General features: G+C 42.1%; 3 protein-coding genes across 7 annotated transcripts; 1 reads left to right on the forward strand and 2 right to left on the reverse strand.

The window, feature by feature from the left end:
* Positions 1–8,840: 8,840 nt before the first annotated feature.
* LOC137475166 (sterile alpha motif domain-containing protein 1-like) lies at positions 8,841–15,557 on the reverse strand. The gene is made up of 3 exons (XM_068192174.1): positions 10,563–15,557; positions 9,742–9,925; positions 8,841–9,264 (listed from the first exon to the last, which is right to left on the reverse strand). Exons 1-2 carry the CDS (start codon positions 11,373–11,375, stop codon positions 9,872–9,874), a joined length of 867 nt encoding a protein of 288 aa, XP_068048275.1. The 5' UTR covers positions 11,376–15,557; the 3' UTR covers positions 8,841–9,264; positions 9,742–9,871.
* Positions 10,250–187,439, forward strand: SYNE2 (spectrin repeat containing nuclear envelope protein 2). Its single transcript, XM_068192175.1, has 118 exons — positions 10,250–10,392; positions 27,874–27,989; positions 38,773–38,834; positions 39,772–39,867; positions 40,143–40,220; positions 40,312–40,404; positions 41,596–41,777; positions 43,361–43,557; positions 44,010–44,110; positions 44,825–44,926; positions 45,658–45,795; positions 46,627–46,791; positions 48,606–48,718; positions 49,735–49,891; positions 51,494–51,584; positions 51,744–51,931; positions 52,088–52,252; positions 53,511–53,684; positions 55,953–56,111; positions 56,363–56,536; positions 57,468–57,593; positions 57,753–57,908; positions 58,557–58,768; positions 59,018–59,093; positions 59,690–59,808; positions 60,387–60,510; positions 61,323–61,483; positions 61,928–62,078; positions 63,251–63,849; positions 64,491–64,670; positions 65,582–65,732; positions 67,560–67,718; positions 68,421–68,582; positions 70,903–71,004; positions 72,220–72,420; positions 73,362–73,527; positions 74,239–74,351; positions 75,131–75,333; positions 75,705–75,824; positions 75,934–76,222; positions 76,578–76,747; positions 78,085–78,394; positions 79,063–79,227; positions 80,056–80,415; positions 80,914–81,048; positions 82,006–82,167; positions 83,201–83,353; positions 86,113–86,268; positions 86,629–86,885; positions 87,963–90,066; positions 90,739–91,061; positions 91,759–91,903; positions 92,331–92,546; positions 92,913–93,178; positions 93,939–94,095; positions 96,767–96,922; positions 99,565–99,705; positions 100,039–100,221; positions 100,731–100,868; positions 101,917–102,102; positions 103,099–103,221; positions 104,779–104,961; positions 108,649–108,774; positions 111,109–111,303; positions 111,846–111,920; positions 112,929–113,048; positions 113,833–113,940; positions 115,134–115,346; positions 117,038–117,205; positions 118,194–118,313; positions 119,265–119,377; positions 120,016–120,157; positions 121,063–121,194; positions 121,727–121,879; positions 122,132–122,341; positions 123,491–123,592; positions 124,625–124,744; positions 124,902–125,102; positions 125,461–125,634; positions 126,223–126,354; positions 128,030–128,226; positions 128,450–128,582; positions 129,228–129,410; positions 129,844–129,990; positions 131,612–131,788; positions 132,942–133,097; positions 134,428–134,577; positions 136,935–137,111; positions 138,291–138,424; positions 138,880–139,084; positions 141,041–141,220; positions 142,641–142,766; positions 143,259–143,413; positions 143,757–143,904; positions 144,636–144,730; positions 145,978–146,212; positions 147,606–147,800; positions 148,532–148,657; positions 150,653–150,808; positions 154,345–154,503; positions 155,438–155,604; positions 167,841–168,003; positions 171,384–171,571; positions 171,723–171,873; positions 172,315–172,497; positions 174,353–174,490; positions 175,386–175,580; positions 176,408–176,690; positions 177,042–177,110; positions 177,914–178,050; positions 178,902–179,022; positions 180,662–180,873; positions 183,429–183,629; positions 183,957–184,085; positions 184,567–184,755; positions 185,390–185,479; positions 185,703–185,749; positions 186,348–187,439. The coding sequence occupies exons 2-118, from the start codon at positions 27,911–27,913 to the stop codon at positions 186,571–186,573; spliced, it is 21,000 nt and encodes a 6,999-aa protein (XP_068048276.1). The 5' UTR covers positions 10,250–10,392; positions 27,874–27,910; the 3' UTR covers positions 186,574–187,439.
* Positions 187,440–193,132: 5,693 nt separating this feature from the next.
* ESR2 (estrogen receptor 2) lies at positions 193,133–237,812 on the reverse strand. Of its 5 annotated transcripts, none has more exons than XM_068192178.1 (9): positions 237,719–237,812; positions 221,752–222,224; positions 217,443–217,618; positions 214,526–214,642; positions 205,997–206,296; positions 201,315–201,453; positions 198,631–198,764; positions 196,242–196,416; positions 193,133–194,239 (listed from the first exon to the last, which is right to left on the reverse strand). In XM_068192178.1, exons 2-9 carry the CDS (start codon positions 222,183–222,185, stop codon positions 194,050–194,052), a joined length of 1,665 nt encoding a protein of 554 aa, XP_068048279.1. In that variant the 5' UTR covers positions 222,186–222,224; positions 237,719–237,812; the 3' UTR covers positions 193,133–194,049. The 5 variants fall into 5 exon arrangements, with proteins under 5 accessions (XP_068048279.1, XP_068048281.1, XP_068048278.1 ...); XM_068192180.1 differs by lacking the exon at positions 237,719–237,812 and adding an exon at positions 232,585–232,816; XM_068192177.1 differs by lacking the exon at positions 237,719–237,812 and adding an exon at positions 225,529–225,640.
* Positions 237,813–268,422: the final 30,610 nt, after the last annotated feature.

The raw sequence follows: 268,422 nt of genomic DNA on the forward strand, positions 1-268,422 counted from the left end.
GGATCACCCTACTGTGACTGCCCCACTTAGATCAGCTCAAACAAAACGCTGGCTCACGCTCGCCCATGTGGGCAGAGCTGCCAGAAGCTGCAGCCTGTGCCCTGCCTGCTCTCCCCTTCCCTGAGCCATCAGCCGTCGCTCTCCGTGCTGACTCCAGCCAGCCCACTGATTACCAATTACACACCTTTTTCCAGACTGCTTTGCAGCTCCATCAGCTCATTTAAGCTGGGATTTATGCTTCCCACAAGTGCCAGTCTGATGCAGAGGAGATGTGAAGGCCACCTGGCTAGAGGTGGTGAGGAAAAGAGAGAATTGCATCTCAGAGCAGCAGCGAGGCCCTGCATCAGCCCCTCCACCTGAGCCCTGGCCCTGCCAGAACTTCATTGCTCTTCACACCCACATTTCCCCCCTTTGCCCTCGTCCTCATCTGCATGAGCATCAGCTCTGCCAGGGACCCCTCAGCTCCAGTCTCCCTCCAGATGCTCACCCAGACCATTTTGCTCCCTGGCCACCAAACCCCCAGGTGGCTAAAGCACCAGTTTGACCAGCTTAGGTTTGAACAGGTCCAACCTCTGCCTGCCTGTGCCAGGAATGAGGTCCTGCACAGCAACTGCATTACCTCTGACACTTCCAGGGCCATGCACAGGCTCTTCTTACCCTTTTTCTCCTTTGCCACAGGAGACTCCTGGAATTTAGGCACTGCAAACCCTAAAAATAACAACTCCTGGAAGAACTGCCACCATCACAAAATTTCCACCATGTCTTGGTGTTCTCCTTTGACCTTGTTTTTTCAAATGCAAACAGTACATGATACATGATAATGTACTGCATTAGGCTATGTATCAGTAGATATTCTCCAGAAGTTTAAATTTGGAAACAGCTTTTCGTTTATTTCTGCAGAATAAAAGCCAGAGATTCACTGTATGGCAGTGGGGAGATGTCCAGCCCCTTCCTCTGGTGCCCAAAATTGGCAGGGGCAGCTCAGCTTCCTGCTGCACCCAAAGACCCTGTCTCTAGTGTATATCTGAGCAACTTCTGGGACTTGCCCATACCAGCAGTAATTTAGGAGTGATAATGAGAGGAGAAGTTCTGTTTGGCAGAGGGAAAAAGGGGCTATTTCTGCCCTCTGAGGCTGAGCCCAAATCCAGCTGTAGGAGGTGTGAGCAGCTGTCTCTGAGCCAGGCTTGTCTCCAGCCCTAATGCTGGGTGAGTTCCCCCTAACATGGGGTGCAACATCCCCAGGATGGGGATGGAGGATTGCAAGGCTGTGGGGAGATGAGGGGAGACCAGGGGTTCATGGGGTCCCACCTGTAGGACTCTGCAGAGTCTGGGGGGTGAAATCACAGCAAGGCTGCAGCAATCCTGGTGCTTTAACCCCAGCTTTGTGCTGGCATGGGCTCTTCCTGCAGTCATTTCCTTCCCTTTTCTTGACATGGGAGAGTGACTGCTGATATTTGGGCTACACACAAAATAACATGAGGGTTGGTTTTTTTGGGTTTTTTTTGGGTTTTTTTGTTTTTTTTTTTTTTTTTTTTCTCCTGCAAATTCAATCAAGGTGTTGCTTTGTGGTCAGAGGATGAACAAGCAAACCTGTGACTGGGACTAGCACTTGACTGGTAGCTGCCTGCACAGAATGGGATTGTTGGAACACGTGCTCCTGTGGTGGAGCAGAAGATCTCCCTGACAGCGCCTGACACCAGGGCCTTGGTGGCCAAAAATAGCTGGGTCTGTCACAGGGGGGATGATACCCCTGGGAGGCTGAGGCCACACCTCAAGGGACAGTGTGTCACACAGTCAGAAACTCAAGTGGCTCATTTAGCATGCATTTCCCTGGGTTTCAGGAAAACTGCTTGTAAAGAAATATCAGATTGTTTACTTAAGAGAAGAGGACTTGGCTAGAAACCTGCTGTGTTGTGCATGAGCATTGGGAATTTCAGGGTCCTCACGGTGGGATAAGGGAGAGGATGTGTCCACTAACACTCTTTTAAAATAGACCAGTGTGTAAATGACAGAGCAATTTATGGACTCCAGGCAATGCAGGACAGTGAACGTCTCTCAAAATATGGGCTCTGTCCCCACACGAGTTATGACAGATGACAGTTTACTAAATATATCTGCAATGCCAAAACAAACAGCACTGCATTCCAAAGCAAGAGGTCACTGCAGTCTGCCTTCACATGCCGCTTTTCCTTCTGAGCTGCAAGAGACTTTGACCAGGAGGACTGAAAGATGAAGCAGAGAGTTTGAGTGTGTGTATGTGAGGGTGTGCCAGGGAGGTGGATTCCCATTTTGGCAAATGCCATCAGTTGTGCTTTCAAGGGTCAGTGTAGTACCTCATTACAGCCCCTAGCTATCCCCTGTGACCAAAATAGTCTCAGTCACCCACAAGATCTTACACAACAGCAACTTGGCACAGATAAGGACTGAATGAATGAGACTTACCAGCTAGAGATAACTTGGAAAAATGTTGAAGCTAATGAAAAATTAATTGTATCTCCTGCCCTAAAGAACATTTCAAATATCAACTGCTTTTCAGGCTTGTGCATAAATACACATAATTCTGCATCTTTAATTGAAATAAGTATTCAGCTCAGCTGTTTTTCTGCTGACAGCTCAAAGGAGTTACTCTGTTAGTGATCATTACAATTATTTAGTGGTACTGAGATCTTGCTAAGAGGTCTGAGCCATCCTCTGAGACAACAGAAACCTGGAACCAAAATATATGTCCATTATTTATTAAATTATAAATTTTATAGTAAAGAAAACACTTTTATATGAAAATAGCAGCCCAAGGAAGTGAGGAACCCACAAGAAACTGAAACCATAAATATGAATAATAAAATAATAATAATAAAAATAAATATTTTCTTTCTTTAGAAACCATAAATATGATTCCCTCAGACCACCTTGCAAATCTCAGCCAACTGAGTCATCAGTGAAGAAATAATCATTTTAGTGGGATTCCTACATGTCTCATCCCAAGTGGGAGCAGTACGTGGAGCAGGGCAGTGTTCAGGCAGGCTGATGTTTCCCTGAGCTTTAATCCCCTTGCAGACAAAATCCTGAACTTGAATGCATGGAAAATTGCTGTTGATAATCTCATTTTGAGGGAAAAAAATGTACTTCAACCAACATCTGGCAAGGTACAGGCCTTTAGCTTCTGCCTTAGAAAAACCCTCTTCTGTATTTGCACTTGGCTGGCTGGTAAAGTTCCAGGAATTACATTTTTTTCCTTTAAAATTCTGAGGATACAGTAGCAGCCTGAATTCCTCTTTCCTGTGTTATGTATCGCTCACTGCACAGTGGCAGCAGGGCAGGAGACATTTCATAGGCCATAAAACCAGAATGGGCTTAATCCTCTTCTCACAGTAGATTTACATTTGTGTGACTGTTAGTAAAGTTGGCAGTAAAGATGTTGACAGAGCTGAGAGCTGGCTGGGGCCCAAGGGCACTGATTTTTAAAGGTGGCAACTGGGATTACTAAATCCTGCTTCCAAAGAAGCCTTAGCCCCACTTCCTACCCTTGAGAGCTTTTTTTGTTCTCCACTGAATCATGGTTGAAAATGGGCTGTAGCCACCCAAGATATGTCAGTGTTGCAGGCGAAGCAGAGGCAAAGCAAACTGCTGCTGCCTGAGAGCTGCTCCAGGGAGCTTTGCCCTGACCATGGAAGGGTGAGAATACTCATCCAGTATTTCCAAGTCCTGATGTGGTTTGTGCACTCCTCAGCCCAGGTGTGTCCTCGAACTATCAATACCTGCAACTACCGAGGTTTTTTTCCTCTTAGATTCCTTTCCATTCCTGGAGGTGGCAAGGAAAGGCTTAAAAAGGGATTAAAACACTGCTCAAAGTGAAACTCCTACAGGTCTTGTCTGAGCCTCAGTGAAAGTGCTTCAGGGGTGAGAGGAGGCCAGCAAGAGGAAAATGTCCAAGCCCTTGCTTGCCTTCTGCTGCTCAGGTTTGTTTTACAAGCACCTGAGCTTGCAGCTGCCATTGGAGCTCTTTTACAAAGCTGCTTGTCCAGCTGCTGTTTTCCCTTATCCATGCTGTGGGTTCCTGAATCCAGACCTGGCATTTGACCATTGTGTTTCTCAAGCTTCTGCTGTGGTCATCTGAGTAGTGTTTCTTGGCAGGTTTCTCTCGCACAGCTTCTGAGAAATAGAGCCAAAAGTGAGATGCCAAGCTGCTGGTGAGATACAGAGTGTGTGGGAGGCACCAGCCAGCCTTGGAGTGCGAGGGTAAAGCTGACAAGACTGGTGTGGTCTTGACTGCAGGCTCATTACAGTGCTCTCATAAACACAAGGGCTGCAGCTGTGACAGTGCAAGCATAGAAGGGGTATTATTTTTTGTTAGACTGACTAATGCAAGTGAAAAAAGTGGATAAATGTTTGGGTTAAGATAAGGGGAATCTGAATCCAAAACCTTGCCTGAATTTACTGATAAGGTTGGGTCAAGGTCTTGTGGGCTCCCAAAAGTCTGTAAAACCTTGACCCGATCTTATCAGGAGTCCAACAGACTCCTAAAACACAGTCTGCTAAGCCCACTAAGCCAACCAGGAATGTAAGTTTTCAAGTGGGATCCACAAAGACACTTCAGTACCTGAAGCAGGACTTAGATCAGAGGTAACTACCCTCAGCAAATACCTGTGCCTTGGCTTGAAAAGACAGGTGTCTGCTAAGGAAGGCAGGAGCCTGCCTTGAAATGGAAAATGTAAACCCCTGCCCTCCAAGTTATTATAATTTTAAATTAAGGGGCTCTCAGGCAAAGATATGGGAATAGGAATAACAGTTCTTTACTAGGAAAATTAAAATAAAAATGCAGTAATACAAAAAACCACAGACAGAGTCAGAATCCAACATGACACCCTGTGGGTTAGGGTTTTGGTATCAGTCTGATTAAATTGTGGCTGCAGTCCTCTTGCAATGACAGCCGTGGTTCTGTTGGAGCAGTGATCCTGTTAGAAGGATGTAGTTTTCTTCTGAAGGCCCAGTGGTGGTAGGTCTCATCTTCCTCTGGGAATCCAGTGGAAACAAGCTCCCCTGGTGCTCCAGATCTCAATTTTGTATCCAGGTAGGGATGCTTGGCTCCTCCCCCTGGGCAGAGCATCTCCCAGTGGGATGATGTAATTTTATCAGTCATGCAGGGGCACTCAATGGCCCCTTAACAGAAGAGATCTTCCTAGAGGGAGGATCCTGGAAGAGATAAACCCCACCTGGTTTTAACAGCTGGCCCACTAACAGAGGATATCCCCCCCGGAATTATGAGGGATGAGTCATGGAAGAGATAAAGAACACTGCTCCACCTGGTTTCAACAGATGGTGATAGAATACATACTCCTGGTTGCATCTTGCATTGCAACCTAAGACAACCTGCAATCCAAAAAACCCCACTAAAATGGAATTGAGGGAATTGAGGGATGATCACCTTTGAATGTTAATTTTCAGGGTGAAACCTGAAGTTCTGTTTCTTTGTGTAACAAACCCTCCTCACCTGTAACTGAGAAGCTGGTGCACTTTGGGAGGTGGGAAAACAGAGTGGAAATCTTTATTCACACACAATGCCTGCGTTACATATAGAGCAGAATGAGCCCTGCCCAGTTCAGACGGCAGGTGCCTGTCCTCAGGAGACTAACCTGGGATGTGCCTCTGTAAGAGCAGAATCCAGTGCCTTAGCTCTGAAAAATCTGGGAGTTCACATCAGCACTATTTACTTTAAGACACTAAACACCTCCCTAATGCAATCCTCTACAGAAAGATGTAAGTGCATGGTTCTGGCTCCTGGATGCTGCCATAAGGTTCAGGTACTAATCTCTAAGTGTAGAAGTCTTCAGTTCATCCTGTTTTAGCCACAGGAACCACAATCCACAGGCAAAATCAAGGGAAAAAGGGAACTGAAGAAAAGATGAGGTTTTCTTCTTTAAGAAGTGTAGATTTGCTAATTATGGACCTATTCCGGGAGATTTCCTACAGATTTGCTACGATTTAAGTGTTATTAACCTATTTTTCTCTTTTGGATCTGACCTCCTCCATCCTAAAATTAGCTGGTGACCTAACAGAGGATTTAGGCATGGGCACCTGTAACCACTGAAGTGTTTCCACTGACTTCAGCAGAAACAGCCGGGTGTTGGAGGCAGCGTCGGCGCCCCGGCGATCGCCTGGAGCCGTCTTACATGCCAGGGACAGTGTCATACACAGAGCTTAGGTCAAATGGGAGGGGAGCAGGGAGCATTTCTGACATGATTACTGTCACATTTCCTTTTATGTTTTCCAGAGGAAAATAGTATGCAAATGTCACACGTGCCTGCATGGATTCATCCTTCCTTTCCTCTTTTTTGATCTCTCTAATTCTGACAAACAGCTGTGATTGCTGAAGGGAAACTCCCCCCAAGGTGTTGGGCCACGGGCATTTTTTGAGGGGCACAGTTGGTTTAGGCAAACCCCTGTTTTACTGCTTCTGGCTACACTTGCCCACTCCAGCACTCTTCCTCCAGTTGCACCTCAGTGGAGACAAGGTGAATTGTGTCTGGGAACTGAGCCAGGGTAAAAATAACTGAGGGGAGGGTGCTGCTTTTTTAAAGCAATTTCCTGGTCTGTTTGACAACACAACAGCACAAAGAGCTGCACCGGCACAACAGAGGGAGCATAACCTGACTGGTCCATCAAATCACTGCCACCAAAAATGGTGCCTGCAAAACTGCATCCGTATTTCCTTGGTGTTGCTACACCAGCAGAGTGGAAGGTCCTTTGGAATGTCCAAAGGTGAGTTTCTACTGTCACCCCTTCTTCCCCTTTCCCAATTCTCTCTCCTGCAAGGGATGGGGTGAGCAGAGAGCAGCTGGGCACACAGAGGCTGATGTTTCTGGCACAGTGCTGATCCCTTGTTTTCTTGCTTAGTGTCCTGTTCCCAACTCCAGCTTCTGCTGTGCATTCCTGTCCCTGTGCTAGATCCTGCTGCCCCCTCTGTCGTGCTGACATACCTCTTTGTGTGTCCACACCACACTCAAACCCTGGGAGCAATCCAGACCAAAACAAAGTATTCTTCTTCAGGGCTAACTTTCATCTGGTTCCCAGCTCCAGCACGCACACCGTGCCAGCACAGCACAGCGGGTTGCACAAAGGGGAAAGAGGAAGGTCACTAAGCCAAAGGCTTCTCCTGGCAGACTGCACAGCAAACATAACCTGGAGTATCCAAACAAAATTAGTTTACATAGCCATCACAATCGTTCAGAGTTAACACTTTATCCAGACTGGGGCTGGGATTTGGGGACATTTGATCTTCCTCCAATGCTGGAATCTAGACATACAAATTCTGCATTATGGAAGGAATGTCCTACCATGAAGCTCATGCTGTTGATCCCTGTGGGACCTATGGACCAATCTTCCAATTACGATTCGGAAAGACTTCTGAGATCATTGTGTCCAACTGTTAACACAGCACCATGACATTTGCCACTAAACCTAGTCCCCAGGTGCCACATCCACACATCTTTTGAACACTTCAGGGATGGAGATTCCACCACTTGCCTGGGCATCCTGTTCCAATGCCTCACAGGACAGAATTTTTTCCTAATATCCAATGTAAACTTCCCCTGGTGGAACTCAAGGCAGTTTCCTCTTGTCCTGTCCCTTGTTCCCTGGGAGCAGAGCTCAACCCCCACCTGGCTACAGCCTCCTGTCAGGGAGCTGTAGAGAGTGGTAAGGTCTCCTGAGTCTCACTTTCTCCAGGTTAAACACCCCCAGATCCCTCAGCTGCTCCTCAGCAGACCTGTGCTGCCCTTCCCCAGCTCTGTTGCCCTTCTCTGGACACGCTCCAGCCCCTCAATGTCTTTCATGCAGAGCGGGGCCCAAAACTGAAGCCAGGATCTGAGGTGTGGCCTCACCAGTGCCCAGCACAGGGGGACAATCACTGCCTGGATGCCTTGTGCAAGAAACATTCAGCTCTGTGGCTTTGCCATTCTGGGTGGTGTGGGAAGGCGGTGAGGCAAGCATCACTGCTGAACTGATCAGACCCTCTTTCAGGAGGGAATTTCATGGGAATTGTGAGGGCTTCTCATCCCCACTGCAGTTATATTCATCACTGCCTGACAGTGCTGCTCTGAAGGGCTTTTCCCCAGTGGTCTGTGCATCCATCCAGGCAGCTCATTTTGGACAGCCATAGACAGCAGGCAAGAGCCCTGCTCTCACAGCTTCCAGATCTTCACCTTCCACAAAGCCTGATCTCTGTCAGCCCCTTGCTATCCTTGCTGGCAGCACCCATGTACCTGTCAAAGCAGTTATAGTCTGAGCACAGGGCCTTAGCTGGAAGGCTGTGTGGAAAAAGAGATGAAAGCTTATTTTCAGAGAATCAACAGCCTGAAGATTTGGATACAAAGTAGGCATATATGACTTAATTCTACCTTTGTGCCTCACACCTTTTCTATGGAATTACTGTTTAATTGCTCGTGTTAAACCTGTCCAACAATACCACTTTTTGTTAGCAACACTCAGTGTCACATCTTCCAAGTGCTTTACAAGCGAGTTAGGAATTGTGTAATTTGAGTGAAAACAAGCACCTTGGGCTGGGGCCTATGCTGTGTATGCTGGGATGAGGAGCCCTGTGATTCATGGCAGGGTGAAGTCAGTGAGAAGAACTTGGAGAGATAATGTGGGATGGTGTTCTCCAAGGCATAAAAGATCAAGGCTCCATAAGATGACTTCTGGTGAATTTCATAGCATGTGCAAGAGCCTCAAGTGATCAACAGGGGACTTGAAATAACTCTTCAAGTATCGCAGCTTGGTTTTGATACTGAATCTTCTTCTCTCCTTCCTTTAGCACAAGAAAACTGGCAGTCAAAAGTCACAAATCAGTCAGAAATGTTTGTTTCACTTCGAGGATGTGCATTACAGTAGCCATAACACAGGAATTAGGAAACCACAGCATAGCCGAAGGCCTTTGCCTTCAGCTGTGTCCATGGGGCACCACACAGCTGTGTCACTATACAAACACTAATTAATCCTCAATAAAACAAGTTAAAAAAGTACACAAAGAACCATCACGGGTTGGTTTGTTGCCAGGATGGCAACAAAGCATGAATTGGACCAGGTGTTTGCCAAGGCAGAGCAGTCAAGACGTAACCAGCTTTGATTGCTGCTTCTGCAAGTCAGTGCATTCTCAGGCTCCAGCTGAAATGACACTGAAAAGGTGCAGGATTCACTTTTGCCTGGAAAAGAAACATTTCCTTGCAGAAAATCAGGGCTCCAAATCTTGCAGAATTTCTTTAGGCAGATCTGTGGGTATAAAGAGAAGCTTGAGTAAGCAGGTACATTTGGTTTTGTAGCTTTCAAGTACAGGACCTCGCTCGTTTCCCTCTTTTAAGGTGGTTGATGTTTTACCAGCACATATTGAGGAGAAGCCCAATGTATTGACACTGGCAGGAAGTGGCTTTTGGAAAGTTACATTTCCTTTGAACAGCTAGCTGACCTCTGGGTGTGTAAAGCACAGCTTAATCCCAATATTTGTATCTTCTCACTTTGTGAAGTCTACAGCCAAAAGATATCCAGTATCAAATGGGACAAATATAAGGAATTCCTTCCTTTTCCTCCTCCACAAACCCTCCTCTGAGTTCTAAAAAAAGACCCCCAGTTTATGTTTACATAACTGACCCACATCTGCCTTCCAGAGTTCTGGCTGGGCATGGCCAGATGATGCTGTCCCTAAACTTGAGTAAAGTCTGAATCTGGAAGAGAGAGGTAGATGGGTCATACCTGGGGTCTGTGCCTGAGGTGAAGAGAGCTCAGCTTGGGGAGGGCTGTGGAGGCTGTGCAGAAACTGGAGAGGTCTCCAGTGATCTTCTAAATTTGATTTGGGGGTGCTGCACATCTATGACGAAGTATTTTATTTTTGTCTATCACCCGTAACCCCAAACGTTCCCAGACCAGAAAACGTTTCCTACAACACACAGGTTTTCTTACTTCCAGCGCAAGTCCTTACTCTGAAGCACATGGACACAGAGCGCCTGTGGCCCTGCCCGGCTGTTCACGAGGGGCGGGATGAACAGCGCCGTCCCGGTAAGCGCCGGGAGGGAAAACACCGGGAAACCCCGCACGCCGAAGCCAAGGCTGGTGAGCACAGGCGGGCGCGGGGAGCCGGTCCCCTCCTCCGGCCGGGCACCCCACGACCCGCGGCCGTGCCGGGGGTGTCCCGCGGGCGGGGGGCGCTCCCGGCGGGGGAGGCGGGGCCGGGCCGGGCTGCGGGGGCCGCGGCCGCGCCGCCCTCCGGCCCGCGGGCGGGGAGCGCGCTCGTTCGCTGGCAGCGGCCGGGGCGGGGAGCGGCCGCTCCGTCCTTCCTCCTCCTCCTCCTCCCCCCTCCCGCCCTCGCCACCCGCGCCCGCCGCCGATGCCGGGACTGCGCCCGCGGTGAGTCTGCCCCGCCGGGACCCGCCCGCGGGAAGTTGCGGCGCGGCCCCGGCTGCGCCTTTGTGCGGGAGCGGCGGCGCTGCCCGCCCGGTCCGGCCCCGGCCCCGATGCCCCGGCCCGCCGCCGCCGCCGCCCCGCTCCGCTGCCCGCGCCCTCCGCCGCGCCGGTACCTGCGGCTCTTTGTTCCCCGCCGCCGCCGCCGCCTTTGTTCCCTCGGTGCCGGCTGCACCTTCGGCTCCGCCCGCGCCCCCCGCGGGACATCGCTGCGCGGGGGGCGCGGATGGAGAGACCGCGCTCCCGGAGCGCGTCCCCCCCTTCTCCCAGCGCTGCGAAAGCCGGGGAAAAGGGGAAAGCACCGCGGCGGGGCAGCGGCGGGAGTTCGCCGGGCTGGGCGGGGGGAGCGCGGCGGGCTTGGCCGGCGGCGGGAGCGGGCTTGGAGCAGGCTTGGAGCGAGCTCGGAGCGAGCTCCCGCCCCCGCGCTCCTGCCCTGCCCTCCCCGAGCGGGGGCCGCGCTGCCGGAGGAGCTCCGGCCGGAGCCGGCTCGTCCCGGGGCCGGCTTGTCCCGCGGCGGGGGAGCGCGCAGGGGGTGCGGGCAGGTGACCGGCGCTTCCCCGGGGAGCCGTGGGTACCGCTGGGAACGTCGGTGTCTCTTGGGTTGTGTGTTTGGGAACTGATGGTGCAAACTTACTCAGGCAAAGTTCTCGGGAAAAGGGAGCGACTGCTCTTCTGGGAGGGCCGCAGGAGGCAGCGGCATCCTCCCTGCGCTGTGTTTTATTGCGGGTGCTGCTGCCCCGCTGAAGCGCTGCCCGCTGAGGACTCCCGCGCTCTGTGCTTCCCGCTGCACATGGGCTCCTTTCTCTTTCCCGCCTCGCTGCCAGCCTCCCTCCTGCCTTCCCTCCCTTCCTCCCGTCTTTCCAGGGCTCCTGGCAGCCGCCGGCTTCCTCTCGGAGCAGTTTTGACGGATCTGTGTTATTCCAGCCCATGGGATGCTTCTCGTGGGGCTCCCTGTCTGTAACTTGGTGCTGACTTAGTGTCAGGTGCTCTGTGTGTCTGTTTGTGGATTTAAGAGAAAGCTCCTTGTCCTCCTTTCACCTCCAGAACTAAACCTGGGCTCAGTCTGAATCGTTCTGAATCAAACTGAATCGTTCTTCTCTGCTTCTCCCGAGAGCTGCTGGAGGCATCAGGAAGTAGAGCAGGTGCACCCTCCTCAAATTACTGGGAATCTACAGAGAGAATACTTTGAGCAAGTTTTAGAGTTTCTTACAGACTTTATCATGTCTGGGACTGTGTGTTCCTCATGCCTCTGCTCTCCTCTTTCCCTATGTCCTGCCTGTCCTCTCCCCCTCTTTCTGTCATTCCTGAGTTTTCCTCCCTCTCAGCTCACAGGGTGATCTGCCCTTGCAGGACAGACAGACGGACGAAGACGTAAGTGCCACATGCAGCGTCCTGGCTCGTTATTGTGACTGTTGGCCAAGTGAGCAGAGCCGAAGCTTGGCGGGCACGTCTGTTTACATCTCTGTGTGAAATGCAATTCCTGCAGAAGCAACACGCGGCTGCTGGCGCCTGCTTAGCTGTGTCATGGGCTTCAGCCGCTTCTGGGGTGGCTTTGTAGCTCTGAGAAGGAGCAGGGTGGCAGCTGTTAACTCTGCTCACAATAACAGTATCTGCACACACAACCACCTCTGGCTGAAATCAGGGCAGCCTAAATAATTGATTTCCGAGGCAGAAGGCATCGTGTCATAGCAGGAGAGGATGGGGTGGTGTGGAGTGAGCAGGAGGTGGCAGGGGAGAGGAAGCCCTGGCATCTGCAGGTGGTGGCAGTGGGGATGAGTTGAAGAGAGAAGGATGGGTGGTGGCACTGGAATTTGGAGGTGAAACACCAGCAGTGACCACAATAATGTACTGATGAGTGCAGTGGCAATGTTTGGGCCTCCCTCGTGTGAAATGCTGTACAAACACCTATTCAGAAGTGTATAAATTAATGTTCATTCTTCCTTTCTTCCTAATGAATAGTAATGAATGATAATTGCCTTTTTACCTGAGTTTTCAATAAAAGCATGTATTAAAGTTCCTTTATTTAAACAATTCCTTACAAATACCCTCAGGAAACTCTATGTTAAGTGCTGCTGATATACAGTGCTAAAATTCGAGCATGGTCGTTTAAGAGGGGCAAAGGAGCTGTACTTGAATGCTCCTTGGGGGTTCCTTCCAGCTCAGGATTTTACATGATTCTGGGTATTCTAAGAAAGGAGCTAATCTTTCTCCTATTAAATCTGACTAAAAGTTCAGTAAAGTAACTGGGAATTTTTTTGGTGCCAGTAGCACTTGACCAGTCCTGTAGTATGCCAGCTATTTTTTATTTATTTGTCAGGCAAAGATTTTAAGCAGAGACACAATGAAGTAATTCAAGGAGCAGCGTGCATTGCTGGCTAATGATCTAATAGCTTGAAAATGCTTTATCTCCCTAGCTGCTAATTTTAAGTTTTATGTTGAAAGAGAAAGTAAGGAAAAAAAACCCGACCAGTTACTGTTTGTTTCTTTGCAGTTTTTATCTGTGTGTTTTATGTTACTTCTCATGATATGTTTTGGGAAAGATCGCTTGCATGCTTTGGGAGAAAATTGCATTGTTTTAGGGGAAAAATGGGCCACAGTTTAGCCCATTTATTGAGTTAATCATGCATGTTGTAAAACCCCTTTACTAGTAATTGTTCCATAAACAGTGAGTTCAGCTCTGCTCAGTTTCCTCAACATCTGAATATAGAAAGGAACTAAAGAAAAAGTCCCAAAGCGGGTATGAAGAAGGCCAGCTTGGGAGATCAGGTATAAAGAGCCTCATTCATTTTGGTTTATCTGTAGTACAGGGATATGCCCTTACTCCATGAATCATCTCCTGACATCTGTTTGCAGCGCTGTTTTCTTAGCAACTGCGGCTCTGTTTTAGATCTGGGCTCTCAATGGCCGGGTTTGTGCCGAAAGATGCGAAGAGACAATCCAAGCTCTTCCTAGTGAAGCTGTGCCTTTCAGCCCATTTAGCCAATTTATTTTCTTCCCTGAGGCACAATAAATACCGGTTTTAAAAGTCTATCAGCTGAGATGCTTTTTCTGTGTAGGTGCAGAGATGCTTATCTGTTGCTTACCACAACTGAAGTGTTTCCCCAAAGTGATCTGGCAGCGTGGGAGAGGATGGCCATGGGCTGTGTCGTGTTGAATGGATGAGCTGTGTGTGCACCACACTTGCTCTACCTTTCTTGCAGGTTTTTTTGAGCTGTTGTGGTCCTAGATGTGGGAGAGGACGTGGTCTTGAAGGAATGCTCCCAGTGGTGGCAAGGACCTACTCCTAGCAACGTGCCTGTTTGAACAAGTAGTTGGATTAGGCAGTGGGATTATACACGATGTGAAGTGTGGAGCACTGCATGAGTAATGCTTTGGGATGGATCCATAAGCTGTGATTAAAGGGAAGGTGACATTCCATACACCTCTCACCTAATCTTTCCTTGCTGAATTTCATCCCTGGACGGTTTGGGTGGGGGATGCCTGTAACTGAGGCAGAGGTGGCCATGTAGACACTTGCAGAGCAGGTTGATCTGATTTTGCTATTTTTGCTCTCTAGAGGAGGAATCAAGACCTGACTTGGGTCAGAGGGAGTTTTTTTACTTCAGCTGGTGTGGATGAATTGGTCAGGAATGTAAATGTACGGGAGTACAAGTGGTATATCCATGTTAAGGGACAGGCAATGTTCACCCCACTCTTTGTGCCAACATGCAGTTCCTGCAGGAGGAGCAGGAGTTTATACTGTGGTAGAACATATAGCTGCTGGACTATGAATCATAAAATACAGCTTATGTTAATCCCATAGGACATGAATTTGACTGCCTTGCCCTTCCTGGACTGACTTGCATCCTGCAGAGCATAAAGGGTGCCAGTAGCAAGCAGTCACTGTGAAGGATGAATGTATTTTGGCTTGGGATAATGCCGGAGGGGAGAGACCCCTCTTGTTTGGAGCATTTTCTTTGCAAAAGGATTGCAGACTGAATACTGTTGCTGAATACTGACCAACTTCCTGCCACCTTCATGGATCACACACAGCTCCTGCTGTTGGTGAGGGTACAAAGAAGACAAGGTCTGTAGATCACCTAAGGGACAAGTACTCACAGCAGGAGATGGAACAATCTGCTCCTGTGGAGATGCAGAGGGACCAGGACAGGAACAGAAGAGGGAGTGGGGCTAAAACTTCTGTTTAGCCCAGCTTGTGTGCACAGCAGAAAGCTGTGTGAGGGAAAGAGCTGGTGTGGAACAGGCTGTTATCTCCCCACAGGAGGGGAAACAGGACAGGGCTTTGACTCCAGGCATAACTTTGGTCTCGTAGGGAGGCATGTTTGCTTTCTAACCTTCCTGCAGCCTGCTGATAAGTCCCTGCACAATGCAGCTGCACAGATTGGCTTGAGAGGTTTTTAAGGAACTGCTGACCCCGGTACAGGCAATACTGTTTGTGACCAGGGATGAGGAAGAGGAGAAAAGAATGGCATTAGTTATCTGAGCATTGAGACTTAGGCTGCAAGTTCTATCAAAGGAAATGACAATTAAGATGGAAAAAAAAGCACTTGTAATTGCTTTTGTGGAAGGGTAGGGAGGAGTCAGAAATGTGGGGTTTGCAGGAGAAAGTTTTGTTTTGTGAATCTCCTGGGCTGTTGGTTGCCAGGAGAAAGACCAGGAGTTGATGAATGGTGGAGCAAAAGGTTTAAGCAGAGAGGGGAAGGAATACAGTGGGTACCCCTTGGTCTGTGACAGCCTGTACATCCTTCCATGACGTGGTTGTAGAGACACCTGAGAAACTCTGTCCCATTTCCATTAGAGACTTCTATGTTGTGTGGGCTTGTGTTATTAATAACCACCTAAATGATGCAGGGAAAGGAACGAAAACTGACTCCCCAGAAGCACGTCCCAACTTCTTGGAGGCTCTTGAATCGTGAGCAATGTGTAGCTCCGCTTGTGGGAATATTTGGTGAAATATGCAAGTTCAGTAACTGAATGAAATTCTCAAGCAAAGCCGGGCCCAAGGGTGAAGGTGGTTGTGTATCATCCAGTTACAAGGTGTTTCTGGGGGAGTGAGGCACAGAGCACTTGGAGGGTGCTTCAGTGGAACCCGAGGGGGTGCTGCTTTGTTTCCTTCCTTTCCCCCATCTTAAAAGGCCACAGTTCATCTTGCCAAACTGTGTAACATAACTATCTGCATGAAAGACAGTTCTCCAGACTCCTTTCATAGTCACTGGAGAGGAGCACACGCTTTTGAGCCATGATTCATCCACACTGAGTTGGACATCTAAAAATACATTGGACAAACTGCCCTAAAAGTGCCTGTTCCTCTCAATTGTTTCTGCTGAGCTCAAACAAAGAGCACTTACAGAGGTACTGCTCCTGTGGCTGTTAAGTGTCAGGAGAGCTGAATCTTGGCCAAAGTGTCTCACGTCCCTGCAGAGCATCTTGGAGGGCTCTGAGTGTCCTCATTTCCACCAGACTCAGTGTTGGTTGTGCAGTGTAAGGCTTTTGGCTGGGGAGCAGACAGCAACGTCCAGTTTAAATCCACCCTTCACCCCTGGTCAGTCCCTGGACTCAGACAAGATTTGGGCTGGACCTGACAATCTGCTGTAAGCAAGAGGCCGAAGGGGATTTGCAGAGTGGCGTTTTCAAGGTCACACATCAGGTTAGTGGCAGAGGTGGAAGCAATGAGGGCACTGTGGGCTCCCAGGGGTGTGCTCTTTCCCCTGCCCAAGCTCCTTGCAGCTGCCTTGCAATCTGCTGTGCTCCTGGGGGTGGTGTGGCACCGGCTGTCAGTGGTGGACAGCACCTGGCAGGTACTCACTTCATTTGGCTGGAAACCTTCTACAAAATTACATGGGCTCAGCCTCCTTTCCCTGTCCTTTCTCTTGCAAAAATCCATAGTTCAGGCACAACAGTGAAGTATTGAGGCTGCTGAGGGTGACTGTGTGTGCTCTCAGTCACAAGCACCCAAACCTTCTTGGGGTAAATGTGCAACAGTTCAGTCTTGTCGTGGCCCAGGACTGCAAGTGTGGCTGTTCCCTGGTGGTTGGGTGATGTGTGGAAACTCTTTAAACAGACATATCCACAGCATGCAATAGATAGATCTAAATGCAAACCTCAGGGAGGCACACCCTGGTCACCTCTGAGGTGTTGCTGCCACCATTGTGTTGTTTAGCAGTCTGGAAAAGAAATCACCAGCTCTTGTAGCAAAAGCCTATCTGAGCTGGTAAACCGTGTAGGCTAAGGATAAAATTCCTCTAGTGTGGAGAACTAGTTCACAATAGAAAGACTTCTTTTGCTAAATGAGCTAAATGTCAAGGGAGAGACTTTGCTGAAGAAATTTGCTTGTGTAGCAGAGATGTGAAGCACAGGCAGGTACTGAGTGTTAAATGGATCCTGTGCACATCTGATTCTAGACAAATACCGACTATTCTATCTTTCCTGATACCTGAGAAAGAATATGATAGCCGTGAAACAGAAAGAACGTGTTGTCTGAGCCAGAATTTGATTCCTGAAGTTCTTCTTAGGGGGTCTGTGGGTGAACTCCAGGAGGTGAAACAGATTGCAATTTGACCCTGGAAAGAACAACTAGGGAGAGGAGGGAAAGAGCTAATTATTAAATAAGAGCTGGGAGAAAAGCCAGTCTCCAAAAATAAACTTTGAAGATCAATTCCAGGTATTTCCTGGCATTGTCGTCCTCCTTCTTCAACTGTTCAGCCTGTAACAAGTGGTTTCACAGTTAAGGCTGACAGGTTTAGAGTTGTTTGGTAGGCTTTTCTGTTGTTTATTTTTTAAAGAAAAAGAATGCATGATAAACACTTTGCAGTGTTATTTCTTATGCAAAACTGGGTGGAATGTTGATGACTAAATACCCCTGGGATGGAGAAAGCAGAGCTTGTTATTGTAAGAGGGAATCAAGAGCAGGACCGGCTTCATTTTGGAGAAGTGAAAAGTCTGGATTTTCTTCCCAATTACATGTCCAGGTCACCTCAGGAGTTCCTCAGGGGGTGGAAGTGGGTATCTGTGCAATTTAGTGTGAGCAAACAGTGCTCCTGCAGAGTGATTGTGCCATCCTGGTGCTGTAGGTAGCCTTGGAATGGCTTTACAGATAACGTTGGTGAGTGAAGGCATCACCTTTGCAAAGCTCAGAGGCGACTCTGCATGTGTTTCTTGCAAAAATTCTGTGAGAAGCCAGTCCCGGAGTTCCCTGTACTGAAAGCCAGTGTGTGAATTGTTAGGAAATTGAAGCATATCCTGTTCCAAGGGCTTGTGTTGGTGATCACACACCATCTCCCTGCTGGGGTTTCATTCTGGATGGTGACTCCTGAGGTGTATCCCTAAAAACTGTCCAGAGACACGCCTCGGTGGGCTGGAGTTGGCTCGGGCCGGGGCTGGCTCATGTCTTACCTCACCTGCTTGGCCCAGGACAGGATGGAGCAGCAGCTCTGCTTACGCAACACGGCCCTGGTGCTTGGCTGGACTTGTCTGCAAGTAACTTTTGTGTCAGTAATGCTGGTGCCTTTCAGCCAGGGAGATGCACGGGGCTCACGGGCATCTGTCCTGGTTTGTCTGCGTTGTAAGAAATCCTGATTCTCAGAGAAAGCAGCCTGGACACCCCGTGATTCAGACCTGGATGGGAGGGCTCTTGCCACCCTGAGTGTGCAGAAGTGTAATGCATGATATAAGTAAGGCATTCTTTAATCAGGGCTGCTTCTAATTTGGAGTACTTGGCTTTGCAAGTGCACCTGTATTTTATTTTTTTATTTTGTATAGCAAGAAGAATATTTGTATAGCAAGAATATTCTAGCAGTTTACTGTGTAACACCAAGTTCTTTCTCTTGGGTTGTCTATGAGCCCTTTGGCTGTTTGGTCTTCTCTGGCATCAGCACTGGCAGGAGTAACAGTGTTTGGCCAGGTTTTCACTGCACACACAAAGTTACTCTAGAAGCTTGAAACAATGCTGTAAGTCAGAGATGTACCTTTGTGGGTTTCTTTTCTTTCCCCTAAAGCAGCTAATTCTTTAAAAGCAAAGACAAAGATATTTTATGGAGTAGTAAAGGAAAGTGCTTTTCTTAGTGGAGAAGGTCGTGCATGCTCAGTGTGGGAGATGCCACCGTCGAGGGGCCTCTCTCGTATGCGCAGAACCAGCACAGGCATGCGAGTGTGCAGGCTGTGCTTGTAGAAAGGCTGCTCTGCCCACAGACCTTGAAGTACGTGGGACAGAAAGCATAAAACAAACAAACAAGACCCTGAACTAGCACTTTGAAGGGAATTTTCAGCTGGAAGAATTATAGGGAGATGAAAAGCCCATTCTTTGGAGAGGCAACCCCTCCAAGTCAGAGGAGAGGTGTGCTGGGGAAGCATAGTAGCTTGCATTGCTGGAGCCTTGATTGGACATGCTTGAGAGAGAAGCTGATGAATTCACAGCTGCCAGACTAGGACCTATCATTTTAATTGTAATTTGCCCTTCAAATTTGGCAAGCTTCATTTGCTATTTGCTTGACAAATCTCTCTTTTGTGTTTTTCTTCTGCCCGTGTAAAACAGTGAGCGCTGATGGAGAGAGCTACTTGCAGCAGATTTCTTTTCTCTGCTATTTTTAGTGGTCACAACAAGTTTGTGATCCTTGCAGGAATACTGCCAAAGCAGATGGGTTTAGCTTCAGTTGTGCCCTTTCTCTTTAGGCTCCCAAATCCACGGTGCAGTTCACTTTCCTCCCCTTTCCCGGCTCTGTCTGCGAGGTCTGTTGTGCAAACATTGCTCTGCTGCTTCCAGGGATTCTGCTCCGTCAGAGCAAGTCCCTGCTGTAGTGGAAACTCCTGTGTTCAGATCGCCACTATCCCTAGTGGCTTTCTCTTTTCCTGACTTCCTAAAAGAGCAGATTACTGCTCTTTAGGAAGATCTTTGTGAACAGTGTTATGATTTAATTTAGAAACTCCAGGCCTTTTTATTGCTTAGGAGAGCTTTGCTCAACAGAATAATGTGTGTGTTAACCATCTGACGGTTTCCTTTATTTGGGGAAAAAGGGAACTGGGGAGGCAGTGGGAAGGAAACATTTGTACTCCTTCAAAGGCAGTATATTACTAGGAGCCTGTTTCTCATGAATATCATGCCATTAATGCCAAGCAGGTGTAGTTGTTACATATTGCTGTTTTAAATGTCTTTACCATGTAATGTGTTTCTAGTGTGCCTGTGTGTCTGTGTCAAAACACTGACTTTCAGTCGCAATCCAAGGGAGGGAAACACTTGTAAATAAGAAGAACAACTTACTGCAATGCTTCTTGCTTGCTCAGCGTAGGCAGTGCAGTCCAGTTTGTTCCGATCAGGCGTGAGAGCTAAAAATCTCTGTGATTGCAGGCCATTCCCGCCCCCTTCCCGTCCCTTCCCGACTGTACAGCCCGGGCCAGGAAGGCCGAGGAGGGGCTGTGGGAGCGGAGCAGAGTGCGGCTCTGGCGCTGGATCTGCACAGCCGAAGGTCAGAGGTCTGTCTGCGCCCTGCGGCGCCCGGCCGCGCTGCGCCCTTTCCCCTTCCCGGAGGAGGCCAGGCACGGCGTGGCTACTCCGTGGCTACAGCCTGAGCCCAGCTAGCCCGGGCAAGCGGCCAGGTAGGGCTGTCTGTCGTGGGAAAAGGGGGAGAGGCTTGTGGGAGTGAAATGACAGCGATTGTCATCTCGCTGCCTGCTTTCCTAGTTAGCCCGGCGCGTAGGAGGAGGTCGTGCTTGTGCGCTGGATGCAGTTCCCAGGTACAGCATGGCTCTGGAGCCAGCCCGTGTTTCTCATGTTGTTTTTGTGATAACCCTTCCCCACAGCCCCGTTATCTGCGGGAAGCGGCCTTGGAGCTGCTCTGGCTGGTGGGGGAGTGCGAGACCAGTCCCTGCTCTGGAAAAACTCTTCCATTGTGGCCTCACAGCAACAGAAGAATGGCTTTTTGGACATAATTGGAGGCTTCTGGGCATTGCGCAGGTCGTTTTGGGCTGGGGTGTGCTCGTGGGCTTTGTCTTTTGGAGACTGAATTGTTGCCCGAGCCCTTGACGTTGATGGAAGCATGAAGTCACCGTGGTGTTTTTGGCTTCCTGCACAGCAGTGGACCCTGGGGTGGTCGAGGTGTATGGCATCAGCCTCCTGAGCATCCAGGCATTCAACAATCCTCTTTTTTGCCATAACAGCTGTGATTTTAAGTCCTGAGCAGTTCTTATGTTTATTAACAATATGGAAAATCTTGGAAACCAGTTGAAAACTGAATTGTTTCCGTAATTTTAGTTGGTGTGCTTTGGCACTGCCTTCCCACTTGGGAACAGATAAATGTGAGATAGGCTCTTGTTCTGAGGGCAAGTAATTGCATCGTGCTCCTCTGTGGGTCAACCTTTGTGACTGTGTGAACAAGGCTTAACTCTGTTAATAAAAGCATTTCTCTGTGTGTGTGTTAACACCAGCATGGAGTGAGTGCAGTTTTCAAACTGTGTAATTGTACCAGGATGACTGATATATTACCACCTCCCAAAAAGAGAAAAGGTCAAGAAAGACACTTAGCTAACAGTGTTTTAAAATTGATTAGCATGATGAGAAGATCCATTGTGCTTCTGTAACAGGAAGTGTTACTGATGTGTAAATCAAAGACAAACCAGCAACATTTGCTGGCCTTCAAAATGGTGTGGCTTTTGTATACTCATATGCTTCTCCTGGCTGGTTTTCAAAACCTATAAATAGATCACTGGGAAGTCCCTGTACAACAAAAATGTACTGCTGCTGCTTGTCATAAATAAACTTATAAGAGCTGCCTTGGTCTTGCAGCTCTTCTTCTTTGGAGCAGTCCTTACTTGTCCACTTGGTTTCAGAGCATCAGGTCACATGAGACAAGATCATTTCTGTGGCAGTGGGGTGCAGCTTCATGTCCAGCTCTGCATCTCCTGAAGATCTTGTGTTCTCTGGACTTGGTGACTTTCAGGTCTATCTAATGTTCTCTTGGCTTGGTTCTACCTGAGCAGAGCTGTTCAGTCTTTTCCAACCTTTTCTCTTTTGGATTCCTTCATCTCCAGCTACTAATAGCATAGGAGTACCCAAGGCCAGGCTTATTTCAACTTCATCCCAGGCAATGCAGAGTCTCTCTGATGCCACATGCACTAATACCACTTATTAAAAGACTGGCTGATACCCATCTGACTGCTGTTAGGTGTTACGCAGGATCAGGAGGCTACAGCCTCTTTTCTGTATCACCTTCAAAGGGATGGAAACCTAATGGAAGCACTTTTCTTCATCCAGGGAAGCACAGAGAATATGTCATTATTGCATACTGGATGATGAAAAATAATTATTTTTCTGCCAGACATAGAGAAGTTGTCTGTCCTCAAGGGAGGAAGTCAAGGTAGATCTGTCAATGATGCTGTCCTGATTTTTGCCATCCTGAGGAATCTGGCTTTGGAGAGAGGGGGATCAGCATGTTTTCTGTGTGATCACATTCCAGTTGGGAGTGTGATACAATCTGAGATGGCCCAGAAGAACAATGTTGGCAAGTGCTTTAAAGGTGGAAGGGATGAACTTCAGTTTGGAGTAGGATCTTAAAAAATAGAAGTGTTTAAATGCAAAGGTGATAGAAAATGCATTCTTTAAACAGACCTTTCTCCTCACCACTGAGTGAAATCATGATGGAAGTATTGTAAGTGAAGTCTCAAGGAGAAAGCAGGACCATCACACTCAAGTGCTGTGTGAACTTCTGAGGCTTAACAGAGGTGTGAGTACACGAGAAGTGATGGGAAAAGAAAATAATAAAAAAAGCGAAAACCAAACAAACGTGATGTGGGGTTTCCTGTGATAATTATTTAGGTCATGGGGTCATGATTTGGATGCCAACAATTTGCCTTTAGGGAGGCTCTGTCAAACTTACAGAAAGACAGCTTACCACAGCTTAGCAAAAAAAAAGGTGGCTCAGTAACACTTTGCAAGGCTCAAGACTCGCACCTCTTAATGTTGCTTCTTCTTTCTGAATCTAAAATAAACAGAGATCTTTGTTAATAGCCAAAAAGGAAAGGGTCTTCAGTTGGTCAGCAGTGTGGAGCTCTACTTCCTTTGGATTGGTTCACCAAAGATAAAAATCTGCCGTTTCTGTTCGTGATGTTGGCTTGGCTCAGTGCATGAGTAATAATAATCTGTTGCTAGGAACAGACTTCAGTTTACATGGAGAGGCCTCTGTGGAGGGCAGGTCTTTGAGTCCCTGAGTGGGTCATAAATAATCAGTGGCACTTCAAAGGAGGAAAAGTAAAAACAAGCGGTTGGAGATGCCATGAAAAGATGTCTGCAATTCCTATTGCAACACCAGTGGAAAGCATGTAGCCAACATAATTGGGAAAGGATGGGGCATGGATCTCCAAAGGCAAAACCAATGAAGCAGGGATTTACTAGCAGTGGGTTATAATACTCAGCTACTTTTGGCTGGGCTTGTTTGCAAGGTATCTGCTGCTTTCAGCTTTAAGGAGTGCAAAACTGAGCTAATTTCATGGCATGATTTTTCAAGACTGGCTCCTGGGGAAGGCTGTGAGGGTACATCTGTGCAGGGACGTGCACAAGTTAGCTGTGAACTTGGAGGCTAAAAAGGTTCTTACCTGGGACAGTGTGGAAAATACTAATTTGCCTTGCCTCCTAAATACTGTGCACAGCTGCTTTGCAGAGGTAGCTTTAAATTAATTTTAATTCCTGTTTTAGCTGTAGTTACAGGCATTGCCTTTTGAAGATGGCAGTGGTTTAACTGTAAGGAGCGTGCTGTGTAACTGCTGGGTTTTCCATGCCATGGAATCTTGCCATCTGTGGTACTTGAAACAGCTGAAAGCCAAGGTTTGCAAACCACCCTGATCTGAACTAATGTTAAGGCTGTGAAATCCTTTCTAATGAATCCTCTAAATCCATCTGAAACTTTTTTCACCCTTTCTTCTGAGACAAGAATATCCTTACAAAGACCCTGCTTAAGAAGAGCATCTCTTAGGTCTCATTAGGACTTAAGCCTCACTGGAGACCAGGTATTTAAATCAGCGTTGTCTATTCTTATGATAATGGAATGCAAAGCCTGGGTATGATTATTTTCAGGTTAGTTCCTTGAGATTTGCAGTCTGCTACTTGCTCATGGGTTTCTTTCTTATCAGTGTGCCTATGTGTGTATGTTAATGCCCATGACTTTCTGCAATCTGCTGGCTAATATCAGCTGAATTTGGTAGAGGAAGGGAAATTACACTAAAATGGATGTGGTACATCTGTGCTGATATAATTTCCACCAGTATTTTTAGGTGCTTGTTGTGGAAATAGCTGGAGAGGTAGAGGAAGAAGGGTCTGAGTCTTAGGAGTGCCCTCATCACAGGGAAAGCTTTTGTTGATGGTTTAACCATTTGAGCTGTGGATTGAGCCCAGGTGGCCAAGAATTTGCCCCTTTGGAGAACACCATGGAAAGCTTTCTTCTCCAGGAGGACGTTGCTAATGGCACCTTTCTTGTATGACTTTCCCTGCGTTGGAGAAAAGATGAGTTTGCACAATGGTGCAATTCACATAAATTAATCCACAGGAAATGAATCCATTGGAAATAAGATCCCAGTGTGCCTGGAACTGCCTCTTTGTGATACTTCACAGGCTATCCCAAGGTGAAAGCAGTTAATGCTTTCCTATATTAATGCTAGATTCTCCAGGGAGAGGGATAGACAAGGTCATTCCCTTCACCTTTGCTTTATCCCCAGTGACAAAGTGTAGTTTGAAAGCATTTGATTTATTTTTCAACACTGTGGGTATATATTTCCTAGTCTTCCAGCATTTCTTGGAGGGGAAGGGTTGGTTTAGCTCTGCAGTTCATTGAGTTGTTATTAAACAAAATAACTGAGTTAAATATGAAGTAGAAAAGATGATCCTTCCTACTGCCAATGAAAGCCATTGCTGATTGGTGGTTTTAGTCTCTTGAGTGCTTGATTGCTTTGACCCTTCAGGGGCTGTGATGATATAGTTACAGTTGACAATGCTGTATTTGAATGAAATTTGGGGCAGAGAGGTGGACAAAGTAGGCATATTATCCCTGTATAATCTCTTCTCAGACAATCTGTACCTTGTACCTTTTAAAGAAGACTAATCCTTGCAGGTGTGTCCTCCAAGACTGTGTTTGTGTCTCCCCTTCAAAGCAGCTGTGGAGTCTTCTCTTGGGGCAGGGCAAAATGCATGTGCTGTGTTGGATGGTGAATTGAGGGTTTGAGGGACGTGAAAGCTTTAGCATAAATTTACCTGGTAGTAGCTGTGTGTCTTCATAACCTGCACTGTGGATTTGTTGAGTGGATGTCTCTGTTTAAAGAAAACAGTTTAAAATTTCTCGTCCTTTTGGGAAGGAGGCCATAAATTGACTTTAAAAGAATAAAAGAGCATATCCTTTTCTTTACTTATGATCATGTGCTGTAATTTAAGTGAATTAAATAATAACTTAAGTAACAATTAAAGTTTATTCCTGCTTTAGACCTTAATATACTTTCTGCTTTGAAATCCCGGAAGTTTTATTAAATTTGACTACTTTACTGGTTAGAGCTCTGAACTGATTGGGGTGCCATTACATGAAGTGCAGTGAAGCACATAAAAACAGACACTATTGCTGTAGCTGGCAAGGGTTGGGCACGGAGGAGGAACAGTCACAGAGAGGTTAAAAATACACTTTGTGTTGCTTATGAAATGTCCATCAGAGTTGTTCAGGCTCTCGCATACTTTCCTGTTATTATAATGGAATTTTAATGCCAAATCCTGCTCCTTTTCTCTGGACTGTGCTGCCAGTGACTCTAGCATCATGCAGGTTAGTTGAATGTAAATTGGCTCTGCCCCTGTCACCATCTCAACTGTGGATGCTTTGAAGTTGAACAGATATGGAAGTTTCCACTGTTTGGGAGTTTGCTTAAATACTTCACACTTGGGCCATTTTTCATCATCCTCAAGGTGGTGATCAAAAAACCAAATTCAAGACTTAGTCATACCCAAAAAAATATTAAGGCCACCTGACACTTTGTGTTTTCAGACTGGGTTTTTATTGCATAATCCTGAGACAAAAAAGAAGGGAGTTTCCCAGGAAAGATTGCCTTGCCTTGGGCATAGCTGTGAGCACTGGATTCTTGCTCAGCCATTGCCCATCCTCAGTTCCTGTAAGAGCCCAGTATTTATTATAGAATTCCAGGTTGGAAGGGACCTCAAGGACCTTCTTGTCCAATATTTTGCTAAAAGCATGGTCCAGACAAGATGGCACAGCATCCTGCCCTGTCAAATCATAACAGTGCCAATGTTGTGGAATCTACCACTTCCCTGGGGAGATTAATCCAATGAGTGATTGTTCTATGAAAAATTTTCCTCTTGTGTTTAATCAAAGTCTCCCTAGCAGTACCCACTACCTCTTGTGTTTTCCTTGTTACTCCTTGTAAATAGGGAGTTTCCATCCTCTCTGTGGACACCCTTTAAGCACTGGAACATGGTAATAAGGTCTCTCCCCTTAGCCTTCTTTTCTCAAGGCTCAGCAAACCCAGTTTTCTCAGCCATTTCCCCACACAGGCCTCCCAGTCATCTTTGTGCTCTTCTCTCTCCAGCTCATCCACATAATATTTTGTACAGTGTGATCCCAAACTACACCCAGGTGTCCTGACAAGTGCTGAGCAGAGTGGGACAGTGATTTCTCTGCTGGTGATGCCCTTGTTTGTGCTGCCCAGCATTTTGTTGGCTTTCTTGGCTAATTTAGATAGATACCTTATGATTTCCATCATAACCTCAAGGCTTGGCTTGTTTATATCACCATGTTCTTGTGCCAGCCAAAGATCAAATCAGTCCTTTTCCTCCTATTTTTGCTTGCTAAGCAAGCCAAGCTCTTGTAGAATATGGGTTTTTTGATTATCCAGAGAGGCCTGACCTTTACCTGCCCCATCTAGAACTCCCCTTGCTCACATCTGGTGCCCCGAGTTGCAGTTGTAAGCTGTTGGTGACTTGCAGAAGTGCTGCCTGGTCACTGCAGCAGCTGGAGTCAGTGCTTCAGCCCTATCAGCTAATATCTATTTCTTTGGAAATCCAGAGAGTTTTTGTTGCCTTTTTTCTTTCTGTCTGGCCTTTGCTTGTCATCAGTAAAGTGATGCCCCATGGCAGGGGGGTTGGACTGATGGTCCCTTCCAGCCCAGGGCGTGCTATGATTCTGAATGTGGGCAATAAACCCTGGTCTCACGTAGGTGCTGTAAATGTGAATTGATTGATATTTGTGAAGTGTTCAGATGCTGGGGTGGTGAGTACCATAGAAAGTCTTGTGAGGGACCCAATAATCCTGTCATCAGAGCAGCTCTTGGATAAAGCGCAGGGACACACATTGTTCAGAGTGAGGAAAGTAAAATACTGAAGAGCTCCTCGTGAAATGTATGTTCTCCTTTCTGCTCAGTGAAGGAGACAGAGAGTGAGGAAAAATAGTATAGAGTGGAGTAAACAAAGGCTGCCTCATGATTCATGTGCACAAGGGAATGGATGTAAGAATTTCTCTGGCATTCCTTAATGTTGTATTTCCTGACTCATCTATTCACGCCCTTTATTTTGACATATACTTGGTGGATGAGTTTTTAATATATGGTGTGGAAATCCTAGTGCTTCTGGTGAAAAGGTTACAGTTGTGTAGGTAACAAAGCTTGTTTAAGAGTAAGCCCTTAATTAAATTTTAGCTTAATTACTTTTTGAATTTGTTTAACTTCTGAGTTCTTGGTAAAAATAAGTCTCTATCTTAAGCATCAAGTTCTTTCTACAGTGGCAAATTGCAGAACAGGGATCACTTGTAGTTTTTTAAGGAAGATAGAGCATATTGTTTTCTAAAGTTGCACTAGGGATAGGGGAGGTATCCAGGGAGAGGAAAATGGAGGAATTGGAAGAAGAAACTCCTTTGTGGGGTTTGAAGAGTAAAAAAGGTACCAGACAGAGACAGCAGTTTTGTTGATTCTCATATGGTAACTGCTACTTTTTCATTTCATCTTAATCTTTGCAGATTCTGCCTGAATTGTTTCCATTCTGTTACAATTATCCAGGCAGGAAGGGAGAACTGAAAGGTACAGGGATTAAAAAAACAAGGTTTGGCAGCTACCAGTCTGCAGAAGGCACTGTGTGCTTTTGTCAACTTGGCTTTCTCAAAGAAAGCAGTGGTGTTTGAATTTTCCTAATCCTGGTGCTTTTGTTTTTGTGGCAAGACCCACTGGGATCCTGGTTTGTATTTTGGAGTGCTGCTGGCCACTGCTAGAAAAGAGTCAAAGGACCAAAGCTTGTGTTCCTGCAGTGGGAACAGTCACTTTATTCTGTATAAACTGAGGGAACAGCTGACCAAGGGAGGAAAACCCAAAACAAAATCTGTATCTTGGTGCCACATCATCACTGAGCATCATCGATTTTTATGTAAAACTGTACTGATTTTCTTACCTTTTTTTTTAATATAATTTCAGTTTGGAAATTGATTGAAGAATCACCATAGAATTCAATATGGCATCGCAGCAGTCATCTGCATCAACAGAGGAGCAGGCTTCCTCTGAAATAGATGATCTCCATCTAACGCTGCAAGGTAAGTCACTGAAGTTTTCTGTGCCTTTTTAATTTAGATTTTTGTCAAGAATCTGTGGCGGTGTGTACAAGTTGAAGGGAATTCTGAGAAACCTGTTTAAACTGGGGTAACGGTGAGTGTAGTGAGCTCATGTCTGTGCTTCTTTGCAGATGTTTCTGTGTTTCAGGAGAGAGGCTTCAGCAGGGAAATGACAGATAAGCTCTTGTACTACTTTCTCATGATATTTTCAGATCAGTTGCCTTTTTTGGTACTGATGTGCTCACTGGTTCTTATGCTTTGTTACTCAGAATACATGTTGCTGTAAACTGTTTGGAAAGGAACCACTAGCATGAAAACAAGCCAGTTCATTAGTTTCCTTGTTTTCAGCTTGCTGACACTTAGGTGGTTGCATTGAGCTGTCTTAATGAAGCTATTTCCAACACTACTGTTTTATTTGTTTTTCTGTTTTTAAGTGCTATATCCCTATGGGGATACAGTGGGGATAATTTTTGTGGCTTCTAAACAAATTTCTTATGGGTCAAGTCTATTACACTTGTCATATGTTATAACTTGTTAAGGAAGCACTCAGTGCTGATTTTTAATTATTTCAGTTTAATGTCATCTACCTGGACCGTTAAATGATGATGAGTGCATCTGACCTGGCATCTCGGAACTTACATGCTGAATTTTCTTCTATAAGAATTTTCTGTGAAGGTTGGCTTTGCTGTGAACATATTCATGGAGGCTATCAAGGGGGCAAGTCCAGGCAGCTGGACTAGCCCTGCTGAAAAGCTTGGTTTTGATGTGTTTAGAGCCTGGTCCATCCTAGAACGGATGGACTAACTCCTGTTTCCACAGAGCTATTTCCTTTTAACTCCCTTGCAATGAAATTTCCACGGTGCTTGGTGGAGAGCAAATATGTTGAAAACAGATGGTGCAAAAGAACATTCTGCCAAGTCACTTTTGTGATCCATATTTGCACTAATGCTGTGGTTGAAGCCATGTGTTTTGACGAGTGAGTGTTAAGAGCGGTCCAAAGCCAAGTGTCTTTAATGGTGAATTTTCTTCCGTTTTGCTTCGTTGTTGCATTATCAGGAGAACAAGCAAAAACTTGTAGCAGACAGAAGCTAGTCTGACTTTTGCACCAAGCGCAGCTTGTCAGACGCACATTTGTTGTGCCAGTCAAACTCAGCCTTGGGTAGAAAGGCTGAGATTGCTGTTGTTGAGAAACAGATTGGGAAAACACTCTTCAGCTTGAAGGCAGATTTGAAGTTACATGCCATTTTTAGGGAAGGGATTTACTTTCAGTTTTTTTTTTTCTGAAAAGCCAGGTTGGTGTTTGTGTTGAAAAACAATTGAGTTTTTTGGTCAGTATCTCATTGAAGGAACCCTGCTTAGTAAAATTGAAATGACTGTATTATTATTATTATTACTTTGCTGTAATAAATGGAGCTCTTAGATTGTGCTGAAACGAACACACTGCAAATCTTGTGCCCGAGCTCTCTGTGCCTGGCTGCTGTAAAACATCCAGAGATATCCCTTAGAAGTGACATGAGCAATTTTTTGTAATGATTGAAGACACAACAAATGGTACTGACACATTTTGTGTATGGAGCTGTGGCGCTGCAGCGTCTGCTCAGGGTCAGACAAGCAAATGGCAATACAGCTGTGAGGAAGCACCAAAGACACGCTCCCTGACATGACATATAGGGACCATTAGCAGCTCTGCTCACAGATCTGTGGTAGCAAAGGTCAAATAAGAAGAATAGGGTCACTCAGGGAAACAGGTTTTTCCATTAATAGGAGTCTTGAGATGAGATTTGCGAAGCAGCTGGGGATATTGACTGCTTTAAATCAATGAGAGAAATTTCAGATTCAAGGAATAGTTGCTTTTAACTATCAGAAAAGCAGCTTACATTTTGTGTGACTGCAGGTGGATGCAAAACTTGCTATAATTTCCTTTTTCAAGTTGCTGGGATATAGCTTCAAAGAATATGTCCAGCATTGTAATACACAGCCTAACAGGAGATGTGCATAAAGGAAAAAGCAGGAGTGAGAGCTAGTCTGGATGTAGTCTAGATATATTTTAATCTACTTTTTAATTCTTTGTGATCCAGTCTTCGTTATTCCTGAAAGGCATCCCATGGGGATAGAGCACTTGTCTGTCTGGATAATTAGGGCAAGATCAACTTAATGTGTCAGTTGGTTTGGTCATATAACTTTGTGAAGTTTATGCCTAAAAAATGTAACAAAATCATTAGCTTTATTTTTCTTTCCTTTCCTGCCATGTGTAGGTATGTTATTTTAGGTATGTTTGACTGTTATTTAAGTTAGTCTTCTACGAGGACAGCACTTTTGGGAAGAAAAAGAAGGAAAAGAGAGGGAAAGAACAATCTCCTTTAAGTAATTAGTGGAGAGTTTTCTACTTATTAGTCCTAATTATTATAGAATCCCTAATAATTTATGGCTAGTTGGTTAATAGTGTAAAAGCTTGTTAGTGGGTTTTTAGGTAGAAGAGTGTTCAAGGGTGAACATTCACTTAATAGTGTTTGGCCTAGAAGATGCCATGAAGAAATTCACTGGAAAATAGGTAATAATGTAACTTAGTTCTCAGGGCATTTTTCTTGTCAATTAATTACATTAAGAAGACTTAATGAAGCTTGAAAAACATGAAGAAAATAAGTTAAGAAATGAAAGCAGTGTGTTTTTTAATGCCCCCATCTCCAGACAGTAAAGACAGTCACAAAATCGTGAGGCTGAAGTAAAAAGCTGCAGGTATATAAACCCTTATATATGGATCTTTTCAGATTTATGTATTTCTCTTTAACCTTTACCAGATGAGAGTAATAGTTACCCCTTCCCTCCCTGCCAAGAAAATGGAAATTGCTATGAAAATGCATGATGTCATGAACTGGCAGGCTTCTTTTATTTTCTTTTTTTTTTTCCCTTCCCTCTGTCCCAGATGTTATAATAAAATTTAATCAGATTAAGGTCAGCATTATCTGGGCCCTTTCCTTCTGCACCTCTCTGCTTCTTTGCAGTTTTCTGATGCAGCACAACTTAGAGCAGCTGCAGAATTGCTTTGTTGCAATCCTTGCACAGCCATGTAAAAGTGCAGGTGCAAAGCCTGGAGCTGGACCTATTATGGCTATATCCAGTGGGGGAATACTTAAGGGAATGATTTATCCTGCCAGGCAATCTGCAAACATTTTGGTGAACAGAGGATGCTTGGCAGGGAGATGCTTCATTGCACCATGGGCCATGTTGGAAACCTGAAGTTGCTTTTGGTGTAGGATGGAGCAGGCAGGATCTCAGGGCTTGGCTGGCAATGAGCATGGGAGGAATAAAGCAGAATCCCTGTCCTGTGCCTCCTCCTCCTGTGTTTCCCTCCCATCACTGCATCATGGGCTGGCCCCAGAGAGGAGTCAGCCTGCTGCTCATCCTTCTTTGAGTTGAAGGGGCACAGTCAACATCCAAAATTGCCTTTGGCTACTTGAGATGAGGAGGCATGTCAGCTGCTTGGTAAGAGAAGGGCTTCCTGGCAGAGCTTTGGGAGCTGTTGGAGATGGAGCCACGCGCTGCTGCTGAGCAGGAGTGTGGGATTGCAGGGAATGCATGGCTGCTCGCCGGTGGGTGGCTGCAGCAGGAGCTCTGCAGGGTTTGTGCACCCTGGAGCTGGATTATTTCTTGCTTCTGGAATGTAAATCTCTACCTGTGTGAGGATTCAGCCTCGATTTTTTTTGTCCCATGCACAAATCCTTCCCCATCTTCCCTGGGATAGCAAACAGACCCCTGTGTGTGGCGCTTCCCACCAAACCTGTGCAGAACTCTGTTTTCCCTTTTCTTTTCATGCTTGCTGAGCTAATTCAAACACAAGAGCGTGTTTTAGCTCTTGGGACATGTAGTTACTCTTTCACTGCAGGGGTCCTAATTTTTGGTTCTGCTTATTAATCTGTGTGTGTGTTACTGTTTGTTACTGTAACCCAAAGCATGATAATATAGGAATGTGGTTGCTACAGCTGAAGAGAGCTTTTGAAGAAAGCTGTTTTTGAAGAGAGTTTAGTGCTAAAACATGAATTATATTATTTTCATGCAGTTATGTCTAATACTTCATGAATGATTTCTCTTCAAGTGTAATTGAAACTATGGAGATGTGTACGGATAGGTTTTGTTGTGTGGATTGTAGTAGATTGTACTTGACTCTGAGTAAAGGGGTATTTCTTTTTGAGACCCTCTTAATTCATCCAGAGGTAAGGTGAATTAATAGTTCTTACTCAGCTTTTTTTTTTTTTGTTTTAACTCTGTATCTCCTCTCATGGGGCCACTTGCTTACTGCAGCTACACTTCTTTTTCTTTACCAGAACGATTTAAGAAAGTCCGTTAAATGTTTATTACAATTTTATAGAAGTGACTTTTACAAAAAGCTCCCATAGGAGCTACACAGAAGTTTATTCCCAGTTTATGCTGCCCGGGTGAGGAGCTGCTCTGCAGTTCCTGTAACTTCACAGCTTCGTGGCGTGTGACAGGGCTGATGGCACTGGAGAGGCAACTGACACATGACACTGCCTTGAAAAAAATTCAGTCATGGATATTTTTGTCTGCTTCACACGACTTACATAGAAATTAGATTGTATAGTTGCATATAAGTGTTCCCTTCTAGGTAAATTGCAATTTGTTAAATGCATTATCTGCTGCACAACTGCTTAAAAACTGGAATTAAAGTGCCGAAGGAGTGGATGGCTCCTGAGGCATCTGTGAGGTCACTACAGTCAGATCCCTGTTTCACTGTTCACTTTCTTTAAAATGTTAGAAAAGCCACTTGAATGTTTATCTTTAAAAGTATGTTGATATGTAGGTGATGTGACTTGGTACCTTTTAAGAATTTAATCTCCACCTGCCTATGCCCCTGAGCACTAAACATCACTTTGTGGTGGCAGGGAAGACAGTGGTGATCCAGACCAGGGCTGCTCCAGCATCCTGATGATGAGAACAGCAAAAAGGTTTAAGACAGCCAGGAGGGCAAAGCACGGTGTGAACACACTTCCCGAGTTAGCAGCACTTGTGGTAAACTCGACAATTGGCTTTCAAAAGGAAAAGGAGGTTATAAGGAGTAGTGCAGAAAGTTTCCACTTGCTTCACTGATGTGGTAGTAGTGATTTAGTTAATATTTATGTAATATTTGGATTTGAAAAGACCCATTCCTCCTGTAGAGGTATTTTCCTCATCTTCATTGGGTTTTGGGTAAACTTCTCAATCTTGACAAAGAACTCTGTGTTTGTTTTTAATTGCTTAACACCATGTTGCTGAACATAAATGCTGGAAATAAGTCTTTTCCCTGCTTTCCTGTCTGCAAAACGTGAAACTGTTGCTGGGTGGAAGGGAAGGGACTTTACAAAGGGCTTGGGGGTTAATTGCTCACTCTCTCCCTGGATTTGCAAGTACTTAATTGTTCTTCTGATGGTTCCAGTAATTTAAGGAATGCACTTGCTTGGTGTATTAGTTCATACCAGCAGAGCTGTCTTGAAAGAACTCTCCTGATTATCCCTGCTGCCCATCCTTTGACTCATTCTGCTGCGCTGTCCGGGAGTGTGGAAATGGTTATTTTGAATGAAACTGAAATAAGGAAGGTGCTGGGGCTATCTGTGGGCATTGGGGCTGGAGTTAGCCCAACACAACCTTTGTCCCTGCACACATGGTTGTGAACACACTGTGTTGTGAACAGCAGCTCTCTTGATCTGTTGCTGATGAGCACCCTGCACACTGCTGCAGACATAGCCTCAGCTGACATCAGTGGTGAAAGGAAGATACAAAAATATCATACACAAGAGGTAATTCCTCCTGGTGAAACAGAGATAAGATAGACAGGCTTGTGCTCATTAAAGTGATGGCTTACATTTATTTCATTTTAAAAAGAGTCCATACAGTTGTAAATTGTCCACTGGCAGTGATACACAAGTTGTTGTGATAGAAGAAATCCTCTTTGCTGTTCGATGTCTGTGGATGGACAGGCTGCATCTGTTCTGCTGTGATTTGCTTCCCCCAGCTCCCTGCTGAGGGAGGAGATGGTGCTTTCCTTGCAGCTGCCATTCCCCCACCTCAGGAAGAGAGGCATGAAAGGCAGAAGGGGAGAGTAGACCTAGTCTTGTTTTTTCTGTGTCACAGCGTAAGGAAGGCTGAGAGTAAAACAGTGGCTGGCAGTGCTGCTGCTCTCCTTTCCCTCCTGGGAGAGTTCAGCACTCACATGGTCCCTGCCTCTGTGCTCCTAATGATCAGCCTGGTTTGTAGCACTTGTTGGTAGCTCATTACTGAATAAAACAGTCATTGTCCAGCAGAGTGTATTGATTTTTGGCTATCCTACATGACACATTGCTTGTATGTGTTATTCCTCCCTAAAGAGTTGTTAGCACAGGGTGAAATGTGATAGATTTTGGGTATTTTCAGATTACCAAGTTCTTATTCTGTTCTCTCTGATACACTTTTTAGCTTAGTGAGTTTTGACCTGAAATAAAGAGGATGATCAGGGTTTGGGGAGTTTTGTAGCTTTTTTATTCTAGGTCAGTGACACTTTGAAAACTAGGGCAAGAGAAAACCAAGGTCAGTTAGTGTCCTACAAAAAGGCCTAACAAAGAATCCATTCACCCTCATAAAAATAAAAATCTGTATTAATTAACCACGTGGTAGAGATAAGAATTGGAGAGCTTGATGAAATCATTAGCACCTCTGAGCAGCAGCATTGGAGGGGGGAGCTGGGAGGGAAAATACGTTCAGCCTGAAAATTGCAATACAACCGCCTGCCACGGTGCCAGGAGCACATCTGTACTGAGTGTGTGTGGCATGGAAACCCTGACTGCTGCACTGCAAGCTGGGGGAATACTGGCAAGCATGGAGTTCTGCTATTATTTCAGGAAGAGATTCTATTATTATTATTTGTTTTGGTAGGAAAAAAAGGCACATTGCAGCAGAGGCAGCAGCTGCTTGGAGGACAGCCCAGTGGGTTGTGTTAGGTAGCTTGTGGAGGGTTTAAGGTGCTGTTACATGTGGAATAACCACCTTGTACTTTCACCAGCTGAGACATTTGCCTGAGAGCTGCCCACGTGAATCAACACTTGCAGTATCTAGCCCCTATTGCATAATGAAGCATTTTAATATGCATGTCAACCAAAACAAGGCCAAGCGTCTCATTCCAACCATCTGTAATCAACCTCAAATGCAAGTTCTTCAAATCAGCAGCAGCAGTGTGTGTTTGGCAAGAGCTGCAGCTGCAGGAGTCACTGGCGTCAGGCAGAGCAGTCAATATTTGCTCTCTGTCCCTTTTCAGTGCTAGCAATGCCAGCCTTGCCTGCCTGATAAAATTGAGCGCAGCGACTCAATAATTGCTGGTTGCGTAATTGGACTGGCTCCCACGTGGGGTTCAGCTGAAGGGTGTGGTTGGCTCCTGTGCTAACATGAAGCCAGTATCTCCATGCTATTTTTGTCCTCCCTGTGAGCATTGCAGCGTTGTTTGGTCTGTGTGCCTTGTGCACACTTAATTTTCTGCTTTCCGAACAAAACCCAATTTTGTTGTGTCGTTTTTGCCCATTAAGATTGCCCTTATCTTACTGTTTGAGGGCAATCTTGGTGATGCTTAGAAAGAATCCTAAAACAATCCAGGCAGCAGGGGAAACTGCCTGCTTCATGCCCTGACAGGATGGTGGTGTTGCAGGTTAGTGGAGGGCTGTTGAAAGATGCCTTCACTACAGGATGCAAAGCAGTGCTCCACGCAGGTAATGTGAATGTTTTTGTTGCTGCTCACCCGCCCAGTGAGGCAGAAGGCAGCCTGTGGGGTGAGGAGCAGGAGCCTGGGTTATCCTGGAGTGAATTTCTGTGAGCTGATGAAGTGCCTCAGAAACTCCTTTGGTCTGTCTTGGATCATGAAAAGGCCCCACGACTGGGGTTTGTGGTTGCAAATTTCCAGAGTGTAGTAAAGTGTGGGGCATTTTCCTGTGAGTGGCATTTTCACTTTCATGGGCAGAACAGTCAACCCTTTTTTTCCCCCCCCAAGGGCATGGTATTTTGGTATCCTTCATCCTGCCCAGCCTACCAAAACATACATATCTATTGCTGAGAAGTCTTGCACATTCCTTACAATGTCAAGCTTGCCCTCCCTCAATTAATCTTTTGAGCAAGAACACGCTTTCAGAGGCAGAAGAGATGGTCTGTTCCCACCCTGTCTCCCAGATTTGTTTCTCCATGCAAGCCTTTTCTGGGAAGCCAGCCCCAATGCTTGCAGTCAAGGCTGCAGTGGAAAAGGAGATAAAAGGGAGTTTGTGTTCAGGCTGGCTCTCATGAGCCTTTGGGATGGCTGCTGGTGGCAGATGTGAGTCCATCATCTCAGGGGCCAGCACCTCTGTTTGTCACCTGAGACCTGTGTTCAGACTTCCAGCCCCTAGGGATGTGTGGGTTTTGTGGTGTATCTTGGAAATTTGCAGATGACACTAAGCTGGGAGCTTGTGTTGATCTATTGGAAGGAAGGAGGGCTCTGCAGAGAGACTTAGATCAGTTGGATGGATGGGCAGAGTCCAACAGCATGAAGTTTAATAAGTCTAAGTGCTGAGTTCTACATTTTGGCCACAAAAATCCCCTACAACGTTACAAGCTGGGGACAGTGTGGTTGGACAGTGTCCAGGCGGAAAGGGACCTGGGGGTGCTGGTCGACAGCCGGTTGAATATGAGCCAGCAATGTGCCTTGGTGGCCAAGAAAGCCAATGGCATCCTGGCCTGCATTAGGAATTGTGTGACCAGCAGGAGCAGGGAGGTCATTCTTCCCCTGTACTCAGCACTGGTGAGGGCACACCTCGAGTGCTGTGTTCAGTTCTGGCCTCTCAGTTTGGGAAGGACGTTGAGATGCTTGAGCGCGTCCAGAGGAGGAGGGCAGCAAGGCTGGAGAGGGGCTGGGAACACAAACCCTGTGAGGAACGGCTGAGGGAGCTGGGGGTGCTCAGCCTGGAGAAGAGGATGCTTAGAGGTGACCTTATTGCTCTCTACAACTTCCTGAAGGGAGGCTGTAGACAGGTGAGGGTCAGTCTCTTCCACCAGGCAGCAACTGACAGGACAAGAGGACACGGTCTTGAGCTATGTCAGGGAAGGTACAGGTTGGATATTAGGAAAAAATTTTCACCGAATGAATAATAAAGTGCTGGAATTGTCTTCCCAGGGAGGTGGTAGAATCACCATCTCTGGATGCGTTTAAAAAAAGACCGGACATGGCACTTGGTGCTATAGTCTAGTTGAGGTGTTAGGGCATAGGTTGGACTTGATGATCTTAGGGGTCTCTTCCAACCTCATTATTCTGTGATTCTGTGAAATGGAGTGGTGTTTTGGGAGGGAGCATGGGCTGGCAAGTCAGGTAATGCACTGCCCCTGACGGTGCTGCGGAGCTGCTCTGCTCCAACTCTGCTGCTCACCCTCTGCTTCACCTTCTGGGAGAGCTGGACTTTCCTCCATCTCTGCTGCCCACAGGCAAGTGTGAGAAGCTGTTCAAATACTCTGGTTTTTGAAACATGGGCTTAACCAGCTCCCTGTCTCCCTGCAGAGCTGCTGGTTGGTGGCTGCTCATTGTGTGGCACCACGAGGGCCCTGGGTGCAGAGCTGCTCCTCTGTGTCACTGGGTCATGCTTTGAGTCCCATTTCACTGTTTTCTGCTGCAGCATGAGTTCAAGCACTTTCTTCTTCCTCTTGCCTGTATTAACACCCTGTGTGCTCCTTTTTGGCTGTGATGCCTTATCAAGGCTGACCTAGAACAGAGGCTAGACAGAGCAAAATAATAAAATAGGTGTTTATTAAAAGTCCTCAGTGGATACACATCAGGCAGTGCAAGAGCCCAGCCAGGGCTACACCCAAGATGAACCCAAAATGGTCACAAAATGCACGACTGCTTGTAGGGTCTCTCACTTTTATATGTTCTGGTCCATTTGCATATTGGGGTTAATTGTCCAATTCCAGCTTTAGCCCATGCAGTCCCATCCTTCTTGTTTTCCTCTCTTCAGTCCATGTTGTTTATGTTCTTGGGCCTGAGATTTGGATCATTTGTCCTTGGTCCCCAGCTAGAGAAGGAATTGTTTTGTCTCCCTACTCTGTGAAGAGAGCTCACCAGCCCCTAATATGAAGCTCAGAACTACACACTAAAGCAGCGCAGAATCTGAAAAATATAAGAGCTAAAACCTAAGGCATCAGCTGGATTAATTATTTGTACACCCCAGAGAGGGCCCAGCAGTGGAAAGGATGCAGGTAGAGACTGTACTTCCCCATGAGAGTCTCCTAACTCTCTCCAGCCCTTCAGTTAGCAAAGATTTCTCATGGTGTAGCTTCACCTACAGATGTGCATTGATCACCTAACTCCAGCCTGCATCCAACTTAATGCTTGGCTTTTCCCAACTTTCAGGGTGTATCTTGTACTGATGATGGCCCTGAGTCCTTGAAGGAACATTTAGGAATGGACAGAGCTATTGCAGACATACTTCTCTGTAGAATTATGCTTTCACACTGCTCTTTGTATTTGTTGATCTTCTGAGAAAACCTTCATTAGTTATTCTCTGCATCCTGTAGGGGATGCTTGATGGTTTTAGAGGTCTTTGCAACTCAGCAAGCAAGAAAATATCAGCTATAAAACAAGAGTTGTGAAAAACTGATATTAAATAGTAACTTAATATCTGGAAGAACAGACCTTGGGTTTGAGGTGGATACCATGTGTCTTTTTGTGAAAGAGCAATAAAACCTGATCATTTTTTCCATTAACTTTGGTTTCTTTTTTAATTTTATTTTCCAGTCCAGCGAGAGTTTACACAGAAGAAAACCTTCACTAGTTGGATAAATTCAATATTGGCAAAGGTAAATGGGGGTTCTTTAGCAAAGACATGCCTTTTGCATTCAGATATGCTGGTTAGAGATTACGTTTTTTTAGGAACAAACACAATTAGTACAAGTTTTTTTAGGCACTGGATGGCAAAAGTAGCCCCGGGAAGCATTTGTTTAGTAAGTGCAACAGCACTGTATTGGGACATGTCCAATGACATTTGTATGAGGTGGTTTTTGTGTAGATGTCACTCTCCTTACTCATGTGGTAAAACTTGTGGTGGATTGAAGCACATGTCTCAGGGTTTTACGAGTCTCTGAGTTTATAGTTGGTTTTACTGGGATTAGGTAAGTGTTATTCTATTATGCAATCCAAGAACATGAGTTTATTGAGATGACCTGAGTGACTGGTAAGTATTAAGACAAACCACACAGTAGTGGAAGTGCTCTTTAAGCTCTCAGAAAACAGCTCCTGCAGCATGTGCTGGGGCTCTGACTTGCTCAGGTGAAAACAAAATATAATTTCGTTTTGCTCCCTTCTTGAGCAGAAGCTGCTGAGCTCATGATAAATTTGTGTTGTGTGGATGAAAAGAGGTTTAGTTATGCAGCTCAATACCCAAATTTGTACTTAATATTGAGTAAGATCTCAAAATATGAATTAACTGCCTAGTTTAGCTTTTCCTTTCTCAATTTTTTTCTTTTGCCCCAGACCTCCTTGAAAAATGTGAGGGCTTGAAAGTGAGGCCAAAAATTACCTTTATAAAACACAGAGGCAGGACAAGGAGGAGGGAATAAGACACAGACATAGTAGTGAGTTAGAAGAAGCAGGATGTGGCTGTTTAGATGCAGGATTTTTATTGCAGCTTAATGAAAAAAATAAAGGATGCTAAACATTATTTAACAGCAGAGTAATCTGTGATGTTTTTTAGTGTGTTGAATTCAAAATGACAAAAGATTGAAATTTATCTTGCAGCATACCCCTCCTTATGTTGTCTCAGACCTGTACACAGACATACAGAAAGGACATTTGCTTCTGGATCTGTTGGAAGTGCTTTCAGGTCAACATCTGGTAAGACAGAGTAATAAAAATATTACCTCAATCCTTTGTCAAGTCCAGCAAAGATTTCTGGATATGCTTAAGTGCAACCATATGAATCATCCCTCTGGAGTCACAGAGTTAGTTCCAAGTAACTTATTTTTATACCATTGACTCTGAAACACACTGAAGTAAGTTGATCCAAAGTAATTTATGAATTTTTGCTGGAATTCCCTTTTCAAAATAGAGAATAAAATTAATTTTTGCAGTTGAAGGTACAGCCTATTTTTTTTTTTTTTGCTTTGCAGCCACGGGAAAAAGGATTTAATACCTTCCAGTGCAGAAGTAATATAGAAAATGCTTTGACATTTTTAAAGAGCAGATCAGTGAGTATTAACTTCAAAATTCACAACTAAAGCCAGTTTGCTGGTGGAACATTTTCTTTGTTAACAATGATCCCTTTTTTCCCCTCCTTAGCTGAAGCTCATAAATATTCATGTAGCTGACATTATTGAAGGAAAACCTTCCATTGTGCTTGGCCTAATCTGGACCATTATATTTCATTTTCATGTAAGTATTTCAGCGATGTAAGAGAGTTTTAGTAGAGGGGAAAATCACAAAGAAGTGTTGACTTACATGATTGCTAAATAAGATGAATTAGTACAGAACAAAAGATTATTTTCTGACATGTGGAAGTGACATCTCAAGGAGGAGTGCAGGGCTGGCAGTGATGAACAGTATCCAGCTGCAAATGGTAGGAGCAAAAGATACTGAGTTTTTTTGGTTTTTTTTGTTTTTTTTTCAGTAACCAGTTAAAAATGGGCTGAACTTTGTTTGTCTAAGGTCTGTAATGATTGAACTCCAAAAAGAGCAGATAGTGAGCAGATAGTGAAATGACACATCCATCTCTCAGAGGCAGCCCCACTCCTCAGTGCTGGCTGTGCTTTCAATGTACAATTCTTGTTTGGTTTTTTTTTTTTTTTTGGTTCAGTACTAGCACCTGAAATAACACAAAGGCTGTCAAAGTCATGTTTCTTATACAATAACAGTGTGCACCTTGCATGGCATGAGGTTATGGGGAGGTGTGAAAGCACAGGGCTTTGATTTAATCATCATGTAGGGCTGCAGAGGGTGTTGGAGCCAAGCTGGCTTCTAGGGAGAGCCCAGCAGTGAAATAATGTAGATGCGCTGACTGGTGTCTGGGGCTCAGGAGAGCGCTAAGAAACAAAGTTTTCTATTTTTTAGAAAATATTTAGCCCATATTTTTTGTGGTAGAGGTACTTTGATGCCAAAGAGTCTTGTGCTGCTCATGGACTGTGCAATTACCTTTTTACCTAAACCAGGCTTCTCTAACCAAATAGGGATCTCTGAGGTCTATCAGGTAGGTTTTCCTGCACTCTGAGAGAGCAGGCAAACTCTGACTATGCCTAGAACATGTCACTCCTGACAGCAGAAAACACAATGCTGTCACTGGTTAGAGTAGAAATTGAGTGAGAAGGTCCCCTGATGTCATTGTTGGTACCCACAGCATAACACAGAAGTCTTGGGGTGAATATATTATGCCAAAAAATTGCCTAAAAATGGGAATTCAGCATGAAATAGTTCAGACTGTGCAGATTAGAAAGCCTGGTTTGAGTCTGGGGGCCAGGGAAGCTACTGTTACACCTGTGGTTGAGTCCTGTCTGGTTCTCTCTGTTCTGCCATTGGTGCCTTGGGAGTCTCTCACTGAAGCCTCATTTAGTCTCCCATCTTCTCTGACAGATTGAAGAACTGGCCAGGACACTTGCCTGTACCTACAGTCAGCCTTCACCTGATTGTCCAAGTGCCATTGACTCCTCTCCAAAAGCAAACAGATCAGCTAAAAAAAGTGCTAAAATTAAGGAGCGGTGGAAGATGTCTGCTACAAAGGCTCTTTTGTTGTGGGCAAAAGAACAGTGTTCTCTGTAAGTTCCATCCAAGACTTACAATTATCATATTACATTTTGTATCACTGCTTTCCTCTAAATGTGGCGATATTTCCCCCTGATTTTTAAGATTACTTAGTGACAGCTTAGCAGAAAATCCTTTAACTTTCACTTGTGGTTACCAGTACTTTCAGCATCAGTCAAGGCCTAAATGTTTTGACATGAGCCCTTTAAATATAATAAAGTGAAGCTCATCTTACTAATTAAACACAACAGTGTAATGTGAATTGTTTGGCTTTTCTTTTTTAGGGGCTCCTGTGTGATAAGTCTAGTGGAATGTTTACATGCTTTACTTCTTTTAATCCTCATGGTTGGCACTGATTCACAAAGTCTCAAGGATTTTTTAATATTTTTTAATGGAAAATGTAGGATTTTCTGTGATCCCACAGCTCATGCTTTTCTGTCAAAACACTGCATGATCCCTAAGAAGGATGCTAATCCTGGTGGTCCCAGTCCCTAATTCTAACAGGATGTTTCCCTATGCTTGATGTGCAGATAGCACTGCTGCTTTCAGGGAGGCTGCTCACAGCACACAGTCCAGAGCACATACAGATATTTACATTTTCAAGGGCTGCTGCTTCACTCCAGGATCTTCCAAATATGCTTTACAGTAATGTCAACTCTTTCTCCTCAGCTCTTTGGGTTGTTTTATTTTCTAATAAAATCCTACTAATATTCCATGTTATTAGTGGGAGATGAAGGCCTTCATCAGCACATCAGACACTTTCTGCCAGTAGAATGGCACTGAGGTTTGCCTTCTAGCTGTGTTTTATCAGAAGATTAATTGGCACATCAAAACCAGCTCTTTATCCATGTAATCTTCCTCTTTCCTTTGCCTGTTTTTCAGGAATATTGCTGTCTGATTTGCAATCTCATTTCTGAACTGCCATTATGTTGAAATATTTTGTTGCCAGTGAATCCTGTAGTTTTTGGTAAAGAAACAAATCTTGTAAGACTCGGCCCATTGTTTTGTGACTGAATTTGATTGCCTGAAACCCCACATCTTTTCCATGCTGTAGCATACTCATAACATACAGGCTGTTTTTGGAAAGTTGTCCCAGAATTCACTATGGCCTGTATGGCTGGGCACCTCACAGCACTATTCAGGCTGTGAACATTCATAAATGATGATTTAAGGACACTAAGCTAATTAAGAGAAAAATAAATACTTTTTCCTGCACTAATACATCGCTTTTAAGATTTGGATTTTCTAAAATGCCAGTTCTTGATGTCCTTACAGACAGATACATGTTCTGCAGTGCTTTTCTTGCTGCTTTTCCACCCCACGGAATGCATAGATGTTGAGCACAAAAGTGATATTTAGAGAGGATTTGGATCAGCAAGGCTTTATCTTCAGAATGCAGTAGAAGACAAAAAGAAATACTCACCTTGTAAAAATAAGTAATCGTTGTGATTGGTAGTACTGGCTGTGTTGTTGTCTGACTTGTGCAGAAGTTCAGTGGCAAGGTGCTGTTGGATTTGGATCATACTCCATTTTACTGAATTTATACTCTATTTCTAAATTTGTCCTAACATTTTGTTTCCACTCATTTCTGGGATAGGCATGGCTCTGTCAGTGTCACTGATTTCAAGTCCAGCTGGCGAAGTGGACTGGCTTTTTTAGCCATCATCCAGACCTTGAGGCCAGGTCTGGTTGATCTGGAGAAGGCAAAAGCCAGAAGTAATAAAGAAAACCTGAAAGAGGCTTTCAGAATTGCAGAACTGGAGCTGAATATCCCACGGCTTCTGGAGCCTGAAGGTAAATGATCAGCTTTTTAAAAATCTTTGTTATTAGGAGTGAGATTAATGTGATCTATAATACTTAAGTGCTTAAGTTTGAAATGGAACATTGATGTTTGCTGTAATGCTCAAACCTGAGGTTCCTTATTTTATAACAAACATCAGCTGTACTTAGGGACTGTAGGATTTTTGAATTGGCAACAATTGCAGGAGCAATATGCAGAAGAAAGGATATGAAACTTTCCTGTTCATGGGAGAAACTTTTTCATTACTTAATCATGTTCATTAAAATATTCCCAAGGAAAAAAATGTTCATGACATATTAATTTCTGTCAATGGCACGTTAAGTGAGCTGTTGCAAAATAAACATGTTTATGGTAATGTGTTTTAATAACTGCAGCACAGTGTGTAATTATGTGATCAGGCCTGGAAGGCTGCATAATTATGTAAATGCTGTATTGGCTCTCGTAGATGTTGACACTGTGAATCCGGATGAAAAATCAATCATGACTTACGTGGCTCAGTTTTTGCAGTACTCCAAGAATTTGCCTGAGTCTGAAGAAGACCTGAAGGTATGTTGTGTGGGTTATCACTGAGGCATTTTCAAATGAATGTGCTTTCTTTGCCCAGTTTATATCTGAGTCAGTAGCACATAGAAGATCCTTAGATTCTGCTACTGACAAGACTGAATTGGTTTGAGCCTTCTGATGCTCCTGTTTGGTAGAAAAAAACTCCATGTTACTGATTTTTGGTTGGTCATACAGGTGGAATTGCTGTGCAGGTTTTTCATTTAACTATTGCAGAGGACCTTTTCCAGCTTGGTTTTTTCCATGTGTGCTCTGAAGTCTGTGTAAACATTGGAGGAGAGGCAGACAGATGTGCAGATGCACAGAACAACCAGCTTTAAATTTACTAGCTGATGTGTAAAGTGGACAGAAGTTGCCTCTGACAGATAACACTGTCCAGAAACCCACATTTTCTATTCTCTATATTCTCTTATGAGAGTTTAATTGGTTATTCACATACTGATAATCTTTCAGTAGAACTGCAGTCAGGTCTTTTTTTGATGTCTTCTTATATCCAGGTGCCAGGTTTAAAACTTTGTCCCTGCAATGTAATAGTGCCTGACTCAAAACTCATCAAGGTCCCCAGGAATTATGATTTATTTTTCAATATCTTTGAATGGACTTTATCATGTGCTCAATGAGTGTTGTTTCATGGCACAATGTAAATTAAAAACAATGCTTGCAAAATGGAAAAATGAAATTTTCTGCTGTAATTACCAGGAGAAAGTAAGAGAGGCCGTGGGCTGGTTGGCTGCACAGGAGAAGAAGTTAGCAAAGCTGCTGGTGGAAACAGAGAATGAAACATACTACCAGAAGTACAAAGTAAGTTGCATTTCATGTTCTATGGAAAGAATCTGTTTCTGTGAATGTTTTTAATATTTTTCATCTTCATTGCCTAAACTGAAGCGTTAAACAAGCTTTTAAAAAAAACTTGGAAATCTTGACAATGAAATTGTTAAATCCCTTATATGATTGAAGGAAAGGTAGGGTAAAATTCTCTCTGTTATGAAAAAGAGATATTTCATTTTTGAGCAAAGGTTTTGGAAAGAGTAAAGTAGTGTCTTAATTAATTGACGTAGTTGAAGACTTGGACAAGATTCAAGCACGTAGGCCCTTCACAGAGTTACTTTTGCAATTTCTGTGCTAATTGCAGTAGGTTTTACCCAGCTAATGTTATAGAGGAGTAGTTGAATTGCTGGCTCTAGGTTGTGCTGAAGCAAAATTTCCTTTGGCTTATACTGAAGCCAGAGTTTGTATTAAAGTGGCCCATGGGGAACTGTGAGAGGAGGAATTTTCCCTTTCTCTTGCTGGGAGGGGAGAACTGTGTTCTAACTGCACTGACATTATGTTAAATGCAGACTTAGGGAATGGCACCTATAATTTCAGACCCAAATATTGCCTGGAGACAGGAATGCCTCTTGCTGTCTTGCCTTTGCATGCATCACACCCTTTGAAGTTAATGGAACTCATAGCAATGTGCTCAAAGGCAGGACTTGGCTCCGTGAGCTTCCATCTGACGTCTTCTGTGAATTACTCTTCTGTTTTATCTCTAGGAAATGATGTCATTTATGGAAACATTTAACCAGGAGAAGATCCCCTTTCTGCCTGTGTTGTCATCAAAAAGGGGTGAAGCTGAGCTGAATGAAGGCCAGCAGCAGATGAAGGAAGAGTGGGATAAAGTGATCTCTCAGGTCAGAGGCATTTCTCTCTCACTCACCCCATTACCAGCATGAGCATGTGGAATGGATGAAGGAGCCTAAGTCTACCCCAGGAACTCACACTGGGAAGAGTGGGGGATGGTGCTTTATTTGGGATGGTAAGAGGTTTGACCCTGAACCTGAAGTCCAGACAGTCTGAGTGGCATTCAGTGCCCAAGAGGAGGCAGAAAGTGACTTTTTGTGCGTTGCCCTTCTCCCTCCTGAGCCTCAAGACTGAAATGTCCCTGGAAAATGCATCTGGTTATCTTGGACCACTCTTCTGATCAAAGTTTTTGGCCTATTTGTGCTTAAAAGGTTATTTTGGGGCACAGTTGTGGCTCAGAGCACAGATACTGATCTAGTGGGGCCTGGTTGGTCCATGCTTTGCAGGGAGGTTGGCTGTGTTGGCTCAAACTAGGATATGTAGGGCCATGCTGAGAATTGCTGTTTTTGGAGGAGATGTTCCCCTGTCAGCCTCATGACAGAAAGCTGTTCATCTCTGTTTCCTCCCCTATTTTTGCAACTAGCTCACTGTAAATTTTCCTGTTGCTGGGCCTTGGGATGGTCACCAGCAAAGGTTAGGAATGCCTAATTCTCTGTGGCGTTGCAGAGGTTACGGGCTGGGAGCAAACCTGGGTTTGAGGTAAACAGGGCTGATTTTAGCTGACTTCACTGGAAGCTCTTTTTTTTTGAACAGTGACAGGCATGAGGGAGTGGGTTCCTGGGATGTCTTGAGCACCAGCTTATGCAGCTTTATATCAGCATCTTGGAGATGGGGAAGAAAATAATAGTGAGGGATTTAATCCACTTGTTTTCCTTTTAAAGATTAACGAGTGGAAAGCGAAGCTGGACCAGATGTTGCCCTCCCCTCTGGATAGCATTGAGGCTTGGCTCCAGGAGGTGGAACGTCTGCAGGCAGAAGATTTGCCTGATTTGCAGGACCCGTTCAAAGCAATGTCTGTCTTCAGAGAAATAATTGTAATATTTAAGGTATGCGGATCACAAAGGAAATTCTGCTCCAGTTTGACCCGGCAAAGCACTTGTTATGGAGTTACTGTTTGACATTTTGGGAAGTGGTGTGCATATGTTTGTCTTCTGAAGATGAAAAGCTCTTCTGAACATACCTTTGAAGAATTATGAGTTTAATTAAGGCAGGTTTCAGACTTCACTGGGGTGAGATTAAATTTGAGTACTGCCTGAATGAGTAAATTATGATACTCTTTTTTATGTGGTTCCTGCAACTTGTTTGTTTGTTAAGTAATAACACAGGGTAATTGCATCTTTATCTTTAAATCTATGCTTAATGCATACTTATTCAGAAAAGCACTTGAGCTTAAGGTTACATTCCAGGGAGTTCAAGAAGTTTGTGTGTTTAAAGTTAAATATTTTCTGAATCACTCTGTAGTTCCATTCAAGGCAAGGATATTTTGATACCTTTGTACCATGCAAGTTATTTATTCTGATCTTCAAATATTTGCACAGATAATAGTTTAAACATCCTTTTGAGTTTGAAAGTTCTGAAAGAGTATATGTGTTGATGCCTGGCTGGTGATCATAGTGCCATACTTGGGTTTTTTATCAACAAGTTTGCTGGTTTTGTGACATTGTCCTTAAAGAGAATTTGAGAGAATGGGCAGTGGAGGTTCTTGCAAGTGGCTTAATAACACCACTCTTTTGTACTGTTTCTAGTCAGTTCCTGACATGAGAGATGGCTTTGTCAGTCTTTAGCCATTTGACCTAAGATTTTTGTTGTGCAGCCTAAGTGCTTAAAGCATTTTTAAAAATAAGATAGAGACTGATGTCAATTCTTGAGGCATTTATTTTTTCCCATTAAACATACAGATAAAATAATGGCATTCCTTCAGAAGAGGAAACACATTAATGCTTGATTTCTGCTAAAGCTACCTTTCTTGATGAGACGACATCCTGCTGAGAGTTTTTTCCCCTTTTAGTATGTTGTGTGTAGGGATCATATTGTCAAGGTGGTACCTTATAATGCAAATTTTACTTAAGGTCTAGGAAATTATCTACCAATGCTCATAACTGTCCAACTGATACAATGTTAATATTACAAAATCCAGTGTTAAAAATCTGTGCACTGTTTTGTGCTTGAGGAATGTTTCAGGATTTAGCCATTCCCATTAACATGCTTTGTGGCAGATTTTATAACAGAAATGAACTTGTAGGTTTTTTTTTAATATGCCAATTAGAAACAGGATTACCTTCTGTGCAATGCATGTTACGTTTTATTTTCAGGTAGGGAATTTGGTGCTGAGACACATGCCTGTAAAATATTACCAATCATGGGACATTGGCCATTGAATAGTTAATTTGATACACTGTCAGCCTGGTGTTAGACACAGATTAATTGAGCAGTGAAATGAACTATGGAGCAGGTGACATAATAGATTTATTCAACAGGCTTTGCTGTCAGTCTTTGCTAAGGGATAGCAAAGAACAACTTAAAACCCTGAAGCTGTTACAATGATGCTTTTTTTCTCCTAAAGATGACAGTGAAAGTGCAGAAAAGAAACTGATAGCAGGAGTAGTGTAAGGTCTGTGGTCCTTATATTTAAGCAGATGCACAGTGATAAGAGAAATCGGGTAGTATTGCACTAAATATGCACTTCAGAAGGTGTTTAGGTAAATACCTGTATTGCACTTTAATGAGTAAAGGCACTGGGAGATTGTCCTGTGCTGACTAGTTCTTAGTAGTTCTTTCCCTAACAGCAGGTGAGTTGGAGATTGCCAGATGAAATACTCTAGATCAGCATGAATGGCTTACTATGTCTTGTTCTCCCCAGGGCATGATGGATTGTTTTGATTCTCACTTGGACACCCTTCAGTCATTTAAGAATGAAGATGAGAAGAATATGCCACTAGTCTTGCCTGAAAAATTAGAGGAAATGAAAAGAAGGTTGTGATGCTCGAATTGCCTCTACTTCACGTTGTATTCTAGCTCTGCTATTCACTGACTCTGCTGCTCTGAACAAAACACATAATTTATCCATGCCTTGCAAAAAAAAAGAGCATTTTCGACCTAAACACAGGCTGGCTGTCAAGTGGAGCAGGCAGGGACCTCTCATTGGTCCAATGAATGTTTAACTGTGTGTACAGAGTACAGCTCATTAACAGGACCTTTTCAGATGCCCTTTGCTAGTGGGGATAGGAAACAACCACCAAGGATAGGAACCTTGAATATTGTCAATGTAAAAATTTCCCCGGTGGCGGGGATTCTCTAAACTTGATTTCCACCATTAAAAATCATTGTGATCTTTAGCTTGTACTACCCCAAATATCTTTTGGGGGAGGATTTTTTTTAAAAATGACCAGTAAATCTGTATCCATTACCTGAGATGCTTTGACATACAGGTGGCAGATGCCCCTTTTTTGGGCATTTAAGGTTTTTCATACATTGAGCAGACAACATTGACTGTTCAATTGTTGCTGCTTAAAAAATGAACTGTTGCTATCTTATTTATTAATTCCTGTCATAACAAAAAACCAAAAAGTTTACATATATGTGATTTTGATTTTTTAGTATAAAATCCTGGTACATTTGTGGTAGCAGCTCTCTGGCCACAGAGAGCAACCCACAACTTTCCCAGGCATTGTCCTGGGGAAGGCTGTGAGAAGATTAGAGAAAAGAATGATAAATAATTTTTATTTTTACTTGTTGTACGTTTTGTTGTGAATATGTGGACAGGGTTATGGAGATTTGTTTACTGAAGAGTAGTTTTTTAATTAGTTAATGGTGATGGTGTTTAGAATGAAGGACTAATTTGGTTGTGATTGTTTGTAAGGGTGATAGGTTTTTTTAATAAGTATAGTATAATAAAGGGATTGATTAGTCTTTTGAGAAGTATGGAGTCATTAATGCCTTTTGTGTCCAAAGGTTCTGAATAAACTTCTGGAACTATTTTCTGTTTGCAGATTTAGCAATGTTCGTTCTACAAGCCCCAGCACTTTTCTTGAATACCACTATGGACTGTGCTCAGCCATTGCCAATGAGGTGAAGTTAAAGCTAAATATCTGGGACATGAAATATGGGGCAAAAGAGTCTGTGGAATCACTGCTGGAAAATTGGAATGTAAGTTTCAGATACATGTATTACGCCCTGATGGTAATTCTTTCCCAGCTCTTTGATTCAGTCTATGTCATCTGAAGATATTATAGTTGTCAGAAGCATGGTGGGCTGGTGAAATCTCAGATTTATTCAAAGAAGGGCAGGTAGACTTCCCTAGAAGCTTTCCTTGCCCCCAGCATCTTCCATTTCGCTATGAATGAGATTTCTTTCTTCAGTTTGGAGAAGTAACACAAGCCATGGCTGTGATTTTCTCTCTGCCTGTTTTTATTCTTTATTATGAAGATTTCTTTCTTTCTAGATAATTTATAGAGCCAGCTGTAGCAGCCCTTCCCTAGCACCAATCCACAGAACCCTCTCTGGGGTAGTTCAATAGTTGCTTTCTTCAAAACCAACCATTACTCACACTGCTGCCTCTTCCTTTTCCCAGCTTCTTTACCTCCTTATGCTTCGTGGTGAATATGAATTGTCTTGTTCTATTACACTTTATGCTTAGCTCAGTTTCTGGACTCAAGTTATGAAACTGATGTAGGCTTTTAGGAGGGGATGGATTGCCCAGCCCCAAATACTGACAAAGGATACTGAATCAGGAGTAGAGGCAGAGGTGAAAATGCTGATGCCTCCAGTTTTTCCCCATCTGTACTTAATAGGATTCTTTGTGAACTCCATCTTAGTGGACTTTCTCAGAGGATTCTCAGACTGGCAAATCCATAGTTAAATTAGTGGGAATTTCCCCAGCCTCAGTACTGTGGAAGGAGGCAACAATAGGTTGTATAAAATAGCAGTTTCCTGAGCAGTGTCAAGCTCACCCTGTGCTGAGATGGTCGTGCAGAGTTAATCTGTGCTGAGTTTGTTGGTTCAGTTGGTTTCATAAATACTTACTATCATGTTATTTCTACAGTGGTGGCTCATGGTCTTGCTCAAGCTGATAGAATGCAGAGCTTTGCCAGGGAGTTTAAGGCTTGTTTAGGGTTTAGGGCCCAGTTTTGTCACAGCCACAAGGGAGGTTGTTTTGTACCCTGCTGGGTAGGACATTTGTAGGAGTGGGGAGGGCTGGAGTGAGGTCACCTCAGACAGAGAGGGGCTGAGGATCAACCCTCATTCCCTGTGCACACACAAGTCTCCTCCTCTGCTCCCAGTTCTTCCTCTTTCACCCCCTCCATCCCCAGTTTGTTTTGATCTGTCAGAAATGAGGCACCTCAATATTTCTGTGCATGCAGGGAAACCCACCTTTTGCTTTCATCACTTTCTTGGCTTATGTGACTAAATTGTGCCTGACTTGTTCTAGATGCCATTTCTCAGTATTGCCCTGGGGCTGTAACTTTTTGAAGCAAGCAGTCCTGACTCATGCAGGGCTGTGGCTCAGGCAGTGGCATTCAGGTTTTCATAGCTCTGTTTACTTTACTCTCTGCACAAGAAGAGTAAAAGAACAAGTTTGTTTCACACTAAAGGGTGCAGCTGAGTTGCTGGGTGGGCTTTGCTCAGTTTATGTTTAAGCTGTAGGTTGTAGGTTCATATTGAAAAAAGAAAAGTGTCCCAAGCTGTATTTCTCACCCAGTTTTGTGTCATTCAGTGTTACCCATATCAATTGCTTTTCACTTTGGGCAGAATTTCATTGAAGAAAAGAAACTTGAAACACAACTAGACACTGCTACTCACATCTGTGAAGACTTGAAAAACATAAGTGGTCCTGACTTGGGTAAGCTCATACGCATAAGTTGATATGAAGATCTCTATTTTGAAGTAAAGTGCTGCCACCAGTTTTAATCCCATCTACTGTTCCATGTAAACAGTGTTTCTCTATAATTAACCTCTCTGTTTCCAAATGTATAACAATAATCCCTATTCCACGTCCTAGCTGGAGATCCTCAAGAAATCAGCAAACTTTTGAAGACAGTGGAGTCGAAGATTTCTACATGTAAAGAGTATATTTCCAATGTAAACACTACTCTACAGAAAGTCCTGTCCTCCTGGAGTAATTACACAGAAAATATCCACTTACTAAAGACATGGCTGGAAGAAAACAGAAATGAGGATCCAAAAGAGGTACACGGTTGGATTTCTCTTTGTTTGACAGAGATACTTCAAAGCCTCCTGTAAGAAGACCGCTAAATCTCACAGTGGCTGCTGTTGTTGCTTTTCATTTTGGAAATAAATGTTTGACAGGGTTCTGCTTAAAATTATTTCAATGCCTCTGTCTAGATCCCTGCTGAGACCCTGGCAAAGAGGAATTCAATTCACGGTTCCTTAAATGAAGCTGGAAACCATCTCATTGAAGTCAGCAAAGAGCAAGTTGGATCAAATATTGCCAAAGAGCTGAAGAAACTGAACAGGAGATGGGCAAAGTTCATCAAGAGGACACACTTTGTGAGTTACAAGTTACTATTACTCTTTGCCATGCAGCCTTCATAGTCATCTTTTCCAGACTTACCAGCTTGCTAATCAGAGCTTGATCAATCTTTCACTCAACTCAAGGTTGCCAGTTTTAAAGCTTGAGGAACAGAGAGTACACAGCAGCATCCCATTCTTAATGTTTGTGACTCAGTTAAATTCTCATTATAACATGATGGAAAATGTTTAATTTTTAAATTAAAATATCAAAACCACTTATAAAAGGAAATCTTAATGCAGAATGAAGCTCTTAATCCAGTACTAGGGGTGAACGTAATCAATTTAGCCTCTGCTAAATTTTACAGTGTCTGTCTTAGCTGGTAGAAAGTAATTATTGCTACATAGATATTTCTAAGGTTGTGCAACTTTTCACCAGCTCACTTGACAGGTTTTTAGGCTGCTGTAAATCCCTATACAGCCTGCCTAATGTTATACATATTGCATTTCCTGGAATGCTTTCACAAGAATGACATTTTCACTCTGCCTGGGAATATTAGAGCTCTTAATTTTCTGAGTTGAGCCTTTCACTGACGTTTATTAAAGGTGCTGCTGTGACACTAAACAGTGGCAAAAAATTACTGCTACGTTTTTGTAGGAGATGAGCTTAGTGAGAATGCAGTAAAATCAAAGGAAGTAATCAAAGGGTGAGGGAAATCCAGAGTTTGCTAGAAAAACCCTTAATAAGAGTTGCTTCAGGGAAGTATATTGAGGAATCAGAGAAGTAACGTGCAAGAAGCCTGTTTAAGGCTTAAGGACTTCCCGAGTTATTTTTGTGGCATTGCTTTGGGCATTATAGCTGTCATATATATTATATTTATTTTTTTAATATAAAATGCAAGCCCAAATACTTGAGCTCTGGCCTGTGACTGCCAGTACCATTAAACTGTCAGCACACTTCTGATCTTGATTTGACCAACCCCAGCTGCTGTTCTCGTGGACAGTTCCCTGGTGTGGACTGGGGGATGCTGCAGCCCATTCTCCATAGTAGTGTGGCTGCTTATAGGGGAGGGGACAGGGGGACAGGGTGTATGGCACAGGTTGTGCTGTCCCACCTGCCCTCAGGGCTGAGGAACTGAGCCTCACTTGGTTTATTTACCAATATGTTTGGCATTTATTTCTCCTTTGATCCCTGTTGAGTGCTGAAGCTGGGAAGTGACCCAAGTGGTGACTGTGTTGGAGGAGGGCAGTGGGGAGATGATGGGAATGAACATCTTACCCTGCTCTTTGTTGATAGCTTGGAGAGGAGAGCACAAATGCTGCTGAAAAGACCACGGATCTTCCAGGGAGCCTGGAGAAAATTGAAGAGCTCCTTGGAGGGGTGGACAGCTGGGCAGCAGAGATGGGACATGTGCTTAGCAAGATCAGTCACGAGGAGCCTGTGGAACCTGAGATGGAGGAACATTTGCAGGTAAAAATGCTGCTTAAAGTACTTATTCCTCAGATTCTCATCTTGCAGCATGGATTTGTGGCTGGTGTAAAATGAGGCATCATCAGGGAAGTGGAACTTAATGTGGATTTTGTGCTGTAACACTTGTAAAAAGTTAAGACAGTGCTTGTGCCTTGTTGTTACTTCTGAGGATCACTTCCAGATGAGCTGTGAGTGAATCTTCCACCATCAGTGTGGCCAGATGACCAGCAGGTGCCAATGAAATGCTGTTGGTGCCACTGATCAGCAGCTTGTTCTTGAGTGATATTAATTACTCCTGTGCAGCACAGCCCTTAGAGCAGACTAGACCTCTGTAAGTTGCCAATTTGAGTCATTCCCCTGGTCATACAGAAGGACTTTGATCATCTACCCTCCAATGTAGAGAGGAGGTTTGGGACACCTTGGCTGTATTCAAGGCTTAGCCATCAAAAATTGGGGTAGTTGAAGTATTTTCAGCAGCACATGGGGTACTTTAGGAATCTCATCTTACAGGCAGTTGTTAGAAATAGCCTCAAAGAGCACAAATTATTTTCTAACAAGAAACTCCACTAGTCACTATGGTTTCCCATGTCTCTCTGCCTGGGATTACCCCCAGCTCCCAGCAGATGGCAGGTGAAAATCTGTGTATATAACTCTGCAGCTTCAATACAAAGTCTGATTTATTTTCTTCACCTGCCAGTGCAGGTAAGACAGATTAAAGATGCCAAGTTTTGCACTGAAAAAGTTGAAGCACTGTCTTATGTTGCCTTTACTACATCTGCAACAGGGCCTGTACAACCTAATGGTGTGAAGGTGACCACCAGGAGGTTTCATTGAAACTCCTTTTGTGTAACTGCTGTAAATAAACAGAGATACTCTTTATTTCATTTAATAATACATTATTGTACTATATACAGTAACTGTGTACCAGAATCACTGTTAGTTTTCTCTTGCTTTGTGCCTTCTTGCAGAGTGTTAGGCTGTTGCACATAGGTAATATCTTGAAAAAGAAAAGCTTTGTAAAAATATAGTTTAAGCCCTTTGTCCTGGTTTAGAGCAAATTTGGGAGAAACAACTACTACTCTATCTGAGCTAACTTGTAATTTCCCATGTGAAAAAACCATAAAAATGAGAATCAGTTAGCACAGCAATCTATTCTGGTAAGAGAACTGTTCACACCTACAAAAACAGTCTATCCCATGAGAATCCATGAAGAAAATATGCAAATTAGCCAAAAATAGAGAAGTTTAATAAACATACACCCTAGCCATGTACCAACCAGTAAACTGAGTATCAGTGTATTGTTAACCAATTAGATTGAACACAGTGCCTTCTGATATTCCTATGAAAATATGAACTATACAGTAAAAATTCAGCTTTTCTGCAGGAAGAATCAAAAGTCCTGTCTCTTTTTACTGCATCTTTTACCTGACAGATTTGGGAATGTGAGAGATCAAAAGATACTGTTGATCTTTTTGTAATCATGAGCAAATGTTTATAAAACAAGCCTCATTTTGCAGTGTGACTCTAGTTTGTTAAAAAAGCCATGAAAATACATGAAAAAACATGAAATAACAAAGGACACCCTGAAACACAGCCTCCAGACATGTGGTTGGCATAGTATCTCCATGTCTGGGGACAGGAGAGATGAAGTTGCTCGTTACCTTCAGTACAATAGGTCAAGATCCAAAATAAAGCTCTGATTATGATTAGGAGAATGCTAATTGACAGCTTCAGGCAGGAGAAATGTGTTGAATATTCATAGATGGAAACAGCTCTAATAACGACTTTTCATGATACATATTCAAATGTGGCACACTGCTCCTGCATGCAGAGCACCCAGCTGCTTTTCCTGCCTTGCAGTACTGGATACTGCAAGGAAATCTGAGCCTTGGTGTGTGCTCGCGTTTGGGTGACTTCATGATCAGATGCTGCATATCCAAATGTGTGGTTTCATTTGGGAAGCTGTTTGGATGAGAGAGCACATTTTAAGAACGCATCTAATTGGCTCTGTGGCAAGGACATGGGAGGTGTTGCACTGACAGAAAGAAATTGCTTCAGCAAACAGAATCCCCTGTGGATGGCAGCAAATTTCTTTCTCTCCACACAGAGATTTTACAGTGCAGTACACTGACCATGACTGGAATGTAAGGCTTTCCTTTAGCAAGTATCAACCATCCATGATCAAGGCTGGCTTTTTCACTCACTTTGTTTAAACAAAAACACAAATGAACACTTGTAAAGGCTTCTAATGCTTTTTGTTCAAACCAGAGTTTGGCTGCAAGAGGATCCTCGTGCCAAGACCAAGTTGTGGCAGCAGAAGAGTTATTGCAATCCCTGAGGCAGAATGTTTCAAGTCAGGTGTTTCAGCAGCATCCTCACACCACTGAGCTGGAGGCACGAATTAAAGAAGCCAGAGACAAAGTAGAGGTACTTGTTTATAAACACACGGATATCTTTAATTCTAGCATTACGCAATGTGGAAGACTCTTTGTCAGTCATGTAAAATAGAAAAGGTTTTATACTATTGGAATCAGTCTCCCAGACTCTTGTCAGGGCAAAATCTAGAACATTTCCAAGATCAGTATCTCAATTTGAAAAACTTGAGTGATGTTATGAAGCAATAACTTTATCTAATTACTGACACTCAGGTGTGTTCTGAAAAGTCTCTTTCTTCCAAGGCTGTCATGGGTGACCTGAACAACATCTTGTCCAAATCTGAGAAAAGACCCTCAGAGAAGGAGGCTTTGCTCAATTTTGAAGAATCCCAGAAAGAACTTGAGGCCTCCATTTCGAAGGCTGTGCAACTTGTCAGTCAAAAATTAAGTCCTGAAGGATGTATTTCAAGATATGAGGTGGGTTTGTGTTCTGAGCCAGCTGAATCTGTGTACTTCTGAGGGCTATGTGGTCTCTAAAAGTCTGAAGTAAGAAAAACACTGAGGGTTTTTTTGGTAGCTATTAATGCTTTGCTCAATTTTCTGATTTAGCACTTTATTAACTTGGCAGACAACTTGAATGAAGAAAAATAAATCTGTATGGCAGTTTATTCAGTGCCCTGTCCTAAATTACTCCATCACTCCATCAGACCTCATAATTTTCAGAACTACAGCCTTTTTTTTTTTGGGGTTTTTTTTTTTTTTTTGCCTGATCAATAATTAAGCTTCCCATCAAGAATGACATGCCTGAATTCTTGGGGAGGTTGTTATAAATACTGAATCTCCTCTTTTTCCCAGAGGGTAGTTGGTAAATCAAATGTCCTGTCTCAAAATGTGAATCTCCTAAAGGGGTGTTGGAAATGGAAGTGCCCAAAATCTGTGTTGCCTGGTGTGGCAGAGAGAGGCTGGGTGACCATGTGCCAGGAGGTCACAGAGCTCATCCCAGGCCATCCTGGAGGTCCCATGGTGCTGATGGAGACCTTTCACCCTTTCACTGCTCACAGCCATAGGGCACGGCCTCAGGTATTCCCTAGGGAAGAGGCGGAGTTCAGCAACCTTCATCTTTTGTCTTTGGTATCAGATTTTCCCCTAAAAGTTGTTACAAGAACAGCACCTGCTTTTCTCCATAAAGCATCCACTGATAGTGCAACCTTTTCCAGATGAACAGGGATGGAGAATGCCCTTGTACCCACCCACAGCAGAACCACATACCCCAGATGTGTGACGTGTACATTGATTTATTCACAGGTTTTACATGCTACCGATGTAATTTTGTTAGTTAAATAAGTTACATTCAGTTCTGTTTGGTTTTCTTTTTTTTTTTTTTTTCTTTTTTTTTTTTTTTTTTCAGGAAGCTTTTAATGCTCTGGACAATAAACTTCTTGACAAGTTTTTGAAAGCAGCTGAACTGCTGAAAAATATTTCAGCTGATCATGAGAAGCTGGTGGAGGAAGATGATGTTCGTAGGAGATGGGAGGTGAGATAATGCAGGAATGAGAATCCACTGTCTGGTCTCATTAGGCCTGGCATCTTTGAAAGCCAGTTTTTTTCTTGGCACAGTATGTTCTGGTGTTTTTACTTGCTGGGTAACATTATTTCACCATCTCATGAGAACAACCTGCTTTGTATTTTGCAGGCAGTTCGTCGGGAAATCGTATCCTATGTCCAGCTCATAGTAGAAAGGGAAAAAAAGAAATTTAATGCAACTTTAAAAAAAATCAATAAGCAGTTAGGCAAAGAGAAGAAACTCTTAAGTATGGATAAAACCAAAGGGCTCATCAAGGAGCATGAGGTACCTGATACACTCCTTTTCTGCCTCTCTTTGTGAATGCTTTGCTGTCCTCCTTCCTCCTTTTTAGGTTCATTATCTGTGGAGCAGGGCCCTTGTGCTCTGTGTTGTGTAAACAGAGAGCAAAGAAGCCACGAAAATTATTTACCTTTTTTGACTGCAGATATTAGTGTTCTTGCAGACTTTTAGAATTAACCCCTTGTTAAGTAGGTGGTATCCTTTTTCTGTTTTTTCTCCCAGCGTTTTAGTGTATCTTGAATTCACCCTAGGAAGTATAATAATTGACAAGGAATATTTAAAAAAATATTCTACTTTTTCTGTAGTCAGTAGGACACTTCTATCTGATGTCAGGGTGAAGAAGACTTGGGACCAAAATTAACAATGGTAGAACATAATTAATTTCTAAATCAAGGAAGAGTCAGTGTAGTCCTGTGAATATAGCTGGGAACATGTTGCCAGAAATCCTAACTTGATTTCTGTCTCCATTTTAGAAAGAACCAAGAGAAAATAAGTGCGTGTTTCTTGGTTTGACAGCTTAGACTTTTAGGAACACCCAACCAAGTAGATAATGGAAGTATAAAAAAATCATGAGAATAATTGTTTATCCTCATGCCTTAACACGGGCTGTTGTATTGTTTTTTCTTTGTTTAGGCCTTTTTTTCACACGAGGGCAGCATGAAGGAACTTAACAAGTCTTTGGAAGACCTTAAAACATTGGCAAGACTCTCAGAAGAAACTGTCCCAGGGATACAGACACTCACTGCAGACTGTGAAAAAAGGATAGAAAAGGTTCAACAAATGGTGGCAGACACTCACACAGCACTGCTGGCTCGTCTTGGAAAAGGACAGTCCTCTCAGAAAGGGTGGGTGGCTGAGTCAGGGGGTGTTGTAGCTTTATAGAAATCATTTTTACACATAAATTTTGGGATACTCTAATGTGTTTTGGAAGTGCATAACCATGTACATTACTGTGGCCAGCTGTGCATTTAAACACTTAGTATTAAGTTTCATAAACTGGCAATGTTTGATTGTCCGTCATCACAGCTGCACTGTTTTAAACCTTGAGCTAGGATTTATTTTTTCCCTTTGTATTTAATATTTTGTTCTTGTAGGAACTCCATTATGGCTTCTGAGAATGGAGAACTGTCTGGTTCTTCTCAAGAAACTGACAGCCTTATGGTACAGGAGGTAAGAAGCCCAGACTTACTGTTGGGAAACAGTGCTCTGTCAAAGGGAGGTCATTGCCAAGAGGAAAAAGTGTTTCTTTCTCTTACTGTTTTTATTGTGATAAGACCTTGGGCCTCTGGTCAGAAATCAAAACCCCACTGTGCTTGTGAACATAGACTAAGTAAATATTAAAAATTAACATGCAAGCAGCAGCACTGGGTGCCCTGAGAAGATATGAGCCTGGAATTATATTTTGCAAAAAAGTAATTTTCAGGTAGAAGGGTCATGTGGGAAGCTGTGTTCAAGTGAAAATCCCACCTAGTGTCCCAGTAATGTGAACAATTTTCAGAGGACAGAGAGTCGTAGTGAGGAGTTGGAGGCATTTGTCTGTATCTGTGAAAAGAATGAATGAGCTGGCTGCAAGCATTCCAGAATTTGCTCTTTGTGCTCGTGATTGAGTTTAAACACCTCCTGAATTCATGAATGGCATCTCTCATTTCCTCTGGGACACATCAAGCAATCCCTTCCTTCAGGAGTTCACAGATGATTGTTGGGCTTTGCTCTGTGTTGCACAGGATGATGTGGAGGTCACTGTCACCCTTTTTATTTTTACTCAGACCTCAAGACCTGCTGCAAATTCAGTTTTGGAACCAGATGTGAAACGTCACAATGGAGAAAGCTGTGCAGACAAGTTGGAGGAAGATAGTGATTCAGCAATACCAGCTTTGTTAGACAGGTAATTTTTAAAGGAAAAACTACATGATTGTTAAGGTGTGCTAGACAAATTGGCTCACAAATTAATTGGATGTACCAAACACTTATGTTATGCAGAACCCTCTTCTTTTTTCTGCTACAGTTTACTGAATATTGATCTGTAATTGATAAGGAAGCACTACAGTAACTAAATATTTCGAGCATTAGGATTTTGTAGCAAGAACATTTTTAGCTATGAATATTTTACTTCTTTTCTTGGGCTAGGAAAGTCTCCATCTGCCTTACTATTAACTTCAAATATTCTAAAATAAAGAAATGTGTCAAGTTTTTTAGAGCAGTGTCATTTTTACATTTGTTAAACTGAAAATTTAAAGAATGCAGGCTGGCATTTAGATTTGAAGATTAGCCATATGAGCAATCTCTTCAATATGTTGCTCATTTATGCATTATTCATTCTTTTTGGACTTAAATAAAATATGTAATTATAATAGACTGTGCTTCTTTTTATGGTACTCTGTTGGTCAATGAGTCCCATACCCTGAGATGTTCCATTTAATTAAAAGTAATATTCTCTCTGAATGTGGTTGCATCTTTCCTTAGCTTTAACACACAAAGAAGTAACCTGCAGGAACTTCTACGACTCAGCAGAGAGAAAGTAGCATCTGACTTTACTGATGAAATAAAAGACACTTCATGCCTTAACTTTAAGGTGACTGAACTAGAGGCAAGTATTCATCTTTTAAAAATATACCTGGTGCCTAAATTGTTATTTTCTCATGTAGAGCACTCACTTCTCTGTTACATATATTGCCAAGGGAGAAGCAGCATCCTTGCAACCATATGTGTTAGAAGAAGGGAAATCAAGGATTTAGGATTCAACAGAACTGCACTGCTGCCTAGCCGTGGAGTTTTGCAGGTTCTGCTGAAAGAAGAAATTGGTGGCTCTGGGTTTGTTGTCTGCATGCTGAAATAGGTGTAATGGGAAAAAAACTGCAGAAAGGAGCTTTTTGTTTGCCATCAGAGTGGAACCACCAAGTGGTGTTTGTGCAGAATGGAACTGTTCCAGGACATATAACTTGGTTAGGTTTGTGAGATCGTTAAGGCGACAGCAAAAGGCAGAGTTGATGTTGAAAAGTTTATTACTGCAGTTTTTCACAGCCTTTCTTGAAAGGACTGCAAAGCCTTATCAAAAATCTCAGAACTTGGTTCAGTTCTACATTTGTTGTTCTTCTGAACATAGCTACGTGGAGATATTTTCATTCTTTTAATAAGAATGCCTGACCCATTATTTATTGACTCTTTTATAAAATGTAGCCAAGGCATATATCTGACATGGAAATTGTCACCATAAAAAGTTGCTGGAGGTTTGCATGCAGCTAAAAATTGGGTCTTGAAGGGGAAAAAAGGCAATAGGTACTCTTAGTTTCAGATGATGTTTTCACTGTTCTTGTAGAGACTCATGTGACTGTAGTTTTGTGAACTGTGCACTGGGAAATTCAGGATCATATTAATGCATTAGAACTGCTTGTCTTCTAGGCAATGGTAGACCTTGAAATCAGTTCTGGTTGGAAACAATTGGAAAACATCTCATCTGCCTTGGAAAATCTTGTGTCTGAAGTGCAGCAGGCTGCTCTCTCTGAGGCAAGAAACAAGCTACAAAGCGAGTGGAAAGAACTTCAGGATATTATAAGTATCAGGTATAAAACAACACTTTATGGTATTAGCTAAGGAATTGTAAACTAATTGTGTGTGTTGTGAAGGGAATAATGTGTGCTGCAGAAAATAGCTGCACATTTTTAACTTTATCTTCATTGCAAAAAATTAGGCTGTTCTTGATTTTTCTTTTTTCATACACACATGGAAGATAGTGTGAGTCTCCCCAGGAAGAAGAGACAGATCTTTCTGACATAACTGTGCAATATTCCCATTTATTGCTGTTATTTCCTTTCATCTCTTGGTTAAATTCACAATGATTCACATTGCTTTTCTCATTCATCAGAGAAAAACCCATCTGACTTCGGGAGGGGGAGGATTAGATCTGTTAGACAGTTACGTTATTTTTGTGGCTTGTTGTGCTTAAAAATATCGAGTGTCTTTTCTTGCTTGCTTTCCCAGTTCATGTTTTGTTACCTTTCTTGCAGAGTGAACTCCTTAAGGGCTGCTGTGGAAATTGTTTGCAAAACAGAAAGCCAATCCATATTTGTCTGTCGATTAGTAGATGAATGGCTGAAGAAAAAGTACATCCACCAGTTCAGTCTGATGGACAGTGACCTTCCTGACAGTGAACTGAAGGTAAGGGAAGATGCAGAGACTGCAGCCTAGCAAGGATAGGTTTTAATATCTAGGAAGTAGAGAACTTCATGGGATTTCCACTCAGGAGGTTGGGGCTGCTGACAAGACTTCCCAAACCTTCTAAAATCTGTATTGGCATTTTAGTCCCTGTGTTTTAAACATTATTGGTCCTGGAGAGCAAGGCAGGGACTCTCAGTAGGTTCTGCTGTAAAAGCCATTGTTGTGAACATTTCACAGTAGGTTAGGATCTTTTTTTGATGCAGATTTGTGGTGTTCCCACCTGGCCTTATATCTTTTTGTGGAGTCATGAATGTAATGTACTGTTAATTTATGAGCTCAGATAAACTACCTTGTGTCACATCTGCTGCAGTATCTGGGCACAGCTCAGGATGGGTTTGGAAGCTCAGTGTGGGTGCAGTAATTGTTCACCTGCTATCAATATCTGATGTTCAAGCCTTGGTCCACTGGGCAGAGTGAATTCTGTTTTATTCTTGGCTTGCCCTCCAGGCTAAACACACTGACAGCCACCCAGAGCTGAAAGTTTGCATTTGTCTGCCCTTGGCTCTCCAGTGAAGTAGGGTCTAGGTCTCTCAAGCTGTAGGGCAGACAGCATGTGTACTCTGTCTGACCAGTTTGGGCTGAAAGGGCCCAGAATTTTTGCCCAGCTGTCTGCACATCTGGCCTTTCACAGGCCTGACATGCTGCTCTTTGAGGGCTGGAACCAGAGAGCCTGCAGGTTGCACCAGGAGATTTTTAGATGCGTGGAAGTCTGCTCCAAAAGTGTAGCATAAAGAACTGAAAAGATGGCAGAGTAATAAATATCTCTGTGGCTGCCTGTGCTCTGGCTGATGTCCTGCTGTGAGAGCCTGCTGCTTTCAGTCCCAGGACTATCATCATCTCACTCTCCTTCTTGTCTGATTGCAGGAAGGAGTCTTGAGCTTTCTGCAGTGCTGATCAAATTCCCTGTGTCTGGAATACCATTTTATTTGATTATTTTGTTCTTTTTCCTTCCCTCCACTGACATCCAGAATAGGTTTTCTGTCTTAACCACCCTGTTTAGCATACTTTTTTACTGCTATTGTAATTTGGTTTTCAGCCATAGGTTCAGCTTGAATGCAGGATATATGTTTTCTTTCACTTGCTCACACTTTTGGTCATTCTCTAAATTTCAGATGCTGCAGAGATCCATATTAAGACAGATTGAAGCGTGCAAACAATTGGAACACCTAGACAGTTCAGCAGGGGATGAAGTTAATCCACTAGACCTGCAAGCTGCAAGAAAAGTTATGATTAACTGTCAAAACCAGCTTGAAGAAATGGGCCATAAAATGCAAGTGCGTGAGGCAGTCCTTAAAGATCTGGAAGCTTTTATGGCCTCCCTGAGGAAGATCCAGTCTTCCATCACATGTCTCCCAGATCCCCCAGATCAACCTGAAATGCAGCGAAAAGCTTTGAGGGAGGCTGCACAAGAAGTTTCTCATATGGCAGAAGAGGCTAAATGTTTGGATGAACGCCTGAAGGGTGTTAATATCTGTTTGGAAGATGCTGACTGTGGGAGAAAGACTTGGTGTGAACAACTTGTTCAGATTTTATCTGAAAAGCTAAATGCCATTTATGGTACCCCAAGTGGGCAGGTGCCTACAGAAGAAAAAGACTTATACAGGACTTTTTCCAAAAAAAGCAGTGAACTCCTTAAAAACATTCAGGATCTACATGACAGAATTAACAAAATAGGCTTGAAGGATCCAACAATTCCAGCTATTCAAAAAAGGTGAGTTATTTTTTAAAGCTCTTTTAATTTCACAGTTTCAGTAGAGTCAGCTTGGGTCCCCTCTGCAGGAGAGCACTGAAATCTGAAGTGTCTGTGGAATATTGACAGAAGCTGTGAGTTTATTTGTTCCATCACAGCCTAAAAAATGAAGCCTTCTCCATTTTTTTTTCTTTCAAACTCATGTATATGTATGTATGTATATATATATATGTGTGTGTGTGTGTTTGAAGCAGCATTGAGGAGGAAAAAATAGGAGATGGTTATTGTGATCTTAGTTTTCAGTAAGAAAACTGCCAGACAGGGAGATGAGTCCTCTTGTTGGGCACTGATGTACCTGATCTGAAACTCTGCAGTGTAAGACAGACTGCACTTGCCTTTTAATGCACATTAATTTCACTGTGCTCATACAGAACCATCTACCTTCAGAATTTGGATTATTTTCTCACAGTGTTGAGGTCAGCATAACTCATCTGAGGGCCTGTGTCAGATTACATGAATTGAAGACCAAATTAGACTTTTTTTGATGTAATTTAATACAGTATGTGGAGCTCAGGATGAATTTCTAGGGAACTTAATAATTACATTGTGAACCAAATCAAAGGCTTTAATATAAGGCTGTATTTCATTTTTTTCTAATAAAGGATAAAATCATTAACAGAATTGGAAAAGGAATTGGATCATACTGCTGCTGAAATGAAATCTATGCAAGAAATTGCTAATAAGCTCCCACAGATCAATGAGGAGAAAGCAGAGGAAGCAAATGAGCAGTGCAGAGTTACAGAGAGGTTATGGGAGGATACAAAGCTCTTGCTTGCTGAATGGTAAGGAGGAAAATTTCATTTTCAAGTAAGAAGTTTGCTTATGAAATCAAAAAAAACCCCTAACCCTAGACTATACCTTAAAGGTACAGTGGAGACGTAAGCTGTCATTAAACCAAGAATTGCACATGGAAGTTTGCAGCCAAAGCTCATGAATTTTGCATATTTTTAAAACATCACACTCCCATCATTTAGCAGGTATGCAGTTGGACTTAATTGGCATCCAGAAGAAAAACATGGCTGCTGCTGGGAATGCTGTGTCTTCTATATTTGCTGTGATTTTCCTGCCAGCACACTGAAAAAGAAAAGACAAACTGAAACAAATGGAAAAGGACAGCTGGGAAAACAGTCTCTTATGCAGCAAAATAAAGGGAGCTTGGTTTGATAAGTGTGAGATGGAGACTGGGGGAGGCTGTGGTTGATTGCCCAGGGCATCTGTGCTTCGAATATGGTTTTTGAAGATGCCCAGAGGCTTTGCATGGTCTGGCACAGTTGTGGTTAATTCTCATGGCTTGCACAGGTGGGAGTAAGCTGTTCTCATTCCCCACTGAGGGATGGGCTGGTATCCACCATCCCAGCTGCTGTGAGATCTGCTGCACGTGGTATTTCAGTTTACTGGTGACTGAGCTCACCTCTCAGGTGGAGAGGATCATATGAACACAGCTGCTCATCACAGTTAAAATGGATCAGAGGCATATGATGGTGAAGGCATTTCTGATTCCAAAAACTGGATACCACACAGGTATCACACGTTATTGCAGGATTTAAGACTGGTACAGTTCATCTCTCCTTTTCTCTTATCCAAACCTAGTTGTCAAACTTCCCAAGTGTGTGAATATAGGAGAAGGAAGCAGACAGGAGGTTGAGGCTGCAGGTTTATCTTAGGCCATAAATAATGCATCTCTTTTTAATAGCCAGGAGCAGTGTGCAAGGGCTCTGGAGCTCCTGAAGCAGTATCAAAGCTGCAAAACGAGTCTGACCAGCATCATCCAGAAACAGGAGGTTGTGCTTTCCCAGCAAACTTCTTACATGGGGAAGGAGAATTTGAACCGACTAATAGCAAAGGTGAGTAACAAGAACTTAGTGGAAAGGAAAGAAAAGCCTTTCCTGAGAGCATTCAGATGTGGGGTTGCCCTTGTACCCTCAGCCTTTAGGGCAGATGTTACGGCCTTGCTTTCACTTTGGCTTCCAAAATACATTTAGGGACTCCATATTTTTGTTTTAAGAGGATTTAAGGCTTTTTTTTTTTTTTTTTTTTTTTTAAGTGAATCAGTCTTGTTAATGGAGAGGGATTAAAAAAACTACACCAAAACCCCATGGAAGAGCTAGGATCTAGTATGAAGATGAGATTAGGTCCTGTCTTTTTGCTCCAAGCTGTCTGTATCAGCAGTTAAACATTTACAGTAGTTTTTACATTACTTGATGAGCTACTCATACTGAATGAGCAGGTACTGCTGGACTCCTCTTTAAACTAGGAGGAAGTGGAAACTTTTCCACTAGGTGGAAAAGTTTTCCACCTTTTCTGTCAGAAATGTGACAGCCAGCTTCTTGGCTAAATGAATCCAGCTACTGGAATAGCTGTCCATGGTTAACAGATGAGTGAAGAGCAGCATGGCCATCACGACCATTTTACTGCACAGGTTTCACATATTCTGGATTTTGTAACTGGTTGTTCAGATCCTGTTTTTAGGCTTTCTGGTGAGGCATTACCCGTAGCATCCAGGAGTGTTTGCTCTCAGGCAGTGCCTGGGCTGGTTAAATTTAAGAGGGAATGTAAGTGGTGTTTTCCTCAGGCGGTGGGATGGTGTCTGCTTGTGCCAGCCCCCTTCAGCTGGGGCAGGGTCTCTTCTTGGTCCCACCAGTGAGACTTGGGGCACCTTGTATCACCTGGGCTCCTGCTGCAAGGGGGGCACTGCCTGCATATCCCAGCCCCCTGCTTGTATGGAGCCCCCTCTCTGGGAGCAACCCTCCCTCCTCACCCTGAGCCGTGCAACTCCCACTCCCCGAGCCGTGGTCTGCAGTTGCTGTGGCACAGTACAGGCATGTCCTTGAGTGCTGATGATTTCTTACGTAAAATAATACAAAATTATAGCAGGGGAAGTCCTCTGCTTTGTTCTGGTTTGTGAGAGCAGCTCTGCCATCCCTCCCTGAGCTCAGTGCCTGGAGGGGTTGGTATGGGAAGATGTAATTTCCCAGGATGTCTGTGGGAAATAAGGAGAGAGCTGTTAACATCATTGTGCCTAGCACTAGAGGTCAGTGTTTATTTTCCAGGAAGCTTCCATGTTGTTTGTAAACACAGACATTCCAATTTAAACACAAAGAAGCAGCTTGGTGTTTAAATAGAAAGTAGGAGAAAGAGATTTTTCAGTTTCTGGCAGTGACATATTTGACAGTGTCTGTGTTTAAGCAGGATTTAAGCTTTTTTTAAAAGCAGTTCAAAACCTGGGGATCAGAATGCAGATTATATTTTAGAGTTGTAATAGTATCTCAGATGATTATCACACTCTGCATTGTTTATCTCTGTAATCAAGGTTCTGTGTGTGGATGTACAGTCCCCTTGGCTCCTGCACTTAGGACTTTAAAAGCAAACAGTGGTTTTGGCTCTCTTAGAAATAAATGATCCATATTCCCACTCAGCTGTTCTGCAGCCAATAACAGAATGGTATGGATTTCTAAGAGGGAAATATTCCTGTCAGCATGGCGGGGATATGACAATACAGGATGCATTCCTAGTCTCATCATATTGTATAAAATAGATTATTTTATGTAATGCTGTTGTTTTTCTAAGGGAAAAAAAAAAAAACAAACCAGCAAATCAGTTAAAAAATATTTTGCTGAAGAAACAGTCATAAGCAAATGTGCTCACAAATATCCATGTGGTCTTTTTCACAGATTGAAGAGGCAAAAGAGGAATTTAATGATCACGCTGAAGATGTAGACAAAATAAATCAGATCTGCAAAAACCTGCAATTCCAGCTGAATAAAATGAGAAGCTTTGAGGAGCCTCCGTTCGAGAATGAGGCTAACATTATTGTGGACAGATGGCTGGATGTATGTAAAAAGTAAATTATCAGGGTGGTCTTATCTGTTATGCATTATAGTAATTGATTCTGACGCGGGTGTAATATTTCGAATAAATTAAGTGCAATATGGCAGAGATTCTTAAGAGATAAATCCAAGTGTTTACCAGAGGAAAGCTTGCAGAGTATCTATGGATGTAACGTTTCTGATCTCTCAGGTAATTTATATTGTCAGTACTCTTTGGCAGTAAATAACTCTAGAAAATGCAAAAAAGGCAATATTTGTGCTTTCTGCATGAATCTGTAAGCTTCTATAACAACTTCTATGGATTTAGACTTGGGAGACAAATCTGGAAAATTACAGTGCTGGTGCTTTTGGTGGGAAATGTTCGCCACTGTCGATCTAAGCAGTGCATCAATACTGAGATTAAATGGTATTTACTGGGAGTAGATAAACATTAATGAGCAAGGCTTCTTCCTAAACCTGCCTTAAAACTGGCAAGCTGCTGTTGTGATTGGTATGTTTGGTGACATGTGTGGCAGGGATTTAAGTATCTTCTCCATGACCAGTTCACTGTGAAGACACGAGATTTTTTTTTTCCCCCTTTGCCGCTCTTGTTTTTGTGGGTGGTTTCATCTTTCTCTGATTTTCTTGTGCTGCTTTTGCTTTTGGAATTTAGCCCAACATTTTTTGAAATCTGTGTGTGTTTTCTGTCTATCAATCTAATGGTAGATCAATGAAAAGACCGAAAACTACTGTGATAATTTGGGAAGAGCTCAGGCTTTGTGGGACAAACTCCTGAGCTTATCTGGCACAATCGAAGCCTGGGCAAACGCAGAGCTCAAGAATGCAGAAGACCATTGCCTGACTGAGGAGGACCTCACTCAGCTGAAGGTGATTTAAATGGAATTTTTTAAACCTTTCCTTTATACTACAGGGATATGGACTTTGGGCTATAAACATGCATGTTTCATAGGAATAGCAGCAAAGGAGGTTGTAACACGTGCAGTTGTACCTGCATGGATGGTTGCACTAAGGGTGTTGCCTTTATTTGGGAATACAGCTCTTGGAAACTAATGCACAGATAGTGTATATGTGTAGTAAATGGCTTTCAATCAATGCAGCACTGCAAATGCTGTACAAAGATGGAGCAAAGAGAAGGCCTGTAAGGCTGTAGCCTGGAGTGCAGCAGTGCACAGAGAAGAAAGAGAAATAGGCTAATGATTAGTTTTCCAGGTAGAAGTGGCCTGTCAGTGAAGATGCTGGAGCCTCTGGGACAGCTGGGCAAAGCACAGCTCAAGGAGAGGTTTCAGAGGTGGTTTATTTTCCCCCTGTCCCAGTGTGTTCCTGACTGTAACTTTTTGCAGCCTCAACAGAGAGTGGCTGCTGAGCATCTCCAGGATCTGCACATGGGCAGGCAGCAGCAGAGCCTGGGCTGCCCATGCCCCTTTGGCACAGATTATAACTTAATTCTTGATGTCAGGGTGCAGCTGGGTGTAAAAACACATGCATTAGGTCTGTGCCATTAAAAGCTTTATGTACAGGGGTGAATATTTTCATTTCTAGCTTCAGGGCCACAAAAGACCAGCTGTGCTGCTTCGTTGTGGTCATAACCAATGTCTAATAAGCAAAAATAATTTCCTGCTTGAAATTGAGTGATTGAGACATAAATGCACTGTATATCCTCTTGTTTGAAAATTTGCAGGCAGTTTTTCCTCAGTGTTTACAAGCTACAAATGGCCTGGATTTTATTATGGTTGTTTGCAGCTTTCCTCCTACTGTTAGCACTGCTCATTTGTTTTCGTTTGCAGAGAAGTGAAAAGTCAAGGTGCTCTTTGTGAATGGATCTTCACTAAGAAACAGTGGCATATCCACTGTGTAGCAGTGGATATTTTGTCACATCATGTTGTCTCTACCATTGTATTGTCAGAATTTTCCTGGAGTAGTTTAGGTCCCTGGAGGCTCCAGTAAAAATGCAGCAGCTGGAAAATGCATCTTTAAAGCCATTTTGTTACCTGGAAACTGCTCGCGTCCAGCATGATGTGACTGTGCCCCTGGTGTGACTCTTCTCCTCCTTAGAAAGGGCTGTGCTGGAGGTGGCTACAGTAAGGTTATGCTGCTGCTTTCTTGTGAGACATAAGTCTCAAAAGAGGAGGGAGAAGATGGTTCAGAGACACAGAAACCATGTTCCTCTGAGCAATTATTATAAAGTGGAACAGAAGGAGAGAAAACTGGACCCAATGCATTCGAATTTTTGTAAAACGATTCCAGGTGCAGAGGGCATCAGGTTCATTTATCACTTTATTATTACTTTCTTTTGTTGATCCTGAAACATCTCTGCACTGATGTTAATTCCAGAAAGACACCCAGCTGTTGCAATGTGTCACATGTTACACAGGGTTGAAACTTAGGGTCCTTTGTGAGCACTGGTGCATGTGTTTTCAGGGAGCCTGTCACGAAAGAGCAGAGCAGTGGATTATTGGACTGTGTATTTAAGGATAATTTCAGTATAAAAATGTGAAAGAAGTTCTGCTTTTCCCTGTATCCTGTATGCAAATGCAAACTCTTAAGGGCTGCAGCACAAGAATGGGTTTTGATGATTGCTTGTGCAGAGACTACAAAAGGAAGGCTTTGTCCTCAGGGAGCTTGGAATATCGATTTGGGACTATGAGACAATGTCATTATCCTGTTCAGTTAAGTTGAAGCAGGCATTTTACCTTCACATTACTGACTTGTTTCAAAGTACATTCAAATGAGTGAAGGTCTTTTCATGTGCAAAGGATTTACATTGAAAAAGTGCTTACAGCCTGTGTTGTATTTTATCACTTCCATATCAAAGCATGTGCCATCAGGACACCGATTCCTGACTTGAAGTCTATGGCATCTGAGAATATCCCTTTTAGTAGAAGCAGCAAGACATAAATGCAAAATTAAAATTATTTTCCTACAAATTCACTTGAAGCAAAATAATTAAGATTCTGAAATATACGCTAGATTTGCATTATCAGCTGCTTTGTCTGAGAAACAGGGTGTTTCTGATTCAAATACAAAAGATGCTTAATTGCAAAAATGAAAATCAGGAAGTGAACAAATGGTGACACCTCGATATACCAAAATGCATAATCAGAATATTTTAATAGAATTTTTCTAACATAAACATAGAGATTTAATTTGGAGGGAAGAGCCGTTACCAATGTGTTTTTTCCACCTTTAGGCATGCTTACGGGTCCAAGAGCAGAAACTCCAAAAATTCGACAGCACGGTGGCTGAGATAGAAGAACTTCTGAATAGTAATGAGCCTCCACTGGAGCTCCAGGTACAGAGAAGCTTTTACAGCTGATACACCAGTACTCCTTACTATAGCCCTGCTTCTAGCATTGCCTTTGTCACTGGTTTTACTTTTATCTGCTCAAGGAGAGTTGGAGGCATTTTGTTGCTAGTGAGGTATTTCATTTGTTGTATCTCTAAGGCTGATAAAGGTTGATAGAACCAAACCTGTCATTTTAAACACAAAGATCTTTCTTACTTCTTTGCCTTTTCACACCCTTTGGCCTGCCCAAAGAGGCTGCTATCAGCGATAGCTGGTGTTTAGCTGTTGGTCAACAACAGGGCACAATGGACCTCGTCACCCCTTTGGGGATCCCAGGAACTCAGCTTTACTGACTGTCCATTTCAAACTCTACCTTTGCCCGGGCAATGTAGCTTGGTAATGTGGAGTTTCTTGCACAGAGTGATGTTTTCCTTTGGGGTATCACAAGGAAAACTCCATCTTTCTGTGTTAGCTTCACACAGCAAACAACAAATTCTCGTTTAAGACTGTGTTAGCTTCCCTTGCTCCTGAAGCAGTTTTGTAATCACCCTCCCAAAGTGTCTGTCAGATGCACCTTGAGCTTGACCCTGTTTAGCTATTTCTGTGTTTATCCTCAGCAGGCAGTGAACTCTGAGGAGTTTCACTGGGTAAAGTGATCTAAGGAGCTTAGGGAAGGACTCAGCAACCTTGTGCTGTGCGTGCTGCACTGAGTCCCTGGGGTGGTGTTCCCACATGATCCCACCCAGCTGCTGCCTCATGCAAGTCAAGGATGAGGTTCAGGACCTGTTGCTTCTTAGTGAATAGTCTTGAGTCAGAGCTCCCAGCCTCTCTGCTGGCCTTTTTTTGGGTCATTGTGGGGGATTTCCCCCACTGGAATCACTGTAGAGGCGTGTGTTACAGAGAGAGGTGCAACCCTCTTTTTCATGGCAGCTGAAGCTCCTTTATCTAGCTCAGAGTAGGCATTGGAGAGATTGAGGAATAAAATAAAACAGCAGCAGTAAAACTGCTAATAAAGATGAGCTGAGATCACTCCTCCTCAGAAAAGCAGTACTTAAATGTTTTTCAGTTTCTGGAGTGGGAGGGAAACAAATCAAAACAAACTGTAATTGAAACATCTGTACTTCAGACCACTTAATTTCTTTTTATGTCTGTCATAGATTTTTGTAATATTCTGGGAAATCAATCCATTATAATTGATGTGTGTTTATTTCTGATTTTAAGGTCATCAGATCATCTGTTGTGCAGAAAATGGAGCTGATAAAAGAGCTCTTGTCAGCCAAGCGTGGGACCAGTGAACTCACTGTGAATACAGCAGAGCTGAAAGGAGACCTTGATCTGGCCAAGACACAGATTGGAATGACTGAATCACTCCTCAAAGCTTTATCTCCTTCAGACACCTTAGAGATCTTTACTAAACTAGAGGTAGCATGCCACAGACTGTGTATATTTTATACATTCGTTCATAATTTCTCTCTTGGTCAAGTGCTCCTAAGTGTTCATCCTGTGTAAATTGTAGACTGCTGGAATAATTCAAGTGAAGAACCTAGCGTGAATATTTCCTTTAGCTGCCAGAAACATGGAAGAAAAGCCTCTTTTTCCTGGAATTATCAGATATATTTAACCCTTGCAGCTGTTGGAAATGGTTAATCCCAGGCACAACAGCAATATTGCCACCCAGGATAGGTTGAGGCAGTAGTGCTTGTTTGGATTGTCTGTTTTCCAAGACTGGGTAAGACACAGAGGATGCTTTTGTGCCACCTGAGCCTGGCTGCAAGGGGAGCTCCCAATAGACAATTTCAGCCCAATTTTTGCTGGAACTCAAGCTTGGAGGCTTAGGCTGGCAAGATTTAAACCTCCTGTGGAGCAGTGAGTGGATTATGTGCATTGTGGGTGTCAGATCTCTAGTGTTTGGGGCAGTGAAATCACAGCCATTGGAGGAAAGTCAGAGTTTTTAACTAATTCTCTAGCTCCCTCTAAGTTACCTTTCAGCCCACGGGGTCTTGACACACAGAATAAGGAATTTAGGGGGGGGAATAATGCCTATGGCAGCTGAGGCATTCTAGTTTGTAAGTATTACATGATCTGGAACATACAATGGCACTATTCACATATCTATTCTGTGGGGTTATTTGTGCATACACACACTGCTCAAGGAGAGTTTAGTGCTTATACCTACCTACTGATGGCCTTGTTAAATGCCAACATAATTTAAGAAATTATTTTTACACACAGGAAGGCCTAAACCCTTTTGCAAAACTCTAGTTTGTACTAAAGCAGCTCTGTACAGTGAACTTCTGCTTGGCCTTCAAAATTTACTTTTTAAAACTTCTCCTGCTTTGTTGTTTGGGTTTTTTTAACCTTAGGAGATCCACCAGAAAATTCTGCAACAAGAGCACCTTGTGGCACTACTCCAGGAAGAGACAGATTGTCCTGATGTGGATGACTTAAATAAGCAGCTTAAATGTGTCACTGATTTATTCAATAGCAAGAAACATGTGCTTCAAGATCACTTTATGGGTGTTTTGAATCGTGAGTGAACACATTCCAGTTATTTATCTTTACAGGTTTGACCACCAACCACAATGACTTAAAGGTTGTGCAATTAATTGGTTAGGTGTCTGAAACTGCTTTGGTATCCCAAACTGCCTCAGGGTTCTGAGCAAGATAAAGATTTGCAGAAAAATGGATTTTGATCCCAGAAAACCACTCAGTCTGAATCAAAGTATTTGTTTTCTTATTTTTACATTTAAAAAATTAGATAAAAGAAGTGTAAAGCATAATTCAGGAACAAATGTCAGAGTATTTAATTTAAAAATACAGAAATCCAGTGTTTTAATTTTTTCCAGTTGTTTTTTATTTAAAATTAGTTACAAGAATAAATGGTGTTATTTCTCTTTGCTTTAAGCAGACACAGGATTTTGCAGGTGGGAAATTTGGCCCAAAGATAGTCTAATGTCTTCAAATGTTTTTTAAATAGTATTAATCTGTGTGGAAATGAGAAGTTTCCACTAGGCTATTCCAGGTCTTGTTTACCCAAACTGCTGTGTGTGTTAGCTAATGTTAGCTAAAAAAATAAGAGCTGCAGCATTTTCAGTCACATGTTCTGTAGTAAAAAGCAACCTTTGTCAGTAGCACTGATCACTGTAATTGTAAATTGTCTGAAATCTTCATGTTAAACAGGATTTTTTTTTACAGAATGCAATTAATGAAAAAAAAAATTGGAATGTACCTTTTTTTCAGGACAGTGCAAGAATTTTAATGACTGGTTCAGCAGCACTCAGCTGTCTCTGAAGGACTGCTTTGAGCCCTCAGAAACAAAATCCATACTGGAAGAAAGACTGCAGAGGCTAAAGGTAAAGTATTAAAATACTGTAATTTCTAAAGCTGATTGTTCTTGAAGTGTTGCTCTTTTGACCTAAGAGGCTGTTCTTGGGATGGAATTCAGCTGCAGTGGTTTTGTAACTGGAGGCTGGAAGAACATCTTGTGTAACTTAGAGCATTAGGAAAATAAGGGCAATGAGAATAAAACTTAATTGAAATGAAGTGTCAGTGTTCAAGTTCAGACAACTTGGGCAAGTGAGAGGCAGGACAGTAGCTGATGAAGTTCAGTGGACCTTGACCAAGTACTTCAGTGTGCAAGGCTGCAGAAAGTCGAATATGTAGAGAGTAGCATGAAATTCTAACCCCCAATGGACTCAAATGTGAAAAAAATTGCATTTAATTTGTTGTAGCAAGATTTTCTCTCCAAATCAGACAGAATGAACAGAAAACAGATGGAAAAGCCACAACATCTGCAAGAAGCAATCACAGTTAAGCAGCAGAAGGAGATAGAGTGATGTCAGTGCTAGACTTGGATGCTGTTTGCCTGTTTCTGTGTGTACCAGTACTGCAGAGAAGAGAAAACGAGTCATCAATTCCACTTTCTCCTTATTTTACAAACAGCAACTTTTCCATTTGCATGTGCAATAGTCAGCAAACTCTGAATTAACATAAATTCTTTTTCAGGAACTGAAATTGCTGGGAAAAAAAACACTGGTGGAGATAACAGGAGCTAAAAAGCTCTTGTAACATAAATATCTATTACACTACAGCAAATCTGACAAATGGGTCTTGTGTTGGTGTTCTTTTCCAGCACTTCCTGACATCTGAAGGCAGAGATAGAGACATCCAAGAGGTTAAAGCTTTACTGAATAAAGTGAAGCCTTACTTGCCCAAAGGAAGCATTAACCACCTCAACAGTCGTGTGAGAGATCAGGAGGCAGAACTGCAGAGGTTGATCTCCAAATGTCAGAAACGGGAAAAGGAGCTTGGTGCCTGTCTCCAGCAGCTCAGCAGGTAGGGAGCTAATCTTGTGTCTGACATTTTAATCACAAGTGGTATCAGATGATTCATTATTAAACAGCCATAGAGAATGGCAAGCAACCCTTCTTTTTACGAGATGGTATTTTAATCAAACTTGTTTTAATCAGATGTTTTGTTGTATGTTCCACGTGGGTTGTTTTTTCAGTTTCGTAGCAGACCTGTATGGAAATTATGGACAATTTCAGTGACATGAAGAGAGATGTTAAATTTAGGCTTATGTTTAAAATTTTGCTTGATCAGACACTATATTAATGGTATTTTTTCAGCAAAACACTGCTACCAGCAAGTTTTAGCCATGTGAGGACTCTTATTTTAACCTGAGTCTCTATTTGTACCTCCTTTAGCCTTGAAGAAAGCAGCATGGCCTTGGAAGAATGGCTCTCTGCTCAGGAGGAAAAAGTAAAAGAGATCAATAAAGATGATACAGAACTTGAAGGTGTCTATAAAACACTATTAATGCCGAGGTATTGGGTTTTTTGGTCTCTAAGACCTGTCTTCTAAACAAGATTGTTCCATGTTGTTACAACAAACAGATGTTGAGTTTTATTTTTTTTTTTGTTTCGTATTTTTCAGGAAACCATTTGACTCCCTGTCTCAGCTATCAAATTCCTTGGGGGAGGCTGGGCTGACAGAATATGAAACCCTTTCAGCAGCCAGTAACCTTATTAGCAGATACCATGCACTGATAACACGTGTCAGTGAAATGGCAGGGAATACTGAGAGACTTCCAGTGGAAGGACAACATTTTGAAGACCTTGCCCAGGATGTTTCTTTTTGGATCAAAAAGCTTGAGGAGGCTCTTAATAAAATGAAGTCACAAGGAAGTGAGTTGCCATCAGACGAAAGGATTAATCAGATAAAGGTATTGTGTTATATATATTCCTTTTTCACCTTCCACCTCAAGCTAATGCTTGATGAGTCAGTACCTCCTGAAAGATACTGTCACTGCTCATGGCCTGTAGTTTTGTCATTTGAGCATTTTTTCAATTTGTCAGCACAGTATGGGTCTTCTTTGTAGAGAATAATTAATAAATCAGCTTAATTTTCCCAGACTTTGAAAATTAGATGATCCATCTGTTTATGTGTCAGCTATGTAACATATTAGAAGAAGACTTGTACAGCAGTGTGAAAATTATGAAAAAAATAATGGTAGTACCTTTTATTATGTAACCAAAAATAATTGTATATGCACCGCTTCTGCTTCTTGTTTAATATAGGCAATCACAAGTCTCAGAGAAGAAGGTGAGGCCAAAATACAGAGCATGGTGGCTCTAGGAGACACTGTATTGAGAAATGAGAAAAATAAGAAGCCAGAGGTTCAGCAGACTATTTCTGAGCTCCAGAAAAAGTGGGAAAACATCTGTCAGCTGGCCACTGAATATAGCAGGTAATGTGGAATTTGCCAAGAGGCAGTGGAGATCACTCACTGCTATATTGACTTTTTTCTCTTCCTGCACCCGTTCCATTAATTTTCTGTTCTTTGGGAGCAGAACGAGATACCCACAGAAACAGTTGTATTTCTGCAGAGTTGTGGAGGGGCAGGTCACAGTTTGGCCTGAATGGTCGGGTGGGGGACAGCCAGAGATACTTTCTGGTGTGGCCATGAACAGCCAGAGAATCTTCTGTTTCCTCCTGTTCTTATTGAGCTCTCAGAAAAGCCAGCACAAGAGGCGCTCAGGAAGATGGAGCGTTGGCTGTGTTGGATCCAGCACAGTAGGATGCAGAGCTATTCACTCTTTTAAAGACAGGAGAGGAGGTGCTCTGCATACCTCAAGAGATGCTCAGGACCTTGCAGGATCAGGCTTGTGAACAGCAGATGCACCACAGGAACAACAGCAGTGAGGAGCTGGAACAGGGAACTTGATGCAGGAGCTCTTCACATATGCAAGGCTGTGCTTTGTTTATTTGCCAAAAAATATGAATCTTGGGGGCAGAACCCAAAGCAATTAAACTTTGCTTTTGTCCTCGATTATCCTGCTGTACTTTACAGAATTGTATCCAGACTGTTTATTTGGATTTGTTTGTGTGGGATCACATTTTCTAATATTGGCATTTAAGTTCCATCTGGAAGATATCTGAGCTCCATCACTAAATGTTAACATACAAATGGTACTTCTGTCTCTTTGCATACTTTCTGTGGACAAATGCAACCTGTTCACCTGCAGCAGATCAGCATGCATGCTTATAAAGCACACAAAGAGAAATCCAATGTAAAGGTCAGGCAAGTAATCACTGGATTGTACTAACATACCCCAAACTGTATGTGCTGGTTTTGTTGTCTGTATTCCTAAAACACTCCCCCGCCCAACTGAATGTGATGTGTTTCTTCTACAGAACATTCCCTTTCAGGAGGCTGTCATGGGAAGTCAAGGAAAGCAGATTCATAATCATATTGTAGTTCTTTAAACAGAATTTCTGCTGCAATGAAGAGCAGAATACAGAGCATGAGCATCACATCTCAGATGCTAGAAACTGTGGGTTTATAGGTTAAGGTTTAAGAGTTAGTCATTTGTCTTGCATTTAAGTCCAGTTTATCTGCAATAACTTCCGTGCTTTTCGTCACCTTGAAAATTCCAGTCTGATCAGTAATTTAAAATCTGGGGAAGAAAGTATTCAGTACACTCAAGTTTATTCTAATGGTTGACTTGTTCACACTTTGACATTTTCTAGGTAATCAATGCATTTGGTTTTTTAACACTATTAAACACAGCATTTTTTTCTTAGCCCTCAAGAACAACTTCAGTGCAACAGGGAGCAATATGAGCAAAGCAAAGAAGATCTGAAACAGGCTCTAATGGAACTGGAGAAACAGCAACAGGAGCTTTTTGCCCTTCAGCCTGGTTTGGAGGAGAAGCAAGCTCAGCTGGCAAACTATGCTGACCTCCTGCAGAAAACAGAAGCCTTGACTTCCCAATTTAGCAAATTGAAGAGCCAGAAAGAGCATCTCCAGGGCCACGCTGTCGATCCCTGCTTCACAGAGGCAGAATGGTCGGAATTAAAGCACCAACATGAAAATCTGCTCAGCCAGCTCCAGGTTGGGACCTCACTCTTTTCTTTCCTGTTGATTGCAGTTCTCACTGTTCAGCTGTGGTGCCATTCAGGTGGGAAGGTTTTGGGTAAAGCTGGGAGTGGAGGAAGTTCCTCTGAAAAAGGGCAGGGAGTATCTCCCTCTCTCTCTTTGAGGGATAAATACTGAAACAAATGAGACCAAAATAAATGTGAAGAACATTTTGTACCTGTATAAACAGATTTGGACAGCTACAATATGAAGCATTTGCTCTTACATTCTTCAAGCCACAGTAGCTTTTCTTCCTTTTGGAAGGATGAATTTGGAAAACATCTGAAAGATTCTTTTCCAGCATCTTGCTTGTTCTTGGTTTCACCCAATGTAGTGCAAATTGCACTTGTACCGTGTGACATTCTATCTCTGATGTTTCATTCATTTTAAGAGAAAGCATCTTTTTTACAAGTACATTTCCAACCCTTCTGCTTCCTGCTATTCATAAAGATTTGTTCATGATGGAGTCCACAATGTGCTGGGAAGAGAGCAAGATGGTTTTGTGTTAAACCTGTGGTTAGCCAGATATTTTATGGGAAACAAGCAAGTGTGTTGTGCTGGTCAGGTCATGGAAAAGCTGTAACAGTCTGTGGATGATTGTTTGAGATAATGGTGGACTAAACCTAGAAACTCCTTGTTTCTAGACCATCATGCAGACATTGAAAAGCCCTGTTCAAGAGCACCAGCAGGTTCAGGATATGGCAACAGGCCTGAGCACTCAGCTGAAAACTGTCTCTGAGAAGCTTGCTGAGTGGGATGGTCCAGCAGTGGAAGAACCATCAGCTGAGCAAAATCAGCTGAAATCACAGGTATGTTGCAGTTTCTGCCTCATGGAAACCATCACATTTGTAAAAGAGAACTGCTCTTGGTGTCAAACTGAAAAGCTATGAAATCTTGCTGAAATAAAAAGTGTGTAATGTTCCTTTATTGAGATAACTGTAGGACTCAAACCACTCTTAATGCACTGGGGGGGACCTTTACTATTGGCTGAACTGAAGGTTCAAGCATGCAATTTGCTTGGTTAGGATTTTTGGTTTTTTCCTCTCAGGTCATAATGAGGAAAGAGATTGTTAGATTTGGTATTAGTAAGTGTCTTTAATTTAGCCAGTGTGAAGAATTAAAAAAAAAAAGTCAGTGAGCCAAGTTCATTTTTAAGAAGTGTCCTTCATGCATAAGTAGACATTCTTTTGCTCTTTGACAAGAGTGGAAATCAGCCTTGTAGCCGTGAGCCTAGAGAGCTGCTGTAAGTTGAAATCATAGCTCAGATATGGATCACTGCAATTCCCTGTCCTTCAGAACTTGCTTTACCTCTAAGAAGGAAAAAGGAATAGGAGAGGAGGCAAGGGGGGAATTACTTCAGAACTTGGAAGGATCATCATGTACCACCCTGTGTGCTACCGGATTATTTTATCACTGTAATGCTTTTAGCTTCAGGTGTTCTCTGTGCATAAAAATGGCTGATGAAATTATTGGCTTAGTAATTGACTTTCTGCAGCAAAGAGGTCTGCATGTACCTTTCAACACGGTTTGTTGTTCAAAACAAGTGTTTATGATTTTAGAGGCTGACTTTAGATCTTAACATTAGGTATATTGAGTGAAGATACTTTTCAAATGAAATGTTTTCTTCCTGTTCAAAGGAACAACAGGGACCTCTTAGCCGATGTGAAGACACGATAAAGAAAAATTTGGTTTTAGCAGAAACTGTTAAACAAAACACCTCTTCACCAGAACAGGAGTTTATTAAGGATGAGATGGAAACACTTCAGAGTGAGCACAAAGAAGGACTGGAAGAAAGACTTGAAAATGTCAAGAAAAAGAAGGAAAACATTTCCAGTGAAGCCCTTGAGTTAAAAGATGAGTTTGGTAATGAAATCCAAAAGGAAGATAAGGCAGATGCAATGGTGAAGAGAGAGACACAGTTCACTTCTGATACTCGAATCTCTGCAGAGGAGACCCCCACAGCAGTGGAGCTGAAGGAGCCTTTGGAAATGAGTGATGTGAGTTTGTTTGTTGACAGTAACAGCAATGGAAAGCTGGCTAAAGAGACATCTCAAATGTCCTCTGTGTATTGCACCCTTAATGTCACTGAAATTAAGCCTCCTGTAAGTACAAGTGTATAAATCAAAGAAGTGGAAGCAACTCTCATAACTTTTTATGGCAAGTCTGTAACAAGCCAATAATATATTTAAAATAGCAATTTTTCTTTTAAATACAATTCCATTTAAATGCATGTCACTTTCTCTTGCCACTTACTAGAGCAGGTATCCTCAGCCAGGACACAGAGAGAAGTTGTAGAGGTGGAAAAATTGCAGATGAAGCTCTGCCTAAGAGCTTTAGGAGCTTCTCTTAAACCAGAGAGGCTTGTTTAGAACTGCAGCACAGTATTTGTCCTGTTGGTTTTCGGAGAGAATAATTTTTACCATTCAGAGATTCAATGTTAAAATACACTGTTTGTGGTAACACAAGCAGATTTTCTTTTCTGTCGTTTCTCTTAGGGTCAAGATGTAAATGGAAATATGTCTGAGAAAGAGAGGCAGAATGCGCCAGTTTTGGAGGAAAGCAGTGTACTGTCAGACAGCCCATTACAGGATACCCATCACCGCAGGGACAGATTGGGGCAGGCTGTTCAGGTACCTGACAAATGTGTTTTAATATAAGTCTGTGTATATGAGTGTGTGTTTGTGTCTCTGTTCATTAGAAATCCATATGTAATTCCTGAAAATTTTATTGCTTATGGAGGCATGTTTTCCTTAGCTGATGAAAGGAATGATAAATTACGTTTTCTCCAAATCATCCCCTCAGCCTCACTTATGTGAAGAGTGCAGGAGATCAAAGTGATGGTCTCTGCAAACCCCCAGAGCTTGGACCCGCTTTGTCCTTGATTCAAAATCCACCACCTACCTGTGATTTCATAAAATCCATCACTAAATGGTTTGGGTTGGAAAGGATGTTAAAGTTCATCTAGTTCCGACACCCTGGCATGGGCACACCTTCCACTAGACCAGATTGCTCAAAGCCTATCCAGCTTGGCTTTGAACACTCCCAGGAATGAGGAATTTAAGAGGTTTCATCACTGCAGGTACTGAGAAGTCACTAACCTGGAACTGCTGATTTTTGTGGGACCTCAGGACATTGACGCTGTAAATGACTTGTAAAAATGTAAATGTAAATGTGTGCAAAGCTAAGGGAATGATTTGGAGTACTCCCTGTTGACCTGACCACGGAGAGATGACCATCAAAATATCACAGTGGAAACTGTCCGTACTGTGATTTCTGGAAAAGGTGCAAGATCAATAGTTAGCAAATGTGTCTAATCAGAAACTTCTAGAACCATATTAACAATCATGTGAGCACTTATTCCTGTTTACCCTGTCCTGAAACTGTTTCAGAGTGGTTAAGATCCCAATATGGCAAATTGATCTGAGCAGGGGCTTCCAGCTCTCTGGGTCTGGGTTACCTCAGCCTTTTCCTTCATTCATTAAGCTAAACTGAAGATAGAGTAGACAGATTGTGGAGTGGGAAGTTTCTTAGCAAATTTTGTACTCTGACTTTGACTGATGGTAAACATTTTGCATTTTTCAAATCAGGGGGAGACTGATAAGGAGAACCCAGACATGGACAGACCTGACAGGTTCCAAAAGGATGTTCTGGACAGTGCAGTTCTGGGTGGTGAAGCAGATCTGGAAAGACATCAGGATAGTGTTGGTATTGAAGGTGATGAATCTAGGGAAAAAACCCATCCAGCACAGGTAACTGGACACGAGATTACACCAGGGGGGTCGAATTTGAGGGGGTTTGTATCCAGTTGCAGTGAGGATGATACTACTAGGAAATTAGTAAGAAAAGCCTCAATTTTATACTGAGCTACTTTAGTCTGATGTGATACTTAGTATGTGGTAACTCACTTAATTCTTTCCAGTACCATTCAAAGTTAGTCTAGAGGGAGGATTTTTTTCTTTAGTGGTTAGCTGAGGGTCATTCCAAAGGTTATTGCTTTCCAAGTCACCTGGATGTGTTGTGAAATCTCCTGACCATTTTGCTTGAACATTGTTGTTGTGTTTGATTTGCTTTCTAGATTTCTTATTTACATATTTACTTTGCATGTATGAGGCTGCACTTGAGATGCTGATGTTGTGCCTTGCGTGGTGCACCCTGGTACAAGGGGAATTTTGACACCCAGAGCAGTGTTTAGGAGCTGGAGGCAGACTGAGTGGAAAGAGGCCCAGTTCCTGTTGGAGATGAAAAGGCTGACAGGGGAGTTGTTGCTGTCGTCCCCTCCCTGAAGAGGGGAGGTGTTATAGAGCCAGACTCTTCTCAGAATTTCAGTTTTAGCAAACTCTGTGAGATACTGAAACCTCCATCCAGCCAATCTCCAGGTTACCGACAGGACTATCCTGCCTGGGTTTCTAACTAGACACTCTCTGTCTACAGTGCAAGTCCTCAGGAAAAAGCTAAACCTTTAAAAAATGCATTCAAGACTGTGTCCAGGAGCACATAATTCAAGGTCCCTGCTTAGAATAATGAAATATGAACAGTGTCAGTCAGAGCACTTGCAATTTATTCTAAAAATTTATAACAAAATTACAGCACTGCTTCTTGTAAGTGGTTTCCTTTGCAATAACATTGCTCACAGTAAATTATGAGGTGTAATTATGGTTTTCCTCATCTACCTATAATTATGGGCTTCATAACTTTCTCATCTCAAGCACTGTAATTACTACTCGACAGGTTTGATTAGAGCTTTTTGATTACTAGTTTCTTTTGTTTTTCTTACACCAATAGGAGGGACCTAGTGATGTTGAGAATCAGTCATCTAGACAAGATGGGGGGCAGGTTCAGCAGAAGCTGTGCCAGAAAGGTCAAGTCCTGGAATCTGCAGCAGCTGAGAAAGATGGTCTGGGATCGGGATCGAATCCCCCAGTTCTTGCACATGAGGTAACCCACAGTCTGTTATTTCAAGTGAAATGTGCCAGTTATTCAATTTTTGTTTCCATGTGGGCCTCGGCTGAAGTTGTTTTTAAAAAAGAGACAATTACTCACATCAAAATCAAGACCATTGCATATAGATTTTATTTATGTCCATGATAGTTTTGAACCTCCTCCAAAGTGCTTGCCACATCATAATTTTCTGTAGATCTGTTCAAAAGAGTTCACCCTAGTTTTTAGAGCCATCATAGTCAGTCTTTATGATATTTAGAGTTTCGCTTCAAACTGTTAATCAACACAAACTTCATTTTATGTTGTTACAGTCAGTTCTGATAGCTTTGCCATCGTAAGGAAGGCAGATCAGAGAACTGAAATCCAAGGGTGATTCAGCATAAAAAAATAAATTAAATAAAGTAGAGAAAGGAGAAGGAATTCAAGTTGAATTAATGACAGGTTGCATTACTGAATGACTTTACTAAGTCTGCTCTTTTAAGAGTAAAGGAGTTACATCACAAGTGCCCTGTGACTGCTGATCTTGGACACCACATTCTTAGTTTGAAGGTAGGGCTATGTCTCATCTTCCTGGTGAATCTCTAGGCAGGTCCACAGCTGGCTTGTCCATGGGCAGGTCTTACCTGGCACTTGCACATCTGCAAAATCTCCCAAGGGTCTTGGGACTTTGAAGAAGTCCCTGCTGACTGGCAGCTAGCAGTGTTATTCTGATTTACAAAAAGGGTGTGAGGGAAGATCCAGTAAACTACAGACTTGTTAGACTAACCTCAGTTCCTGGGAAAATTATGGAGGTGATGCTGGGTACTACTGAAAAGCATTTAAGGAACAATGCAATCACCATAGAATCACTTAGGTAGAAAAAGACTTCTAAGACCATCAAGTCCAACCAGCACCAAGCTCACCACTAAACCATGTCCCCAAGTGCCACAGGGACACGTCTTTTAACTCCCTCCAGGCATGGAGACCACCACTGCCCTGGGCAGCCTGTTCCAGTCCCTGACCACCCTTTCAGTGAAGGAATTGTTCCTAAAATCCATTCTAAACATCCACTGGCACAGCTTGAGGCCATTTCTTCTTCTTCTGTCACTTGTTACCTGGGAAAAGAGGCTAACACCACCTGGCTACAGCCTCCTGTCAGGGAGTTGTAAAGAGTGATAAGGTCTCCTCTGAGCCTCCTTTTCTCCAGGCTAAACCCCAGACTTGTGCTCCAGACCCTTCCCCAGCTCCACTGCCCTTCTCTGGACACACTCCAGCACCTCAAGGTCTTTCATGTAGTGAGGGGCCAGAACTGGACACAGAATTTGAGGTGCAGCCTCCCCTGTCTGTATCCATGGAGGCAATGCCACAGTGTGCAATGAGAACATCACACAAACAAGGAGAACGAGTACACAACAAGGTTTTTCTGAAAGTCAGGACACTTCTCTGTGTCTTTTGATGTCTTGATATTTCAGTCCGGTGAAGTGGATTTCCTCCTTTCTGTGTGATAGCTTAGCTGAGTTTTAATGCTTACTTCAGTTCTGTGGCACTCCAAAGTCTCTTGAGATTAAATCTTATGTCTGAATTGATACAACTGTTTTGGTTATGTACACAGAGAAATTGAAAAGTTCTCCAACTGACTACTTCATGAGTGGCCTCTTCAGTTTTGACTGAAAACCAAGAGTTCAAATAAAGAGAACTGTTGTTCTCTGATAATGTGTACTATGCGCTGTATGTTTCCCACACTTGAAAGCAGGTATATTTTGCATAGCTCTTGACTCACGAAGGGACAGATGACAGTGACAGCTTACAGTGATAGCTGGCTGCTTCTAGTAAAACAGTGTCTAAAGTACCAATACATGAAGTTTATCAGACAAGATTTTTTTTTACTGTTTTTGATTTTAGATGTTAGTACCATGGAGAAGCTCACACTGCAGTAATATCTGTGTATTTGTATGCATTCACTCATAAATTTTATACATGGAACAAATCAGATATAGACAGGTACTGGGAGAATGGAAATGCAGAAAGATTTTTAAGGGATCATCATGTGATCCAGCTAGCCTGTGACCTTTCATTTATGATGCTGTCTGCAATAGCTGAAGGTGATGTTAAACCTGGCCCCTGCCCAAGTGACTTGTCCTTCTGTCATGGGAATCAGAGGCAGGGACTGGCTCTGGAGCCTCCTAATCCCTGCCCACCCTGATTGAGACATGACTCCCTACTGCTCTCATCTTCCCCCAGATTTTGGATAGCACTTGTGACAGTGGCAGCCATGGCTTTGTGTCACAGCCAGGCTGCTTCATGCATGAGCTGCCCCATGAAGAAGAGCTGAAGAGGTGTCCTGGGGAAGGACACAGCAGCGTTGTCAGGGCAGGTGCTGAGCAGAAGGAATGCGGGTGTGAGGAGAGGATAAAGTTCCATGAATATGTAAGGAAGAGAGGGAGAAGACACAACAGACCTGTGGATTTATCAGTAGCAGAGGTGGGTGCAGGGAGGATGTTATTTGAAGGTGAGGATGTCAGAGTTTCACTAGAAATGATGGGCAGAGATTTCAAAGCTATCTGAGCAGTGCTGACAGGAGGGGGTGACTGCAGGGGTGGGGGACAGTGATGGAGCTTCCAGTTTCTGGGTCCTGATTGATCCACAGAGGCTGTGGGGGAAACCACAGCAGGATTTAACAACCCCAGCATGGCTTAAACATGGGAAGCAAAGTGCTGCAGTCAGAAAACATACTGGTTTAGACTCTTCAGAAATAAGAATCTTGTTTTGTGTTGTAGGACACAGGTGCAGAAGTGGTTGTCCAGAAGGAGCTATTTCCCAGAGTGCAAGTAAACAATGAATATTTTGAAGAGGAACAAAAGGTCAATGAGCTGAAAAATGAACTGGCTGAACTGGACATGGTGCTTATAAATGAGCAACTGAAAGAGCTGGAGGTATGGAAACTGCAAACCATTCCTCATTTTTAATGTGGTGATACACTTGCAGAATTGCGATTCACTTGGGCGAACCAAAGCTGTTGCCCATAGCCTTATCTGAGTTTTAACTGCACAATTAGTCAGTTTGTCTGCAAACACCATGCCTTGATGCATGCTCTTGTAAATCCCATAGTTTGTACTGCTCTTCCGGAGTGCAGTGATACACCTAGGGTTGCTTCCATGATGTGCTCCTTGGCTTGTGGATGAGCAGGAATATGTTTGTAGGTAAATCAATATTTAGCTGTATTTCGTGTCGAAATCTGAGAGTCTTTAAGATCATCCTTTAATCCCTTCTCTCTGTGCTGGGCTTGATTGTAGAATTTAAAAACTGAGCTGGAAACGTGGAAAGCAAAGTCTGTGTGCCATGGTGAAGAAGTAATTCCCAATGGAACAGGATCAAATGGAGCAGAGCTGCAAACCATGGAGCCCTGCTGGGACAGGCTGCTCCAGGAACTGGAAGCTGTTAAGGCAGTGAAGCAACAACAGTGCTGTTTAATTAATGAATACCAGAAAAATCTCTCTGCTGCACAGTCCTCCATGAAAAATTTGTCAACAGAAAAAGATAACATAAAAATGTAAGTACAGTGGAGGGGTTTGGTTAAGAGGTTGCAGAACAAATGTGGTTCTACGCTGAATTTCATGACATGCTTCAGTAATGCTCAGACAAGAGTATGGAGTTATAGCCATTTCAAGAGGAGTCTTAGAGGTTTGTAAGTTTGTGAACAGAGTTAAGCAGAAGAATTTCTGGTGGCTGTCTGCTATCCTTAAACAACATCTCTCTTTATTCTTTAGACAAAACAAAGAAGTAGTTGCTGGGCTAAAAACCGATAAAAATCCATCTTAAAATATTTTTTTTAAATGTGGCAGATGTGAAATACTTTTTTTTCTTTAGGGACTCGTTAATTTTAGGGTTTTTTTTCTGAATGAAATATCTCTTTATTCTGAAAACTAACTTTATTTGATAGGAAAAATTCCATGGCAGTAAGTAAGTCTACATTATCAATTCATAGGTAACCAATGCACAAAACATATTTACTGTTTTTTGTGAATTAGTCTTCAAAACACAGAACTAGTTTGTCATGGTGTAATGTACCATGGTAATATACCAAAATCATTTGAAAACATTTAAAACTTAGGAAATTGTTAATTTACAGCAAAGAGGTTTTAAAAATGTAATAAAAATATATCTGCTAAATGTGTTTTAGGTGGGCATTTTAAAATACTCCTGGAAATAAAATATGAAGAGATTAATTTGGAAGAGTTTTACCTTGGATGAATGGAAATTTCTCAATTTTTCTATAGCCAAGTTTTATCTTCATTATCAACCAGAAATTACTATAAAATATTGTTACTTCACTTAGAGAACACTATTGCTGATTTTAAAAATGAGGGCTACATTCTCTATTAGTAGACATTGCAATGTTAGAGAGTATATCTTCTTTGCACAGATATCTGTGAATAGTGAGTGCTGTACAGATAAGCAAGAAGTAACGATACTGCAGAGGTGGTTAGGGAATTCCTAAGAGAACACTGAGAGATGCGTGTGATTAAGTGAATAAAGTTAGTGAATTGTGCTCTAAATAGGGGAATTTGCTTTTTAAAAGTCTCTTTATGAGGAGAATTCATTATTTTTAAACTCATGTTTTTGCCAGGGGTCCTATGAACAACACAGTTCTTCTGGAGAAAATTAAGGCATGCATAGAGTCCTTACGGAAAGAAAGAGATGTCTTAAACCAGTTGCAAAGTCAGCAAGAAGTTTTATCTCAGCATTTGACTTGCATGGATAAAGTGTTGACAGAGAGCCAAATGAGGCAGCTGGAGCACTGGTGGCAGCACATGGAACAAGCAGTACAAAAGAAACATGATCAGGTTGTGGCAGAAATTGATGAATTTAACCTGCTTATGAATAAAGCACGGGATATTCAGAGGCTGATGCAAGAACAGTATTTGCAAGCAGAGTCACATTCCTCAGCTGCAGGAAAAGCCAAAGACCCTCTCATTTGGACCACAGAGCTACAGGACATTAAACATGGTCTTTCTCTATTAAAAAGAAGGATTGAGCTGCAGATGAAAAGAATTTGGAGTGATCAAGAGAAGGTTGCTTTGGAGAACTCTATACAGGATTTGCAGGGTAAATTGGAAGCGTTATCAGCACAGCAAACTCCTCAAGAGGGTATTCAGACCACTGGTCCTGCTCTCATGAAACATGAAATGATGAAGAGGCTGAAAGAAAATATTTCCTGGGTCAAAGACTCACTGTCCCACCTTGATCAGAAAGCAGCACTTTTCCCCAGTGATGTCAAATCACAGATCAGAAATTGTCAGCTTATGAACACAGACATCCTGAACAGAGAACCTGTGATTGTATCCCTGGATTATGGGCTCCAGCACATCCTTCCCAGCTTGGAGCCAGAGGAGGTCTCTGATATGACCTTCCTTTTACAAACATTGAAGAATTCATACAAGGCTCTTGTTTTAAAATCTGCTCAGAGATTGCAGCACTTGGAGCTGCAGCTGGAGGAGAGACAAAGACTCACTGCAGAAATAGACAAAGTTCACTCTCAGCTCCTCAAAGCTGAGCTAGTGGCCAGGCCTGACCCAAGCCAAACCAGCACATACTCAGAGCTGGTGAGCCAACAAGCCATTCTAAAGGAGATGCTAAAGGACATACAGGAAATAGAAGGGCTTATCTCATCCCACTGTAAAGAGAGTCAGGTCACAGCTGGGCAGCTGAGCCTCTCTGAACAACTCTTCTTGATTGATCAGTTAAGAAGTCTGAAGAATAGAGCAAGGAAGACACAGAGGCAAATTCAAAGTAAACTTCATGAAGTGGAACAAAAGACAGCTGTCTCCAGAGAGTTTGCTGAAGGAATAGCTTCATTGCAGCAGGATCTTGATGACCTGCAGGATGGTGAAATGAACCTGAAAGATGATGTATTAGCAGGTGCTAAGCAGGGAGTGAAGGACAAATGCAAAGCACTGAAAGAAAAAGTGTTAGCTTTTCAGTCAGGTTTGTCACAAGTAATGAAGTACAAGGAAATATTTGAATGTGTAGGTCTGAAATGGGACTCACTGCAGCTGGATGAATTGCAAACTAAATTTTCTAAAATTAAAAATGAAATTAAAGAGAAAATAATACACTTGGAAAATATTGTTAGGGAATGGGATAAGATTCAAGGATTGCTAGATGAAATCCAGACTGTGACTTCCACTGTAAGAAAAGAAGCTAATATCCTAAATGATAGCTCCAGCTCTTCTCCTGCTGAGAATGTAATATCTGCACAGATTCTATTGCAGGCAGTTCAACAAATCTTGTACTTAACCCAGGAGGCAGCAAATCAAATAAACAAAAATGAGGTCTTTGATACATCATTCAAAGAATCTAAGAGGAAAGAAATAAAGAGCCTGGAGAAAAATGTTGAAGAATTAAAGCAGTTTCTTCAAAACTTGGTCTCTGGACTACAGAGTGTAAACAAGGAAGGTAGTCAGGATGAAGTAGAAAATATATTCCACATCATAAGGCATATTCAATTAGAACTCCAGCAGCCACTTGTGATAGACATAAATACAATGCAGGATGAAAAGCTGCGATGGGAAGCAATTCAGGATATGATGGAAGGAAAGTTTTCTGCTCTTAAATGTATACTGGAAAAAGAGAGGGAAAAACAAGAAGAGAAATCTCCTGCTGCTGCTATAGAAATAGAGACGCTGCAAGGCTATGAAGCCCAACTGAAGGCAGACATTGCTGCCCGTGTTGTAAGTATATCTAATGAAGGTGAAGTATTGACATATGCCTTTCCCCAATAATTTGATTAGGTGTCAGTGACTGTGGCATTTTTATTTTCATGACTCACATCCTCATTTATTCTAACAGCTGAATTGGCCTGTGATCATCTCTGCATTGGTGGATAGGATGGGAATCATGACAGAAACTAAGGATACAAAGAAAGTTGTGTTCAGTGTGATTATAATCAATCAGTGGGGATTAGCACAAGAAAAGAATGGTAAAGAGGAGGAAAGCAAAGGCTGTGTTGAAATATTCAGCTGAAGAGAGACTGGGTGCAGTCCTCTTGTGAGGTTTTCAATAGTGACATTGATGAAAAACCCAAGCACCTTGTTTCTGCTCTAAAGAGAAGCTTCACTGGTTGGGAATGATCAAGAAGATTAAAGCACAGGTCAAGCCAATGTGATCAGGAATGGTGAACGTAATTCCTGTTTGGAGGGCAATAAATACATGGGTTACAGCACTGCTCTGTGACTACATGAGTAACAAATGTGTTTGCCACATGTCCTCCCTCACCTCCTCAGGCCAGTTCTGGGAGTGTTGATCTCAAAGACAGCCAGGTGTAACATTCTAAGACCATGTGGTGATCCAGAGGAGCACAGCAGCCTTATTTTACTGTTCCTTTCTCTTTTTAATGCTTTCAGAGTGCTCTGGAGGAGGCATGTAGGGCTGGTGAGCTTTATACCAAGGCCCTTCAGAGGGCTGCCAGGTTCCTGGAGGACTGTGAAGCTCCAGCCCCGGCTGCTGCAGCAGAGCTCTGTGGATCAGTGGAGATCTGTCAGACTCCACACTGGAAAGAGGAAGAGTTCAACTCTGCAAAGACTGACTTAGAGAACCAGCACTCCAAGCTGAAAAACCTAGTGAAGCCAGAAGACAAAGTATGTCTGGAAAATGCTGTAAGAGAACTGGTGGAAAAGAGTTTGGCATTAAGGAAGAAGGCTCAAAGAAAGGAAGCTGATGAGCAGAGGTGGGTTTAAGAGATCTCCATAGATCTTGTTCCTTATTGTGAGAAACTTGACTGAAAATAAATCCGGTGTTGTTTCTGCTCTGATAAAAATTCAAGTATTCAGAAATTCCAGCAGCAAGAAGGGTAAGCATTCCTGTTGTTCTCAGGCATGGTTGTTAAGGAAGGAAAATTGCCAGACAACAGCCATATTGCTGCTAATTTACAGTGCAATCATTTCCTATATATTCCAAAATGTGGGGCTTGAGTGGGGGTCACAGAGTGCCAGAATCAGAAGAAAGCACGTTTCTAGTCTGTAGTGCAGTGCTGGTGGAGGTCAGAATAGTTTTCTGAGGGTCCCTAATTCATGTCTTCCATAGGCTGCTCTGATGGCTTGGGAAGGTGAAACCCAAACAAGGCACAGGCTGTAGTTTCCTTCCTTCAGGTACAGAAGAAATCTGGAGGGCCTTCAGACACATGAATAGAAAAAGTTTGGGAGAGAGAGTAAAGGATTTTTAAACTGCTTGATCATGATCCAGTGATCAGTACCTCAGATATCAAACCTGAAGTGCTTAACAAATGCTAATTGACAATAACTTGCAAAACAGTCAGGACTAGAAGCTCATAAGGTTTTTTAAAACTTTTATTCTGTTGGGCCTTATGGTTGCAGAGAGGAACAACAACAAAAAATTTTAATTGATCCATTCATTGTTTCATGCAGGTATTTTGAAAAACACAAAAGCTACACAGAAACCAAAGATAAAGTGTGTGATAATCTTAAAAAAATGGAAAAGATGCTTAGACAGTCTTTGTCTAAGATTCCAATGTCTTATAAAGAAGCTTTGGAGCATTTGGAAGAAAGCAAGGTAAGAAAGGCTCTGAAGAACTTGAAAAGCTCATGCAAAACAAATGCAGATATGCATACCATGTGACATCATAGTAGGGAGATGTGTAATTCTTTATCTTATATTTATGTATATATAAAACCACAGAATATATTTATATATTTGTATATATTTTTGTATGTATATATTTATATACTTGTTAAAAGACCAGGTATAACAGATCATGTGAAATGAGTATGTCTTACTGCTGTAGAAATGAGACATTCTATTTGCTCCCTCTTTCTCCACAGTCCTAGCCAACAGAACTCCCCCATTATGACCATATTTAACCAGCTCAGTGGAGTGATTTCCATTTTCCTAGAGGATCCTAATCATAATACTGAATACTTCATTAGTACTCCTGCCTCTGTAGCATTTTATTTATTGATGTGTTTGTTTTTCCTGTAAGATTTTAGTCTCCAGCATTGACTCTGCTGAAGAGGATCTGGTGAAGCTGAGGCAGATCTCTGGGGAGATGATGAGGTTGTGCAGAGGAAGTGACAGGGCCCTGGGCAGGATTGTTTCAGTGCTCTGGGAAAACTGGCTGGGTTTGCTTGAGGCAGCCAAAGGGCTGGAAATTACCTGTGAAGAACTAAAGCAGGAATGGAAATTCATCAATGAAGAGGTGAGTTGCTCAATATCTGTCATTCTGGGGTGTGGAGATGGGACTGTGAGTAAAATGGGCTGTAAAGGGCTGAGATCTGGGCAGAACATAATTTCCCACCCACTGCTCAGTTACACCCACCCTTTTTAACCCAGAGTCAGAAAAGGTGGGGATATTTATTCACTCCTCTGAACCCAGAGCAGCTCTGCACAGGCCTATGTGCTTTGCTAAAGCAAACTCAGAGGTTTTGTCACACTTCAAAGGTTCAAGTTCTGACTGTGTAATTCCCAGTAGTTAGTCACCCGTGTGAGTAAATGAATAATGTAACTTCAGATGGTGGAACAAAAAAAGCACTTTATCTCATGCTCTGCCATGGTGTTTACTTAGCTGGAACGAGAAACAATAATTCTCGATAAGCTCCAGGAAGAACAGCCAGAAAGCCTTAAAGAGAAAGAAAAGGCCACCAGAGAGGAGCTGGTGGAGTTGCTCGATGTTGTGAACTCATTTGAAGAAAACATCAACCAGCAGCAGCTCCTCTTACTCTTGCTTCTTCACCGGATAAGAAACATCCTGAATACACCTGAAAATGCTGAGGGGGAAGCTGTCCTCCCTGCCTTGTGTGAGATAAAGGCAATGCAGGAGCGCTGTAAAAAGTAAGTGGTGTGAAACTTCTGTTGAAGGTATGAGATAGGACTATTCACAAGCACAGGATTTTACTGGATATCAAAGACTGTATGAAAGCTGTAATGCAGTTAAAAGGACAATAAATGCTCTCCTGGGTCAGACCAATGCTCCATCTCACTCTTCTGCTGTCTCCAGTATGAGCACTGGGGAATATTGTTTAGGGAGCAGACCTGAGCCTGGCCATAATATCCTTTGTGGGCTGCAGTTTGTTTTCAGATGCAGTAGGAATCAAGGAGCAATAGTCAGTTTTAGAGGTTCCAAGTGCTGTGAATTTTAGGATTTTCCACTTTTAGGAAAATCAGACCTTGTGCATTTTGCAACAATCCAACTTTCTTCTGAGTGGCACTGTCTAAAATTCTCCCTGAATGTTTTTTTTTTGCAAATCTCATGATAGTATTCACCCTTCTCTGGGTTTGCTTTTGGACATGGTAATCTTTGTGAACAACATCTGCTCTGCCAGCATCCTCAGACTGAGAACCTGACCTCTGCTATTTAAATATGCCTGCTCTCTGGTTTGGTCTACCAAATAGCACTATCTGAGGACTCACTTTAAAGAAACTGAGATAAAGTGACATAAAACTCACAGATCTAATAGCAGAAAAACCTCCTAAATTACAGACATATGTGGTTCTGGATATATACTTACATAATATCTGTATTAAGCATGCTCTTTGCTCCTACTTAGTGTAGAGTCTAAAATAATGTATTCTTTCTGGTAATCCTGCATAGGTTGTACAAAAAAGCTCAAGACCATAAAGATTCTGTGAAAGCTGAGATTCAAGAGAGGACCAAGGTCACGGAAGAAATAAGTGCTGTGACAAATGCATTACAGAATGCTGCATCTGTGTTATTGCAGGATGCTGAAGGAAAGGCAGAACAGCTGGAGGTTGGTAACAGCTCTGTTATTGTGATATCCAGGATATTTCCTGGTTTGTGCTGGTGCTTGAACTTGGTCCAGATAAAATCAATGGCAAGGTCTTTGCACATTGACTTCAAGACAATGAATCTGGCTCAGCAGAATATGACTGGCCCTGCCTTGGCCTTGGTTTCTGTTTCTTTCCCTGTGGGGATCTGTAAGCAGGCACAGAAGCATTTCCAGATTGCAGAGGAATTCACAGCCAGCTGCATTCCTTTTAGCAAGGGCTACTTAGGGTACACCCTGCATGCTTTCTCCTCTGCATACCTACCCAGGGCAGCTCCTGATCCTGTGGATTTAATGTCCCATATCAGGGGTTAACCTGGTAAATGATTTTGAAAAATCAAATTGTGATCAAAACCTCAGTGTCCACCAGCAGCCATCAGCAGTCTATACATAATTTCTGCATTTCCTGACTTTATGATATGTTATTCCTAACACTTACTGAATGTGTTTATTTGTCATTAGAATTATTTGTTTCAAATTACTCTTATTATGTTTATATTGCTTATCGCAAAATTACTGCATAATTTAAAAATCTTGATCAAATATTGTTTTTAATAATATTAAATCCATTATCTTTTAACTATAGAACTTTATAATTCATTTATTTTAGGCTACTAAAGTATAGTAGAAATTTGGGCTCTCTTTGCTGAGTCTTGTATAAGAACTGGTTGGGTGTCCCCAGCCTAACAGAGGGGTAGGGAAAATACAGAAGCCAAAGACCATGGTGGCAGACAGGGGGGTTAGCATAAGAGAGAAATCTTTATTACATGTTAAGGAAGTTCTGAAAACCCATGAGCCAGCGTTGCTGTGGTGGGACCTTGGATTTGTCAAAATGGGCTGGTTTTCTATTTAAAATTATTTGGGATTAGAATTTAGTGTTGTGTCTGCTTTTTTACTGAGTTTTGTGTCCAGAAGGATATTTTACTACTGCAGGTGCTTTATGCCTGCTCTTTTCCCTCACATCCAAACTTTGCTACTCCAAGCACCTAAAACTCACCCAAAAGTGAGTTAAGACCTCGTTCCTGTTTCTGACATCAATGACACAAGCAAATGCTACCAGCAGTCCCATCAAATGATCTCTTTTTAGCAGTATGTCACAGCAGGCCTGTTCCTTTTGAGAAGATGGAGCTGAAAGGATTAAAGAATTGATTAATTTTACATAGTCCAAACACCAGTGAGGCAAAATCTGCAGGGCAATTTCATCCCTTATTTCCAAGGAAAATCTAGTTCCTATGAAATGTATAGCACTAGTCAGGACTCCACTGCACCTATGGAGTGGAAATATCTATTTCATTTTGAGATAACAAACCTGATTTACCTTGGCAAGAGTTTTAAATTCACCCACACAGATGAAAAGGGGGAAGTGTTATTGTCTCTTCTCTTAGGAAAAAAGTTGGGACAGTTTTGATGGGTACCTGCTTTCCAGCTAAATAATCTGTGAAATGTGAACATGCAGTAATACACAGAAACCAATTTGCAGGGACGTGCTTTGTTTTGGAGACAGGGGTTGTACCTGATTCTTTCCAGTTCAGGTCAGGGAATCTGTGAACCCCCATAAATATTGGCACAATCTTAATTGGGCCATTTGACAACAGCAGCCTTCTCCCTGGGAGAATGAGGCACACAGCTGTTTGATGGTTTTGAGGGTTTGGGTATTTTAATGTCAGACCCAGTTGTTGTGGGATGACAGGAAATAAATCAATCTCAGTGACTAACATATTTCTTCTGTCTGTTGCATTTGTGTGAAGGAAAAGATTCCCAAGTGAAGACTATGAATTAGTGGATTACCATTACTCCTGATTAAAAAAGCAAAGGCAGTTAATTGTAGTGTCTTTCATTGCCTGGTAGGAGGTTTGGATAATTTTTCCCAATAACTTGAGTTAACATTTGAGTTTCTCAAACAGCTGAGAACCAGGGAAAGGAACCATAAAGCCAGCAAACAGAACATTCCAACTTGAAACTCTAGAAAACCTTCCAAACAAATGAATTTCTTCATTCTTTCTGCAGGAGGACTTAGCTTGGATTTTATTTCTAGGCCACAGGCTGTAGACAGTTGTTCCAAGTTTCTTTTATCTCATAAAACCTACATTCTTTGTGCAGAACTGGAAACTACTGTTTTGAGAAGAGCCTGCTGTGCCGCTCTGCGTAATTGCCTGAAAGCAGACACTTCAGCCTGAAACCTGTTGCTTTTTGTGGCCTTTGTGTTGTTTATAATAATGAAGGGATGGACGTTGGCTATTAAACCCTTTCAAAGGGAAAAATGCACTTTTGGCAAAAGGGAGGGCACGAAGGTTAACATTTAATCATAGGAGCTCTTCAGATGGTCCCTCTGCTGAGGCTGTCAATGAACATCAGTGCGTCACTTCCTCAGCATGGGGCAGTATCAGGTTTAATTAATTCTTACAGATTGAAAAGCATCATTTGATTAAATGAGTCACTATTGCTTAGAGTTTATCTGCTTGCAGAGGTAATCAAATCAGGTTTGATATCCCAAACCCAATTTTTCCAAACCATAATCATGGTAGGAAGTATAAACCACATTACGTGTGTGTATATACACGTAAACGTGTACATATACACACATGCCCTCAGTAAAAACTGGGTAAAACTGCTGAAGTTACTCTTAATTTTGTAGGAGCTTCAGAGTGTGATTGGCAGAGAGAGTCAAGCTCTGGAGGAGATCATGGAGAAACTTCGGATCAAGTACTCTGAAATGTACACAATAGTCCCTGCAGAGATTGAAACACAGTTGGAGGACTGCAAGAAAGTATTGCACGACCTAGAAGAGAAGGTAACTGTTGATGTGGTTTTCATATTTGTCTATTTGCAATTTATAAATCATTCCTCATGCCTAGTTCTCTTTTTAGAGGAATCGGATGGTAAGCAGTGTCAATATAACATTTTTATTTTTAATTAAAAGTGGACATGGCAGAATCTTTAGCAATGATTTTTAATATTATATGGATGCTGTCTTCTATCCAATCTGACTCTTAAACTGGGAACTAGTAGCCAAAGTTGATTGCAAAGTTGGCATAGCTTAAAGGAGAAAATATTTTCAGAACTAGGTTAAAAAAGGACTTTGAAACAGGATTTTTTTAAAATGTAATTTGCACACATGGTAGGTTATCAAGGCAAGATTCTTTTTACCACCTCTGAGAACACGGTTGCCGCCTTTGAAAATCAGGGAATTTAAATAACTGAATCCCATTGCATCAGTTTTTTGCAATATATTCTATCTACAAGGGATATAAGCAGTTAGCTGAAAGCAAAACCAAGCGAAAATGGAGTAATACTCTCAGTTTGGGGTCAAATTTTTAGCCTGATACAATTACCATCATTGTTACTTACTCATTTGTGTTATTTTAAAAATGAAAAAAAACCCTTTCAGTTCTCATATTTCAGAAATAATAATGTTCAATCCTAATTTTTAAGGTTAAGTCTCAGTTAATTTGATAAAAATTGATAAAACAGTTTTGAAATCCAGTTACTTTTTAGTGTCTATCAAATTACTCATTTTATCTTATGTAAAATATTAAGCAGTATATTAACTAAAGCTTATGAGTTTTAATTTGGTTAACTTTATGGATTCTGTTTCAAAATGGGACTAGTCTTTTCAGAACCAGCAACTGGGAAGAAAGAAGAGAAGGAAAGCCAAACAGTATTTGTGCTTTGGGGTTTTTTTGTTGTTTACTGTTTATATATTTACCAAGATATAAAAGATTATCTGAAAGCACACATTACCTGTTGGAGTGAAAGAACTGATCCTGGAAGCTAGATAACATTTGCTTTTCACATTTAGGTATTGGAATACAATATAAACTACCTTGGAATTTTTCAAAATGCATTTAGGAAACAAAAAAAAAATCATGGTGGAACTGGAGGTCATTTCAGTTACATATTAGGAGATTCCAGCATGTGTTAAACCTGAGTTGTCATATTTTAATGTCATTCTGCTTTCTTCTAAATCTGTAAACAAAAAAATGAAAATAAATTGTATATGTGATGCCATAAATAATACATTTTATCCTAGTAAGAAGTATTGAAATTAAAATCCTGCTTTGCTGATGACCAGGGCATTGACAGATGCAGTGTTTTTATCCTGAAGAAATAGATGAAGTCAGAGCTTGATCTGTTTACTCATTTCTAGCTGTGTCACATTGCTCACACGTGATTCTCTTTTGTTTTGGAAGCTGGCACTACAATTATAGACAATTTTCCGTGTTTGGTATATTCCAGGATAGTGGTGATGGCCAAGTGTTCAGTGGCTACAGCCTGAATTCCTTTTTCCAAAAAGTCTTAGGCACTAAGCACAGACTGACTTCACAGGTTTTGTGGTATAAGCAGGAGTATTTCAGAGGAGCCCTCTAGTTCCTTATGTATGTATTTATTTTGATTAATGAAATTTTATGAATACAGCATTTTTAGAGAGGTTGTGTTGGAATCTTTAAATGATGTTAATAAAATTAAGAAATTAGTAGATAATTATTAACTAAAAATGGTCTTAATTCCTCATCCCACAACAAGGATAAAGTGTTTCAATACTAGGAGCTTCAAACTAAAATAACTATTGAATTAAAAATCTTTGGCATCAAGGCAGAATGAAACTGTTCAGTGTGGTTTTGCCCCCTAAATCCCAGGACTGCATCACACAAAGAATTTACCACAACTTAATGATTTCCCGGTGCTTGGCTGACCCTGGCAGCCAGCAGGGTTTAGTGAGAAAAGATGTCACTTTTGGGCAAGATCAAGGACTTTTCTCACTCCCTGCACTTCATCTAGTCCCTAGTAACCTGGTAACTTATGCTGTGCTGCTCAGTCCTGTGCTCAGGCAATTACTCAACTTCAGCTTTGAGTGTTTTTCTCTTTCCACAGAAAATCAGGCCCTCCAGTGCACCAGTTTTTAATTTCTGTGGAGTCCTGCAGTGTGAGATTAAGTTCCTCAGACCTTTCTATTTTGGTGCTAAATCTCCAAGTTTATGTTGAGAAATTGGCCGTGCATTGATGCACTTGGATATTCCCTTATTTGTTACATGGAAGTCACAGCTGTCAGCTGAGACATAAAGGTGTCATTCTGGCTTTCTTACAGCATAAATCCAAATGTGACCCTTCCCACCAGCAGCATGAGCAGCCTCTGTCAGAGCTGAGAGCAGGGTGAAGCAGAGCACCCAGGGAGCTGCAGTGCCTCAGTGCTTCTTTCCTCAGGCATTGCTTTTCTGAGCCAGGCACTTTTTAATGAGAAGAAATTAGTGAACAACATGTAGATGTTGAACCTACTCAGATTAATGCTTCTCCCTGCAAGTGTAGCTCCATTCCAGTGTTTTTAACTGACTTGTCAAGAGAAACAAAAAGAATTGGAATATTTTTGGTAAGGTGGTGCACAGAAACAAGCAGATCTTTGTAATCTCCCCTGTTGTTTTCTCTCTGCTCTGGCAGGTTAGCTCTGAAATCTTGCAGAACTCTCCTCAGTATGTGCTGAAAAGAAAAGCAGAAACTATTAACAATGGCCTTCAAGCTATTGAAAAGATGTTACAACAGAAGAGTGAAAACATTGCGAAAGCCAAAGAAGTTCAGAAGGTAATCTTTCCAAAAAATAATCTGTGGGTGTTAAAAGATTTTTGGTTGTTTTTACAGAGCCTAGCTTAGCATAAAGTGGTCTTCCATTCATTTTATGTGTGTAAAAGGAGAAGTACAAGCAAGCATTTAACTGGTGAATATTTATCAATTCTTTCTCACAGGAAAATCCATGCTTTTTTCAGCTGTGAATCACACCAGTAGATGCAAAGTGTTCTGTTCTCATCATGTCAGTTCTGAAACCTTTGCAGTTCATGTCCCACATGCAGAACAAATAATGCTGCTGTTATCTTTGAGCCTCGCCTTCTATTTCATTTCCCTTCTCTCCACATGCAGCAAATTTGGGATATGCTGGACCTTTGGCATTACAAACTCAATGAGCTGGATGCAGAAGTGCAGGATATAGTGGAGCAGAACTCCTGCCATGCACAGGAGCTGATGGATATCCTGGTGGCCCCCCTGCAGCATTACCAGCAGGTCTCACAGCGTGCTGAGCGCAGAACTGCCATTCTCAACAAGGTAGCTGCAAGTGGAACAGCTTCTTAAAAATCCAAACCTATGAGAAACCAGAGGGAAGGCTGTGCATGAAACATCATCAGAGGCTGTCAAATGAGTAGAGTCACTAGCCTGCTGTGGCAAGGCTGGGGTTTCTGGAGTGGCTGCCCCAGAGGACTGGCTCAAGCCATGGTTGAGGGGTTTGTATGGGGAATTCTTGCCCCTGGGTGGGTGTTGAGGTGGTTCTCTCAGACTCTGCTAATGGGCTGTCTATTAAAGTGCAATTGCTATATAAATTGTGACAATGCCCCCATGAAGTGTAAACATGCAAACCCCAGAATTACTTTGGTGAGAGGGGATAGCCTGAAATCATGAAACTGTTTCAGAAAAATGTTTTTTATTTCACCATGCTAATTTAACTGACTGTGATGCAAATGCATCCTATTTTCTTTTAATCTTGTTCATAGATGCATTTATCTTGTACAATGAAGTAATTAATATGTGACTTTCTGTAAAATTCTCTCATTTCCTAGGCCACCAACAAGATGGAAGAATATGAGGAGCACTTGAAGAATGTGAAAGATTGGATAGAAAGCACCAACAGTTTGCTAAGAGCTGATGCTCAGCACGACTCTGCAAAAAGCTTACACAAGCATACTGATGAGCTCCAGGTAAGAATTGATACAAATAAATGCTCCTGTTAGAACTTGTTGCTCTGCACAGATGCAGTTTTCCATTCTTAGTTGTTACTGACATAAGTAATTTACCATTTCAGTAAATCCTTAAAGTGAAAAATAGTTATAGTTGAGACTCATGAAATACACATTTTTTGTGCTGAGCACACCTATCTTGTGCAAATGCTGAACTGCTGTACAATTTCCAGAGATGTGTGATTGTCTTCTGTAATCCTCCTGAGTGGCTGTGGTCAGTTTTTACTGCCTGCATATATAGGATTCTTTCTATATTGTATGTGAGCCAAAAAGGCAAAGTGCTGGTTTATTGATGTCTGTGTGTTAGATGGAAACTTTGAAGTGAGTTGTGGTTTGGAAGGCTGTGCTCACTGTTTCTTGTAAGTAATTCTGATTGGTAAAATTTCAAAAATCAAATGTTTGTAATATTACAGGGAAAATCAGGGCCAGTGCCAAAAAAAATTCTGGCAATTTTGTACTTAAAATTCGAGTTTTCTGTGCATCCACTCCTTGGCTTAGACCAAGTGAGAAAGCTGGTGTTCTAAACAGATTTTTGTAGTAAGACTAGTAAGAATTCTTGACAGGAAGTAGCTGCCCATTCTGGGCTGATATGTTACAAAAACATGTAGCCACAATGGGGAGAATGTGATTTCCAAAACCCATGAACATTTCTTGTGGCAAAAGCTTATTGTCTCCTGTGTTTGTGAAATGGAATGTTTTGTTTGTCCTGGGCTGTGAAACTAGTGGATTTGGAAATGCACTCTGGGCTTGCATTAGAGTGGAAATGTGCATTCAGTCCTTTCCTTCACACAGCACCCAGACAATGGATCATGTGCATTTCTTGGAGCCCTCACTGTTCTTCATGACAGTGTTCACTGCAGTTCATCCAGCTCATTGCAGGGGAAGGGACCTCACATCACACACAACTGGCCTGATCTTTTGTGGAGCATTTTGTTCCTTCTAATCCTTACCTCTATAATTTTAATGTTCAGCCCTGATGTATCAAACTAAGCTTCTGTTTTGTCCCCAGATGGCTTTGGAAGACTCAGAGCAAAAGCAAAATCTTCTGCACGGTATCTTCATGGAGCTGGAGGAGCTGTCACCCATCTTTGAAACTGCGAGTGTAATGCAACAGCTGAATGAAATAGATGTTCAGGTAGCAGCTTTACAGCATGAGATTGCAGAGATTCTTCCACAAATCCTGCATGTGGCTGATGTAAGTCTGGGTGACCCATAATTGCCTTTTATCAGAGCTTCATCATATGTTAGGAAATGCAGATTATATCACCTGCATGGAAAACAGGGTGCAGTGCTGGTGCTGGTTGTTGTAGGTGTGCCAAGCGAGGAAATTAATTTTTTGTAAACAAACCATCAGAAGGCATTTGGTAACGAATTAAGCTGTAAAGTTCAGGATTAGCACAGGATGTAAGAGGAAAGGCTGGGAGCCTGGCTCGGTTCAGCCCAGAGAAGCTTGGGGGTGAGAGGCTGATATTGCTGCTGTTTGCTGCTACATGATTGCAGATTACAGGCAGGATTGGGCCAGGCTCTTTTTGGGGTGTTCAGCAAAAAGATGAGCAGTAACAGACCCCAAGTGTAACAAAGGAAATTACACCTACATAGTAGGAAGAATTTTTTTTTTTTTTTTTTTGCAGTGAAATTGGTCAAACACTAGATCAGAGACTCCAAGCAGGGGTAATATTCCCACCTCAAGAGATACCCAAATCTCAACAGGATCAGACCCCAAGTGCCCTGGTTTGATGGGTAGTAGAGACCTTTCAAGGTCCCTTCCAGCCTAATGTGCTCTGTGACTGTCTCTGTGAGAGTTCACAAACAGCTGCCTGTGGGTTCCTTTTCCATCTGGCATAAGTCTCTTCCTACTGGAAGCTGCACCAGTGTAACTGTATCACTTTCCTATTCTGACAACTATCACCACTAGAAGACTGTTTTCTCACTACTGGTAATTTCTAATGTGAATTTTTAAGGATATTTCACTTCCATATTCAGGGTTTAAAACAGACCAGATGATCTTGAATACTTAATTCCTTTAGAAGTTATGACTTAGCCTTTTGATCAATAGCATCCATTAGCATAGCTTGCATATGCTGCACTCATTTTTCAGAATTTCTTTTTAAATTTAAGTGAAAGACAGAAATGCAAGTTAGCTTTGGTGGTTGGGCTATCTATAAATACTCTCTTTGTTCCCAAAATCTAGGAGTTGGATGCCATTGAATCTCATGTGAAAGTGTTTGAGAAAGATGTTGCAGAAATGAAAACAATCCTGTCATCAGAAGATCTGTTAGAATTTTCTCCTAAAGACCAACTTAAACATGGACAGGTCTGTGAAAACTCCTCTCTAGGCTTTTTTTTTCCTGATCAATGTAAACCCTGAGGTGAGACTGTTGAGAGACCTTTTCAAGAAGCACAGTCATGGTTTGAACACAAAACACTTGAAATTAAAGCACTATCAAGAATATGCCCACAGAGAACTCGAGTGTGTGACTGAAGCACATGTCATGCATAGCTGCCACATTTGAGGATCTCCATTTTTTGGGAAGTTTATGGCCTGATTTTCAAGAGACACTTGGTGCAAACCGCTCCACTTGGCACCAAATGGAAATCTGAACTTAGAAAATTAGGCCTTGTTTTGCCAAAAATGGAGGCAAAAGTTAGCAGATGATTCTTTTATTTCACACCACATACAGTCCACAGTGTTATCTGCCCAAAATACAAAAAGCATGGGTTCAGTTTCAGGTGAGGAATAAAAATGTCATCATACTTCTCATAGCAGTGTAACTCTCATAGCAAAGCTGTGCAGCTTGGTTACCCAGAGAACAATTTTCTAATAACTACATTACATGGAAAAACTGAAGTAATATTTCTTCTGGAAAATAATGTTCACCTGCTTCCTTACTGTAAATCACAGCCTGGATAGTGCAAAAAAATCCTGATACAGTCTGCTTATGAATGAAAGAATAAACATCTCTATTGCCACTGGGGCATTTTGAAACAAAATCTTCTTGAGAAGGAGTTTACAAAAATGTTAGTAATTAAAAGGCCTATAGGTGGTTTGTATTTATATTATTTTTTTTCTTCTGGAGTTTGCTGCTGAATGAGGTCCCAGTAGGATTTCATATTTCTTAGGGAGAACCAAGAAGTTTTGAGCTGCTATTGCCATTCTTTCATAAATTGATCACTGAGTCTTCCATAAAGCACGTATTGTGCTATGAAACTGCACATTTCTGTTCATCCCAGACTGATCAAGGTGGTTGTAAATTGTGTATTCACTCCAAGTATTGTGATATGAAATGCTGTCCTTGACGGGAGAGCCGTCTTCAGGGGTTTCTGCTGACTTCCATCTCTATTCATTATCTCACCTCTGTTGATAAGATTGGTTTTAGGACCATCATAAAATGACTGGTTGGCTGGACAAAAGACAAAAACCAGAATTTGCCTAGAGTGACATCAAAGAATTTGCACCACTTTTATTGTCTTCACTGCCAGTGATGTTCTGCTTTGAAATGAGCTGTTTAATAAATAGCAGCTAATCTGAATGTGAGCCTTTTTTGTCACTGTGCAAATGTTCTATACACAGAAAAACCAGAACTGTAAATGTAACTTGTATCTTTGCCTTGCTTTAGACAAGCTCAATGTGGATTTTCATGTATTTGTCCCAAGAACAAGAATCACAGAATATTCTGAGTTGTAAGGGACCCACAAGGATCATAGAGTCCAACTCTTAAATGAATGGCCCATATGGGGATTAAAATTTCTTCCTTCTTAAATGGGAAACTCGCCAAAGAGAGCTTTTGCCCATCATTAGTGTAATATAAATTTATGGTGTGGGTTTTTCTAACTCAATATCACATCCATCATCTCTGTTCTATCCTGACAGGTTATACTTGAGCATGTTGGTCCCATGCAGAAAACTATTGTTCATATACAGTCCTATGAAGATGCTCTTCAGCTGCCAGGGCTAAAAATGCAACCTTTCTCAGTCTTCCAAAGAGCAAGACAACTCTTGAGAGAATTGAAGAAATTAGAAAAAATTACGAGGGAGCAAAATGAGCTACTGGAGGTAATTGATTTTTTTTTTTTTATGGTCACTTGTACCACCTTTTTTTAAAGTAATTTTGATCTTTAAACACTATTGCTTTTGCAGCCACATAGTTACATCTACTGTATCTTCTGCATAATGGTTTGGGGATTTTTTTTTTGTTGTTGTTCTTTTTTCCTATTTAATTTGACCCTGCAACAAAGCACACCGAATAGTCTTGACATACATTTCAGTTTTCCAATTCAGTCACAGCTGACAACATACTGCCGAAGGAAAGAAGGCTCTGGTGTTGCACTGGTGACTGAAGTCCAGTTTTAGATACAGGTGCTCACATCTGCAACGTTCAACTCCTGAAACCATGGAAATTCTTGTTGACAGCCATTAGACAGCAATTGCTAACAGCAGAAGGTCTTGTACTAATCCAAATCAGAGAGCCAGGAAAGTGGCCATTCCCTACAGCTGTGTTGTGGTTAATTCAGTGTTTTGAGGCAGGCCAGCATGTGATGGGGTCCCAGAGATGCTGGTGGCCAGGCCAGGTTTGGAAACAGAAGGGAAACAACAACAGGAGGAGGCAATGCCGGTGGGTCAGCGAGTGTTAACTCGGGGGCAGGGAGAGTTATGGAACAGCTCCAGACCTGAGGGAGTCTCTGTGCAGCACTTCACTGAGCAGTGTGGTTCTACCAGCTCAGGGAAGTTTTTAATTCAGGACCTGGTTGTGCTCCATTGCCCAGGCTGGAGGAAGTCTGGAGTTTGGTAACGCAGGTTCCCACGGCAGCAGAGGAATTAAAGTTCTCCTGTGACCCATCTATTTCTTGGCAGGATGCTGACAGCACCTGGAAAAATGTTACATTTTCTTTGCTGATTTGGTTTTCCTAAACTATTAGGGTAAAGCAAAATGCTTTAAAACATCTAACTGGGCATTTCAGAGGCCAGGCAGACAAGTGACAAGTAAAATGGGAATGTCCGTTTTTGATTTTCACTTTGAGAAATTAAGAGCAGAACACAAAGAGAAAAACTCAAATGTGCCACATGACTAGTGCATGCTTGGAGTCAGAAAAAAGCAGTGACTATATTAGATCTGTATAATCCCGACAGTCTCTTTTTTTTTTTTTTGGTTCATACAATTTCTTATGTCCAAAAAATGGATGTAGTAAAATGTACCTTTTTCAGAGTTACCAGATCAAATAATGGAGAATTTTCAAAACACCTTAAAAGCATCAGAAACAGGGTGCTTTCCATTTATCAATTGTTGTAATGACACTTGTAACTGGTTTTTGTGCAGTATTAGGTCAAATTTTAGATTTTTCTCCTTTTTGTAAAGCTGTGACCTTTTTTTGCTCAGCATTTGCCTTTATCTTGTAGATACCCAACAATCTGTAGCTGAGTGAAATTTCTTTGTGAGAAAACAGATTGGAAAAATTGCAATTCTTGGCAGCTAGTGTATCAAACTGTGCAAAAGAGATTTTCCAGTGCAGTTGAATGGGTTGAAAGCAGCAGTACTACAATACAAGGGTAGCACCAGCTAAGGTGTGACAAAGGATAAAGCCATTAAACCATGGCATTTTGAGTGCTGCATTAAAAAGGTGGTAAGAATCCTGCTAGAGAGGAAAGCAAATGGGAGCCAAGCTTCCTGTACAAATATATACATTTTTCCCCCTGTGGGGATTAGTCTTTGGCTCAGTTTGCCCATATTTTGCTATGAATGAGGCAATGGAATATTGCACCAGTAACTTTTGTATAATTAAGTTGCATTGTAACACCTGAAACAGTAAGTCAGAAACAAAGCCTGTAATAGGTATTGAAAATGCTCTGGGGCAGGAGTTTAAATGACTTAGTTCTCTGTTGAATGTTTCCCTCTGTATTTTTATTATGGTCTGTTAAGTTCCACACCTAAATAACGTCATCAGGAAGAAGATTTGGAAGCCATATCTGCTTTTACTGGTTTTCAGTGCAAGAGAGAGTGGTGTTATTTGCATATCTGATGATTTACTGGTCTCATTTTCACTAAGCTCTTCCAAAACAAATACACTGTGGATAGGTGGGCCTTTTCCATGGGTAGGTCTACTGGAGTTACCGTGATGTGAAAAGTAAAGAGCAACTGTTAACCAGGAAATAACTCAAAAGAAAGGCAGCACTTGTAGAAGAAATCCAGTCCCACATATATGGCATAATTTGTTATATTGGATAAAGGACAGAATCAGAATTTCTTCTCCCTGAGTAGAAGGCAGAAGCTAATTAATTATCTTCAGGTAAGTCACTATATTCACATACTGGTCCATGACAGAAGACACTGGAGTCTGTATACAAAATATTCAGACTCTTTAGTTAGTCTGGGAAATTTGAGGTAGGACTCAATTTATTACTAAACAGTCCTATGCATATCGAATTGAAGGCATGAATAAGACAATCTTCCTTTCAGGAGGTGGTCTTTTACTTTCTCATTAAAGCAGAGCAGAAGACCTATTCCTTTTTCTTTCCTCTCTGATTCTTTGCCTGTGGCACGAAGATTATAGGCCACAACTCTCTTCCCCTTCAAATTGGCTTTCCTTTTTTTAAGTGAGGAAAATAGTTTTTTTCTCACTTTCAACACCTGTAAAATAATTAATAATGGTTATTTAGTACCTTATTAGCCTGCATTTTCTTGAGAGGGAGTGCTGCTATGAAACAGTGACTGAAGAAATGGCACTGTTGCTGTTGATAGCAGGGGAGACTCTGCTCTGAAAGGCAGAGTCTGTGCACACTTTGCAGTGAGATCTTTGACCTGTTGGGTCATTCAGGTGCTGCTGGCAAGCCTGGTGGCTTCACTGTTTCTTTATTACCTTTTGCAGGCCCCTGAGGAACAGCCCTTTGTTGTTCTTTGCTTGTCAGCCTCTGGGTCCAGAAACACAGAGCCACCAAGTGCTGTGCATATTCAGTGTTTTCACAAGATATTCTGACTTGTAGATGTGACAATTTCTTAATGAGCTGAGACATCATGACAGGCTGTGACTGACAAGTAGGAGTGTGTGGGGAGACTGCCCATTTCTACATGAACACAAAGCCTGGGGGCGTCAATGAGATGTTGCTGTCACTTTCAAAGTAAAAGTGATTTTTGCTGTTTATATAACATATGTTTTCCTATAAGCCAGGTAAACAGAAGTAGTTCACGTGGTGGGAATGCTTATCATTTTTATTGGAAGTATTCAAATAGTCAGACACTGTGGTTGGGTTATCCTCTGAGCTGCAGTGTGTGCCTGGGGTACAGCACAGTTCATTTTTGGTCAGTTTCATTTTTGCTTTTGCAGAACTAGCTGGCAGTAAAGACTTGAGCACCAGTAAAAACCAGTTGGGCTTTCTACTTGATAGGAAACCCTTTAATTTCTCTCTTTTTCACAACCTTTTTCTAAATTGTAATGAAATGTGGTGAAATCTGCTCCATTTCCATTCGATAGCCAAATTCCAAGTTCTGCTCTGGAGCTCCTAGACAGAATATTCCACCATATTTCAACTTGTGGGTAGAGCAGCATGTTTGTCCTTAGCAAGTGAATAATAAACTTAGTGAGGGATGGGGTTGTGCAAAGTTAGCAGAACAAACACAGTTTCTGGTACACATAACTGCAGGTACAAAGGAGGCTTTAGTACTCTTCAGTTCAACTTCGCTTCCTTGCTGACTTGTTTGTTTATGTACTCCTTATTTCAAAATTATTTATGGAGATTGCTATTTCACAGGAAACTGTAAAGAAAACAGAAGAATGTGATCAAGAAATTGAAAAGTTGAAACAACTCCTAAAGAACAATTTGGGTGAAATGTCACATGAAGATCAACCAGAGGCTCAGAAGACTCCTTGTCCAGAGGTGGGTTTCATTATTTTCATTCCTTATCCTGACTAACACTAATCATGATGATGCAGAGCACTGAGAAATATTGGTGTTCCCTTCTCCACCACAGTCAAGCAGGCAATTGAATGCCATAGTGTGACCATGCAATTAATTACAATTAATATTACTTTGCAAGTTGGATATATCTTTCACAGTATACTCCTTACTGATTTTGATGTGTCATTTGTGCCTATATCAACTTGGAAGAAAAATTGGGTGCTGTTTTCACAGCAGCTCTTTTGGTGAAACAATATGCAGCACTGAGAGCTTACCTGTGCTCAGCATCCTGCTAATTTTCCTGAGGTGGCAGCTTGGGACAGTGCCTAAGGAGAGAACCAAGTCCCTTTTTGATCACTGGTCATGCAGTGCTACTTTTGGGGATTCTGCTTAGGTTTAGATTCATTAATCTCCTTTCTTTGTCCTCACTGCCACACTGTGTTTTCATCACTGGTAAACATGTGTTGCTTTCCTTTCTACAGTCAGCTGCTTTCTGTAATGGATGAATTGACGTTTTTAATGCAAAAATAAGATGTGTTTTAAGGATAGCACTGCAGAATTCAGGAAATTACTAATTAAATGTAATAACTATTTATAAAGTGCCTCTGAAATGCTCAGTTTTTTCCAGTCACTCACAGTAAAGTTAATACACTTGGATTGTACTTGCCTAATAACTATAATCACTCAGTAGGCTCCTAAGTACATAGCTGCTCTGCTGTCAGCTGGTTGGATGTTGGAGGCTTGATGTAGTGCTCAGCATGACTCACTTCCTGATTTTTCCTTGTTTTTGTCTCTGAGTGTAGGATTTTATGTTTAGTAGTTCTTGTCTTAGCAGAAAACTTGTCAGTACAGCATTTCATGAATAGAAGTGGGCAGTGGAATCGCCCATCTTACTGAAGGATTTCAGAAAAAGAAGTGATTTTAAGAAAGATTTGGTTTCTGAGGAGGTTGTGCCTAATTGAGTTTGCAGAAGAGTAGTAGCTGGCAAATCTATGCTGGCAAGTCTCCTGCAGTGAAATAAATAGATATATTGTTCCTAGTGGACATTCATAAAAACATGCCAAAATGTCATGGATGTCTGTTTCTTCGTTTCAATGATGTTTTCTTTCCTTTACCTTTGGATGATTTTATCTTGTGGTTTTGAGTGTACAAAAGGAAGAAAGCATTGTCAGAGCAGAGTTCCCATGTCTTTTGAAAATTTGCTGGAGTTCTTCCCTCCACCTTTGCTGTCATGCTGCCACCCCAGAGCTATTAACAGAAGCTGTAGTGGAGACAGGAGCAGCAGTCTCACTGCTTTCATCTGCCACAGATTATTACTTGCATAACATCACTAATGACAGAGCATGGTGTGGAGCCAGTGCTGTTCTCACTTCAAGCCTGGCATCAAAGCTTGCTGTGATCAACTGAGCCCAGTGTGCAAAGGGATATTTAGCCAGGTTTCAGTCTTCTGAGCAAGTAACAATGCTTCAAAGAGCTTTAGCACTTTCAGTAATGGAGGGAGTAGAACAATTCATTCCATGTCCTGTCTTACTCTGTTATTTGCTGGGATTTCTTGGTTCACCTGGAGGTTGGGTGGTAAGGAAAACCCTGGAGAAAACTCTAAGGGAAGAACACTGGCTGGAGCAATAGTGATGGCCAGGAAAGAGACCAAGACAGATTTATTTCCCCCTCTGTTAGTGCAGTTACTTGGGTTATTGTTTAGTCTCTGCAGAATGTTAAATAAATTCCTTAAGCTTTGTTGGGGTCCATTTATTTCTCCCAGTATTACATTCAAAGACATGGGATAATTTTGGCCCTAGCCACATCCCCAAGACCCACCAAATGGTTTGTTTCCTTTGGGCCAGCTTCAGCAAAGACTGAGCCCTGAGCTACCCTCATTTGCTGTCTTTGCCCTTCTCAGGCCTTTCCCAGGTGGTCAGTGTCAGGCTGCCAGGAAAGGTGCTTGGAAGTAACATCACCTGCTGTGACACACAGAGTAATGTAACCCATCTGCATTCCCTTTGGAGGAAGCTGGTGTTCTCATGGATATGCAGGACCTAGTTAGAATTCCTTCCAGCCTGCCACGTTTCCTTCCACACTGCCAACTTCTGCATCCCAAGTGGCAAGGGCTGTCCTGAGCTGAATCTCTTGCTGTTGGTTTGCATGTGTCTGGACATCTCCTGCAGTGACAATGGGGAACTGTCCCAAAGCCCAGAAAAAGGAGAAGGGGGAAATAGCCCCAGTACCAGTAAGATGCATCACTGCTGTCATCTGTTACATTGCTGTTTGGTTAAATGAGAAAAATGGATGCTTACAGATGTTGTTGCTCCTTAGGGAGAAATGGAAGCTGTAAAAGAAGAAATCATAAAGCTGTGCCAAAGAAAGGAAGATGTCCTTACCAGGATGAAGAATTCCATGTCTGAGCTTCACCAGTGCCTACAGCAAGAAGTGCCTGAAGCAGCTGCTGAACCTCCAGCCTCTGTATTAGCACAGAGTGACCTGATTGGGACTGATATTCCTGCTCAGCAGGTAAGTGATCACTCACCTGAGGGCCAAAGAGGGGAGGTAAATAACCCTTCCTGCTCCTGGAGGAGTGGCATGTGAGAGAGGCCCCTGTGAATCAATACTGTCTCTCCTCCCCTTTGTGTTCAGAAGGACTGAGAGTGAGGCATGTCTAGGAGAAGGTAGGAGAGGTGTGCCTCTGGTTATTTCTTAGCATCCTTCACTTTCAACATGAAGTTGGCATCAATCAACAGCAAAATGCTCCATGTGCAGTTTTGTTGATAACCAGTTGTTCTGGGATTTTCAATAAATTATTTTCATGGGGCAAAATGAAATTTGTCCCTTTTGTAGCTGTACTGTTGAAACCTAACAGCATCAAATCCCAATTTTCAGAGGTGCTTAGAACCTGCAGCTTTCAGTCACTTTAATGTAGGTTGCCAGATGTTCAATGCTTCTCCAAAAGTGGATCTCAGGTGGTAAATTTGTTTTGGTTTACAGGCAGAACTGAAGAGGCTTTTGCTGTTCTTGTCATGATTAATTGGGTTGTCTCTCTCTCTGTGTTTTTGTAGTTGAAAAAAAGAGGAGTGATATCTCTTCTGCCTTCCTTAGATGAAGAATCAGAAGACTGTTCTTTACACAGCAAGGTGAGTCCATTGTATTTTATATATATATATATACAGCTGTGTATGTAAGATAGCAGATTTTGGTAAAGCAGAAATTATGAAAAATGTGAAAATCTGGAATATTTCAGAACAACTTAAAATATCTGTTATCACTCCAGGATACAAAGGAATTGCACTCTAGCCAGTGTACCAATATTCCAGTGCAGTGTTACACAGCACCTTGTTCTGTGAGGTGTGATCCTGCTTTTGGTGGGATTGCCTATTTAGTAATGCCCCCTTTGTGGAAGTGTTAATGGCAAAATATGGCCTTAAATACCAGTGTTTCCATGTGGAGGTGGATTTCAGAAAGAATTAGTCTCTGGAATGCCAAAGCATAAAACAAAATTTATTTGCATTGAACTTAAGCAAAAGAGAGTGTGATTAGACTATTGGGAGTGTAGTTAGGATAGAGGTGGAGATTTCTGGGAGATTGGGAGGAACTGGGGGACACTGCCCTGCAGGTTGCTCTGAATCTTGTGGGCGGTCTAAATGCCCAGGGGAACTGCAAGGAGCAAAGCTAATTGCTTTTGGAAAAAACTCCGTGGCAAGACAGTGCAAAGAAGTCCAAACAGCCTGGAGAGCTTGTGCCTCGCTATTGATCCAAGCACTTCAGCTTCAGAGTTTCTCACTCAGCACCTTCACTGGTGCAATTTTCTTTACATGTAGGATTTCTCTGGACAGGAGAAAGAAAGATAGTGTCTTGTTGGTTTGGTGGTTGTTGGTTTGTTTGGGTTTTTTTCCATATTGTAAAAAATGAGAATATTCTTTATCTCTAGAGAACATTATCAGTGTCATCCAGCTGCCATTCATCTTGCAGCAGAGCTGTAGAGCAAGAAGAGAGGTGGGATTTGGGAAACACAAATATGGATACATAAACAAGGCAGAAATAGAGCAAAGTGTTAGGAGAAGTTTGCAGTGCTTTACATTGCCTGGAGGAATATCTGAGCTCCCTGGTCACAAGCTAAAGCTGAGCTGTTACTGCTTTCAAAGGGAAGTACAGCCACAGAGAAAGATGCAAGCTTTTGGCCTTCAGAAAGAGATGATGAAAGGCTCAAGGAAGACAGTGCAACCTCCTGGTCTTCTGGTACCTTGTCAGATGGCATTGTTCAGGTAACACACTCGGGTTTCTCTCTCTGGAGGTGGGAACTCACCTTTGTGGGAAAGATCTGCACAAGTCCTAAATATTGCTGAAGACTGCACTGCAAGAGAAGTGTAGGAATGCAGGACAAGGTGGCCATATTCATATCTTCCATCTCACACTAAATTTTGCCATTTAGACTCTCTTTTTTGGCCGTACATATTGGTTGGACTCGGTGACCTTGAGGGTATTTTCCAATCCAAATGATTCAATGATTCGAATTCCTTTTAGCTTCACAAACCCCCCCACAAAGGTAGAAATGCACATTTAGTAGCAGCAACTTGTTTGACTGATTCCTGAAAAGGTTCTAAAAATGTGGGGGGTGATTTCATTTGTGGAAGAGGTTCTCTTTGTGCATGAGAAAATCAGTGTCTGGGACACCCAATCAGGTATAGTTTTGGTGTATTCTGTTCTGCTCTTCATGGTGCCTCAGTAATCTTGTGACAGCTGCAATTGTTTGTTTCTGTACATGAGTGCCACAGGCATAACAAAACTGCTCTCTGTGAGTATTCTTGGGCCAGGACCACGGTAGGTTGAGTGGTTGCTGCTCTTTCCGGCTTCTCTAGCACCACAAGGCAGTGGAACATAGAATCAGAAAGTCATTTAGGTTGGAAAAGACCTTTAAGATTGAGTCCAGTCATAAACCAAACTCTGCCAGGTCCACCACTAAACCACGTCCCAACATGCCACATCTCCACTACTGCACATCAGTATGGAAGATAAGAAATATTTCCACTGTTGCCTCTCTCTCTTCAGGATGAGGATGTTATAACTGAATCACACAGTAAAGATGATGGAGAAACATCTCTGCAAACTTTGGAGGGCACTGAAGGTCCTGGCACAGGCGATGGCAGTCTGGCTCTGGTGAGTTTGCAGGCCTGAATAAGGTGACCTCCTGAGTGAGGTGTGTGACCTACCTAGTGGGCAGAGGCCCTGGTCCATTGTGGTTTTGCTGCTGGAGTTTGCTGCAGTATGATGTGGTGGGACACCTGCAACCCTTTGTGGGCCTCTTCCTATTGGTGCTCAGGGTGATAAATTTTCAATTGCTCCTTGAAAGTGAAATTTTCTAGGGAAAAAATGGAGAATTTTCAGCAAGGAAGCTGCTGTCATTCATACAGGCATGAATGGAGGGGTTTGAGGGATTGGAACTAGATGACCATTAAAGGCTCCTCCCTAGCCAAACTGTTCTGTCATTCTGTGATGACACTGATAGTTGGAACAATGCATTTTGGCTCTCTTTTTTTTTTTTTTTTCTGCCAAATCTCATTTTAATATGAAGCTTGTGCACTAGCACTGGCCATCTCAATTGACTGAATGTCTTCTCTGGAGCCATGGGAGCGTTCAGGTAGTTCTGTTCTTGTGGTGTTGTGCTTCATTTACTAAGTACCAATATTTGCATGTGTGAAGGCATATACAGACCTTTGCAGCCTTCCAAGTCACTGCTCTTTATCTCCAAGTACTTTGGACTTTCGTTATGGACATGTGCAATGCAATATTGCTTCTTCAAGGAGTGTGTTTAAGAAGAATTGCACCAGATGTCCTTAAAAATAGACCATTTTTTAAATTGTATGACCTAAAGCCCGAGTAAAGCATATTTAACTGTTGGAACTGAACACACAAGTAGCTTGTAAGCATTGTCCAAGAGCTTGTTTTGCAGCTTCCAACTGCATTGCTTCTGTGTGTAACTCCCACAGAAAAACATCTCTCCTCAGGGGAGAGCAGGTTAATGGTGCGTCATCACTCCCTGTGTGCTCAGGTATAGCTGCTGTGCTCAGGTAGATCCCTGCAGATGCAAATTGCTGCCTGGAAACCTGTTACACCAGATCTTGGATCACCTGCCTGCTGAGTTTCCCTTTCTCTCCTTTTTTCCTTCTTGGTTTGTGGTTCAACCCCTCCACCCCCGCCAGGCTGGGAACGCGGCGACAGAGTTGTTTTGGGGTTTGTTGTTTCCACACTCTGTGAATGTGGAAGTTAATAATCTCTCACTGCTGAGGGGAGGGGAGGGAAATTACAAAACCAGGTCGCTCACCAGGCTGCTTTGATGTGCTTTGCTCCAGAGCCACCGGCCGCCTCCGGTGCCCAACGCCGCCCTGGGCCCGCAGACAGCGCTGGATGGAGGGAGGCCTGAGCCAGAATCCATCCTCCTGCTGTGCCAGGCCCAGGTGGCAGAGCTGGAGCAATGGCTGGCCAAAACTAAAATGTCCCTGGGCTCAGCCCCTCAGAGCCCCCAGAGGCAGCAGATGGTGGAGCCGCAGCTTGCTGATTGCCAGGTAAGGAGGTGACGCTGCTGCTGCCATCCCCTTCCCTGGGCTGTGCCCGCTCCTCTCTCCTCCTCCAGCAGCTCCCTCGCCCTGTGCACACAACAGGTGACTGACTGCTTGCCTTCAGCCTCAGCTTTGCCAGGGTTTGGTTAAAATACCTGGTTTTTGAGGCCTCCAGGAGATTTAGGTAGAATTCTGGAGTATTTGTAAAGCTTTGGTTTGATTTGGATTATTTTCAAAACCATGCTGAGTGGAGTTCGAATCATCTATTAAAAAGGAGTTTTTCATTGGTCCTGATCATGATAAATCAGCTAGAAACAAAAGAGTTTTTTTTTTCTTTTGACATTTTCACTTTCTGCTTGTCAGACTGATTTAAAGGACTGGTCTAAGAAACCTTCCACGCTGCTAAGTTCTACTTTTTCAGTTTTTTCCATAAACTACCAGCACAGAACAATAGTGGCTTTCCCCCTGCCCTCAGTGAGCAGTGGTGATATTTGGACTTACGGCCAATCTCCCAATCTCGGGCAGCCTCTTGCCCCCATGGCAGCAGAACAAAAGGGGTGGGTGGTACCTGTTGGTGAAAATGGGAGGAGGAGAACAGGACTGGCACAGGGGGGCTGGCTGGGAGGGAGCCCTGGCATGCAGCATGTGCAGATTAAAACAGGGCTGAGGCTCCCTGTGGTGCCAGTCTGCTTCAGGCATTGAGCCTACCTAGAGCAACAAATTTCACTCACAATACCAAAATGTCCCCATTTTAAATTACTGGGAGACATCACCAGCTGTTTTGTTGTTGTTTTGGGTGGTTGTTTTTAATTGGAGTGCCTCTGGGTTTAGGCTGTGATTCAGCCAAATGCTCAGGTGCTGAACTCTGTGGGAATTAGGATCCTGAGTGCTCCTAAGCAGCTGGCTGTGTCTGGATCCCATTCAGGGTTCCTGTCAGTATAGGCAGTTCCAGCTGGTGAAAACAAGCAGGCTGAATTCCTGTCAGCTTCAAACAATCTGGCTCAGTGTTAGGACATGAGCTTGGGCACGGGAAGAGGGTTCTCTAGTCAAGATCTACATAGAAAAATACACACAGAATGGAAGAGAAACAGTCTCTAGATAAGGGTGTATGATATAAAGCAATTAATTTATTGCAGTTGATTACTTTGCAGCTGAGTCATGGTACCTTTCTCCATGCTCACCTTAAGAATGTGAGTTTAAAGAATGCAGGGATGAACTTTGATTCACAGCAGCTTGGATCAAAATCAGATCCCAAGAGTTTACAGTGGCCTGGCTGACACATGGAAACATTACTGTGCGTTGTAGTTCAGCATCATTCCTCCTAAAGAGTGATGTGAGCTGTATGTGCATTGCCTCTTTCTTCCCTACTGAGGTGTGTTGTCTTCTTGGTTGCATTCAAATGGAGTCTGTCATTTCTGCTCTCCTTTTTTATTACGTGATATCTGAGTTAAGATAACCTCTTGCAGATGCTCTTGTTTGAAACAGATTTAAGACTAACTCTGTATAAAATTCATTTAATTGTCCAGGATAAAAAGACTGTATTGAAGAAAATCGAGGAGGATTGCAACTATTTCTCTTTTTCCCTGCATGTTTCTCTTCTCTTCAGACAGGGGAGGTGTGAGCATTGACTTCAGAATGTTGTCAGAAAAGGAATGTTGCACTTCTGAGAATGAGTAATTATCTGCTGTCCCTTCTAGGTGAGGTTATCAGAGATTGAACAAAAGGTCCTTTCTTTACTGGAAGATTGTGGAGATAGTGCAGACTACCAACGGAAGACAGAGGCTCTTTCCTTGAAGCTGAAGGAGGTGAAGTGCAATTTGGAAAATGTCCAGATGATGCTTCAAGACAAGCACAGTGAAGAGCAGGTAAAGCATATGAATGTTGTGCAGGGCAAGAGTTGAGAGTCCTGGTGCATTATTGGTCTGTAGTTGCAGAAGAACAGAGCTCGCCTTGTGAAGCAAGGAAAGGGGAAATGTCAGAGTTGCCATTATTCTGCTTTACAGTGCTGTATAATTACTTGTAGTTTGCAACAAGTAGTGGATTTTTAATGAATCTCTGAAGAGCATCTTTTCTGCTTTAAGTGCTTGGTGACAGAGGTCAGCATTCACAGGAAAAGGAGTTAGGGTTTGGTTTGGTTTGGTTTGGTTTTAAATGCCTCAAAAAGGCCGTGTTGTTTATCTGTGACACTATCAAAGCAGAGAGACCTTTTAGTAATTTTCTCTTTGAAGAATGCTTAAATGCAGTGATTCTGTCAGCTCTCCTGCACCACAGCTGCACAGTCTTTGCTGAATTTCCCAGTGGGTGAGATGGTAACTCCTGGCTTCAGAGCTCATTCCCTCTCTGTTGTGTGAGGGATCGGAGAAGCCCACCCGATGTGTTTGCTTAAGAGCAGCCACAGTCCCTCTGGTGTGAATTAGCACTGGTAAAGGTTTATGTTGAAATACTTCTGTGAGCACAGACAGATTGAAAATCCAGGGGTGTGACTGACTTTATAAGCATAAATTGCACATGCCTGTATTTTCATCAAACAAAAAGGAGGAAGGGTTAGTATCACCTAGCTAGCAGGAGAGTATCACCATGCTAACAGGAAAAGCAAAGAAAGCCAAGTAACTATTGGGGGACACATGTTAAGACCTTGGCAGAAGGTTAGAATGGTTAGGATGTTAAAACTTTCAGTAAATTCAACTGGACAAAAATCTTTGCAAAAGTAGCAGTCGTGTTTCATGTTCTGCTGATTCTGTGTGTGGTAAGTCCAAGGCAGCTCTGTTTTTGCCCTTTCCCCAGGCTGCACCTGTGGGGTTCTGCTCTCTTGTCAAGTCCAGAAGCCTTCCCACAATGGGTCTCTCTTTACAGGTTCCTAGCAGGGAGAGGATTGACCCAGAGCCCCTGGAGATCCTGCACTCTGATGGTTTCAGCACATCCCAGCTGCCCCTTGCCCAAGAGCCTTGGCACAAGGGGCTCCAGCAGCCACAGGTAATGAATTCTCCTCCCATCCAGGGGCTGGTCTGCTCCACGTCCCCGGTGGGCTGGGGGACAGCTGCTCTTACAACTGCTGCAGTTTCCCTGTGGGATCAGCTCTGTCAAGGGTAGGTTTCAGCTGCCCATCTCCTCCAGGATTTGGGGAGTTTGTCAGGATGGAGAAAGGCCTCACCCCTAAAATCCCTTGTCCAAAAGTTGTAGTAATATCATAAAGCTAGGAGTTTGGAGGGTTCGGTGATGCCATCTAAATCCTTGTGAAGCAAGGCAAGAGGTCTAGCTTTAAAACATGATGTATGATGAAATCTAAATCTGTACACTGATGCTGGTTTTGAAGGTAAGTGTGAAACTAAAGTTTTATGAACATATTCCCATGGGCTAACTCACTATGAGTTTTAAGTTTGTTGTTAGCAAAATACAAAAATCCTGTAATGTTCTGTGCTCTGCAAATTACTTCTATTTTGGTAACTTTAAATTAACTTTTGCCTTTTTCATGCTATTGGAAAAGAGCTGGAGAAAATGGTCCAGCTTGAGCTTCTAGAATTGCTCACTTTTCACTCGACACTCTACTTTTTTAACTAATGGAACTCAAACTCATATTTGAGCAATGCCCCATTTTCTCTTGCCTATTTCTTTATGTAAGGATTGAAGTCAGTGGTGTTTAAATTTCTATATGCAATTTGTTTATGGTTGGGCTTTGCTTTTAAAACTTTAGCTCAGGTAGAAATATATTCCATAAAAATGCATGTTTGCAGGAAATGGATTGTTCTGTAGATTCATGTTCATACATAAAACTGCATTTTATTCTGACAGATGTAGTCTTACTTTCTTTGCTAAATGATTTTTCCTTTGCTAAATGATTTCACATAAAATGTGATTGAAAAAGCACAATCATCACTTCAGATTATTACAGTTCACATAACTGTTCATATTATTCTCTGTGCACAGGACCTGAAATTAAAAGCAGCTGAGCAGAAAAGCCTCATTGACTTTATTGAGTCGTGTGTGGAAAAAATGCAGCCACAGCTTGAGGACAATGTGACTCCAAAATCAGAATCCAGGTACAGAATAACACAATAGTTAACAGATTCAGTGATTTAAAACTGCCTAAACCTGCTGGACCCCTGCAGTGGCAACCCTGGTTCTATTCTTTGGTTCTGTGTGCCTTTAGAAGAAAAATGGCAGCAGCTTGGGGCTTCAACAGTCCAGAGAAATGGAGGCTCATTTATGTGACAGCCTCTGTGATACTGAGCTGACTCCAGAGCTCAGGATCTCACTAACAGGCAGGACTGACACCTGCCATGAGCTAAATCAGGCCTATCTGTAGGCAGGTTGGGTCTCTCTGTTCACAGCCATGGCTCTACAAATGCACAGGCACACCCAGCCAGTGTAAAGGCAGCAGCTTTGAAAAGGGGGACATTGGGATCAGGCACCTTCCAGCACAGAACCAGGACTTCCTACAGGACTGTGCTCCCCAGGTCCTGTCATTTCAGAGGTGGAGGCTGCCAGCAGGCCCCTGGCATATTTCATGCAGAGGGGAAAGTCCAAGTTTATCAAAGCTTGGATTAATAATCATACATGCACTTGGTTTCACTTTGCTTTTGAGGCAGGAGCAAGAGAAACTAATCTTATACAAGAAACCTAGTTTTAGTTACTCTGCTTCAGTAATTGTCATTCTAACAATGTTTTCTCAATACAGCAATGGAGAATCTGACTCAAAGAGCAAGCAGGCTGATGCCACCTTAGCTCCAAAGGATCAAATGGGTAATAAATGGCAATATTTACAACAGGAACTCTCATCAAAGATGAAATCTCCTCTCTGCCAGCTTGTGGAACCACAGGTTTGTATAAGTTCCATAAAACATTCTGACAGTGGAGATAGCAATTAGTGTATCTTTGTGTCATAGTAGCATGGCTCTCCATCAGATAACTGGAATCTGTGGAAGAGTTCTCCAGAGGAGATGGTTAGTGCATAGTGTTTTCATAATTGTCTTTTAATTTTACTTTGAGGTAAATCATGCCTCTGAAGTAGTGACTGCTAAGCACAGTGTGGGAGCACTTAGGTGAATCCCTGTGGTTAATTTTCAGAGTAGGTGTTATCTGCTTACTTCTTCCAAGAGCACTAAGGGAGTTATCCAGCAAGCTCACAGCTGATTCCTGTGGATGTGAGTGAAATCTCAGTTCCCACACGTGAGAACATTTTGGTCAAAGCAAATCTCTGGCTTCAATTTTGTTCTGCCATTCACCATTGTGTTCTCTCTCATTCTCACACATAAAAAGCAGAGTTTGAGCTGTGTGTATGTTCTGAACAGACTGCAGACTTTTACTGTTTGGATAACACTATAATTCCTTTTATTAACAGTTTTGTTCATGCTAAATTAGAATTATTCGATTTTCTGTCCTCTGAAATTGCTGCAATACATGGAAGAATATCAGACATATAAAGGGATGAATGTCAGCTCTTCTTCAGGCAAGACTTACCCTCAGTGGGCAGTAGGATTGCCTTAACCCAAACTACAGCTGTAGCCCATAAAGCTGGGAATCAGAGGCTCCTTTTATCCTTTTAGTCAAGCTCTCATAGCCTGCCCAACTTCTCCCAGTGAAAAGGGAGCCCTGCTATCCAGGTGCTTTGTATCAGTGCCTTGAGTATTTTAATGCTTTTTGACAGGAGTGTTATTTTGTTGCCCATAGCCTGTCTTCATTTGAGTTGTTCTTCTAATTGCAATGTTCCTTTTCCAAATGTTAGATCACAACGAAGATGAACGTGCTGCCTCGAGGCACATTCTCAGGAGCAGGAACCCCAACTGTGGAAGAGCTGAAAACTTACACCGTCCAGCTGGGAGACCTAAGCCAGGAAGCAAATGTAGTACATGCACAGGTAAAAATGGCATATCCTAAGCATTGCAAAAAACCCCAGGGATTCTAGACACAGGACACTGTTTGGACACCGGGAAACAGCCAGTAATCCTATTATTGCAAATGGCATTCACTGTAGTGAGCTTTTGTGTTGGGTATGGACTGTAACGTAGAAATAGGTTGAGGATTTTGAAAGGAAACATTGCAGGTTCTCCACTATGATACTTCTACCCGAGTCCAAAAGTTTGCTAGTGTGGGTAAAAATCCTCAAACTGTATAAAGCAGGATGGGAGCTGACAAGACAAACTTCTTGTGCTCATGCCTGAGATTAGAGACATGTAAGAGCATAGCCACTGTCCAGTACACAAAGGGTCATTGTCTCAGCTTTGGCTTCAACAGCTCTGAATGTTACATGCATATATCCAAGTCTGTCTCTCAGTATTTCATTAATTCCATTTTAGTATTAGCTGAGCAAACCTCTAACCTTATATGAGTGAATGAATCTTAGCCATGCCTTGAGTAAAAGTACTGAAAACTGGCTTGCATTTACCCAGGATAATGTGGCAGAGGAAGTCTCTTCCAATTTGGACAGGAAGTTGTTTGAGTTGCTTCTGGCAATCAGCCGGTGTTTGAATAACATGGAGGAGATGCTGAACACCTCTGTGCTCTCCACTGAAGAGGCAGCTGTGCAGCAGGCTCTCTATGAGGTAACTGCCCCAAATCCTTCAGGGAGGGAGAAACCCCAGTGGATTTCTGTTACAGCAGAGTATATATGGCCTGGTATTTCCTCTCTGTTCTGCTGGCATTATTCAGGAATAACGCTGCCAAACAATTTTGTATTGCACAGATTTGGGCCTGTTGCTTTTAACAATTATCAACTCGAGTCCTGCTGCCTCTTAGAGGCAAGAGTCCTTGCACAGATCATTTTCACTCATGTTGTTTTTCTTTCATCCCTTTAGACTCTGTCTGTGGAGCTGCAAAAACTTCATGCTGATCTGAGTGATAAAAAGGATGATCTTCTGAAGTCCATCAGCTGTGCTGGTGGGAGCACAGATGTGTTCTGCGAGTGCTTTGACAACTTGCAGGCACGGCTGGAACAAACACAAGCTGCCACTGCTTCAAGGAGCAGCTCCATGAAAGCTGGGCTGGATCATAATAGCAATTACCTGGTACTCCACTGACAGATGCACATCTTGATTCACAGCATCTCTTAGGCTTGTCAGTGTTAACGCAGTTGGGTTACAGATGAGCAACCTCTAGTGGGCTTTCTTTGTGGTTTTTTTCTTTTTTCGCTACCTAAAACACTTGGCCTCTCAAGAAGCAGATTAATTTTTTTGGTTACAGTGCTGTGTGCAGTGCTGACTGCCACAGAGGCCTGGATCACAGTAGAAAATTTGCATGCAGAAAATACAGAGGTAACCTGGGATCCCATGCAGGCTGAGCTGCAGGCTGAAGCAAGTTTCTGTGTGTAGGGACTGGGTCAAGGAGGGTTTCATATATTCTTTCAGCTTCTGTGTGCTCAGGAGAGGCAGGCTTCCTCCTTTGTGGTGCCATGCCTGACACTGGGCTATTTTAGCAATGTGTTGTAGGTTGATTTGACCCCACTGCATTTACTGTTCCTTTAGATTTTGTGCCACAGAAGCAGAAGCCATAGTTGCACAAATTTTCCTTCTTTTGCTCTTTGATGGAAAAGCAGATTGTGAGAAGCTTTTCTTTACATTCTTGTGATGGGCTAGATCTAAAACTCTTGCTGGAAAATATTCAGATCAGGTGTTTAGACTGAAGTAAGGAAGGAAGGGTCTGGTCTTTGAAATACAGTTTGCAATGTCCAGTAAAACTCCAGTGTGCTCATCATCTGCAAGTCATCCTGGCCCTTCACTGCTGAATAATAAAGCAGCCCTTTTGAGGAACACTGGGATGTTGTCTCCAAACAGCCACAGAACTGGTCTTGCAATGTTTATGTATGCAGAATCCAGAGAGCTCCATCAGTCCCCAGTAATGGGCTCATTTTCGCATTTTCAGAAGAGAATAATTTGATTCTCTTATCAGTTTCCCAGATTTTTACAGTCACAGAGGATCATTGTGGCAGAGTAATCTGCTTCTTGTATACTACACAGACTCAGAATTACCCTTGTCCAATTACTGCTTTAAGCCCATAATGTATATGCTTTATTTTGGTGTTTGTTTGTTTGTTTGTTTAAGAGAAAAAAAAAGCATTTACTTAAAGAGATAATAATTTTGTTTGATGTGTAATTTTGTCTGGTCATTACTATACTCCTGTTAGTGTGATATATTCCTGATGTTTGTTTCTTTTGCAGAATCAAACCAGGCTACTCTATGATCAGTTAACTGAGAAAAAAGCTGCTCTGCAACAATGCTTGAATGAACTACGTGGACATAATGTTTCTGAACAGCTTCAGGTAATTTTATTTGAAGGAAATGAGAGTTTTTACAGCATTAGCTATTATTTCCAGCCTTCTGCAATTTGTGAAGTTTCATAATTTCTAAAGTTTGAATCTGACTTAGGTTTTTGAAATGGGAAAATGAGAGAGTTCAGTATTTGCCATATTCACCACCACCCCTTTTCCTTTTTTATTTTTTTAACTACACCCCAATCCATTCTCAGATGTAAATCCAGACATTTTGGTGGTTGGAGTGGAGGAATCAGTCTCTCCTCAACCTCCCAGAGCAAATAACCCCCATGCTATGGCAGGGAAGAAATGTTATATCTTTTCTTATGCCAAACTACCTTTTCTTTGTGGGACTCTGGTATTTCTATCTTCTCCTGCAGCATTTATGAACACTTTATCATATGGAATTTGACCAGTTAAGCTATTTTCTTTGACCTTTATTGGGATTATCAGAAGATTAAAAATTAACAGACTGCATATCCTCCCCAGAATGGTCATTGGCCATTTACCTACTAATTACCAAAGCAGGGAGGGTATTTTGAAGCTTTCTTGTTACAGGCTCATAACCTTGCTTAGAGGCATAATAAAATAAAAAAGGACTGGCTATATTCTGTTAGGTAACCACTCCTGGAAAAGGAATGCCAGAAGTACATAGCTTTCCTTCCTTCAGAGGGATCCTGTCTCAATCCCTGACTACTTCTGATTCATAAGAAAAAACTGTTTTCTGAGTCCATGATTCCTTTTAATGGCTGCTCCTTAATTAGTAAATGGAAAGGCATGTTGAATGTTGTCCTGAGACACAAGACCTGAATTCCCTTCCTGGCTGTGCTGTGTGAACACCGTAAGTTATGCCATGTTTTGTCCATTTAGTTTATAAGCTCATTATGCCATGTTTTGTCCATTTAGTTTATAAGTTCATTGGATTTTCTGAAGTGCTAGCACAGGAGAGATCCAGCCACTGGATTCACTGCACTGCCAGTGATAATGGAAAGTTTATTGGAATGGAACTGTTCCTAACAGTTAATTTTGTCCTTCATGTAGAAAATTGGTGACTGTGCTGTGGAGCTGCAAAACTTTGAAAACCAAGTAGCAAAATTGAGAGGCCATGGAGAAAGATTGCAGTTACCTATCACCTTAATCCAGGAAGCTTATAAATTAGAGGTAAGAGCACAGTACAGTTTCCACTTACTCAGCAAGGTTTGAGTCTTCTAAGCAATGCATTTGCAGCGTCAAAATGCTAATGGCTATTTTGTATTCTGTGGGTTTGTGGGATTCATTTCTGTCCTTCATGGATCACTGCACAGTGTTTGCATTGTAGGATGTTCTGGATGACATGTGGGGGATTCTGAAAGCAAAGTACGTGGAGCTGAACTCCCCTGCCATCAGTGAAAGCCAGTATGAGGACTTGTTTCGTGGGTTTGCAGAGCTAGTAGCTATTGGAAGAGAGAAGGTGGCACAAGATCCAAAGCACCTAACAAAAAGCAGAGCAGCTCTGCAGTCTCACCTGAAAAATCACAAGGTATGAGGTGTTCATTACAGCACTGCTCAGGTCAGCATAGCAAGGAGCACTGTTTTTTGGGACTGGTTTCTCTCCAGTGTTGTGGAGGAGAGTGACTGGCTCATAGCAAAGGGGAAAGACTGCTGTATGTGCAGAAAACAAAGACAAGTTTTTCAGTAGACCAAAAGAGTACCAGTTTTGGTAATAAATTGCTATTTCTGCTTACCTCAGAACACATAGTTGTGTAAGGAAAACACATTTTTCTTATAGTTATCCCAAAGGATTATTGTGTCCTGCCTACTACTTAAGCTTTAGAACTCCTGCCGTGGGAGTGTGATCTCTCTTAAAGAGCAAGCTGTAACTTGGTGGTTTTTTCCAGGATTTTTTCCACAACCTCATGACACGTATGGCTTACATGGAAGCGTTTTCTAAGAGAGTGAGTCCTTCTGTCCTGCAAAAGAGAGAGGAATTCTGGAGAGAGCTGGTGAATGAAGTCAAAGTGCTGGAGCAGAAGGCCTGCCAGTATGGTATACACTTAGAGAGCCTGCTAAAGGTAATAAATCAGAAGACACCCAAGAGTTAAACCTGGGGAGAAGGAGAAAAGTTGCATCTGGGGCAGCTCTTGTCCTACCAGTGATTCTTTGGCTAGTAGTTGTCCTTTTCTGATTCCACTGGGCAGCAACAGTCCATTTATTACTTATTCTGTGTGTGTCAGTAAACCAGCTTTCTTCTTGAAAATCTCTGGAAGTGGACATTTCAGCCCATCACACTTTGACTCCTTGCTGTAATTTCTGAGTGTCTGGACTGACAGAAGAGCCCTTTAAGGCAGAAAAATACTGGCACCACTTTAAAATAAGACTTAAAAATTTAACCAATAATCTCAGAACTTCTCTAGAGAATAAAAAATTGCCTACACCACTTTAAAATAAGAATCCTTAAAGATTTTGCAGAATGCATAATTAATTCATCTCTGGTGAAATCGTGTCTTACTTTGATATTTACCTATTATCCACTTATTTTTGTGTTATGTTTCATTAATGCAAGAGCTACTGATGCTAGAGAAGGCATTAAGGCCTGAGTCTGGTGTATTAAAATGCAAATGGATGTGTGTGCTGTGTTAACAATTCAATGTATTTTTTAGGATTGGATGGCATTTGATGAGGAATGCCTGGTTTTCAATAAGGAGTTAGAAGCACTTGCCTCTGCATTGCCATCTGTCAGTTTGGTTGAAGAAACTGAAGAAAGATTAATGGAAAGGATTGCACTTCTAGAGGTATTTATGTGTTTGTCACTGCTTTTCTTTATGGATCAGTAGAACTGGCAAAAAATACTAGTTAGTATGTGAGGAGGTGATTTACAGGGCACTGCCTCATCTCCTCAGCTGTGTGTGGATGCAAGCTCAAAACTGACTTCTAAAGTAGGAGAAGATTGGGCTGCTAATTTCAGCCAGGGGCTACAAGTCCATTTTAGTGGGAGTAATGACTGTAACTACTTTATAACTCAATTTTCATATAAAAGTATTTAGGATAAGATGGATGTTGCGCAGGCTCCATGTATCCCAAGGACATCAAGAGCCTTGGAGTGAACACAGTGCCTCTTCTCTGTAATTCAGAAATTATTTTCATGCCACAGTGTAAAGCTATGGAAAAGGAGATTCAACCTAGTGCTTTCAAATATCTGAAAATACTAAATATTTGAACTCTTATTGCAACACTGGTTGCAGCTGCATCTTTATTTACAACCCTGGCTCCAGCTGGAAATATTTTATCCACATTTTAAACACATTTAAATATAAGGATATGAAAGCAGCATTTATGGTTGTTTTAGTAAGAAGAAAGGTTTTCAGTAACCTTAGTGATGTATTTTCAGAGTACTCTGCATTCCTCACAGGTCTGACCTTTCTCAGTCTTCAGAGGACATCCTCTGTTACAATTTTTTGAATTAATAAGTGTTTAATAATAGCAAATTAATGGGTGTTCAGTAAATGATGAATGTTTAACAAAGGAAAAAAGTATTATGATGATTTAATCTAGTTGACCGCAGGAAAAACATCACTGGACATTTCCAGGAAAAATATCTGAGCTACAGTAAAGCCTTTGTAATAAATCAGCTGTGGATGTTTACAGTCATAGTGGCCCTCTGGTGCTTTTGATTCCTGTTGCACTGAGGCAAGAGACATGCAAAATTTGCACAGCCATTGATATGAAGTTGCCTGGTTTTCCTTGGCTTTTTGAGTTCTTCACTAGCTTTTCACTCTTAAGTCTTTATTTGTCTTTAAAGACTTGAGAAACAAAGCCATAAAGCTTTAGAAGATGTTTGGTGCAGTATGAAACTGTGGAGCTTCACAGTTTCAAAAACAGAGCAGAATAAAATTCTCTAGGCCTTAATTCCTGTGAGAGAAATACCCCGAGAAATACCTTTATTTTTTACTTAATGACTTCACTGTCCACTCTTCATTTCTCCCTGCCACCATTATTGAATAATTATCCCAGGTGTTTCTTACAAAACAGTGGTAACTTCCTTTAAAAATAAGATAGAGCTGAAGGAGGAACAATAACTTTCATGAGCATGGGAAGACAGTAATTTTATGGTGGGAGCAGTCATATGTTTGGACAGTGCAGCCAGATCTCATAGAATGTTTGTCCATTGCCTGAGGTCTTCAGGTGTCAGAAAAGCCCATCAAATTGTAACAAAATCATTCTGACAATGTATACAAGTATGTTGAGATTTGTCTCGACCTACACAAAGGAAACAAACAAAAACCAAACAAACCCACAAAAACCTATGTCCCTTTTGTATGTAATGAATTACAGATTCCTATCATTTGGAAAATAAAATACATTACATAGGAAATGATTAAGAAGTTAGAGCAAGTGATATGTGTTTTTCTAGTTGTGTTTTCTGTCTTTAAAGTGTTACTGTTTTGCAAACTTCCCATATTCTGACAGACAATCAAAAGCAGTGTTGATGAAAAGCATGCCAGGCTCTACCAGATGGTGAAAGGAGGGAAGCAATTGCTGACTGCTGTGAACTGTCCAGAAATAAGAAGCCAGATTGGGAAGCTGGAAGAGCAGTGGTTGTCTTTAACCAAAAAAGTTGGCCATGAGCTACACCGACTTCAAACATTACTGAAACTCCTGGTCAGGTGGGTCTAACACAAAAAAAAACAGTTTGAAGTATCAGCTACACGTGTGCTTGTGATATTTTTTTTTTATAGTTGACAGCTGAAGCCATGCTTCTGCAGGGTTATGCAGCAGCAGAGGTGCCAGAATAGCGCGTGCCTTCTCACAGGGAAGACTACTTGGAGGGTGAGAAATGTATCCCAGCCTCAGCTAGATAGGTGTTTCTGTGTTTTGTTTCTCCTGTAGCTACAACAGAGACTCAGAGGAATTGATGAAATGGTTGGATTCTGCTCAGCAGAGAATGAATTTTTGGAAGGAGCAGTCTCTCAATGTGTCACAAGATCTTGCCACCATCAGGGACAACATCAGCAGTTTGTTTGTAAGTCATTTCTGCTGCCAGGTTTAGATAAGACATTGTGAATTCTGGTGAAAACGACCCTTCTGAGAGGTTTCTTTTGTTTGCCATGCCCTTGAGCCACCCACATAATACAGCACTGAATGGCTGTGTGCCCCAAAGCCACTCAACACCTGAACCTGGAGTGTGGGCTCAGGGTACAGGAGTGAAGGTGGTGAGTCAAAGTCAGGAAAGAGAAACATGCTGAATTACATTTCATGTCTTTTCCTGCTCCCCTTGGATAGCTAGCCAGGAGGTGCAGCCCCACTTTGAGGCCAGACAGAGGTAACAGTGCACCGAGGGAAAGCAAAGCATCATGAAGGCTGACTGGTAGATGTGAGCTGGCCAGAGGTCTGAGGACTGGGGTTGCTCCCTGGACCTCTGTGTGAGGTGGGGATCAGGATATTCCCAGTCTCTGTGGGAGCTAAGGGTGGCATTCAGTACTGTATATCAAGGTGGGCAAAAAAATGCTTTATCTGCCAGAATATGTTGAGCTTAGGTTTTCTGAAGTTTGCATTCTTGATAAACTGTGTTAGTTGAGGCATTTAATCCTGTGATAATATGGCTTGTCTTCATTTCAAGAGATATATAAATATTTACCCTCCCTTAAATCTCTCCTGTGCACCCCAGACATTTTCTAAGGAAGTTGATGAAAAATCTTCCCTGAAGTCATCAGTGGTGAGCACTGCCAGCCAGCTCCTCCACGTGAAGCAAGCTGATACTGCAGCACTTAGGTCATCCTTGGCAAAGTTTGAGCAAAAATGGGGAGAACTGATTACACAGCTCCCAGCCATCCAAGAAAAGCTTCACCAGGTGAGTGAGAAACTCTGCTGCCATCTCTCAGTTCAAGCTAAATATTTATGTTAAAATGCTGCTGGGATTCAGTTGACTTTTTCTGAATTAGCTGTGCCGTGCTTTCAGAATAACTCCAATATTGTACTGCAGTTTAAATATTGCTGTGTTCTTCCTGGGCTGTTCTACATATTTTTATTATCTTTATGATTATGCATGGAAGGGTGTTACTTAAAATTAGAAAGAATTACTCAAAATTAGAAAGAATTTAATTTCAGATTCATGAATTCTAGAACTGAAGTAATTTACCCCTCTGGAGCACAGGGCTCACATTCAAGTTCATGCCCCAATAATGCGATTATAGTGCCTGAGCCTTTCTAAAAACAGAAATGCCATTTTCCTTGGTATTTCTAGCAAGTAGAGTGTTGAGGATTCATTATATGCTTTACCTCAGCTTCAGATGGAAAAGATTTCATCACGGGAAGCTATTGCTGAACTAATGGCCTGGCTGGACCGTGTGGAACAGCAGCAGGAGCATGAGGAGCCAATAAATTCACAATGCACTGCTGCCCAGGTCAAGACCCTCCTTCAGAAGTACAAGGTAAATGGGAGACGAGTCCAGGCCTGCTGTGAAAAGGATGGAAGCAGCCTACAGGCACTGTCATATCCTTCCCCTTGCTCTCAAGAGTGTTCCTCAGTCTGAAACGTGTCCTAATATTCTCCTTTATAAAACCTTTATGCTTCCATGACACACAAACCACTGCCTGTTCTGCAATACAGCTACTGCCTGCTGGGCTGTAAGCTCCTTTTCTCATGCTGCCCCATCTGTCTCATTTGTTCTCGCTCTTGCATTTAGATGATAAAATGTGATGAGCAGGAAAGCTTTCCTTCCTTAGGAAGACAGGTTCTGTGTTTGTACTGTGTTCTAGTCTGTCTTTTTAACAAGGAATACCTCCTCATGGAGCTCCATAACCTGAATCCATTTAACTAGAGAACAGGGGGTTTGAATATTATGTGTCATCAAAAGAAATAACCTGCTAGGAAAGAGGGACAAGATGAACATCCCTGCAGAGAGAGAGAGAGAGAGAGAGAGAGAGGCTGCATCAGACTCTTGGCGCTGTTCAGATGTTGGAGCACGAGTGGCAGAGGCTGACTGCTCCAGCCACAGGGAGGATTCAAGCTGTGTACTCCAGAGATGCCAGGGAGCCCAGCCTCAGGGCAGGAATCCCCACAGAGCCCTATTTTGCTCTGCCCCTGCTCAGGGCTCAGGCAGGCTGACAGTTCTCAGTCTGCAGCTACAGCTCGCAGCCACTTTGGTGCTGCACGTAAGGCAAGTGCCAATGCAAACATTTCTTTCCAAGTGCCTTGGTACAGCACATGTATAACATATTGGTCTCTATCAGTTGGGTTTGGCAGCTGGGACATGTAGGTGAGGTGCTATTCTTAACACTTTGGATATTTAGAGGTGGGTTTGTAGGTGTATCTTTTGCACTTGTCAGCAAGGTGGGGCTGTGTGTGCTGAGAAGAAAGCTGGGATGATGGTCACAAATTCCTAGAGGGAAGCAGCTGTGGTTACTGTGGTATGCCTTGGTGATTTTTCTGGGCACTACTGGATAAATATGGAGCCCTTTCCTACTCTCTTCTAATACCCTCTGAAATAAAAAGACATTCCCTCATGTTTTCACTTTGCATGTAGTTTCTCACTTATCTCTCTGCACAAGAGATGCTGATGCTGGAGAGCACTTTTTCCTCCCAGATATTCTGATATTCTCTTCTGATAACAGATGTTTTGTTAAAAGGAGTAGAAGCTCATGCTGCATTTGCCTGTGAGTTGCAGGAGTGTGGGAAAGCCTTGGTCTTGGCCTAATCTGGGCCCGTGGCAGTGTGATAGTTTTGTTTAATGGATTAAGTACAGGGTCTGGTACCCCTGGGTTGTATTCTCTGCTCCATCTCTAGCCTGTTTTTACCTTGAACTACCCACATAATGATAAAGATTTTCTGCAGAAATTTCAGTGGATGGAAACAGCTACACATACAGAATGGTAAAATTTGAGAATTATTCCTACAGACAAGTCTCTTTCAGAAGAGTATTTTAGGTCATGATTCAAACAAAGCCGTCAACATCCCATTGCCACACCTTGAAGCATCATTGGAACCATTCCGATTTAAACTACATAACTGATTGGTTTATGTTTTTGTTCGTTCTCTTTTTTCCCCTGCAGGAATACATGATGGAAATGAACTTTAAGCAGTGGATGGTAGATTTTGTTAACCAGTCCCTGCTGCAGATGAGCACCTGTGACGTGGAGAGCAAGCGCTACGAAAGGACAGAGTTTGCTGAGTGCTTGGGTGAGATGAACCTGCGGTGGCACCGGCTGCAGGCGGCCCTCAACAGAAAGGTTGGATTGACTTCCCATGGCTTTCTCTCTTACAGCTCTGATTTTGCCTGTGCCACTGCTCTGTATTAGGAATATATTAAGCTGCCAGCAGTTTTCCTGTTGTAGCAATTGGATTTGTGAAAACAGTGATTATTGAGTGATTATTAAGACACATGAGCCTCCTGGACAAGGCACAGCAGGGATCAGTTCCCAGCCCTGCTCCAGCCCTCCTGGGTCCCTTGAAATGGGTTCCTCTGCTGGTGTCCTCCTCCTGCAGTAGTTAAATATGCTTTCGCAGTGGAATTCTTTGAAGGTCAGCAGCTGATAGAGTCGAGTCTACACGCAGAATTTTCCTATCAGCACATAATCTTGTTTCTCTGGAGAAAATCTGTTTCAAGCAATGCTTCAGAATGATTCTATTCTAGTGAGGCTAGAAATAATCCATGCATCCAGAATTAGATGCTGCTGCTTATGTGCCCAATGACCAGAAAAGCTGTTGTGACTCATGATATGGAAAAGACATGGGGAAGCTTTTGATTCCCAAAATGCAGCCATGAGGCTGCTGGAATGAATCCCTCTACCAACACATTTCTCTTTCATCTCTGTGTCTCAGTTTATACAGCTTTGGGAGGAGCTGGCCATTCTGAATCCAGATACAAAGACTTCTGGTCAGATGGAAAATTGCCGATGCTTTTTAGTTCAGAAAGTCTTCCAGAAACCTTTTTAAGTGGAAATTTCATTTCCCTTATATTTGAAAATTTCCATGATGAAATTTCAGTTTTGTTGGGGAAGAGGTTATCTTTTCTAACCATTTTCAGGGAATTCAATTCCAGCATTTAATGGATCCTCAGGGCCAAGATTGAAGATAGGAAACTTGAGGTCCCTGTCTTATTAGTAGCCTTGTTGGTGGGTTTTACTGAGAATGAGACTTTCAGACTCCATATGAATGTGTCCACATAGCCCAGGGCCCCCCAGCTTGTCAGGTCTCCCAGCTCCAGAACACACACTGCCTTGTTTCTTCCAAAGGAAAGGTTGGATCCTAAAGTGCCTGCAAAACTTCTTAGGTTTTCCTTTCAAAATATTTTCTCTGAAGAGTATTTTCCGTATAGAGTTTGTAATCTCAGATTTTGTCATGGAAGGTTTAAGTAAGTTAAAACATTTCTGTAACTTTCAGATACAAGACCTGGAACACATTTTGGAGGATATTACTGAGAATGAGAGCAAAGCCCAGACTCTGCACAACTGGCTGGAAGCTCAGAGCGATCGACTGAGATCCTTACAGACCCCAGCAAGTCTGATCTCTGCACAGAACACCTTAGATGATTGCAAGGTAAAGCATGGCTTGAGTGGTATTACTGTAAAAGCCCTATTTAGCACACTTTGCTGAATCCAGACTAAGGAACTGCACAGATTTCAACGGAAAGCAATGTAAAGGAAGTTGCCATTTCCCAGAAGAATTCTCCAGAGTCATTTTAATTAAAGCATGTTGCATTCAGGTGATAAAGAGCCAGAACCACTTCTAATGTGAGTGACTATTCTGTGGTTTTTTCCACCAATTGAAGATGCATCTGCTGCTTCTTCATGATATTTGAAGTGTTGTGCACCAATATTGTATTCTGAGATACTTCCAATAGAAGTAGTTCTCAGTTCAGCACAGCCATGGCAGAAATTATCAGTTCCATTAGTTTGAAGAGCTCTGTGATGGAAGTGTCATGGAAACTACTCAGTCCCTTTTGGAGAAATAGCAACCCTCTCTACTTCTGCCCTAGACTGTAGTGTAGTGTCTCTGCAGCAGCCTCAAGGATCTGGGTGTCCTTTGTTATGTTTTTCTAGGCATCAGATCCCTCAATAATACATGTGGCAGGCAGCAAATAATTGGTTCCTGTTACTGACAGTCTGCTGTTTTCATTCAGTACAGTGTTCCCTCTCTATTTTTTAAAATAGAATATTTGTTCTTTCATTGCCATGGTTACATCTCTCTTGTAGTAGGCTGCTTTTATTGTCTGGAGTGCTCTGTTACACACTGAGTTACTTGCATCTCTGAAATGTGTGGAGGGGCCAGAAGGGAAGAAAGGCGCAAGGGTAGCTTGGACTAAACACTCACCTGCTCAGAGCAACACACAGTGCTAGGATACAGGTGGCTAAAATGTTTCATTAAAATTCACTTGGTCAATAAAAATGAGGTCCAAATTTAAAAATGTTTGGGGGATGATCAGTGAGAGGTGAAAATAGGTCATGTCTTTAAGTGTAGCATTATAGGAAAATGTTGCAGCCCATTGTGAATATGGATAGTTTCCTCATATTGTAAAGAGCTCCCTGCTGAGCTTTCCCCAGCATGTCAAGACTCTCATAATCTTGCTGGTTGTGCTGAGGAAGGAGTCCCAGATATCTCCATTCATTGGAGACTGTTCTCACTTGATTTCACTGGAATTTCTGCCATGGTGGTCCCTCTGAGTAAAGGGACAAACTGAAAATAACTTTCTAGAAGTTTTTAGGATGTCAGGGACTCTCCCATTCCTGTCCTACCTTTGCATGACTGAAAAGTTGCACAAAATTGGCTTTAAAGAAGAAAGGTTTATCTAAGCTACTCACAAAGAAGTTTTTCTCTATGGTCTCATTAAAAGATTTTACTTTTTTTTTTTTTTTTTTGCATTACTTAGGAGCTAGAAAATCAACTCACAGTTAAATCCAAAACTCTTGATGAGCTGAAACAGAGTTTGGCTTCGAATGGTAGTGCAGAACAAACCCCAGAAGCTCAGTCTCTGAGGATAGCTGAGCTGTGTGAAATGAAGGACAGCATTGTAAACCAGGTAAAAGCCTTGCTTGTGTTCAGGTTTCCTCCACTGCATGTTCTGACCACCAGTGTTATTAATCTTCTTCATGAAATGGCAGGAGCTGGTACAAAAAAAATGCAAAGTGTTCCTTACTCTTACCTTCCTAGAATTCCATTTTAAGTCTTTACTGTAAATTAATGTATTTCCAAGTTGAGAGAGAAAAATTAGTCTGATCTTGAAGCAGTATGAGTACAAAAGGAGGAGGAACAGATCTCCATCTGCAGCTTAAGAAGATAAAAACACTGCTATTTTTCTCTCAGGCTGCAAATGGAAGCCTTAAACTCTTTTACTTGCTCTCCTTCTCTTTCATACCCTGCTCTTTCTCCCCTGTAGTGCAACTGGGGGAAGCTGCCTACTCTGGATCTGTTCTCACTGCAGCTTTTCCACCTCCCAGTTACTCTTTCATCCACACACCAGGGTGGCTTTTGCCATCCTCAAATCCTGTGTAGTTTCCAGTTGCTTCAAGAAGAGTCTGGCAGATTGGTTTCCCATGCAAACTGACTCCCCAGCAGTTTGTATTTATAGCCATAATATCTTTATAATTGGAGCTGATTTTTTTTATGTGGATATAATTGATAGTTGCAGGAGAGATAATAATGAGTACATTTATAGATTTAAATTTGTGATAATAAATAACAATGTACTGTAGAGAATTATACATGATGGAGTGGTTGTGTTTCTAGTTAAAATTGCTTTACACTTTTTATTACAGATTCCTTGCCTTTTTTCCTCAGAACTTTGTGAAACCTAAACCCTTTTGCTTGAACTCTTCCACAGGAGATGTCGATCCAGTATTGATCTGCTGCTTCTTGGTTTAGGTTTCAGCAGAAAGGATGTGACTGTTTCTTACCAAGAAAGCAGGAAAATTTCTGTTTATGTACATGATGAAAGTTTTTCCATCTGATGTATAGCTGGGGATAGAAATTGGCAGGATTGACAGCTTGGTGCTTTTTTTTCTTCTTACAGTCACCATAGGTCATGTTAATTTTGGGGATTTGGGGACTAAACTACCAAACTTGCAAACTGCAGTATGTTCTTGGGGCTGAGCTGTCTGTGTGTGCAGTGAAACAGTGAGTGCAGGTTCTTTCCCATGGGTGACTGCTCACATCAGAGCCAGGCAGAGATTTCTAATACAGGGCTAAGGAGATGTAATACCTTGATTAAATTGTCTGTGGGTTGAGCTCAAGCCTGTGAGTCTGTGGCCCTGAGACATTTCCCGGGAACGATGATTCTCCATCTTCCTCGTGTGGGCAGTAATTAGCTACAGGCTACAAAAAGCAATTAGAGATTCCTCCCACCTGTACCATGATTCAAAAGAGAATAGGGATGATTAATCCACCAGCCTGTATGTGCCTGAAACTCGGGTACTAGGATAAAATTATCTATGCAGTGTGTTTAGGGTGAACTACGGTGTGGACATTTTTTCATCTTCCATTTTTTGCCTGCACAGTCAGAACCAAAATCTGGTATCTGGCTTTTGTCAGGTCTCATGGAGACATGGTTGTTTGTCTGCCTGGTTTTCGTGCTTTTCTCCAAGCATGACTCAAAATAGGTATTGAACTAGGTGAATGTTTTATCTAACCCTGGACATGCCTTATGTACTTCCCTGAGACAGAAGGATAAAAATTACTGAAGGATTGTGTTTTTGTGTTTGCAGTGTCTAGGAGCCTGTGGCAAATGGAAGCCATCCCTGCCCCTTATCGATTAGACAACTGTAATAATGAAAGGGACAGACAACAAAGGGGATATCCATCATTAATGAAAGGGATAGAAAATAAAGGGAATATCAATCATTTAATTTTGTATGAAAATCCTGAACTTGCTAGCCTGGTGTCCAGGTGGGCCTGCATTATTAGAGCACAATGGCATAGGAGGGATGACAGCTCTCTGAGTATTGCAGTAGTGGCTTCTTCCATGCAAACCAATTTCTGTTCAAATTGTCCTTGAAAAGAAACTTGATCTCTGGATCAAACTATCTGCTTCCTAAGAAGATTAAGGCTTTCAACTTCCTCCCACTTCAGGTTGATTTTGGCAGGAAGGAATAAGCAGTTCATTATTTCAGTACTTCCTGGGGTCTTCTTGCAGAATAGTGCCACCTTGAACTCCAGTGAAATTTTGATTTCCAGAAAATTCTTCTAATTCACTTTAGATATGGTTTACTGCTTTTTTTGAAGCCTGCACAATTCCTTACCAAGTAGTAAAATACTCCAACTTGGCTACTTCTTGTGGATTGTCATGGATTGAGCGTTGAGTTTAGATTTCTAAATCAATTTAAAGGTGATTTATATGTCAGGACTACCCAAGAAATATTAACAAAAATGGTTTGTCTGCAGGTTGCACAGCTAAAGGCCTCAATGGAGTCAATACTGGAGCAGTGGAGAGCATATGATGAAATTTATGCAGAAGTCAGCTTGATGACAACAAGATATTTGTACTGCATAGACCGGTGCAAACCTTCTGAGGAAGAAGCTTCATTGGAAGCTTTGAAAAAACAGGTCAAAACTCTCCAGGTAAAGTTGTCTTATTTCTGTCCTTTCTTCCTTGCCTTTAGGCAAACAAACTCCACTGAAAAAAAAAGACTGAAAAAATTATCTGAGCAACTTTTTCTTTATTATAATGGCAGTGAAATTAGTCCAATATTACTGATTTTTTTTTTATCTCCAGAGGCACTTAGACTTCTTATTTTATGTAGTGCATAAATTCAACTTGAGTGCAGTTTAGTTAGGAGGTTCAAGAAGAAAGCCTACCAAATCCTCATGCTCCCTTGCACCTTGTATTGATGGCATTTCTGCTTGCTCCAGCACCAGTCCAACTATTCTGTCACCCTCCAGAGAGCTGGAGGCTCCTGTACAGCCTCTGAATGAGTCACAATGCCAGACATAAATGCTCTGGATCTGCTGCTGCTCTGCTTGGCTGTTACAGAGTCCAAGTGGAGCATCGGGATTAGGCAGTTAGGCTGGCCCTGGGTCTGGGCATTTCACAGCTCTGGCTAAAATCCCCTTTCCTGGCTTTAAATGAGTGTTGAAAGGCTGTGCAAGCACTCCCTGTTTTCCTGTAAAAAAGGTCTGATTTGGGGTTTTTTTTTGAGTTTTGTCAGAAGTGGTGCAGGATAGACTGAGGCTGTGAATGCTGGGTATGGGACTCTTGGCAGTAAACTGTGCACAAGTGCTTTCTACCCTCACCTGGGCTCATGTTATAAATAAAAGGAACTGGTCACCTTCTCATCTCCTTCCTTCAATCACCCAGTTTACTTTTAACCTGGAGCAGTTCACAGATATGCTGTAATTGCCTTTATCAGGAGGGGGAACTTGCAGCTGAGGGCAGGAGGTGTCAAGCCAGCTTTACTACCAGTAGAAACAGTGGCTTAAAATAAAAGCATTTTTGGTTTCTAGCAAATTCATTTATTCAGTTCAGAGGTATTAGTTTGCTAAATGAACTTTTTCTTTAACAGTCAGTAAATTATCTCAGTTTAAAATAGACCTCCTGAATGATTTTTTTTCCCTAACTTGGACCATTTCACCTCTCTCAGCTTCCTAATTTTTAGGAACAGGTGTTACATTATCTGCAAAAATTTTAATCTGCACTGCAGAAATATGGCATTATTGCTGCCCTATCCCTGCCAATCTATAGGGGAAGTTACACTTAGATCATTTGTCCCCCACAATTAATTGCAGTAATCCATTCTGCAGGCTCTTCAAGATGAATCAGAGAACAGTGAAGAAAGTTGGGCCAAGCTGCAGGCTGCTGCCAGTAACCTGAAGAAGAACTGCTCCCCCTCCTTTGCAGAGATTATTGACCAGAGGTGCACGGAGGCACACACAAGGTAAGCCTGCAAAATCAGACCCCAGTTATTAGTATTTAAAAAACCCAAGTTGTTGAGGCAGGACTCGAACATCTGTCACATTTTCAAATCTCTACTAATGCATCTCACCTATCTAAGGGCATCTGTGTGAGGAGTAGAACCACAGAATCATGGAATGCTTTGGGTTGGAAGGGACCTTAAAGATCATCCAGTTTCAGCCCCCCTGCCATGAAAAGGGACACCTTCCACCAGACCAGGTTTCTCCAAGCCCCATCCATCTTTGAACACTTCCAGGGATGGGGAACTTGTAGCTTTTACCTGCATGCTTGTCGTGTGATGGGTCCCACAGCACAAACTGTGGCTTTCAGGAACAAGGGTGTGGATGCAAAGCAACTCCCTCAGGAATCCTATGCCAAACCATATTCTGCAGGAGAACCTAGTGGGAAAACACTCTTAATCTTTTGAATTTTTGGCAGGTGGAACTCAGTAAATGAAGACATCACAGATGAGCTGCGGGCAGCACAGGCAGCTCTGCAGCTCTGGGAGCCCTTTGATGCTTTGTGCACTGAGACAGCAGCCAAGTTACAGCAGTACAGCCAGCAGTGTGCTCAGCTCTTGGATGCTCACGTGCCTGAGGAGAACACCATAGAAACCCTGGAGCAGAGGATACAGGAGATGAAGGTACTTGAATTAAGTTTCTGCTGCCGGGTACAAACCAAGATTTATTTTTGACAAACAAGGCAAAAGAATACCAACAATCCTGTCAGTAGAAAAGATAAAATCTGGGGGTTTCTTCCATGAGCAGTCACCTTTGTATTTTCTTTAAGCACTTTAACCAGACACCAAACCAGAGTTAGTGTATGGTGAGAAAAGAGCAGACCTGAGTCATATTCCATCTCTGCCCCTTTCTGCTCTACACAAAAGATCAAGCCTGTGTTGGAAGGAATCACTGAAAGAAAAATTATTCACCTTATGGGGCATTGCTTGGGAGGAGGAATAATGTCTACAAGAACAACAGCCGAGGGGAAAAAGAGCAGTTTTCCCAAGCACAGGATCATCCTGAACTCTTCCACAGCCTTAAAATTGTTTTTAATTGGATTTGATACCGTGTTTTGTTCTGGTGTGATGAGTTCACAGATGCCTGAGCTCATTAGATTACTCTAAATGTTTTTGACTTTAGGCAAGTAAAATCTCATGCTGAAACCACACGGCACGTTGGACTCTCGGGCAGTAAAGCTGTCATTAGATTCTGACATTTTTGGTTTCTTCAGACTATGATAAAGAAAGAAATAAAATAATCTACTAAGAAATATAATAATCCTTATGTCAGGACAGAGCAGTGATTCATTGTGCTTTATGAATCTCTAGCCATAAATTGGAAGAAGTCCAATTTCATTTTGCACGTGGCCTTAAATAAGAAACTTTACATTACAGGGAAGGGCACTCATGTATCTTTCTTTATCAGAAAAAACTGACAGCAGCAAAACATAGACCAAAATATTTTTACTTTTTTCTAATCTACTAATGGCTGTGACAGAAATTCACCAATATGTCAGCAAAAAGGGATTGCCTTTTCTGGAAATTTTTGGGAAGAGTGTTGCACCTACTAAGCAAAGCATGGCCACCTGAATGCCATTAGCACTGTAGATCCTGTCCTGGTGTGTGTGGATAGTACACATGGCATTTATTTTGAGTTTCTTTAAAGGGTGAATTAAAAGAATGGGGATCAGTGAATTGCTATATGAGTTATGTGTATTTGAATATACATGTGCATAACAAAATTGTATTTTAATCCCTCTAATATTTTTCTCTTTATATATATTAGGAAAGATTATGATTTTATGGATTTTTGTCACCACAAAAAATAAAAAATCTTATATAGAGAATAAGAAATCAAAATGGGTTATTTATTAAACGGCTGGAGTGGTATTTTATAACATGATCCTTTCAAACAAAGGCGTCAGGAAGCCAGGACTGTTTTGCTTTTTAGGGAAATGTGTGTGTTCTTTGCTATTGATCAGAAGATTTTGCTCGTTATTCTCAGAAAAGACAATTCATGGTGGCAGATTTCAGGGGTTTCATGGCTAATTTTCTCTTGTCAAAAAAAAAAAGGAAAAAAAAATCAAGTACATTGAGTGAGTCTAAAATTACTCCCTTTATTCTTGTACTGCCTTTAGAGTATAATTTTATAGCATCTTTCTTAGTAAAGGGGGACGAATAAAACCAAACCTGTAGTCCTCAGCCACTGAGGGATCCAAAGTACTGGTATGGTTGTAACTAAATAGCATTCCTCATCTGCAGCATGGGCCAGTTCCTCCATCTTCTGGTGTACACATGTCTTGTAGAGAGGGATATCCGGATTTCCCTCCCTGATTTCCTCTGGAGCAGCAGTATCCCGCTGCCTGAAGTCCCTGGTGTTCCACTGAACTTTGAACTGTGCCTTTCCCAGCACTGCACTCAATGGATGCAGTTCCCATTATCCTCTGAAGCCTTCACCATAGCTGAGCTTGGCTCCCAGATGGGCTCAACAAAAAGAGTTTAGTTACAGCAACAAAAGATGCCAAATGAAAGTGGCACATGAATGATGATCTGATTCATTTACTGACTTTTCTTTTCCCCTTCCCCTTCTCTCATCAGAATTTACAGCACGGCCTTCAAAACCTGGCAGGATGCCGAACCCAGATTTATTTGCAGGCTGACAGGATAAAACAGCAGGCTGGGACAGCTGCTGAAGCCATTCTGATGGAGAAGCTGCAGCCATTCCAGAGAGCAACCTATTTGGAAAAGATGTTGCAGAGGAAGTTGGATGAACTTCAGGTTTGTTTGTTTTTTCTTTATATTAAATTAGCTGTCAGTGTGGGGTAACTTTTTCACTAGAGTCCTCTGTGAGCCACATTCCTCATTAGAGCACTATAGTTCTTGAATTGAAATTTCAATTAATTAAAACTCAGCAGGATGATAAACTATATAAAGAACTAATACATGAAGCCAGAGGGACAGGTGAAGGATTTCACCCTGACCTGCCTGTGTTGCTCTAACAGCCTCTGTCAGTGGGCCTGTTATCCCCTGGACCCTCAGATGATTAAAGGTTAGGAAATGTATTTTTATTTTTTTGAACATTGAAGTAAGTTGTGAACATTGTCAGCTCTGCCTTGAAAAATAAATCATGGGCTTCAGTTTTCCTTGGGAAGGGTTCATGTAGTGAACCTAAAACCAAACAGAAAACTGTGACCATTTGATGTAATTCTGAGGACCAGATTCACATTCCTGTTCAGGCCAAGTGGAGGGAGAGCTGGATCCAGGATCTCTGTTCAGAGTAGTGCAGGATTGACTTCTGCTCTTCACATGTATTCCTGAGAAAGCTTCCAAGCAAATGTACTGCTGGACATTTACTGATGTAGAGTTGGTCTGTTCCTATGGAAAAAGTCTGGTTTCAATGAATTGTTCTGTTTTAAAGTAAACCCAAATTCATCAAGACATTTGAAGCCAGCTCTTTATGACTCCATCTACCAGCACAGTTAATGGCTGGAAGCCAGAAATCTTTGTGAAGATAACAGGCTTCTCATATTCCCGGTGAACTTCTCGCTGCATGAAAAAATGCATTTCTGAGTAGTTGTTTTCTCTGGTTGAACCCTGTGGTATTACCACAGCAATCTCTCTCCACACACCAGTTTTTGCCATTCATCCCTTATAAAACTGTTGTTGTATAAGTGCTCTCAGAGATGTGGAGTTTAATTCTGGACAGAAAGAAAAAGCTTTCCCAGTGCTGTTCTGCTAAAGGAAAGTTGAATTCCAGCCCTACTGATTTTCCCACAGAGCTCATGCAAGCTGCACAGCTTTGGTTATGCAGGGACAGAGGAGCAGGCTTTGTGTGTACCTCAAAGGAAGCTCATTTTCACAAGTTTCTCCCCTCTGATAAGCTGAGTTTTGACTTTCCAATTTCAAAATAAGTTAAATAGCACAAAGCTATGAAAGGTATCACAGAAACGATTTTCCTTTCACATAGTTACAGGTGTCTCAGAATTTGGAGATTCTGTTTCTTGCTCTCTGCTTTGGGTTAAATTTTCCCCTTGTCCAGTTGAAAAATGGAAAGAAGTTCAATAGAGAGTTATTAATACATTAGAATTTAGGTTTAACAACTGTTTGTTTTCCTAAAAATATTGCCTGTTGCTCCTTTTTGTCTACTGAATAAGTGTAATAAATAGTAACTAACGTAAATTTTCAATATTCACCCCAGTTCAATCTTTTACAACTGGAGGATTTCAACAACTGCCTGGAAACGCTGGAGGGTCGTGTCAAGAATTGCACAGACACCTTTGATAGCCTCTGTCTAGAGGAAGGAGACAACTCAGAATTGCTCATGGTATGTTTGCATTCCCAAATACAAAAAGATACTACTCAGCTCTAGCCCACTTCAAGATGCACTTTGTGTCCTAAATGTCACAGTTGCAGCACTTCATCAGAGTAACTATAATTCAGCCAAAACACAAAAAGCAATTATTAAAGTTGAGAAACCCTAGATCTGCATTTCAGGCCAAATGCCTGCATGGAAGGCAGGAAAATCACCAAGATTTGGGGTTGATGGGTGATCTTTTTCCCCAGCTTTGCTCTGGAGCTACCCTGTTTCCCTCCATGTAGGGTATGAAGTAAATGTGGAGGTACCAGGTCTTGAGTATCTGTTCAGTACTATTGGAAAAGTGAGCCCCATGTAAAAGAGTTATTACTTTTTACTCCTCTGTATTTTTTGAAGTTAACACAGTGTTTTCAAGTTGTAGAGAATAAGCTTCTATACTTCTTGGACATGAAAGAAAGGCAGTACATTTTTGCAATCATTTATTTTTTTCCTTACTTCCAGAATCAGACACTGGAGCTTGCTGCACTTTCTCCAAGCATAGAGAGTTTGAATGAAGCAAGCATAAAGCTGCCACTTAGTGACTTCACCCTGAAGAAAATGCAGAGCCTGACTCGGCAGTGGAGTCAGAAAACAGCAGCTGCTCTGGAATGTTGCAGGTCTGAAATGCAAACAAAAAAAAATCACTAGTAACAATTCCCTTTTCTGTGATTGAAATGAAAACCAAGTTAAAGCATAGAACATCTTGCAATCTGTTCTCAGCTTTCTCAGGGGCTTGCCAGGTAGAATTCTGCCCTTGCAGTTTACTTGATTTTTCAGTGGGTATTTGTATTCCAAGTCACTTGAAGCAAAACCTGGATGTTCCTAGGGGAAGAAGGGAGCAAAGTGCCAAGTGAAACCCCCATGTGTTAATTTTATTAACCACCACATTAGAGCACCTGTAAACATACCCAGAAAAACATCCACTAACAGAAGTTTCTGGTTATTCATTTTGTTTTACAGTATGCTTGAGGGAACCCAAAATGATGAGAAGAAATTCTTTCAGAAATGTGAAAAGTGGATGAAATTCCTAGAAAAAATGAAAGAAGCTTTAAAAACAGATATTCCAGGACGGTTTGAAGAACTGCAAGAGCAACAGAGAGTATATGAGGTAAAGCTAACTCTAAAAATGGAAGCATCATTTTGAATGATGAAGGCAGGGGGAAATCACTAGAAAATGCTGTGCCTTTTGAAATTTAGATCTGGGCAGGATTTTACAGAGCATTTCACTCTTGAAATACCTATTAAGGTAAAAACTCGGAAATATGAAAATCCTTTCTCAAAGGGACAGATTCCTTTTTGCAAGGATCAGACCTTTAGGAGTGCGTCTTCAAGTGCTGTGTCATGGAAGTCCTAAATTTCTCCAGCCCTGAGGTGTACTTGTCTGCTTGTCCCAGAACACTGGAGCCTGTGGCAACTAACTGGATAATTTGCTGGAGACCTAGCAGCAATCTTAACAGATTCTGGAAGAAATGCATTCAAAATAGTGTTTTCACAGCATGTTTCTGGTTTGACCAGTTGTTAGATTATAGTGGAAATCTGTTTTCTCTGGCATTTTTCCAGACAGTTGCTATTTGTTACAGAGAAACAGTCAAAAAACTTTTAAGTTTCAGATCTGTATCATCCAGCTCATGGTGGGGTCCACTATCACATATGTGCAATATCCTCCTGGTATCCAAAAACTGTGGAATCTTAGGGTGCATTTGACACTAGCAATTGAAAAAAATAGAGTTTTCAGCTTTTACAATTAAATAAATGTTGTCATTCTAGAGGAGCAGAAGCAGCTTTCATAGCAAAGGTTGTTCACTGAGTAGTTAAAACTTGTTCTCTTGGTATTTTCAGATGCTGCAGACTGAGATTTCCATAAATCAGCAGACATTTAACTCTATCATAGAAAAAGTTCTACTCTCCTTGGAATCTGGAGAAGCAGAGAAAAGGTAATTTATTTGGTATTCTCCTTAAAATCTTGGTCATTTAGAGAATATGCTGTCTTCCTTGGAATTGGTATTGAATCTTTGCTCTTATGAGGACATAAATCCACATTCCTAGCTGGGTTCACTCTTTGAATGATCACCTGTCACATTTTGCAAAAGCATGAGAAGGTGCAGTGAGAAAGAAACACAGGTGCCCTGGCCAGACTGCATTTGGGATAGTAACAGGCTGGGCTGAAAACAAAAATAATTGCTCCTGAAGAGGAGCCTTTTGTTCTGTACCTGTGGTTGAGAAGCTGCCTGTCCACAGAGCATAGTGAGGATGCTGCATATGAAGGATGCTCTCTTTTCCTGCACCTCTCTGCTTCTCAGAGTGCAGAGGTGTGGACTATCCACATTGCTCCTGGCACACAGGTCAGGGCATTGAGTCACTGGCTGTGAAACCCCGAACATGTGGTCCCTAAACCTGTTTTTTATCAGTATGATCTTACACCTTTCTCTTAATCAATGTAAGCAGGTAATGTTTGTGAGCAGGGGTTCAGCTGCCTCAGGTATTTGGGGTGAACACATTTCCTTCCTTCCCTGCCAGATCTTGCTGCTTCCAGAGACTTGGCAGGACACTGTGTGTGCTCCCCCAAGTATGAAGTCCATAGTTTGGCTTAAAACTGCCAGGGAAGGTAGGGCTACACTAAGCTGAGCTGCTGGATTTTTGTGTTTGGAACTACCCACACAAAGGCAGGGGTTTGTGTGAGAGTGAATCAGGGACAACGACCTCCTGCAGAGAAGCAGAATTGATAGGTGGGGTTGCCTTAACCAACCAGCCAGATCTGCTGGATCATCTGACCACGTTGAAGAAGAGACAAAATAACTGCTTAAATGGGTTCAATAACAACACAGTTTTCCATCGTACAGATCGATTTTGCAGCGTAATCAGTGACCTTGTCTCACTTGGATTGACCTTTTTGTTCTTCAGAGAAGTGTTTAGTGCATATTGTGTCTGATTGCTGTACTATGTATGTTGCTATACCACAAGTGCAAGATTGACTTGCCTTACCCTCTTTTGTATCATGTAAAAGGTTGTTTGGATTGCTTAAGAGATGGAATACAGCTGAGCTTAGGGCTGCGAAGAGCTTTCTTGGATTTGTGGGTATTATAATTGGAAAACAATGTTGCAAATGGAGATCCGTCACCATTACTATAATGTGCAGTCTTGAGATCAAAATAAATTAACACTCAGCCCTCATAATTTTCAGGACAGAGTTTATTTCCAAGCTCACACTGCTGAAAGAGCAGTGGCAGAATGTTATCCGGATGGTTCAGCAGAGGAAGAAAGAAATCGATGGACTCGTGAGCCAGTGGCAGCTCTTCAGGAGTTCCCTGCAGAGTCTCAGCAGATTCCTTGATGACACAAACAGCTTCCTTGCAGCTGTGAAGAGCCAGGACTGTTACAGCCTTTACCAGCTTAGAAATGTAATTCATGATTTCAAGGTACTGTGTTTATTTCTCATAAATCTAAAATGTGTGGGCTTTTTCCCTCAGATTGAAACAACTTCTGTGCAGTCAGGTAAAAAGCTTTAAAATCACATGTTTTCTTGGGGGAGAAATTGTTGGTGATACTTTTTCCTTAAAACCGAGCACAGATAAGAAAGCAGTGACATTGCAAAAGGCTCATTATACTCAGAAACTTCTTGATCAGCATTGCCATTTAGTAGCCTTGCATGCTTTAAAAATTTTATGGATATGAAAATGGAAATTCAGGGTGCCAGATGAGACAGACACACTAGTCAGCAGATAACCTATAGGTCTGTGTGCATCTTACTGACATGACTGCTGAATTCAGGCCTTTTATTTTGCCTGAAGAAAGGTACTTATGTGGCAAGACAGGCCATATAGGTCCTATGTGTGCAGGGATAGGCAGGAGAGGCCAGAAACAAAGGAAAAAAACACTTGGAAGGGTATCTCTTCACTCCAAGATACACAAACCTGGTGAGCAGTTCTCCAGAACAGTGAGTTCTGCATTTTACATGCAGTGGAAAAAATACTTTCCTTTGTTAATTTTGGATATTTTTGTTTTGCATTTAGCTGTGGACCTCTGTTTTATAGGAAGGTAGAAACAAGCAGTGAACTTGATGGTTGTGTAAGGCAATCTAAAACCTTCTAAATCATACTATTGAATGCTATTTGCACAGTCCAAGATTTATATTATGTCCCCACACACCTAGCGTTGATGGATTAACAACACACTGCCAGTATTCCACTTGGTGCTTGCCCTTTTTATTTCATCTGTATTTCTACCTGCTGTGTAAAGGTGATTTTCAGTAGATTTTACAACTTAGTGGTCATGCTTTTTTTCTTAGTGAGAAAAGCCAGAAAGTCTTCTCCCTCCTACTCCAAATTGCCCTTTTCCTCCTGTTGCTGCTCTACAGAAAGAAACTCTGATTGTACCCCCTTGTGTTAGGGATCAATTTTTTGTGGGCCAATTATTGTTGATGGCTTACTTCACTTGGAGTACATCATGATAAACAGGGCTGTTATCTCTGAAAAAATGAGCCTAAGATGTTATGTTAGAGGTGGTCACAGAACTTAGATTGTATTTTTTGGTCTGAGTAACTCATACAACTGAATTTCCAACTTTTTTGACTGCACTTTCACCCTAGAGATGTAGTCTGGGGAAAGCCTTTGTAGAGTTTTATAAATCAAAATATCAGAGAAAACATGATTTTTTCTGAAATTAAGCACATAGGAGATCCATTGAATACTCTTTCATGACTATGAACAAAGTTGTACCTTGTGAGTCATCTTCCCCAGTGAAATACAGGGAAAGCACTTCTGTAACTTTCTAAGAACAGCTTAGAAAGTTAACTTTTTTTTCCTTTTCAAGAGTAAGGCAGTGATCCTTCAGAGGTGGCAAGCCATGTACACCTTGGTCGTCGATGTCGGGGAGAAGTTGCGCGCTGTCTCCGATCCCGACACCAGCGCTGCTCTCCAGGAGGAGCTCAGCCAGTTACAGCAGCGCTGGGGGAAAACCCAGGCCCTGCTGGAGAAGAAGAAGATGCAGTTCAGTGGCACCCTACAGGTGGGTGATGCCCTCCCCACGTGCCGCTCTGACATTGGGTCTCAGGAGCTTCCCTGGCCCGCCATCTCCAGGGCTCAGCTGCTGCTCACTGCAGGGGCACTCTGAGGGAAGTGCCTGTCATGTGTCATCAGCGCTTGGGGAATGCTAAAACTGTGGTCCCCTGATTCTCCAAAGGAAATTGGGTTGGATTCCATTTGTTGCTATAATGGATGTTCCTGCTCTGATCGTTCTCAAGCTCTCCATGGCCTGCTCAAGCTCTCACTCCTGCTTTGGGCTGTGAAGCTAAAATTTAGCTTAGAGTTAACATGACTTGTTCCTCCTCATGTTGTTGAACAATGACTTCTAAATAGAAGGGCCAGTCATATTTATTTCCTAACAGCAGAGAATTTGCTTTCATGGCTAGGTAGAACGTAAGGTGTGTCTTAAAATTGAATATTGTGACTAATACAGTCCAAAACGCATGCTTAAAGCCTCTTGGGCTGAACAAAACAAAGTGAGCAGAACTGCTCTCTAAGGCAAGCCTTAAGTAGGAGAGGCTTGAAGTTCTGTAAATCCAAGCACCAAATTCTTGTGGGTGGCACTATGTACCAAAAAAGAAAATTCAAAAAACCAGAGCACATGATAGATTATTACAGTGGGTTGAAGATGCTATTTTGTATCATATCCATGTGGTTCATATGTCACCATAAAGTATCCTCAGCTTTTGTATTTCCTTGGGTCTCCTTGAGCAGACTTGCGACCGCTTTGAAAAGCAAACCAAGGAACTGGAAAGCAGACTGCAAGAGCTAAAGGAGAAAGTAAAAGATCCACTCCCTGTTGAACATGAAGAGCTCCACAAAGCCAAGGAACATATTAAGGTATGAACAGCCATATTGTATTTAAATTGATGTAGTCTTTGCACAACACCTCATCCTTGTAAAATCAGTTTTCCCTCTTACCTCCTCTTCAGTGACACTGAATTTCTCTCCTTTACGCCATCCTGATTGCTGCCCATCTCCAAAGTCCAGCTGACCAAGAAGATTGAGTAGTGGTAGTGTTTGGAATTTTTTTCCTGCTTCTGATCCCTTTACAGTCTGAATTTTAAAAATAAGTAGTTAATCAAACAAAAGGGAAATAGATGCCTTCTCTCAGCTCAGTTGGCTGGTATCCCATGACTGAATCTCCCTTTTTGTTTCCCAATCCATTTTGCACAAGGAGCTCCTCAGGGAAGAGACCTTGTAATTCTGCAAAGCACCATGCATACCTGCAGGATCAGGGAATAATTAAAGAGAAGGAAAATTAAGAGTAAGGGAGTGGCAAAATTCCTTGCAGCCCATAGTGCACCTTGAAAATGAAATGGCAAGAAAAACATTTCTAGTGGATAGGAGACATTTTGTCTGGAGTGGTCAGTCTTTCATCATCCCTTTATGAAGTGAATTGTTGACCTGTGTAGTGGGAGCAAATAAGCTTATTAATGAGCCAAGGCTTTGAACTCATTATCAGCTGTCTGAAATCTTCTTTATGAGTGCTGGCTGCCTTTCCCACAGCAGCAGCCTTGCTGTAGCCCTGAATTATCTGTGAGATGGAAGCACACAGCTTCTGCCTCTTATCCCAGCAAGAGAAATTCAGCTGCAGAGGCAGCAGGGTCAGACAGTGCCAGTGCAAGTGCTGCTAGTAGGTGTCATAGTACAAAAAAGGACTAAAATGGCATGGCATGCTCTTCCTGCTTTGCACTTCTATCTGGAATAAAGCTATTTTTCTTTCAGCCCTGGACCTTACATAAGGCTAGCAAAGTCCCATGAAATTCCATAGTTAGCTCTGTAATTGCTCTGCATTTGCCCTTTGTTAGGAGACATAAATGCATGTGTGCACATCTGTAGGAGTACTGTGATCTCAGGTAAATTTTAGAGTCAGGTTTGCTTGGTGTTTTCCTCTAGTGTTGAAGCTAGGTCTAAGACCTGTGAAAATCCTCACAGGGTTTAGACCCAGCACACTTCTGACACAAACACTCATGGTTTTTTTCCCCTTTAAAATGAGACAAATTGTATTCTCTCTGAGAGGTTTTTTGGGGGTTTTTGTTTTGTTTTGTTTTGTTGTTGTTTTGGGGGTTTTTTTTGTTTGTTTTGGGGTTTTTTGGGGTTTTTTTGTTGTTGGATAAGCCAGTGACACTTCCCAGCAGCTCTTTTGCAAAATGGGACCTAGGACCTTGTGTGTAGTGTCATATTCCCCAGCTGCACACTGTGCCTTTTAGGTGAGAATTTTAATGGTGTTAAGGAAAATACGTAACTTATAACAAAGAGGAAGGGGAGTTGAGGGAGCAAAGCAGAAAAGAGAGCCTATTTTCTGTGAACAAGCAGTTTAAAAGCTCCACATTCCTCACAAATCTGAGGAAGTGCCTATGACATCACTCATTAGAGAAGGCAACTGATTTGATTTTTTTTGTGTGTGTTTAGAAAAATAACCTGAAAATGGAGCAAATGCAGGTGGAAAGCAACTTATCCAAAGCAATTATAACAGGAATAAAGGAAACGCTGAAGCAGTGGGCCATGTGCCGGCCTGGGTGTGAGAGCCCAAATGCTGCCCTGGAGCACGGGGAGCCGCCGGGGCCAGGCTGCGTCCCAGCGCTTTGGGATGCAGAGATGGTGCCGGGGGTCAGCCGGGGCACTGCCGTGGGCTCCAGTGGGGCTCCAGTGGCTTCCAGTGGGGCTCCAGTGGGGGTCCGGTGATCCTGGCCAGCCCAGCCCCACCGGAGATCACAGCACAGGCGGCTGCACATTCCCTGCTCTCCTCCCCCACAGGCCAGGCTGGGGATTAGCGAGCAGGTTTGGAAAGCCGAGGAGCTTAGTGCCAAGGCTTGTGCGGTTTCCATGCAGGAGCTGGAGCAGTCGCTGGCAGACTGGGCCCACGACATGAAGGAGCTGCAGGCCATGAAGGCGGAGCTGGCACACCTCATCCTCACCGAGGACATGATGGTGCTCAAGGAGCAAGTGGAGCATTTGCACAGGCAGTGGGAAGAGCTGTGCCTGCGGGTAAGTGTTCGCCTCCTCCGGGGTGTTGATAGCGGGCCGGGATCCGTGGGGCCGGCAGGGCAGGGCAGGGGGAGCGGGGCAGGACTGGGGCTGCTCCTCCGGGCTCGGCTCCCTCTGGCAGTTCTGGGTGGGAATGGGGCTGCTCCTGGCCAGGGATGGAGTCCACCCTTTGTGTCCTGGACAGGCTGCCCCGGGTGTTGGTGCAAACCCTTTGTGAGGAGCGAGTGTGGGACTGCACGGAGCCCAGCTGCAGCTGTTTTCTGGAATAGGTGCCTTTGTTCCGGGCTGCCAAAGGCAGGGAGGGATAAGCACGGCAATTGCCTGAGGGCACGGAGCAGGGAGAGGAAGAGGGAAGCTGAAACAAAATGCCAGCAGAAAGGAAACTTAAATGTGTTTAAATACTAACTCCTCGGGTTTGAACACATTGAGAACTGACTTGTCTTCTTTGTAGCAGGAAAATGCCGTGAAACATTTGTGTTCTTTGTGGCTGGTTGCTGTATTACACTTAATTTAGTGTTGCATGTAAAATTGCTGGGGAACATTTACAGCAAAGTCACAAGGACTTGATTCATTAGGTTATTAAGCAGTTTGAGTGTGTGTTCACTTTGCCTGATAACAGGATTGGAAGAGGTCAAATACTTCGGGGTCTTAAGTTGCTTTGCGGGGCTCTACACACCAGCAAGCCAAAGTCTTGCATCCCTTTACTGACAAGTATATAGCTTTTATTTTACAGTTTGTAAAGAAGTATTGAAGCCTGTCAGTATTTTGTTTCTAACCCTTACACAGGCAAAGGTCAAGCAGTCTTGGTGGGGATGTTGCCAGAGTAATGAACAGCTGTGCTTATTTCACAAACTGTGTTGTGATGAAATAGTTATTTGATTTGATTGAAACAATTAATTTTTTCTTGCATTGCAATGAGAAAGAAGAATTTAATTTCTTAAACTGGACGGCTGTTCTACAACCATTGTTTTCTCTGCTGTTTTTTCTGAACTCTGAAAATAATTCCAGAGACATCCTTTCCTCTTCTGAGAAATATAAGCCATTATTTTTTAAATCAAAATACCTGAACCATTTTCCTAATGGATGTCTGTAGCTAAGCTTATAAATGAGAGAACTTCATTGTTTTTAAATGTTTTGGTGAGCTACTGAAGCCTGCTGTTCCCACTGTGTTGAATAGCCCTTAAAATTAAAATTTTTTTATATATGCTCTACTACAGTCTATCCAAATAGTAATTTCCTGTAGTAATTTAAGTTCAGATTTTATTCAAAAATTCAATTTTAATTTCCTGAGGGAACAACATTGAGTTCAGTCTGTCTTGGAGGAAGGAAGGAGGTGACAGTAATGTAACTGTGTTAGGCACACAAAATCTGTAGTGGGAGGAATCTCTTGAGTGCTCTAGTGGAGGGAGATCCTGAATGTTTGCACAGCCCTAATGAGCCTCAGGAGAGCCCACAGTGATGCTCAGTGCTGGACACAGGGTAGGGAGAGCAGATTTTATCAGCTCTGCTGTTGGCGTGACTGCTTCATTTTGGATAACAAAGTAGAGTCAAGATGTATTGTGTGGAGGAAAGTGTGCAGAATAAATGCAGGGAGGTGAAAGAGCCGCAGCTGTCACAGCCCTAGGACAGCCAGATGCCTGTGCTCAACTGGGCAGGGGCAGACAGGCAGAGGGAGCAGATGCACTCAAGGGATTAGCATTTACAGAGCTGCCCTTGCAAGGTGCATGTAGGTCACAGATTTAACCATTCATCCCAGCCAGCATCCCATGGGGATGTTATTTTAGCCTCCCTTTGGAATGCACACAATGCTCACACCGATGGGTGCGAAATAGGGCTGGTACCAGGGCAGCTGGGCAGAGGAGAAAGTGCTCAAAGCAATGGCTTGAATGATTAATGTTCCTAGAAGCTAGTCTGGGATTTTTTAGGTTGTTCCTGTTTTTTACCCTCAGCCTGTATTGCTTAGCCAGCTAAAAGGTGCTTCTTGCTCTTAAAATCCTGCCTTGCTCTGTGCTGAGCAGGCAAACATGGATTCAGAATCACAGAAGCATTTAGAGCTTGTTTCGCTGACAAGCAGAGTCTGTTCTTCCACTGACCAACTCTTCTCCATACATGGGAGATGCTGCAAGTGGTAAGGAAGGATGAAGGGTTTCACCCTCCAAACCTCTGAGGTTGAGGGTCCATGGGAGCATCCCAGAGCAGAGACACTCTTAGAAACTTTCTGAGGTCCCAGGCATCTCCAGGCTTTTTCCTATGGAGAACTTGGGAGACTGTTTCCCTGTGTCTCCAGACAGTGCTTTCATCCTCGTCTCTTTGCTTAGATTGTCATGAAGGATTCAGAAATCCCTTTCAGCTCTCCATCCCCTCCTTGGAAACGAGTCAGAATTTAAGGGACCAAAGCAATGTGGTCGGAGATGGCTTGGTGCCTTCTGTTTTGATCCTGTTACATGGAGCTGGTCTTGCTTCCACACTACACACTTAAACTTCACTCTGGGGTACAAAATAGTGTTAGATATTAGTCTAGAAGAATCAGTAATGGAATTTTGAGGAGTCATATGCTGTACAAAGTGCATGTGAGATGTGAAGAGGGAGTGTTCTCTGCCATGGGGAGATATTTAGAGTGGCCATTTACAGCCAAGACAAGCAAAATGTTATGCACAGTCTTTAGACAAAATTTATTGGTGAAAATTAGGGGTTACTCATTTCTCTTGCTTCAGCAGAGCTTGAACCATTTTTCCCTTCCTTTGTCCCATATATCTTAGCACAGGAATCCATCAAGGTAAATAAATAAATAAATACATATTTGAGAGCCCTAGGCTAGAGACAGGTGCTATTAGCTAGTTAGAAGCATGACCCTGCTTATTTCTGAGATCTTGGAGCAATGATAATAACTCTGCTTTTTCATGCAGTATCAGACCTTAATTGCTCAGTCTAGACAATTTGTTTATCTATCCTGGAAAATGTATTTTTGATGCAGGGGAAAAAAATCCATAGTTTTCAATGAAAAGGATAGAGTCTTGATGCTTATTTTTTGGAAGTTCTCCAATTACTGGTGGGCAAATGGAAAGAAAAGAGGAAGGCTTTTATAGAGATAAAATAATTGCAGTCAGTAGTTACAAAGTTTCTCTTAAGAGTGGCAGAAAAATAAGAACTTACCTAGGTGTTATTTCTCTTGGGGCCATACTAAACAGTATATAGTAATTATGTACTTTATATTCCTTCTGTGTTTGACATTTTCAGGTTTTCGCTGAGTTACATTTAAATTATTATATAAGCACATTATTTATAAAGCTGTCATTCAGTTTCTTTCTTCTGAGGGAGAGAATCTGGTATTTCCTAGTCAACTTTTTGCTCTGCTATCCAAAATAAGATGTAATAACAATCTGCTTGATGGCTTTGGAAAGGAAAGTAGGCTACTTATGACTGCTTCTGCAAAATGGAATAAGATCAAATGCAGAGTAGAAATTAGAAGGCTCATAATTGCTGGTTTCCTTCCTGAAAAAGCTGTTGCTAGAATTTGTGTGTGTGCTTTTCCATAGGTGTCCCTGCGGAAGCAGGAGATCGAGGATAGGCTCAATGCCTGGATCGTGTTCAATGAGAAGAATAAGGAGCTGTGCTCCTGGCTGGTCCAAATGGAAAGCAAAGTGTTGCAGACTGCAGATGTTAGCATTGAAGACATGATAGACAAATTGCAGAAGGTAAGTAGTAATGCCCCTTTTCTTCAATTGCAGTCAGATAACTCATTACAGAGGCACCATTCCTCATGCATTCCTTGCTTAGTGGAAGTGATACATGATGTGAAACCAACACACGGAGGCTTTTGTGAGATGAGCTTTTCTATCGTTAGCTCTTGATGTTCAGACTTGGAGTTTAAAGCAGAGCAGAAATGCCACTGGGACTGCATTTAGTCAGTGTGAGCTGTGGGGGTGAGATCTGGGCTGTTGGGGTTTTGGGGCACACATGCACACCCAGCACTGCTCAGAGTTGGGAGCAGCTCACTGCTCTCACCACCTCCATCATCCACACCACTGGTAAGCAGAGGGCAAAGAAAAGATTGAAGGATGGGGTAGGTCTTATGCCTGGTGAACAAGAAGTTACCACAACGAAAAATAAAACTTAATTCTGCCCCTTCCCCCATGGTAGTTGGTGCTTTCTAATACTTGTGTATTAGCTTGATTTTAAAGAATGTCATTATTGTTCTGCTGTTCTTCCCCATGGCTAAAATGTCTCAGCATCTAATCCCAGATTTCCTCTGGATAAGAATACCAGCAAAATAAAGCCATCCTAGACTCGAATTTGGGTTCTTTTGAGGTAGCTTCATTGAAAAATGATGTTAAATCAGGAAAACAACAGATAAAATTAGAACATTCAGTTGCTATTTTTAGGAACACTTGCAAGTATTGGCTGGCACTTGCAAGTCTTTAAGCTGCTTATTTTTTCATAGATTGTGAGAGGGCTTCTTCACTGAGGTTTTCTTTTTGTCTTCATTGAGAGCTCTACATGCTAATGTACAAACCTCAGCCAAACCTGACTTCACATCACACACGTGGGAAAAGAAACACATACTTTTGTTTTCGTACCATTGTTTTGTTTTGCCCTGCAATTAAAGCAATGTTTGTGTATGTTTATCAGGACTGCATGGAAGAAATAAACCTGTTCAGTGAAAATAAGCTTCATTTGAAACAAATGGGTGATCAGCTAATCAAGGCTAGCAACAAGAGCCGAGTTGCAGAAATAGATGATAAACTCAACAAAATCAATGATCGCTGGCAGCACCTCTTCGATGTCATTGGAGCACGGTAAGAAAATGATTTTCAATGTTTTATGTGAAATAAAAGTCAGAGGCTTGTGTCCTTGACCATCAGAAACAGAGTGACATGACTTTCCAGTTAAGTTGGAATTTATTACTGAGAGTCAAGCTGAAGGGAATGTTTTTCTTTTGTAACTTATTGCTGTATTATGACACCAAATGTCTTAATTTATCCAATGGTAGAGGGCAGGGTGTAAGAATTCATATAAAATAAAATTTTCATGATGGGAGCTTTGTAAAAGGAAGAGTCAAAGTGATCTCTCCATTCCATGTGTTGAATTGCAACCTAATTTTAAGGCAGCTTGGTAGGAGTTCATTTGGGCTTTTTAGGAGAGCCTCCTATTTTAACACAAGCCTCTCTTTCACTGTATGTCTGAATGCAAAGAATTTAGGAAGAGATTCTATTTTGTCTCTGTAGACAGTCAGATTTATATGATAACATTCCTTTTTTACATTCACAAGTGTTTGAAATTTCATTTTAATACCAGTGCTATTTCTTTACTCAGTCTCCCTCCTAAAAACAACTGAAAGACCATATGCATTTCTTTTAAATTCAGGATTTTCTGTATGATGGTGAAGTGGAAAATACTATCAGTTGAAATTAAAACCAAAACCTGCACAGTCTAGGCAACAACCTCCTCTTAACGGATTAAGCATCTTTATTATACTTGACAGAGTTAAGAACATCATGATCATTTCAGTATTAGCCTTACTGAGACGATCCTATTTCATTATTATCTCTGAGTTTCTGCCACAGCTTGGGAGGAGGATACTGGGCTGGTCTTGCCTCCTGCCGAGTTTATTGGTAATCCAGAAATAATAATGCTAATGCCAAATTAGTATTGGTCTCAACTTCTCTCCCAAGGTTTTGTTCTGCCTGTGATCACCCACTCTGGGCTCTCAGCAGCTCTGTTGCTCAGTTAAATTTGGGACAGATAATGCTGGTGGTTATGCTGTGACAATGTAGTGCTAAGTGTGCTGGGCCTTAATCAGGAATGAGATCTGAATTAACGGTGACACACGAGCTGTGAATGATTAAGCAGAGCTGCCTTCTTAAGATCTGACACTGCAGATAGACTTGCAATGATTGTCTCAAGGTGTCTGTTTTTGATCTGGTGTAGGAAAGCAAGCTTCACTTTAGCAATAGCACTTTTTCTGTTCTCATCTGATAGTAATGTGTCACTTTTAAAGCTTTTTTATGAGAATTTTTTGTTCTGCTATGTGTTGGTTTTGAACTGTAGCAATTTTTAAGTGCAGATTAAAATGCACTGTTTTAAAAGTGAGGTAAGCATGGCACATTTCTGGTAATCTTTAGGAAAACATGCTAAAGAATTGATGGGGCATTTAGAGAGACATCTGGCAACTGTATTCCAGTACTCTGTAACAAATACTTGTCTACCTGGTATGTCTTAAATATTTACCTTCAGGCAAGTGTGCAGTGGTGCTTTACATTATTTTTACATTATTTTGGATTAGCATTTTACATTATTTTGGATTGCAATACTGGGATAACAAAGCTTCCAGTATTTGGTATCTAAGTGGATATTGCAGCTACTGGGGAATTGATGTGATGCTTTAGGATTGTTCCTGTGTTCTTAATTCCAAAATGTCTGTAATATGCCAGCTTCTACTTGTGATTTCCACCAACTTGGTGCTCAGGACCAGGGTAATGAACTGGAAGCACTTGGCAAAATGTGATTTTTAAGCAGCTCCCTTGGTGGCCCGAGATTATCAGGCAGCCCTGTGGGCTCTGCTGGTGCCCTCTGAGTTAATACTAAGAGAGGTTCAGCATATGGCAGTGTTTTGCAGCACCTCTCCTCCCTCCCCTAATCCACCTTGCTGGGGCAGGCTCTCAGCTGCTCAGTCATAAGTAACCACCAGGCCAGACACTCACAACAGACTCTGAATACACTTCTAAGAGTTTATTTTGCCCTACTATAACCTTCCAACTTTCTGCTTTGACTTTGCTGCTATGGTGCTGGCTTGCCACTGAGATTTGATGTCTGAAGGAATTAAATTAGACATCAGTTGACTGAAATGTCCACCTCACTCAGAGGTGTGCTTTGGGGCACTCAAGATGAGGTTCCTCCTGTGCTTTTGAGTAGCCTCTCTCAAGCTCAGGTGGTGGTGGGGAGGCAGCAGCTCAACCCATCACCAGTGTGACACAAATTGGGCATCTTTGAGGGAGAGCAGAGAGGAGCAAAGAGCCTTGGGCTGCAGGCGAGGTGACCTGCGAGTGTGGGTTGTGATGCCCTGTGCTGACAGACTGTCGCCTTCCTTCTCAGTTTGCTTGTGAAGAAACTGCTAAAAAAATTGTATTGAGACTGTGTTGAAAGAACACATGTAAAGGATAGTGGCAGAATTTTGTTGTCCCTGCTAGATGAAGCCATTGTAGTCCAGAGATCCTCTCACAGTGTGTGGAGGCTGGAGGGAATGGTACAGGGCCTGTGCCTCCAGTGCAGCCCTGCAGAAGAGACTGGAGCACTGCACAAGTGCTGCCACCTCTGCAGACCTGTGCAAAGCCCTTTTTATTGGGCACTGCTTCATTGCTTGGGGAAAATAAGAGGAATGGAGGAGATGCCTCTGGGAAGGAGTGCCAGGGGGCTTGGAGGGTTTGAGGGTAGGGGAATACTCCTGGAGAGAAGTGACAAATTTTGACTGTGATGCTGAGAAAACCATGTCTTTCTCCTGAAAAAAATGTTGCGTGTAGGAACTTATTTTCACAGCACATCCATGAAATGAGAAGGTGGTTTTGCTCCTGTCTTTTCAAGTTAGTAACTGTGGCAAGTAAAATAGAAGTGAAAATTTTCTGAAGTTTCAGGTACCCAAATCTGTGACCACTTGAAGCTCTTTTTTTGACAACTATTACAACTCCAACAGTTTCTGTTAAACACACAGTGAGCTGCTACCTTTATTTGTACTTGCACCCGGCTCCCAGTGGCAGGGCAAAGACCAAATTTCAGTATGTCTTCATGGCAAGCCAAGACTTGGGAAAGAGGTGAACTACAGAGCCAGGCACTGAGTTGGAGAAGAAAATGTATATTGAATAGCTGTGTGTTCAAAGCCAATTCTTCGTTTTTGGGCATTGAATCTGTCTTGTAGATGGGCACTTTTTGATCCTTTGGTTCAAGAGTGAAAAATAACCTGTATCCACAAAGGAATCTAATTGAGTTATATTGCCAGCTTCAGTTCTGTGGTTGTTGATGTCCCCAAGGCTGTCCCTGCGACCTGTGTAAGATTTTATCTTCTTTGCAGTGCAGTGTATGGCTGTGTGATACCAACATGTAACCAAACCAGCCTGGAAGCCAATGTATCAATGCAGAGAATTCCTCCTGATAGCTTATTTCACCTTTTTAAACCAATAAACGTCCTGGGACAGATGGGCAAATTAGGTGAGCTCCCCATTTAGTCCTTCAAGTGATTCTCTTAGTTCATGGTGACAAGCTCAGATTTGCCATATGGCTGCACTTGCAGGACTTAACACTTTCATTATCTGCCTGTGCTCAGCCTGTGTGGTGACAAAAGCTTTGCCTGTGTGTTGCACCAAGCCACCGTCTGGCTGCAAACTTGTAAGAGTCTCAAAATGTTATTTATCATGGGATGAAGTAACCATCAAGGCATTAGCATGCCAGGAGAGGAGAACAAATGAATTCTGTTCAGCTCAGAAGATAGTCTTACCACGGCAGGTTTGTGCTGACCTCTATGTTGAGGGATGGGGAATACAAACATACTAATATTCAGAAAGGGAGCGTTGTGCTGACTGTAAAGATGGATACAGGAAATCTCTTGCTTTTGTTACTGTAGCAGTAGGAGGAGGAGTGCATAGGCTGCATGGGGGTGGTAGACAACCAAAAACCCATGGAGTGGGATTTACATCCTCAGTATGCTCTAGAGCAACCCTCCTGGGCCATGCATTAACAGGCAAGGACTAGCAAGGAACTGTGTTGTGCATGGCCATGTTCCCTTTCCTGAGCCATCCAGCACTGATTCTAACTCCTCACTTTGCTTCCCAGCCCGGTGAAAAGGGGATGTTTTCCTTCTGTGTTGCTGTTTGCTTAGTGCCTGCAGTCAGGCTGGGGGAGCACCCCATGTCACTGGAGGCTGTCTGCACTGCCTGGGGCTGTGCAAAGCTTTGCATGCTGCTTGAGCCTTCATTAAAGCCACCAGCTTCATCAGGGACTCCCTCCAGGAGTTTCGGGTCTGCAGACCAGTCTCTGCAGTAGCTGATGTTGCATTTCTGTACCTCTGGGCATCCTGCAGCTCTTGCCACTTGCTGCCAAGCTGTGAAAAGGGGATGCCATTTCTCAGCTGCTCTGGCTACAGGCACACTGATGTGTTTTCTTACTTGGTAGGTCTAGTCCATGTTTTCAGCCTGGGGGAGAAAAACAAAGTTTTTGTGTAAGTAGCAGGAATGGGTTCAAATGACTGTGACCTTTAAAGCAAACATGAAAATTCAGGGAAGCAAGCAAGGTCAAATGTGCCTTCTCATTCTTTTAATTGCAACTATCCTTGGCAATTGGGTCTTTTCCCTGTGTTTGCAAGCTGCCAGCATCATTGCATCGTCAAGGAATCTTTTAACTGCCACTCTCAAGTCAGCCCTTACCTTCCTTAATAGAACTTGGAAGATTCAAGGTGTTTTCAGCTCGTTTCCTGCATACCCTGGAGGGGCTGAAATTCCCAAACAGACTGAAACTTCTCAGGTTGCAAAAAAAAAAATGGGAAGGAGTTGAAGCTCTCCAGTGACATCACCTTGTGCTGTGCTGGGGGTCCAAGGGGGCTTTATGGGGAGTGCAGTGAGCTGCCAATTCCCTCTCCTTCCTTGCACCCTCTCTGTGGCTGGGTTGCCCCAAAAGTCACTCCAGCAGCAGCAGGCCCTGGGTTATGGGTTTGGGGAGCGAGTGAGTTCACAGCACAGCCTTCAGCTGGTCTCCATTTAATTTTCCACCACACTGGTTTCCCTTCGGCAGGGCAGACAATCAGGCACCATGTGTTGGTGTGCTGTCCTACCCTGTGGCAGCCCACAATCAGTGTGGGTGCACTCTGGGTTCAAAGGTCTTTTAAAATTGCTGCAGATCAATACTGCATGGCAAGGGAAGCAAAATATGCTACAGGGGAGGCCTCCCCAGGTAAACAAGACAGCAATGTCCAGCAGAATTGTGCTGTTTTGTGGCAGTACCACTGTAAAATCTCATTCTTGGGTTTGTTTTTTTTGGTATACAAAATATGTGGATGGTTGAAATCTCACTCACAAAGTGCCTGCTTTCTTTCCGTGTTCTCTTTGTCCTTTGAGGATTACACTTCTCTTCAGTGTAAAAGCTGTGACAGAATTCATTATTGTCTCAGGCATGATGGTTGGGCTTATTTTGGTTATGCAATGTGTGCAGGGAGCAGGGGAAGTTGGCAGTGCAAGGGGAGTCCTTGTCTTCTGCACACCATCTTCACTCCCAGTATCTACCTGCAAAGCTGGGGATTATTTCCCCATTTGCTCAGGTCAACCATTTCAAATGTGGACAATAAACTGTGGAGGTTACTGGGCATGATTTGCCTGTGCAAATGTCCAAAGCCCTCTCACAGTGTGCTATGTCCTCGCATAGAACTTTGTGTTCTGCCATGCGAGCCATCAGCAAGTCAGTACAGGTCTGTGGAAAATTACCTGAATACTGAAAAACCTTTGATTTCAAAATCATTCCTTGCATTTTTGGTGGGATTATCACAACTTTTTTTTTTCCTGATACTGGCTGAGTGGGGACTGACTTGTAACCCAAGGTTCTCCGACTTCCGCCTTTTTTTCCCCACCCTGTGATCTCTGGCAGTCATAACACAGAAATCATGACAGTGTGTTTTTCCACAAACGAATGATATCATAAATGAAGATTAGGGGTTATTTTGCCCTCTGGCACAACAGGCTATTAGCAGTGGAGGCCTTCTGCCTGGTCTGGAAGGTTAAAGAGAGGACAGGTTAGTGTGTGGGAGATTTAATTCGTGCTTAAATAGCTGGGATATAATGGTAAAGGCGAGAAAGCAGAACGCAGGGGAAGTGAGGATACATCTTTGTGCGTGGTGCCTGTGCGTGGATGTACGTGTGCTCGTTTTTTTGGGTTCGCTTCAGACTGACTCTGCTGCAAATCATCCGGGTCTGAGGCTCCAGTCCCTCTTTCTCCCAAGAAATGAGCACCGCATCCACCTTTCTCGGTGCCGGAGGCTCCAACCCCGCAGCCTTTTTGTCGCCAGCCGCGGGCAGCCGCCCGGCGTGCGCTTCCTCCCGTGCTAGTAATTCTCTCGTGTCAGAATAAAGCTCTCGTGGTTCTGTTCTGAGGAGGCATGCGGCCGTTCGCCAGGTAAAATCCCAACGCAAAACCTAAGGGTTAAAACAGAGGGGGGGAGAGAGAGAGAGAGAGCGCTCCGGCGTCTCCCCAGCTCGGGGTCGGGGAGGAGGAAGACGGGCGAGCCTCCCCCCCCACAGCCGGGATGCTAAAGCGGCGAATAAATAGGGCATCTGTGGAGGAGGGGTTTCCTCTGCCATGCCTGCCTGGTCGCACAGACGGTCCCCCCTTGCAGCTTGGGATTTGCAGGCTGAGGAATGGTTTTCCCGTGCGAACCGTAAGTGCCGTGTGGGTGCGCGGTGCCGGTGGGTTCTGGCGGAGCAGCGGGACCCGGCGGCCGCGGGGGGGGAGCGATGGATGCGCTGCGCCAGCGCCTCGCCGCAGCTCGCCTTGGACGAGCGCACGAGTGGGAAGTGCGGCACGTTAGCAGCAGGAATAGTGCTCACGGGCCTCTGGCTTGCGATCAGCCGTGTTCGGGGCTGGCACCCGAGGCGGGGGAGAGCCTTGACAAGAACCTTTGGGCTCGCCGGTGACGCGAGGAAAGCCTCCCCCAAAGCCTCCTCCGCTTCTCCCTGCCCTGCGCGCACGCAGCCCAGGGGCATGGAGCGGCTGGCACGGCCCCGCACGGACCCAGAATGGCCTCGCCTTCCATTAGAAAGGCCTGAGGTTTGCCTTTGGCATCACCTCTCCAAAGCGCGTCTTTTGTCCCTCACACGGTTAAGTTCCCCCTGCGACTCACTGAACAAAGGTTTCCTGGGCTGTGCATCTCATTTGCTTTGCCGCTGGTAAACAATCCTGTCAGCCGGCAGGGCCATTTCAGCCCCTCCTCCTCCTCCTCCAAAAAGACATGCACGGAGTCGCTTTTTCTGATGACATTTGCCTTTGTGAAGGAGAGTTTGGAACAGATGTTCGGATGTTTTTCGTTCTTTCAGACACTAAAATTTGAATGCTGCTATTTACCTTATGTGAGCTTCCCCCCTACCTTTTCCTGCAGCATTTTGACAGCTAAAGCAATGCAATAGGACATGCATTTTGTAATACTTTTTGTTTGTGTAAATACATTTCAATCAACCTGGAAGCTCTTCCTACTTCTAGGTAATTCCTGAGTAGTTACTACAAATATACTGTGTATTTCTGGGGCTGTGCAATGATTCAGCCTGAGATAGTTTAATGCTTTTCTCTTGTAACCCACTGCTGGCAACTTCATTGTGGGTATTAAGACCCAAATCCAATCTCGAGTCAAGTCAGTTAGTCCTTCTGTTTACTTTTGCAGCCAGCTTGTAGTTATAATCTCCTACTTTTGTTCTTTTTCTGCCACTTCTATTGTGGTGTAAAGATTAAAATATTTAAAATCTGGCTTTGTTTGGCTTATTCCAGGCAACTTAAGCATGTGTCTGAGTGCTAATCAGGGTGGACTTTTTAGCTTGGCCCATTGCAAAGGACAAGACAAATCTGAATTTGTCGAGTTTTTTTAGATTATTGGATTTTTTTTTGTATTATTGCCTTTTTTCTTATTCTTTCTGGAGGCATGTTGAATTGTGGCAGGTGAGTTCTTAGTGGGAAGTGAACAATGGATAAGTAGGCGTTTTTCCTGTAAACAGGAAGTTTTTCCTGTTTGACCAATCTCAATTAACTTGAGGATCACACTTCACAGAGGAAGAATTCAATCTACAGTGGTGGCACCTTCCACCCTGAGGAAGAAGCTGGTTTTCTTTGCTGCACTTGAACTTTAAATGCTGTTAAGTTGCTGTATGTTGGGTGATTGATACCTGGATCTGGCAGGAAGTTTTTGCCCCCAGGCTTGGAGGCTTGCCCTGTGCACTCCCACCCAGCTTCCAGAAGGGCTGTGTTTCCCCAGAAATGGTCAGGATACAGCTCCAAAGAGTTCGGGAAGTTTCTTTCATGCAAAGATCAGGTGATTTGTAAGAGTATTTTCAGGGTGCATCTGAGAATGGTGGTTGCAAATGAAGACTTTTGTTGATGTAATTAATTAGTGTGTTTCACTCTTTTCTTTGAGCTGTAGCCAGGGAAATGGCAGTTGCCTGTGACTTCTGTGCAAGCTGAGGATCCTCATGTTTTTCATCAGTTTACCTCTTTTCAGTGTAGAGCCCTGTCCTTTTCCTTGGGCTCTGTGTCTGCTGGCAGGAGCAGGTCAGCCAATGTGATGTGTCTGGACAAAGCTGCCTTCCCATTTATGCACTGCACTTGTGTGACCTTTTCTTAGATTTTTGTTCTTCTTTGGCTGCTTAGCTCAAGTTTGAGATGAATGGCTTAGAGCATTAAGGGTGTTTAAATGACTGGCAAATGCCAAATTCTATCGAGAATAAATAACAGATTCAATTACTTATTTACAGTGGTGTTTCTAATGGCAATTGCTAGGAAGTAAATACAAGCTTTCAGTTCCACAATGATGCTGTCTTTGAGACTGTTGCTTCTGGTAACACTAGAAGATCAGGATCCTGACGGTGACATTCATAACTTGAAAATCAGAGTGATTTCTAAGCCAACACAATATTGGAGTGGTGGTGCAAAAAGCCACAGTTGGATTCTAAAACTGCTGCTTTTAAAATTTTTTGAATGTACTTTCAGTCATAAATATATTTATTTATAGTCTAATATCCTTTGGTTTTGCTTTGGACTTCTTGGCTGTGTTCATGTATGCACGATGCAGACTGAAGAAAGATGTTTAGCACCCTATGAATTTTTTGTAATGCAGCTTAGGGATGGGAAGCAGGTGGATAAAGGCAGAGAAGGGAGCCCAGGGAGGCAGAGATGATCCTGAGCAGCACAGTAAGCTGTGGTCTCAGCAGGTCAGCTGTGCCATCAGATGGTCCCAACATGTGCATGTGTCCAGAGCAGTTGTGGGAAGCATCACAGGATATGCAGGAAGTGAATTGCCACAGAATACAGTCAGGGACAGGGCAGAGATCAAACTTTGCTTTCCTCCTGACTGGCCTGAAGCCATGCAGAGTTGATAATGCAACAGTGTAGATGTTTAGCTCAGACTCTTCCATTCTGTGCTCAGCACAGAGCCTGTACTGTCCATCTCTCCAAGGAGAGTCACCTGCCTATGAAGGGCCACGTGCCTTGGGAGTCACTGGCCCTGCTGAGCATCATAACCAGCCAAAATAACTGATGGGAACAGGGCAGAGGAAGAATTAGTTCCCCTGGGTAAAATAACTGCCAGCCCATGACAGCACAAGAAAATGATGCAATGACATGTTCATTGAGTACCACTTAATGTAAGCAAAACAAGAGCAGCAAGATTTATACAGCGGCTGATTGCTTGGGAGCCAGATGCTGTCTGCATACAGGGCTGAACTTGGGACCAGAGTGCTGAAAAAAAGCTTGTTAAGAAAAGCAAGAGCAGCTAAATGCTTTTGTCATCCCCTGGTTTCCTCTCAATCAGCTGCAGCAGTGGAAGACAGAGCCCATGTAAAGGGGCAGAGGCAGGTGCTTTGCACCAGTGTCAGCAGCTTTGTGGGTGCAAGGCAGGAACAAGGTGTACCATGGACTTGTGCCACATCCTTCAGGCTGGCTTGCAGGCTTACATCAGTCAGACAATACTAATTTTACTTTTGGAGAGTGCAGAATTGCTAAATACCTGCCAGGAGCTTCAGTGTAGGGCTGTGTTCTTCTCGCCCTCCTTGTAAAACAACTGAAAGTACTGCCTGGTGCTTCTGGAACAAGAGGTGGGGGAAGCTTTCCATGCTGCTAATCCATATGAGACCCTAAATTTTCTGTCCTTACTCTGTAAACAGTAGGACTGAGCAAATCCAGCAGGATCATTCCCATATCTCCTCCATAAGTGCTTTACCTTAAATCAAGTGTCTAGCTGACGTATGTATCCTCTTTGGTTACCTTAAGGTTGTTAATAAGATCAGTTGTTGCTTATAGGGTGGCATATTCATTATGGATTAGGTGTCCTGCATATCTTCTGTCATTGTATCATCAGACTGTTTGGACCACTCTCCTCTAAAACTTGCCGGGATAGTTTGGCAGCAGGCAGCACAGTGGGCCAGGAAACTGTCCAGGTGCCCTGTGTGGGCACTTCTGCCTTGGAGCAATCTATCCCTGCCTGCATTACATGAGATCACATCCTTCACCCTTCATCAGCCCCAGCTTCCACAAGACCTGTGTTGCCAAGTACATTGGGGCTCAATTCAGACCCCTCAACAGTCCCTGCATTTGGGGACATGCAGTGAGCCCCTTGTACAAGCTGTCCTTGCAGTCCACTGCTGGTTTTGTTTATGTGGTGACAGTTCCCAGCCACTGTGGCAAATGAATGGGAAATGTTTCAACCTTTTCACAATGCAGACTTTTTTGTACTGCTCTTGACTTAAACAATTGAGGTTCATCTTGATAGTTGTTGGGCTAGGCAGTAGCTAAAGGTTTAATCTGTAAGTTTGCATTTTAGAAATCACATGCAAGGTTCAAAAATTGATTCTAAGGCTCAAGAACATACCTAGAGCTCAGGAGACCAGCTCAGGGAAGCAATACTGGCTAAGAAGTGGGTTCTCCTTAGGACATGGGTAGAATGATTTCATCTGACTTTGAGAGTCTGCAGTGTTGATATTTATAGTACTGCAGGGTAGACCATTGCAGTTCATGGGGAGAAATACGTGCTTTTTGGTACAGTTCATCTCATCTTGTGATCTGGATGTTTAAGACAGGTCTGATACAAGTAATGATTTTTTTTTCTCCATTATCTACCAGGGTCTAGATGACAAGCTCTGAAATAAGTCTGAAGAGATAAGTGTCACCCCGGTGTTGCCTTTTTAGTAATTTTTGTTGGGAATTGCAGTAAATGAGAATTTCAAGAAAAAATTGATACCAGTGAGGTAGTTCACCAGATATTCCTCCAATACATGGAGACAAATTTGCCAATATATAAAAGCATGCTGTTTGTGTAATTTGAGGGGCTGATATGGGGGTTTGACATGGGAATATGCTGCTAAGGCTGGAAGTAAAGAAAAGTTTGTCTGAGAGCTATGCTACAAACAGCTGTAAGAAAAGTAAATGGTCTCAATGGTTTATTTGCTTGTCCACTCCACAAGTCTCCCTGGCCATTTTGATATTCTCCCCCATCAGGATTGTTTTTTTGTTTGGTTGGTTGGGTTTTTTTTTAACTTTTCACCTGTTAGGTGAGTCTGGCATATCTCTGCATGTTTGTGTGGTGTTTAGATGAGCTTTAATGTTGTGGTGCTGCCAGTTCTATAGTAGCTGTTGTTCAGGCCTTCTCCTCTACTGTCAGCATCCAGAGGGTGCTGAGGCCCTGGCACAGGTTGCCTGGAGAAGCTGTGGATGCCCCATCCCTGGAAATATTCAAGGCCGGGTTGGACGGGGCCTGGAGCAACCTGGAATAGTGGAAGGTGTCCCTGCCCATGGCAGGTTGGAGCAAGGTGATCTTTCAGGCCCTTCCAACCCAAACCACTCTTTGATTCTGTGATTTTTCCAGGGTGTTGGTGTGGTTTGTGCAGATTCTGCCTCTCTTGGCAGAGTTGTACCTTGTTGATTAGTGTGAGCCTGTTGGTTGCTAAAGATGACACTGAGCAAAATCCACAGCAGGAAAATCAAACCATAGATACCCACTTTAGTTTAACTGTGTCAAATGATGGTACAGATTTCCACTTAGATGAACGTCCAGTACTCCGTAGCAGATGAAAATTCACCTTGCTTATACAGTTTCATTAAAGCCTTCACCCAAGACCTGTTTGCAGCTGTAGAGCAGGGGCCTGCTGAGCCCATTTAGGTAGATCTTGACTAAAACACGGCTCTGATTTACGGGCAGCAGCTTGATGTGACATGGCTTCATAAAGCCATGCCTGTCATCACCTCCTGCCAGCATCCTTTCCACTGATTGACCATCTTTGTAACAAAATGTTCTTCCTGGTTCACTTAGGGTGAAGAAACTGAAGGAAACATTTGCTTTTATACAACTATTGGACAAAAACATGAGTAACCTTCGCACCTGGTTGGCCCGGATTGAGTCTGAGCTTTCCAAGCCTGTTGTTTATGACATCTGTGATGACCAAGAAATCCAGAAGAGACTGGCAGAACAGCAGGTGGGAAATAGCAGCAGCCAGAGTAAATGAGCTAAAATGCTGCTGATTGGTCCTGGTATAAAATCACCTGTTTCTTTTCTTTAGCGAGCCCTTCTGGCTGTTTGCTTTGCATGGTGTGTTCCTGCCAAGATGCGTTACATGGAAAATTTTTATTTGCTTGCAGTAACTGCAGTATTGTGTTGAATTGCCCCCATGTCTCTCTGCTCCCCTTGACCAAAGAAAACATGCAAAATACAGCAGTTCCTCAGGACTAGGCAGGGCACAGACAGTGGGCAGAGTACATGAGGATGACTTCGACTGACAAGGCATGAATGCTGCTCTCTGCAAAGAGATGGAATTTGATGCATTGCCCTCACTGGCTCTAGTTCTTGTCCCTTCCTTGCAGATAGCAGAGCAAGCTTGGCAGAGCAGGATGCTTGGGCTTTGGAAGGTGGATTTGTGCAGACACACCTTTGGCTGAGGTTTGATCAGAGGCAGGCTCTGAAGATCCCTCAGGGCTGGGGGAGCTGGCGCGTGAATCCTGCTGAGACAACAAATGTGAACCAACCTTGCACTGCTGGGCATTGGTGGGCATTCATCCAAGGCAGTGGCTTACCAGGGGATCATAGGAGAGGAGTTGGATAGTCCTGGAGTAAATTTCTCTAGCCAGCAGCCAGGCAAGGAAAAGTACAGACTTGCAGGTGGAGTCATCCTTTGCTCAGGGCTGTGCTGTAAGTCTGACCAAGTTCTGAGTGTTTGGCTGTCACCTGGTCTTTGTGTTAAGCAGCAATACGTGCCCAAAAACTAAAGATCAAGAATAAGTCTGTCAAGTTTGGAAGTTTGGAAGCTTTATGGCACCTGCCTTTAGGAACACTTACCTGGTATCATTCCCATCCTTTCCATCTTTTGTCTCTGGCTTCTGCTTTTGTGTCTAAGGATCCCTGAGTGACCCAGACCTGGGGACTTTGTTCTCTGGTTGGTATGGCTGTCCTTTTACTTGTGTCCCAAATGTCACAGGAAGGGCCAGCTCCTCTGTGATAGGATTGGAGGTGGCTCCCACTGACTGCTCTGCAGGAGCTGGTCAAACACCAGAAGCCTTGGCCCAGCACCTCTCATGGTTTCATCTGCATTGTGAATGGTCATGTAAACAACAAAGAAATATTTTCTTCTCATTCAAACCTTTTGCATTCTCAAAGGCTGTGATAAATTGCCAGACAGAGCAGAGCATGGAGCACAAAGGAATTGTATCCAACTAATTTATTTTTATTATGAACATTCAAGCTTCAGCTAGCTTCAAGAGCCATCATTTGCTGCTCAGAGCTACTAACTGCTTAATTTTTTTGGATGCTTTTTTTTCTTAATACAGACCTCTAGGCACCTCTAGATTCTGTCTACAGCAGCTTTTTAGCAGGCTGCGTATGAGAAGACTATGCTGACTAAAAAGACCACAGTAAAAAGAAAAGCTGCTTTTGTTCTGCATTAGTGAAACATTTGTCTTAATGAGACAAGTAAAAATATCTTTCCTGGTTTTAGCTGAACAATTATTTCAGCAAGAGCAAAGAATGGTGAGAAATATGCCCTACAGGCTTCTTTTATTTGACATCCATGACCGGAAAAGCTTTACCTGTGCAGTCTTGAATAATGAAATTTAAAAGCCTGGTGTATCCACAGAGGTGTTTTATGGCGTGTTTGTTCAATTAAAGGATAAAGATTACAACATGATTAATATTAATTTTAAGATTGCAAAGGGGTTTCACTAATGCAAAAATCCAGTAGTGTGTAGTCTGTTAAAGCTCTTTGGGCAATGCTATGCAGAGTTGAAGGAATGGGACCTCTTGGGGCTCCACATATTTTCCTCACCCTCTCCCTTAGTTTGTTATGTTTGTCTCACTTAATGCAGTCAGGTCATTTGGAAAACAGTGAGGATTTTGTCTAGGCTCTTCCATGAACCCAGGCATGGCCTGAAGCAATGAGGTCATGTCAGCAACATTACCGTAGTGCAAGTTAGAATTAATTTGTAGTCTGTGATCAGAATTCTCATTTTCACTAATACACTTGTAAATCCAGTGGAATTTAATGAATTCAGAAGACACTTCCCAGGTACCAGTAGTGTGGCAGAGCCTGCTCCCAGCTGTGGAGCCTGTGTTGAAAAGACACTGAGGCATCTTGCTCAGTAAATATGTGAATCCTTAGTAACCTGTAAAAAATTCTGTTGGGTCTCCTCCTGGCAGTCTCATTTGTGTAAGGAATTTCACTTCTACATTCCTTAAAGCTGTTCATTACTACAAATCCCAAAAGCCATATTTTGACCATTTATAGCTCAGCCCTTGATTCAGGTACCTATGTACCCACTGAGTGATTCTCAACTCCTTGCAGCTTGTTGACTTCTGGGAAAAATCTTCCTTCAACTCATTTTGTATTTACTACAAGCTGTGTCTATTTTGGAGGGATTTATTTGTTTTATTTTGTTTGGGGTTTTTTTTTGAAGTCTAGAGCAAAACCAATTCTGCTTCATCTGTTGACTGAAATCAGTAACTACCATTTAATGGGACTTCCAGTTCACTTTTGTTAGGAAAATACTCATTTGTGTTTGTTGGTCTAGTGTTATTCAAGCAAAAGTCTCTGTATCCTTCATTAGAAAAGCCAGAAATGGGTTGAAAAATGGCATTGTAGTGGCTATTGTCATTTTAATAATATTTAAAGTTGGTCACATGGTCCAGATCTACCTTTTCAATAAGAAATATTTAGATAAGGCTTTTTTGTCTTTTAATTGCACTGACTTCAGGAATAGTGATGAGTGCAGGATGAAAGGCCGGACTATCATGGTGGTTCAGGCTCTGGAAAAGAAACCTGTAGTGTGGATTAGACAAAAGGTCTTTGCCAGACCCTTTAAAACAGTCTGTCAGAACAGGAGCCCTACAAGAGGGATTAAGAAAAGTAGTGTAACACCAGGTGCTTGTGTACTGTGTTTGTGTTTCATGCTGCAGCTTGTGATCAGTCACTAAAATGTACGTACTGCACTAGGAGTTCTCTGACAAGCCTTTCAGTGTAGTAATCTGATATGAGACAGTCATCTTGTGCTGTCAAAATTAATAAGAATTTATTTATGGTATAGATAAGGTTTGGGTTTTGAATGCAATTTAAATTGTCCAGACTGTTACTGAGAAGATGGAGTTTAGACTGAGACACCAAAGTCGGTTCTCTCCTCACCTGTGTCATCTGCACAGCTCATCCTGCAAGTCTTTTTTAAAGCTGCATCAGCTTTTCCTGACATGGGATTTGCTCTTTCCCCATCCTCTGCAGCATTTTGAAAGGGCATGGGTGAGATGTAGCCAGGCATGTTTCCTTCCACTGACGCTGTATGTTTCCTTCCACTGACACTGTTCTTTTGCCGATGGCAGGACCTGCAGAGAGACATAGAGCAGCACACAGCGGGCGTGGAGTCCGTGTTTAACATCTGTGAGGTCCTGCTACACGACTCAGATGCGTGTGCTAACGAGACAGAGTGTGACTCCATCCAGCAAACCACCAGGAGCTTGGACAGACGGTGGAGAAATATCTGTGCCATGTCCATGGAAAGGCGAATGAAGTATGTCTCCTATTCTTACCCTGCAGAAACCTGTGGCAGCGTTTTGAGGAAACGCTGTAGCTTTTGCCACAAGCTGAATTTTGAGGAGGAATAAAGAATCCAGAGTTGATAGTTAGCTTGTGATAAAACCTTTCTGTTTTTGCTCTCTCAGAATCGAGGAAACCTGGCGTCTGTGGCAGAGGTTTTTGGATGACTATTCTCGCTTTGAAGATTGGCTAAAAGCATCTGAAAATATAGCAGCTAGGCCTAATTCTTCAGAGGTCTTGTACACACATGCAAAAGAGGAGCTGAAGAAATTTGAGGTGAATTTTTTAACTGCCTTTTTTATGCTTGGCATCAGGCTGCTGAGTACTTATGGTCTGTGCAAAATGCCTTAGTCTCTGGAAACCACTCGTTTAGCATTGGTAGTATAGGGAACATAAATAATTTGGCGAGTGTGCAGCTGCTAGATGTCTGTTTGTCTCCAGAATTTTTTTTAATGTGGAGAATACAATGCTCTGAACAGACACTTAAGAGTTTAAAGCCTTGCTTTTTATAGGCGCACTTTTGTAGGCTGATATTTATTCTTTCTTCTCCTAGTGAGCTAAGTTTGAGCAGATGGTTTAAAATACGGGTCTGGAAATCTGGATTTAGTTTTGCAGTTGGAAGGTCTGTTTGTAAGGGGGAGGGCAGCATCTCTCTTGGTGGATAATATCCACATCCTGACTGTTACCAGGGAATGAGCTCCTCGCTTTGCCTTGCAGGCGTTCCAGCGGCAGATCCACGAGCGCCTGACGCAGCTGGAGCTGATCAATAAGCAGTACCGGCGCCTGGCCCGCGAGAACCGCACCGACTCGGCCAGCAAGCTCAAACAGATGGTGCACGAGGGGAACCAGCGCTGGGATAACCTCCAGAAACGAGTCGCTTCCATTCTCAGGAGGCTCAAGGTAGTGGCACAGCAGGGGGGGAGGGAGTGAGGAGTGCTCGCAGGGTGCCGGTTTTTGGCTTTTTTTCTGCTTCTGTCAAGGTCGGGATTGAAGTGCTTGAAACGGTATTTCATGTTCAGACTTAGATGTTTATTGTTTTTTATTTATATTACAAGTGGTGAGCTTTACAACATTCTGCTAACAATATACAAAATGGCTGTCTTTCCTTATAAGGTCTTTTAAGGCTAAACTGTTTAATTAAGAAATGACACCTAAATTATTTTTACTTTTAACTCAATAACTAATCACTGGAAGTCTGCAATGCGGACTGTTCTGTCCAATTACAAAATACTTCCCAAACTCATGAAGAACAAGGACTAGCCTCCACTCTAAAACTTCTGTCTTGCTCTATATGTATATTACTATATTCTAAAACTTTAAGTTTTCTACTTAGTGATATTACACACTTTTAATCAAACTACACACCCGTAATTCCAGTGCTATTAATCAATTTTGGAAGCCTTCTTCATGGCCTCATGTCAAATGTAGTATTCTCTTGTGGGTCTGTGCCTTTCAGCACAGAAAGTTTAAAATTCTCAGCATCCAGGGTACCAACAGCAGGGTTCTGCAGGAATTACCCATGAGCAAAGCCTACATCAGAGCAATTCTCTCTCTGTCCTGAGCTACTGGCATAGCAGGGGAGCTCTGGAAGGGTCACTGAGTACATGGCATAAACCTCACCTTGCTAGATTGGTTTTTGGTAGCTGAAGAAAAGCTTAAAGGAAGGAGTGCAGATTTTGAGAGATCAGTTGCAACACTCACTGCTCCTCTTTCCCACTTGTAATGGGTGGATGTGTTCATGCACTTGCACCTTTCCATAGATAAGAGAAAGAGACACAAAAGGGCCCCAAGTGCCCTTGGTTTGGAGCTTCCAACTCAACTCTACTTCATGCCAAGTTGTGATTCACCAACAAGGCATTAAAGATGGAGGTGTGATAGAAGGCAGCTCCTGCTGTGCTGCCTGCCTGATGAGGAATGTTGTTGAAGCATGTATTTCAAAGAAGTATCCTGCTCATCAATTAAAGTGATCTCTGGGCAGATACTCTGTGCTGTGCCCTGGGGGAAACTTGTCACTGCCAGATTGTTAAATATAGCAGTGCTGCAAGCAACTGACAGGGAAAACTGTTAGCTCCCCAAAATCAGTGGATGAGGCAGTGAGAGCAGTGATGGGGTTTGATCTGTGCAGCTACAAGTTGTCATATTTAGGATGTTCCCCTTTCCGAAAAGTAAATCCACCCATGAGAACAAGCAAGCTGCATGTCTGTTAGCAGCTTCTGTGAGACATGACGTGCCACACAGGGCATTAATTACACTGGGATGGTGTAATTAATACATGACCCAGCCTCTCCATTGTAAAATCAGTAAAAACTGATTTTAATCTCATAGTTTTAATTACTCTAATTAGAAATGAGCGTTGCTTCCTTTGTTTATCTCTGTTTTAAGTTTAGAACAAAGTAGGTGTTAAGCCTCAGTCCAAGTAACTGTTGCTGGTATAATGATGTGGGAGATGGAATGTGTGGACTCAAAGATGTAATTTTATAGAAGCATCTTGAACTGCTAAAATTTTACTCCCTCTTCTGTACAAATAGTGTGCTAGTACAGGGCACTGTTCTAGCATCCCTACAGGAAGAGGATAGGTTTTATACATGGCATGCTGCTGTTTGTGTCCTGATCACAAACAGCAGCATGTCATGTCCTGATTGTGGCCTTTAAGGTGAACAGGAGTTCTGAAATAAAACACTGATTTCAGAAAGCTCCTGTGACCTGTCTCTTTTAGTAGCTGAAGTCATGTAACTGGCTTCTTTTTTCCATCCAGCATTTCACCAATCGGAGAGATGAGTTTGAGGGGACGAGGGAAAGCATCCTTGTCTGGCTCACAGAAATGGACCTACAGCTGACAAACGTGGAACACTTTTCAAAAAGTAACTTTGATGACAAAATGCGCCAGTTAAATGTACGTATCCTTCTTGAGCAGTTGTTTACTATAGCCCAGTGATCCTGTTGGGCTGCCCTTGTCTGACAGAATCATCCATTTTCTGTAACTTCACAATAGCCACCACATCTCTGTAGGGCTATATTTGTTTGAAGACAGCAGTAATTGTTAAGATATATTGTCTGAAACAAGATTAAGCTGTGCATTATTTAATTCAGATTCAGTGTTCAGGCTCAGTTCTGTCCTGCTATTTTCTCCTGACAAGACATGTCAGTGACAGTGGTATCTGGCCTGGAAAGCAGTAGATACTGCTTAACAGTAAGAGCTACATTCCTAAATTCAGGCATTATTTTCTGGTGCAAATCTTTTTTTGAATTGGCATTACAGTACAATCTCTCCTCAGAGCTGATGTCTGTAGCTGGGAATTTTAACAGAAATTAGACATCAGGAATGTGCAGTGATTCTAAGGAATATACTAGTTCTTTCCTACATTATATGCTCATTTCTCCTTTCTCCCTGCACTGTTACTGATTTGGGATGTAGATTTACTGTTGTGTAGACTGGAGGCCCAAGGAACCAAACCAACTTCTTGGCTACTGAGAAAAAGATTGTGTGTACCAACAGAAGAAAAATCTCCGATTAGCTGAATTCTTGTATCACGATCCCCTGCAGGCTCAGGACACTGCAGCCATTCTGATGTACACATGGGTGGAAAATGCCACTTCATTTAGAACTGTAATTCTGCTCATAAAACTAACCTTTGGACCTCTTGTAAAAAGATATTTGCGAAATTAAATTTGACAACAATGTCAATTGTTGCTTGTCTTTCACTGCAATGTGCCAGAAAACAGAGACAAACCTTAGGCTAGAAAGAGCCAATGGAGAACTAATTATTTTTCTTGTATGTTCCAAATAGGGCTTCCAACAGGAAATAACGTTAAACACCAATAAGATCGATCAGCTAATTGTTTTTGGGGAGCAGTTGATTCAGAAGAGCGAGCCTTTGGATGCCATCCTGATTGAAGATGAATTGGAAGAGCTTCATCGATACTGTCAGGAGGTGTTTGGGCGAGTTGCCCGGTTCCATCAAAGACTGACTTCAAGGGATCCTGTAAGAAGCAACAATTGTTTCAATGTTTTGACAAGATTTTGGTGTTTGAATTGCAATGCTTATTTTGGTTTTTGAATTGCAATTGCCTATTCCTAGCAGCTTGACTGAGTGGTTTGAGCTCCAAGGGCTCAGGAGCTGTGCAGTAGATGTCCTAAGCCTTGATAAATCTTTTTTGTCAATGCTTTCATGCCTCTCCATCTGCAGAATCTGGATAATAGTGTGGAGGTTGTTCATAAGGTTCAGAACTATATAGTTGTGGCTTGAAGGCTTCAGAACCTTTTTTGGTGTTTTTAATATCACTTTGTTTTCCTTACCATCAATAATGTGCTCAGAATACCTCTTCGTGTATTTGTTTGTCCACTCCATCTGTCCACTTTGTTGTGAGAGCCCTCAATGGGGAACAGCATGCACTTTGCTTTTCCCTGGGAACTTTCAAATGATTCTCAGTTTGCTTGGCCTCAAAAAGAAAGAACATCTGTTAGAAAGCCAGGTAAAGGAAGAAACATGAACAAGTAGCTGTTCACTCCTGCCTGAACATCATTTCCTGACTGACCTTTTTAAGTCCATTTGGAACTGGATACTCCTGCAAATTGCAGAGATGCTATGGTGGTGGTGGAATGCCATGAGAGAGGAGAGGTTGCTGCTGATGTGAGGATTGGTTTTGGCAAAAGAGGAAGAAGGCAGAAATTATATCTCCCTTTAATTTTAGGCACATGGTTGCTGCAGCTGTTCACAAAACTGTCTTCAGTAGTACTGTGTGGTTCAATCATTATCTCATTAAGATCTTTTGTAAATCTTATTAATATGCACTAATTACTTATTTGTAGGGATTGGATGATGAAAAAGATAACTCTGAAAATGAGACAGATCAAGAAGACTCCAGAGAAATCCAGAATGATCCCTGGCATAAGAAAGCCATCACCGAGGGTCCCTCATCAGCACAGTCCCTTTGCCACCTTATGCCCCCGACTCAGAGCCATGAGAGATCAGGCTGTGAGACCCCTGTCAGCGTTGACTCCATCCCACTTGAGTGGGATCACACAGGTGATGTGGGAGGTTCTTCCTCTCATGAAGATGATGAAGAAGCAACATATTACAGTGCACTGTCAGGTGAGAACCCATGTCCAGCAGTTTGGTTTGACGTGCAGCAGCTGGAGGATGTCCCTGTGTGGGAAGGGAGGGGGATTGAAGTCTTGCTCCCACATTGTTGGTTGGTTTTCAAGTACCGTTAATAGATGTGAGCAGACTCATCTCTTAGATGAAGGAAATGGTACTCTCTAAACCAAGCTTTTGTTTTTAGAAACATAAGAAGGTTTTAGAAGCCTTAGTGTTTAAGAATGTTTGAAAATGGTACCAACCACTTACTTTGCTCTTTGTCTTTGCTGTCCTTCATTGTTTCCATTGTTTTTAATAGTTGGAAGATACTGAATAGTGAGGAAAATGACATTATTCTTTTTTCAGATGTAGAAATCACTGAAAACCCTGAGGCATATCTTAAAATGACCACAAAAACTTTGAAAGCATCTTCTGGTAGGCACCTGCTAATGCATGTGTCTGAACATGGCAATCTCCCTGTGCTGCACGCTATATTCCTCAACCTCTCTCATACGTAATGTCTGACTTCCTGCCTTGTGTGGACACCATGTCTCATCCTGTCATGGTGTTCTTACGCTGCAGTATCCACATGGACATTAAAAGCAGTCAAGAACACACCATTTAGATTTTTGCCTGGTAAATGCCAAGGTGGTTAACGTGCATTTCATTGTACTGATCCAAAGTCTTTTGGTTCTTTCTCGGTGGTTTGCTCTGGGTAGTATCAATTTTTGGTTGTTTCTAATTTTGGTTGCATAGCTACTGAAGGCAGTAGCTCCAACTCTGCGAGTATATTTTTGTGGTTTGTGCATGACAGAACTATGTGTGTCCTGTCTGTTAAATCCAGAACAAACATTCTCCAAACCAGGACATGTCTAACTTGTTCCCTCTGACATGTTGCAGATGTGTGATAGTTATTGTTGGGATGCAAACTTTACAAAACCATGGTGCAGCCTTGTCTTTTGGTTTTTTTTGAATACTCTAACCTGTATTCAAGCATTTTCCAGAAGAAAACAGAATGTCCCATAACTGCATGGCTCTCATCTCATTACCTTTGAAACACTGTTGATGTTTTGCAAATGTGCATGCTTTGCAAGGAAAGCTGCAAAACTGTCATTTTTATGCCATAACTTGATGCCATTTTATTCAAAGCGCTTTCTAACTTAATACAAAGCAACAGCTTCCTTGTGCAGGTGGGATCTTGCACTCAGGGTGTGTGGTTTTGGTTTTATTTGTTTCAGGAAAGTCTGTTTCAGAAGCTCATCCTTGGCATTCTCCAGGTAGCCCAGTCTGCAGGAAACACAGATATAACCAGGCAGAGATGGTTGGAAATGTGTTGTCTGGACCAGAGACAAGTACTCCTTATAAACCAGAATATGTGAGTTGGAGGCTCTGTGGGCACTGAACCTGTACTACAGAGTCTGTTTTTTGTTCTGTATAACTCCACCCTCTTCCCTTCTCCAGCATCAAGGAGCATCAGTATAGTTGAGGTGGGGAATTTTCACTTCACACAAACTTAGACATTACTTCTGGTGGCTCAGGTTGGACTCGTGGTCAGTCAGGGTCTGGAGGAACCTCCTTCCTCTATTGTCATAAGACAAGTCCAGGAGAATTTAACCCCCACAAAGGATAGGGTGTGAATCTCTTGATACTTACAGACATATTTCCCTTTCCTAAGCAATTTTGAAGAGTCTTAATATGCAACACACAATTTAATCTGCTTCTAGGCACTGAAAAATGTGCCAAAATGGCTTATTGTCCATTGGTGCCTCAGCCTTGGTAGCTGTTTGCCAGCCATGGCTTCACCAGCAGCTGCCAGGCTCAGTGGATCTGGACCCATTGTCAGAACTCTTCCAGGCAGGGTGGTACTGGTATCTGGCTGCTTTTGTCATCATTAATCCAGTCACAGAGTCTTAGAGTCAATATTGCCAAGACCCACAATCCAACAAAGAACACCAGGAACTGTACATTGTCTGGTACATGTAGTGCAAAAGCAATTAATTTGCCATGTCCATTCTTGTAGTCATTGGCATCACCATGGTGTGTGTTTGTTTACTGGAAAGGCACAGAGAGCCAGTGTAAACTGGTAGCAAAGCTGCAGAAGCCCAGTGCTAAATCTGCTATGCAAGAGCTCAGCAGCAGCCCAGCCACCCCAGAGTAGCACAGATTATGTTGGACCTTTGACATCCTGTTAACCTGCAGGGCTCACCCACAAAAATGTCATTCCAGGTGAAGCAGATCAGCTCTGCAAGCAGCAGCAAGGAGAAAATTCCATCTGCCAGCATGAGCGATGAGGAGCCCCAAGATGACCAAGAACTTGTGAATATGGCAGCAGCAGAGAAGCAGTCAGGTACAGAGCATTAGGAGTGGCTTTGGAGCCGTGATGTTTGTCCTGTGACTCTGGGAAGACAAAGCAGAGATGGCACAAAGGCAGCATATTTGGGAACAAAACAAAAAAAAAAAGTATTTTGCCAAATTTCCAAGTTTCACTGAGCTCCCTTCTCATCTGGTTCTGTCCAGTCCATGGGTACTGTTCAAAGCTTTCACATTTTCTGCCAGAATTGAGATTTTTCTTTCATAACATACTTCTGTCTCTTGGCTGCTTGTACTAAATGGGAACAATTTCACTTTTCTGTGATACTGAGCGCTTCAGGGACTTCAAATCAGATTTCAAACCAAAGGTTCTGTCTAAAATAGGATTGCTATGTGGAGTTACTGGTACTCCATATAGCAAGATGCTACAGCTCCCATTTGCAGAAATGTTTGTTCAAAGCTGGTATTGCATTCTGTTCTTCAGTATCTTTACAGTGGTCCTTTCATGCAAACAGACCAGCAAACTGGTTTCTCTTGACCTTTTAGGACCTTATTCCTGGTTTCAGGTGCTTGAGATTGTAACAACACGTTGTACTGCATTCACAAAAGCAAATCCTGTGATAAAAAGAAGGCTGCAGCTACATGCACCAGCTCACTTACTTTGTTTCTCTGGTCTCACAGATAGTCCAGGGTTGTGTCCCATATGTGGGATGAATAGGAATAACCTGAGAATGGTATAGATGTGCTTTCAGAAAGTCACTGATCACACGGGTGGCATCTCCATGTCCTTCAGCACTGAACTGATAAAACAATCATTAAGAGTCATTATAATGGTTTGGGTTGGGAGAGACCTTAAAGTTATCTAGATCCAACCCCCCTCCCATGAGCAGGGACACCTTCCAGGACAACAGCTTGCTCAGAGTCCCATCCAGCCTGGCCTTGAACACTCCCAGGGATGGGGCAGCCACAGCTGCTCTGGGCAACCTGTGCCTGGGCCTCAACATGGCCACAGTAAGGAAATTCTTCCTAATACCTAATCTAAACCTGCCCTCCAGCAGTTTAAAGCCATTATCCCTTGTCTTATCACTCCATGCCCTTGTCAAAAGTGCCTCTCCAGCTCTCTTGGAGCCCCTATAGGCACTGGAAGGGGCTCTAAGGTCTCCCTGGAGCCTTCTGTTCTCCAGGCTGAACAGCCCCAACTGTCTCAGCCTGTCTTTACAGGAGAGGTGCTCCAGCCCTTTCATCACTTTTGTGGCTTCCTCTGGGCTCTCCCCAGCAGCTACACATATCCATAAAACACAAACCCAGGTCCTAATTGCTGGATCATATTTGTCACATGTTGAATTTTGGTGTTCACCAAATCGCAGCTGGGCTCATTGAATTCTGTCTCCTTAGTTTTGGTCTGTTCTTCCAAATTAATTAAAACATCTCCAATTAATGTCTTTAAAATTCTGTGTAGCACTGCTGTGTGGATAACTTGACCAGCAATATGAAATTTAGACACTGCAGAATCTCAAGAAAAGATGTTGAATGACAGTAATACATTACAGCAGTTAATTGGTCTCAAGTAGCATGGAGAATAATTTTCTTGCAAAACTTCTTGCATCTGTTTTATGCACTCCTTCCTTTACTGAAGATTTAAATGTTTGGTTTTTTTTTTTTTCTCTGATTTGCAGGCATTATTGATAGGTGGGAGCTCATCCAAGCTCAAGACCTCAGAAATAAACTTAGGATGAAACAGAAATTGCAGCAGTGGCAGCAGCTGGACTCAGACCTCAGTGACATCTCTGCTTGGCTTGATAAAACCGAGCAAGAGCTGGAAGAGCTGCAAAAGGTGAAGCTTCCAACCAGCATGCAAGCATTGGAACAAAAGGTCAAGAAATTGAAAGTAAGTTATGGCTTACTGAGAAGAGGGATTTCAAGATGCTGATGCTTTTTAATCACTGTGTTCTCCTAGGATCAGTTGGCAGTATGGATGCCAATAGCAATTCCTGTGCCACAGGGGAACTGAACTGCTCTCAGCTAAGAGGGCTGAAGAGGGTCTTAGGCAAGGTGCTTCATATACAGAGATTGGCAGGCAGAAGTAAAAACCTCTCCACTTCTCCCTTTCTGTCTTCTTGCACAGTGATATCGACGACATCTTCTCCTTGTGCCATCCCCCTCTACTCTATGCAAACCAGAAACAGAATGAAAATTAGCCAGGTCTACAGGCTGCAAAGTCTAGGCTGCTTTTTTTTTTTTTTTTTAATTGAATTAAGGGCAGGGTGTAATCCCAGCAGGAGACTGACAAAGATCTGCTCTAAAGCTGTGGTTTCTGCAAGATGAGGCAGCAGGTTAGCAGGGCACATGTAAGTGCTGGGGCCCTGGGACTTAGGCAATGAAATGCCTCAGGTTGAAGTCTGACAGAGCAAGTGTTCCTAAAATCTGTGGAAGTGCAAAATTCCTGTGTGCTCATCAGCACCCCTCATCAGCTGCCCCATGTGGAGTCACCCCGAGGCTGCTGGTCAGTCTGGTGTCACCCTTGGGGTGATGCTCACAAACAGGACACCGCAGAAGGGAGGAGGGATTTTCTAAGCATGCTGAGAAAGCCTACATGTCTTGGAGTAGTTATTAGGCCAGGGCCAATGACTCTGCACTGCACCAAGATTAACTCTGATTCCTTCAGCCAGTCTGGATTAGGCAGCAAGCCCTAGGAAAGGTTTGATGGTGCCTCCCAGGTGGAGGGAGGTCTTTCCCTTCAGCCTGGAGTTGGGTGTCTGACCTCCTCAAGGAGCAGAGCTTCACTTCTTCTCTCTTCTGCATCTGCTTAAGGGGAGTCCAGCTGGCTCTAAATCCTATTTTCAGACAGTTTGGCTTTAGAGGGGTGTTAAAAGAGCCAGTGTGCTCTAAGAAGTGAATTTCATGAGATGTCAGGACGTCCCAATTGCCTGGGATAAGGATCAAGTCAGTCTGCCTGCAGAGTGGCTAACTGGTGTTCAGGAGTCTGTTTGCTTTTCTGATATTAAAAGAAACTTTATTGCCTGGAGGAGAGGGGGACAGGATCCTTTGGGTGAAAAAAAGTAATTTAGACCAGCAGTTTTTTACAAGTGGAACTCAGATCTTGAGATTGACACTCTTGGATAGAAAGGCTGCTGAGAAAAGCAATCTGAGCTTTGTGGTTTGTGGGATTCATCCTGCAGTTCTAACTTCCCTACTGCAAGAGCAGCTTGGAAAAGATGAGTACCCTTGATTCAAACTGTAAGCTGGAGGGTACAAAGAAGGCATTGTTTGGCATTCTTTTTTTTAAAAAACCTTCAGAAATAAAGGGTCAGCATTAACATAAAGGTGGTTATATGACATGACCATGACTGCAAATTCCATATTATTCCCCCTGCAGTTATAAAGGAGAGGAGGAAAGCAGGCAGGACTGCCTTCTGGGGGGATCCTTGAGAAGTCAGAAAAATGGGCTGACAGAAACTGAGACCAGAGAGAAGAAAAATAATTTCTCACAATGGGGTGGTCTGGTGTGGGAAGTAGTAAAGGTAAGAAGATTTTCAGAAAGCTGGGAAAAGCAGGCCTTAGAAACAGAAAGAGCAGAGAAAACTCAGAGCTAGCTGCAGCTGCAAAGTCTGAAAGTAGAAAAAGTTATAATGACTTTTTATAAGACAAGCAAGCATTGTGTGAGGCAGGTGTACGTGTACTTTAGTAATTGGCTAGAACAACTGTCTGTAAGCTTTAACAATATATTAATAACTAAAAAGTTTGTAGAATGGTCTGGAGCAAAGAGATCTTTGGCTGTACATGAGCTTTGCCATCTTTCTATTGTCTCAACCATGTAATGAGGCTGATGTGCAAATAAAAGCTCAAGCAACGTACCCCAACAGTCCTGTCCTGTTTGTGAAAAAAACAAACCTCCAAACACAGTCTGGTGTGGGACCAGGGGCCCAGAGCAGGTGGGGAATCATCCATCCTGTGAGATACTGAAAATTGAAATGGATGAGGCCCTGAGCATCCTCCTTGGAGTTTGAAGTTGGTCCTATATGAAACAGGAGTACAGAGTACAGACCTCTAGATGTCCCTGTCAGCATTATTCTAGGATTCTGGGGTGGCAAAACCTTTATCAATTAGGAGAAAATACCATGTGATGATCAATGGGAGTATTTGTCCAAATGTCAGGGAAAGAGACAGCTCAGAGGGATTGAAAGGCAGATGTGCATTAAGCCATAATGCCTGTGACTTAGGGAGAAGCACAAGCCCTCACACTTATTTTCTTCAAAGTGAAGGTTTTGGCTTTAAAAAAGCCCCAAACATAAACCTGGCTCAATGTTTCTTAGCAGTATTGAAAAGCCACCAGATTCAAACATCCTTCTCCAACACCTGTAATTCTTTTGAGTGTGTGGTTTTATTGTAAATAAACACGTTTTTCATCATTCATAAAAACTCCTAATCCTCTTTTTCTACCAGGACATGCTTAAAGCATTTGACAGCTACAAAGCAGTGTTGCTTTCTGCTAACCTGAGCAGCAAAGAATTCCAGAAAGCAGACAGCACAGAGTTCAAGGAGCTGCAGAACAGGCTTCGGAAGGTCAACTTGCACTGGGAGAAAGCAACTCGTGCACTGGACAGCTGGAGGAAGGGTTTACAACAAGCCTTACTGCACTGCCAGGTACCTACCACATGCCAGCTTGTAAGGGAAAACTCTTTGGGATTCTGTTCAGGAGAGGGCAGAAGGATAATGCCTGCACATCAGTGGAATGGTCACTCACAATCCAAGACGCTTTGTTTCCTGATAAAGTTGCCTCTGATGGATTGAAACGGTTTGGTAAAAATACCTTTCAAGTGGATAATGCCCTTTTACTACCGAAGTTTCTGTACTCTCACTAATTGTCAATTTGTGGTGGCTCTGTCTAATCTGGGATGGGCATTTTGTTTGTAGGTGAAGGCACTGCGAAGGTGTTTTTCCTCTTATGGGCCAATCTTTTTGTTTCTCTAGGATTTCCATGACCAGAGCCAAAAGCTAATCTTGTGGTTAGCAAGTGCTGAAAGCCGGAGGAATGAAGCACAAATCACAGATCCTAATGCTGATCTCAACACAATACTGGAATGCCAGAAGGAGCTAATGGTGAGTGTAGCCTTAACTGCAGCACCTCAGCTTTCAGCACACACTGAAGAGCAGGATGTTTATGTCTCACAGTGTCTGCAGCCTGTCCTAAGACCTGCTGTACTCAGGCATGTGGGTGGTTTTTGAAATAGATCAAGATATTGCATTTACAAGACACTTCTCCATAATTACACATCGTAATAAAAGTTGCTAATGAGCAGTCTTTATGCTGGAGCAAGACATCCAATTTCCAAAATGTAATGTCTTCTCTATATTAATTACTTGCTGCTAGAACTATTTTTAAATGTTAGTTCAAACAGTCACAACCAGTCTCTTCAAGAGAACTTCATTTCCTATGTAGCTGTAATAACCATTCCTGTGCTTTGTGGATTCTCAGGCAGGTTGTGTTGTTCTTTAAAGCCATCCAGAGTTCCTCCTTTTGGGAGAATATCCATAAAGTTAAGGGTAACAGTCTGTTTTGCTGTTTTTTGTTTATTCTCAGCAACTGGAGAAAGAGCTGCTGGAGCAACAGCTTGATGTAAACTCCCTCCAAGAGCTCACTGCTTACCTGCTGCTGAAATCAGATGGTGATTACATTGAAGAGGAAGAGAAGGTCCATGTAATTGGAACAAAACTGAAACAGCTGATTGAACAAGTCTCTCATGACTTAAAAACAATACAAGGGAATCTGGTGAGTTGGAATTTAAATACTCGTTCATGGATCTTCCTTACTGAAAAAGCATATTAAGAGTGAAGGTATTTATAAAAAAACTGTCTTAAAGCTTAAGTACTTCCACCTTGATAAGCTGAAAAAAGAACAGCTCTGGCTGTAGGAACAACTTCAGCCCCCCAAGGCTAGTACAGTATTATAACAGAGGGGTTGTGCTGCCTTGTCCTCAAGGGGCTTGAAGAGCAGAGAGCATAAAGCTCTAAGTAAAGCTTTTGGTCAGGTCTTTGGGTAAGAGGTTGGGCTAGATGAACTTCCTGAAGTCCCTTCCAACCTGAATTTGTGTGATCCAAACCAGGTACCGGCTAGGAGTGTGTAATGAACACGTAGGAGTTGAAGGTCATAGCAGTGAACCCACTGCTTATCCTGAGGCCTGTCAGAGATATTTCCAAGTTAATTCCTCTATGCACCCATTCCATTGTAATTCCTTTAGGCTGGGCACTGTAAAACATTTCTTTATTCTGGGGAACTGGTTATTCTCATGTGAAGGGGCAGTGGGCTGTGCACCTACAGAGGCAGTGAAAGGTGGTTCTTTCCACTTCATGTATTGTCAGTTTTGAATGTGCATTTTAAAGAGGAAGGTGGTGTTATCTTTCAGGATACCAAAACATTCCTGCTAGTTCCAGATGACTTGGACTCAGGAGTCTATAATCCGGAAGAAGAGAAATCCAGCCCTGCTCTGAAGAAGGCAAGTTTTTGGTTTTTTTTTTTTTCTATTATTTTGCTATCAGCATATAGTGTATTTCGACATATTTAGAGTGGAAGTTCCTCAAGTATAATCATTTTGCCTTTTAGATCCACGTACCTTATTACAGCATTCACAGTCAGACTTTAAAGTCTGCAGCTGTCTTCTCAGAGAAATTCCTTGTATTTTATGAAACCTGGATACTAAAAGCTATTTCTCTCAACAGATGGCCCTCAGGAGAACTGCTGATGGCAGGAATGGCAGCAGCACAAGGTAATGTTTTATATATGCCTGATCTCTTGATAAACAGTGAATGTGGCAGAGATGAGCTGTGTGCCAGCAGAAACCTGGGCAGCTGTTCCTTGTAGGTGGACACAAGGGTGGAGGTGATTTCTCCCTGCCTGTAGAGTCCCCTCTACCTACCAGCTCTGGGCTGCTCCTTAGGGAATGGTTTCCTTTAGCAGTCCTGCTCCAGGACCTCTGTGGTGATGTTGCAACCCTGGCTGGAGAAAATATTTTTTTCTGCCAAGTAGGGGATATTTTAGGTTTAAATCCTCCTTTAATTCCACCAGCATGCCTGGAAAAAGAAACTTGCCCCTTAGAGCCATTTGGTACAAACAGACTGTGAAAGACAAAGGGAGAGAACTTAACCCCCAGTCCACTGGGACCTGTTCAAAGGGTAGATCTCAGTATCCAGAGCAGAGAAGAACTTCATCAGTGTAAATGATGTCTTTCCTTTGTGCTTCAACACCTATTTGGAATGGTCTGTTTGCCTCCTGGGAAAAGTTAAGTTTGCATCTGAAAATAGGATAAAAACAGCTTGCTTAACTCAAACCCTGACGTGCCTGTTGTTCTTTGTTTCTCCTTTCAGGAGTGAAAGCCATTCACAAGCTGTGCAGGCAAACCCTCGGTCTCCCTCTTTCTTCTACCGAGTGTTACGAGCAGCTTTACCTCTCCAGTTGTTCTTCCTGCTGCTTTTGCTCCTGGCTTGCATGATCCCCTCCTCTGAAGAAGACTACAGCTGCACCCAGGCCAACAACTTTGCCCGCTCCTTCTACCCCATGCTGCGCTACACCAACGGGCCCCCCCCGACCTAGGACACTCTGCACTCACACCAAAAACACTCTTGGGTGGTGCTTCTTTCTCCCATGCTGCTCTAGCATCAATCAAGCAGCGAGTTTCACATCTCAAAATGTATATCTTGACAGAATTTCAGCGTTTTTGTACGGGAAACAAAACTTTTTCTATAGATTTTTTTTTTAAACTGTAAGCAACACACTTTATACTTTGATGCAATAGATACACTATTTTATAGGGGCAGTGCTCTTAAGCTTGCACGGTGTTTGGATACAGAGTTCTTAGATGCAGAAACGACATCACAGTAATCTTAAACATAGCAGTCTGCCTTGGGTGAGCATGACAAGCAGGTGAAGAGGGACTTAATATGATTTCTGCACACACACTTCACGTTACTTGTATCTTTTGGTACTGTAGTCACTTGGTGGAAACAAAAAAAATGCATATTTTTGAATCTTTGTTGTTGTATTTTATTCATCTAACACGTTCAATATCATGATGCACATTTGTTTTGTTTGACATAAAGTGTTCTAGTAGGTAGGACTGCTGTGTTGTCTTTTTATACCACCTCTGAAATAAGGAATTGCTGCATTGCATGGAAATGGTTTATAATGCACATATTTTCTAGATGAACATGATTATGTAGACTATCCCTGATGTATACAAATAGTGCAATGACTTTTTTAATGAAAGTTTTTTTTTTCAGTTTTTAACCTGCTGAATAGTGTACAGTATCTTGGGAGAGAATTGTGCATTTTTATAAGCTTTGTTTTTAAAATGAAACTGGCGTGTGGGCAGTGGCTGGAGAAACACTGTGTATAGTCAGCACTGCCATTGCCCCACTGTTGTACAGTTTGAGTACTGTCATTAAAATTTTGCCAATGTCTGCAGGACTGTGGGTGTGTCTAGTGGTGGGGGACCAGCTTCATGTTCCAGCAGTGCTGCCCCTTCCACTCCTGGAAGAGTCAATTTCTTTGCCTGCTAAAGGAGTGGTGCTGGAAGAAGCACAACCACTCCCTTGTTTGTTAAAAGCAAGAGATCACAAATCCAGGAGTGGGACCTGTGTTCCATGGCACAGGTCCTTTCCTTTGCAACTGCTTTCCTGGAGGAAGAACATGAAGTTGAACCAATTCATGCTTATTACTAGTTTGAAATGCTGAACTATTTCCCACTCTGGAATGGACTTTGTATAGTGGGAGTGCTGGAGTGGGGAAATGCATGTGAGGGAAAGCTCAGTGCAGTAGTAAGGGCTTTGGTCAAAAGCTTTTTGTGTGTGGCAGTGAAAGTGACCCAGGAATTAGCCATTTCCTGCAGTGCTTACCCATAGAAAATAAGGTCTCTGATTAGCCTGTGAGAGTTCTCCCACCCCTTCTACACTTGTCACCACTGGTGGTTGCTGATTCCCCATCTTCTGGCAGGGGGCTTTACAAAGCAAACTCCTTTGTCCTGATGTTCAGAGAACGGCTTTTTCCCAGCCATGGTGGCAACCCCACTGTGGTTTGTTTCCAGGACATTAAACTAAACTCATAAGCTTGTTGAGGTGCCAGACTTGTGCTCCAGCACCAACAGCTCTCACGCTGGGGCTGTACCCAGAGATGGATCCCCCTCACCCCTCGCTGCACACAGCCACACACACTATCCTCTCTCCCTCTGTAAACATTATTCGATCTTTTCAAAGCAATTACTTTAAGTTGGAGCTCATTTAAGTTTCTTCCTCTGTAGAAGTGAACCAACTCGAACCATTATTTCATTGCCAAGTTGTCACAAATGCCCATGCAGACCTTTCTGCCAAGAAGTAATAGGCAGTTGCTGACGTGATATTCAGTTCTTCTTCCATTAAAGAACCTATGCAGGGGAAAAAATTGAACAATGTTAAAAGGTCTAAGGAAAATTTCATAGCCTACAATTTCCTTTCATTATGAACAGTTATATCAAATTGTTGAGCTGATGTAATATATAAAAAGAGGAGCTTTCAAGAAGTTATCTCAAAATGTCACTAAAAAACAATGTCTGGGAAATATCGTAAATCTTTTTTCTTCCACACCTAATTTAAATAGTTTTTTTTCCAATTGATTATAATCACTGCACTATAGGCTGACACTGAAGTCTGTTTTAAACAAGTCATTTCATATCCCCAACAATTTCTTTGTGTCATCATCTCTCTCAGGACTGGGTTGTTAGTGTCCAGGGAGGGATAAAAAAATATTTTAAAGAGAGGGCAGATGCAGTAGTGAGAACAAGCCATTAGGGTTGTGCACATGCATTGGGAAATCAAACCAAGCCAAAACTAGTGTTGAATTGACATCTTACTTTTTGGCAGTGAGATGAGGCCTTGGTCTGTTTTCAGCTGTACTCAGCCCCGTCCAGCACAGTCAGCAGCAATGAGAAGGCTCCAGGGAGACTTTGGAGCAACTCTGGTACCTAAAGGGGCCCTACTAGAGAGCTGCAGGTGGGCTTCTTACAAGGGGATGTAAGGTAGGACATCCCCTACCTTACATCCCCTTGGTAGGACAAAGGGTGATGGCTCCAAACAGACAAAAGGCAAAGTTTTAGATTAGGTGTTAGGAAGAAATTTGGTGCTGCGAGGGTGGTGAGGTGCTGGGATAAGTTGTGCAAAGAAGCTGGAAGTGTTCAAGTGTTCATCCCTGGAAGTGTTCAAGCCCAGGTTGGATGGGGCTTGGAGCAGCCTGGAATGGTGGAAGGTGTCCCTCAGTCACTGAGCACACACCTTACGTGCTCATGAGAGCAGGCTGAGCTCAGCTGCAGAAGAGAAATTAACAGAAAGCCATATATTTACATTTCATGGTGCCTGTTGAGTCAGCTGCACCAATCCCTAACTAAATGAAACACAGCAGCAGACAAATACCATCAGTTCACAGAACTAAAGACAGCTGGGGGAAAGGGAGGGGCTGGCCTGCTGTGGGGTTGTTTTCACATTACCATAACATACAGCAAGTGCTTTCAAAGGCACCACTTCCAGTGGGGATCCCGTTTCCATTACAAACTCAAAGACAGTGGAATGTTGAAACTAAAATGACAGGACTCAGAACAAAACCTTTTGTGGAAAATGGGCACAGGATGGGCAGTAAGCACTGGTAATGGCTATGCCAGCTCCTGTGTGACATTCTGATGAGTGAAGAAGGTTTTGTCTGTTGAGGCAATAGCAGCAGATGTTGGCATTTTTATAGCAAAGCAGTCTCATTTGTTTTGTGCACTTAAATTGGAATCGCTAACACTCAGCAATGCATGAAGAGTGTAGGTGACTCTTAAATGTAAAGATGGAGTTAAGTATTACACAGATCATAAATAAAATGAAGCCTTAGCTATGAAAGTGCCATTTAATGCACCACACTTCACTTTAGTAGTAAAATACTGTGAAAAATTAATGTAAATCATACTTATGTTCGACATTGTAGCAATCCACTTGCTTTTCATGCTCCCATTTGCAACAGTCTCTTAAGAATTGGTTTGGGCACTGGGTCAGCAAAACATCTTACCTGCTTTGCTGACCCATTACCTCACAGCACCTAAGTAATGTCAAACCATTTTTTCTGAGATGGATGGTGATGATAGCAAAGGTTTTTCCATGGCTTCTAGGTCTGTCTGTAGGGAAGTGTGAAAAGATGGCCCGGGGTAAACGTAGAGGAAACTGAGAAGTTATGTTTGCGTCCCAACAGTACAGAAAGGAGAGAGTAAAATAGAGTTGGCATGTTCAATCTATTCCACAGTGAGTCCCCACACCCACAATCTGCAGCCAGAACCTCCTAAGGGGGTGGAATGGAGGGTGGGGTGGATTGGAGACACCTGGCCAGGCTCTGTAGAAATCCTTGCAGGGAGACCTGGAGCAGATTCCAGTACCTGAAGGGGCTACAGCAGAGCTGGAGAGGGAGTTCTGACAAGGGCATGGAGTGACAGGAACTGTGAGGGTGTTGAGACAATGAAACAGATCACCCAAAGTAGTTGTGGGTGCTCCTTTGCCTGGAAATCTTCGAGGCCAGATTGGATGGAGCTATGAGCTACCAGGTCTGGTGGAAAGTGTCCCTGCCCATGGCAGGGAAGATGGTCCCTTCCAACCCAAACCATTCCATGCTTCTATGATAAAAGCCCAAACAAGACAAAAATTCTTACCTCAGAAGAGGAAGATCACTGGTGACAGCTCAAATAGGATCAGCAGGCAACTTTCTGGGCCTCACTTCATTTTTAGGCTCTGCTAAGCCACTGTAATGATGCAAATACAACAAATGTCTTTCATATCCCCAGCTCATCAAGAGTAAAAATAAAAATTCCAGTACTTAAAACACTTAAAAGGATGCTCTCCTTTCACCATGATGATCCCTGTATAGATCTATCATTTAGTTAGCAAGGAATTAACATACTATGACTATGGAAATATGCATATTTATTTAAAAAAATCTTCAAGTGTTTAGTTTGCTAACCTTAGTTTGCTATTTTACAGAAGCACTTACCCTCTCAGGCACTATCTCAAGGGAGAATGTTTCAACACATCTACATCTCTTTCCCCCACACTCTCCTCTCTGACTGGAAACATTACAGCACTAAAAATGGGTAATTTGAAGGAAGACAGAGGTGTGGAAAAGGTCTCATATTCCTGGAGACAAAGCATTTCACCTGTCTGAAACCACATTTCTTTGAATAAAAGAAGAAAAACAATTGAGATTGTTTTACCATCTGGTTCCAGTTCCAGACTTGAGAGAGGAAGCTCAGCATGTTTTCCTTATGTGTGCTGTTAAAAAGTTTGGCCTTCCTTCCTTTTTTCTTTCCTATTTTTTTTTAAACTCGTGACAATTGTCCCTCTTGCTCGAGCCAGGTTTGCTCACCTCTGTGAACATCCCAGAAGTGGAGCACGATTTCAAGGAGCAGCAGCACCCCTGCCAGGTCCCAGCAGAAGCTGAGTCAGAGCCAAGCAGTGAAGGAAAGCAATCAAACAGCTCCTCCTCAGAGCCCCTGCAGGACCTGAGGACTCCACTCATCCACACTGGGACTGGAACAGCCCCAGTATCCCAGTGGAAGCACAGTGGGACAGCTCTGCTCAAGGCTGGCAGGGACAGGGATGTCCACACCAGGAATGCAGCATCTGAGGCAGTCTGGAGGATCCAGAGCCGTGAGAAACCAAACATCTCCCTCAAGAGAGCCAGACACCCTTGTTCAGACACCCACACACCTCCCTGTGCTGTTGGGGATGAGCATCTTCTCCTCATCCCAATATGAGCACAGCTACATTAATCCAGACTCCACAGCTGTTGACTCTCACTCATTTTAAAACACCATTAGTAACTTTTAATAAAGTTATGTTCAACAAGACAAAAAGTAGGTTAAAATCACATCATTTTCCTATTTGCACTGCACTAATAGCAACATATATGAACACCAGCACATAGCACAAAACTGCAGCATATCCCTTTTACAGAGTCAATCCACAGCAAATTTCCATCTAGAAGGTAATTTCATTATTTACACCCAGTCTTTCCCATTTTCTCTTCAAAAGGTTTGTTCCAAGATTGTACACAAATTTAGCACTTTTAAAGCAAAACAAACAAATCATTTAAACATTTCTTTGAAAAACTGTATTAAACCAAAAGATTACACAGGATAAGGAAAATCAGAGAAAGAGCAACACAACAGGCAACGAGGCCAGAACACAATAAAGCCCAAGAAATACTGAGACAGGTTTGTTTCACAGCAAAACATCTCTCAAAATGAAAGTACCAATAAGTTCCAGACTGTACTCACATTTTTCCCCTTTTTTTCATTGTAAATATTACACATCTTTAGAAGGACACTGCTATATTACAGTTTCTTAAAAACAATAAAAAGGCAGAGAGTAAAAATTTAGATCAACAGCAGCATCTGGCATAGTTAGTACAAGATTAAAACAGACAATAGATGTGTAACTCACTGAAAACCTCCTATAAAAAATACTGTCCTTGGCTTTAAAAAAACACCAAGATTAATGGTTTGACTAATATTCAAAATATGCAAATGGCAATTCTAATCAAAGTCCCTAATGCAAAAGACTTAGGGACTCAAGATAGACTTTTGGTGTGATCCCAATTTATTTCACTGTAATGCCCAGAACATGCATGTGCTATATTTAAATGTTTCCATGTAGAAAGACAGTTACCAGAAATAATGATGCCACCTTGCTGATCTCTGAGGTCATCAGCCAGGCCATTTAATCAGATTTTTTTTTTTTTTACTCAGTGCAGCTTAAACACATGCAGAAATCAGCACAAAAAGGAAGTTTAAACCACTACATCTTCAGTGTAATTCAAACAAGTCATCACACTTGCAAAGCAAAGTAGTGCTTTACATTATCCCCATCTTTACATTATCTTTATGTTTACCATTATCCCCATCCTCGCTCTTTGAGGGCTCCTATACAGATATGAAGACCACAGCACAAGGTGCCATGCATGCTGAGAACAAGCAAGCAGCAAACCTCAGGGCAGCAGACAAAAACAGATCCCCATCCATGTTCCCATCCAGTGCCTCACCCCCTGCAAGAGGTTTTGGGTGGGCAGGATGTAATTCCACACGCCAGTCAAAGGGGTGGGAAGATTTTGTTTTTCCAGCTGGTTTCACAAGGCCTGATCAGCAGATCATATACAAATACAAACAGTTAATATTCACAGAGCAACTTCTTGTACCTAATTATTAGAATAGATTTAACATCATTAATAAATATATAAAACAACATTATAATCTCACAGACAAAACACATTTCAAAGCTCAGCATTGACTGAGATATTCAGACGATTTGGTCGTTGCTTAAAGCACTGAAGAATTATAAAGCAGATAATAATGTGAGTGTTAAGAACAGGCTCACAAAATACAAACATAAGATCTATTTAAACTTTCTGCAAAGGCTCTGAACTGACCCTAGAAGCTATTTCAAATAACCTTCAAAGAAGGCTCTTGCAGCCATTGCATAATTGAGAATAAGCTCCTTTAGGCTGTCTGTATCTTGGCACTTTATCTAGATCAGCTGCAGAGCAGGCATTCCCCAGGGACCAGCACACAGAGGTAAACATCTGTCCCAAATGATGCTGTTCTACATTTCACACCATCCCGTGCTGAAAGAGGACATTGTTCAGTCAGTTCTTAAAACTCTTGCTCTGGGAGACCGAGCCCAACGTGCTCTCTCCAAGTTTCTCAAACCTGTCCCTTTACCTCTCCCTCTCAGTTCTGCCTCTGGGAAGGAGAGGCAGCAATCCCCTGTCCCACAGTGCTGTTCTGAGGCCTGATTTCATAAGGTGCTTTTGCAGAGTCTCAGAAAAGGCACGCCAGCAGTGCAGCTGTTGCAATGTCAGAACACAGACAGAGGTGAGCGCCCCGCGGCCTCTCCCGAGACACCCATGTGCAAATCCAGAAGGGATGAGAACTCACACTAGGTCACACTGCTGCGGCCCCATCACAGCAGCTCTGTGTTCCCCCACAGCTCTGAAAAAGCCTCGCATTTCCAGGTCTCCACACAATCACTGGGGTGCCCCATTCCTCAGGCTGTCTCCAGGCTCCCTTTGCTCCAGTGGGCCAAACTCAGGGTGTGTGGCCAGGGACTTCCTCTGCCCTCGCAGGGTGTGAGCATTCAACATCTCCAGCAGCAAGTCATACACTGGCACCACGTTTTTGCACTTCATGCTCAGGAGATGCTCCATTCCCTTGTTACTGTGCAGGAGAACAGAAAATAACTCAGCAGTCTGGTTCCAATAGTGCAGAGAAGAAAAAATACGCCCATGGTTTCAAGAGAGTCCTTTTTTTTTAATTTGGATTTAAGAGGGTTTAGCTGCTGTGGTCCCTGAGATCATTTACTCACTACCAACAGTAACAACATCCCAATACTTTAAGGCTGAATGTTCTACTATTTAGAGAAGCAGGTTTTGTTTTACACCACGCAAACCCTTTCAGGAAATAATTCAGATGTATCGACCCTATTGAAATGAACAGAAATGTAAATTGGATGCTATAAAGGTGGGAGGCCCCATAATGAAGCTTTATGCAATGGGGGGTTTACTACATGCAGTTTACTAAAGACTACCTACCTCTCCTACCTGGCTGAGTAGGAAGACCTAATTACCCAGCTAATTTCAAGCACTTTGTTTACTCTCTGCATGTCCAGTGAGAGGATCTTGCAGGTGGCTGCAGACTTTAAAATAATCTTTCTGTCATGCAGTAACATACAATGACACCTTGCTGGCTTGAACACTCAGTGCTGTACCATGGTTTGGACTGAAAATGGCTATTGCCATTGCAGTCACACATATTTATATGTGGTGTTTGGGGTTGGGTATGGGGGTTTGGGGTTGAGATCTAAGGATGCTTGCTCAACTCCAAATCTATCCCAGTGGAACTAGCAGCAGACAGCCAGCACACAGCTGAGCTGGTGAGCTGGGCTGGGAGGGGGCAATGCTCCCAGATAAACGAGGCTCTGCTACAATTCAAGAGTTACCTGTTAATGGGCAAGAAGAAATTGCAGCCCTTCTCCTACACCCAACTCTCAATTATTTCCAGAACAAAGGCTGATTAACTGACCAGCACCAAGCAACCTAAAGGAGACGGGACACAACAAGCAGCCTCCAGACTTTGGCTGAGGGAGACACAGCATAAAGGATCTTGGCTTAATGAGAAAATACAGAAATTTCACAGAGATTTGTGATGTTTGTTCACAGAATGCTAGAACAGCTTCTGCAAAGCTGTGATGTGTAGTCACATCACAGGGCACAATCCAGATGAAGGCAGAGATCAGAGCCATGAGACAGGTTCAGCTCTGGCTGGTGCTGGAGCTTTTGCAAGGCCAGCTCTCAAACTCTCTCCCAGTTCACAAACTGACTGTTAAAAGCTGTCTTTCAGCACCATCAGGTCCTTGCTGCTGCCCTTTGCCCTCCCAGGAAGCTTATTGCAAAGGTGGCCATCCCCTTTTCAGTGTCCCTATAGATGTGCCCAGCTCTGCTTTGTGTGCTCCAGCCTGGTCCCAGGACATCTTCCCTGGACACACAGTCCAAAGTCAAGCCATGAGACAGCTTAGTCAACAGCTGGCCTCTGGGTAATAATTTAAAACTTCAAACAGATTGAAAATCAAAACCTCTCCTTGTAGGATCCTCATTTCAGTCTGCTGTACCACAAGTATAGATGGACCTCTCAAGGTGGTCCAGGAACTGGAGCCACTTGCCATGGAAAAAACAGAAGCCTGACATTGCTGTAGCATGAGTTATTTGGTAAAAACTCTGTGGCTCCATGTAAAAGACAACAAATTTGGTGTGGGAAAAACATGGCTCCCCAAATCCACTTTGCTCTGCCAAAGCCCACACTGCAGATCAGTTTTGGAACAGATTTTCCTTTTGAATGGAAGGGTTTTGATGGCTGGATGAAAGGCCATCTGAAAGGCTCAGTTTTTGTTATTGTCAAACATTTCAGGCAGACACATAATGAATAATTTGATGTAATAAGGTTAAGTCAGCATTTTAATATCATCACATCCTTGGGTGCCAGCAAGCACTTGAGTTTACTGCCTGTTTTGTTGTTCTAGGAGGAAAAGCCTCACAGTGACACAGGTGCAGAGCAGCACTAGGATTCCCTCAGGAGTGCTCTGGAGTTGCAGCCACCTCTTTTTTTGCTGTAATAAGCAAACAGTAACATAACACAAGTGTTACACACACTCTGCAAACTGTACCTGGCGTGTCTGACGTGGGACAGCAGCATCAGCAAATTGGCCAGGCGAGTTGTCTGCTGCTGTGAGGGGATCCCACTCTTGGCAATAACCCACACCAAAGCCTCTGTGACCACGTTGAGCAGGTGGTGCAGCTTCCTGTTGCTTTCAGGTTCCTCTGCTGACAAGGGGAACATGCCTAACCAGAGAAGAGGAAGAAATATTTGCTGCTAGGGAGGAAGAAAAAAAAAGCTACAACTGTAGATTTTTTTTTTAATTGTAACATTTCAACGCAATTAGAGAACATACATGCCCTGACACACCCCTCAAGACTGTACAAATGATGCTCCATATGCCACATCAAGCTTGAATTTGATGGCCCCATCATTTGCAAAGTGAGCAATTCTCCCAAATTCTCCCAAGACTTGTTGCACATAGACCCTCCAGTCAGGTCATGACGTGCTCTCCCTTCTCCAGGGTTTTGTTCCCCTGTACCTTGTTTTTTGAATTATTATGAACGATAATATTATGTTTGTTCTAATCCCTTCTTGTTGAAAAACACCCTTTTTCTCTGAGTATATAGTAGGGAAGGAGGGGAACATGTCAATGGCACTGCTCAGAGTGACCCAGCTGGTCATGGTCTCCCTGCAGATCACTAAGGGTGTCATAATAACAGCAAATATCTGCAATGAGAAACCTTGAAATTCAGCAAAACCAAAAAAAAAAAAACCACCAAAAAAACAAACAAAAAAACCCATCAAAACAATCGAAACAAAACAACAACAACAAAAACCCCACAAAAATAAAATAAAAAAAACAAAAGAGGAAGAAAAGGAAAAGAAGAGGTTTGGGGATATGGACAAGGAAAAAAAATAAATCATCACTAAGAAAGTCTGGAAACACACAATAATATCATTGATAAAGCAGAAGAGACCTGGGACAAGGGAAAGAAAAAATCTCAACAGTCCCTCCAGAGATATCTATGGAAGGACAGAGCTCCAGAACACCTTGAAAATTAGGGACAAATTATTAATTTTGTCAAGAAAGGAGAATAGAAGAAGAGAATGGACCAATCTTTTGAGACATGAACTTTGAAAAAAATACGGGTGACGAATGTGGAGCTTGGTTGGGGTTTTTTGGCTGTTTTAAAATTTTTTTGGTGGATATTTCAGGAAAAAAACCCAGCTTTTGTTGTCTGTTGAAATAGTGGTATCTACAGAACCACAGAATCATTTAGGCTGGAAAAACCTTTAAGGTCAAGTCCAACCTTTGACCCAGCACTACCAAGGCCATCACTAAAGCACATCCCCAAGTGCCACATGGACACATCCTTTAAATCCCTCCAGGGATGGTGACTCCTCCACTTGCCTGGGCAACCTGTTCCAGTGCCTGACCACCCCTTTGGTGAAGATATTGTTCCTAATATCCAGCCTAAACCACTCCTGGTGCAGCTTGAAGCCATCTCCTCTCATCATCATGGCTTTCCAACCACTGTTCCCCCAGCCTGTGTCACCGCAGGAGGTTTTTGTGGCCAAAGTGAAGGACCCAGCACTTGGTCCTGTTGAACCTCAGGCTGTTGGTCCTGACCCATCAATGCAGCCTGTCCAGATCCCTCTGCAGAGCCTTCCCACCCTCCAGCAGATCAACACTTCAACTCAAACAAGTGGGCAGACAAGTGGGATTGCAGCTGGACTGCTCCCCTTCAGTACTGGACTCAGAATTATGCAGCAGCTTCTTGCTGAAAGCAGTAGATGTAAATAGCTTAGCGGCTATTTTGTTGTGGGATTTTTTTTTTTGTCAATATTGACTATGAAATGTTCTGGGGAGAAAAATAATTTTTCCTGCAGGCTACCCTAAACTAGCAAAAACACACCTAGTGTGAGAGACTGCAAAGCAAAACTCCTGTCCTGAAACATCCTGCAGAACTGTTGAGTACTTCCAATCATTTCTAACCAACTCATTACCATTAAATAGGAACATTTAAGCCCCATTAATCATCACTCAGTTGAGTAACTAGTATTACTAGAATTACTAGAATTAAGGACAGGTTTGGAGGACTGTACAGCAACTTTACACATGACTGGGATTCACAGAGATAGGAGCAAAATTTCCCATCCAAATTCCCAGATCCACAGCTTCAGCCATGAGCCTCACCTTGTGAGAAGCTATCAGAATTTGGGGTCTTTCATGCAGTTCTTAGAACAGGACATAGCTCCTAAATACAGCAAATTATACAGCTTAGAAGTTTCCCGAGAAAAAATCTTTGCAATCTATCAGAGACAAGTCCTTTCCTATTATTCTCTTCCAACAGTTTTTTATCATTTGACATTTGGGTTTTTTTAGCCTGATCTCCCATCCACCCTCAAAATGAAAGGTGCAGTTTGGTGAGTATTAGAGCCAAGCACATACTCACTGGAATTGAGGAGGATCATTGCCTTGACACACAGATACTCCTTGTGCTGCAGTTTCAGCTCTCGGAACCTCGAGGTCATGGCCAGGAGCATATCAAAGATCTCCAAAATTCCCTCAACACATTTCCCCTCATCCCTATGGAAACACATTCAACATGTTACCAAAAAAAGTAGAATTAAGGAACTGACTCAGACAAATAAAAGTCAAAGCATGAAGAAGGCTGCAGAAGGTCTATCTTATCTCATCTTTGGGAGAATTTCAAAGGTTCTATCATGAAATCCAAATTGAAAATTACACTGGTATGAAAGGTCAGCATTTATAAGAAACTGATTTTCTCATTAAAGTGCAAGCAGGATTGGCCATAAGTGTGATCATATTTCTGTATCCTCTCAGTCTGTATAATTCTGGATAATCAGTTTGAAATCCTGTAGTGCAGGGCACAGTACCACTTTGAATAATTTTCCATATTTGTTTCATAAGGAGTTACCTACAACCAATAATAATGTTTGTACCTAATGGAGGCCTCAGGACTTGGTAAAAAAGAAAGACTTCCTAAAATAAGTTGCCTGGAATAACAAGACATTTTTAAAGAATAAAACAACTCTTGTCCCTGTCTCCTGACACTTTTTTCTGGGCAGGTATGGAAAGGTATGTGGGGTTTTGGTGGGAAGTGATTCTATTTTCAGATCTGAAAAAACACCCCAAACAAGTCATTCCCATTTGTTTAAAATTCAGCAGTGGCAAATCTCAAACTACTGAAGTTGTTGTTCCAGTTTTTTTGTTAGTTTTGTTTGAGATGTACTGGACTAAAAAAGTGATTAAGCTCTACAACAACAGTATTCAAAGGGAGGCTCCTTATCATCTTTGTAACGGGAGATTTTTTTTCTCTGTAATGTTTCTAAGATGAGACAGATTTAAGCACAGCAGTGCAGGAGAATAAAATAAATTTACTGGATCCCAAAAGAAAGATGCTGATCCTTCAGGCTGGAGGTAGGAACACGCAGGTACCACCACCTAGAGCAGGAGGTTCTGCCTGCAAAAAGTATTTTTATTGCCCAGTTTCCCGTGTTTCTCATAGCAAAGAAGATTATTAAGCTTTAGAGAAGGACAGACAGCTGCCAGATTCAAAACAAGGACAGAGGTTCCAGAGAAATACTGTCTGCAAAGATTATGTAGGAAAGGTATCTGACGGCTCCAGGGAAACCTCAGAGCCCCTTCCAGTGTCTAAAAGGGCTCCAAGAGAGCTGGAGAGGGGCTTTGGACAAGGGCCTGGAGGGACAGGACAAGAGGGAATGGCTTCAAATGGAAAGAGAGTAGGTTTAGATTAGAGATTAGGAAGGAATTCTTGACTGTGAGGATGCTGAGGCCCTGGCACAGGCTGCCCAGAGGAGCTGTGGATGCCCCGTCCCTGGAAATGTTCAGGCTGGATGGGGCTCTGAGCAAGCTGGTCTGGTGGAAGGTGCCACTGCCCATGGCAGGGTGGTGGAATGAGATGATCTTTAAGGTCCTTCCAACCCAAACCATTCTGGGATTCTAAGTTCAACTAAGATAAAAACAATCAAGTTACAGACCAGGTTCATATAAGGATGTCCTGAATAAAATTACAGCATAGCCAGACACTTGTAAGCTCACACTCTGCCATGTCTTGAGGAAATGAAGAAATGCATCAAATATTCTTACTATATTCAGCATATATTAACTCTTGAGCAATTAAATGCATAGTACATTTTCATCGATTTCTGGTCATTGCACTGAACAATGCAGCATGTCCTTGCATTGAACTTTATATGAGCAAATAATATTTATTTCCTCTGTTTTATATTTTTTTTCTTATTAGCCTATTTTGCCTGTCTATATCTACAATGATAATTATTGATTGCAAGTCACAGAACTGGTGCAAATCTGAATTCTCCCAGGCTGAAAACCTAAAAGATATTTTAAAACTACCCAAGAGAGCAGATTGCTTCCCGGACTTTTTACCAATGTGAAGCTCAGGTCAAATCCTTCTAGGGTTCTGCAAAAAAACATCCTTACTAATCCATATTCTTCCTTCCTGGTACATGATGCTATGGAGAAATAATCTTTAAATTTGAAAACACCCTGCTGTACCTTGAAAAAGTATTCTTAGTAAACAACAGCAAGGTAGGGGTCTTTAAATCCCCCTCAGCTAGTGCTCCAATGTTCACTATTATAGCTGACTATAAAGTCTGCTGTAATGGCAGGAACAAAACAGGCAGGAACCTATTTAAAATAATTAAATTATTGCCTATAATTAAATAAATAATTAAAATGAAAATTAAAATAATAATTAAAATATATCTTATTTTTAATGAGGAATGTAGGGACAAATGGACAATGCAATGCCTTGTGTCGCTGTATGGACAGTTTCAGCATCTAGAGACCTGGATCAAAGGGAACAAAACCACCAAAAGATGTGAAAAAAATGCAGAGAAACTTCACTCTCAGTGCTACAGGAGGTCAGGAATTTGCAAGTTCAACAATGCTTTTACAGCTTAGCATTCCTTAAGCCCCTGTAAGGACGTGGAACCTTAGGACATGATTGCTACAACTGCAAGTAAATGATATTGTTAGATGAAATATTATTAACGTCTGCCATGTTTAATCCTCTTCCTCTTCCAATTCACCCCACCTTCAAACATGCTACAAGAAATTCATTCCTCTTACCTGTCTAATACAAGGTCTGGTGCAAAAATCAGTTTCCCAGGATGGTCGATCGATCTCCACATCAAACCAATCATCAGAACTTCCATCCAGCAGCTCTCCAAGAGCCTTACTTGGTCATAGAGGCTGAGATCAATGAAGCCTAAAGTGATGCAAATAGCATAAAATAAATCAACTTGTTAAATACTCTGTTTTTATAAAGAAAAATGAGCATATGAGAAACAAAAAAAGCCAGAAAGAACTATATGATGATAAGGAAGCACTGACATCCAAAGTGGCAGGCTGCCATTTCAAATAGGAACCAAAATATTGGCAACTATCATCATCTACAAAATATTTGGAATAAAGCAGAGTGGTGTTTTAGTGCAATTAGTCCCATACAGCTGGTGAAACTCAAATGACTGCAGAGGCACCTGCTTTATGTTCTCATCCTAAAAGAGGAGAGATGTTTGAAGAAATATTGTGAGGGTGAGGCACCGGCACAGATTGCCCAGAAAAGCTGTGGATGCCCCATTCCTGGGAGTGTTTAGGGCCAGGCGGGATGGGGCTCTGAGCAGCCTGGTCTAGGGGAAGGTGGGGAAGGTGCCCCTGCACATGTCAGGGGGTTGGAACAAGGTGATCTTTAAAGTCCCTTCCAACCCTACTCATTCCGTGATTCTATGACTCGTTTCTCTCCAGAACTTTTAGCAAGGCCTCAGATAACACTGCAGCACAGCCAGAAGGCAGATGCAGTCACAGCCCACCTTTTCTCTTCCCCTGCAAAAAAAAAAAAAAAAGATGACTGGGGAAAAAATAATGCCTAGAAGTCAAACAAAAAAATAGGAGAAATAAAATTCATACACTCCAAACCAAAAGATCAGAAGTGTAAATTTTCAAAACATTGATGGGAAAACAGATAGTTCAATCAAGGAGGAAAACACAGATATGATGAAGAGCTGCTCAGTGATCAAAAACAAGATCAGGCCACAGTTTTCAAAGCTGAGCTTCTTGAGCTCAGGCCCTTGGCAAAGGTGCTCCACTTCCAGATGAGCTGGCACCTCTGACACTGCATGGTGACAAATCCGTACAGCCTGGCCATGGCAGACTGGTTTCCTGAAGTTCTCCCTGGTTGTTGAGGTCTTAAAACACACACAGGACATTAGGGCTGCCAAAGAATCTCTCTGTCACTAATTTATACAAATGCTTAATGCATTTTAATATTATTACACTACTCAGCTGGAAGACAGTCAGTGACAGCCAGGGGCTGACATGAACTGGGCAAAGCTCACTTTTATCATCACTGAACGTGCTGCTTTTCAAAGCTGGTACAGCCTTGCCTCTGGTTTTATAGGAAGGGTAAACAGGAACCTAGGAGTGCTACCTTCCCTCCTGGGTTCCATCGTCACAGAATTTACTACAGAACACACAGCCAACAACAGATTATCTGCCACACACCCTCGTCATTTAAAACTGCTTTTAGGAAAATATTCACAGAAGTGTGAAATAGTACAAAACTGACAGTTCCAGTTTCCTGGGAAACAACAGCCCAAAGACATTTCAGAGTAAATTTAAATAAACATTTACACTGCCATGTACTGATTTCTCTAGCATAAACAAGGAATTATGAATTATCAGGTTTAAAAACTCTCAGTTGAGTGAGATGTCAGACCAAGTCCCAGGGTTCAATCTACAGGTTCTTGAAAATCCACATTTATCATGGATATCATCTGCTAAACTCGCATTATCAGTGGCCATTGAGCACAGCTGTTAGAAGGACTCTAATTCTCTTCTTCCTAACAATCTCATGTTCCAAAGGTGCAGAAGACAGCAAACAACCACCCCAGCTTTCACTGCAGCCTCAGGAGCCCCACTTAATTTCCTCCAGACTACATTAAACTAATAATTTTTCTCTGTATTACACATCCCTTAGATTGTTGGGTCTATTCCTTATCATTTAATTATAAATTGCTAAGACAGAGAAGACAAAAAAAACTTGTTCTGGATGTGTAAAAACTAGGAAAAGACACACTGCTCTGGTCAGTAACACACTGGGATGCAGAATGAATCCAAATTTCAATATTGTGACATCGTATCGATTTGCAATACAGGTTCAGCAATGAACCATGTAAACTCTTTTAGACTAGGTTAGCAAAGCAAAAGGCAACTATAGAAGCTGTGTTCTGCTGCATGACAACCAAGAATTAAAATATTTGGAATTCAGAAGGAAAAAAAATCCAGATGTCAGCTTCTATTTTACTGAGAAACAAAACAATATACTCCATTAGGCTGAAAGTCCAGAACAAAAATACAGCCACAGAGTAAAATTCATAACAAAAGACTGTCATTAAATATTAAACATGAAAATTTCACAAAATGTAAACATGTTTTTTTCCTATTTAGGCAAAAAATTACTGTTAATACAATAAGGAACTTTTTTTTCACCTCCAGTGAGTGTCAAAATAATATCCAATAATAACTTGAGATGAATGGACTTCAAACCTAGGCACACAAAGCAAATATTCATCTTTTCAGAAAGTAAAATTACTGCTCACTGGGCCATTAGTCAAGAACTCTCTATTTTTTCCTAAGACATCACCTCCAGGAACCAGGCAGGGATGGTCATGATTACCTTCAGGCAAGGGTTTTTGAAAAAATAAAATTCCATTACCTGAGCTTTAGTCATCACAGCTTTTTAAAGAAAAACAAAAAACAAACAAACAAAAAAAAAAAATCAATCCTCATTGAAGTTAATGGTCCAACTGCCATGTAATATGGCAGTGCCACTTGCGATTGGGTGCACGTTAAACATCACATCTATTTTTGGCATTACTCTGAAGTGCTCTTTTTTTCTGTTCTCTGTAACAGGAGTGATCAGAAAAAACAGAGACACAAAGTGTCAGCATTCCCAAGAACTGTTTTGAAGGGGTTTGATTGCGTCAATGGGTTTTTTTCATACAGTTTTCTTACTGCCAAGAAAAAGGTTTTCTTTCTGACATATGTTGAAAATAAACTAAAAGTGACCGATGTCAAAATTCAAGTTGGTTTGGAAACTGATTTTGTAGGGAAAAAAAAAAATCTTAACTGGTGGAAGGTTTGGGTTTCTGGGCTTGTTTTTCCAAAAAAAATAAAAGTCTCAGAGTTAAAAAATAGAAATTAATAATAATCAGAAAATGGAAAAAGTTGGGGGTTTTTTCCCACTGAAATACTGGTTAAAACGAGATAATTTTCTAAGACTGATTTTCCTTCACAGTTCACTTCCTACCAGATAAACATAACTAAGTGGAGTCCTCTGAAATAGCACCTTTTAATCACATTTTTATGATTAGACAAGAAATTATAACAATAGATACCATTTAACCCCTTATGGTTACTTACTTCACAGTTATTTTTGGAGTTCCTTAAGCTACAAAAAATGAGTCTAAAGGATTTGGGCTCTCAGTTTTTAAACATCCCACATTAACAGCAAAACTATCATCACTTTGTAGACGTCCAGCGTGGTTTGAGATGCTCTAGGGTGCAAACATCTCCCCAGCAGCTGGCCTGGAATCTGCACATCCCAAAATCACCGCACCTGGACCCTCCAGCACCGTGTGTGCGAGTGCTCTGCCCCTGGGAGATGTGTTCAGCAGCTGGAGCTGGAAGCACATCAGCCACTCCACCTAGACCTGAAGGAGGATGTGCTTCCCTGATGGCTAAATTCCTAATTTAAGGATTAAATGAAATATTCTCCTCCAAGTTTGCTTCCTGCACTGTGCACACACGGTGTTTCCGGAGGAAGGGTTCCTGTCATGTTTTCCCATGAGTGTTCTCCAGCAGCAGCAGCTCTTTACAGTGCACACCAGGACAAGGGCAGGGCACACACCAGCACACCTTGAATCCTTCAGCACAAAATCCAGGAGAGGATCCATGGAGTGCTGGCCCCCAGCAGTGCACTCTATCTGAAGCTCAGGATCAAGCTCCATACTGCTATGGGTCCACCAATTATTCCATGCTTTCAGTTCACTTTTAGTTTTTATTCTGACTGTTTTAGTCACGGGTACTTAATGTAGAAGACACTGCAAATGTTCACCATTTCTGGTTTGGGAGAAGTTAAATGGTTCATTGCCATGATGCCATGGAGACATTTGAGACATTCCAGGCACTGACACAGGTAGTCGTACTGCAGTGCCTGTTCTGGGTGCTGCCAACAACCAAAAGGACCCTTACTGATTTTTGTTTTGAAGGAGTGCACATGATAAATCTGAAATCAATACTGAGCTCCCCTGATGTTTTTCTGTAGCAGCTCTGTCAAATGAATCAATTGCAGACACCCAGGAGTTGGACACTGTTCAGTTTTCACCAACTACTAGAAACCTTCTATCAGGACTCAAGAAAGAATTTGGTGTTAAATGAACCTCTAAATCAGCTTAATCAAGTATTTGTAGCTGAGGTAGAAATTACCTACAACATCACCTCTGCTTTGTAGCAAAATGAACGAGTATTTGAGTAAGACCAAACAGCAAGTTATGGGTTATACTGAGTCTAAATCAAAAAACATCCAGGTTAATTACTGAGTGCAATAAACTCTCCATTACTGAGCAGGACAGAAAGCTTGACTTCTACACCGTGCACTTACTGTGCTGCTCTGTCACCACAGAGCAGAGAAGGACACACTGCCGGGTAAAACCATGGACCGAAACAAATGAGAACAAGCCTGAATTTCTCACCAGGAATCTTCTTGGCCCAGCCGATCATGTGCACCAGCTCTTTGTCCGCCAGCTTGGTCAGGGACATCATCATGGAGGCCTCGGTGAAGGGTTTGCTGGGCCGGCTGACCAGCACGTGGGGCGGCTCTGCCTCCAGCAGGGTCAGCACAAACTGCTCAGGGCTGACGGCGCTCAGCAGGATCTCCTTCACCCGCGTGGCCGCCTCGTTGTACCTCTTGGCTCTGCCCAGGCAATGCGCGCGGTCCTCGGCGTTGCGGTGGCTCCGCAGGATTCGGTACCCGCAGCGTTCTCTTCTCGAGCCTGCCACAAGAGGCACGCAGCTGCATTGGAGAGTTTTTCCCACTGAATTTTCCTCCCTTATGTGAACCCAAATGTTTGGGGAGAAGGAGGAAAACCCTTTAATACCAGATGTTGTAATACTGAACGTTAAGTTTCTAGGACATTCAGCACAGACTTAACTCTGTCCCCACTGACTTCAGCTGAGGGGTTTTGTTTATTCTCTTAAACAAAAATAAAGTTTAAAAATGTTTGGTTTTGAACCTCAGTTAACTTGTTTTAAAAGTCTAGTGGAAAACTCCCATTGACAGCAAAAAGATATAAATCAGGTCTTTAAAGGCAAATAAAGATAGCTGACTGTAAATTTTGTTTTATATGTAAACGGAGGAAATAAAAGACTCAAAAGTCTGGGCCGTGTTACAGATTAAATGCTTCAGGAACAAGCACAGCTGGGCCTCAAAGTTAGCTGGATGCTCAGCCAGGAATTCACAAGATTCAAACCATTTTCTCCCCACGCCCCAAAAACCTAGCAGGAGTTTCTCTAAAGGGAATTCAGATATCTACAACTAAGAGCAAACGCCCTGTGCGGAGTTCTGTCTGCAGAAGGCTAATTCTATTGCAAAGAGCAGTCCTTTTTCATTCCCAGATTGAATTAATTATTCATTCTGACAAATCTAAACATTGTTCAATTCTTGGTCAGTGTTATTGGTAGCATCACTGTTACCTGTTTTTGCATAGCTTCCAAGGAAAGAGTCTAAAAGCTTCTCCAAAACCATAACATTCATAAAATACTCAGCTATAGCTCTACTTCAGCTAGCAAAGAGGTCCAAAGATATGCCAAATTAAAAATAGGACAGTGGGGGCACAAAGAATTAATATCAGCTACTGTTGACAAGGCTTTGTCTTGCTAAATAAGATGCTGGGTGAATGCAGACTCTCGGGCTCATGTGGCAGAGGAACCTCAGGTGGAGGTGGCTTTTCAGGTCCCAGTCCTGTCACATCTTCAGCAGCTGCAAACAGCATTTTGGTCAGTCTGTGGGAGGGGTGAATGCTAAAGCCAGTCAGGAACAACTTGATTGAATAAGGACCAACAGAGTATTCCAGGATTTTTAGGATGTAGATCTTTCAGTTATCCATGGCTCTCACTCACTTCAGTAAGCCATATTGTATGCAGGAGAAAGTTAAAGAAGTTCTCATTAAAGAGGTTCTGAATATTGGAGAACACACTTTCCCTTTTCTCTTGGAAATCCAAGAGACTGGAGAAGACCAGTAGGCAACGCTGGTTTGATGAACAGACCTCAGGCACAGAGCCACCCAAGTGGGACAGGCCCTTTGGAACTGGAAGTATTTCTCAGCTGCAAGTCCAGCTTAAGGCCTGCACCATTTGGAGAAAGGATGGTTTTGCAACTTTGAAAAGGATGGGGGTATGTTGTAGATGTCGGTGAACCCAATGGGAAGAATGATGATGTTTGACTTATTTCAGAAGGCTGAATGAATTCTTTATTATATTATTAATATACTATATAAAAGAGGATACTAAAAACTACATGCTACTCTCTCTAACTATCCTAACTAACTCACCTCACAACTCGTGACCCTGTTCTCCAGAATCCAGACACAGGTGGATCCGATTGGCCATCAGGCCCAAACAATCCACCGTGTTCCAACCAGGCATTCGCTCTAGGTAAACAATTCTCCAAACACATTCCACAAGAGAAAAACAAGGAGCAGAAATAGAAATTGTTTTCTCTTTCACTTCTCTCTGTGCAGCTTTATAAAAACCCTGAGAGAGAGAGAAATGTGCTTGCCACATGGGTGTGATGAAACGGGCTGAGCGCAGACAGGATATTTGCACAAATAATGGATTGAAGGAAATAAATAATTTGTAGAACCAAATGCTTAGCCAAATGGCAGCTAGCTAGAAGTTGCCAGAGCAGAAGAATAGCAACTAAGGGAAGGCAACATATCAGCAGAGACAGTCAGGGCATGAGACATTATCTTATGTAGATTCGTGGAATGAGACTTGATGAAAATACCCAAAAAATGTTCCATGCAGAAGTACAGAAGTAACAAAGCAATTTCTTCCACCATCAGTCTGGGCAAATCCTTCCTGAAATGAGTCAAAGGCCACCAAGGCATAGACTATATTCTACAAAGACACCTGGATAATGCAGTGAACTCTCCGCTAAGCCTCATTTCTTGACTAATGCACAAAGGTCAAGAGGAAAATCTTGAAGTGGTTTGTTAGCTTCCAAAAAATACTAGAACAGCACAGCAGGCTGCAGACTGTTCTGAAATCATGTAATGCACAGAAGGTATGTATTTTCCATCAGGGAAGACAAAAAGTAAAGGCTCAGAATGAAATAGGCAACTGGAATGAGAGGACAGCTGAGGAGATGCCCAGGTGCCAGGTTGCTCTGCCTACAGAGCTGCACGGCCCTGATCTCTACAGCATGGGAGAGACCATAACCACAAAGAAAGCAAGCACATTGTTTTCACTATTTAGAAAGCTGCAGCACATTTCCCTGGGGCACCTTGAAATACAGAACAAGAAAAATAGCAAAGGGGATAAAAGCTATGGGCAGAATAGAATAAAAATTTTCTTGGGCTATCCAAAAATACCAGATACTCTGTGACATGCATTATCTGAATTATCCTTTCCAATTAACTGTTGTAAAGACATTTAAATAACATTTTGTAGCTTATAAATATAAATTTAAGCTTATATAAATATAGAGAAAATATAAACACACAGATAATTGAGCAGATACTTTAATGAATATCTAAGAAATCAAATTTAAAAGCAATTTAAAAAGAACGTCAGCATTCTGTTCTAATTGACAAGATCTTAAACAATTTCCATCTGCGCAGCTGTACTCAGTGCTCCATCTAAAGATAATTCAATCAGGTTATGATTTTGAGTGTATTAAAGGTCTCAAGACTTGTGGAGGGTTCTTACTGGGAACTAGCAAACCCCTTTAAATTATTTTAGGTTATTTAACTGAATCGAGTTCCTTATTCCTATTATATAAAATATGCTCCATTTAAAACATATACCAAATTTCTATAATAACATTACCAGTGCAGAAAGCCACACTAGGAGTATTACATTTCCACATAAAAAACTTGCTACTAAAGAAAATATAACTGATGACAAAAACAAGGTGGGAAAAAAACCCAACAAAAGCAGATTCTGAGTTATTTGTGGTATTTTTTATTCACCAGATATTGCCAAAGCAGAAGTAGGCTGAATCACCAAGCAGTGTGCATAAAAGATACTTAAAAGAGATACCATTTATTAATACTTTCTATTTTTTTCTACTTGCATTTAAAGTAAAAGAAAGCTATATTTAGACTTTCTAGTCAGCTGACACAGCAGAAAACACCAGTCTTTCCAATTAACACAACAGCTTTCAACAACGTAAAGGAGCTTCTTGTCTTTCTATTCAAATCCGTAGTTAAGGCAGGACCAAGAAGTTTTTCATATATATATATATATATATATATGTATATTAGCATACAACAGACATGTATAACTGTTTATAAAACTATATGTTATAAATAATTATCAACCAGCCTCATGTTTTGCTAAAGTAGATACAGAGATGTGGATCGATGTATGTAATGGCAGAGAAATAAAATACAGCTTCCCAGATTAGGGGCTATCTTTGATTTTACTACAAACTCCCTAACTGTTCTTAGTATCTAATATTCATTTCTATAAAGGTAACTCAGGCAATTGCAGAAGTGCAAAATTATCAAATCCCTCATTCTTCCTACCACATTCTCCTTATTTAGAGCTATTTTGTGCAAGAAAATTGCTGTATTCAGCTGAGAATGCTGGACCAAGGGCAAGACCTTGAGCTACAGCACCAAAGACCATGGTTAAATGACCCCAAGTTATAAGAAGTAAGGCACATTGAAAAAAAGTCATTAAAATGAGCCTGTTGTTCACTCAGCCACAGCAGGTATTACTGGCAGTGAAGCACTATTTTTGAAGCTCTGCAAATTCTCTGAAAATCACAAATGCTGTCTGATATGGTGGGCAGTCCCATGGCATGCTGCCCTTCATGCTGATTCTGCTCCCTGGCAATGGCTCACATAACTAACCAATTCTGTAGCAACTGCAGATTCTACCACTGGATATTTTATAATCAGTTTTTGAAAGTGTGTGAGTTTAAACCTGCTCCAGTACATATTGGTAAATCATTATCACTCCAATCACCTTGCAAAGCAAATGCAAATACATACTCCAGAGCAGACTCAAATTGAATTCTCAAGAGTAGAGCCACTGACAAAGGAGCCGCCGTCTGTCTGTGCGCACATGAGAACGTGAGCCGAAATTATAGTGGTTGCTACAAAAGCTGAAATTCAGTTAATACATCTGATGTCCAGGGAAGGTCTTGAAACATTTTGTCTCCACTTATTTTCTGTGTGAAAAGTACTTCACAGTATTTCAACTGCACACAGCAGCCACACACAGGAGAAAGGGCCAAATCCTGAACCAGCCCACAAAGAAATCTGTTTTCCTTCCTGCAAACTTGTCAAATGATGCCAGGATTCAAGAGTAGCATCTCTCCATCACTTGAGTGTGGCCTCTCAGCCTCCTCACTCAGGGCTGAAAGGAGCTTTACCTTTGGAACAATTTCAACATGTTGAGAACTGACACATAGGGAAAAAGATACAGGAACAGTGCAGAGGAGGGAAATAAAAGTCAGAGAAACTGAAAACTCCTTGTGAAAGTAAGTCTATTTGAGCCTCAGGAAGCAAACCAAAAGCAAAGCAGGGCATAGCTGCTCCAAGAGTGAAAAGTGATGAAGCAACTCCCCTCTTCTTCACTGCCTTTGACAAATAGGTCATGTCCATTTCAGCTTCCCGGGTAAACAGAGTTTTCTTGGCAGAGTTTACTGCAGTTTTTCTGTTTCCTTTGTTCCTGCAACTGATGACAGTGCAATTTTTTTGTTAATTATTTTTCTACCACTGTTAGGAGTCCTACTGCCAAACTTTAGCTGTAGCTTCCTTGTTGGAACAGCAGGGCACATAGATTTCCTGCAGAGGAATTGGCAGATGCAATGTCAACGACCCATTGCTTTTGGCAATGATGGTATATTTCATAGGAAAATCCAGTTTCACCTTAATACAAGGCACCCCAAGCTGTCCTCCACCAAAACACCTGTGGCTTGTTGGGCTGACTTCATAACATTTCTGAAGGCCACGGCATCCAAGAGAATTTCAGACCAAGAAGCTGTAGAGCAACACTTTTCTGCCGTCTCCTACTGCATGGAAGATGGCCTGTACTGCTTAATCAGATTTGGGCACATAAACTTGTTTTAAAGAGGTTCCTAAGTGTGTGTTTTCTCTCGAGTTGTCTATTGATGATATGCAAAGTGAGGATTTAAAGGTATGATGGGAATGGTGACAAGACTTTATGAAGAGCTCTCAAACTACAAAGTGGCAATTGAACTTCTTTTATCACTTCTGCTGGACACAAGTCTCCACTGAGCAAAAATGCACTCACAAACCATTCCATCCCATCCAGGGCTTTAGCAGATGTGAACCAATCCTTTCACTAAGTGACCTCAGAAAGGAGCAGAGATGCAGAAAAGCCATCATTAAAAACAAAGTGTTCTCTTTTATGGCTTTCTACAATAAAAAGTTTTTATTAAAGCACAGTTCTTGTGAGAAAATGTCTGAGAGATAATCGCTCTGGTCTGCAGGAAATGGCATTTACATTTCATGCAGGAAATACTGTCTTAAAATCTATCTGGTTTAAATGTCTGTCACCATGTGTCCATACACCAGCATTACTCACAGGTGCCACCTAACTCATCAGGTGACTCAGACAGTTCTGAGTAATTTCTTTTTTTCTGAAAATAAATTGTTCAGACTCACAAATTAAATTCTAGAGAGTTTCAAGCTTTAGTGCTACTATTAAAAAAAAATAATTATTTAAAAATACAGTTCCTTTTTTTCCAGTTATAGTTTCAATGTCTTTTTTCTTTTTGTCTGGCATAGTCATCGATGTCCTGCCGAAAATCATTATTGTAGAAAAACATGTTCATGAATATGTGACAAGATTCGAGGCAATACAGGCTAGGACATAAGTGCATACTATAATTTATTGCTTGTAATACCACAGTGCCTATGAGGTCTAATGCCACATCAGGACTTTCTGGACAGCTAGAATAAAAGGATTAATATTAGGCAAGCATTGTGGAGGTCTACCTTATAATATCATTATGGAATCAATCTTTACCAAACCTTTCCAACTCCAGAACTGGGGCTTTATAGAAACTGGGGCTTGGAAAAACTTTGAGCAAAATTCTGAGTCATGCAAATGACCAAAAGACAGTGGCACCATTCAGAAAGTAAGATTTTGAAAGCAATCTTATTTGCAGGCGTAAAGCTTTCCTTCTTAGAGGTAAGACCAAACACCAATAAAGTTGAGATGCACCATCGTTGCAGGAAAAGACAGGAGCTTCACACAGAAATAAGCATCTGACTTGAGTAGAAGAAACTAAATGTACTTGAGGAGTACAAAAATAATACAAGGAACAGCTGAAATTTCAGTTCTACTCTGGGAGTTGTCAGCTAGAAATGAACAGGGAGACTGCAGTCATAACAGATCATGGTGTGATTATGAACTGCCAGCATGATGTTACCTTGAAAAAGGCAAATAGGATCCTGGGATGTGAGCAGAGGAAAGCTCCTGCAGCCACAGAAACGTATCAGTGCTACTGCAGTGAGCAGAGTCACCGGAATGCTGTCCATGATTCTGGGCATCCAAGTACAAATTGGGTTATCTCTGCCTGGAGCAGTTGGAGGGACAAGCCACCCTGATGATTTCCAGATTCATCTACCTTTCTATTTTGCAAGAGGAGAAGTTTTCTTGCTTTATTTAGCCAACTAAAACAAAGGTTGTGAGGGGATATGATGCAGTCCTTAAACAAAACCAGGCCATTAACAACAAAGAGAAGAGGAGCCTCTATGCTAAAAGACAATGTTGTTGAAAGAAAAAAAGGACATTAATTGTTCAGCAATAAATGCAGGCTGAAATTCTAAACAATGTTCCTAATGAAAGAAGTCATATTTTGCAAACAGTCTGCAGATCAAAGCTGTGGGAGGATGAAAATGGTGTCTAGTTTTGAAACAGAAATAGGTATCTGCATTAAATGGCATGAAACAAGATACACGCCTGCAAATCATGGAGAGCCAAGCACAGGGACCTTCTTCTGTCCACTCCAGTGCTCTTATGGGTTATTTTCCCAGCCCATTTCTATTGCATACATTGGGGAATCTATAAGAAACAGCAAACCTTGACTGTAAGCATACATTAGATTGAAACATTTCTGAAATAATTTTTTTTCTTAAAAGTAACCTTTAAATCATAATCTATAAATGATCAACTGCATTGAAGTCCCATTGCTGTAAGTACAAGACAGGGATAAAAGAAAAAGCTGGATAGTTCTGAGTGGTGCAGTGACAAACAGTGGTGGTTCACTATTTCTTTTGGTAGAAGAGCTGTGGGGCATCATCTTAAGACAGCCTGTTCAAAAAAAGGAACTGCCTTCCCAATGCCTTCCCCTCGCTGCCCCACCAAAGCCTGGTAACCAGAGAGCTGGTTCTCCCCAGGATGGGTGGCCAAGCTGCTGAGGAATATCAGAGATGCTAAGCCTTTATAGGGTTAAAAAGAGGGACAATGGAAAATCTATCATTCTACTGATGTCCCCAACCAGTAATTTTTGGAAGCTGAGAGCTGACAGCAGTAGTTCCACGTAGGTGCTGCTCTCATTCCTACACTCCTCCTGAGGCACCCACTCTTGCCACCATCAGAGGTGGAATGCTGGGTTAATTAATTACTGCTTCGATGTGACACTGCTGCTCCTGCAGTGCATCCAAGCAGCACAGCACAGGTTCCTTTACTTCACATGAGCAAAGACTGGCTCTGGAAGGTTCTGAAAGCAGCAGCTCTTGATTTCCCATTCTGCATGGCACAGAAGTAACTTGTGTCCCCAAAGCTCTGCAGAGGTTATATGGTTTTCACTCTTAACCTACACCTTGCCCCTTCCCACAGGTCTGAAAACAAGTCTTCTTCAGCTTTAAGAATCAGTTAATTCCTTCCTAGAAAACCTTGCTTTAGTTGTTGTGCCTTCTTAGGATTCCAAGGGAAACAAGATGCAGAATGGGCTGAAGGGAAGAAAAAAACCAAAACCAGCAAAATCCCAGTTCAGAACGCAGCCATGCCAAACTCACCACATTTCATCATCCCCACTTCGTAGCATTTCCGCAGCCGGCACGCCTGGCAGCTCTTGCGCCGGTTTTTGTCTATTGTGCACTGATTGGTGGCTGGGCAGATGTAATCATTGTGTCCTGCAGCAGGGCAAGAAGGGAAAATTTAACATTTCCAGCCATCTTGGTCATTTCCCAAATCAGGAACGTTCTCAACTTTAAACAACTCAGCTTTTTCGTGTACATATATCTAAGCTCCTTAAATTCAACTGATGTAAAAATGCTTATTTGTCCTGTATTTTAAACATCAGCCTGTGGCCTCAAAATTAACCAGACAGCATTACTCAGCTTTATAGTGGTGACTGTCAGATAACCAAGCACCTTCTAAAACCAACTAATTTTTTGAAAATGGAACATACACTTTTGTGGAAATTTGTTCCCAACCTCCAATTTCTTACTGTATACTGGGAGTCTATAGCTGGCAGATACCAGATTTTCTTTTTTCCCTCAGCAGAATTGAAAAGAGCAGCTTCAGTCCTGCAAAGATTTAAGTAAAGTACAGCTCTCTTTACTGAACTCTGATGTGGTGAGTTCCAGGAATAAAGAAGCCTTTGGAGGATTGACCCTGGACCAAAGTTAACCAAAAAAAAAAAAAAAAAAAAAGCACCAAGATAAAAGCAGACGGGTATGAAATAATGCATCCTGTAACTACAAAGAAAAACACAAGATCATAAGTAGAGGGTGCAAGTGTTAGATATTCTGGACAAGTGTTTATCTTACTTTCATCAGTTTTCACTGCAGCCTCTTCTGTTCTCTCCTTATTCTTTCCCACATTGCCTTGTTCCCACCCAACCCCTTTACGTTACTGTATTTTATTAATCAATAATCTGGTCCAAAGGTTTATTACTGTAAACTGGACTTGGGTACATGCCTGGTGTAAATACAGTTGAATCATCTCCTGCCAAATAGTGGAACTAGCTCTTGCAGCAATTACCAAAGGATGCAAAAAATATTCGCTCATTTACTTTTCTTAATTTCTTTTCTCCCAGGTGGCTTTTTTAATTGGTTTGGGTTTGGTTTTTTTTTTTTCCCAACCAAGAATAAGATCAGGCAAAAATACAGCTACTAGAGTGGGTTTTTTTTTTCCCACTTGGCAAAAATCCAAGAGTTCATGTCCCCAAGAGTAATTACTTAACTGAACCATTGTGACTATTGCCATGCAAAATTAGAATTATTTTAACCTTGAATTTTTGAACTGACAGTTTTAAAAAGAAGAGATCGCATACAGTTTGTTCCATTTCTTACTGGCAGATATGACTGAAAAACAAATTACTGTTTATCACTCTTCACACAACATGGAGGGAGAGGAGGAGGAAGCTCTCAGTTGCAGACAGGAATATAAAGTGATTTAAAACTCTTGTGGCCTTGGGATAATTTAACTTGCAGGCAGATGTTCAGCGATGTGGGACAAACAGACTGCTCTACAAACTCAGACAAGCCAAGGAGACCACACACAGTTGCTTAGTCATACTTCTAATTTTAATTTTATTAATAAGGCCAACATTTTGGTCTATGGCAGGCCTAGAAGTCTTTTATTTTAATACACAATATCCCGCATAACAACCATTGCAACTGAGTGCTTGATAAGTGTTTTATGGTAAGAGCTGGTTTTATTTTATTTGCCTTTTTTTATTCTTTCGTTTGAATTACAAACACCATTACCTGACAGGGTACACTGAGGTGTACAAAAGACCACAGTGGGTAACTTGCTGGTGGCCCAAGTACATGTGAGCAACACAGAGCAGGCAAAGCATTGACTTGACAGAAAACACCTTGAGATCGAATTCAGTCTCCATTTGTGACAAACTGGACACAAAGGTCTCTTCGATTATTTTAGAAATCCAAAGTACTTGCACCAGCTCGTAGAAATTGCTATTCATCTCTGCAGAATTTGCACAATGAATGGAAAAGGCAAAACAAGTTCTGAATTAAATTTGATTCTACTAGTGGCACCATCTCTGCCATACTGAGCGAAAAGAAAATATCTGAAGATTCCTAAAGGCTCTGCAGGCAGAAGAAGAAGAGGAACGTTAAAGATCAAACAGCAGCAGGATTTTCTGCATTGGTATCCATGTGTAGCAGCCAGTGTCAATAGAAACGATTTTCCACCAAAAGACACAAGATGAGGCCAAAGATCAGGATAACTAGGCCAAGGTTAAAGAAACTAAGTGCCCCAGAGCTGCAGCGCAGTGCCTGAGTGGCTTCCACTGGCTGTGACAGCAAATGTGGAGCCCCACAGTTACTTCACACTGCAGCCACACAGCAAACTTGAACCAAATAGCAAATATTTAAGAATTTAAACATGGAAGCGGAAGTCTTAGATAGAGAAACCTGGGAGAGTAAGAGACACTGCAGTGCAGGCTCTGAGGAGTGGAGGGCTGAGCTTTAGCACCTGATATATGCTACACATTTTTTTCCATCCTCCATAGTGTGTAGATATTATACACTATGACTCAACAGCTCCAGGCAATAGACTCTTGTCAGGAAGAGCTCCCAGCAAGAAAAGTCTCCAGATAATTGCTTATTCTTACTGTGCCTATAACAACTAATTCTCAATTACTACAACTAAGCTGGGCCACAAAATCCCATCAGATTCACAGGTCTGCAGTGCCATCCCAGCCAGGCCTGTGCTGCAGGGCCTCACTGTGCTATGCATTCCACCTCTTCTCTGAAGAAATCAATTGCTCACTCTGTAATGTTCCCAGATCTTGATAACATCAGAGCCAAGAGATAAAACGGCCAAATCATGTGTTGCTCTATTTTCAGCATGGAGCACCAAACATCAGGATTTCAGACCAGCTCATTACTAGGTCAACTGCTGCAGCCCCTAGTCACATGAAACAATTTATTTAAGCAGGTTATCAAAACTTGTTTGTCCTACCTTGAATGCTTCTTTTAAAAAATGCTTTGCAGCCTTCGCAGGACCAGACCCCATAGTGGTATCCTGAAGCATAGTCACTGCACACTGCACAGAAGTGGGCATCCTTTTTTGAGCCAGGATTATTTGCAATTGGGCTTGCACAGTCATTGTCATTAGTTTTTCTTTTTAATGTTTCTCTGATAGAAGAGAAAAACATCTGTTATAAAAGAGGAAAAATTTAAACTGCACTGCAAAGAGTTTCAACACTTCCATTGTCTTCTATTCCCTCTCTCTAGAGTCTTCACGTTCCTGAACACAGGAGAGTATGAAACACTACTAAGCCTTTTCTGATAAGATAATTTAAAGCATGTAGTCTGATCCCAGTGATGACACACTAGAAAGATTTAGGCATAAAACTGGACTGCTGCTAAATCAATGACATGAACCCTGGGAAAAATCATGTGGAATGCTGATGGGTCTTGAGGAATTATTGGAAATAATTCTTGCAAGTCCAGGAATTTGTGAACCAAGTGGATTTTGCCTCCTGGTAGCTTCACATGGAAAAGGAGAACTTAGACAGCTCAGACTGACATTATAAATGCTACAATGAACAGAGCTGCAATTGCTTTGTCCTTTTAGTAAGGCAAAAATTACAACACACATCCATTCTCAAGAGCTTCATCCTTAACATGAGGCTTAACTCATCCAATGACATTCTGGAGACAAATAACTGAGGTGTGAATCTCAGCCTACAAGATCAGCTCACGATGTCAGGCAAAGTTTTCTGTTCCAAGGCGACAGCCCACATTGATCACCCTAATGCTAGACAAAAAGAAGTCTGAATTCAAGAAGAATGAAGAAACACAATTAATAAAATACTTCCATGTGTTAAAGAGATTATTGCTCCATATAATATAGTAAGATATAGACATCCCTGAAGTGTTGCAAATAACTCCAACACACAGGAACTATTCTTCATGAAGGGATTAAAATTAAAACAGGAAAAACCATGAGAAACCAGCCTATTCCTGACACCAAGATCCAAACACAAGAGGAAAGGAGCTTAGATTATCAGTAACATTGGGTTTAGGTATAGGAAGCACATCCATTGTATCCTTTTTAAATGGACCTCATTTTTCGGTGGGTTTTGCACATTGTGCTTTCAGGGTCAATACAATTTCTAGACAGAGAGAAAATAGTGTAATGTGCAAACTCTGAGCAGCTCAGAGTTTGAGAAAAGGAATGGTGTGTAGTCAACTTACAGGTATAAACTTAAGCATAGAGGCAGGACTTAGGAACTCTAGAATTTTCCTCATCGAACCTTCCAGAAGGATTAGGGAGGAGAAGAAAAATCAGTTGGGATAAAACATCAGGCAGCATGGTTTATGACTTCTATAGAAAAAGGGCAAGTTTAAACAGAATAGTGGAAGCATGCTGAAAGTGCCGTCAAAGAGGCTTTAACTAATATATTAAAAGTAGATTTTGTGCTGGTTTCCTGCAGGAGGTAAGGACAAATACACCCACATGCCAACTGAAAATCATCAAGTTGGTAAGTTTTTGGAATGGAGGAAAAGGTGCTTCTCGGAGCAAGTTTCAAACTAGAAGAATTAAGATCTTTGTTGTACAATTAGGTTACAGAGATTTTTTTTTTTTTTTTAATTCATTCAGATACAGCAAGGCAGAGGAGTGTAAGTATTTAACAAGCTCAGTCTTTGATTACACACACACACCTCGTTAATAGGTTGGTGAATCACTCAGTTATTTCCCTCTCTGCCATGCTGGGAACACCAGTGAGGGGGAACTCTTCCCAAAGTAAAGGGGCTGTATCACACATGCCCAAAATGCTGCTAATGAAAGGAAGGAAAAGCATTCCTATTCCCCTGTATTTGGAAGCAAAAGTGATTTGGTGTTTCACATTAGTAAAAGAGGTATATTTTAAAGCTTTACTTGGGAAATGTTATCCAATTGTGAGGGTCAGAAGAGGCTCAAAATCAGCTGGAGAGCCTCTCTGTGACCGATTGATACACTGTGGAAAACAATGCCCTTGATAAAGCACTGGGATTATGGATGAAAATAAAGAGAAAACACACACCACAACATCTCGGTGAGGATTGTCATTTTTTACCTCCCAGTCATGCCAAGTGTATTTAAAAAGCACTTTTTCTTTCCTTGCCTAAAATTTAACAACAGCCACCCTGCACACAAGCAAGCTGCAATGCTTCCTCCGGCTTGTGGCAAACAGCCTGCACGCAGCAGAACCATCTGGAGCAAATTCCTGCTGCGGGCCAAGCATCAGAGCTGCTTGTCTGCAACAGCTGCAGCCTCAAACCCCATCAGTTTGTCACCGCTGTCTGTGAGGGCTACAGACCCTGCAGACAGTCAGGGCCTCCAGGTAAACATCCCATATCCCAACACTCAGCATTTCCACACACAGGGCAATCCACAGAGGGCAGCGACCACGTCCCAGCTGCTCAGCACAGGAATGAGCTGCCAGGTCCTGCAGGTGAGCTGGAAGTGGTGGGATGGATGCTCACCATGCTCCTGCACCAAAGGATGCAGGAAAACAGGGGATGTACCCTGGTGGCCACCGAGGACCACATGGTGAAAGATTTATCACTTTACACCTCCTAGTATTCCTCTCTATTTTATGATGGTGGTTTCTATATGGAAATACTTCCTTTCTAAAAAGGAAGTAAGACTTCACTTAAAGTAATAAATCACTGATTTTCTCCTGGTCATCCTTCTTCTCTGAGCAACCTGCTCTAGGGGAAGGTGTCCCTGTCCATGGCAGAGGGGTTGGAACTAGATGGTCTTTAAGACACCTTTCAATACAAACCATTCTGTGAAGAAGAGGTTATACTCCAGAATTTCTTGATTCTTTTTAAGTTAGGTCATCATCAGCTGCATGAGCAATAATCCATATATATCCATACAAATAGCTGATGACTTATTTATTTAAACTCCAGTGGGACAGGTTTGGCTTCCCTTCTGTCTGTTGTAGAGTGGGCACTGCAGAGCATCAGACAGGGTGCTCTTGATCCTGGGTTATTCCAGCTGCTGTCCCAACATCTGGACAGCTTCAAACCCTAACCTTCCCAGGGCTGTCAAAGTTTTGGAACCTTGACCAAAGTGGAAAGAGTTTGGATTACCCCTGTTCACATCAAAGCTGCTTGAGGAATTCTTCTGTATGTAAGTGCTACCCAAAGAGTCTTTCCCAGTCCACACACCTACACTGAAAGCATATTTGCACTCCATAAAGCCCACCCATTGCAGGAGTGTGGGTAGTCTCAAAAATAGCACAAATCCTTTATTAACCATTGAAGTAAAACTGTTACCAGGACACACTATTTTTCATACTCCAAATCACTGCTGAAGTTAAATGAGGAGGCCTATGAATAAACATACAGCTGCAGAAGCAGGAACAGCACCTGCAGACCCTGAGCTTTTATCCATCCAACAAGTGTTGTGCCCAAGAATGGAGCAATTTCATCAGCTGATGATCCAGACGCCGATTTGGGTTTGCAATATGAGTAAATGTGCAGAACAAGAATGTGCTTTTGCAAACAGACTTTCTTGTCAGCTGAAAATTTAGCCTGTGACTCTGCTCTTCACAACAACTTCACAAAGTCAGTTGGGAACAGCAGCAAGAAATAAAGTCAGGCTTTTTCAGCAGCAGCCCCCTTTTAATGTCCTGCATGCTGCTATACTTTAGTATAAGCATCCTGTGACTGCTTATACTAAAACCAAAAAACAAAGAAACACTTCCCTTGAATTTCAAATTAATAAAAAGCCTTCACATCTATTAGAAGTAGTAAAAAAAATAATCTGGGTAAAAATGAACTCAATATTGTATGCAAAGGCAAAAAGAATTAGCACTTCCCTCTTTCACTCAAAGGAACTCAAACAATATTGTATGAAAAGGCAAAAAGAATTAGCATTTCCCTCTTTCACTCAAAGGACTTAATCTGCCAGAGCAAAATTAATTTTGTTACACAAAATAGTACCTAGCTGTCTTGGACTTTTGTTTACACAATATAAACTGCTCCCACACAGAAGCTATTTGTAATGCTCTGTGTTGGTGTATAGTACTCTAAGGAGGTATTGAAAAAAACCCCTCATTTTAGAAGTTACATTAAAAACAAACAAACGAACAACACACACACACCCTGACTGATTTGGTGCCTAGTGGAGGATTTTTTTTTGGTTTTTTTTGCATCGTTTGTTTTTCAGCAGGACCAACAAATCAATTCAAATGCAAAAGGAAAAGACTTGAGCTAAGGAAACTGTACATAATACCCAGCCAAGCTTTAAAGCAAGAAGCAGCACTGACCTGCTGCCGGGCAGCACTGGCTCCACCGGGCGCGCCTCGCACCACAGGCTCTTGGGCTGCTCTGCGTACAGCAGTGAGGACTGGCGGTGCAGGGTCAGAGGGGACAGATGGCCAGGAGCAGACCACAGAGCACTGGGGCTGGAGCTTTGCCTCGCAGTCACGCCCTCTGGGTCCCCAAAATTGCTGGCAATGTTGTAATTGACCATAGCAGGGCTGCAGAATGCCATTGTGGAATATTCGTGCCTGTTTTCCATGAAAGGTGAGGGAATGTAGAGTGGACTGTGTTCGGCTGTCAGCGTGGACTGATTGCAGCTGTAAGGAACTGGAGAGATGACACCAGCAGGTGAATTTTTAATTTCTGTTTTATTGAATCCAATATCCTGAAGTGGAAGCAACTGAGAAAAGTCCTTGTGAGAAGATGTGCACAGGGACATTTTGAAGCAAGATTGAAGAGTGCTGTTTAAATATTCATCCTAAGACAATAAAGAATAAAAAAAAAATAAAAATAAAAAATCTCCACATTAAGTCTTTTATACAAAAGAAAAAAGGAGCCAGTAAACATAATAACATCTCATTAAAACAGATTACACATCAAATGCACTTAAATAGTCAATGTACAAATATACTTCTATACTCTAAAATGCTTTCTAGAATATCCTTAAAAACAAAAGCCAAAACACACACTGAGTTCAGACTCCCTTAAAAAATAATGATAATTTTAAGAACAAAACTATTTCAGGTCTGCTTGAAACAAAGATGAAGGTGACAACTTGGATCTTACCAGGAGTTACAATCAGGGTAACAGGGTAAATCTGCTCTCTATCAGAGATAAAATTACCCCAAGGTCCGCAGCTATGGAGGAGAAATCAATTCTCTTTACAAAACTCACCATCTCCTGCTGTTAACTGCACTACAGTCCTCAGCCTTGTACTTCAGAGTGCATCCCTTTTCCATCACAAACATGTAAAAGCAGATATTTTGAAAACAGACAAACACACACACATGCATATCCCCTACACCTTCCAAATCCAGAACTCCACTGCACATCCCTCTCCACAGAGGAGGCAGACAGGTAGTGGATGTCAGCGAGGTGCAGCTTCATCACTGAGAGGTCCCTGGGCACGGCAGCTCTGAATAGAGCCATTAGAAAAGTAGAAGTCATAAAATACAGGTATTTCCAAAGCTGACAATAAAACTCGAGTGATTTCATAAGGTCCAGAAGTTCTGTAACTCCCAGCAACTCTTCATCCTCATCCCAACTACCTCCTGTACTTTCTGCCATCTCATTCAGCTATCAAAACAACGACCTTAAATTGCCCACAGTAATTACTCTTTGTCAGATTTAGGCATATACAAATTATTTAAGAGAGAAAAGAATTTTGAAAAGAAAAAAAAAAAAAAAACCTGCCAAAATTATCCTCCTGAGACAGACCCCTGCCCTAGAAGCATTATTTTACTGTAGCATTAAAAAACATTTTTTCTTTATTCTTCACTAAGAGTTTCATCTGCAATTCATTCCAGCTCTGAAGACAGACCTAGTTTGCAATTCAGAACAATTCTGTATCCAAAATAGCAGGTTTCAGCCCCCTGTGCTGATATTACAGTGTACTTTTAGATGTGGTAATAAGATCCTGACATGAGAAACCACAGGATAACTAAACATTCACCCACAGCTTTGCTATTCCACAAGTGGCCAAGGTATAGATGCTAAATGTTCTTACCTTTTTTTGCCTCACATGACCATAAAGCAAGGTGAGGAAGAGTCAAGCATGGGTTTGTTGAAGTACCAGCAACCTCCCTGTCCCCAAAGCTCTCAGCCCGATGGCATTTCTAATATGCCACCTTGGGGCATTGATACATTTTTCTCCTTTAGGGTGAGGACAGAGTAGAAGCATTAACAGAAATGTAAGAAATAGAATTTTTGACTCAAGTGGATAGTTGGGAGTCCTTCCTCCCTCCTCACTCTGCACTCTGGCAATGAAACTGAAGATATGCGTAGAAATAACCAGAAACTCATTTAAATCAGCTCAGGCACTTTAGACCCAGCTGCTGTGTTTTCCTTTGTGGGAAACAGGAAAATGCGATATCTCAGCAGCTGTTTGTGTCCAGCAGTTCTTGGACTGGAACTCCAGAGCAGTCAAAGCAGGGGATTCTGACCTCACCCCTGACACAACCCACACACTTCATCTGCCCCCACCAGATGCTTCACAGCCTCCTCCAGGAAAAACCAGGCATCGTGCAAACTTCACTGCAAAAAAAACACTGATTAAACCCAAAGGTGCTCTCACTCCCAGATTATGGGGTGGGTAATTTCTTAGAAGGAAATGATGGAACAAAAAAAATTAGGGGTGTTTTCAGGGGTTACTACGAGTGAGCCCAATGAGCTCACTGGATTCAGCACACATTTAAAGATTCAGTATAAGCAAAGCTGTATTCCCCTGGCAGTCTCAGAGGCTGCAGGTATCCAGGATGAGCACGGGCACTCTGCCACCAGAAGACCTGGAATGTCCCACAAAAGCTGTCTGTGCTTACTTTGTCCCTCTGCCTCCTTTGGAAGGGCACAGAGCACAGGGGAACCCCAAACCCTTCGGAGGGAAGGACCTGAGCAGCATCACAGCAACATCTCTGTTACAAACAGCTAGAGACATTCTGCTGTGCCAGCTTTTGCAGCAGAAAAACTGGCTGTGTAGTTTCCCTCAGCATTTAGCAAATAAATGCCTGCACGCTGTAGAAGCAGAGAGAACACAGAGCTGCTACTACAGAATTTTATGAACAGAAATCAGCTGAGATTTGAGTCATGTTTTTCTGCAGAGGGAATCCACTAATGTGTGTGTGCTTAGCAGAACGGGGATATTGTCTCCAAAGGGCAACACACAGCATTTAGAAACACACACAGAAGTTACCAGCAGCAAGAGTGAAGCTTGTTTTAGGGGAAGACTTCACACAAGCATAAAAATTCAGTACAGCCTTCCTGAAAACCACACTGCTCATCAATTATTTACAAGAGATGGAGACTCAGGGGTCCACCAGGTTAGAGCAAACTGTACTCATGGTCTTTAGCAGGCTGTAATGTAGTGACAAAATAACAGCATTGACCTGAGATTATTAACTTGGGGTAGCAGAAATAGAAATTGCCACAGTAGATTATGGATCTGCATGAGATCGCATTGATCACATTTCTTTACACCCAGAGAATTTAAAACGGGAAGTGCAGAGCCTCACAAATAAAGAGAAACTGCTCAGAAAGTCTTAAAAATTGGCTGCTGGTCTGTGAAGTTGTGTGTCTTAAAGAAGAACTGAAGACTGAGGGAAACAGATCTCAAGGTCTGAGACTCAAGAAAAACTCCACAAACACCTCAGAAGGAAGCACAACCACATTTAATACAAGGATTACAGTAAGTAGTGCAATAGGCTAATAAATCTGTTCCATCCTGGTATAATGTCCTCATATCTTAGACTCAACTCATTAAACAGAAATTAACTACTTCCTAAAGTGCACTCCTGTCCCAACACTCCTTCTTCCTCTGAAAAAAGATTTTAAAAGCAAGTTTTAATGATAAAATACATCATTTAGATGCAGTCTAACAGCTCTGCACTAGATCTGTACCAGACATAGAAACGAAACAGGTTCTATTATTTTTATATTCCAGTCTCCTGGGAGCCTGCAAATGTTTCAATCCACTGAAGTCAGTTTAGCATAGCGAGATATTCAACAACTGAAATGCCATTATTAAGTAAACAACAGCCATTCTGGCCAGTTCCTCGAGTAACACTTACCATTCACAAATCTAAGACACTACAGGCAGGATTCACTTCTGACATAAAGCAGCTCCATCAGCTCCAGTACCCGAGGATGCCACCACTATCCATGAGGATGTCAGGAAAAAAATGAATGCTATTAATGTTCTCCATCAAAAAAAAAAAAAAAAAAAAAAAAACAAACAAAAAAAAAACCAAAAAAAACCCAAAAAACACCCAAAAAAAAAAAAAAAAAACTTAGGCTTCTTGTCTTTCAATAACTCTACAACAACTGAATGTATCTTGAGTCACCATGCAAGACATGCCAGATGAGGCACAAGGACTGGTTTAGATGTCACAGTCAGACACATGGGTAAATAATTAAGCCATCTGACGTATTTCAACAAACTCAAAAGCCTCTTATTGCACATTACCTATACCAAGTACCTCATTAAAAGCCTTGTGGGGAAAAACTAATTTTTTTTTTTTTTTAGTTTTATGTTTGTTTGGTTGTTTGGTTATCTTTTTAGTTTTGGAAGAGGGGAAAAACAGGTAAGAGAGGGCAGGGTGCCTGCTTGGGAACATAGTCCAATAGCTTTTACTAGAAAAGTACAGCACTTCAAAAAGCAAGGGAGTGATGATGTTCTCAGGCACTCCTCTATCAAAATACTCTACAAAGTGCTTAGCATTTTATATATATTTGGAGCAAAGATTTTTTGCAATAGAGAATCAAGATGACCTTTTTCTCTGCTAGGCTTAGACTAAAGTGCAATCATTGAGCCTTTGGGTTTAATAGAGGTGATTCAGCAAGCATGCATTCCACCACCCCACAGCCAAAGATCCTCAGTTATCTCACAGAGCATTCTATTAATATTCTGTTACATTTTACACAACTCCTTGCAACAATAAACTGAATCATCTCCTGGGAAAGTGATTACTAAAGGAAAGTCATTCCTGATGCGTATGATACTTGTGCTTCAGGTTTTGTGACAAACTTATTACTCATTAAACGCAGCAGGGCCAGATATTGCCAACAGAAGGCAGGCAAGTAAACAAGTTTATTATTACCTGAGAAGGACTGGACGCAACAAGTAGGGGAGAGATAGGGAAGGAAAATGCAAACACAGCTACCTGTCCAAACTTCAGATATTGTACCCATTCCTACAAAATTAATAACCTGTCCTCAATGACATCAACACCTACTCTAAGTAAAATCGTGCAGCTCAAAATCCCACAGGAAAAAATACTGTGAAACAAGCAAAATGAGAACTCTTTAGCCTTTAAGTTACTCAGAACACTGGCAACTCCTAGATTATTCTAAACATTCATAAATGCATTCCAGAGCTCAATGGATATGACATGGGGGCACCAAAGGAACTGGATTTGTTCCACTAGAGGAGTAAACAACTTCAGTCTTCTACCCCATGAAGTTACAAAGACAAGGAATCCAGACTCTTTTTACAGAAAGTGCACAAGTCGGGAGATCACAGTCACATGCCAGTGCAAGGGAAATCCCAGTAGAACATGGGAAAAATTCTCCACAGTGATAATTCAGTCCAGGAACAGGATACCCAGAAAGGCTGGGAAATCCCTATCTTTGGAAATATTTTTAAAAAGACTCACTTTGAGCAGGATGCTTGATTAGTTGCTCTCTAGATTTCCCTTCCCACCTTCCCATTACTGAAAAATATTTTCAGATCTCAGTTCAAACTAGAGTTAAGGTTGACTTTACTAGTTTTTAGCCTTTAAATTTGTGGACCACTAAAATGGTTACCAGTTCTGAGCGTGGATTTAAGCCTTCTGTGATTTGCATCTCTTAAGTGTGTTTCATAGACTTAGAGTTTCAGACACTAGAAATGAAAAGCCATTGTCCTAACCAAGAATACAAATGCAAACTGAGACACTTCAGCTCCTTTACTCTCCATGTAATTATTTCAAAGTACTGTGTGGAGTTTTTGGTCCAAAAGAATATCTGCATTTCAGCATGAAAATTTTAGTGTGTTCCATTAGAAAAGAAACATCTGTTTAAACTATTACACAAGTTATAAATAGAAGGATCTATCTGAGGATTTTGTGATCATGCTTCAGCCTACAGCAGTATCATGGCAGAAGCCAGTACAAAGAATAGCACCCTTTTCCAGTAAGAACTTCATTATTAAATAAGTAAAAAGTATCTCCTCTGATGAAAGAAAGGGCAAGGAAGAGCAGTATGGGAATTTAGATTTTCACGGATCTGGGAAGTCCATCTGCATCCAGCATCTCTGAAGCACACTTGGATCTCTCAGCACATGCCAATTAGGGAAGCTAATTCTAAAAAAAATTATTCTTGTTTTGATTGCCACACCATAGCTCTGTCCCAACAGCATGGAATACATCCATTCCTTGGATCCAGGAGGAATTAATTCCTCCAATCAACATTTCACTCTTAATGACTGTGTCCTAGAACAAACATACATGTGCCTTCCTCCACTCCATTTCTCTCTGGTCATTTGCAAAAAGTGTATTCACAGAAATATAACTGAGTCTGTGAACGGTTTGGGCTGGAAGGGACCTTGAAGATCACCTAATTTCAAGCCCCCCAGCCATGGGCAGGGACACATTCCATGAGACCAGGCTGCTCAGAAGTCAATCCAACCTGGCTTTGAACCCTCCCAGGGATGGGGCATCCACAGTTTCTCTGGAAAACCTGTGCCAGTGGCTGACCATCCTCACAGTAAAAAATTTCTTCCTAATATCCAAGCTAAACTTCCTCTCTTTCAGTTTGAAGCCATTCTGTCTTGTTCTATCACTACACATCCTAGTAAAAAGTCCCTCTTCAGCTCTTTTGGAGCCCCTTTAGGCACTGGAAGTGCCAGAGCTTTCTCTTCTCCAGTCTGAACAAACCCAGCTCTCTCCGCCTGTGTTCATATGAGATGTGCTCCAGCCCTCTGATGAATTTCATGGTCTCCTCTGGACTCACTGAATCTTATGTTCTTCATCTTTCTTATGCTGAGGGTCCCAGAGATGGATGCAGCACTACAGACAGGCTTCCACAAGGGCAGAGCAGACACTGCACCACAGAGCTCGGCGTCATCAGCAAACTTGCTGAGGGGGCCCTAGATCCCACTGCCCATGTCACCATCAAAGATGCTACATCACTCTAGTCTGCTGAGAAGCAGAGTGCCATGCTCAATCCTCTGCCCTCAACAAGGGAAAAAGGCATATGGATAAAATGCCTCATTTTGCCCAGTAGAACTTTCACACAGCTTGCAGGGTTTCTGAATAACTGTCTGTTATTGGCAGGGCATAGACATGAGCTGGCACAGGGGCTGAGATTTTTTGACTCAAGTCAAGTTCCTTCTCTTTACTCTTACAACAAATCAACAGCTCTTGTATTATAAATAAATTGAGGACTGAAATCCCACCTCATTTATTCCCTTTTCCCACAGCACTTTCCCCACTGAGGTCTGTGAGGATATACAGCAGCATGAAGAGAGCAGAGCCTGCAGCAACACACTCATGCCAGGCAGAAATTTGAGAGAAAGAGATGGTGACTAAAAAAGTCAATATGTGAAGAAAAACAAGTAAATCAGGCAATAGGGACAGAGCAGGAATTGAAAAATCCTACACTCTCAGGGGAGATACGATCTCATTTTTGATGAAAGCAAAGATGAGACTTTCCCTGGTAGCAGCTGTTCTTCACTAGGCATAAAGACCAGGGAAAAGATTAAAAGTCCTTTTGCCAATGCACAAAAGAGTCATTACAGCCCCTTAAAACCTGACCCCTGGCTATCTATAGGCTACAAGTGTGATGTTGGGCAGCCAAGTGGGACACATCCCCAAATGACAGGAACTCATCTATTTCTGCAGTTCATGCTCTACCAGCTTGGCAGATCTGACCTGCCAGAGCTCCAAAAGACAGGGTGGGAGGTTCTGCTTGGCATGTATGCCAGGAAATGCAGGATTCATTGCTCCTGGCTAAGCAGACATTGGCTTTCCCTTGAGCATGCCATGCCTCAGGCTCCTCAAATAAAGTCCTGTTTTGTGAGGCTGAGAAGCAATGGAAATAACCAGAGGAATCTTCGGCAATAGAAAACCATCCTTGCAGAAATGTTGTCAGGGAATAATTTTTTCAGATCTCAGTGACCTAAAGAGTGAAGAAAAAGCAGTGGATTTTTTTCCTGTCAGACCAATTTGCAGTATGTCTTATTCTACTTTCTCCTCCCCCAGATAAAATGTTATTTATGGTGCTTTTTTTCCAGATAGCCTCTTCACAATGCAAATGATTCATGCTGTAGGATTAATTTAGGCAGCCAAAGAGTAGATAAAAAGTGTAAAACTTTTGTCTTTTTAGTCATAAAACTTGAATAAGCAATCTTTTCTATGATGGCATGGAAATGAAATCTCTGTCTGAATATGTACAAAAGGCAGAACTCCTTTGGCTCTTTATCTGGTTTTAGCTATAGTAAATTGATTTTCTTACTGGAATTTCTGTAAAGACTATTTCAATTGTATTAATTTGGTTGTGCATCTTCACATTAACAGCAGATTCAAGACTAAATATCTTTGTCTCTGCAATTTTATTCTAACTTCCTTAAAATGAAGCTTTTCCAATGCAATTTTTTGATACCTGATTTTTAATGACTTAAAAGAACTTAATAAATGAGTCATCATGACCTTACTTTCTCTCCACCATCACTAATTCACTGAAAGAGCACAGAAACCAAGGCATTGCTTATTCCTGCCTTTCAAGCTGTGAAACACTCTTATAATGCTGCATGAAACCCCAGGTCTGATATGTTTAGCACCATCCACAGGTAACAAAAGTTTGTGCATACGTTTTAGTCCCTTAAACAAAGCAAGCTGTTCTAGATTTGTCTCATCATTAACCTAGACGTGAAAACCTGCCTTTTATTGTGAGTAAAATCCCATCTCAGCTGAGTCAGCTGGAATTTTGTTAATGATTCTCACAGAAGGACATTTGTCTAACATACTAATTAAGACAGAATTGTAATGCCCTCCTCGTCTTATTAGAATGAAATCTGAGAAAATATTCTGGAATTTCTGCCTGTTGAGCTCACATTCTGTCTTTCAAGGAATGGACCAGCAAACTCATTAATGTGAATATTTCTTGCTGCTAGCAAAAGCATGCTGCAGATAGCCGAAGAGGAGCACAGTAAAATAGTGGATATAAAATCTGGTCAGCCCCCTGGATCACCATCCCTTGTCACTGTAAGCTTTTTGCTACTTTTACCTTAAGCCAATATTCAAGAACCAGAACTAAAACTAAGAGTACGTGAAGATATAATATACTAACTGCATTTATAGTTGTTTTAATTAAGTTATTTTAATCCATTCTTGATCAGAACATCATCATAGACACTCATATTAGCTGACTTTTTGAAGACAATTCTGCAGTTGCAACATTTTAAGAACACCTCTAAAACTATGAGCATTTTCTTCCTGTGATATTTAAAGTTTTTCAGGTTATCAGCCAAAAAAAAATTCTCAATGATATAAAAGAGTTTCCGTGTTTCCACTTTCTCCAGCAATACTTGAAGCTCCATTTACTGGTTCTCGTTTACAACACTGAAGAGATAAAGTGAAAAGAAGCATCAGATTTTCTCCATCCCTTCAGGTCCAAAATTTTTATTGTTTTTTCTCCTTTGAAAGCCTGAGGAAGCTGAGCTGTTCACTTACACCCAGAATTACCAGCCTGACAAGGAAGACACTACAGCTATCTTCCACTAATGCTGTGTTACAGTCATTGTGTTTGCAAAATGCAAGAGGCATCTTATTTTAAAAGGTACAGGAAAGTCCAGAAAGGAAAGCAAAAAGGAGGACAGCCACAGAGAAGGGCTTGAACTTTGTTCACAAACAGAAAGAAGAATTTTAATAAAGTTCTCAAATACCAGATGAAAGTTTTCAAGCTTTAAATCAGAAATACAACATGTATTTGTTGCTTCAGTAAAAGCACCAGTCTTAGAACTCCCCCTCTTGTGGGGACAACAGATGAGCAAAGAATTTCAAGGATATGGATGAGGAAACACATTGCTGGTAACACTGAGCACATCAGAAGAAAATGGTAAATGACTTTATGTTCAAAAGCAGTTTGTCATGCCACCCATAATCATATCATAACTTTCTCTACACACAAATGGTAATTGTGCATCATTCTCCATATGACAAGGCTGAACCCTTTCCCAGAAAGAAATAGCACATTTACTATTCATTCCAAGGTATAAACTGCACAATTTGATGTTTATCCCATCCTCTCTCCAGGCTGAAATTTATTTTCTCTAATAAAACCTTAGTTATAAAGCATCCAAGATTAAAGACCAGATCATTCCTGCCCTTGCTAGCCAAAAGTCTTTTATGAGCATTCAGGCAATGGTTTTGATGGGTTTGATGAAGATTTACACATGTGCTGTCCAATCTTTAGTTATTGTTAAATAAACCTTTTAGCAGTGCCAAAAGCAAACTTTAAAAACAGGCTTGGATCTCATTGTCTAATTAGGAAGATCCTTCTTAAAGCTGAAGATCTCATTAAAAGAGTGTAAATCTATATCACCAACTTCAGTGGAAAAACTACTTCAGAACTGTGAAAACAAAACCTGAGACATTTATGAGTGAGAGACTTGGAATTTCAAAAGTCAAGTCAAGAGACCTCCAGTAACCCCAATTTGCTTTGAATCAGGTTATACCAATTGCTATGATGCTTGGAAGAGGCATTTACCTTTTATTAGTATATTTATCTGTGGAATTTCTCAAAAACCTTAAAACACCATGCATGTTCCAAAATACTCCTTCTGCTCTCAGAGCAGCAGTCCTATTCTAATAAGATTCTTAAGCCAAAGACCTAAAATATAGCAAACTTCCATCATTTTCTCTGTATCCACAAATATTTTAAAACCCCAAGCCTATTGGAGGATCACTTAATCTGCATAAACTGATAGACTTTAAGAACAAATTTACACTGGAGCTAGAATTAATACTCTCAATTTAACCCATCTCATTTCTCTCACAGAGGCTATTGTTCATAAATCCAGAGACTATCAATTGCAGACCTTTGGCAACATTTACAATAACAAATATTTCATTCAATATAGCACGTACCTGAATGACACTGAATAGGGTTTCTGTTCTTTATAAATGCTCTGACAGCATTACATGTCAGCAAGATTTTTTCATAGCAGTTCTGGATTTGTTTTCCTTCTTTCCTTTATCTCTGATTCTAAAGCAGCTGTGCCCACCACCACTTAGTCATCAGATCTCAAATATGAATCTTTCCAAAGCAACGTGGTGCCTGCTCATCAGTGCAAGGTTACAGGGATACTATCAGTGTTTCCCTTCCCTCTGAAGGCAAGACCTAAACAGAAGTTCCTCCTCCTCCTTTCTGACATAACAAGCCTCTGAATTTGTCGTTCACTGCAGTTAAGGCTCTTACATGATGGAATCATTTTATAAGCCAAGCATTCTCACATGTAGCACAGAAATCTGAAGGTTAATTAACCAGCATTTTCTGGCTTCAAACACTGAGGTTTTTAAAAGGCTAAATTAAACTTTTTATATCTTTATCACAGGAAAACCTGAAACATAATTAACATTTGCTCTGAAGCAGAAATGTACTCATCTTAGTTATTTTGGGCATCACAATAAATAAACTCCTTTGGCATTGTTTTTTAAATACCAGATGCACAAACACAGACAAGGGGGGGTTATTTTTCTGCAATGTAGCTACACTCATTTTCAAGAAAAGCAAATTAACTGGAACCCATTTGGGATGATATCTTTGGTTTACTGCATGTAAAACAAAGGTTTTTATGCTTAAAAAAAAAAGCTTATGTATGCTTTAACCCCAGCCTGTAACTAAGCACCACATAGCCACTCACACACTTCCCCTCAGTGAGATGGGGGAGAGAATTGGAAGAGTAAAGTGAGAAAACTTGTGGGTTGAAATAAAAACAGTTGAATAGGTAAGGCAAAAGTCTCCCACATGAGCAAAGCAAAACAAGGAATTCATTCATCACTTCCCACGGGCAGGCAGGAAAGGAGGTCTACATCACACTAACAGTGACTGGAGAAGACAAATGCCATCATTCCAAATGTCCCCCTTGCTTCCTTCTTCTTCCCCCAGTTTTGTATGCTGAGCATGACACTGGAATATATCTTTGGTCAGCTGTCCTGGCTGTGTCCCTTCCTAGCTTCCTGTGCAGCCCCAGTTTCCTCACTTGTGGGATGTTGGGAAGCTTGGACTCTGTGTAAGCACTGTCCAGTGATAATAAAATCATCCCTCTGTTATCAACACTGTTTCCAGCACAAATCCAAAGCACAGCCCCATACTAGCTACTATAAAGAAAATTAACTCCACCCCAGCACAATCTCCACTTCTTTTCCCATACCATTTACATCATGCTCAGGTCCTGCACATCACCATTACCCACCATCCTCATTCTCACTGTTTGATATATTTCATAGACAACACTCCCTTAGTCTATGGGCCACCCATGTGAAATGTCTGTAAAATAAAAGACCATAAAAAATGTCCATCAAAGACCAAAAGCATCCACAAAATGCCCAGTAGGTTCATTCAGCCCATGATTTTGTGCTCCATCTGGTATGGGGCTCACTGAGGACATGAGAGGTGCTGTGTTGTGGGGAGTTATCAGACCCCAAAGGCAGCTCGGGTCGGGTGTCTGCTGCAGTTGTAAGGACTGTCCTCCTCTGCTTCTGGTGACACCTCCTGCAGCAACTCCCATAACATACAACTCAAGTCATGGATTACAACAGTTTAAAGGTATTTCCACTACCAGCTTCACTCCTGATCCCTTTGAGTGAGGTTTTATGGTTTAACATCGCTCCCTTCATTCCTGCTCCAGCTTGCACTTATCCACAAACTGCAATCACTTCGGGCTGGACCTCATGTACAGCCAGTGATGCTTCAAGATGTACCTTCTCCAGCACAAATTCAAAGCATAGCTCTTGCTAGCTGCTATGAAGAAAAATAGCTCTACCCTAGCCAAAACCAGCATACTGAGTTAGCATTTACCAAAGAATCACACAAAACCAAACAAACATAAAACCAAAGAAACAGAAAAATTCAAAAAAATTGAACACAGCAAGATCTATGTCTCAGTTATACATTGCAATGTCTTCCAAAATCATTGATTAGTTGCTAAGCATTAATTTAATTTACTCAAGAGAAATTATTATGCTTATACATTTGCCTGGATAAAGCCTGATGTTTTTCATCCTTGCATTTTGGACACCAAAACACCTTCAAGTCTACACAACTTTCCAAAACTACTTGTCCGAATTAGGAGCCGATACAGCTCTGCCCCCTTTAACATCTTCTCTGCAAGCACAGCCAGAACCAGACCAAGGTAATAGCACTGTCACTCAGTCAGCCCTTCCTATAATTACTTTTTGCTAATGCAATTTTTCTCAGTATCAGATTTGCCTCTACCTTGTTTCTCTGTGCTTTCCTTGAGCCTCCTTTTCTCCTCACATTACTGTTTTGCTGGTCCAAGCACTGCTGCTTTTAATTTCAATTTCCTTTTGTTTTAACAGATAAAGCCTTTTGCAAGCTAGAAGGGATTTAAATGCCAGTGCTTTTTGATGATTAGCATTGGGAGCAGCACGAAGGGGTTACCTGTGGATTGTACCTTTCCTCCCCATTCAGATCACCACTCAGTTAGGAGCCACAGCTGTTTTGGGTAATATGAACAAAACCCTTCAATCAAGGAAAATTCAGATTGTTCTAAAGATTTTATGCGTTAGATAACCAAATGGAATGAAGAGTATCTAGGTAAATGATGGTAAATCAGGAACAGTTTGGCAGCAGACAAAGAAAAATAAGTCACATTCTCTTCTCTCTCTTTTATATATATATAAGTATACTATATTATATATATAAATATTTACATGTATAATGTAAACTACTATTTCCTACAACAATATAAAATGAAGGCTTTTAATTAATGTATTTTCCACCTAGGGTTTTTGTAGGGGGAAGTTGTCAAGATGGGAGTTTCCACACGTAAAAGGAACGATTAGACTCCAAGCTGCAGCAGTTTGTAAGTGAAGCAGCACCTGCCTAGCAGACGTGGGGAGCAGCTACAAGGAGCCTTGAGGCAATACACAAGGAAAAAATAATCCAAATCAGATGGAGTTCAGGATGTTACACTCCCCTGTGTGTCCAAGTACATGACGTAAAATACATTAGTGCCAATAGATTCAAAAAGCAGTTTCTTTAAAGACAAAGGTGGTGTAGAGAAAAAAAATGGGTAAATTTATCTACTTGACAATGCAGGCCCATCCTGGATGACTGTCTTGTCCCAGACAGAAAAATTTACTGACTTGATTATCACCTAAAATTACTGAAGGATGAGCAGCTCCTGGGATCACAGGACACACTGTGCCCATTCCATGCTGTGCACTGTCCAGATAATGCCCAGAAAAGCACTAAGTTTTCTCCCCAGCACTCCCACTGTATTTAGCACCAGCTCTCACAGTCAAGACAGCAAATTCACGCTATATAAGCAATTTGAAGAGTGGCTTGAGGATTCACTTAACAAAGAACATTTTTACCACCTCTTACAAGTTTTAGAGGTGTTATAGTAAAAGGATCACTCTGAAGGAGGAGTGAAGAAGCAGGGTCAGAGCAGAACTGCAGAAAGAATGTTCCTGGACACTGTTCATCAGTGGTTACAGGTACAGGTTCTTATATACCTCATTAAATTGCTGTGGCATTGTCCTTAAGGACACTTGCTGATAGCTGTAAAATAGCTCCACATTTTCTCACATATCCATAAAATGATGTAGATTTTAAGGAAAACAAGGATGCAATATTACATTAGCAGAAATAAACAGCCCAATTACACCTACAAGAATTTAGAGGAAACTATCCAGCCCTGTGTTGTTTTGTGCAAAGGTATACTCCCCTCATTTGCTCTGAGTACACAGTGGGTGAATACCTTGCTTTGCTATCACAGCTTCTACCCCAGTACCACACAGAAGGAAACAACTAAAGTTTTAAATTCTTTCAAATTAAATTATTGCAACGTTCATTAAGATTGGATATTGCTGCAGTATTTTATTCTCTTCTCAATTAGTTGCAGTCTTTGCAAGAGACAACTAAAGTTAAGAGCTGAAAGTCACTGGCTGAGAATGTGGAACTTGTGTTTCTTGATTCTGTGTGACTTTCTCTTCCTCCAGTTTACCTCATTAAATACATGTTCAATATAGGTTATTTTGAATTCAAGCTGGTTTTTAAATGTAGAAAACCTGGGTTTCCAGAGGAAACTCAACATGGATTTAAAACATCTATAAAAATCATACATGAAAAACCCAGCAGTCTCCATATCACACACTCAGTATAGAATATTACTAAATAGGAGGCTTGGTCTCTCAGGTCCAAAGGATTTCCCCCCCCCACCACAGCTCAAACTCCCTTCTGCCTTCTTTTAAGTCTTTCCAGACAGAGCTCCCAGCTACAGCTCATGGCTTTACAGCAGATTCCTCTATCTTCCCTTGGCCTTGAATATCCTGCTGGAGCAGAGCCTGTATGTAGACACATTAGTCCTGAAGTAACAATTAAATGAATATATTATAATAAACTGTAACAAATATTGCTTTTCTTCTGAGATTTTAGCTTACTGGCAAGCGTTACGAAGGGGGCAACTCTGCTTCCCCAAAATCAAACCTCGTTTCTCCAGGCTCTCTGCTTCCAGAGAAATTGGGGCACAGAGATTACAAAAACTAAGCCCTTTTATACAAAAATTTCAAACATAAGCTGTTTCTTGCCAATTCATAACCATGGTTAGGTCATGGGGAAGGAATTTTTTTCTTACTGTCCAGGAAATTAATATTCATTTTCTTCTTCTCCTTTTCACCTACCTCATATGCCCTCCCAACCTGCTACTTTATCACTAAAGGAATTCTTCCCCATACACTAAGGACTAGAGACAATGGGTTCACAGTTACTACAGTTACACTAGTCAAAAGTATTTTTTGAGGAGGGTTTTAGTTACTCCTCTTCATTTAATCCTGTTACATTTAGCCTACTAGACAAGTTTAGGAAACAAACCCCAAAAACACACATTATAGTGTAGGAGTACTTGGAGAAGGCTGCTCTTTCCATAAAACCACAAAAAATCAGCAGAGAGAATTAACAACCTTACAGACAGCCAACAGGTGATACAAAATGTGAACCATGCAATTCCAGAAGATAACAGCTAATGCCATATACCTGTTTATGAGACCTGCTCCACCTCAACTTGCAAATGACTGCTGCCTCCTCTGTTTGCCATGAGCTCAGCAGAAAAGAGGCAATGGGAGGGGACAGATAGTGGGGCAAGACAGGTAAGGCCTGCTGGTTTAAAGCAATCACTAATGAAGTGGCTTTGGTGTGGGGTCACACCCACTGCTCTGCAATAGCTCTTTAACGACATCCAGAACAGCTGTTCTGAATTCAGTCTCTCTTACAAGACAACAAATATACTCAGGTAAGCTAAAATACATTTTCCGTCCACAGCAGATAACCCCAATCTAACTAGCAAAGCAAAGTTCAAACACAGATGATGCCAGCAGAACAAGAGAAGAGAGTTACAAAGGCACCTGAAGTGGCTGAGTGGTTCCTAAAGTTTTTAAAGCAATTGAAGCAACTGAACTTCATTTTTTGATCTTTGCAGGTACTTAAGAACAGCTTGCCACCTCAAAGATCACAGTAGTGAAACTGCTGTTTCTCTTTTCAGTGTCACCACAAAGAGGTAGATAAAAAAACCTGGTAGCTCTAACCACATATCTTTTTAATGTATAGTTTTCTAAATCAGATCTCATTTTGCTGCTAGTTTAGTTCCATTTTCCCCTCAAAATCAATGTCCCCAGTGGCAGCACTTACTGGCGAGGTTGGCTTGGACACCTCCTCATGTCTGACAGTTTGCTGCCATCACCAGCAGCAGTGTCTCTCTCTTGCCTTCTCAGGACCTCATGGTCCTTCCCTGTCCCTCTGGAGCTCCCCTGATCCAGGTGAAGCCACTTCAGCTTGGGAACTTCACATGGAAGCTATCCCAGCAAAAGGAGAGGGAGAGAGGGGTGGGTCTTCTCCAGAATCACTAGGAATTTAGGCAAAGTCTTCAATGCAAATAGGCTGTAAATGTAATAGAACATTAGAGAAAATATGTTGCCAATGTATTAGCAGAGAACATGCCCCCTGTTGCTTTGCTAAAGGAAACAGAAGACACACAGCACCTAAATGAAGATGGTCCTGAATGAGCTCAGTTCCAATCCACCACGGTTTTGACCCAAGTGCTCATTAAACCATTTTTTGGTGAGTGATCATGGTCTAGCTCTGTTCTAGGCCCATGCTTCTATACTGTGTGGGGTCTGCAGTCATCTCTCTCTGGCTGTTTATTTGCAGAATACACATAAACCATTTGTTCTCTGATCAGGGAAATAATCATGTGGAAGTTCATTTTATTCTTCCAGAAATATTTTTTACAAAAAGCTCCAATCAATTTTTGTTCTTCTCTCAAGTTCATACTAGAACCACTCCTCTTTTTCTCTCTCTTGGTTATTTTGATCACATACCCACCCACAAGGAGAGCAACAGTTCCAGGTTTTACTGGCATTCAGAGTGATCTCTGAAGGAGCTTCCCATGTTCCAATTATTGTTAAACAGAGGGACTCACCATTGTTCCCATTTTCTGCTAGAATGGAAAGCAACTGACACATCCATCAGCTTAAAGAGATTTTTAAGAAGAATGTAGAAAGCAAGAAGCAACAATGGCTGGTTTTCAAAGGGCAGCTTCCATCTGAGAGTCCAATAATGCAGACTGCACTTGAAAGGATTGGGGACTGGACACATAAAATTAACACCTAAAAATGAGAGAAACTTGACATTTTAACCTTAATCTCTTTCTGACACTTTCCTCATGAACAAGATGAAGAGCAAAGCTCGGAGGGATCCTCACATGAAACAAGGAGGCAGGAAGAAAGTTGGGAAAGGATATTCACAGAATCCACAGGATTGTGAATTCTGAACACAGCAGAAGCTGCAGTCACTTACTTCTGCTGCACCAGTCACGAATGTAATAAAAAAGGTGTCAAAAACTAGAAATAGTGGGTGCAGTTGAACACAAACAGCATTTCTACTTATCTCTCAGAGCTATTTTATCTTGAATAGCCAAAAAAAAAAAAAAAAAAGAACATTAGAGACTTCTCACTAATTAATTTCCTATTTTGTGAAGAGATGTAGTAATAGTGATGGTAGGCATTAGGAAAGAATAGAATAGGCCTCTCAAGAGAGGCCCATGGCTGAACAGATTTTACACATAAAATAATTACTCTATTCAATTATTCTATACAGATGAAATTTTTGTAACATGCAAACTAAAACCATCTGCCTAATACACCTCTTTTAGAGGTTTAGAGGGGAAAACCCCCCAGAAGTGTGCATGTACAAAGACACAGTGACAAGAAACAAGATAAAATACATGCAGTCTAGGGCTAGTGGGGAAATTGCCAAGCAGACAACACCAGAGCCTGATGCCTGAAGACATCAAGAATGGATTAGGGGGGAAATATGAGGATAAAAGGCACAGATTTTCTTTTTGGTGATTCTGTGCATGAACTAGAAAACAAAACACTCTGTTTTCCCAACTCACTGTTAGGTGTGATGGGGCCCTGCTGTACTGGGGATGGCTGAATACCTGCCAGGCTATGGGAAGCAGTGAATTAATTCCTTGTTTAGCTTTACTTGTGTGTGTGTCTCTTGCTTTCCCTATCAAACTATCTTTATCCGAACCCAGAAGTTTTCCCACTATTACTTTTCTGATTTTCTCCCCATCCCACCAGCAGGGGGGGAAGAAAGAGTGAGCAAGTGGGGATGTTCTGGCTGAAGTTAAACCTCAGCTCTGCTGAAACGTCAGCAGGTGCAGGAACTGGGAGATCTCTCTTTGTCACTGCTGACTTGCTGTAGTTGCTGTGCACTAGTCACAAATCCAAACAGGACCCACACCAGGGCTAAGGTGCCTCAGGGACACTCTTGCAAGCCAAGGTGCCAGATCTTCCCTACAAACACTTTGAAAGGTACCAGCCTGTCTTTGGCAGACACCCCTCAAGACTGATGACTATTGTATGAGTACCAGAGAGAAATGATGAATACTCCTGGTTAATTCACTCTCCTTCAAATCCTAAACTCTATTTTTTTGAGTGTCCTCAGCGCTGAAAGAAGAGCCTGTAATTCTAAGGCAGACAGATTTCTATACAATTTATTTGCTCAAATTACTCCTGCCAATGTCTTCTGCACTCTTGGAAGAAGGGGAAAAAGCCAGCACAATGCAGGATCCTTTTGTGTAATTTGCACAGTTAGTTTCTAGTTGATACTTCAACTATTTCTTGCACATGCACTGCATATTCTGCATCACTGACCAGCAAATTGAATTCAGCATCTAATTTGTTACATGGTTTCCCCTGTCAGGAGAATGTTCCCACTGTAATAGTGATATTTTAACCTGTCAAAGAAATGATTAGACTAAAACATCTTAGTAAATAACATGAACTACCCAATAACATCAAAAAATGAAGATGTACAAAGGCTATCCAATTACATGGGAAACTTCTAAATTTTCAGGTAACAGAGCTCATTTTCTGCTTGAATGAGTAATCAAGAAAATATAATCTTTTATCTTGATCATGGTATAAGGCATAGCCTAAGGACAGAAGCATAAAATGGTCTATTTCATTTTCTTTATTAAAGTCGGAAAAATCATTTTCAAAACTATTTCAGTGATTCTTTTCTGGGAATGTAGCCTCCTTTCTATATATTTTTATGACCTGCCTCTAAATTCTTGGCTGCATGAAGCTGTTACTGGTGGAAGGGCATGGTCTCTCTGAGAAATTGTGTCCTTGCTGAAGTCAGTGGAATTCTTGCCATTAAATTCACCAGGGCCAGGATCCCTACTTCCATATGAGATTAAAATGAAGGAAAACCAGCATTCAAAATCCAGAATCATCCCAAGACTCCATGACTAAGTTTTCCTGAATTCTGTGCCAAAATTAACCAAAGAGCAAAGACAAAGAGCACACTCAAGTCACAATCCATGGCTCTGTGGAAATAGACTGTTTTGCCATGATGCAGCATGAAGTAGGGCTGGACTTGCCCACCACTTCTTCAGTTACATTTTTGGGAAGAAAAAATACATGTGTTAGACCGACATGTAATAGACCTCATTATCTCCTGACTATACCTTGCATTCATTTTGATTTTTATTTCCTTCCCATTTCCCATACTGTGAAAAGTAGATTAGCCAATTTATATGACCATTAATGGGAAAACTACACTGTAAATGTTTCCCATGTCATGGAAATGAGATGTTAATCTATATATAAGTTTGTTTAAGTGACTTTCTAAACTGTGAGCCTTTCCTTTCTGCTTTATAGGTGATCCTAAAATATTCCACATAGTTTGTAATCCCCAGGTTTCTCTCTTGGGAAGCAACTTTGCATCTCTTACAGTCATCATTACCCACCTGAACCTGAAGATGCCACCTTCTTAACAACAAGGCTGCTTGAAACATAAAATTAAACATACATATGTACACACACATCTGTATGTATTTTTTACTTGTTTCTAGATATATTTAAACATATAGTTCTGCAGAACTGCACAAAAGAAATCCACCTGGGAGCTTTTACATATGAGAGCTACTTAGTGTATTGCAAATAAGAGCAGAGCCATACATAGAATATGGGCTCCTATTTTGATCTCTTGAAACTAGTGCCCAAATCATCACAACTCTGATTTTATTGAATGTATTTCCTAGTTGTTCTGATGCTAAAGAACCCAACGGTGACAAGTTGTAATTAATTCTTCAAGTAACTGCAACTCTGTATTACTCTATGCATCTAATATCTGCATCTGATACCAGCAATGAATTGCTATTAAAGCACATTTTCTTCATAGCATGTTCTGTGATGCCAGCATGCTGTAGAGAACCACTGAACATGATTACTTTCCCAGCAATAATAATAGCAGTGGTATGAAAGCAGTGAGACAGCTAATAAAATCATGTTTAATAAAAAGATCAAAATTGTTTTTAATTAAGCCTCTAATATTGTTCTTCGTTCATTTTGTGTAAACTCTCAGTAAACCAACTCCTGGTTGCTTTTTAAAGGAACAATACAGTTCTTGTGACTCCTCTCTTACAAACAGTTCTTTTGTTCAGTTCCTGCAATGTATTTTATCTCTTTTTGTGACAAAACTCATTCTTTCAGGTTGCTGAAGAAATCTCTTAAAAACTCCTTAAGCTATCATCATTCCAACAGAGAGCCAACTTGCATTAACTAGAGTACCAAAAACCTGTTTAATAAGGTTTTAAAGAGTGTCTTAAGAGACCTTAATGATTCACTGCAATACAGAGGAAAAGAAAGTATCTGGCTCTTTTTTTTTTTCCCTCATCTTGCTATTTCTTCAAGTGCTCTTTTGGCCAAGTACAGCTTATCAATGACTGCTTCCAACATATGCTGTCTTCATCTTTTTCTATTTCATAGCCTGTGGAGCTTTGATCTGTTTTCAAAGTGACCACCTTTCCAGAAACTTCTTTCTCTCTAGCCCTCTAAAATCCTTTCAAAGCACTTAGGGTTCTGCTGTGATTCTTTTTTTTTTCTGCAAAATACATTTACTAAATAAAGGAAATAAATCAGAAATTGCATTCAAATATTCAAATTGTGAACAAGGAGCTAAGTTTCCCCAAGCTAGGGGTTTTGTCAGACAGATCTGTGGTGTAATTAATCAAATAAGATGTTTATTGTGGAAAGAATGGGATGGGGCAAATCTGCAAATGATTATCTAAATTTTGTGAAATATGTAGGTGCTGGAAGAAATAGCTCTACCTACTGATTTGCTTGAAGTGGTCAAATGGAAACATCTTGTTCCAGCTAATATAGATTTGGGTTAAAATGTTAAAACTGCATCAGCTGCTAACTTTTGTGCACTGGTCTAACTTGGGTAACATTGTGCTCAGTCGTCTGACTTGACAAGAACTGTAAAAAATTGCCTTGATGCCACTGTGCTAGCAATCTGCAGAAATATCCTCTACCTGGTCAGAAAAACAGGATTGCTGTACTTACTGTTCAGATTGTAAATTGAGGCTGTTGATACCATCCTTTCACTGAGCTGTTCCTGAAGTTTCTCAGCACCATGGAGAGTTTTGAGGTTCTGAGAAACTTTCAGCATTGAAACAAACTTGTTTGCCTCTCTCTGAATGATTAAATTTCCACTGGTATTTGTTTAGATGCTGTTCTGCACACTTATTTCCTTTCCCCCAAAGGAAACCTTACCCATATTACAAGAATTGATTTTATAGAGCATGTCCCCTGGAAAGCTTGAATTCCTCCTGTTTACATGCCCTAAAACAAAGGCTGATTAACAGATTTGAATGCAAGGGAAGGGTGGCACAGTTACTTCTCAACACACCTATATTATTCCAAAGTGCTTTCCTGAATGTATGAATTGACTGTTTCAGCAACAGTTAATGACTTACATGACGGTTGGGAAGTAAACATCAATAGAATTTTTTCTGAGTACTGAAAATCTCCTAGTGCTCCATCAATCTCTGAGTGAGAAAAGCAGTCTGTTGCTCTTGTAAAACAATAGGAAGTCCCAAGTCCCACAGGATGAGGCTCACCAGGAAAATATTGCCAGAGACCTGTGTGAGACTCATGTGTGCTGTGCTCCCTCTCTGCTCTCAGATGAGACTATCAAAGATGGGTGTTTTTTTCAACTCTACTCACCAGATTTTTCATCTGAAGTTTGCTTCAAGAAAACTTGTATTAATATATGGAACATATCATTTCCTTTACTACTACGTTGTGGCCCAATATTGTATCTGAAGTACTTGCAGATTAAATGTACAGATTTCTGTACCCTGTAGGAAGAGTTTGCTATCAGAATAAATCACACAAGACTCCATTTTCTTCATGGTGGAAAAAGCCCATTCTTTTTCACACTACTCATTTTTATGCAGTTTTACAGACCTCACGTGTGACTGCAATTGGTTGGTAGTTTTCTTGCCAATTACTTTATTGGTTAGTACAAGGTATTTTACTCGTCCATCAAATCTCTCTACTCTTAAATTCTTTACATATTTTCTTCACTGGTTCTCATGGGATAGATTTAATGTTTATGCAGGTGTTAGTTGTTTTTAGCCCAGGAAGAAATTATGTTAACGAACTGCTCACACCAGGATTGCTTTCACATGGGAACTTGCAAAGTGCTAGCTTGACAAGGCCAGCCACTGATAGAGCAGGCCTGATTTATGAAGCCTTTCTTTTATAATTTTTCTACCTTACTGCAACAGTTTGTAGTGGAAAGGAGAATACATATTTGTATTTTTAATGTTAACTAATGACTGTTCATCTCACTGGATTATGTTTCTGCTCATTCAGTTATTGCATGGCAGCATCCCATGGAATCACAGCAACTGAGACAAGACTGCAGCCTCCTGATACCAGTAATTCATCATCCTGAGATAGGAGGAATCAATCACACTGAATTTTGCATGTGAAGTTGAAAATTTACACTGACCTTCCCTGTAAGTTAGATGTGCAAGTAGTAGTGGCAGGCACAGTCTGGTCTCGTTCATTAAGATGTTCCACTTTTATCAAGAACACCAGAAGAACCCAGAGCACTGAAAAACTCAACTTCCTTATCTTCAGCATCCACCATTCTTCTGCTTTGTATTGTACAGAAGTCATAACAGTAAACAGCATAATTTTTCCATTGTTGTAGCCAAGGTTGCCAAGAAATCAGCTATCTTTTGAAATCTGTTTAGAATCTACCCTTTTTTTTAGAATCTGTCTTTTAGAAATCTGTTTAGACTCCCCTTGCCTTTAAGGTACATTATCTCAGATTCAATGTGCAAAGACACAGATGGTACCTTCTATACCTATAAGAAATGTCATCACAGGCCTAATTCTAAAGCAGCACACAAGAAACAGAAATGTCTCAATTCTATTTGATTATTCAGTTAAATTGAGGTAAGAGCTGTACCTAGGCATAAAGAATACAATTGGATATTTCTTTATACTCTGTACAGCAGCAAAGCAACCAGAGAAGACGGATCCTGCCAGAAGAATTCTGAAATCAACATAAGTACCACATGTATTTATTTCTTGTCTTCTCACAGACCATGTGTAACATCCTAGAAGAAATGGATATATGTGATTGGATGAAGCATTAGAAAAATTAATAGGCAAGAGAAATTAGAAGAGTCATGAATAATAATGAAAAGAAGCACTAGGGGAAATAACATAATGAAAGGACAGAGTAACTTCCCAAGTTATTTGCTCACTGGGCTCTTCTTCTTGCCTTGTTAAAATCTGTCACTTCTCCCTGGAAGTGTTGAGTATTTTTAAACTCCTAGGAAATCTGAGAGCTGCCAGAGCCTTAAGAGCTGGTCCCTTCCTGCTTTATCCCCAATGTCACTGCCTCATCAAGGCTAAATAAAGTTTAAATTAGTCAGTGGGGTGTCAGGGCTGCTACTGCCAGAATTAGACAGTGCCTTTAACATTGCCCACTATTCTTTATTTTCAATCTTGTTCTCTCATTCTAGTCTTGTTCTTGTGTGCAGATTTTCTTCTTCAAGCTTTTTTTTCCCAGCGTTTCAAATTTTTGAGCTACATCTGTGCCTTTTCAAGTCATAGCCCTGTGGTAGGGATGTCACTGCTATCATAGGTATCAGGTTAGTGATGGATTTTTTTTTTTTAGAAAAACTGAATAATGTAGGTCATCGGGTCCAACTCCACTGCTTAAAGCAGTTATATTATGTTCCTCAGCACAGTCAAATTCTGAGTATCTCCCAAAGAGGTTCCAGAACCCCTCTGGGATACTTGTAACAGTGCTGGTTTGGTCTCATGATAGATTTTTCTCTTTATATCTGATTGGAGTTTGTCTTGCTGCAATTTTTTCTGTTGCTTCTTATTCTTTCCTTGTTCACGTGAATGGAGAATCTGGCTGTGTTTCCTAGTTGGTGTTCATAGATGCATTGGAATTGAAAAGATCATTCCTTTCTCCAGGCTGAACAAATTCCTGCCCAGATGGCTTTTCCTCATGCACCAAGACCAGGTTGGATGGGGCTCTGTCTGAGCAGCCTGGTCTAGTGGAAGGTGTCCCTGCCCATCATTGGAATTAGATGATCTTTAAGGTTCCTTCCAACCCAACTCATTCCAGGATTCTGTGATCATTTGCTCCATTATCTTTTTTTCATCTCTTTTAATCACCTTGGTGACCATTTGCTGGGATCAGTGTGGGGTGACCACAGGGCTGCAGCAATTCTTCAGTTCTCTCTGGCACTGGATGCTGGTTCCTTCATGTCTTCCCTCTTTCAGGCTGTTCACCTGCAGGAGCATTTACAGACTATGTTCCTTGGAAACAAGTCCATGCAGGAAATGTTATCATGGAAGCTTTTTGCCACCACTGATATTTCAACAGGGTAGTGCAGAGGATGCTCTGCAGAAGGGTCACTCCCTGTGTGCCTGCACCCAGCTTTTGCTCACAAAATTGGGCAGCTCAGTGACTGAGGGATTGTGACACTTGCCAGCTAATAAATAATTCCTCACCTGAGACTATATTTCATGAGGCACATTGGTAGCCATTTATTTCCTGAGGCTCATTAGCAGCAAAGTAAGAATGCTGCCCTGCAAAAACACTGGATAAAAGAACTGTGCTCTGCCTTTATTAATCTGCATTTACAAGGTGGGCTAGAGAATATCCAAAGTACTCTTGCATTGCTCCAGAAGTCAAGGAGCTCAGGACTGCTGTAGCAAGGAAAATCAATTACCCATTATTTCATTTATTCTGCCTCAAAACAGTCAGCACTTTAACAAATTGTTTGCCTGTACTCTACATCCAAAATAGCTTTATTAAGTGCAAGTTCCAGGGGCATGTAACTGTGACAGCCTGGTACTTCACACAGCCCTCACCACCAAGAAGCTCCAACCTCTCTGATGCCACAGCCAGTTGGTTTCCAGTAGCTCTGTGTGAGCCTCTCATGTGCAGTACAGACAAACCCTGAGGAAAATAAAACCATTCACAATGTTTCCAATGGTTGTCCAACATTTAACACTATAGGCAGTATCTTCCTGTTTACCAGCAACTTACATTGTGCATTCTGAAAAGAATCATTTTAAATTAAGGGAGAGCAGACATTGTGTTAATTTGTGTAGGAGTGCCTTTTATTCACAAATTTCCCAGAAAAGTGGCCATGAGTTGTTTTTAATATAAAACTTTTGAGAACAACATCAAATGCAATAGATTAAATGGCAAAAAATATTTTAAATGTCTTTTCTCTAGCATGGTTTCATCAAAATTATATTACACAATTACCCATTTGTTCGTTTTATAATACAGTGTGGAAGAGGAGACAAAGAACTCCAAATAATCATTGAGAAAAATGTTATTTAAGTACTTTCAGGAAAAATATAATTAGTTAACAGGATCTTTCCACACTCTGATAGAACTAAAATAAAATCAGTGGCATTTCACCAACTGTGAACATTATTATTCTAGATGCACAAAATATTTTTTAAAGAAACTTTCTTAATTTAAGGCAAAGTGATTCCATTATATGCTTATGTCTATCCCTTCCCTAATGTAAGGAATATGTAATTGGAGAGCAAGCAGTATCTGAGCTGACTTAATGGTTGTGTTCTGTAAAATATTTTTAATCCAAAAACTACAAGGAAAGGGAATATAGTAATTTTTGAGGACACTATAGGAAAGCAACAGAAAGACTGAATGGTTTTCTATGAAAGGAACTAATTTATTGTAATATTTTTATGAAGGGCTTTCAGGAAAAATGAATCCATCATACCTCTTCTTCATAATCTGTGAAATTTCACTATAGATGAATTTAGCCCATTGTTACTCAGGGTCATTCCAAAAACTAGTAGGGCAGACATTTGGAGACTAAGTATTTTTCAACAGAATCATGTTGAATCATGTATCATGCAGGATATATATATATAGAATCATGTATCATGCAGGATATAGATACAGAATCATGTATCATGCAGGATATATTGCTTTCAGATTTATCATAAAGCCTGAAGGGCAGCAGGGATGTCTGCCACATCTGTGTAAAGTCATTACGTTCAATCCAAATCTCATATGTGGAGAAAAAAATAACAGAAGTGCTGTAGCAGGTCTAAAGGAAAACTGAAAAGCAAGAAAGCTTCATTGAAGTAAATGTCTCATATTCTACTCAAATCCTGCCTTTAGTTTTTCTCAAAAGCACGGGGCTATGAAACAGTTTAAATCTGCCTGCTGCACATTTAAAGAGCTGCAAGTTCGTTCTTCCAAAGTTCAGGGTCCTGCCTCTGCTCCTCACCAGGCCCATGTTCCTCAGCATCACAAACTCCCCCAGGGCACAGTCACTACAGCCCAGGCTGCTCCACTCTTAACTTCTGAGGAGCTTGTTTGTGCATGTGAGCACCAGGTCCAGTAGCACTCCTCCTCTGGCAGTACCTGGACCAAGAAGTGGTCCCCAACACTCTCCAGGAATCTCCCGGATTGCTCGCAGCCAGCAGTGCTCCTCCCAGCAGAAAACTCGGAGGATTGAAACCCCCACCAGGATGAGAGCTTGGGAGATGCTGCTGGAGCTGAAACAAGAGAACCAACAGGGCCGGCTGGTCAGACCCCTGGAGCAGACCCCGAGCACAAGGTGCCCTCCGTTGGTCTGGTCTTTGATTTGTGCCCAGAAGCTCTCAGCCTGTTCCTGCTGCTCCTCAGACACAGCTCTTCACAATTAATCCATTCCTTAACACAGAGCACAACACACACACACCTCCTGCCCAGCCTAGCTCTGTAAATATGCCTATTTACAGGTATTTCCCTGTTGCTTCCCAAAATGTTGGTGTTTCCTGGCTCCTCTCTGACACTTGGGAGTACATCCCTTTTCCCTGTCAAATCTAATTTAAAGGTCTGCTTCTAAGTCCAGCCAGAAGGCTGTAACCAGATGGGGGTTGGTGTCTTCTCCTAGGTAACAAGTGATAGCACAAGGAAACAGCCTCAAGTTGCACCAGGAGAGGTTTAAGCTGGATACCAGGAAGAATTTCTTCCCCAGAATGGTTATCAAGCACTGAAGAACAGGCTGTCCAGGGAAGTGATGGAGTCACCATCCCTAGAGGAATTTAAAAGACATGTGGCTCTTGGGGACATGGTATAGTGGCGGTTCTTTTATGCTACACCAGGGACACAACTGGCACTTTTTTTTTCATTTACAGCTTTGGGGGGTTTGCCCACTTTGTGCACAGAGCCCTGGTACCTCACTCCTCAGGAGGGTTTGCACTTGGTGTGATGATGCCCTGGACCTGCTGAACAGGGCAGGACAAAGGCTGGGGCTTCCAGCTGGGTGATGTCACACTGATGGCTGCGACATCACTGGAGACAGTTCACAATGGGAGCTGTCAGCAGGGCCATCATCATCTTGTCAGCCAGGATATGAGGCTCTGGTGGTTGTGACATCATTCAGGACGGGGCACAATGGGACCTCTCACCAGGGGTATCCACAGGCAGCCTCAGCCCCACTGCAGCTGGACTTTGGCAACTGGCAAGCTGTAATGCAGGGGAAAGGCTGAGTTGGATGGGGGACCAGGGTGATCCCCAGGGTGTTTCTAATCCAGAGAGAGAGCTGAGTGCCCAGAGAGACTCTGAGGATGAGCTGGGCGCAGTCAGCTCCCTACTCCCTCCCACCTGATAGGCCCCCTTTTCTCTCACCTCCTTCAGGCTATGTCCTTGATAACAATGTTGTTTCTGCTTCTGCTGGCTGTCCAGCCTGTCCTGAAGGAGGATAACCCAAAAGACGTGGCCATAGCCAGAAAGATGCTGGAGTGTGAGGTGTATCTGCATGAGGAGATGATTTGCCTCATCCAGCAGACTGAGGAGAGCACAGTGGAAGACACGCTCCTTTCCACGTTGCACTGGCAGTGTCTGTTTTGGACAACTCTAGCAGCCCTGGTCCTGGTCACTGTGGTCCTCTGGCCAGCCAGGCCAGGGATGCTTCATGAGCCTCCTCAATTATTCAGAGCCCACTGTTCTGGTGTCCCACGAGATGTCTCCACGTTTGAAATCAAGCTGATATTTGGTGAGCAAAATGCTTCCACTGGAAGCAAGAAAGCGTCATCAAAGGCCTCTAGTCTATGATTCTTTGAATCATTTGTGCACCTTCACAAGGTTAAATAGAGCTGTACAGAGCCAGAAGGCACAAGTATCTATGTGGTGGCAGTGGTAATCTGCCAACAGACTGCTCTCTTTGGAATAATATAACCCTACGGATTCCTCTCTTTTTACAAGTGTCATCAGAGTGTCATCTCTTTCCAGCCAGTCCAGTCTCCCCATCTGTGCTGTCATAATGCACGTGTGAATCTAGAGATTTGCACTTTTCCAGGAATATCATTATATGAGCAACAACAGTTGTTGTGAAACCCAGGGGTGGATACTTGGGCACACAGAAGCATCAGCACTGCAGACTGTGAGCAATGCAGGTCTGGGACTCCAGTGTAGCCTTTTTGCTGGCTTTTGGAACACATTGCTCTGCAGGCATGGCATTGCCACTTCCAGCAAAACCAGAATGATTCCATAGGGATCAATGTAGAGACCTGTGCAGCTCCCAGTTACAGTGATGCTTTTGGTCAGCAGGAGATGAACTGGAGAAGGTGACAGCAAGGATGGAGCCATGCCAGACACCAAGCTGCTGTCACGCCAGCTCAGGTCAGGATGTGCCCAGTGAGGTTTCCACTCATCACCTCAGGATGGTGCCTCGAGGGAGCTGCCCCCAGCTCCTCTTGCAGCCCTAGGAAGGTGCTGTCAGAATCAAGAGTGTGGGGGTTTGCTCTTCTCTTACCTCCTCTTTTTCCTCAGGCCCTCAGGAGGAGCAGGATGACACTTCAAGACAATGAAAGGAAAGGGTTTGGACTGCTATGTAAATAAAGAGCTACTATTGGGAACCTGAAGTAAGGGTTTTCATGAAGAAATCTTCATGAAGAAATTTTCGCTAAGGGGGAGTGCTGCTGTAATGAGAAGGTATCTTAAAGGACAACCTAACTAGTGCAGGGTATAACAAATGTCTGCAATAGCAAACACCGAGAAACCTAGGAAAAAATCCCAGGCTGTGTTACTCCATCCCTTTAACACCTTTAACCCTGCTGCTGGAAAAGGATCAGATTCCTTTTTCACCCCAGAATACACATCTCAATTGAGATTTTGAGACAGAATGTGCACTGTGGGTACAGGGCTGTTTGTGACAGCAGCAAACTCAAATGTAACGGCCTTTCTAAAGAGAACAGACCCATTTCCCTGCTCAGATTTAATGTGCAGTCTTGTCCAGCATCTCCAGCTCCATAGCCCTGGCACAGATGTGGGAGCAGCCCATGAAAGGATGCTGTGACCCAGGAGGGGATGCTGTGGATCACAAAGGGATGCTGCAGCTCATGAAGGGATGCTGTGGACCACAAAGGGATGCTGCAGCTCATGAAGGGATGCTGCCTGTTCCTGGCAGCAAGTTGCCATGGCTACAGGGTGAAGTGCTTTGGGGGAAAAAGAGGAAAAGATGAACTCTGGCAGGCCTGCCAGTTTGCAGCCTGCCCTGGGAGCCACAGTGATGCCTTGTGTGGACAGGACAAGGGTAGGAGAACTCTAACCTCTCAAAAAGCCACTGCCCATGCCAGGGCTTCCAGCTTTGTTGTCAGATGCAAATTTAGAAGAGGAAAAAATTATTAATTCAAACCTGATTCCTCACATACATTCCTTAGCCTTTCAAGTTTAATTAAAAAGGGGCAGTAAGATTATGCTGGCAAGGGGAGCTCACAGCATTCTCCTCACAGCAAACACCAGATTTTGTGCTACAAACAGGGGAAAACAGTCTGTGTGTCATGAGACTGCAAAGTGTCTGCTCCTTCCTTCTGCTGGGTGTCCAAACCTTGTGCTGCTGATCTTCAGTGAGACATATTCAAGACTTTCATGCTTTATTGTTTTTTTGGTGGTTTGTGTTTGTTTGGGGTTTTTGTTTGTGGTTTTTTTTTTGTTTTGGTTTTTGTGTCTTTGTTTTTGTTTTTTGAGTTTTTTTTTTTTGTTTTGTTTTGTTGCTGGTGTTTGTTGTGGGTTTTTTTTTTAACTATTGCGTTCTAGAATATTTTGAATACTGTGAAAGAGTAGTTAAGCCCTGAAACAGTCTCTCCAGGGAAATGGCTGAGTCACCATCCTTGGAAGTATTCAAAGAATGAGTAGACATGGCACTTTACAAAATGGTTTAATGGGCATAATGGTATTTGGCTTAAGGCTGGCCTTGAGGATTTTGGAGGTCTTTTCCAACCTTAAGGATTCTCTGATTTTATGACTGGCTTGAGCCTACATTAGTTACAATCAGCTGGCAATCTCCTGGCTTGTTTGCTTCTGAAAATCCTTTGGCCATGCCTTCACTGCAGGACTAGCTACTCCTGCTCCCCTGAAGTCCTTCCTAGGGGCAGGTTCTGGGAATGGCCAGCTTTCCCCAAAACTATGATAAAGAAAGATGGAGAAAATCTGATTTTTTAGAAAAAGGTATATGGTTCTGTATGCCCTATTTTTCAAACTCATGTAACTGCAGCACTTCAAATCCTATTGGAAATTATTTATACTGTAAAATTGCAGAAAAGTTATGTACCCAGAGTTCGAATGGAATAATAAAATTCTGTGTTTGAGGACTTACTATGAATCCTAAGGGAAATGGCAATTTAAATTGGACAGATCCATCTTGCAAATTTCTGGAATATTCCTTGCCACAGAACTATTGTATCATTTTTCTTGGCCTTTTTTGGTCTTAATTTGTCAATGAGCTGCTGCTCACAAATGTAGCCAACCAAAGTAAGATCACAATTTTAAGTTAGGGTTTTGTTTTGTTTTGTTTTGTTTTTTCTTTTCTTTTCCTCTTTATGTGGAATTTTGTGGAATTAAAGCTTGGGAAATATTTTATCTGTCTCTGTAAAAATATTACTGCTCCATTCAGTATTTTGCATGGTCCATAGAGCCTCATGTCTGTCAAAAGGACCAAACTAAATCAAGGCATTGTTTTTCAGGCTGTGAAGGTGGTCATGATCAACTAACACCAACTACCAGCTTCACTCAGAAAAAAATCAATTATTTTCTCCTGCCTATTAAATACTGTATGTTACTTGTGTTTTCTAAGAGAAAGATTGTGACTTTGTGCATTTTTGCTAAATAAATACACCAGTACTCCCACAATGTAATTTTCATAAAGGTACTCTGTTTTCTTGCAAGTTGTACGTCTCCAAAGAGGATAAAAACCCTTTTATATATCACAATATTTTGATTTTTTTTTGTTTGTTTGTTTCATTTTGTTTTGTTTGTTTTCTTTGAGAAAACTAGAACAGTTTGCCCCTGTCTGTGGCAAGGCTGAGTTCTTTGTGCTCCTTCCTGAAGGATTGGTTTCAGGGCCTGCATCATCCAGTACCCCAATAAGTTTTTAACCAGGAAGTATTTGGGCACTAAAACCCAACAACAGTAGAAAGTGACCTACTTTTAAACTTGAGAAGAACAAGTACTTTGCCTGTGGTAAGTACTTCCTTGAGCATCAACTGATAGGAGTCCAAGGTATGATAAATTAATTATTTTTTTCACAAGGAAAAAGGCATCATGCTTTCCTTTTTCTTTGCTAAATAACAGTTCTTCACAATGAGGTAGCCAACTGATGGCAATCAGGAGAGATCAGTAAGAAGAATTTGCTACCTTTTCATTGTATCACTTGTTCAGTGAAGTCAGCTGCTGCTGCTTGTTCAGTTTTTTTCTCAAGATAAAATCACTTCAGCTTCTCTACTAACTTTACATTTAATTTCCTGAATAGTCAATGCCTTTTAAAGAGGGCAGGGCTGGTCTTCCCCAGCCAATGTTCCTTCAAGGTATTGTGAATCACAGAGCTAGAAAAGGCAGATGTGCAGGGAAAGAGACACATTTTGCTGTCCTACTTATGGCTCAAGTCAGGGAATAAAAGTAATGAACAGGATATAATTCAATATGGGAACACCATTGCCACTTAACAGCAAACTCCTTTCATTATTTACAAAAAGCTTTAATATACTTGTGGACATAAAAAGTGAGTGGCAAGGGAACAAAGGAGCTATTTTGTACCTCTGAGATGCCATTGATTACTCTGACCTAGAGCAGCTGGTGAGAATGTATTCTCTAGGAACATTTCACCAGCTGGAAATTACTGTACAAGAACATGTCAGCTGCAGTGAGGAATCCATGCATAAAATGCTTCCAAAGGTTTTCCTAGAACCTTTTATTTCGGCACAAAAAAATGCGCACCATGGATGCCCTACCAGCATTGTCATTTTTTCAGCTAGAGTTCACCTCAGGCAGTAAGTGAGACATATTGCTTCAAATTTATAGAGGAGATACTACTGGTTTCTTGGAGGAGCTGTTGATTCCCATCACACATACTGAGGTCTTGGTCCCAGACACAGCATGACTGCAGATGCACTGCATGTACAGGAAGATTTGGAATGCTAACCCACAGCTAAATCCACTTGTGCACACCTGCACTGGTGTCAGCTGGGAGGTGGCAGTAATAGCTGAGAGATGATGAGGAGCATGTTTGCACATTTCCATTCAGCTGTTACTGTCCACGGGTGTGTTTACTGAGCATCACTGCAAAGCTGGAGCATGAGGCTTTAAATTCATCTGTGACTTTACCCAAATATCACTCACAGTTGGTTATCACAACTTGCCTCCTCAATAGCCAAGCCTCCAGACTTCAAAACCCCACAGGAGGGAGCATGTGCTCAGTCCTTGTCACCCTGAAGGATCATTATTTCAGCTGAAAGTCAGTTGCATCCAGTGACAGAAATAAGCTCCACATCTGCTGGAGTTTCCGAGCTGGGCACAAAAGTTCCCTCATTATCTACTAAATGAGAGGTGGATCTGACCAGAGACAACAGGAAAAGCATGTCCCCTCTGGAAAGAGTTGTTTAATGGACACAAGTTTCTTTCCATTGGCAGTACAGAAGAGCATAGCCATGAAAATTACCGCAGCAAGTCACTGCAATGCTTCCCCTCGTGATCTCTGCAAATAAAGAGGGACTTGAATACCCTCACCTTTATTAGCAGAAATCCCAGCAGATCCTCTTGTCATTAACGTCATATAAGAGGATAACCTGCCTCTGGCTTCTCAGATTCTTCTTAGGCTGTTGCTGCTCTTCTTTTCCTCCCTTTACAGGAATACCAAGAATAAAATATGAATGAGCACTCTTAAGAACAAAATTGGCTGAAAATGGTATCTAGGGATAAGCAAATATCAAGAAGGAAAAATTTGCACATCTCTTGGATATTTATTGGCTTCTCAGGGTTAAGAAAGCTGATTTAAGTTGGGAAAATTTTTCAAGGAATAATTGCTTTTGTTTATAATGAGCTGCAGCATAGTCTGAGGGCTAGAATACCTTTGCAGCCTAGATCTTCCCAAAGATAATAAAAGATAATAAATACTCTTATATATTGGACATAAGACTATACATGACAGTCCATAGTAGTTATTTTTTAATTAAAATATTTGAAAATGCATGTTAAGATATTGCTTTGGTTAGTGTGGAGAGGTTAACATTGTTCAAATTTCATTTCCTCAGAGGAAACAGTAAATTAAACTCTTCACATACTGTTCTCACAGCCACTTCTATTAGTCAGAGGCAATCCCTTGATATTTTGGTAGCATAACAGTTCTTAAATGCACATGATAGCACTCAATATCAAATTATGAGGTATTCATACTCTGAAAACATTTGAAAGAGTACTCTTGTATACCTCCTGTGCTGCTTTCCATGATGTAGCCTGGATCTACCCAGTACCATGCTGTCATATTGTCTCTTCAAATGTCCTGTTCCTAGAGGTTGCCAGCATTATTTGTGTCAATTTACCACTCCAGGGGTAGAGGAGGGGACAAGAGAGGCTGTGATCAGGTAGAGAATCAAGAAGGGCAGGGTTCCAGTGCCCCCAGTCCAACCTCATGGTGCAGCTTCCAATGGAGCACGAAGTCCCCAGGAAAGGCCCCAGATTTCTACTGAAAGAGAGTCTCTAACCACCATCATCTGCTCTGAAACACCACTGAAACCTGCCTAGTGGCACTGTGACACTGTCTGAAAGAATAAGAATGCCACTGATTATGATTATTACTCATGGCATTGAAGACACTAATCACAGGAAAAGCTTGGATGATCCACATCTTGTCACTCCAGGTGTAACCACACTCCAAATCCCATCACTGTGCACATCACTCAGCCACTCCATAACATCTGCAGACACATCGTGGGTGGGCTAGATCCAGACGGGTTCTGATGGTTCCATTTCATTTGGAGTACCACGTGTCACCACTTGGTGCAACCGAATTGCTAACAACTGTAATAGCAATAAAAATGATCAATAAAAGGTCAGGAATGTTTTGTTACTGCAAGGAATTGCATCAATTACAAGCTGTAAAATCTCTCCCTGCAAAAGCAGCATGAACATGAGTTACTTGCAACCTCAAGGCTTTGTTCCTTTTTTTCTTGAGAGATTTTCCCTTTGGGAAAAAAATGTTGCAAATTAACTCAATCCTGTTAAATGTGGCATGCAGCAACTTATTGAAGGATGAGCTTAGGAGAAAAGATTGCACAATTAAGTATCTGTAACTAGATACAGGAAAAAAGGGGTTTATACCTTCACACAAAAACTAAACTCAGTTTACTGATTGCCAGAAGTAGTCATAGCAAGGAAGGATCACTCCATACAGGAACCCTTCCTCACACTTTTTCTTGGACACCAGTTATTGATCAACATTAAAAACAAGATGTTTTCCTAAGTAGAACTTTGTTCTAAAGTCATAGGTTTTATGACTCATAAATTATATTTTAATACACCTTCTGGATGAAGGAATTGTCTATATTTCTTAGGAGAGAGAGAGAATTGTGGAAGCAGCAGGAAGCTGTCATGCTCAGTTCAGGACTGCTCAGATCTGATACTTTGCAAACATTCAGAAATTTTGCACAAATGGCCCACAGCTCCATTTTACATGGAAGACATCTGAACAACAACTTCCACAGAAGTACCACACTCCATCGTGCTGGGGGTGATCCTTTCCAGGTTTTACAGTATTGCCCAACTAAGTAGGAATTCATGCCTAAGTTTTCCACTGCAAAACACTTCTGGTCCAAGAAAATATTTAGTCAAATCACATAGAAAAATAAGACTGCTCATTGTAACAAACTCCAAGTAAATATATGATTCAGCAACACACAAAAAGATGTTTTGCCAGTGCATATTGAAATTGATTCTAATGCAATACCAGTAAGGAAAGGATGTGATAAAAGGCAAGTAAGTGTCTATCAGGCAGTTTTAGAGGCACAGAACAATACAATAATGTTGTTACATTAAGTGTTTCTTTTCCAAGCCTCATGTTATTAGCTGCTTGAGAGGTGCAGTTTTTCCAGGCAAAATGTACTTTTCACTGATGATTTTAGCTTTAAATTGAAAATTACCTAATATATTTTTTTTTAAGAATAACATTATTAGCTGTAGGGAATTCCTATAAGTGTGTTAAGGGATTTTAACAGACCATGAAACGTTCCTCTTCTCCTGACAACACTGCTGAATGATCCCAATGCCTGTATACAATATCTCCAGTTTTCTGTGCCAGTGCAACCAACAAGAACTCCAAGGATGCCATTTCTAGCTGCTGCTCCTGTTGTCATGGAAACGTGTTAGAAGTAGGTACTTTTAAACTAATCACAGTTTCATGTAAAAAAAAATGAGAAACTGTGATTGTGTATGAGTGTCCCCCCTTTTCTGGTTTTTGGGTTTTTTTATTACAATCTTTGATAGATGTTTTCCCTCCACTGATTGTTTGCTATACTTTTGGTGCACTCATTGGAGTGAGAGCTAATGAGTTCCAATCCATGCATGTGTGAGGTGCTTTGTACAGTCTCCAGGTAACAAATTACAAGTCTTTACCATATCTTTATATAATTGATGTAGTATGAATCTGCTAGAGCTACTGCAATTATTTTGAAATTCTAATCTATATTAGCACATTCCTGAACACAAAATCCAATCAGTCACTCCTAGTTATTTCCTAGCTGCTTTTTTGATGAAGTGACACCAGTGTCATACCATAATAGATTGGCTTTCCTCACTTGCTGAGTATCCAAAAGTCACTTCTATTTGGATCAGGTCTGGCTGGGTCCCACCAGCCTTGGCCAGGCTGCTAATATCCACTGGCCAGTGGAAAGAAGAGCAGCTGCAGATGACCCATTATTGTTTTGGCCCAAAAGGCAATACTGGTCCCAGTTTCAGAAACAAATATTCTTCTCTGTGGGATCTTTTTCATTAAGCTGATCTAGCAGAGGAGACAACCAGCTAGCCAGAAAGAAGAACACTGAAATTCTGATTTCTGTGATGATATACAAGTTTAATCTGGGAGATTGTGGGTGTGAAATTGTCCATCTAATCTTAATGTAGCTACATACCTGTGAAGAGCATGATTAGATTGCAGAAAAGCCAAAATCATAAGGTGAAATGAAGCATCTGATTTACTAAATGGGCAGGTGCAATCCTTATAACAGGAGCAAGTAATCAAGGCTTAGTATCAGAAATAAGAGGTGTGTTACTGGAAATGCAGGATATCTAAAACAGGGAGGACACAAGCAACCTAATTCACAGGTAGAAGTCTTGTTTGCCAGAAGAACTAACCAGGTTTTCATGTGGACACCATTATCTCCCTACCTGCTACCTGCCCAATCACACAGTTCCACCTGACAAAATGTGAGAACTGTGAGACCCACAAGAAAATGTCAGAGATCTCCTAGATGTGATGAAGACAGTACTAGCTAAACAAGAAACCATCACATCTTTTTGATTACAGGCTCTAGAAATATCTTCCACAGATAAAAACTTTTGGTGAGACCATTACACTGAGCAGTACCTTCCTTAAACAACTTGGACAGTCAGAGGAGAGAAGTGCTACTGGGCTAACTGAGGTACAATAATATAAAAGATAACAGGAACTGTGTAAGTTCACAACAAATTATCTGCCATACCTAGAGGTAAACTGCTTAATATCCTGCTCTCCAGATGCTGCAGGAAGTGTGCAGTTACAATAAACTACTTTCTGTAAAAGAACTAAGTCCTAGTCCCTCAAAAAGCATAAGAGTTTGTTTCTCATGAATTGTGCTCTTTGGGTGAAAAGCAAATGAGAAGTATTAAGCAAGTTATCATTCGTGTGTAAATGAGGAAACAATTTCTGGCATTCAGGCTGCTGCTAGGGAAAGCCTGCAATGCAGACTGCAAGGCTTTAAAAGCCCAATGACAAAAATCCAGAAGAGCCATGATTAATAATCATTTTTCATTATCATGACTAAAACTAATCTTACAGAAGACCCAAATGATGATTTTTTTTTCCCACTTCACCAAGTCTCTGAAGGAACTGTAATCTACAATGCAGCATATCAGTATTTATTTTATAGAAGTCCCTCTGAAGGCAGTGTGCTTCCAGCTGCCAGACAGGCTGTTCATTTCACGCTGTGCTGGTGGCTGTCCCACAGCGAATGCCCTGTCCCCATGGCAGGGGAGCCTGCTGGCCCTGCACCACTCCTGAAAATCCTGACCAGGCCCATCAGGGGCTGCAGCCCCTGCCCAAGCTGAGTTAAACTCAAACATGTCCCCAGTCTGGTCTCACACATGGTGTCCTGGACAGGACATGGAGCTGTGCCATAGGTGGATGGACCCCAAAAATGCACATTTTAGCTCGTTCCCAGCCTTTGTCCCTGTATCCTGGAAGGACTTTGGATCCATATACTAGTCTTTGTCCCTGTATCCTGGAAGGACTTTGGATCCATGTACTAGCCTTGTCTATAACCGTCTCCATTTGCTCTGGATCTGAGTTTGGACCCTGGATTTGGTTCATTACTTGCCTGGTCTGGGACTGTTGATGAACTCTGTTATCATCATCCATCTCTTTCCACCACATTCAGACAGGACATGAAGACATTCTTCTTAAAAAGACAGGCTGAGAGAGCTGGGATTGTCCAGCCTGGAGAAGAGAAGACTCCAGAGTGAACTTAGAGCACATTCCAGTACCCAAAGGGGATAATAAAAATAAGGAAGAGTGACCTTTTACACAGGCAGATAGTGATAGGATAAGGAGCAGTGGTTTTAAACAAAAAGATTTAGATTAGATGTTAGGAGGGAATTCTTTACTCAGAGAGTGGTGAAACACTGGAACGGGTTGCCCAGAGAAGCTGTGGATGCCCTATCCCTGGATTCAAAGGTTGGAGGGGGCTTTGAACAACCTGGTCTAGAGAAAGGTGTCCCTGGCCATGGCAGGGGGGTGGGAACAAGGTTGTCTTTAAGGTCTCTTCCAACCCAAACCATTCTGTGATTCTAAGTTCAGCCATCAGTGAGGACACTCACCAGGCTGGAATCACTCTCTGCTCCTGGCTCATCTTCCCTTATGGAGCAACCAGCCCTTGCTGCTCCCTGACAATTATTTTGCAGTGCCCAAAAATTTATGCCATTTTTAACTTTCCTTCTGCCTATAGGAAAAGAGAAAAGGATGAATTAAATTATATTTAAATTTTGTTTCCTTTGTGAAAAACAACAGGGCAATACATATAAGATCATTTTATAACAGGACTTTGATAAAGTATGTACCCTGTTTTTCAGACTTAGCACAAACCAAGGAGTCATAGGGACTGAACTAACTCGTAGTGAGGAGAACTGGGGCTGAAACCTAAAAGATGAGAAAGACAAAAAGAAATCTTTTGTCTTCTGCCAGACAGGCAGGAGCTCTGTAGCACACAGACACAGGCGATTATCTCACCAGCTGTAGAGGCTTTAGCTGCCTGCACAAAAAGAGCTCTTTATTAGCAAATGAGATAAATACACTTAGGTTTTGCAAATAAAGCCGTAGCACCAGACTAATGCTGGGAGCAGCCTTACACCATCCTTCCCGGTTCAGCATCCGCGGATGGTGCAGGGCAGGTTTCTCTTCTCTGTTCCCAGAGCTCCCCTTTGTGTCGAACATCTGAGTAACAGCTCTAGCTGCACAATTTACTGAGCATCTACCTCGGGTCCAGTCTCTCAGGTTCTGGCATGCAAGGGCCATGAGGTCACTAAACTCAGTGTACAGTGGAGCATATTTATTACATGTTGGAGTGTAAATGCAGTACTGAAATACTCTGATAGAAAAGTGTGTAACCTATTTTCTTCTTACAGCTACAGGAGGGGTTCTGAGGAGAAAACCAAAACACCTGGCAAGAAAAAACACTCTATTGTTGATTCTCAGTCTAAAGATCTCATACCAGGCATTGGGAAGCTGCTTTGCCTTTTGACATTTTCGATTTTACCAGATTAATTCCACAGATGGTTTTGGTACTAGGCCAAATGGCAAAAAAAAACCAGTTAGATCCACAAAGTTCTTGTTCAAGTTAATGGCAACTATAAATATTCATAATGCAGGCTTGAATGGCAGGTTGTGCTTAATTCACAGGCAGTTGAATTCAGTCTAGCATGTTTCCCTTTGGTTTTTTGGGATTTTTTTGAATGGTGTAGAGGACTCTCCAAATAAGCTATAGGATATATGGACTCTTCCAAGAGAGACTCCTGACAATATTACCACTTGCAGGACGTGGCACTGCCAAAATATTCTTGAAGAGCAATGGTTTGCAAGGAAGAGACTGATACAGGAGGACTCACACTCCTTTCTATAAGTAACTGGCTCCCTCCAAGTAGAATTGGGAGCATGGAAAGGCCTTGGGCAAAATGCTGTCTGGCCCAGCCAGTTCCACTCCTGAAGTTCAGGGGAGCATGTGCTTCACTGGGAATACTGCCTGTGTCTGCATGTGTTCAGCAAGTGCTATCACTGCCACTTGACATGAGAGGGTGGGGAAAGGTTTAGTTCATATCCATCACTCCCTCAGAACTGGAAAAGACAGCACTGCCTTTTACCAAGAGAGTCCTTCAAGACTGTTTAAACACAGCTGTTGGTGTTTTGTGTAAAAACACAGAGAGAGTGAGCTTGTGACATTTGTTACACAGCTTAAAATGTCCTTTCTGATCTGTGCAGATTTTCAGGTTGTGCTAATCTTCACCATTACCAAGTGCAGTATCCACACCTGTGCAGTCAGGGACATAGACAGGAAGTCTAAAACCACATTTGAAGTGATTGCTTTCAGCTGGCCTCTTGAGGGCCTTTCAGAGGACTCAGGCCACAGGGAATAGCCTATGGACATAGCTGACATATAACCCCATTAGACCTCACACAGTAAAATTAAAGAAGTTCTCTGTAAAATTCATATTTCTCCAGGAAAGAAGCACTGATTCCTGCTCTTGTTGTGTCAGGAACATTTACTTTGAACTTGTGGTATAACCAAAATGTTTCTCACTATTTAAGAAAAGATGACTAATTCTTCAGAGATATTTAACAAGAATAGAAATTTATAAGAGTTTAAAAAAATCCTAAGCAACTTTCCTTTTTGCAAGTTTTATTTGCCTTGGCTGGCAGCTACTGTTACTGTTTGTTAGCCTTCTTTCTCCACAGGGTTAAGCACCTACATTATGACGTTTGTATCATTGTACCACAGATGTTGCATCACCTGTGATAACAGAAGTCACTGACAGTCACAGAACGAGCAGAGTTCTCCCGGCTGAGTCACTATATTTCCATACCACTGCAAGTCTACAGGCTCTGAATCTTCCCATGGCCCAGGCAGCACCAGCCACTGTCTCTGTCCCAGGAACAGTTTGGAGCACAGGCTCATCACATTTTTATCTACAAAACATTGGGGCTCCAGAACAGAATTACTACATATACAAGCACCTGCACCAGGGTGCTCAGGCTACAGATGTCAAAATACAAAGCTTCAAAACAACAGGGAGGACCAGAAAGGTCCTTATTGTGCTTTTTGCCAGCTATGGCTGACATATCTACTGCCTTGCTGGATTATGTAAAGGTCTTGGAGACAGGAGCAAAGGATGGACCATTTCAGGGCACAGACTTTCTAATGAGATCTCCAGCTGGTTTATGAATCAGGAAGCTCAGAGAGAGCTCACAGCAGCAGACATGAGCAAGCCTTGCTATTCTTTTGAGAAATCTTTCTCCCAGAGATGTGCAGGACAGGCACTAGAGCTCTGCTGACTTGTGAGATTAAAACACTGCAGTCACTGCTTTTCTTCCCTGATGCATCTGAGCACCAGGGAAGGGACACACTCCACAGCTTCAGGGCAAACATTAGCAATGTGTCTCTGGACAATGTGCCTCACCAGGCTCTGCCCCATTTATTAATGGAGCAGTTCTTGGTGTAAATACCAGACAAATCTCTCAGCGCTTAGGCAAAAGAAGGGAGAAGTCCTCTATAGCCACACACTGTTAATTAAAAATTTTTAGCCAAAGAGAATTAGGAGGAGGTGGAAATGTCAAGGTAGTTAATCACAGCTCCATTGCTTCAGTTTGTATTCTGCTTTAGGCAACCAATATTCCCTTCTTTCTCAGCTACCTTATCTGAAAAATGTGGTAATACATGACTCACGGGCAGGTTGGGACAGTGAATTTGGCTTTTACTTACCGCACAGAGTGGCCCAACATGCTGTAGAGCTGTACTTAGAAAATGGTCTCTTTGATCTGAATTCTCTCTTGCTATCAAAGAATTGGGATAACCCAGGGCCCACATTTATAAAGCACTCTGGCACTGTTCTCAGTGGAATCAAATGTGACACAAAATTCTTTAAACTGTTACCAAGGCCTTATGCAGGATCCCTAGGAGGTCAGTGGGAAGGTAAGATGATGTAGTTAAAGGAAGCTAGCTGGAAGAACAAGAAAAACAGCCAGTGGAAAATTCACTCAACTACATACAAATTTGTGTCATTGGCATTGTAACACAAGTGGAAATTCAGAGATAATCTGAACTGTTACTGCTGTCTTTAGAGTGACAGACAAACAATGGTCAATACAAAAGCCCTGCATGATAGGCAAGTTATCAGCAAACTGGAGACAGGGGTCAGGAAAGCATTTGAGAGGTCTGTTTGTTACTGCAACTTTGTGGGGCACAACCAGCTTTGCCTTCCTGCCAGAAATACCTATGATGAAAGTACCCTTCACAGGTTTTAACTCCAATTTGTTGGAGTTAAATCTGTGCTTGGAAGTTCTTGGTTAATTTGTCTGCCTTTGCACTGAAATGGACAAAGAACACTCCAAGTATCTGTTCTGCTGGTTCAGCCATCAGACTGGACCCATGAGGAAGCCAGAGAGGAAACACCATCCTAACCAAGGAGAGCAACTTCCATAGTGACTGCCCAACAGCTGGCTGTCACCACCTTCTTATTTCAGTGATGGAACACATGATATGGCTACAGAATAGGAGACAACCACACGTGGGAAACACTTTATCATGGAACAAATCATAGCTCAAGCCATCTACTATTTCATTAACACAGCATAGCCATAAGGGCTGTTCCAAAGAGCATACAATCTCAAGCCTTACAGTCAAAGTTCAGTCGTGCTCTAATCAAAGAGAGAGTGGACCAATAGCATGTGTTTAAATGTGTCACTGTTGCCCCGTGACAAAGTTGTGTCCCTCATCATGGTAGGTAAAGGTACATTCTTGGGTAATGTCATTCATTGTTCAGTGGTGCACCTTTAAGCACAAAAAGTTCCCCATCAACATTTGAATATCAAAGACTGGTTTTCTGGTGTGCTCCTGAAAACAGGTTTTTTCAAAATCCCTTTTCTTACCATGGTTTATAAAACAAACGTAACTTGTCTGTTCCTCCCCTTTACTAGAGACAATGTCCTATTCTAGCCATCCCACCTAATGGGTAAAGCAAAGCTTAATGTTCTTCCTCACTTTGATGGTTTGGGATCAGTTTATTATGACAAATCCCAGGTTCTGGGGCCCTGTGTCATCAGAGGCACAGGTGTTAGCTCACCAATAACATTGAAAGCCTTTCTGGCATGTATTTTGCAGCCCTCAAGGTTTTTTAAAAGAGCAAGCTTCATAACTTTTGACATGTTGGGTAAGAGGGGGTGGATGCAAAGGTAAACAGTCACACTGTTGGAGTTGCCAAATCAAACTCAGGGATCCTAGCAGGGAGGTGACGGAGGGAGAACAACTGTGCTGGACCAACACTCAGAGCAGAGAGAACTCTCTTACACTGAGGCTTCAGCCTATCCCAAAGTAACTGTTCCTATCCCTATCCTAACAACCGTTAAGTAGTAAGCCTGCTTTGATACTGAATGCATAAGACATTGCTTTTTGCTGTCAACTTTGTAAACATTTTTCACAATGTTTGTCTCCTTTGCACTGTGTTTCTTTCACAGTTCCTATACATGAATAGGAACTTTAACTTTTTTACTGCATTTCAGGGCTGGATATGGCTCTGAGCTGGGCAGAAATGTCTGCTCAGCCATTTCTCATCACATAATCCCTTTTCTGTTTCTTTCCCCCTCCTTTTCCAGCATTTTGATCTCAGGATGAAAATTAAGAATAAATGTTAAAGAACATGTTCTTACTTAGAGACATGATGTGCACAACTTCTGAGGAAAAATCCCATCTTGATTGCCACATTAGACAAGTTAGAAATGCAAAAGGACTTCCTGCTCTGACAAAAGAAGGTTGGTCTGATTTTCTGGCATAAGTATATTTAAAATTCATGAGTCTGTCCCTTACCAAATATTAGAATCTGGATCAAAACTAAAGAAGTGATAGAAGAAGTTGTTTGGAAGTATTCCTAGTTCTTTTCCTCCAATAAATTTAGGTAATATTCAAAGTTTTATTTGTCATCATGGCATATGTATTATTCAAAAGCTGGGGCATTAAGAAAAGCAAGAAGGGAGGTTTATTGCTCTCACACATGTAAATCATGCAAATTAGCAGCTCTGGGTAGAAATCTCCAGCTCCTGATGGCAACAGTGTTTTCTGCTCACTCTGCAAGTAAGGTCACTTGAATATTTTGAACAAAAGGCCTTTTTTTTTCTTTCCCTATCTGATATTTTTACACTGTAATCCTGAGTGTTAGGTCTATTTTTGACAAAAGTTGTTTTTGTGAGCTTATCCAGTCCTTAGCCGAAGGAATTCATGTTTTGTGGGTTTTTTTCCTTAACACTGGGTCATGTTGTCCTCCAAGAGTTCGTTCAGGCCTCAGATAAAGGCAACAGAAGAAACAACTAAGGCACAGAATTTTAAGCAGCCTAGAAAAATCACTCCTCTTGACCACTTGCATTATCTTACTTTTTGACTGTATAATACTGCAAGTGCCTGTTGCTGCATTCCAGGAAATACAGGGGAAAATGAAGGGGGAAAAGAAGTTTCTTATAGCTGTTTGTACTTATTTCTACGGTTTTTTCTTATTTAACATATAAAAGCCTCAAACTACAATGCTTTCTCTCTTTTGCAAGTCACTCCTAAAGAGAAATATCTGACCTTTTATCCTACAATTAGAACATGCTGTTAACTTAAGGTAATTTAATCACCCAAGGTAGCAATCTCTACCCTCAAGAGGGAAAAAAAAAAAAAAAGCAGGAAAAAGCAGAAAAGCTGTCACTTTTTAGTGTATTAAAGGAAACGCAAAGATAACATCCTCAGATAAGTTTTGAACTATATATGGTTTATATTCTCCTCCTAGAATGCCAAAGAAGCAACCTTTAGGCCTCTGACCTCCTGAAACAGAAGGGCCTGTGTATTTCTATCCTTGCAGTTCTGTGCCCTAGGTGGAAGCCGCAAGACCTGCATTTCTCAAAATCCCCTTTGTGAGCTGATTACGTTATGGAGTAGCAGGATTGAAAGTTTTCTCAGGAAAGTCTTTGGCAAAGATACTTTGTTTTTCCAAACCTATGCATTCAATGTAAAGCAAAAGTCTATGTGAAAGCACTTCACACAGGCCTTTTAAGCCTCAAATTCTCAGCGGGAGCACTGCTGTTCCAGCATTCAGTCCTGATTCTCCACAGCTTGATGTTTTGCAGTGAGATTATCCCATTTCTTTGCTGTACTGCCAACATGTGGCAGATGTTGCTAAGTCCCAAAACAGTAAGAGCACAGATTTACTGGAGGCACAGGAATATGCTACTACTCCCCAGCAGCAATCGAATACTGTGGGGTCAGCCCAGCAGCAATCCCCATCGGCCAGTTCTCTGCTCCAGAACTCTTTGTCACCAGTTTCTTGAGTCATGGACTTTTCTCAAACCATGTGGTAGACATTAGCAGGGAACACTGATGAGTTCCTTAACAGCTCTCTGGGTCGCAGCATTATCTTGCCTGGGCAAGTCTGTCTCAGTGATATTCAACTGCTTTTTCCATCCCCAGCTCTGGCTGGATGCTAATCACTCATTTGCCAGATGTGTGAGAAAACCACTGACAGCCAACTCTCTAAGAAAGGTCCTAAAACACGTGCACTGGTCTGCAGAGTAAGGAAAAGCATCGGTTATGCAAACAACAGCATATGTGGACAACTGCATGAATCTGACAGGAAACTACCACCTCCACCAGTTCTAATGGGATTATTTAGTGCAAATACATCCCTTGGAGGCTACCATTAGGAACCTGTTTCTCACTCTCGAAGACTCTTATGAGTTCAGGCCACAATACCAACCTCCTTTTCATCGCCCTCTTTCTGGTCAGCCACTGGTTTGGCGACTCTGTGTTGGACAAATGTGCTGAAATCCTGAAAACTAAAATCACTTATTTTTATGCAAATGAGGGATGCTTTACAAGGGCATGGAGCAGTAGGACAAGGGGGGATGGCTTCAAACCAAAAAGTGGGTAGACTGAGACATTGGGAAGAAATTCTTTACTGTGAGGGAGGTGAGGCCCTGGCACAGCATGCCCAGAGCAGCCGAGGCTGCCCCGTCCCTGGCAGTGTTCAAGGCCAGGCTGGGCAGGGCTTGG

The sequence above is a fragment of the Anomalospiza imberbis genome, chromosome 6 (genome assembly GCF_031753505.1).
Source record: "Anomalospiza imberbis isolate Cuckoo-Finch-1a 21T00152 chromosome 6, ASM3175350v1, whole genome shotgun sequence".
NCBI classification, from domain to species: Eukaryota; Metazoa; Chordata; class Aves; order Passeriformes; family Viduidae; genus Anomalospiza; species Anomalospiza imberbis.

What these genes read in the sequence shown, in the direction of transcription:
- LOC137475166 (XM_068192174.1), bottom strand. Translation starts at nt 11,375, where the DNA reads ATGGGCTGGAATAACACAGATCCGTCAAAACTGCTCCGAGAGGAAGCC. An exon ending in CGGGGAACAAAGAGCCGCAG is followed by an intron (nt 9,926 to 10,562) that starts GTACCGGCGCGG and finishes TGTGTGTTGTAG; the next exon opens with GAAACGTTTTCTGGTCTGGG.
- SYNE2 (XM_068192175.1), top strand. Translation starts at nt 27,911, where the DNA reads ATGGCATCGCAGCAGTCATCTGCATCAACAGAGGAGCAGGCTTCCTCT. An exon ending in TGCACGGAGGCACACACAAG is followed by an intron (nt 138,425 to 138,879) that starts GTAAGCCTGCAA and finishes AATTTTTGGCAG; the next exon opens with GTGGAACTCAGTAAATGAAG. An exon ending in ACAAAATGCGCCAGTTAAAT is followed by an intron (nt 174,491 to 175,385) that starts GTACGTATCCTT and finishes TGTTCCAAATAG; the next exon opens with GGCTTCCAACAGGAAATAAC.
- ESR2 (XM_068192177.1), bottom strand. An exon ending in CCAGTGCTGCCCGGCAGCAG is followed by an intron (nt 217,619 to 221,751) that starts GTCAGTGCTGCT and finishes CTCTTCTATCAG; the next exon opens with AGAAACATTAAAAAGAAAAA. An exon ending in TTTTAAAAGAAGCATTCAAG is followed by an intron (nt 214,643 to 217,442) that starts GTAGGACAAACA and finishes GCCCTGCTGCAG; the next exon opens with GACACAATGATTACATCTGC.